Source organism: Periplaneta americana, chromosome 6 (assembly GCF_040183065.1).
Source record: "Periplaneta americana isolate PAMFEO1 chromosome 6, P.americana_PAMFEO1_priV1, whole genome shotgun sequence".
NCBI classification, from domain to species: Eukaryota; Metazoa; Arthropoda; class Insecta; order Blattodea; family Blattidae; genus Periplaneta; species Periplaneta americana.
Genome location: NC_091122.1, coordinates 183,157,406 through 183,445,763, shown reverse-complemented (window position 1 = coordinate 183,445,763; position 288,358 = coordinate 183,157,406). Strand labels below are relative to the sequence as shown.

Here is a 288,358-nt window from a genome sequence, read left to right as displayed (position 1 = left end):
TAAAGGACAACTCTCTATGCCCGCGCGTGTGGACGGGAGAGGCCGGCAAAATTTCAAAAATGGTCATTTTGACCTTCCAAAACAGACTTTTTTCTACACAAGGAGAACGAAGCGACTAAGAGGCCCGCCCTTTTAACTGTAGCATCCCCACATCATCCCTAGTAATCACCGCAAAAATCCAGCAAATCCGGCGCACTTTTTTCTAGCCCCAATTTTTGGGTACCTAAAATATTTGAGTCTCTAATTCCGGAAATAATGGCCATACCGAGGAACGGGATGCGGCCCTGTATTCCCCACTGACCTAATTCTTACACGATAGCATCAAAATGGCAATCGCGAACACTTTCCGATTTTCGAGAAAAAAAGGGGAAGGGTTTAAACCACTATTCCGCCGACATTCTAGCCGCCATAACTCCGCTGCACGTGTAGTTACAAAAATGACGATGAGTGCGTTGAATACAGCTCCTCGAATTCTATCTTCAGTATAAAGGACAACTCTCTATGCCCGCGCGTGTGGACGGGAGAGGCCGGCAAAATTTCAAAAAATGGTCATTTTGACCTTCCAAAACAGACTTTTTTCTACACAAGGAGAACGAAGCGACTCAGAGGCCCGCCCTTTTAACTGTAGCATCCCCACATCATCCCTAGTAATCACCGCAAAAATCCAGCAAATCCGGCGCACTTTTTTCTAGCCCCAATTTTTGGGTACCTAAAATATTTGAGTCTCTAATTCCGGAAATAATGGCCATACCGAGGAACGGGATGCGGCCCTGTATTCCCCACTGACCTAATTCTTACACGATAGCATCAAAATGGCAATCGCGAACACTTTCCGATTTTCGAGAAAAAAAGGGGAAGGGTTTAAACCACTATTCCGCCGACATTCTAGCCGCCATAACTCCGCTGCACGTGTAGTTACAAAAATGACGATGAGTGCGTTGAATACAGCTCCTCGAATTCTATCTTCAGTATAAAGGACAACTCTCTATGCCCGCGCGTGTGGACGGGAGAGGCCGGCAAAATTTCAAAAAATGGTCATTTTGACCTTCCAAAACAGACTTTTTTCTACACAAGGAGAACGAAGCGACTAAGAGGCCCGCCCTTTTAACTGTAGCATCCCCACATCATCCCTAGTAATCACCGCAAAAATCCAGCAAATCCGGCGCACTTTTTTCTAGCCCCAATTTTTGGGTACCTAAAATATTTGAGTCTCTAATTCCGGAAATAATGGCCATACCGAGGAACGGGATGCGGCCCTGTATTCCCCACTGACCTAATTCTTACACGATAGCATCAAAATGGCAATCGCGAACACTTTCCGATTTTCGAGAAAAAAAGGGGAAGGGTTTAAACCACTATTCCGCCGACATTCTAGCCGCCATAACTCCGCTGCACGTGTAGTTACAAAAATGACGATGAGTGCGTTGAATACAGCTCCTCGAATTCTATCTTCAGTATAAAGGACAACTCTCTATGCCCGCGCGTGTGGACGGGAGAGGCCGGCAAAATTTCAAAAAATGGTCATTTTGACCTTCCAAAACAGACTTTTTTCTACACAAGGAGAACGAAGCGACTCAGAGGCCCGCCCTTTTAACTGTAGCATCCCCACATCATCCCTAGTAATCACCGCAAAAATCCAGCAAATCCGGCGCACTTTTTTCTAGCCCCAATTTTTGGGTACCTAAAATATTTGAGTCTCTAATTCCGGAAATAATGGCCATACCGAGGAACGGGATGCGGCCCTGTATTCCCCACTGACCTAATTCTTACACGATAGCATCAAAATGGCAATCGCGAACACTTTCCGATTTTCGAGAAAAAAAGGGGAAGGGTTTAAACCACTATTCCGCCGACATTCTAGCCGCCATAACTCCGCTGCACGTGTAGTTACAAAAATGACGATGAGTGCGTTGAATACAGCTCCTCGAATTCTATCTTCAGTATAAAGGACAACTCTCTATGCCCGCGCGTGTGGACGGGAGAGGCCGGCAAAATTTCAAAAAATGGTCATTTTGACCTTCCAAAACAGACTTTTTTCTACACAAGGAGAACGAAGCGACTCAGAGGCCCGCCCTTTTAACTGTAGCATCCCCACATCATCCCTAGTAATCACCGCAAAAATCCAGCAAATCCGGCGCACTTTTTTCTAGCCCCAATTTTTGGGTACCTAAAATATTTGAGTCTCTAATTCCGGAAATAATGGCCATACCGAGGAACGGGATGCGGCCCTGTATTCCCCACTGACCTAATTCTTACACGATAGCATCAAAATGGCAATCGCGAACACTTTCCGATTTTCGAGAAAAAAAGTGGAAGTGTTTAAACCACTATTCCGCCGACATTCTAGCCGCCATAACTCCGCTGCACGTGTAGTTACAAAAATGACGATGAGTGCGTTGAATACAGCTCCTCGAATTCTATCTTCAGTATAAAGGACAACTCTCTATGCCCGCGCGTGTGGACGGGAGAGGCCGGCAAAATTTCAAAAAATGGTCATTTTGACCTTCCAAAACAGACTTTTTTCTACACAAGGAGAACGAAGCGACTCAGAGGCCCCCCCTTTTAACTGTAGCATCCCCACATCATCCCTAGTAATCACCGCAAAAATCCAGCAAATCCGGCGCACTTTTTTCTAGCCCCAATTTTTGGGTACCTAAAATATTTGAGTCTCTAATTCCGGAAATAATGGCCATACCGAGGAACGGGATGCGGCCCTGTATTCCCCACTGACCTAATTCTAACACGATAGCATCAAAATGGCAATCGCGAACACTTTCCGATTTTCGAGAAAAAAAGGGGAAGGGTTTAAACCACTATTCCGCCGACATTCTAGCCGCCATAACTCCGCTGCACGTGTAGTTACAAAAATGACGATGAGTGCGTTGAATACAGCTCCTCGAATTCTATCTTCAGTATAAAGGACAACTCTCTATGCCCGCGCGTGTGGACGGGAGAGGCCGGCAAAATTTAAAAAAATGGTCATTTTGACCTTCCAAAACAGACTTTTTTCTACACAAGGAGAACGAAGCGACTCAGAGGCCCGCCCTTTTAACTGTAGCATCCCCACATCATCCCTAGTAATCACCGCAAAAATCCAGCAAATCCGGCGCACTTTTTTCTAGCCCCAATTTTTGGGTACCTAAAATATTTGAGTCTCTAATTCCGGAAATAATGGCCATACCGAGGAACGGGATGCGGCCCTGTATTCCCCACTGACCTAATTCTTACACGATAGCATCAAAATGGCAATCGCGAACACTTTCCGATTTTCGAGAAAAAAAGGGGAAGGGTTTAAACCACTATTCCGCCGACATTCTAGCCGCCATAACTCCGCTGCACGTGTAGTTACAAAAATGACGATGAGTGCGTTGAATACAGCTCCTCGAATTCTATGTTCAGTATAAAGGACAACTCTCTATGCCAGCGCGTGTGGACGGGAGAGGCCGGCAAAATTTCAAAAAATGGTCATTTTGACCTTCCAAAACAGACTTTTTTCTACACAAGGAGAACGAAGCGACTCAGAGGCCCGCCCTTTTAACTGTAGCATCCCCACATCATCCCTAGTAATCACCGCAAAAATCCAGCAAATCCGGCGCACTTTTTTCTAGCCCCAATTTTTGGGTACCTAAAATATTTGAGTCTCTAATTCCGGAAATAATGGCCATACCGAGGAACGGGATGCGGCCCTGTATTCCCCACTGACCTAATTCTTACACGATAGCATCAAAATGGCAATCGCGAACACTTTCCGATTTTCGAGAAAAAAAGGGGAAGGGTTTAAACCACTATTCCGCCGACATTCTAGCCGCCATAACTCCGCTGCACGTGTAGTTACAAAAATGACGATGAGTGCGTTGAATACAGCTCCTCGAATTCTATCTTCAGTATAAAGGACAACTCTCTATGCCCGCGCGTGTGGACGGGAGAGGCCGGCAAAATTTCAAAAAATGGTCATTTTGACCTTCCAAAACAGACTTTTTTCTACACAAGGAGAACGAAGCGACTCAGAGGCCCGCCCTTTTAACTGTAGCATCCCCACATCATCCCTAGTAATCACCGCAAAAATCCAGCAAATCCGGCGCACTTTTTTCTAGCCCCAATTTTTGGGTACCTAAAATATTTGAGTCTCTAATTCCGGAAATAATGGCCATACCGAGGAACGGGATGCGGCCCTGTATTCCCCACTGACCTAATTCTTACACGATAGCATCAAAATGGCAATCGCGAACACTTTCCGATTTTCGAGAAAAAAAGGGGAAGGGTTTAAACCACTATTCCGCCGACATTCTAGCCGCCATAACTCCGCTGCACGTGTAGTTACAAAAATGACGATGAGTGCGTTGAATACAGCTCCTCGAATTCTATCTTCAGTATAAAGGACAACTCTCTATGCCCGCGCGTGTGGACGGGAGAGGCCGGCAAAATTTCAAAAAATGGTCATTTTGACCTTCCAAAACAGACTTTTTTCTACACAAGGAGAACGAAGCGACTCAGAGGCCCGCCCTTTTAACTGTAGCATCCCCACATCATCCCTAGTAATCACCGCAAAAATCCAGCAAATCCGGCGCACTTTTTTCTAGCCCCAATTTTTGGGTACCTAAAATATTTGAGTCTCTAATTCCGGAAATAATGGCCATACCGAAGAACGGGATGCGGCCCTGTATTCCCCACTGACCTAATTCTTACACGATAGCATCAAAATGGCAATCGCGAACACTTTCCGATTTTCGAGAAAAAAAGGGGAAGGGTTTAAACCACTATTCCGCCGACATTCTAGCCGCCATAACTCCGCTGCACGTGTAGTTACAAAAATGACGATGAGTGCGTTGAATACAGCTCCTCGAATTCTATCTTCAGTATAAAGGACAACTCTCTATGCCCGCGCGTGTGGACGGGAGAGGCCGGCAAAATTTCAAAAAATGGTCATTTTGACCTTCCAAAACAGACTTTTTTCTACACAAGGAGAACGAAGCGACTAAGAGGCCCGCCCTTTTAACTGTAGCATCCCCACATCATCCCTAGTAATCACCGCAAAAATCCAGCAAATCCGGCGCACTTTTTTCTAGCCCCAATTTTTGGGTACCTAAAATATTTGAGTCTCTAATTCCGGAAATAATGGCCATACCGAGGAACGGGATGCGGCCCTGTATTCCCCACTGACCTAATTCTTACACGATAGCATCAAAATGGCAATCGCGAACACTTTCCGATTTTCGAGAAAAAAAGGGGAAGGGTTTAAACCACTATTCCGCCGACATTCTAGCCGCCATAACTCCGCTGCACGTGTAGTTACAAAAATGACGATGAGTGCGTTGAATACAGCTCCTCGAATTCTATCTTCAGTATAAAGGACAACTCTCTATGCCCGCGCGTGTGGACGGGAGAGGCCGGCAAAATTTCAAAAAATGGTCATTTTGACCTTCCAAAACAGACTTTTTTCTACACAAGGAGAACGAAGCGACTCAGAGGCCCGCCCTTTTAACTGTAGCATCCCCACATCATCCCTAGTAATCACCGCAAAAATCCAGCAAATCCGGCGCACTTTTTTCTAGCCCCAATTTTTGGGTACCTAAAATATTTGAGTCTCTAATTCCGGAAATAATGGCCATACCGAGGAACGGGATGCGGCCCTGTATTCCCCACTGACCTAATTCTTACACGATAGCATCAAAATGGCAATCGCGAACACTTTCCGATTTTCGAGAAAAAAAGGGGAAGGGTTTAAACCACTATTCCGCCGACATTCTAGCCGCCATAACTCCGCTGCACGTGTAGTTACAAAAATGACGATGAGTGCGTTGAATACAGCTCCTCGAATTCTATCTTCAGTATAAAGGACAACTCTCTATGCCCGCGCGTGTGGACGGGAGAGGCCGGCAAAATTTCAAAAAATGGTCATTTTGACCTTCCAAAACAGACTTTTTTCTACACAAGGAGAACGAAGCGACTAAGAGGCCCGCCCTTTTAACTGTAGCATCCCCACATCATCCCTAGTAATCACCGCAAAAATCCAGCAAATCCGGCGCACTTTTTTCTAGCCCCAATTTTTGGGTACCTAAAATATTTGAGTCTCTAATTCCGGAAATAATGGCCATACCGAGGAACGGGATGCGGCCCTGTATTCCCCACTGACCTAATTCTTACACGATAGCATCAAAATGGCAATCGCGAACACTTTCCGATTTTCGAGAAAAAAAGGGGAAGGGTTTAAACCACTATTCCGCCGACATTCTAGCCGCCATAACTCCGCTGCACGTGTAGTTACAAAAATGACGATGAGTGCGTTGAATACAGCTCCTCGAATTCTATCTTCAGTATAAAGGACAACTCTCTATGCCCGCGCGTGTGGACGGGAGAGGCCGGCAAAATTTCAAAAAATGGTCATTTTGACCTTCCAAAACAGACTTTTTTCTACACAAGGAGAACGAAGCGACTCAGAGGCCCGCCCTTTTAACTGTAGCATCCCCACATCATCCCTAGTAATCACCGCAAAAATCCAGCAAATCCGGCGCACTTTTTTCTAGCCCCAATTTTTGGGTACCTAAAATATTTGAGTCTCTAATTCCGGAAATAATGGCCATACCGAGGAACGGGATGCGGCCCTGTATTCCCCACTGACCTAATTCTTACACGATAGCATCAAAATGGCAATCGCGAACACTTTCCGATTTTCGAGAAAAAAAGGGGAAGGGTTTAAACCACTATTCCGCCGACATTCTAGCCGCCATAACTCCGCTGCACGTGTAGTTACAAAAATGACGATGAGTGCGTTGAATACAGCTCCTCGAATTCTATCTTCAGTATAAAGGACAACTCTCTATGCCCGCGCGTGTGGACGGGAGAGGCCGGCAAAATTTCAAAAAATGGTCATTTTGACCTTCCAAAACAGACTTTTTTCTACACAAGGAGAACGAAGCGACTCAGAGGCCCGCCCTTTTAACTGTAGCATCCCCACATCATCCCTAGTAATCACCGCAAAAATCCAGCAAATCCGGCGCACTTTTTTCTAGCCCCAATTTTTGGGTACCTAAAATATTTGAGTCTCTAATTCCGGAAATAATGGCCATACCGAGGAACGGGATGCGGCCCTGTATTCCCCACTGACCTAATTCTTACACGATAGCATCAAAATGGCAATCGCGAACACTTTCCGATTTTCGAGAAAAAAAGGGGAAGGGTTTAAACCACTATTCCGCCGACATTCTAGCCGCCATAACTCCGCTGCACGTGTAGTTACAAAAATGACGATGAGTGCGTTGAATACAGCTCCTCGAATTCTATCTTCAGTATAAAGGACAACTCTCTATGCCCGCGCGTGTGGACGGGAGAGGCCGGCAAAATTTCAAAAAATGGTCATTTTGACCTTCCAAAACAGACTTTTTTCTACACAAGGAGAACGAAGCGACTCAGAGGCCCGCCCTTTTAACTGTAGCATCCCCACATCATCCCTAGTAATCACCGCAAAAATCCAGCAAATCCGGCGCACTTTTTTCTAGCCCCAATTTTTGGGTACCTAAAATATTTGAGTCTCTAATTCCGGAAATAATGGCCATACCGAGGAACGGGATGCGGCCCTGTATTCCCCACTGACCTAATTCTTACACGATAGCATCAAAATGGCAATCGCGAACACTTTCCGATTTTCGAGAAAAAAAGGGGAAGGGTTTAAACCACTATTCCGCCGACATTCTAGCCGCCATAACTCCGCTGCACGTGTAGTTACAAAAATGACGATGAGTGCGTTGAATACAGCTCCTCGAATTCTATCTTCAGTATAAAGGACAACTCTCTATGCCCGCGCGTGTGGACGGGAGAGGCCGGCAAAATTTCAAAAAATGGTCATTTTGACCTTCCAAAACAGACTTTTTTCTACACAAGGAGAACGAAGCGACTCAGAGGCCCGCCCTTTTAACTGTAGCATCCCCACATCATCCCTAGTAATCACCGCAAAAATCCAGCAAATCCGGCGCACTTTTTTCTAGCCCCAATTTTTGGGTACCTAAAATATTTGAGTCTCTAATTCCGGAAATAATGGCCATACCGAGGAACGGGATGCGGCCCTGTATTCCCCACAGACCTAATTCTTACACGATAGCATCAAAATGGCAATCGCGAACACTTTCCGATTTTCGAGAAAAAAAGGGGAAGGGTTTAAACCACTATTCCGCCGACATTCTAGCCGCCATAACTCCGCTGCACGTGTAGTTACAAAAATGACGATGAGTGCGTTGAATACAGCTCCTCGAATTCTATCTTCAGTATAAAGGACAACTCTCTATGCCCGCGCGTGTGGACGGGAGAGGCCGGCAAAATTTCAAAAAATGGTCATTTTGACCTTCCAAAACAGACTTTTTTCTACACAAGGAGAACGAAGCGACTCAGAGGCCCGCCCTTTTAACTGTAGCATCCCCACATCATCCCTAGTAATCACCGCAAAAATCCAGCAAATCCGGCGCACTTATTTCTAGCCCCAATTTTTGGGTACCTAAAATATTTGAGTCTCTAATTCCGGAAATAATGGCCATACCGAGGAACGGGATGCGGCCCTGTATTCCCCACTGACCTAATTCTTACACGATAGCATCAAAATGGCAATCGCGAACACTTTCCGATTTTCGAGAAAAAAAGGGGAAGGGTTTAAACCACTATTCCGCCGACATTCTAGCCGCCATAACTCCGCTGCACGTGTAGTTACAAAAATGACGATGAGTGCGTTGAATACAGCTCCTCGAATTCTATCTTCAGTATAAAGGACAACTCTCTATGCCCGCGCGTGTGGACGGGAGAGGCCGGCAAAATTTCAAAAAATGGTCATTTTGACCTTCCAAAACAGACTTTTTTCTACACAAGGAGAACGAAGCGACTCAGAGGCCCGCCCTTTTAACTGTAGCATCCCCACATCATCCCTAGTAATCACCGCAAAAATCCAGCAAATCCGGCGCACTTTTTTCTAGCCCCAATTTTTGGGTACCTAAAATATTTGAGTCTCTAATTCCGGAAATAATGGCCATACCGAGGAACGGGATGCGGCCCTGTATTCCCCACTGACCTAATTCTTACACGATAGCATCAAAATGGCAATCGCGAACACTTTCCGATTTTCGAGAAAAAAAGGGGAAGGGTTTAAACCACTATTCCGCCGACATTCTAGCCGCCATAACTCCGCTGCACGTGTAGTTACAAAAATGACGATGAGTGCGTTGAATACAGCTCCTCGAATTCTATCTTCAGTATAAAGGACAACTCTCTATGCCCGCGCGTGTGGACGGGAGAGGCCGGCAAAATTTCAAAAAATGGTCATTTTGACCTTCCAAAACAGACTTTTTTCTACACAAGGAGAACGAAGCGACTCAGAGGCCCGCCCTTTTAACTGTAGCATCCCCACATCATCCCTAGTAATCACCGCAAAAATCCAGCAAATCCGGCGCACTTTTTTCTAGCCCCAATTTTTGGGTACCTAAAATATTTGAGTCTCTAATTCCGGAAATAATGGCCATACCGAGGAACGGGATGCGGCCCTGTATTCCCCACTGACCTAATAATTACACGATAGCATCAAAATGGCAATCGCGAACACTTTCTGATTTTCGAGAAAAAAAGGGTAAGGGTTTAAACCACTATTCCGCCGACATTCTAGCCGCCATAACTCCGCTGCACGTGTAGTTACAAAAATGACGATGAGTGCGTTGAATACAGCTCCTCGAATTCTATCTTCAGTATAAAGGACAACTCTCTATGCCCGCGCGTGTGGACGGGAGAGGCCGGCAAAATTAAAAAAAATGGTCATTTTGACCTTCCAGAACAGACTTTTTTCTACACAAGGAGAACGAAGCGACTCAGAGGCCCGCCCTTTTAACTGTAGCATCCCCACATCATCCCTAGTAATCACCGCAAAAATCCAGCAAATCCGGCGCACTTTTTTCTAGCCCCAATTTTTGGGTACCTAAAATATTTGAGTCTCTAATTCCGGAAATAATGGCCATACCGAGGAACGGGATGCGGCCCTGTATTCCCCACTGACCTAATTCTTACACGATAGCATCAAAATGGCAATCGCGAACACTTTCCGATTTTCGAGAAAAAAAGGGGAAGGGTTTAAACCACTATTCCGCCGACATTCTAGCCGCCATAACTCCGCTGCACGTGTAGTTACAAAAATGACGATGAGTGCGTTGAATACAGCTCCTCGAATTCTATCTTCAGTATAAAGGACAACTCTCTATGCCCGCGCGTGTGGACGGGAGAGGCCGGCAAAATTTCAAAAAATGGTCATTTTGACCTTCCAAAACAGACTTTTTTCTACACAAGGAGAACGAAGCGACTCAGAGGCCCGCCCTTTTAACTGTAGCATCCCCTCATCATCCCTAGTAATCACCGCAAAAATCCAGCAAATCCGGCGCACTTTTTTCTAGCCCCAATTTTTGGGTACCTAAAATATTTGAGTCTCTAATTCCGGAAATAATGGCCATACCGAGGAACGGGATGCGGCCCTGTATTCCCCACTGACCTAATTCTTACACGATAGCATCAAAATGGCAATCGCGAACACTTTCTGATTTTCGAGAAAAAAAGGTTTAAACCACTATTCCGCCGACATTCTAGCCGCCATAACTCCGCTGCACGTGTAGTTACAAAAATGACGATGATTGCGTTGAATACAGCTCCTCGAATTCTATCTTCAGTATAAAGGACAACTCTCTATGCCCGCGCGTGTGGACGGGAGAGGCCGGCAAAATTTCAAAAAATGGTCATTTTGACCTTCCAAAACAGACTTTTTTCTACACAAGGAGAACGAAGCGACTCAGAGGCCCGCCCTTTTAACTGTAGCATCCCCACATCATCCCTAGTAATCACCGCAAAAATCCAGCAAATCCGGCGCACTTTTTTCTAGCCCCAATTTTTGGGTACCTAAAATATTTGAGTCTCTAATTCCGGAAATAATGGCCATACCGAGGAACGGGATGCGGCCCTGTATTCCCCACTGACCTAATTCTTACACGATAGCATCAAAATGGCAATCGCGAACACTTTCTGATTTTCGAGAAAAAAAGGTTTAAACCACTATTCCGCCGACATTCTAGCCGCCATAACTCCGCTGCACGTGTAGTTACAAAAATGACGATGATTGCGTTGAATACAGCTCCTCGAATTCTATCTTCAGTATAAAGGACAACTCTCTATGCCCGCGCGTGTGGACGGGAGAGGCCGGCAAAATTTCAAAAAATGGTCATTTTGACCTTCCAAAACAGACTTTTTTCTACACAAGGAGAACGAAGCGACTCAGAGGCCCGCCCTTTTAACTGTAGCATCCCCACATCATCCCTAGTAATCACCGCAAAAATCCAGCAAATCCGGCGCACTTTTTTCTAGCCCCAATTTTTGGGTACCTAAAATATTTGAGTCTCTAATTCCGGAAATAATGGCCATACCGAGGAACGGGATGCGGCCCTGTATTCCCCACTGACCTAATTCTTACACGATAGCATCAAAATGGCAATCGCGAACACTTTCCGATTTTCGAGAAAAAAAGGGGAAGGGTTTAAACCACTATTCCGCCGACATTCTAGCCGCCATAACTCCGCTGCACGTGTAGTTACAAAAATGACGATGAGTGCGTTGAATACAGCTCCTCGAATTCTATCTTCAGTACAAAGGACAACTCTCTATGCCCGCGCGTGTGGACGGGAGAGGCCGGCAAAATTTCAAAAAATGGTCATTTTGACCTTCCAAAACAGACTTTTTTCTACACAAGGAGAACGAAGCGACTCAGAGGCCCGCCCTTTTAACTGTAGCATACCCACATCATCCCTAGTAATCACCGCAAAAATCCAGCAGATCCGGCGCACTTTTTTCTAGCCCCAATTCTTGGGTACCTAAAATATTTGAGTCTCTAATTCCGGAAATAATGGCCATACCGAGGAACGGGATGCGGCCCTGTATTCCCCACTGACCTAATTCTTACACGATAGCATCAAAATGGCAATCGCGAACACTTTCTGATTTTCGAGAAAAAAAGGGTAAGGGTTTAAACCACTATTCCGCCGACATTCTAGCCGCCATAACTCCGCTGCACGTGTAGTTACAAAAATGACGATGAGTGCGTTGAATACAGCTCCTCGAATTCTATCTTCAGTATAAAGGACAACTCTCTATGCCCGCGCGTGTGGACGGGAGAGGCCGGCAAAATTAAAAAAAATGGTCATTTTGACCTTCCAGAACAGACTTTTTTCTACACAAGGAGAACGAAGCGACTCAGAGGCCCGCCCTTTTAACTGTAGCATCCCCACATCATCCCTAGTAATCACCGCAAAAATCCAGCAAATCCGGCGCACTTTTTTCTAGCCCCAATTTTTGGGTACCTAAAATATTTGAGTCTCTAATTCCGGAAATAATGGCCATACCGAGGAACGGGATGCGGCCCTGTATTCCCCACTGACCTAATTCTTACACGATAGCATCAAAATGGCAATCGCGAACACTTTCCGATTTTCGAGAAAGAAAGGGGAATGGTTTAAACCACTATTCCGCCGACATTCTAGCCGCCATAACTCCGCTGCACGTGTAGTTACAAAAATGACGATGAGTGCGTTGAATACAGCTCCTCGAATTCTATCTTCAGTATAAAGGACAACTCTCTATGCCCGCGCGTGTGGACGGGAGAGGCCGGCAAAATTTCAAAAAATGGTCATTTTGACCTTCCAAAACAGACTTTTTTCTACACAAGGAGAACGAAGCGACTCAGAGGCCCGCCCTTTTAACTGTAGCATCCCCACATCATCCCTAGTAATCACCGCAAAAATCCAGCAAATCCGGCGCACTTTTTTCTAGCCCCAATTTTTGGGTACCTAAAATATTTGAGTCTCTAATTCCGGAAATAATGGCCATACCGAGGAACGGGATGCGGCCCTGTATTCCCCACTGACCTAATTCTTACACGATAGCATCAAAATGGCAATCGCGAACACTTTCTGATTTTCGAGAAAAAAAGGTTTAAACCACTATTCCGCCGACATTCTAGCCGCCATAACTCCGCTGCACGTGTAGTTACAAAAATGACGATGATTGCGTTGAATACAGCTCCTCGAATTCTATCTTCAGTATAAAGGACAACTCTCTATGCCCGCGCGTGTGGACGGGAGAGGCCGGCAAAATTTCAAAAAATGGTCATTTTGACCTTCCAAAACAGACTTTTTTCTACACAAGGAGAACGAAGCGACTCAGAGGCCCGCCCTTTTAACTGTAGCATCCCCACATCATCCCTAGTAATCACCGCAAAAATCCAGCAAATCCGGCGCACTTTTTTCTAGCCCCAATTTTTGGGTACCTAAAATATTTGAGTCTCTAATTCCGGAAATAATGGCCATACCGAGGAACGGGATGCGGCCCTGTATTCCCCACTGACCTAATTCTTACACGATAGCATCAAAATGGCAATCGCGAACACTTTCTGATTTTCGAGAAAAAAAGGTTTAAACCACTATTCCGCCGACATTCTAGCCGCCATAACTCCGCTGCACGTGTAGTTACAAAAATGACGATGATTGCGTTGAATACAGCTCCTCGAATTCTATCTTCAGTATAAAGGACAACTCTCTATGCCCGCGCGTGTGGACGGGAGAGGCCGGCAAAATTTCAAAAAATGGTCATTTTGACCTTCCAAAACAGACTTTTTTCTACACAAGGAGAACGAAGCGACTCAGAGGCCCGCCCTTTTAACTGTAGCATACCCACATCATCCCTAGCAATCACCGCAAAAATCCAGCAAATCCGGCGCACTTTTTTCTAGCCCCAATTTTTGGGTACCTAAAATATTTGAGTCTCTAATTCCGGAAATAATGGCCATACCGAGGAACGGGATGCGGCCCTGTATTCCCCACTGACCTAATTCTTACACGATAGCATCAAAATGGCAATCGCGAACACTTTCCGATTTTCGAGAAAAAAAGGGGAAGGGTTTAAACCACTATTCCGCCGACATTCTAGCCGCCATAACTCCGCTGCACGTGTAGTTACAAAAATGACGATGAGTGCGTTGAATACAGCTCCTCGAATTCTATCTTCAGTACAAAGGACAACTCTCTATGCCCGCGCGTGTGGACGGGAGAGGCCGGCAAAATTTCAAAAAATGGTCATTTTGACCTTCCAAAACAGACTTTTTTCTACACAAGGAGAACGAAGCGACTCAGAGGCCCGCCCTTTTAACTGTAGCATACCCACATCATCCCTAGTAATCACCGCAAAAATCCAGCAGATCCGGCGCACTTTTTTCTAGCCCCAATTCTTGGGTACCTAAAATATTTGAGTCTCTAATTCCGGAAATAATGGCCATACCGAGGAACGGGATGCGGCCCTGTATTCCCCACTGACCTAATTCTTACACGATAGCATCAAAATGGCAATCGCGAACACTTTCTGGTTTTCGAGAAAACCACTATTCCGCCGACATTCTAGCCGCCATAACTCCGCTGCACGTGTAGTTACAAAAATGACGATGAGTGCGTTGAATACAGCTCCTCGAATTCTATCTTCAGTACAAAGGACAACTCTCTATGCCCGCGCGTGTGGACGGGAGAGGCCGGCAAAATTTCAAAAAATGGTCATTTTGACCTTCCAAAACAGACTTTTTTCTACACAAGGAGAACGAAGCGACTCAGAGGCCCGCCCTTTTAACTGTAGCATCCCCACATCATCCCTAGTAATCACCGCAAAAATCCAGAAAATCCAGCGCACTTTTTTCTAGCCCCAATTTTTGGGTACCTAAAATATTTGAGTCTCTAATTCCGGAAATAATGGCCATACCGAGGAACGGGATGCGGCCCTGTATTCCCCACTGACCTAATTCTTACACGATAGCATCAAAATGGCAATCGCGAACACTTTCCGATTTTCGACTATTCCGCCGACATTCTAGCCGCCATAACTCCGCTGCACGTGTAGTTACAAAAATGACGATGAGTGCGTTGAATACAGCTCCTCGAATTCTATCTTCAGTATAAAGGACAACTCTCTATGCCCGCGCATGTGGACGGGAGAGGCCGGCAAAATTTCAAAAAATGGTCATTTTGACCTTCCAAAACAGACTTTTTTCTACACAAGGAGAACGAAGCGACTCAGAGGCCCGCCCTTTTAACTGTAGCATCCCCACATCATCCCTAGTAATCACCGCAAAAATCCAGCAAATCCGGCGCACTTTTTTCTAGCCCCAATTTTTGGGTACCTAAAATATTTGAGTCTCTAATTCCGGAAATAATGGCCATACCGAGGAACGGGATGCGGCCCTGTATTCCCCACTGACCTAATTCTTACACGATAGCATCAAAATGGCAATCCCGAACACTTTCTGGTTTTCGAGAAAACCACTATTCCGCCGACATTCTAGCCGCCATAACTCCGCTGCACGTGTAGTTACAAAAATGACGATGAGTGCGTTGAATACAGCTCCTCGAATTCTATCTACAGTACAAAGGACAACTCTCTATGCCCGCGCGTGTGGACGGGAGAGGCCGGCAAAATTTCAAAAAATGGTCATTTTGACCTTCCAAAACAGACTTTTTTCTACACAAGGAGAACGAAGCGACTCAGAGGCCCGCCCTTTTAACTGTAGCATCCCCACATCATCCCTAGTAATCACCGCAAAAATCCAGCAAATCCGGCGCACTTTTTTCTAGCCCCAATTTTTGGGTACCTAAAATATTTGAGTCTCTAATTCCGGAAATAATGGCCATACCGAGGAACGGGATGCGGCCCTGTATTCCCCACTGACCTAATTCTTACACGATAGCATCAAAATGGCAATCGCGAACACTTTCCGATTTTCGAGAAAAAAAGGGGAAGGGTTTAAACCACTATTCCGCCGACATTCTAGCCGCCATAACTCCGCTGCACGTGTAGTTACAAAAATGACGATGAGTGCGTTGAATACAGCTCCTCGAATTCTATCTTCAGTATAAAGGACAACTCTCTATGCCCGCGCGTGTGGACGGGAGAGGCCGGCAAAATTTCAAAAAATGGTCATTTTGACCTTCCAAAACAGACTTTTTTCTACACAAGGAGAACGAAGCGACTCAGAGGCCCGCCCTTTTAACTGTAGCATCCCCACATCATCCCTAGTAATCACCGCAAAAATCCAGCAAATCCAGCGCACTTTTTTCTAGCCCCAATTTTTGGGTACCTAAAATATTTGAGTCTCTAATTCCGGAAATAATGGCCATACCGAGGAACGGGATGCGGCCCTGTATTCCCCACTGACCTAATTCTTACACGATAGCATCAAAATGGCAATCGCGAACACTTTCCGATTTTCGACTATTCCGCCGACATTCTAGCCGCCATAACTCCGCTGCACGTGTAGTTACAAAAATGACGATGAGTGCGTTGAATACAGCTCCTCGAATTCTATCTTCAGTATAAAGGACAACTCTCTATGCCCGCGCATGTGGACGGGAGAGGCCGGCAAAATTTCAAAAAATGGTCATTTTGACCTTCCAAAACAGACTTTTTTCTACACAAGGAGAACGAAGCGACTCAGAGGCCCGCCCTTTTAACTGTAGCATCCCCACATCATCCCTAGTAATCACCGCAAAAATCCAGCAAATCCGGCGCACTTTTTTCTAGCCCCAATTTTTGGGTACCTAAAATATTTGAGTCTCTAATTCCGGAAATAATGGCCATACCGAGGAACGGGATGCGGCCCTGTATTCCCCACTGACCTAATTCTTACACGATAGCATCAAAATGGCAATCCCGAACACTTTCTGGTTTTCGAGAAAACCACTATTCCGCCGACATTCTAGCCGCCATAACTCCGCTGCACGTGTAGTTACAAAAATGACGATGAGTGCGTTGAATACAGCTCCTCGAATTCTATCTACAGTACAAAGGACAACTCTCTATGCCCGCGCGTGTGGACGGGAGAGGCCGGCAAAATTTCAAAAAATGGTCATTTTGACCTTCCAAAACAGACTTTTTTCTACACAAGGAGAACGAAGCGACTCAGAGGCCCGCCCTTTTAACTGTAGCATCCCCACATCATCCCTAGTAATCACCGCAAAAATCCAGCAAATCCGGCGCACTTTTTTCTAGCCCCAATTTTTGGGTACCTAAAATATTTGAGTCTCTAATTCCGGAAATAATGGCCATACCGAGGAACGGGATGCGGCCCTGTATTCCCCACTGACCTAATTCTTTCACGATAGCATCAAAATGGCAATCGCGAACACTTTCCGATTTTCGAGAAAAAAAGGGGAAGGGTTCCGCCGACATTCTAGCCGCCATAACTCCGCTGCACGTGTAGTTACAAAAATGACGATGAGTGCGTTGAATACAGCTCCTCGAATTCTATCTTCAGTACAAAGGACAACTCTCTATGCCCGCGCGTGTGGACGGGAGAGGCCGGCAAATTTTCAAGAAATGGTCATTTTGACTTTCCAAAACAGACTTTTTTCTACACAAGGAGAACGAAGCGACTCAGAGGCCCGCCCTTTTAACTGTAGCATCCCCACATCATCCCTAGTAATCACCGCAAAAATCCAGCAGATCCGGCGCACTTTTTTCTAGCCCCAATTCTTGGGTACCTAAAATATTTGAGTCTCTAATTCCGGAAATAATGGCCATACCGAGGAACGGGATGCGGCCCTGTATTCCCCACTGACCTAATTCTTACACGATAGCATCAAAATGGCAATCGCGAACACTTTCCGATTTTCGAGAAAAAAAGGGGAAGGGTTTAAACCACTATTCCGCCGACATTCTAGCCGCCATAACTCCGCTGCACGTGTAGTTACAAAAATGACGATGAGTGCGTTGAATACAGCTCCTCGAATTCTATCTTCAGTACAAAGGACAACTCTCTATGCCCGCGCGTGTGGACGGGAGAGGCCGGCAAAATTTAAAAAAATGGTCATTTTGACCTTCCAAAACAGACTTTTTTCTACACAAGGAGAACGAAGCGACTCAGAGGCCCGCCCTTTTAACTGTAGCATACCCACATCATCCCTAGTAATCACCGCAAAAATCCAGCAGATCCGGCGCACTTTTTTCTAGCCCCAATTCTTGGGTACCTAAAATATTTGAGTCTCTAATTCCGGAAATAATGGCCATACCGAGGAACGGGATGCGGCCCTGTATTCCCCACTGACCTAATTCTTACACGATAGCATCAAAATGGCAATCGCGAACACTTTCTGATTTTCGAGAAAAAAAGGTTTAAACCACTATTCCGCCGACATTCTAGCCGCCATAACTCCGCTGCACGTGTAGTTACAAAAATGACGATGATTGCGTTGAATACAGCTCCTCGAATTCTATCTTCAGTATAAAGGACAACTCTCTATGCCCGCGCGTGTGGACGGGAGAGGCCGGCAAAATTTCAAAAAATGGTCATTTTGACCTTCCAAAACAGACTTTTTTCTACACAAGGAGAACGAAGCGACTCAGAGGCCCGCCCTTTTAACTGTAGCATCCCCACATCATCCCTAGTAATCACCGCAAAAATCCAGCAAATCCGGCGCACTTTTTTCTAGCCCCAATTTTTGGGTACCTAAAATATTTGAGTCTCTAATTCCGGAAATAATGGCCATACCGAGGAACGGGATGCGGCCCTGTATTCCCCACTGACCTAATTCTTACACGATAGCATCAAAATGGCAATCGCGAACACTTTCTGGTTTTCGAGAAAACCACTATTCCGCCGACATTCTAGCCGCCATAACTCCGCTGCACGTGTAGTTACAAAAATGACGATGAGTGCGTTGAATACAGCTCCTCGAATTCTATCTTCAGTATAAAGGACAACTCTCTATGCCCGCGCGTGTGGACGGGAGAGGCCGGCAAAATTTCAAAAAATGGTCATTTTGACCTTCCAAAACAGACTTTTTTCTACACAAGGAGAACGAAGCGACTCAGAGGCCCGCCCTTTTAACTGTAGCATCCCCACATCATCCCTAGTAATCACCGCAAAAATCCAGCAAATCCAGCGCACTTTTTTCTAGCCCCAATTTTTGGGTACCTAAAATATTTGAGTCTCTAATTCCGGAAATAATGGCCATACCGAGGAACGGGATGCGGCCCTGTATTCCCCACTGACCTAATTCTTACACGATAGCATCAAAATGGCAATCGCGAACACTTTCCGATTTTCGAGAAAAAAAGGGGAAGGGTTTAAACCACTATTCCGCCGACATTCTAGCCGCCATAACTCCGCTGCACGTGTAGTTACAAAAATGACGATGAGTGCGTTGAATACAGCTCCTCGAATTCTATCTTCAGTACAAAGGACAACTCTCTATGCCCGCGCGTGTGGACGGGAGAGGCCGGCAAAATTTCAAAAAATGGTCATTTTGACCTTCCAAAACAGACTTTTTTCTACACAAGGAGAACGAAGCGACTCAGAGGCCCGCCCTTTTAACTGTAGCATCCCCACATCATCCCTAGTAATCACCGCAAAAATCCAGCAAATCCGGCGCACTTTTTTCTAGCCCCAATTTTTGGGTACCTAAAATATTTGAGTCTCTAATTCCGGAAATAATGGCCATACCGAGGAACGGGATGCGGCCCTGTATTCCCCACTGACCTAATTCTTACACGATAGCATCAAAATGGCAATCGCGAACACTTTCCGATTTTCGAGAAAAAAAGGGGAAGGGTTTAAACCACTATTCCGCCGACATTCTAGCCGCCATAACTCCGCTGCACGTGTAGTTACAAAAATGACGATGATTGCGTTGAATACAGCTCCTCGAATTCTATCTTCAGTATAAAGGACAACTCTCTATGCCCGCGCGTGTGGACGGGAGAGGCCGGCAAAATTTCAAAAAATGGTCATTTTGACCTTCCAAAACAGACTTTTTTCTACACAAGGAGAACGAAGCGACTCAGAGGCCCGCCCTTTTAACTGTAGCATCCCCACATCATCCCTAGTAATCACCGCAAAAATCCAGCAAATCCAGCGCACTTTTTTCTAGCCCCAATTTTTGGGTACCTAAAATATTTGAGTCTCTAATTCCGGAAATAATGGCCATACCGAGGAACGGGATGCGGCCCTGTATTCCCCACTGACCTAATTCTTACACGATAGCATCAAAATGGCAATCGCGAACACTTTCCGATTTTCGACTATTCCGCCGACATTCTAGCCGCCATAACTCCGCTGCACGTGTAGTTACAAAAATGACGATGAGTGCGTTGAATACAGCTCCTCGAATTCTATCTTCAGTATAAAGGACAACTCTCTATGCCCGCGCGTGTGGACGGGAGAGGCCGGCAAAATTTCAAAAAATGGTCATTTTGACCTTCCAAAACAGACTTTTTTCTACACAAGGAGAACGAAGCGACTCAGAGGCCCGCCCTTTTAACTGTAGCATCCCCACATCATCCCTAGTAATCACCGCAAAAATCCAGCAAATCCGGCGCACTTTTTTCTAGCCCCAATTTTTGGGTACCTAAAATATTTGAGTCTCTAATTCCGGAAATAATGGCCATACCGAGGAACGGGATGCGGCCCTGTATTCCCCACTGACCTAATTCTTACACGATAGCATCAAAATGGCAATCGCGAACACTTTCCGATTTTCGAGAAAAAAAGGGGAAGGGTTTAAACCACTATTCCGCCGACATTCTAGCCGCCATAACTCCGCTGCACGTGTAGTTACAAAAATGACGATGAGTGCGTTGAATACAGCTCCTCGAATTCTATCTTCAGTACAAAGGACAACTCTCTATGCCCGCGCGTGTGGACGGGAGAGGCCGGCAAAATTTCAAAAAATGGTCATTTTGACCTTCCAAAACAGACTTTTTTCTACACAAGGAGAACGAAGCGACTCAGAGGCCCGCCCTTTTAACTGTAGCATACCCACATCATCCCTAGTAATCACCGCAAAAATCCAGCAGATCCGGCGCACTTTTTTCTAGCCCCAATTCTTGGGTACCTAAAATATTTGAGTCTCTAATTCCGGAAATAATGGCCATACCGAGGAACGGGATGCGGCCCTGTATTCCCCACTGACCTAATTCTTACACGATAGCATCAAAATGGCAATCGCGAACACTTTCTGATTTTCGAGAAAAAAAGGTTTAAACCACTATTCCGCCGACATTCTAGCCGCCATAACTCCGCTGCACGTGTAGTTACAAAAATGACGATGATTGCGTTGAATACAGCTCCTCGAATTCTATCTTCAGTATAAAGCACAACTCTCTATGCCCGCGCGTGTGGACGGGAGAGGCCGGCAAAATTTCAAAAAATGGTCATTTTGACCTTCCAAAACAGACTTTTTTCTACACAAGGAGAACGAAGCGACTCAGAGGCCCGCCCTTTTAACTGTAGCATCCCCACATCATCCCTAGTAATCACCGCAAAAATCCAGCAAATCCGGCGCACTTTTTTCTAGCCCCAATTTTTGGGTACCTAAAATATTTGAGTCTCTAATTCCGGAAATAATGGCCATACCGAGGAACGGGATGCGGCCCTGTATTCCCCACTGACCTAATTCTTACACGATAGCATCAAAATGGCAATCGCGAACACTTTCCGATTTTCGAGAAAAAAAGGGGAAGGGTTTAAACCACTATTCCGCCGACATTCTAGCCTCCATAACTCCGCTGCACGTGTAGTTACAAAAATGACGATGAGTGCGTTGAATACAGCTCCTCGAATTCTATCTTCAGTATAAAGGACAACTCTCTATGCCCGCGCGTGTGGACGGGAGAGGCCGGCAAAATTTCAAAAAATGGTCATTTTGACCTTCCAAAACAGACTTTTTTCTACACAAGGAGAACGAAGCGACTCAGAGGCCCGCCCTTTTAACTGTAGCATCCCCACATCATCCCTAGTAATCACCGCAAAAATCCAGCAAATCCGGCGCACTTTTTTCTAGCCCCAATTTTTGGGTACCTAAAATATTTGAGTCTCTAATTCCGGAAATAATGGCCATACCGAGGAACGGGATGCGGCCCTGTATTCCCCACTGACCTAATTCTTACACGATAGCATCAAAATGGCAATCGCGAACACTTTCTGATTTTCGAGAAAAAAAATACCAATCTGTATTCTGCCAATATTCTCGCAGCCATAACTCCGCCGTATGTGTAGTGAGAACAAAGCTGATAAGTGGAGCGAATAGAGCTCTTCGGACTCTATCTCTAGTGCTAAGGACAACTGTCTGCCCCCAGGCATATGTACGGTAGAGGCCGGCAAAATTAAAAAAAAATGATCATTTTGACCTTCCAAAACAGACTTTACACAACGAGAACGAAGGGGCTCAGAGATCCGCCCTTTACACTATAGCATCCCCGCATGTTTACCATTAATCACCGGTAAAATCGAGCAAAGCCATTGCACTTTTTTGTAGCTGTATTTTTTGCCTACCTAAAATGTTTCAGCCTCTAATCTGTGGAAATAATGGTGTTATATTGCGATTTATCCAAATTATTCTCATAATTGACAGTATCAGCGGTTTCTCGGTAAATCTAGTGTTGTATATTATTTAACGTTACCATAATACTGCACTCCAAAAATGAAAACGTCACCACAATTCCATATTAGAACAGAGTTTAATGTACAGGACATATAAATTCACTGTGCCTATTAAGGTAGCCTAACGGTAACCCTTCAGAATGAATTTATATCTACAAGCATTCATGAGAACAACATTACAATGATGGCTAGTGGTCGTGTCCACACTTCTACCAACTTTACATACAAGATCTATCATAATATTAAAAGAATTATACATATGAAATAAAGAGATTAACTAAAATCAATTCATTTTAGCTGTAAACTAACTTTTACCAAAAGAGTTTTAAATGTTCACAGACTCAGTAAGGCTGCATGTTCTGTGAAGGACAGACATTAGACATAAGTGTTCAATTTAATATGGCTTACCTGAAATTTCTACTTCTTAGTCAATGGAAGTCCCCTGGCTTCGAAAGCAAAATGCTGCCTCACAGGATGTCTTCAAACTCCACTTCCAGATATTGAGAGCTGCCACTATCCACATACACTGCACCATTGCAGACACATTTCCTGAAACAATAGTAGCAGCTTCTAAAGACTTTCGAATATTTTATAACCAGTTAATAATTAATGTAACTACTTTTGCTTTGTATCAAGGCTTAAAGATATCTCAATTTCCTATGTCAGGCAATTAAAATACCTTTGTGCGAGATCGTGCGTATTTGCTTGCTTTCCGTACAAAACCAATACGCGGTAAGTGTGAAATACCACATTCACTATTCCCAACGTAACACACATAACAATTTCCCTCTTCTTACCACTGAAGCACCATATTAATTTTACTGCTTTAGGCTTTTAACATATTATTTTCAGAGACGTTTAACATAGTAATAATTATAAATTGGAAACTTACCACTGCAATTTCACCTAAATTGCACTGTTAATTATTGTTTTTAAATATCTGCAAAAATTAAGTAAACTCTATAACACCACAAAAGTTACTGCATTTGTAATGCAAGTAACATTAAGGAAGCCGTGAAAAAATCAACAAGATTCCAGATCCCGATGTTATTACTGCAATATGTTATATAAATAATATTGTTAAAATATTAAAATGAAAAATAAATCATTACATAACCTTACCGTTTGTTTTAAGTTCGCATTTATAGACTGGGGGAAAAAAAAAGACAGACGTATATCACGGCCTGCTGGAGTATCGTAAACACAGAAAACATTTTATAGGAACAATGTTGAAGATAGATATATTTATTTTCCAAAGTTGCCGTCATTGAACAGAAACCAAGATGGAGATTTCATTGCAACTAATTAGAAATTCCTCTTTCAGGTATGTAATAAATGATCTTCGCACAAAATAATGTACGATACACGAGCGGTATTTTTGTTTTCATGTTCTCGGAAATTAAAAAAGCTTAACTACGTTTCGCTTTTTCAATCTTTTCCTCGAACATGGAAACGTCAACATACCGCTCTTGTAACGCATATTACTATCACATTTACAAGAAGCATGTAAAGTAACATTTCTAAATTTCTGTAAAGTGGTACGTATCAGCTCCGATGTTTCTGTATTAAATAATTGATTAAATGGCGACCTTACTCGTGTTAATTATGTAAGCATGTGCGGCTTACAGCTGTTTCGGTGTTGCTCGACACCATCCTCAGAGCCTACTAGATCTCGGCGCTATCTTAACTTCGCTGCCTGTTGTGTGGGTGCGTTCGTGTGATGAAGAGTTGTGTCAAATAGTGTGTGTGTTCTGAAATTGATCTGTGTGTTGAGAATTTGATTAGGGTGTGTTTTAGTGTGTCTATATATTGCTTTAGCAAAGAAGGGCAGCACTGCTACTTACAGACCGGTTACTAAATCTACGTATTACTCTGTGAAGAGATTTATTAAATCTACATACTTAGACTTCAACAAACAAAATTTGATAACACAATCTCAAGGGAAAAAATGGAACTCTCTGCATCAAAATCCACAGTTAATTCCCATTTACCACGAAAATCGTCTGTAGCTGCATTTAGATTAGCAACAGGCCATGATTGTTTGGCCAAACACCTGCATAGAATTGGAATATATCAGTCCCCTAACTGCCCATTGTGCAACTCAAACAAAGAAATGGATTCGGAACACCTCAAAATCCGTGCTTCAGTGGCTGGTCATGATAATATCTTTGAAAAATATTGGAGTGCAAGAGGTCAAATGACTTTACTGTCAAACGCCTGGCATTAGAAAACAACTACAACATATTTCATATTGTTCTAGTGTGTTGAGTTTCTAGTTTTTGGGTTGTATGTGTAGGATTTCCATGTCTATATTTATGTTACTGTATGTGTGGTTAGCATTAGTTATGTGTTCGGCATATGTAGATGTATTGTGTCCTCTGGTTATTGCTTTAATCTGTTCTTTGTATCGAGTTTGGAATGATCTGCCTGTCCAAAAAAGCAAAAACTCAACACACTAGAACAATATGAAATATACAGACACACTACAACACACCCTAATCAAATTCTCAACACACAGATCAATTTCAGAACACACACACTATTTGACACAACTCTTCATCACACGAACGCAACCACACAACAGGCAGTGAAGTTAAGATAGCACCGAGATCTAGTAGGCTCTGAGGATGGTGTCAAGTAGCACCGAAACAGCTGTAAGCCACACATGCTTACATAATTAACACCAGTAAGATCGCCATTTAATCAATTATTTATATCCAAGTGTTAAAAGTAGTGTACCAAAGAAACATGGGTTTCTGTATTCTTTAGAAATGGATTGCGAGACCTCGAATCTAGAATAGGAATGGGAGAAATGAAATTCTTCCGATATCGAGGAGATATTTCTCTTCGATAGAAAGCTAAACGAAAATAGCTATAACATAGTTACTGTACTGTTATTACAAAACAATAATGTAACTTTATTCTCACACCAATAATAGTCACTTTCTACAATTTAATTCTACTCCCGTCAACAATGGGATTTCCACTCCACACCGTATTCGTTATTGCACTCCACAGACGACAATGACAATTTACTTGGATTATTGAGAACAACAATGAACTGTTAATCTTAACTAATGTTCACAAAGCACTATTTACGAATCAGAACTGTCAGTTCTCAGTTCACAGTTCTTCTAGCTCAGTCACTCGAGTTCACAGTATCTCGAACCCCAGACCTTCAGAGACAGTCCACTGAACTTCGAACTCAGGTCCCCCAACTGCGGTCCACTGCACTCGAACTCAGGGCTTCGGATGCTCACACAGCTGCGGACACACTCAAGTCGAACTCCGGTCTCGAAGCTGGCTTCACTGCTACACAAGACTGGTTGGCTTGCTGTCCAACGATTACAACAACGACTGCTCAAGTTCACTCACGTCTCTTCTTTTATAACCAAACCATAGCTACGAGAATGTACGATGCTAGAAATTTCCACGGATGTCCAGAGATGGCACTCTCGAATTCTCTGGATTTCTCCCCTCTCTGCTGCGGTCGCTCTCTCTCCTCTCCTCTCTACACCACAGCACATGCCCAAGGAAGCAGATGCGCGTGCAACTTCCGCCCCGAACTACGGCCGACCTTGTCCTTCTTCTGCCGGTCGTGAGATCGAATCTCACGTGGCTGTCACAATATTTAAAACAGTCAGCAAAACATACACTGGAGGAAAATTGCTGCAATATGAAAGTAAAGTAGGAAATCAAATCAATACAGCCACTTAAATAAAAGAACAAGGACAGCACTCAAGTGCCTGATTAAGAATTTTCAGAATTCGCGAAACATAAACGAATTGTATCTCCTTCATTCATGATTGTTGGGGATGATAATTTGGCGATGTGTTTCCGTGAAAATGACTGCGGAAATCCTTATAATGATAGGCCTGAAGAAAAAAAAGTTGATAATAGAATTATTCTTAATTTCAAATATTTCTTCTCATAACATAAAAACTGACAGGAGATTTAGGGAAACCCCAGTTATTGCGAAAAACGTCAATCTCAATCATTAACATAATAAAGTACAATTTGTAACACAGTAGGTTGGTACAGAGTGCAGAAACAACTTCGATCACACAGCTGAGACTTGAAGTAACATATGGAACACTGGCTTCCATGCCTGGGAAGAATTGGCCACTGAAATTAGCTGTAGAAATTGAGGTGTTTGGAGCAAGAACTAGTTAAATCCAGAAAAACACTTCTGAAGTAAATGCGAAAACAAAATTGAGTTTCCCTGGTTTTTGCACCAAACATTAAAAATCTTATTTATTACTAGCAAAAGGTCATTATTGTCTAAGTAAAGTTCATGAATAACAAAATGTAAATAATACTTGGTAATAATTTTATTAGTAACTAACATTAATCTGAAATATCTATACATGTGAATCATATTATATTACCAAATACAAATTCTACATACAGAACTGTAGAACTAATCAGATTCTTGCTCCAAATTCAACCAAGGTCTCTGTTGGTAACTAAGCATATCTCATTCAGATAAGTCCATAGAACTTTGGTTCTTGCACCAAAAGATGTGCACTGTTTTATTATATATGTTGTTGTTTTCTAATGCCAGCCATTTGACAATAAAGTCATTTGACCTCTTGCACTCCAATATTTTTCAAAGATATTATCATGACCAGCCACTGAAGCACAGATTTTGAGGTGTTCCGAATCCATTTCTTGGTTTGAGTTGCACAATGGACAGTTAGGGGACTGATATATTCCAATTCTATGCAGGTGTTTGGCCAAACAATCATGGCCTGTTGCCAATCTAAATGCAGCTACAGACGATTTTCGTGGTAAATCGGGAATTAACTGTGGATTTTGATGCGGAGAGTTCCATTTTTTCCCTTGGGATTGTGTTATCAAATTTTGTTTGTTGAAGTCTAAGTAAGTAGATTTAATAAATCTTTTCACAGAGTAATACGTAGATTTAGTAACCGGTCTGTAAGTAGCAGTGCTGCCCTTCTTTGCTAAAGCATCTGCATTCTCGTTTCCCAGGATTCCACAATGGGATGGTATCCATTGGAATACAATTCTTTTATTGAGTGAAATTAATTGAGAGAGCATTTTAGTTATTTCTGCTGTTTGAGATGAAGGTGTGTGTTCAGAGACTATTGATAGAATAGCAGCTTTCGAGTCTGACAATATAACTGCATTCCTAAATTTATTGATGTGGCATAGAAGATTCCTGAGACTTTCACTTATTGCAATGATTTCACCATCAAAACTTGTTGTTCCATATCCAAGAGATCTATAAAGTGAGAAGAGACAGCACGTAACATCTGCACATGTGCAACTCAAACCAAGAAATGGATTCGGAACACCTCAAAATCCGTGCTTCAGTGGCTGGCCATGATAATATCTTTGAAAAATATTGGAGTGCAAGAGGTCAAATGACTTTATTGTCAAACGCCTGGCATTAGAAAACAACAACAACATATCAGTACAAATCTTCACTCTTGTAGGATTCATTACATAATTTCGATATTTTTTCCTCTGGCATCTTCTGGACAAGCCACAACTCTGTAGTCTACAGGAAGTAATACCAATTGCAAAAAGTGCATTCATTCATTTATTATCTTCCATAGATCTTACATGAGCAATGAAGCTTTAAGATGTGGAACAAGTCAAAATTTTACAATATTACAATTACAATTTTTACAAATTTTTACAATATTTTACAATTTCTACAGTTTCACAATGTAGTAATTTTCTACAATGACGAGGTGAGGTCCGAGAATTCGCCAAAAGATTACTCGGCATTTGCCTTTTGGTTGGGGAAAACCTCGGAAATACGCAACCAGGTAATCAAATCAAAGGGGGAAATGAAGTGATGCCGAGGACTGAATATTGTGAGTGTCAAAGTAGAAAAGTGCATACCGTTCATCATATAAATAGCAATAAAAATGAACAAGCTGATGAAACGCATTCTAGACACCAGCAGTCATTTTTTGTTTCTTTCACAGATACTAAATCGTAAGAAGTATTTCAAAATAATGCATGCGTATTCTAGAACAAGATCTGAAGTAGTTGTGACTAATGCATGTCAACATGAAGCTCTGCAACTCCTAGTTTTCAACTAGAGTTTGTAAATTACTGTATGATTGGGTAGTCTAAATCCACTCTTGGAAGTTACAGATTCTATTCCTCTGGATAATTTATTGCCAGCTATGGATTTCAATAGGCAATTTTAGAGTTAGTAGAAGATAATTCTCAAAATCTGAGTATGTTCCTCAACAGGAGCTCAGTGGATAACGAAGAATCCATCACACATTTCACTTGTTATCACTCAGAAAAAAATATTCTTACCTCTGGGTGCTGACAATACTAATTGCACCAACATTATTACCACCGCAGCCACCTATAATATCACCACTGCCACTATCACCACTGGTATCTTCACAACCACCAAACACACTCCATCACTCCACCATCTCATTCAATACCATACCATTATTAAACCTCACTCTTTTCTTTCGCGCCCCTGCAGCAAACAACAGGCTTATAACTTCAGCAATAAAAGTGTTATCCCTGGGACTATTCACTAAGAAGCATTCTTATGCTAGGTGTTGTTACAGGGTGGAAGTGAAATAAACACACAAATTTTCACAGCGAATTCCTAATGTTGTATATAAGAAAAAAGTGTAATAGGTACCAGATTCGTGGGAAGTTCGTAGTTTTCTGAGAACAATAGTAATATGCGTTACAAGAGCGGTATGTTGAAGTTTTCATGTTCCAGGAAAAGTTTGAAAAAGCGAAACGTAGTTGAGATTTTTTAATTTCCGAGAATTGAAAGAAAACATACCGCTTGTGTATCGTACATTATTTTGTGCGAAGATCGTTTATTACATACACGAAAGAGGAATTTCTAATTAGTTGCAATGAAATCTCCATCTTGGTTTCTGTTCAATGACGGCAAATTTGGAAAACAAAAATATCTATCTTCAACATTGTTGCTTTAAAATGTTTTCTGTGTTTACGATACTCCAGCAGGTCGTGATATACGTCTGTCTTTTTTTTTCCCCCAGTCTATAAATGCGAACTTAAAACAAACGGTAAGGTTATGTAATGATTTATTTTTCATTTTAATATTTTAACAATATTATTTATATAACATATTGCAGTAATAACATCGGCATCTGGAATCTTGTTGATTTTTTCATGGCTTCCTTAATGTTACTTGCATCACGAATGCAGTAAACTTTAGTGGAGTTGTAGAGTTTACTTAATTTTTGCAAATATTTAAAAACAATAATTAACAGTGCAATTTAGGTGAAATTGCAGTGGTAAATTTCCAATTTATAATTATTACTACATTAAACGTCTCTAAAAATAATATGTTAAAAGCCTAAAGCAGTAAAATCAATATGTCACTTAAGCAGTAAGAAGAGAGAAATTGTTATGTGTGTTAGGTTGGGAATACTGAATGTGGAATTTTAGACTTTCCGCGGATTGGTTATGTGCGGAAACCAAGCAAATACGCACGATCTCGCACAAACTATATTTTGTCAAATATTGTTGTTGTTTATGTCAGAAGCTTTCCTTGCACTCGAAAGAAATGCCAAGAAAATGGGTTTATCTGTTAATGAAAAGAAAACTAAATACATGACATCTGACAGTAGCTATTATAATAAAACTGATGTAAAAATAGGAGGATATACCTTTGAATTAGTACACCAGTTCACTTACTTAGGGTCCATAGTCCAAATGAACAATGATGTTATGCAACAAATCAAACAACGGGTCAAGATGGCCAATAGATGTTATTTTGGTCTGATTCAACATATGAAGAGTAACATATTATCAAGATCTGTGAAGGTCTCGTTGCATAAGACCATCATAAGACCAGTACTACAGTATGCCTGTGAAACGTGGACTATGAACAAAAATAATGAACAAATTCTCCAGTGTTTTGAAAGAAAAATATTGCGCATAGTTTATGGCCCAGTGTTTGACAGAGATGTATGGAGGAAAAGGTATAACCAAGAATTGTATTCTCTTTATGAAGATGTGGAAGTCTCTAAATACATAATGTTAACCAGGCTAAGATGGGCAGGACACCTGATAAGGAAGGAAGAGGCAGAGATCCCAAAGAGAGTAAAGCTGACACAGCCGGATGGGACAAGAAGGAAAAGAAGGCCGAGATCGAGATGGATTGATGGAGTGGATAGTGATGTGAGAGCTCTTGGGCTGAGAAATTGGAGGATGGTAGCTTTGGATCGCGATGGCTGGAGACGAGTCCTTGAGGAAGCCAAGACTCAGCAATGAGTTGTAGAGCTACTGATGATGATGATTGTTGTTGTTGTTTGTTGTTTTCTAATGCCAGGTGTTTGACAAAGTCATTTGACCTCTTGTACTCCAATATTTTATTTTGCCAAGTGTTCAACATTTTCTAATTTCATATGTAACTGTTGTGAATAGGATTTGTCCATGTCGATGGAAAATCCAATAAAAAATTATTTATCCCTTTGGTGTATTTCAGTACAATGGACGGTTTTCGTGTAAATTTGATTTTAAAAACCACAGATTTGAATTTAGCGTACAGTGTGAAGAGGTTGCAACATTGCAGTTGGGGAGGAAGTGCAGGAGAAGTTTACCATATTGCCTGACAAGTCGGAGTTCGTTTCCCTCTTGCACTGGTATTTAGGGCTCCCAGACGTCCTGGTTTAGCCGGTACAGTCCCGAATTTCTAACATTTGTCCCCTGTCTCGAAAAAGAGTGCCCGGGATGCCAAATATCTCGGTTTTCCTATAAGATATTAAAAATTTTTCGATTTTATTAGGAATCGATGTTCAATTGGAATGAATTCTGTCCTTTCCTATATCCAATGAGAGTATGTTAATATGAGTATGAATTCTTATGAGTTTTTGTCTAAGTTTGCCGGGTTCAAATGCTTCAATAGAGAGGTTTTTCTCACTTATGAACTCTGGACTGCTGAAAAGATTCATGCTCAGAATTATATGAATTAATCTCCAAAACGTTAAAATATGGTGTTCACTTAAATCGGCTACAACTTGCCATTTTTTAAGAAATGGATTTGGAACACCTCAAAATCTGTGCTTCAGTGGCTGACCATGATAATATCTTTGAAAAATACTGGAGTGCAAGAGGTCAAATGACTTTATTGTCAAACGCCTGGCATTAGAAAACAACAACATTTAGTTTCTCATTTTCCTTTAAGTCGACAACGTTTACTTCATCATTTAACAATAATGCCACATTTTTACGCAACTTCTTTTTTCTATAAACGTTGCGTTCTGCCCAGCTACGACATTATACCGGTGTGAAGCATTTAGAATCTTTGAAGGACTCACTCGTCTGCCTAGTCAACTGGGTAATAAAATTTATGACTGCCAGGCCAACATACCCTCACACCCTGTAAAATTTTGCAAAGAAAACTTGTTTTTATCTTGGTGACCTACATATTTCGTACATTTCTTGAAATTACACACTGTTTCAAAATATAGTTTACATTAAAATAGTGTGTTCAAAATATTATTTCCGTTTTGAACAGTATCGGATAGTTTCCGTTTCCGCGTTGGACAGTTTCCATTTTATTCAAGACAAATTATACATATACGAATTTCGCCAGGACCACTAAATTGTTCCGAAATAGACAGGATTCAGGATTATTCAGGTTCTGATTTGAACAGGTTTCACTGTATTACAACACAGTCGGTGAAAGTTAAGAAATGCTTTATTTCTCCCATAATGTTTTATCTAAGCACTACAGTACAAGGTGCTTGTCTAGCACTTTGCACAAATCTGGAATTCTCTGCACTCATAACTATACTAAAGGATAAGATGCCATAGTGGCAATTCCACAGCTGTTATTTCTGTTTCGTGCCATCTTCATGTATCCTGAAATGCCCCAGTCTTCTCCCCATGAATTCTTCACCAGCCAGTAGTCTTCCCCAGTCTTTTCATCCTTGCCATATCCAACTGCAAGTACAGCGTGATCTAAATATTGTATCGCTGACGAGCAAAATGTGGTATAATAGACACCTGGAAATAGCAAATGAACAGTTAGTAAGGACTAGGACTTGTATGCAAATGCATGTTTTTACTGGTGAGTTAAAAATCATAAATAAGGTGCTTAGGAAAATATTTGGGGCTAAGAGGTATGAATTTACAGGAGAATGGAGAAAGTTGCACAACGCAGAACTGCATGCATTGTATTCTTCACCTGACATAATTAGGAACATTAAATCCAGACGTTTGAGATGGGCAGGGCATGTAGGAAGTATGGGCGAATCCAGAAATGCATATAGAGTGTTAGTTGGGAGGCCGGAGGGGAAAAAGACCTTTGGGGAGGCCGAGACGTAGATGGGAGGATAATATTAAAATGTATTTGAGGGAGGTGGGATATGATGATAGAGACTGGATTAATCTTGCTCAGGATAGGGACCGATGGCGGGCTTATGTGAGGGCGGCAATGAACCTCCGGGTTCCTTAAAAGCCATTTGTAAGTAAGTTAAAAATCATGTGAAAACATTTTTAAAAAAGTTCTGAAGACTTCGAAGGAGAGACCAAAGCCTCCACACAGCATTACAACTGATTAGCAACAGTGACGAAGCTTTTGAGTTATTATAACTAGTAACAGCAGGCCTGGTAACGTAACACTTGGCTTCACTCTGATCCTTCCATATCAAGTTCACTGTTGGCAGTCATTTGAAGTTGGAGAGTTCAGTGCGAGAGGCTTGTGGCAGAAGCCTCTGCTATGACAGCAACGAACTTGACTTGCAAACTTGAGGGGCGACTGGGCAGGGTTTTGATTCGCTACAGTTGGTTGTTGAGTGTTAGTTTAATCAAAAGTGCATGCATGTGTGTGAGTGTGTGTGTGTTACATTATTAATTTTGTGTAAAATGGCTCATACTGAGAGAACAATGACGTCATTATTTGTAGAATTAAGGGGTGTTGATCTTTATTGAAGGCAAAGTAATGATAAAAATAGCCTAGCAGTCATAACTATAATACCAGAGCTCTTCCATTTTTTAGTGATATATGAATACACATTAAGCTTTAAAATAAAAAAAAAGAATGGTTACTCTAGAGTAAATCTTTACCCTTAAGTTAATTGTTGAATTTAAACATAATTTTTTTATAAATTCACTACGTGCATTTAATTATGTACACTCTATTCACTTATTGTAGCACATATTGATTTTTTTTTTTTTAAATTTATTGACGATGATGATTGGTATAAGCCCTATGCCCATAATACTGCAGGTATATTAATAATTTTAGTAGGGTATGTTTTCGTATGTATTAGCAGTAAGTGGCCAAAATTTCAATTCAATTTGTGCTATATAATAATAATAATAATAATAATAATAATAATAATAATAATAATAATAATAATAATAATAATAATAATAACAATAACTGCCTCCCATTGGAGGTAGCCCAGAAGGACTCAGTATACTCTCCTACATGAATTTTACAATATTAAATGTTTACATAAATTTGTTGACAGAAGATTAAAATAAACATATATGAATTATACAGTGAAGAAAAAATAAATTAAACAGAGTGAATATGATGACTCAGAATTTGGCAAGAGCGTTTCAAAACTGAAGTTATGATGTCAGCAGTAAGTGTCAGTGGTAGTTCAAAAGTCTTCCTGAAGCTTTCAAAGAACTTGGGAATCACACCACGAGCTCCAATAAGAAGACCAATCACCTCAATGTCTTCAAGCTGGTATTTTGCTTTGAAGTAATCAACTGTTGGCAGATAAATGTTGATCTTCTCTTTATTGACATCCTCCGGCTGGCTACTCCCTGATTCAATCCTTATGGTAGGATCAATTATATTGTGGCAGCAACGTGAGATTCGAACTCACGACCAGCGTCCCGCAAGAGAGAAGATCGCGCGGCGAAGAGGGGAAAGGGCCAACGCGGCAAGAAAGTGGAGAGAGAGTGCGCGCGCATCTGGTGCTGGTAGAGAGGAGAGGGCTCTGGATTTCTCTGGAGTGCCATCTCTAGAGACGCGTGGAACCTTCGAGGCTACGTCGCTGTGGTTATAAATTACGGACGCGAAGGAACGGCAGTAGTTTCCAGTTTTCAGTTATTCAGTCAGTGAGTAAGCCAGAGCAAGCAAGCCAGGCTTGTGTGCCGGAGTTCGACTCGAGTGTGCGTCCGCATCTGCGTCAGCATCCGAAGGCCTGAGTTCGAGTGCAGTGGACCGCAGTTGGAGGGACCTGAGTTCGAGTGCAGTGGACCGCAGTTGGAGGGACCCGAGTTCGAGTACAGTGAACTGTCTCTGAAGGTCTGTGGTTCGAGATACTGTGAATTCGAGTGACTGAGATAGAAGAACTGTGAACTGAGAACTGGTAGTTCTGATTTGTAAATAGTACTGTGTAAATATTAGTTAAGATTAACAGTTCATTGTTGTGCGTAATAGTCCAAGTAAGTTGTCATTGTCGTCGGTGGAGTGCTATAACGAATACTGTGTTGAGTGAAGATCCAATTGTTGACGAGAGCGTTTAAGGTGGATTGTAGAAAGGAATTATTGTGGCGAATAAATTACATTGTTGTTACTAATAAAATTCACAATATATAACCTTTCTTGGTAGTCTGGGAATACGCTATGATGTCAATACGTCTAGAGGAGCCATTAGTAGCAAGGCAAAAAACTTCCTCTTCTACTATCCAAGACTTTTTTCTTAAAGCAGTGAGTAGAATGTACCTAATCACAGGTATGTAGTGAATTTATAAAAAAAAATTATGTTTAAATTGAAAAATTAATTTAAGGGTAAACTCTAGAGTAACCATTCTTTTTTTAATTTTGAAGCTTAATGTGTATACACACATCACTCAAAAAGTGAAGTAGCTCTGATACATAGTATTGTATTTATGATGCTTGGCTATTTTTACCATTATTTTGCATGCGATAAGGAGAGTATTGGACGTATGAAACAAAATGTGCTTACAAAGATAGGAGATCGACACCACATTTACATATTAAAATAGTGGATGCAGGAAGACAAAACAGACTTTTCAAATTTTACAGTATAAGAAAATTCCTAGCTAACAGGGTGCTCTGCGCAAATAAATTATATTGTTACATCTGTGTTCTGTTTGGGGGTAAAAATGACTGCTCATCATCTTCTTGTGGGGTCTGTGTCACAAGAATGTTGATAGAAAAATCCAGAAACATCTGCTGTATAAAAAGATACAAGGTAAGGAGATTTTTATCAGCCTAACCAGTGGTTACGCCTTAGCTTCACCACTGGACATGAAAGGGCTGAAGTACATTCCCCTACCACACAAACTCTCCCCTGTGTGGCGGGTAGTATATCAAGATCTGCCCATCACTAATTTAAACCATATAAAATTTGGTTTCGTGCGTAGCTTTTGTTGTAATAAGAGTCTCCGTGAAATTTTAAATTTTTATATCAAGTACTTTCTGAGAAAAGTGCACCTGAGTACACAAAAAAGTACATTCAGGAAAAACGAATGTAAAGTTTTCTTTGTTTTCACTTACTATGAAATTGCCCTAAAATGCTCCAGCCTCAAATTCTTCGTCTTCATCATCTTCCCTCTTCCTCTTTGTGTGTCTTCTTGCTTTTCTTGCCTGTTTCTTTGAGTTATAAGGAAATGACTGAAGTTCTACCACAAAAGGGGGCGTGGCAATTTGTGCTTGGAGATAGAAAATGTGTGAAAATCAAGACAAGAACAACACTAATTTCATAACCGTATTCTAGACATACTGAACTATAAACGGACACAAAAAAAATTCACATTTTTCGTCCTAATTTGATTGTTGAAACTGTCCGAATCGCGTAAAAATCACAACTTCACAGCACAATTAAAAAAAAAACAGTAAATTCAGGAAGCAGGAAATATAGCAGTGTGACGAACAATTGAATGAAATGTCTCGAGAAATATAAGTGCTCGTTCACAAATGTCACTCTATTCCTTCCAGAGTTATAAGGGAATGACTGAAGTTCTACATGAAAAGGGGCGTGGAACTGTATCCATGGAGATAGAAAATGTGTGAAAATCAAGACCAGTAAACACAATAGTACATTATGCAATGAACCTATAATGGTAATAATTAATACGCGAGTATGTTTATGAAACGAGCGCAAGCGACTTTTTATGCTCGACCATATTTCTAACTTGAAATTATTCATAAGTATTCATGTTATTCTTATCTGACTGAGGAGCGAAAATGACCTTGTGCAACACCTCGTAAATTGTGAGATGTGCGCAGACGCGAAAGTATTGATTTTTTCCGAGAAACAAACGTCTCGCGCTAGTTGTGTTTCGATTGCATATCCGAGAATAATCAATACTTGCGCTTTCATATTGCTACAATGGTATTTTCTGATTGGTGGAACACCTGAACTTTAATAAATAGGTGTACTTTAATGAGGTCCATTGAAAGGCTGCTACCAGGTGTATAATTACTACATTTCGGCATGGTCGAGCATAAAACTAATTTAATAATCATATTCTAGATATAATGAAATATAAAATGACACAAAAAACAAAATTTCCCATTTTTCAATCAAATTCTCCCCTTAAGCCGTAAGTAGACAGACTGACTCCACATGGCATCACGGATGCTTCGAACTTACGACGCTACAGCAAACTTTCTAAATACCGGTACATTTCTGCAGCATCGCAATACCCTCTCTCTTCCATAACGCACATAAAGTACAGAGCAATTATTCTGATATTGGTCCATAAGTCGTTACCAAGCATTTCATTATTTAATGTCTATTAATTTACTTACCACCGTCATACGACGTGAAGCTAAGAGACCTAGCATCAACGCCAACAGAAATAGGTCCAACCGTAGCAACAGCTGCCTGCAAATCAGCTTCTGATCCGGATTTTAAGTCAACGAATCCAACATCAGTAGCTCCCACATGCTCCAGATTAAATCGACATGTATCGTTCTGCAACAATACAGATATTCTGTGACAACAATTACTTTCAGCACAATAAAGATTAATACCGATATAAAGTTCTTGCTATTTGGGAAAAGGAAACTCTACCAGAGCAGTGGAAGGCATTGTGCCTAGCTTTAAGAAGGAGGAAAAGACTAACTGCAGGAACTTTCGAGGAATATCACTTTTATTGATGTCGTACAAAATTTTATCAAATATTCTTTAGAGAAGATTAACTGCATATGTAGATGAAATTATTGGGGATCATCAGTGTGGTTTTAGACGTAATAGATCGACTATTGATCAGATTTTTTGTATTTTAGCAGATACTGGAAAAAAATGAGAGTATATTTCAAAAGACATATGATTCAGTTAAGACAAAAGTTTTATATAATATTCTTACTGAGTTTTGAATTCCCAAGACGCTAGTTTGATTAATTAAAATGTGTCTCAGTGAAACGTACAGCAGAGTCCATATGGGCCACTTTCTGTCTGATGCTTTTCCAATTCACTGCGGACTAAAGCAAGGAGATGCACTATTACATTTACTTTTCAAATTTTCTCTAGAATATGTTACAGGAAAGTGCAAAAAACAGACACGCTTTGCAATTGAACGAGTTACATCAGCCGTTTGTTTATGCCAATGGTGTGAATATGTTAGAAGAAAATACACAAACAATTAGGGAATACACTTGAAGCAAGTAAAAATATAGGTTTGGAAGTAAATCCCGAGAAAAACAAAGTATATGATTATGTCTCGTGACCGGAACATAGTACGAAATGGAAACATAAAAATTAGAAATTTATCCTTTGAAAAGGTGGAAAAATTCAAATACCTTGGAGGAACTGTGACAAATATAAATGACACTCAACAGGAAATTAAACGCAGAATAAATATGGGAAATGCCTGTTATTATTCAGTTGAGAAGCTTTTGTAATGTAGTCTGCTGTCAAAAAACCGAAAGTTAGAATTTATAAAACAGTTATATTACCGGTTCTTCTGTGTGGTTGTAAAACTTGGACTCTCACTTTGAGAGAGAAACAGATGTTAATGATGTTCGAGGATAAGGTGCTTAGGAAAATATTTGGGGCTAAGAGGGATGAAGTTACAGGAGAATGGAGAAAGTTATCCAACACAGAACTACACCCAATGTATTCTTCACATAATATAATGAGGAATGTTAAATCTAGATGTTTGAGATGGGCAGGGCATATAGCACGTATGGGTGAATCTAGAAATGCATATAGAGTGTTAGTTGGGAGACCTGAGGGGAAAAAGATCTTTGGGAAGGCCGAGACATAGATGGGAGGATAATATTGAAATGGATTTGATGGAGGTGGGATATGATGGTAGGGACTGGATTAATCTTGCTCAGGATAGGGACCGATAGCGGGCTTATGTGAGGGCGGCAATGAACCTCCAGGTTCTCTACAAGTCATTAATGAGAAAGTATGGATTAATAACAATTTCTTACACACAGCATGGAATACTCTGATGATGACATGAATGCCACCCATTTCGTACTTTACCTGAGCTTCATAAGGATAGGACTCCTCTGTGTCAATTCCATGGTTTTCTTTCACATAAGTGAATGATTTATCCATGAGACCTCCTTCACAGCCGTTGTTGCCATATTCTCCGGAGCAGTCTATAAGATTCTGTTCACTCAAGGAAATCAGTTTACCAGTCTTTCTGAAGTGCTGACCCTCGAGGGCTCCTGTCTGAAAATTAAGGATTAAAGGTATAATATGGACCAATAAGCAACAATAAGATGTGTTGCTCGGACGAATCCAGAGTCACTTAAGGCCATATATGCCCGAATTACCGATAATTTATGGTCATTCAAAATCCAGTCCACTTCCACTCACTAATAACACCTCGCTTAGGTTAGCTTTATTTTAATTGTCATATTTGCCTTAAATCCCGTTACACTAGGAGTTAATTTCCACAAATTTCTGTGCCATTCCCTAACTCTCCATAACATTTCATCTCTTGCTCTTGATCATCAGCCAGGCAATTGTAACGGCCATCACGAGTTAATACTACAGTCACAGTCTACTATAAACAGTCACGAAGCTTGAGTTTTGAGGGTGCTAGAAACAACAGACCGTGCCGGTACTATTTCGCATTGTCTGTAATGAGGCGATATTAGCGATCCTAGTGGTGAGCAACTATCTGATGTTTGCATATTTACTATGTATTGAGCTTCGTGACTGTATATACTAGACTGTGCTATAGTCACATAAGAATAGTCACCCAAACAGCAAATATTCCCGTCTTGTCAGTGTTGCCAACTGTTACCAGATATCACACGATCCTTCATACTAAATGACTCATTTACTTACCGTACTTTATGTTGGAAGGTTATCCTAAATAATTCAATAATTTCGCGGGTGCTCATGTAAAGGGGGTTAAGTCAAATTGTAAGGTATGTAAACTTCTCTCCTTTGGTACTGAACAAAACCCCTTTGTCACAAAATATGGAGCACTGTAACTGCATCATGGATGGAAGAATTACTTAACCCCTTTAACACAAGAGAAAAGTAATTGTGGATAGTTCAAATCTGTACTTATTCCAGTTTAGCCAATTCATATTTAGTCCCTTTACATGAGCACACGCGATTTATAACATGTTTTCATAGGCAAACTGTACGAGAAAGGGATCAACATGTTAGGTATTTTGTCTGGCAATACGAAATTCATTGGTTTGACTAAACAATTGACTTACGAAACCTAACCTAAAAATGTATTTTGTTCGGCCACATGAAATTATTGGTACTAACTCCGAAAACTTACCTGATTATAGTCTTGAATTATAACCATAATGCAACACATAAAATAACTATTGTGTATTAATATTAATACTGATATTAATTAATTATTAGTATGTTCAAATTTCTTTAGCTTCCAGTAACAGGCTCAGAAATCTAGTACAATTTTAATTTCATGGAACTCCAGTACCGACAAAATAAATACTGTCGATATTTGTCTCAGCTGCCAACATACTAGTTACAAAATCACTACAATTCGTAGTATTTGTCAGTATTGAAATTCGAAACGAAGTTGGCAAAAGAAAATCCAACCTGCAAACTAGAAAATCACCACAATCCACTAGCATATGTAGTAATGGGGGAAAAATGGTTAGGTTTCACCGTTATGGTATGAAGTAAGCTGACCCGGACTATAGAAGTGGAATTAAATTAAGGTTACCAGATTGTTTTTTACAATTTCTGGAGATACATAACGACATATGAAAAACTACTTTCAGCATCTCTCATAGTTTGCCATTCAAACTCTACAGAACAGGGGTGCACGCAAGGGGAGGGGGATTACCGGGTTTGAATCCCCCTCCCCCCTTGAACTTAAAAAAAAAAATACATATTTAGATTTGAATATTTTTTATCCATAATTGTTTCCATTTATCTAATTTTTCACTATCCGTGTAACAAAATCTACATTTATATATTATTTTATGCTCGACCATGCCGAAATGTAGTAATTATACACCTGGTAGCAGTCCTTTAATGCACCTCATTAAAGTACACCTATTTATTAAAGTACAGGTGTTCCACCAATCAGAAAACACCATTGTAGCATTATGAAAGCGCAAGTATCGATTATTCTCGGATATGCAATCGAAAAACAACTAGCAAAACAGCACGGAGGCTGGAAATCCAATACTGTCGCAGAAGGTTATGTTCTGTTACTATAATAATTAGCGTTAATTGTAAATAATATTCAAATAAATTCAATTTGTCATCTCGTTTTTCAATGTCTAAATCAATTTCAAGGTTATATCAAGATTAATGTTTATTTTACTCTCTAGATTATATCAAGGTCAATGACATTTCTTTCTCGGAAAAAAATCAATACTTTCGCGTCTGCGCACATCTCACAATTTACGAGATATTGCACAAGGTCAGTTCCGCTCCCCAGTCAGATAAGAATAACATGAATACTTATGAATAATTTCAAGTTAGAAATATGGTCGAGCATAAAAAGTCGTATGAAACTTGCCTATAATGGTAATTAAGACACTCATAAGAAAATTATGAAACTCGCTTGTGCTCGTGACAAAAAAAAGATGTAAATCAGTGACAGAATACAAGTAGAGACTTGCACGTCCTTTATTATTATGCCATTCATTTTTATTTTTCACACACTTTAAAGAGTCAAGATACTCATTCTATTTACAGACAAAAATACTCATTCTACTTAAATACTAGTCTTACAGTACTTCCAGAACAGTTATTTTTTTAAGCAGGTTTTTTCTGGATCCCCATTTCACAACAAATTCATAACAGACCATGTAGAAATATGTTAAGATAGCAAGGACAGTTTCTAAACTCTTTCTGGAGTTTTGGGATGTCTACATCATGTTCATTAAAGAAAAAACTCTCTCCACTGAAGCATTACTACCAGAAAGACATAGAAATAGTTCAATCAATTTTTGGAGTTGTGCACAAGGAATCATTTTCTCAGAGAAAAATTTAAAAGTTTCGCTGCATTCTGAGCAAAAATCAGTCAGTATTTTTCTATTCACTCTGCTATTTTCTCCAGAGTCACATATGTCTTAGAGTAAGAAATTCCATCAAATTATTTCACCCATGTAAAGTTCATCTACATTTGAAGAAAAATTATGGACAGTCACTTCTGATTTTTCTCTTTCTGGAGGAAATTTCAGCAATAGACATTTCATAGACATTCAACAGCATTTTCATAAAATTATAATATCTGGATTAGGTACCCTCCACAAAACTGGCTTCATTTATACACCAACGGATCCTTGATCTCCAGAGAACAAGGTGCCAGTGCAGGTGTTACGTGCTGTCTCTTCTCACTTTATAGAGCTCTTGGATATGGAACAACAAGTTTTGATGGTGAAATCATTGCAATAAGTGAATGTCTCAGGAATCTTCTATGCCACATCAATAAATTTAGGAATGCAGTTACATTGTCAGACTTCAAAGCAGCTATTCTATCAATCGTCTCTAAACACACACCTTCATCTCAAACAGCAGAAATAACTAAAATGCTCTCTCAATTAATATCACTCAATAAAAGAATTGTATTCCAATGGATACCATCCCATTGTGGAATCCTGGGAAACGAGAATGCGGATGCTTTAGCAACGAAGGGCAGCACTGCTACTTACAGACCTGTTACTAAATCTACGTATTACTCTATGAAGAGATTTATTAAATCTACATACTTAGACTTCAACAAACAAAATTTGATAACACAATCTCAAGGGAAAAAATGGAACTCTCTGCATCATAATCCACAGTTAATTCCCGATTTACCACGAAAATCGTCTGTAGCTGCATTTAGATTGGCAACAGTCCATGATTGTTTGGCCAAACACCTGCATAGAATTGGAATATATCAGTCACCTAACTGCCCATTGTGCAACTCAAACCAAGAAATGGATTCGGAACACCTCAAAATCTGTGCTTCAGTGGCTGGTCATGATAATATCTTTGAAAAATATTGGAGTGCAAGAGGTCAAATGACTTTATTGTCAAACGCCTGGCATTAGAAAACAACAACAACATAATATCTGGAGATATCTGGGAGACAAATTATTATTAAATTCGGGGACATTCCATGGACGAATTTTATTCGGGGACAAAAAGTAAAATTCAGGGACTGTCCCCACAAAACAGAGATGTCTCATAATCTTACATTAGGTGCAAAGTTCCAATCGCCCTATAAATACAATATTATCAGCACTAGAAAAATTACAGACAAAAGCCCTCTCTACAGTGAAATAACTTCAACAGAATTATTCAAAATCAATTACCAACTTACTGCACTGAATGCCCAGCAGGATCCGCATAATAGTTGATTTTTTATTGGAGTAACGGCACCCTTTTCCCGCCAGTCAATGCTCTCAGGAAGCTGAACATTTGCAGGGGGGATGAAAGTTGCCTGACTTCGACAGTTTTGCATTGTTTCTTGGGGTGCTGTTCGCAAACCATATACCTCTGCTTCTACTTCTTCAAGAAGCTGAAAATATAAACACTTTCGAATTAATATAATCTCGTAAGACTCTGTGGTGTATGTGCAAAAAGTACTATGTCCAATCAGCATGGTTGCCATTGTATAAGATTTTGACAAGCCACCTGCTGACATCATCACATAATGCCGATGAATGTGGTATTGAAAAATCTCATTATTGCAGAATAAGGAATTCCAGTTCTGTGGTAGAGGCACGTGCATAGAAGCCGGAATTTATGATCCCGATGACACTATTAGTGTTACTACTTTTATAAGTTTCGATTACCAGAACTACTGTTTAGAATTTAAATAGAATTAAAGTCAGTAAATGGGATTCTGAAAAAGGGCTTACTTTTCTGTAACATCAGAAATCAAACTACAGTAGCGTGCAAATTAATCCGAACAACGTAATTACTTATGCAAAAACACTCAAACGGGATAAAAAAAAAAAAGGATCTAAGACATACCTCAGTAACCTATGTGGCCTCCCTTGTTCCTAATAACAGCTCTGAGACGATTTGGCATGGATTCCACTAATTTCCCACAAATATTCTTCATTTCTTCATCGCAAAAACCATACACCAATGAGGGCAGAAATCATCTTCTCCTTTGTAGAACAATCCATTTTTTGCATTCTTCTTTTGCAAATTGACCACAAGTTCTCAATGGGGTTGATGTCGGGTGAGTTGCCTGGCCAGGGGAGTACCTGAATATTCTTCTTGTTGAAGAATTCTGTAGTTTTTCGAGACATATGGCATGGTGCCAGGTCTTGTTGGAACACACCTCTGCCATCCGGAAATGACTTTTGCAGCTGGGGTACGATTCTTCTTTCCAATAAGTGAATATATTTGTCAGAATTCATCATTCCCTTGATAGGTATTTATGCTCCAGGCCCTTCATGTGTAAAACAAACCCAAAACATTACTTTAGGGGGGTATTTGGGTGCTTGTTGGAGATGAGCTGCTGTTACTTTTTCGGATCCTTTCCGTACGTGGCCGTGGACCTCGAAATGAGACTCATCAGAAAAAAGTACATTCTTCCAGTCATTCACTGTCCAGTGTTGATGTAATTTTGCCCACATTAAGCGTTTTTTGCACATAACAGGGATTTGCAGTTGCTTCTTAATAGGCTTACGAGCCCTTCGTCCAGCTTCCAAAAGCCTACGCCGCACTGTTGTGACGTGAATATTCGCCCCAGTGGTAGCCATTAACTCGCGGGTTAAGTCGACAGCAGTTAGTCTAGGATTTAATTTACTTTTCCTGATAATTAAACGATCATCTGCAGGTGAAGTCTTCCTTTTCCGGCCACAGTTTCCTTTTTTCTGGGGTGTGATGGATCCAGTCTCCCTGTATCGTTTTATGATCGAGTTAACAGTAGCCAAACCAATGTGACATTCTGCAGCAATTTGTATCTGTGTCATAGAAGAATGCTCTGTTAATGTTATAATTTTAGACCATTTTCGTGGAGTTGTATCCATTTGTGAAGACGACAGAATGTACACAGGATTGCAGTATTAAGTCTTCAACACAACTGAAATGCTTATAAGTACAAAACGACAGGCAAAATGTCACATATTATAAAAAAATAGTGACAGACCTTCAACAATGGAATTACACGTACTACAGATGTCAATTAAAGCGGTATGAGCAGCTGTGAGGCCAACAATGACAGAAAATGTAAAAATATGTCGTGTTTGGATTAATTTGCACGCTACTGTATTTACAGCAGGGATGTCACAATGTCTGCTCTCAAGAACCTGCACAACGTTGTACTTTATCTTGCTGATTGGGTTTGTATTGCTCGTAGTATGAGCATGTAATTCAGGCGTTTTGGCATCCTTGATTTACAGAAAGCTCATGTTGATAAATTTTGCATAATTCGAATATTCCTCACATCACAGATGAAATAAAACTTTTAGTAATAATTTTGTCCTTTTTATTATTAAATATGAACAAAGTACCTCCTCGTTTCTTCTGCCTAATAGAACACACAAGATACATAATTACAAATTTCATACTTTCTTTTATTTTCAAATTGTATAACCTACACTATAACAAGACGAAGACCATGGTTGTCGCAAGAAAAATGAAGAAGGTAAACTTACGAATTCTAAATGAGGCAGTAGAGCAAGTGGACAGCTTCAAATACTTGGGGTGTACTATAAGCAGTAACATGAGCTGCTGCCAGGAAGTCAAAAGGAGGATAGCAATGGCAAAGGAAGCTTTTAATAGAAAAAGAAGTATCTTCTGCGGACCTCTGGAAAAAGAACTAAGGAAGAGACTAGTGAAGTACTTTTTGTGGAGTGTACCATTGTATGGGGCAGAAACATGGACATTACGACGAAGTGAAGAGAAACGAATAGAAGCATTTGAAATGTGGATATGGAGAAGAATGGAGTGTGTGAAATGGACAGACAGAATAAGAAATGACATTGTGTTGGGAAGAGTGAGTGAAGAAAGAATGATGCTGAAACTGATCAGGAAGAGGAAAAGGAATTGGGTGGGTCATGGCTGAGAAGAAACTGCCTACTGAAGGATGCCAAAGGAAGGAATGGTGAATGGGAGAAGACTTTGGGGCAGAAGAAGATATCAGATAATAGACGACATTAGGGTATGTGAATTATATGCGGAGACTAAGAAGAAGGCAGAAAATAGGAAAGATTGGAGAATGCTGGATTTGCAGTGAAATACTTACCCATGGGCAGAATATGTATGTATGTATGTATGTATGTATGTATGTATGTATGTATGTATGTATGTATGTATGTATGTATGTATATAATCTACTCTATATTCCATTACTGTCCAATTTTAAATTTGATTTTTTCTGCCTTGGAGAGCAGTCACAAATTGTGACATCAACAAAGAGAAATAGGTACCAGGTCTATTGGTAGGTCACATAAGAAACAAATTTGTTTTAATAGTAGTCATAGTGTAAATAGATAATATTTATGTATAAGCATTTTAGTTTTGCCAGACTTTCAGGCTTCTGAAGTTGCATTATCCCAGACTCTGGACAAATACTTTAATTTCCAGACTGTCCAGGTGAAATCCAGACAAGTGGTAACCGTAGATACGATGTTATGCTTGAAAACATAGGAACATAGGCTACTCGTCGAACTTTTATGGCGACAAGAACTGGCTAGTAGTTATTTATGTCATTGATGGAGTGTCTTCTTTAACGAGCTTCTTCAGGAAGCCAAAGTAACGAATTCTGCATTACTGGAAACAATGTCGAATTTTATTCGAATATTACTTGAGTGATTACAGCTTTGCTATTCCTCTAGATACAAATCTATCGAAATTGAATCAATTTCTGGCTCGGAAATGAAGATACATCTACCTCGCATTATTACTAGATGTGTGCATGGTGCCACTTGACGAAGACAAACTAATGTGAATTTCTATTGCTTGTTCATAAATCTTACACGACTGAGGCAGGAAAAAAAAAAAGAGCATGACGGAAATGATGATGATGCTTAAACATCTATCCAAAACCAGTGAATGCATATTTTAAATGAAAATCAACTTCTTTTGGAATTATTTATATTTTGTCATAGCATTGTAGACTCAAATTTTGTGAATACACAAGCTGGTAAATGTTATCCTCACATTCGGAGCGGGTACATACCATTAGAATGTGATCAAAAGTTTTCTTGAGTTTGTGAATGCATTCAATTACGACCACTATCATTCTACAAAATTATATATAGTTACCATGTCTGCAAATCTGTTAATTCTAAGTGTGAAGGTGTGAAGTCCTCTTGCATATTCTTCATTGTGCTTATTTATCCTTTCCACGTTGTCCAGAAATATGTCCAAGCGTAACATTTCTTCTTCTGGACTGTATGTCTTCCCATACTTAACCTGTGCAATAAGAATACAGTATTGTATAACATTGAATTATGCGTCCAACTCTTTTCTATTCAAAAACATTGTTACAACAGAAGAAACTAGTGTCAATGAAATAACAATGGTGAAATACGACTAGCAACATATTTAAATACAATGAGTTTGTGATGAAGTAATGTCATTTCTACCAAGAGATAGGTTTGCCACAATTCTGAATACAAAAATACGGACACTTTTGTTTTTCCAAAAAATTTGGGATATCACTTGCATTAAAGAAAGCTATCCATTATACTATTATAAAAAATTAACACCAAAGTTTAATATATCGTACTTCTGTTGCTAATGGCTTAGATCATATATGTAACAGATAACTCCTCGCTACGTTAAAATCGGCAGCACTTTGAAGAGAACAACTGCCAGGATCGCCACCCGTCCGCCGTAAACGAACACGAGATGGCAGCACAGTCGCCAATGCAATTCAAATGGGTATTATGACGTGAGTCCTTATGTAACAACTAGATGGCAGCATAGTAAACCTGACAAAAGTTGTTAACCTCAAAGCCTATAACCCCGATATATCTGTTACATATATGATCTAGGCTAATGGTTACAAATAGATATGCTAGTCTGATTAAGTGATTTAAACATACCAGTACATAAAATTAATCATTAATAAACTTCTGGGAAGAATCTAGCTTCAGAAAAGAAGTAGCTATTTACTTTGATGAAGTCATAGAAAAATACAGACATGAAAACTCTAAATTTACTATAGTTTCAAGTAATGATTTTACCTTCTTCATTTGAAACTTATTTCTTTCAGGTTTCCAAATGATTTTTTAGATTTTTTTTATCATATTACATTTCATTATTTGTTGCAGTCTTCCTTATGTTTTCCCATGTAATTGACTTGCTAATGGTATATTCCAGTCTTTAGATCTGTATTTACTTTTTTTTCTATTAGCCTATGGTATTATTTTTATTTTGTTCAGGTCAACTCTTGCTATATTATTATTTTCTGTAATATGTTAGTATTTTGTTCTTTTACTTTTCGACTGCTTGTGTACTTTGTGACCTATGGCCTTAACTCTGCCAGTATAAAGAAAATTATTTTCATAAAAGAAAACATTGTCTAGAGATGCAGAAGTTCTGGAATATAGTACACAAATTCTAAAACTTTCTCAAAATTGTTACATTTCGTTTCACTTTCTTTTAAATTGCTGAAAACTAAAGGAAATAGATTTACAAAATGCAGTTTCACTTTCTTTTAAATTGCTGAAAACTAAAGCAAATAGATTTACAAAATCCAGTTCTTTGTTCGGATCTCTCTTTTTTTTCTGCTCTTCTATGTTTTCTCCGATTTTTTAGCACAACATTCACAAGCATAACATCAAAAAAAAGTTTGTCAATACTGATGGGAGCATTAGGATTGTAAGCGAGTTAAAATTTATAAACTCAACTGATTTCGCGACATACTTTTTCGTTGATTTACGTCTTATAATAACATTTTGAAAATGAAGTGCTAACAAGACAAATTACATTTAGTCACAATAATAAATGTAATTAATAATAAGCAATCTAAAAAAATGTACTATAACAGCAACAAGAGCTAAAAATTAATTAGTTTAAGCAATTTAACGAAATTTAATATTTCTCTGCTAAATGAGATTGTGTATGAAATTATATCACGTGTTCCTATGAACTGATATTATTGAGAATGCTTCCATTCACAATATCAGCAGTATTATAATGTAACAAATTTTAAGTTCCTCATGATTATGCCTTCCGGTTTATTACTTTTGGTATAACTATATTTGTATACCAGGTAATATCAATATATTAGAAGATAAGATGACTGATCACTTATTTCTACAGTTTCCATAAATCCCATGAAACACGGGAATGTCCCTGTTCTCGTTAATCTGCCCCACTGTCCCAAAAGAGGTCTTCTGGATATGTTTTTGTCCCGTGACTGAAAAAACGAAACTGGGAATATCAACTGTTACTTTATCATAAATATCAGTCTCCATCACTGTCAGTAACACTGGAATCTACTACACTGGCAACACTGGAGGTGACACTGAATGCATTACATCAAAACTCAATTTTTAAAGTCAGTGCTAAATGTCCCGTATTTGTTTTTGACGATTCTGGGAACCCTAACCAAACACTTTATTTTATATTACATTCATCTTTCTCTTTAGTTACGGTACTCAATGGTCCACGTAAAATTCTTAACCACAATGGTAAGTACAGTTGTAGGCCTACCTTAAAAACCTCCCACTCATCTAATGCCAGTTCGAATAAACTGAATCCTTGAATAGCTGTCACAGCTGCCAATAACATTATCATCAGACTCCTCATCTTGACCAGATCCTATAAACAAAGTATTTCATTATTTCTTACAATTAACACAGAATTTGTTATTTTAATGCATTAATTAATGGAATTAGTGATAAATGTAATATAGGGGAACATTTGCACTTCAATACTGTTAACCCTCACTCTCCCAAGCTTTCCAGCACCTTCCTTATACCAAGCATGGTAGTTGAAATACCGCAGTAAATTTTTGTATATTTTCTGATGTTTAAAGCAATTTTTATTATTTCCAATAGATTCTATGAGATTCCTTACTAATATTAACAGCATCAAAATGACAATAGAAGAAAAACCACTGATTCAATATGAAAAACTTATCAGAATTTAAAAGAAAACTTACAAATTAAACCAAACCCTTTAACTCTATTAAATATATAATATAATCTAAATTTAACAGAAGAAATACTGAAATTAGAATAAACACTGAAATACTGAAACAATTGTCTTTAGAGACAATTAATATTAGGTACCCTCCACAAAACTGGCTTCATTTATACACCGACGGATCCTTGATCTCCAGAGGTGTTACGTGCTGTCTCTTCTCACTTTATAGATCTCTTGGATATGGAACAACAAGTTTTGATGGAGAAATCATTGCAATAAGTGAAAGTCTCAGGAATCTTCTATGCCACATCAATAAATTTAAGAATGCAGTTATATTGTCAGACTCCAAAGCAGCTATTCTATCAATAGTCTCTAAACACACACCTTCATCTCAAACAGCAGAAATAACTAAAATACTCTCTCAATTAATATCACTCAATAAAAGAATTGTATTCCAATGGATACCATCCCATTGTGGAATCCTGGGAAACGAGAATGCGGATGCTTTAGCAAAGAAGGGCAGCACTGCTACTTACAGACCTGTTACTAAATCTACGTATTACTCTGTGAAAAGATTTATTAAATCTACATACTTAGACTTCAACAAACAAAATTTGATAACACAATCTCAAGGGAAAAAATGGAACTCTCTGCATCATAATCCACAGTTAATTCCCGATTTACCACGAAAATCGTCTGTAGCTGCATTTAGATTGGCAACAGGCCATGATTGTTTGGCCAAACACCTGCATAGAATTGGAATATATCAGTCCCCTAACTGCCCATTGTGCAACTCAAACCAAGAAATGGATTCGGAACACAGCTTCAGTGGCTGGCCATGATAATATCTTTGAAAAATATTGGAGTGCAAGAGGTCAAATGACTTTATTGTCAAATGGCTGGCATTAGAAAACAACAACAATTTTTATTATTTAGTGACATATAATGGGATCTTTCTTATTCATTGTCTCGATTAATGATCTTAAGTACAACTTACTATATTCCCAGGTGATCGAGTTCCAAGTCGTCATATAATTCATGAAGTAGTTAATAAATTTCGGGAATGGAAAGTGTTCAAGAAGGAGACCTACAGTGCTCACAAGAGAAACTCAATTCAATTTCTGAAAGACAACTAAGAAAGGTGATGGGTAATTTCCTAAGCAAATACCAGAAATGTATGGAAAATGGAGGCAGGCAGTTCCAGCATGTCCTTTAGTGACATAATATGAAAAGAAAGCTATTAGAACAAAAAGTTTAATGAATCGTGTACATCATAGTTTGTTGAACTAACAATTGTATATGAAGAGTCCACTGCAAGAATGATAGATGTCAGTTGGAATACATTTTGCAGGAGAAGCAATTGAAAGTTTGAAATGCTTAGCGCTCAAAGCTTAACTGTGATTTTCCGATCATTACTGGACAATGACTATCAGTGTTAATGCCATATAACTCTCTATGTACATTCTATATGTCTTAAGCTATGCATTGACAGTCTTGGTTCATTTTCGACAAGAAAGTGACATCCATCATTCTTGCAGTGGACTCTTCATATATAATTTATTTACATTTGTTTATTTATGATTTATGTATGATGACATATATGAATGTACAGTGATGTACACTGGGCTGCAAAACATATCCTGATACGAAATTATATCATATTCCTAGGACTCTAGCAAACATGGCGAGGCGGAAAGCTATTTTCCTGTGATTAGTTTTTTAAAAATAAGTAAATATGACTTTTATAACTTGTTCACGTTATTATTTAATATGAACTGATTTTAAATTATTCATATACTTTTATTTTATAACATTGCCGTAATAAGAATACTACATGAAAATAGTGAAACTGCAGTTTATATTGTATTCCAAAGCCTTCCTTATTATCCATGGATGCTGTCATTGTTACAATCGATATATACGGCCAGTTACGTTTCATATTGTGTTAACAAAAAATGTATCAAATTTATTATAAATATAAATATAAAATTTTATTATAAGTACAGATACAGAACTAAAAATTGAATCTAATTGAAACAATTGACTACACATTTCTTCTTTGCAATAAAAACTCTCTAGAAAATCCAGGTCAGTTCAGATGTGATTGTATACCAGTAACTATTTATAGGAATGTCTCCTTCCCACATCCTTACAATAGGTCCACATGTCACTTCTGATGTATAAAGCATAATGTTTTGTAAAATTTATAGTTTATTGAAGACATAGGCTACACAAACAAGCTGAATGATGTAATGATAACACAGCAATAATAGAGTTTATATGCAATGCCTTCTGTTTATCTCTATTTCTATTGTTTCCTAAGCGAAGTTCTTGTAACATGATAATATTTCAAGTCGATAGCGACTTCGACTCGATATTTCTTCTGCAGCCCAGTGTACATGAGGTGAATACAAGACATAAACTGAAACTAGACTTTCCTCGTTGGAGACCAAGTCCAACTCTGGAAACTTGTTTTTATTAGTATGGTGTTCATTTTTCAATGAACTCCATGTGAATGCTAGAACAGCTCCTAAAGTAAATTTTGAAAATGAAATTTACTACTGGTTGTTGACAAGGTCATTTTATTCAATTTAATGAATTTATGTCATTTAAGTGTGATGAGACACATTTTATTAATATCACTGTAAATATGTATCTAACCTTTAACAAAATCTCTTTCAAATGTACTTAGTCTTGTACAAATAAATTCTCGTTACTATTGTTATTGTTGTTGTTATTATTATTATTATTATTATTATTATTATTATTTACCACTATTATTGCACTTTAAAAATGAAAATGTCAACATAATACTTTAATCTACACAACATTTAAATTCACTCCAACTTCACATGCAAGATCTATAATAATATTAATAAAAAAAGGCATTTAGGACAATGGTACACAGATTACTCAACATACCCACGAGCCAACAACACTACAATGAAGAAGTGAACACAATCAAATACATAGCACAAGAAAACGGTTACAATCCAAACATAATAGGTAACATCATAAGAAAGACAAAACAAAAACTTAACAAACATACAAATACACAAAACACAACACAAACACAAGAACACAAGAAATACATCACACTAACATATGAAAACAAAAGCACACATAAGATCGCATCTTCATTCAGAAAGCAGAAATACAACATAACATACAGAACAGAAAACACACTACAAAGACATCTCAACACACAAACAACACAAACAAATAAATACGACCACACAGGTGTATACCTCACATGTAATAGTTGCGACAAGTTCTACATAGGACAGACAGGCAGATCATTCCAAACACGCTACAAAGAAGACATTAAAGCAATAACCAGAGGGCACAATACATCTACATACGCTGATCACATAACCAATGCTAACCATACATACAATAACATAAATACGGACATGGAAATCCTACACATACAACCCAAGAACCAAAAACTCAACACACTAGAACAATACGAAATATACAGACACACTAAAACACACCCCGATCAAATTCTCAACACACAGATCAATTTCAGTACACACACACTATTTCACTCCACTTTTCAACACCTTTCAACAATCAAACACACCCACATAACAGGCAGAGAAGTTCGAGATGACGCCGAGATCTAGAAGGCTCTGAGGATGGTGTGATGAAGCACCGAAACAGCTGTAAGCCGCACAAACTTACATAATTAACACGAGTAAGTCCGCTAGTTAATCAATTACTTAAAAAAAAGAAATCATACACGAAATAAACCTATTAACTGAAGTCAATTTGAGCTGTAAACTAATAATTTTACATGGCTTACCTGGCTTCTTGGTCAAGGGGAGTCCACTGGCTTCGAAAACACAATGCTGCCTTGTAAGATGAGCCCGTCTTTATTTATCAAGTTGTCAGTGTCCACATCATATTTTGTGTTTTTTTTTTCTTTTCAGATATATGGTAGTGCTCCAAACTTTGAACTCCACTTCCAGATAAGACATCGTAATGAGGTGATGCAGTACCTATATTATCATGTTGCCACATATGCTGCATCATTTCAAACATAAATAAACAATCATATTAATCTGGTTATTTGACCATACACAACAAATGGTAATATAATTGTTTTATAATACATTAATTTTGTGGCTGTCCTCTTACTCAAGATCCGAGTCACTCTGTATAACTTATTATCTTTCAAATACCGATACAAAATTTATTGGCTACAGATTTCCTGAAAATTTGAAACAATTTGAACAATACGGTTTATAAAACTAAATACAAATATTTACATACGGAATACTTAATAAAATTTTACAGGAGAAAGAGTTCGTCCAAAGGGCTGAACTCGGGAAGAGTACCCAAAATGCTCATTGCATTTCCGCGTTGAATTGCAGTATTTAAGCGTTGACGCAAATAAATAGTGCAACGACGATCCCCAGTAATGGAGATCAAAATTTGGCTGATTTGAGATATCAAAACTTTAGCGTCATAACTCCAAACAATTAGTTTGTGTTTTGTTTATTTCTGACACAACATTAGCAGTTTCAAAGAGTATGGCCCAGTTACAGCAAGGATAGTAATCGAATATTAGATTTTATAATAAGTTAATAATTAATGTAACTACTTTTGTTTTGGATTTCCTGTGTTAAGTCATAAGATAACTCAATTTTCTATGTGAAACAATTAAAATACCTTCAAATTCACAAGAATACATGTGAAGTAACATTTCTACAGTACTGTGAACATTCCAATTTTTCTGTGAGATTTTTTCAAATTTTAGAAATGAATGCTAGAGCTTGAATCAAGTACAGATATAGGAGAAATGAGATTCTTGTGAGGTGTGGCAGATATTTCTCTCTGACAGAAAACTAAACAAAAATAGTTACAATATTTAAAACAGTCAACAAAATAAAGTATGCAGAAAAAGTAAGATAGCAAATCAATACAACCATTTAAATAAAAGGGCAACAAAAGTATTGCGGTATCTGATTAAGAATTATCATCATTCGTGGAAGTAGTCTAGGGGTAGTAGGTGTGACTCGTAATCCAAGAGTGCATTAGAGTGTGGATCTAATTCAGTTTCAACCAATTATGTGATTAGAAAGCGAATAGGGATTATAAAGAATAGACACTTCGCGTCAGTACCTTTGATGTAGCCGGACTGATTTCAATGACCTTCAAGCCAGCTAAAGCGTGAGATTCTGCTTTCTCCCTAGAGTTGGCGCTGACATCACACCAGCTAGCAGTCGACACAGCGGAAATATAACACATATAATTAATATATCTAGTCACATTACGTACTCAAATAAAATAAAATGGATCCATAAAATAATAAATCCGTCATTAACTGTAATGTCTAGACTCTAGAGTTCCTTTATAATGAGAGTTGAGACGTTGACCCCAACAACAATTAAAATATGTAATGATTTGATAGCGCTGAAAATGGAAAAACAAAACTCTTACGAGAAGTAAAACCATAAACCTATATTATATTATATACAAATATTAAACGAATTTGATACATAATTTTATAATGTATTATATTATTATATCTGAAATATAAAAAAAATATTATTACAACTAGTTCGTCACTGAGAAATAAGGAAAAGCTGTTAACTTGAATTTATTTGAAGCAAAGCGTTACTGGATTATGCAATAAGGTAGGCGATGTTTGGATCCCGTGTCTCAACTCTATTCTCAATTATTATCTTAGCGTATGCTCGATTACACTAACCTCTAGCGCTTGAAAGTAGAACTAAACGCTGGCGCACAGAGAAACAAAACACAGGAAAATTCGCTCAGTGTCCATTCTTTATAATCCCTATTCGCTGATTAGAACTTTTCCGAGTCTTTCTCTAACTATAAGACGAATGTCATGTAATCCCATAGTGAATGCCTGGACTCATCTCGCGAAAAAAAGTTCTGCTAGGTAATCTAGTAGTTGATATAGCATTGTTAAATGATCGATTAATGATCATGTATAAACATTACAGTATGAAGATGTCAATATTTAAAACGAAAGTTGCAGCTTTCCATTCATACTGAAGACAGTCATCCCATGTCAAATTTTACAATTTATCTCCCTGGAATTTTACTTAAGTGAGTCATTCCTAAAAGTTAGGAAGATCCACGGCCATAACATGTAGGCTAGTTGTTACGTCACGGTGAGTGCAAATAAGTGTTTGTAAAAGTAAATAATTTAAAGTTTGTGTTTAAGTTACAGATCTCCAAACATTGAACTGGGTTTCGAGATAAAGCATTATAATCGACTTTGAACCTGGTAACATATTAAAAAAAAATTATGTGTATTGTATTGTATTTCTTCCCTGTACAATCTATTGCACTTTATAGATTCGTCATTAGCTACTGTCACAAACACACACACAAAACAAGTTTTCCAATATGAATTTAATTTTAATTTTAACATACTTCCTGTAAACAGAGGTTTCCTGACAGACAAAATACTCGTACATTACCCAATTTTAATGTATAATTAATAAATTAATAGAACTCAGACTTAAGTTCTTGGAAATAGTAAAACTATCAAAAGACAAAACAAATAACAAGATACATAATAAATTTCCGTTTGCAAAGGCATCAACTAAAAAAATATATTAAATAACAAAGATTAAATAAAAACAAACACACCACATAAGAATATTACAGCCACCGGCGTTGCTCAGTCGATTAAGGTGCTTGTCTGCCGGTGTGAAGTTGCGCTCAGGCACGGGTTCGATCCTTGCTTGGGTTCAGATGCTTCCATGTGGCTCTGAATTTTAGAAATGAACTAGGATTACCAAATTTTCAAAGAGATTCTTGCGAGATGCAGTGGGTGTATTTTCTTGGACATAAAACCAAATGAAAATAACAAGAGCATATTTGCAATGTTGAAAGTAGTATGCAGAAAAATGGCTGAAATGTACTGGTATAAATTCAAGCACTCCTTGATATTAAATTTCATTGTAATGGCAGACACTGAAATGTTGAAATAGTAATTCTACAGAGCTTTCCAGCAATAAGTACAAGTTTATTCTTTGGCTGCTGGACGGCACGGTGCTTGATCAACCAATCCCTTAAACTCACAGTGCCTCATGGAATTTGAACTCACATGCATACTTACTAACTATAATATGTTGTATTTAACATTAATTATGGAAGTGTTGACCATTTTGCGCTATACAGAGTTCACACAGCTGTAAAAAACCATTGTTCACTCGGCTCTATAGTTTTCCCCAGGAATAAAAACAGACTGTATGCAAATAATCTTCGGAAGTTGAACAGCTGAAAAACAACATTCGTGATGCAATTAGACAAATCAGTGCAGCGGAGCTCATGAATGTGAAAGATGGTTTTTTTTTTACGGCGATGTGAACTCTGTATAGCACAAAATGATCAATACTTCCAGCTGCTACTGTCATGAGGGTGAGTACAAAATTCTGTAATTAATATGACATATAGTAACTACAACCCAACACCGTAAAAAACAGCTTGTTACGAAATCTTTAAATAAGCCTCGGAATGGGACTGATTCTCTGGCACGACCACAGCAAAGGAATAAGGTTTTGAGAAAAAAAAAAATGGATTTGAGGAAGGTGGGATATATGATAGAGACTAGATTAATCTTGCTCAGGATAGGGACCAATGGCGGGCTTATGTAAGGGCGGCAATGAACCTCCGGGTTCCTTAAAAGCCGGTAAGTAAGTATAGTAATTAATGTTAAATACAATATATTATGGTTAATAAGCATGCATGTAGGTTTTTTAATTCGGTGAAGCGCCGTGACTTTAAGGGCCCGGTTGCTGCCCATCAGCCAAAGGATAAACTGGTACTTATCACTGGAACGCTCTGTACTAGTGGTGTGTACTTTCTGTCAATGTCCAGCAATAATGAATAATTTTATTGGTTTATAGGAGTTAGTCAAGATGAGGGGAGTGATTGTTCTATTGGCAATTGTGGCAGCTATTGATGCATTTGCTTTCTTCGAATTGGCCTTAGGAGAATGGGAGGCCTTCAAGATAAAATATGTAACTGTCGTTTCGTATATCCAAAATTATATTTCTTAACTTTAGGATAACAGCTTTAGGCTAAAAACAATTACGTGATATGTTTCAGTGTTCCATTACTCTCAAAGCAGTTATAGTAAACATGAGGAAACAAACAGGGTTTTGCAATTTTGTAACAGAAATTGTGGTTCATATAGTCAACATAATTTTTCTCCTCAACCAATACACTTAGTAAGTTAAACCATTGTAAATGCACATTATGCTATATTATATCACAGTGGTCGCTCAGAGTGACCATGATTTGTCTGAAATTGTGTGCGGAGTTAAAATTTTGAAAAAATTTGACCAAAGCTTTGTTATGATTCATGATATGAAAAACATAAAAAATCACATTTTGTTTTCATTTTTTGGCTTACTGTGCTGCAAAGGGTTAAATTTGGATTACAAAACGTTAAATTTCTGAGTGTATACCACATCGTCTAAATTCTGCACTACATAGCAGGAGAAAACTTCTAATAAATTGTATAGGGTACAGCACAAAAATGAGTGGTTAAGAATTCATCAATATGGAATGATACAGATAAATGTTTACTTACTAAATTACAGAGTAATGAAATGTTGACATTCTGCCTCTTATATCTGCGAAGAAGACATCCTCCAGGTGATCTCCATTCCTCTGCAGGCATTCCTCACATCTCTCGCGCACCAAATAAGTGACTCAACATTTACTATGCAACTGCTATAATTTGATTGCAAATTCTAGCCTTGAGTTCTTCAGTATTTTGCAGGTGATAAGTAAAACCATGTAGGAACAGTAAAACCCATTTAACATTTTTCAGGGAACAATTATTTTTTACCTTAAATGGAGTTTACATTATACTGAGGTTTCATTAACAGTCACATATCAATTGGGACAGGGGGGGTCAACTACTGAGTCCGAAGGATATTTTTCATAATATCTCTGTTATGACAGGGAAATTTGTTTTATGCGGTTATGATTTTTATTGTTGTTATATATTTTTTTTTTTTTTTATTACCATATAGTTTTATTCACGAAAACTCAAGACTTCAGAATGAATTACAACATACGAGCAGAACTGACATTTCATTTTGTTATAATAATTATCTGTGAAAGATAAACAGTAACTATTTCTTACAGAAGAAACTAAATCTATTTGAACAACCTGAATCCACGTAGTTACCCTCACGAGTTACGGCGCCACAGTTGGCAGTATTTCCAGAATTAGGTTCACCTGGAAGCCACTTCACATATCCTGTCTTATTTATTGGGTCTCCAGTTACCGTAACAAAGGTTCCTTCCTTGTCGAAGCCAATAATTCCAATATGTAAGTATGTTCCACCGACGCCACTTTCGTCCCACTTCTTTTTAAGGACAGCAAACTCCTTGTCTGAACTAAGAACAAGGAGATGTCCTCCTTCCTTCACACAGATCATCTCAGCATTGTACCATGTGTCAAGAGCCTTATGGAATTTGTAGAGTCCTAAACCAGGTGGCAGCAGCTGTTCATATCCGTCACCAGGTTGCGTTTGCGTCGGTGGAGCTTTCCGATGCCTTGGCAAGCGCCCAGTTCGAAGATCTTGCACTTGACGCCGAAGTTGGGGCGCTGCCTGGGATCGTCCTGCTTGCTGCAGATCTCGATGTCCAGCAGCGTGGGGCATTCCGCATCGCCCATGCTCTTGACGCCGGCCAGCCGTCGTAACTCAGACATAGAGTTGATCTTCATGTTGCCGATGGGGAGCACCTCGCCTTGTGGATATTCTCGACCATGGCTTCATTAAAGATCGGACATCCCCTCTCCTTTCTTCGTGGAAGTTTTGTTCTTGCGAACTTTCTACCCGTGCTCAAGCAGGTACGCTACACATTAAATGAGAAAGATCTCTTCTAACGAAATAGAGTTGTTATATTATACACATTGTAACAAAAAATCAAGTTTTGGCGGCAATTAATTGTCGAGTAAAAGTAATTGTTGTCGGTACATTGCACAAATGTTTGTGTTGAACATTTGATCAATAATAAATGCTAATTTCATAATGTGCGCCATTTTTATGATGAAATTTTTGTTTTTCAAGTTCAAGGCTCATATTGTATATTTTTAGTAGGTTATTTTACGACGCTGTATCAACATCTCAGGTTATTTAGCGTCTGAATGAGATGAAGATGATAATTCCGGTGAAATGAGTCCGGGTCCAGCACCAATAATTGCACAGAATTTGCTCATATTGGGTTGAGGGAAAACCCCGGAAAAAATCTCAACCAGGTAACTTGCCCCGACTAGGATTCGAACCTGGGCCACCTGGTTCCACGGCCAGATGCGTTGTTACTCCAAAGGTGTGGACAGGCTCTGTATTGTCTAAATCTTAGCTGCATCTGTATGCATACAGTTCAACTCGATGTCTCACAATCTGCAACTCTTGTGAAGCTCCCCTAGGTGACTTACAGAGCCGAGAATGTTGTTCTCCATTTGTTAATACTTTATGGCAGTCAGACTGGTTCAACATACTTTCAGTCAATAAAAACATGTCAGGCCATTTCTTGATGACTTTAGGAATGGTATATCCTGATTACACACTTGCTTAAACTTCTGTTGTAGCATAACAATTTATTTTAACTCAGTAAATCACAGCACCACTTTCACCTTTACTTCTGGAGATGCCATGATGTGACCATTACTCCATCCATTGATGGGAATTGAAAACATTACAAAATTTGAGAGTTTTCTCTTTGAATGGCATCTATAGCTTCATTACATCTTTAGAAGCAATTGAAATTAAGTACATTTCAGTAGAATACTGTGTATATTTGTCAAGAATGAGAAGGGATGATGATTATGATGATAATGGTGATAATAATAACGTAGTATAAAACTAATGATAATAATAATAATAATAATAATAATAATAATAATAATAATAATGATAATAATGATAATAATAATAATAATATAGTATAATAATAATAATAATATAGTATAATAATAATAATAATAATAATAATAATAATAATAATGATGATGATGATGATAATAATAATAATAATAATAATAATAATAATAATATAGTATAATAATAACATAGTATAATACTAATAATAATAATAATAATAATAATAATAATAATATAGTATAATAATAACATAGTATAATACTAATAATAACAATAATAATAATAATAATAATAATAATAATAATAATAATAATAATAATGTTGTTGTTGTTTAGTCAACTGTCGGAAGACAGGTTTGAACCTCGAAGTAACACCAATAAGGCATCACTCATGAGGCAACTAGGCCAGGAGATAATGGGGTAGGATGGCCAGTTCCTTTCCCCCTCCAATGCATACATCGTCGATTAGCTACATATTCCACTAATCAGACTTCAGATGCATACAAACAATTGTTCTCCTCTGACACATATCGTCAAGTGAGATGTACTGCCTGATAATAGATGTACATATCAGTCAGTATCTCAATCAGAGGTAAATAATAATAATAATAATAATAATAATAATAATAATAATAATAATAATAATAATAATAAATATACCTTTTGGGAGGCTGATACGTAGATGGGAGGATAATATTAAAATGGATTTGAGGGAGGTGGGATATGATGATAGAGACTGGATTAATCTTGCACAGGATAGGGACTTATGGCGGGCTTATGTGAGGGCGGCAATGAACCTGCGGGTTCCTTAAAAGCCATTTTTAAGTAATAATAACATAGTATTATTAATATTATTACTAAACCACAAAAGCTGTCTTTTTACAATAAAATTTAAAATGATGTTTGTTCTTTTCCATTCAACAGGAGTGTATTTTATAAGATATACATGTGTGTGGATGTGTATCCAATGCCTACCCACTTCACTCACGTGATTCAGGTTCAGCATATTGCGGATAGATGGCAGAACTGTGACCCATTTTCAAATTGCACACCACTTCGGTGGGCCATACTATGCATGTATCTGTAGAGAGTTATGTTGTGTATAGGCCACCAACTTCTTATTACCGACTGGAAATGACGTCGCTGCTATCGCTACAAACAGGAAACATCCAATGAGTTCAGTAGTTCAGACTCCTGCTATCGGCAATCGGAATTTGGCTGGCCTATACTAGGGTAAGTGTAGTGTAGAGAATGGGTGAGGATGATGATGAAGATCAGGAAGGGAGAAGAGGAATCCGGTGCCGGCACATAGCCTACTCCTGTCGAATAGCACCAAGGGGGCCGCCAGGCTTAACGTCCCCATCCGACGGACAAATCACTCTCAACAGTGATATATGCCTTCTCTTTATATGCACTGTGGAGAGATTTAGGATTTAACCCAGAGGCATATTGGTGCACAATCTAGTGATTAGAAGTTGTGCAGCGCCATCTCTCCTAGTCCCGAGGTAGAAATTTTACAAGAAAACCTCTGACCCCGTCAGGAATCGAACTCAGACAGGGTATGCTGGAGGCAGACAAGCTAATGTGGCAGACTGTAAGATATACTGTATATAATTACAGTGTATCCTGAATGCTGGAAGAAATACTTCTTTGTACTGAACCTGGAGAACGAAAAAAAAAAAAAAAGTAGTTTTAAACAAGATCGAGGAAACATATCTGGTAAAATTTACTATTTGATAAACAAAAAAGAAAATCAGCATTTCTATCACGCCTGTAATACAACTACCTGTAACATCACAGTAAGAAATTATTTGTGAGGTATAATTACTATTCACATTTTATAAAAAGTGTTTATTTTCCCACAAATATGTAGATATAACTGACAGAGATGGGCTATCAGCTTCTTTGTTTATATGAAAATGGTTTTTAATCTTTAGGCTCTTTGACAATGAGTACTTGAAATATTTATGCCGTGCATAATTACATTATTAACATTACAGAGTTAAACGCAAAGAGAAAGTAAGTGCCAATAATAGCTTCTGTTCTGCATGGTGAAGGAAAGGAGGTTCATCTCTATGAAGCAATGTAAATTTGAATGTACAGCAAGATCCTTCTGCTATATTTCAAACTACCTACAGTTTGATTGTCTCTTTATGTGAAGTACTGAATCTTAATTTATTTTAATGTACATTTCATGTAGACTAGCATTACATAGTACACATCTGAGTATTTATCATTTGCATTGTAATAATTCAAATACAGACATAGTATAACAAAAAGTACCTAAAAACAAAAATACAATTGCCAGCTTTTAAGCAAGATATTTGAAAACTAATCAAGATTGCACATCATAATATATAATTTATGTATACGATAATAATTAAATGCTTGCATATAAACAGAAGACTATTTCAATTCCACTTCAGGAATCGACAGCTGCCAAGTCAAGGACTGGAATGAAATGTTACCGTGCAAGAGTTGTTTTAACCTTACGACAAGAGTGCCTAGTCCCGTGATGACTACAGCATCACAAACGAGGCCAGTATGAAGCAGAAAACAAGAACCAAGTACGTGTTGGAAGGCAACTTATTTGTGATTAAATTCCTATGCATAAAAAAGGGCAGTGAATGAAGGGCCCAATGGATAAAATAGTTTTCTCTCCCTTAATTGATAAATAATACAGAAATCAACCTTGAGAGGTAATGAAAGGTTACAGTTTTGTATGAAATGGCCACATGTCTAAAGAAGACAACAATCTCTCCATCCTACGAGACGGAGATCATGTAATGTCATGCAAATTTCGTTAATTAAGGGAGAGAGCATTCAGTAATAATGAGACTTCGTTGAATTGCCACACGCAGCATGCAATCAGGTTGCCGATGTACGGTAGTATAGAGGAGGTGAGCGACCGCCGGTCTTGTAGTATAAGCAGTTTATGTTAAGAGTTTGACCGGTCCAAATAGATAGAGTAGCTACAGCTAATGTATACCTATGTAAGCACTTGTTTTTGCATTACTGTGGTTGCAATAGTCAAAGCTTAACATTTGTTCAGTCCAGACAAGGATTCAAACATATTACAACGAGAGTTTCAAATAATTGCCCCTGGAATACCCTTACCCCCGCAGCCAGTCTTGACCCATTGGGGAACGTGGTTGGATGCTGTTAATTATTATGGAGAACATTACGTCAAAATAATGGAGGTAATTGATGCATTGGATAGCACAGACAGTTCCGCTGTTGCAGCTGTAAAATCATTGCCTTCTGAACAGCTATTGGAAGATATTCTGTTCATTGATTCTAATTTTAAAATCGTGTCCAAAAGCATCATCCTGTTAGAATGGTCTAAACTACAACTCTCAGAAGCCCTTAATATAGTGGATAAAGTATCACAAACCGTTATCCAAAATAACAATTCACTAATTTCAGGAAAAGTGAAATGCAAGTTGCGAAACATTGTTGCTAAAAATTTTGCCTATTCACAACTTCGTATTATAAATGACAAGACATCTGAAGTTGATGTACTAAAAAGCAGTGACTTTCCGTTCTTCAAATATGCACGTATTACATCGTGTGATGTTGAACGTAGATTTTCCCAAAATAAAAACTGTTTAAGTGACCATCGGAGGAGGTTACTTTGCAGTTGCTCAAAATGTACGTAACTCTTCACTGCACATATTCAAGAATGATGTATCTTACATTAAATTTTAAGAGTTAATATATCTCACTACAAAGTAATTGTGTATTTACATGTTTAGACATTTCCTACTTCAAAGATCATTCATTATATTTCTTGAATGCAGGATACAGGTTTTATTGTAACCGCAGTATACTGTTCAGTGTTTACATCAGAGGCATACTCAATCCTTTGTACACTCCCTTCTCATACAGTCTATACTGCGTGCGTAGTAAACCTTGCGATTCTCGTGGCAATTCCACGAAGTCTAGTAATAATGCATGTGAATATACAAAGTTTAAATTGGGCCACGAGCCCTTCAAATTTACAGAGACTATGTCCTACATTACTAGACTTACCCTCCACTTTTCTTTTGACTTATGCTCCAATCCATCGCCTTATTCATCACACGTGTTTTTAGAAGTACGATGACTTTCCGATTTCTGGCACTTACAGGGCAAAGTACTCAATACACAGTTCTCAGTTCCTGTTCAGGCTCTTTTGTGTTTACAGCTTAAACCATTTTCTTGCACAATTATAGAGCATGTTAGAAAGTGATGTGAGACGGTCAGCATCTCAGATACTGAGCATCAATGTAGACCATCAGAGGTATTGTGATGTAACCGTACCTGCCCACGCATTCTTCCAGGCAACTCATGTACTCACACAACCATCCTTCTTGCCCATGTATGCAATTTTACAGCTACTACTCTACAAAAAGCTGGATTAGAAAACTGAAATTCGAGTTCTAAGTAAATGTGTTCCTCATATTCACAGGAATGAGTTTAGAATTTTACGTGAAATGTACAAAATTAATCATTACTGACGAATGGAATATAAAAGTAAAGTCAGTGATAGTTAATTAAACTAGAATTACTGAACATACAAAAAAAGTAAAAAACAAGAAAAAGTTCTACATAATCACATTTCACTTACAATTATTATTTCATAACAGCTAACGCAAAATTTAGGCTTGTTACTGGATAGGATTGCCTTTATATAGGGTGTCCAGATGAAAGCTATCCAAGATCTACATCCAGATTATGTCATCACAAAGGAAATCTCTGAAAGTTATTTCCGTAATCCACATCTGCTGTAGCCTTTCCTTATCATTTTATACAAACCCCATTTCAAGGAAAACCCCTATTTAAGGGGGGAAAAAAAGTAATCCCTCAGGATTCCTGGTTGAGTGTTAGAGAAGGCCCTAAGGCCTTAACTCTGCCAGGTTAAATAAATAAAACCATTATTATTAAAAAGGGTTTCTGCAGTATTTTTTAAATTCTGGATACCTTCCATCCGGACACCTTGTATAGAATGGAACTTTTAACATTTGTAAATTGTATGTTATGTAATGGACCAGAATAAACTGATGTAGAGCTTGTTAACACTTGTGAAGCCCTTGTAACAAATAAAGAAATAATGGGATATAAAACAGGAAATGACTATTAACTAGCAGTGGTTATTGACAGCATGTGTCTTAAGACGCTTCCAGGTTATAAGGTCCATAACAAAATGTCCACAAATACAAAAGGTCCACAAACTAAATAGTCCAACATTTCAAGTCCTACATACAATTTGTCCATGGTGTGAAAAAGCCCGACATCTATGTGGTCCACCTTATTATAAAGCCATCATACGAAAAGGTCCATCATACGAAAGGTCCATACAAAAGGTCCAACATACAAAGTTGTTCAATAGAGATAAGTTACTAGCTAACCTTCCGGCTCTGTTGTCAGACAGGAACTTGCTGGAGTTTATAACGAAAAATTATCGTAAGTCTTCCACAAAGAAATGCAGCAATCAGAATGGGTTCTTATCAGCAGAAGCTAAATCGTCCTCCACTTCCCCTATCAATAAGAGGAATTGACATTGTTGAACCCTACAACAAAATATTGAGGGGACAAAATTTTATGTTCTTTGATTCAGGTGTTAATGATGAAGGACGAGTGTTACTGTTTGCCACCAATAGAAATTTAGAACTTTTGACTGCCAGTGACACGATTTTCAGTGACGGTACGTTCAAGACTGTACCAAATCAATTCTTTCAGCTTTTCACAGTGCATGGGATTGTTGGAAGTTTTGTAGTTTGTAGTTTTAGTATATTACCTAACTGCAAATAACACTGAAAATACTTACCGCACTATATATAATGAGATAATTTTTTTAACAATAGATGTAGCTTTTGTATTACATATGTAATATGTATAACATAATTGAAATGACAATACATTTCTCGGCACTTTTCTTGCAATTTTCCTTGTCGGACATTTTAGGGAAATGGACAAATTTATTTGTGGACAGTTTTGAACGTAGGGCATTTTTAAGAAAAGAACTTGCTGACATTGGACTGGACATTTTTATGGCATGGACGAATTTTGTATGTGGACATTTGTAGACATTGGACATTTTCGTAGAAAGGACCTATTGCAAAGTGGACCACATCTCACTTACCCTTAAGACATGATGACATTAACTTATATATTATACAGGGTGAACCATAAATCGCGCATATTCAAGCCACCACGCAATTTACCATTGCAAACTATGTCCACATTACTCTTTCCGAAAATTGTGCCCGGGCCTTAATTTCCGAGAAAAACTGAGTTCAAATTATACAATATGGCAATAATGGGTAAACGGCAGCATGAATGTAAATTCAACCCATCATTACTTACCCGCTTCAGTTACGAATTCTTAGAGTCTAGGGGTAAAGTGAAGGAGTGTTGACAGTGGTTAGAGTCTGCTAACAAGTTTTTTTTTTTTTTTTTACAATTCATTTTTATATTTCAATATGCCTAGTGAATTATTAAATAAGTATATAATAAATTTTCAATCTTAAGACATATCAACTTGCAAATGTTTATTTGCTATTTAATAAGATATATGAACGTTTTCGCCGTTTGGGGCATCATCAGATATAACAAAAACATATAATCTGAACCTATAATAGTAAATTATGCAAATAACAAGAATAAAGAACAATGCATGTATGCAATGCATGAGATTCATGAGCTTTATGTAAAATGTGAAATAATACAGGATAATTGTTGATATAATCTTTAGATTTGAAATTGAATTGGACGGATATTTTATACATATAGCTCATGTTACAAATAAAATATACAATTATAATTAAAATTTGTCAATAATGTTAGAATTTATGATGATGATTGATAAAATAGATATTTTAAGAATAGTCATTAGTTGAGGATTGTCGTAGGGTATACGATAATTTGTGTAGCTGATGTTCGTGTGTTATGTATGTATTTCATTGAAAAACGTTCGCTAATGAACTAAATGTTATTTACGTCGGAGATTATTGTTTCAATTTATTATCTGACTTGATGAAATCTTATTGATTATAAATGACTGTTACGTGTAATCAGATTTGTTGAGATATTATTTGAAATGAATGCTCGTTGGTTATGGATGTCGTAGAGTATACGATAATTTTCGTAGTAGATAAATCGTAAGTTGAGTATGAATTTCAATCATTCAAGAGATCATTCACTTATGAAATGTTGTTTGACGTTGGTGATTACTCTGATTTGATGACATCCTATTGATTATAACTGTTGCGCGTCATCAGATTTATTTGTATGTGTTGGTGTTGATGTGTTGGTGGTTTTAATTATAATTGTATATTTTATTTGTAACATGAGCTATATGTATAAAATATCCGTCCAATTCAATTTCAAATCTAAAGATTATATCAACAATTATCCTGTATTATTTCACATTTTACATAAAGCTCATGAATCTCATGCATTGCATAATTTATTATTATAGGTTCAGATTATATGTTTTCGTTATATCTGATGATGCCCCAAACGGCAAAAACGTTCATATATCTTATTAAATAGCAAATAAACATTTGCAAGTTGATATGTCTTAAGATTGAAAATTTATTATATACTTATTTAATAACAAGTTGTTTTTTTATGTACTTAATATTAATAATAAACCCCTTCAGAGCCCAATGGATCTTGTTGCACGGCTCCATGCAGTTGTAACGACTGTCAGCCAGACATTATTAGGTGCGCGGACTTTTATCATTGTATGGAGGGTAATGCTTTTGAGTTCAGTTTGTAAATAAACGGAATACAGTATAGTAAATGTAAAAATGTGTTGTGACTGCTAAAAAAACAACCCAACATTAAAAGATGCATAATGGAAAGCTACATCAATAAATGAGTTAATGAAAATACTGTGTACTGTAATTCATTTCAAAATACATAAGTTTCAAAAACAGTAAACAACTTTATACATAAAAAAAAAAAAAGCGAAGAGATGGAGATTCGAACACGTACAGTTACGTGCTTCAATATGAAGACATTTGCGTTACCACGAGGCTGTGAAAGCAACGACTTATATGGTCCACTGATGTTGGACCAATTCTACTCCCATGCTACTGTTTATCCAGCATTGCCAGATTGTGTAATTTGAACTCAATTTTTCTCGGAAATTAGAATCCGGGCGCAATTTTCGGAAAGAATAATTTGGACATAGTTTGCAATGGTAAATTGTGTGGTGGCTTGTATATGAGCGAATTTCGGTTCACCCTGTATGTTTTTTTGATGACAAGGACTAAAGAATCAATCCTAAAGAATAAATTATTCAATCTTAAATGTGTCCTGTGAGAGTTTAAACATTTAAAAAATAACTGAAGAAATCTGTGATATGTTTATGTATAACGTTTCGTAGCTAGAGTAATATTGAACCTTATGATTCACGTCTTCTTCCCTTAATCCAAATAATTGCACAAAATAATAAATATGCATATACGTGACTTGCAGCATTTTCCTATAACTGTACATTCTGCATTTGTCGAAATGCTCGAGAACTTAAGCAGCAATATATTCTTCACACACAAATTTCATTAGAATGTGAAGATAATTTGTTTAGTCTAAAAATTACATTCTTATATCATATTATTTTAATTGACAAGCAAGGAAATAAAGATAACTTAATCTATAATTAGTCTTAAGTTAAAATATAATTAAATGGCACATAATATATATAGTTCTTCTTTGTTCCACAACTGCAAACTTCTGCTTTAAAGAATTTACATGAAATGCCCATATTTTGTATTTTCTACAGTCACTGCTGAAGCTTCACTTGAGTATATAGCTTTATACAGTGAGTCCCAGCGAACATTCACGGTGCTCCTGCTGGTTGCCCAGCAACAGGTCCCCCCCACTACCACAGCTTGCGCAGCAAACTCAAGGCGCTTCACTGGAGAAGTGTTGCCCATCTAGTGTTCACAATTCACATTAGATCAATCATACAACCTATTTCATTAAATCTTTTCACTAAATTTAGTAATTTTTTCCTAGATGGAGCTGAATGACCAGGAAATTTACATTTAAAGCTTTCCCTTGTTCTGCCAAATGATTTCTTTTTCCATATGTTGTTGTTGTCTAGTGCCTTGCATTTGGCAATGAAGCCATTAGCAGTCGTGTTTCCAATACTTTTGAACTGTAGTTTCTTCTGATCTTAATGCGTCACAGGTCTTCAAGTGGTCTTCATTCATTTCTGCTGGATCGTTACACAGGACCCATATGGTGAAGCTGAGATACACCTATTCTGTAGAGATGACTTGCGAAACAGTCATGATTTGTCAATAGTCTGAAGGCTGCAACTGCTGTTTTCCTTGGTCTCTGGGGGATTACATCTGGGTTGGAAAGTAGTGTAATCCATTTTTTGTCTTTAGCATTTGATTCTATTTCTTGTAGGTATGAATGAGAAAATTTTGTAGTGATGAAGCGTTTTATTGAGGAATATGAGAAATTAAATTTAGATTTTTGTTTTATTGTTGTGCCTTTCTTGGCAAGTGTGTCTGCGGTTTCATTCCCCATGACTCCAGTGTGCTGGAATCCATTGGAGACGGACAGTCTTATTAACTTTTTGGACTTGTCTCAACATTTTGTAGCATTCCCTTATTTTTGTTGACTTCTTTGTAGCATTTGAACATATTCCCTGAATTGCAGCTTTAGAATCTGAAAGAATCACTGTCTTGTTATATTTATTTAGGGGAAGATTTAATAATTGTCGGAGAGCAATGTGCATAGCCTCTATTTCACCATCATAATTTGTTGTGTCTCTGCCAACAGAATGATAAAACTTTTCCATATGTGAGTTTTCAAAATATGTACACGTTCACGCACTGAATATGTAACCATTGCAAAACACAACACAATGATATTAGAGTTCATTGTCCTTGTAAAGACATTCTGCAGACTGACACAGCTTAAATTGTGGTTTTCTGTTACGTACAGTGATGTGTATTATGCAAATCAAGCTTTCAGGTATAACTCCCTGTAAAGTTAATTTGAATAATTTCGAGGGAAAAATTGTTCCGGGGCCGGGTATCGAACCCGGGACCTTTGGTTAAATGTACCAACGCTCTCCCAACTGAGCTACCCGGGAACTCTACCCGACACCGACACAATTTAAATCACACAGAGTTAGTGTGCACTCGAAGTTGGTTGCTTGACGGTTGTCAGCCCACTTTGAGGTCTGTGGATATAGAGGACAAAATTGAATCGGTGTCGGGTAGAGTTCCCGGGCAGCTCAGTTGGGAGAGCGTTGGTACGTTTAACCAAAGGTCCCGGGTTCGATACCCGGCCCCGGAACAATTTTTCCCTCGAAATTATTCAAATTAACTTTACAGGGAGTTATACCTGAAAGCTTGATTTGCATTAACACTGTGTATAATTAAAAAAAAATGCTTATAAAAAAAAAAGAGAATAATGCTTTTCACATACTTTTGACATTGTCATTGTGTAACGTACATTTACTTTCACAATGTCCATATGTGTGTGTTTCCCCATACTACCGTACCCTATTCTAAATAGCAACATTGTTACCTCAACACATCTCTACCTTTCACTACCTGCAGCGAGTCAACAACCTATAGTACAAGCACAGTAAACTTATTGTATCGGGTCCAACATCTCGAAGCCTGCTTATTAAATTCATTAATATGATACAGCACGTAAGTTTCCAACTGGCAAAGCACCACGAGTTTACTGATGCAAGCAGCAGCAGTAGTGGGGGGGGGGGGAAGACTGTTGCTGACTGCCTGATAAAAACACTGGGAACATTCACTGGGAGATTCATTGTATAATAAATGAAGTGCAATATGTTTTTTGTGATCTGTAATCTGGCGTAGAAATTTCTCAAACATTTGACAGCTACTTAAAGAGTTAATCTGTAGTGTAATATTCCGAACACTGCTTCCAGCTCTTACCATGAGGTTAGAAACTGTAACTAGATAGTTACAAAATGTTCGGAAAATTAGTTACACAGCTGCAAAATCCAGAAACGTAATCATAATCTGATCACCTTAAATATCCATGCAGACTTAATAACTAACCATAAAAAAATGAACCAAAAACAGAACCTCAATTTCTTCAACATTAACTATAGACAACCCATAATTTAAAGACTAACACAATAAGAAATTATAGTCTTTTTTAAAATTGAATGAGTAGTATACAATTAAACTTAATTAGTGTGTCTTGCAATCCTGAAACACATGGAACAAAATGGAAGTACCTACTAACTAGCTATATAATTTGCTGTGACTTTTGAAGCATTACAATATACACTCCTAATTATCCATATGACTTTATTTCCACAATTTAACAGTCGAAGTCTTGGTAAATTACATTACTTTCAACTCTAATAATGAATAAAAAATTTCCTAAATGACTATCATGGAAAATTCCCCCTTTAATACCGTATCTCGGATGTTATAATAATGGAAGTGTTAATATAAAGATTCTATTTCGTGCATAACTAGGCATAATTGCAAAATAGGTAAACATGTGACCAAATTATTCATGGTAATATTCATTAGGTTCGCATTTTATCACAGTTACTTATACACTAAAAGTACAGAGATAGAGAGAGAAGAGAAAGGGCGATACAAGGAAACAGAAAAAAAAAGAAGAGAGGGTCTGAGGCAGAAGTCATGTATACTGTTTTCGCTGTAAGAAAAATCCTAATGTAAACATAAGCATGTTGCTGTCATACCCGTGATTGGCTCCCAGTCGAAACACTCACATGATGCATGAAAATATAGTTTGTATTTGGAAACCACAATCTTTTATTATTTGAAAATAAAACATTGAATTCTAGTTGTTAAATACGATAAAACATTTAACTTTACTCATATGTAAAACGCTATGTAAAAGAAAAGCCACTTTTATATTTTGTTACGTACTATGAACGCGGATGAATACCAACAGTAATACTGAGGTAGTCTGTTCTTGTAACAAGCTGGCGTCACTTGAGCTCGTAGTTCACGTAAGCACGTGGTACTGAAGTATGGCTTCTGCATCCTCAACTGTCCATTATGAAGATATAGACTTAAAAATAATTTAATTACAGTAATTATAAAGTAAATGTTTCCTAAGCAAACGAATGCATAGTAGTGAGGTTAGGCCTACTTGACGAGTAACGGGAAATGTTTAACATGAAACAGAATGTACAACAGTAGGCGGGAACACGTACTGAGAATCTATGGCGCCAAACAGTGGCCAATGAAGCCTCACTTCAGTCACGTGCTATTGTTTACATTAGGATTTTTCTTACAGCGAAAAGATTATAGACGGGTAGAGACAGACAGACAGAAAGTGTGTGCACATATCTACGCAAGGTTCAAAGAGGATTGAAGAAGTTGAAAAAGATAATTCATGAAATTTCATCATAAAATATTATTATTCAGTAAAGGTAATTTTGTTTATACAGGATGATTCAATAAAAGCGTGCAAAAATTAAACAGGAAATAGAGGATGCCATACAGAACATTTTGAGATAAAGAAACTTGGGGTCTGTGAAGTCAGATTAAGGAGATATCAGCTTATACATGCCTATCGCTATTACTTACTGCTTCATGTATTATCTACATCATTATTTACATGTACTTACATTTATTTACATTTTCAAGTTACTTTCATATAATCTACAAAATCAGAGTTAACAACGTACTGTAGGTACTGTGATTAACTCTTGGAATGGTGTGAAATGGTCTGTCGTTGACTCACATCAAGGTTTGTAATGTGACAATGTGAATATGATAAGCAGAACCACCTTGTGGACGATAGGTCAACAAAGAAACCATTATGGTTTGCTTACATGTAAATAATAGTCTAATAATAACAATAAATGACTTTGCCAAAACACTTGAACAAAATTGGAGTTACTTCTTCACCTCTTTGTCATTCTGTACACTGACAGAAATTTTTCATCATCTAGTGTCAATTCTCGTGCTGCTACAAAACAATCTACAGTTGATATTCCTTTCAATGTACGGATGTACCCAGTATTATTTTCCTTTCCTTCGTAACCTTAACGCAATACATAGAATGCAATATCTTCTTCATCACTAGACGACATGTTCTTTAGAAGTTTCAATAACTACTGAGAATTTAGAAAATGTGCAGTGGAGTGACGCAGAGAAAAACACATGTATGCCACAGACATGCCGTACCGTGAGGGAGTCCAGTGAGGTACAACATCAACAAATGTTGCACCGCTGGTATACCGACCCATCAGGGAAGGCCCTTAAATGTAAATAATAAATGTGGTTGCTCGGCATATTGGAGTTCTTGCTGGCCATCAGTTCAAGCACCTGCTATAATTCTTTGTTAACTCAGATTTTTGCTCATCTCTTAGACAATTATATCTTTGTCCCATTTGTTGTGGAGACCTTCGGTCCTTGGAGTCATGACGCTAAAGTTTTGGTTTCTGAAATCGGCCAAATTTTGATCTCCATTACTGGTGATCGTCGTTGCACTACTTATTTGCGTCAACACTTAAGTATTGTTATTCAACGCGGAAATGCAATGAGCGTTTTGGGTACTCTTCCAGAGTCCAGCCCTTTGGACGAACTTTTTCTCCTGTAAAATTTATTATCTCTATGTAAATGTTTATATTCAGTTTTTATATATGAGTATATTGTAACTGTGAAAATATTGTTAATCAATTTTTTTTTCATAAGTGTATATTATTTTTGGGAGTGTTTTTGTATACACAAACGCATTATTAATTTGGTTATAACTTTTATATCACCTTTATAAAGGTAAACACGCTTTGAAATATTTAAGTGGTTGTATACAAATCTCTTAATATACCTCCTACCTAACCTAGGAAAATTAGAAAATTAATATGTTTACATATTGTACATCATATGAAGTTCCTAAAGTCGTATGATTTGTAACAACTTTTGTGATAAGTGCATAAGAATGATGACATTTTTAGTTAAAAATTGAAATACAAATTCTGTACAAAGCTATTGATTTGTAAATGATAAGAAAATAATTTTAGAATGCAAATAAATGTAAATAATAAGTGTAAAAAGGTGAGGAACTCAGCATATAAATGGCCCAACCCACAAACTTTGCATATTACTGCTTTAAAGAGCTCCTCATTTTATCCTCTTCAAAGTGTAAATCGGCCTAATCATCATTCCCAGTTCCACCATGAGATTTCAGCACAAGTTTCATTCTTGTATCGCATTTCGAGCACTGTTACGAAGAGGTAAAGTGGAAATATAATTGTGTGGACTGGGCCATTTGTGTGCTATAAATATGTAAAACAGTAAGTGATAGTGATGGACAAGTTTAAGCTCATATCACCTTAATCTGACTTCACATACCTCAAGTTCAATATATCAAAATGTTCTAAAGAACATCCCCTATTTCCCATTTAATTTTTGCATGCTTCTTATGAAACACCCAGTACTTCAGACTGTCTATGCTCCACAGCCTCAAGTCAAGGCAAACGATACAATGTGTATTTAGATGATGAAATCTTACTGCTTAGAATAACTCTTCTCGGGTTCTCAGCCAGGTGAGTTGGAGATTAGATTCCAAGCCATCTTCTTCAGAGATGAAGTGATGTGGGACCATGTCTAGCTGGTATTTTGCATAGCTTCCCGCTGCAGGCCAATCAGGAGCTAGTTCCTAGTCCCGACCGCCAGGTGCATTCTGGTTGGTGGACGCGGCAGCCAATCAGGAACTACTTGCTGGTCCCGACTGTCTGCCGTGTGCTGGTGGTCTAAGCGTATTGATGGCAGGTTTCCATGCTGTACTCAGCTGTAGAGCCCCGTCTCTGTTGAGACAATAATTTGAGGTGGCAATAATTTCAACAAAGACGGGGGTCTACAGCTGAGTACAGCATGGAAACCTGCCATCAATACGCTCAGACTCTCAGCACACGGCAGACAGTCGGGACCAGCAAGTAGCTCCTGATTGGCTGCCGCGTCCACCAACCAGAATGCGCCTGGCGGTCAGGACTAGGAACTAGCTCCTGATTGGCCCGCAGCGGGAAGCCCTACTATTGCATATATACCGGCTAGACATGGTCCCACATCACTTCATCCCTGAAGAAGATGGCAGAGCTAGCCGTCGAAAGCTTGGAAGCAAATCTCCAACTCACCTGGCTGAGAACCCGAGAAGAGTTATTCTATATCAAACGCCGGGAAAGCCTCAAGTCATATCATACTTCTTGTTTCTCCCCCTCCTCCACTTCATGAGTTCCTCACTGATACTCAGGTTCTGGCATCATTAAGAAATACCCACAGACTATATCATCCACCGCAGAGCGAAAATGTAGGACAGTGCAGTTGATTTCAGCAATGACTATGACAGTAGTGGATGGAGAGAGACAAAATATAAATTTTCAGTTTTCATGGTATGGGAAATATCCTTGGCTAACAGGGTGCTTTGAGACAGATAAGTAATACTGCTTTACCTGTATTCTGTTTGGGGGTGAAAATGAGTGGCCATCATCTTCTTGTGGGGTCTGTGCCACAAAAAATTTTGAAATATGTAGTTTTTGCTTTCGCATGTTAAATACTAGTCAACAAGGTACCGCACCTACTATTTAACATGCGAAAGCAAAAACTATATATTCCGAAGTGATATAGTTGTGTAATCAAGATGTACAATAAAAAAAAAAAATATTGATAGAAAAGCCAAGAAACATTGCTGTAAAAAAAAAGATACAAGGTACGCAGATTTTTTCAGCCTACCCAGCATTTACACCTTAGCTTCGCCACTTGACTATCAATTTAGACGTGTTTCATTTTAGCGCAACATTTAGAAATACAAAACGCAAGTAATTAATTCTGCATATTTTAACATTGTCATTTCTTCCGAGTATTACTGAAAAATCATTATGCTATGTTCAAACAATGAACTACAATTCAATAATTAAGTTATTCATTTTGGAGAACATAATTAGTGACAATACAGTAAACACTGCTTAACTAAAAACAGCAAATAATCAATAAGTGTTCCCTGTTTCAGACTTGAAGCATAAGGTTTTATACGTTCTTACATTTATTTAAATCGAAATAAAGTTGCATTTTATGTCGAAGGCACATGATTGATGTATTCAAATTTGTGAGGGGACAAATTATGGATCAAAAAGTTTTATTAACTACTGGCATGTAAGCACAATGTTTTGTACTTGCAGAGCTGTGTGTGTGTGTGTGTGTGTGTGGATATTATTTTTGAAAATCATATTTAAGTAGGATAACTGAAAACTGATGGCACATTTATAGACACTGAATGAAAAATTTGAACTAATTATAGTAAAAACAAATCACGTGAAAATAAAAAATTTCACAGATATTTTTTTTCTAAACACTACCCAAATATCTGACAGATTATTACACATCACAAATCAAGAAATGGAGGAAAGAAAAAGAAAGTGAATCGAAGTATTATGCTAAATAATTTGAAGGATGAACTTACAGAATAATTCCGTTCTACTTGAGTGAATAATATCTGTATTAATGGCGGAAGAAAGAAAGAAAGAAAGAAAGAAAGAAAGGAAGGAAGGAAGAAAGAAAAGAAAGAAACGAAAGAAAGAACGAAAGAAAGAAAGAAAGAAAGAAAAGAAATAAACGACAGAAAGAACGAACGAAAGAAAGAAAGAACGAAAGGAACGAAAGAACGAAAGAAGAGAAAGAACGAAAGAAAAGAATGAAAAGAAAGAAAGAAAGAAAAAAAGAAAAGAAAGAAAGAACGAACGAAAGACAGAAAAGAAAGAAAAAAGAAAAGAAAGAGCGAAAGAAAGAAAAGAAAGAAAGAAAGAAGGAAAGAAAGAAAGAAAAGAAAGAAAGAACGAAAGAAAGAAAGAAAAGAAAGAAAGAAAAGAAAGGAAAGAAAGAAAGAAAGAAAAGAAAAGAAAGAAAAGAAAAGAAAAGAAAAGAAAGAAAGAAAAGAAAAAAAAGAAAGAAAAGGAAAGAAAGAAAGAAAAGAAAGAACGAAAGAAAGAAAAGAAAGAAAGAAAAAACGAAAGAAAAAAGAACGAAAGAAAGAAAGAAAGAAAGAAAGAAAAAACTGTGTGAACTTATAGTCTAAACTAGGAATTAAAAAAAAAATATTATTTTTAATGGCTGGCTGTGATCCGTTAGGTAACATTATGACATAACACGGCAAGCAGTTTGCAGTAAACATCGGCACAGCTGAAAATATGGCTGTCTGAAACTAAAAATGTCTTCAGCACGAAAGGTTCTTAACATGCAGCAAGGCCTAGTGTTGCATCTTGAAATTAGTAACTCTGATTCATTGTAAATTTTTTGTGGATTAAAAGAATCAGCCTATTCGAAATCATGTGATTCAAAGACCGAATATTTTATATGGCCTGCTTCAATGAACGAGATTGTATGGTTTCATTTCAAGATGAGAAATGTATGATAAATTGCAAAATAACTGAATTGAAAAACAATCTGTGTATTAACTACCTCACAAAGACAATAATATGAAATGTGGAAAATACTAAGGCTATCTTCTAATATTATATTTTCAGCGTTGTCAATAAATAATTTATATATTTCGTTGAATCATGAAATTACAAGAAGTTAGACACCAGTTTTTCCAGATTTCAAGTAATAAATAAAGCTATATTAAAGCAAATGCTTCAGCATTCTTCCTATATTATATTCTCACGTGTTTTCTAAACTTTTAAACTCAACTACAGAAATACATTTTAGTTACCATAATAAACATAGTAATTTGAAAACATAAAAATATGGGCAAGAAAACCTGAGCATTCATACGACTTCATTCAATCTGCAGATCTGTGCTTTCCACTCATTCTCACAGAAACACGCATGATACAAAGATCATCTACTAACCTGAATATAAATAAACTGCCTTTAGAAGACACATCCACGCATCCATCGCATTTGTTCGTACACTGCACTATGTACCTTGTGGTAGTGTAGATGACTTCACGACATTGCCTTGTATCTAATTCTATCGTCAGTATGCCGGTTAAGTACCTACTGACTTCATCAATTTTGTCAATTTTCTAATAGAAATGCTTAATGATACAAATATATTATTTACTATTAAAAAAGTAACTTCATATCTGTTATTTTCTCTGTATGATTTCAAAGCAGGTAAACTCATAAAAAGGTTTGTACTGTAGTTGATGACCTCTACACAGTTCTTATACTTAATTTCAGTCCTCTTGGAACTGAGAGAGCTAAGAAAGATACAAGATTTGTATTTCTTTCATTTTTTTTTAATCTACCCTCATTTTATATTTTTAATACTTAGTTTGAGACCTTTTTCATAAATTATATTTTGTTCGTGGAGTGATTCCACCCACTTTTCAACAACTAATCTCCAAGATACAAGGTAAAGTCATGGTTTTTCAAAGCATTAACGCACGTAGCGTGGTGGTTACCTCTACAATATTTAAAGGAATGTATCAGGAGACGTTTCTTTGTTCAAAGCGTATCTTGTAATGAAACCTCATCTCCAATACTTTGTGACAATGGAAGAAACAGAATGATAGTGGTCTACATGTCGCGCAGACTCTCACGACTGATGGAGTCTCTGGAGAGCCCCGGTGCCGAGTCACGTCGGGCTACGACTGCAGGCCCGCCTGCCGCCACCACGTCCCGCCTGGCAACAGCTGCTAAGGTTCCGCCTCCCGGCAACTCCTTTTTGTTCGCCACTTCTTTTATGGAACTCAATGTCTTGTGTAACCAGGGCGGCCACGAGTTACGTGCCGTCTGCAGTTCTGCCACTGCGGAGTGCAGCTGGTGCACCAGATCCTAAACACACGCACAAGCAACACTTATCTTCAAGCATGACAGTAGGTTCAAATTTAACTGAGGGTCTCACTCACTCACTTCACAAAAATAGAATTGAATATACAGTAAAACCTCGATAAGACGCGCCCGCTTATTACGCTATCCTGTGTAATACACTTTTTTTGTCTGGTCCCTGCACATTTCATGTATAACGCCTTTATAAAATACTCCGTTTGTTGTGTTCAAGTCCCGCATAATACGCTCTTTTTGTGGAATATTTTCGATGTAATTTTCAGCAATGTACTGTAACAGCAATGAAACATCTTGGTCATTGAGCTCACTGGTGCCATTAACCTGAAAAGTATTGGTATTCGACCCTTTACCTGCGCATTTAAACCTTCATACTTCATCCCTTAGTATACCCCACCCTCTTGTTACGCTCTCTTATTAGACTCCTTATCTGCGTGGTTAAAGCCTACATACAGTTACAATACCTCACCCTCTTGCTAACCCTCTCTCTCAAACAACATTCCTCACTCGGCCGTAATAAAATTCTGGAAATTTTTGCTGGGCAGTTTGTTGTCCTTTAGTGTATTGAAGTGTCTGTGAATGTGATTACAATGAGTGTTAAACGAAAAGCGCTTTCTGTGTCGGAAAAATTGGAAATCTTACGAAAGTATGATGAGAACAGTACTCTTACTCAGAAACAACTCTCTGATTCATTAGGAATCCCATCATCGATATTAAGAACGATAATAAAAAATCGCGACTCAATCACTACAGCTGCGATGTTGGGAGGATGTAATCGCAGAAACTGAAGTGTGGTAAACATGAGGACTTGGAGAACACACACACGGCAAACAACTATAAATGGCTTTTTTTAGAATTAAGTACAGTACATATTGTAAATGTCTTTGACGTACAGTACAGTAATTACATAATGGAGTAATACTGTATTACCTTTCATGAATCATGTATTTCAATAAAGAAAAATGCTAATAGATACTGTATATAAGTCAAAATTAGTATACCCGCCTAATACGTGGTCCCGGTTAATACGCGGTTTATACCCGGTCCCTTGAACAGCGTTTTACTGTAATCACTTTGGAGAATCTGGTTTTCACTTAGGCTTTTCTTCTGGCATGCCATAGACAGCACAAAATCTCATATATTTATGTTCATGAAATCTGAATAAATTATAGACTGAAATTTACCCCTCATGCATGACACACGTGATATTAGCCATGTCCTCTATGCCAGCTGTGTATCTCAGGAGTTGTCAAGTACTGTTACATGAGAACGAAGTTCGGTACAAGTCTGTTCATTGATGTAAGTTGCGAGATACTCTGAAACCTACACAATGAAGAACTAATGTTTGTTAGACTAAAAGCATACTATGAAGTGATTTATGGTCGAACTAGAAGCAGGAATGATGCTAATAGCAATGATAGTAGTGTAAGTGGTGGTAGTGACAGTGGCAGCAATAATGGTAGTGGTGACTGTAACACTTGCAGCAGCAACAGTGGTGGTAGTAGTAGAATGGTATAGTGAGGGTCACATAAGAACAGTTCCTAAGCAGCAAATATTGCCGACTTGTCAGTGTTGCCAACTGTTACCAGATATCACACGATCTTAACGTACTAAATGACTTATTTACTTACTGTACTTTATGTTGGAAGGTTATTCTAAATAACTCAATAATTTGTAAAATATTTTCGTCAGACTATACGAGAAAGGGAGACCTAACCTAAAAATATATTTTGTTTGACCACATGAAATTATTAGTACTAACTCCGAAAACTTCCCTGACTATAGTCTTGAATTATAACCACAATGCAACACATAAAATAACTATTATGTATTAATATTAATACTGATATTAGTTAATAATTAGTATGTTCAAATTTCTCTAGCTTCCAGTAACCGGCTCAGAAATCTAGTACAATTTTAATTTCATGGAACTCCAGTACTGACAAATATTGTCGATATTTGTCTCAGCTGCCAACATACCAGTTACAAAATCACTACCATTTGCAGTATTTGTCAGTATCGAAATTCGAAACGAAGTTGGCGAAAGAAAATTCAACCTGCAAACTAGAAAATCAACACAATCCACTAGCATATGTAGTAATGGGGGAAAAATGGTTAGGTTTCACCCTTAGGGTATGAAGTAAGCTGACCCGGACTATAGGTGTGATGGTGATGGTGATGGTGGTAGTAGTGGTTATAGGTAGTGAAGGTCGCTGTGGCAGTGACAGCAGCAGTTGGAAAAAATACCTACTATGATGCAACAGAAATTATTACACAGTAAAGTACATAAAGCTTGTGAAATGTGGATATTTTCAAGATACGACGGGAACATCTGAAAGTACGTCATGTAAAGTGCTATTGGTGCATCTGTGACAAACAGAAATGGAAAAAGATGATTTGGAGTTCCAGGAAGACAAATGATGTGGGGAAATCAAAACTGAGATGGCTACATCAAACAGAAAAGACTGTAGCTCAAAACAGAGCTGGATGGCGAACTGTAGAGCCAAAGGAGAAGGTCCGTCTTCCTCACCTGATTACGACACTCTGCCTCCACGTGCGCCAGCTTCGTCTGCGCAAGCTCGAGCTCCAGCTCCCTGATGCGCTCCTGGGCCCTTGTCAGCTGCGGGTCGCTGTTCTTGTTCGTCTGTATCACCGGATCACCTCCATTCTCCGCCACGTTGCCGTCGCCAAGCAGGGCTCTGCACTTCGCACAGCCAGCTACCTGGCTCTGCACAAACATTAACAACTGTCTACTCTCATGCACAAACACAACCATGATAGGCTTCGTCACAACATACTTACTTACTTACAAATGGCTTTTAAGGAACCCGGAGGTTCATTGCCGCCCTCACATAAGCCCGCCATCGGTCCCTATCCTGAGCAAGATTAATCCAGTCTCTATCATCATATCCCACCTCCCTCAAATCCATTTTAATATTATCCTCCCATCTACGTCTCGGCCTCCCTAAAGGTCTTTTTCCCTCTGGCCTTCCAACTAACACTCTATATGCATTTCTGGATTCGCCCATACGTGCTACATGCCCTGCCCATCTCAAATGTCTGGATTTAATGTTCCTAATTATGTCAGGTGAAGAATACAATGCGTGCAGTTCTGCGTTGTGTAACTTTCTCTATTCTCCTGTAACTTCATCCCGCTTAGCCCCAAATATTTTCCTAAGCACCTTATTCTCAAACACCCTTAACCTATGTTCCTCTCTCAAAGTGAGAGTCCAAGTTTCACAACCATACAGAACAACCGGTAATATAACTGTTTTATAAATTCTAACTTTCAGATTTTTTGACAGCAGACTGGATGATAAAAGCTTCTCAACCGAATAATAACAGACATTTCCCATATTTATTGTGTGTTTAATTTCTTCCCAAGTATCATTTATATTTGTTACTGTTGCTCCAAGATATTTGAACTTCTCCACCTCTTCAAAAGATAAATTTCCAATTTTTATATTTCCATTTCGTACAATATTCTCGTCACGAGACATAATCATATACTTTGTCTTTTCGGGATTTATTCATCACAACATACATTTGAAAATACACATATAATTGAAAACAGTAAAGTTTAATTATAATGAAAACACAAAACATTTTGAAACTCTAAAATTAATGAAAACACTTCATTCTTAATGTAATATTTGTAACTAAATGTAAATAACTTTATTTATTAAAAAACAATTTCGTGTGAATTTATGTTAAGAAACTCATCTACAGAGTAGAAAGGATTAATTAAAAATCTAGCTTTCAAACTATTGGTTGGTAACTTATAATATTGACTGGGAAGCTTATTATATAATTTCATCCCCATGACAGAAAAATTTGTACTAGTTTTATGTAATCTACAGTATGGAATATTAATTTGTTCAATATTTCTAATTTCATAATCATGTATATTGGCTATTAATGAGTAATTGTCTATATTTTGTCGAGTGTAAAGAAATAGGTCGTATATATATAAATTTACGACAGTTAATATCTGTGATTGTTTGAAAAGAGGTCGACAATGCACCCATTTAACGTGAAAAGCATGCAGTCCATCAAGCAATCAAGCTCCCCTAGAATTACCATATAGTGTCCCATCAGTACTTCTACTTCGAGGCTCTCCTTCACATGATCAGGAGTTGTCCTTTGATGGTCCTTCAATAATCATCCCTTGCTATATCTCACACTCACACACGTTCAGTTTTGAATGGGAGTTTCTGACACTTGATTTTGGACGTCATATGTTTGTTTACCAAGACTGATTTAATAATTTGTGGTACTTTCCAATGTCCTAGTTTCGCACATACAGTAGAATTCCTCGTATCTGGCAACTGTGGGACAAAGCCAGTGTCAGATAACTGATTTTGCCGGATAATTCGAAAATACGTTTATGCTCGATCATGCTGAAATGTTGTAATTATACACCTGGTAGCAGACCTTTAATGCATGTCATTAAAGTACACCTACTCATTAAAGGTCACGTCTTTCAGCCAATGACGACTCAGGTTACAACTGTTCAGCCAATGACAGGTCAGCTTTCTACCATTATAAAACCGCAAGTATCGATTATTCTCGGATATCCAATCGAAAGAGAATTAGCGAAAAGTCACGGAGGCTGGAAATCCAATACTGTCGCAGAAGGTTATGTTCTGTTACTATAATAATTAGCGTTAATTGTAAATAATATTCAAATAAATTCAATTTGTCATCTCGTTTTTCAATGTCTAATTTAATTTCAATGTTATCTCTGTAGGTTCTTATGGCCTAGCAAGGTCAATGTGGACATCTGTTCCTCGGAAAAAATCAATACTTTCGCGTCTGCGCACATCTCACAACATACGGGACATTGCTAAAAAATTAATAATATCAAGTTAGAAATATGGTCGAGCATAAAAAGTCGTATGAAACTCGCCTATAATGGTAATTAAGAAGCTCGTATGAAAATTATGAAACTCGCTTGCGCTCGTTTCATAAATATCCATACTCACTTCTTAATTACCATCATTATAGGCTCATTGCATAATGTACTATTATAGGTTATGTAAAGACATACTATAATACAGAAACATTTGTCCATTTGTTTATTATGCCCCTGGTACTCATTTCTCTTTGAGGATGAGTAGACCCCAGAGCCAAAGAGCAACTGGAAGGATTAGATCAATGGAAAAATCCATGACCCCATCAGGAATCGAACCTGTGACATTCTAGCTTGCAGTATTATGCCTTAACTGCGACACTACCATGCACCCCCTAATTCTGTACTTGGTATAAAAAAACAAAAACTTCCAACGACGTCGATATACACAAGATTAGAAGTATCTTTGCAGTACAATTCGTATGAGGACCAGTGTCATAAATCACAATTACTCACTCTGAGTTCATTCAGCGCCCCTTTTGCTGCAACCTGTTCATCATCCAGCCTTTGGCAAATCTGTAATCCACAATACGATAGTTTACATTACAAATATTAAAAAGATTTAAAACCAGTATTAAACCCAAAGGTTTCTTAAAAATTGTGTAGAATGTCTTAGAATATCTTAATTAGTGTTGAAGTGCGATTTAAAGACCTGTGATTTTGTCGCTATAATAGGTTTGTCGCTGGTTCCAACTGTGTCTATAGTTCGAAAATCACATTTTTGCCATACACATTTCACAAAAATATTTAATTCGCAAGGAATAAAAATTAAAAGAGCACCTCAAAATACAAGTAATAAAAAAATAAGTAAATACAGACATAAGTAATCACCATCGAAAAATTTGAGGTTTTAATTACTTTATTTATCTGCAAAAAAAATCACGAAACTTTTTTTAAATGTAACAATGCTTATCTGAAATCACAACCTGAGTTTGTATTACTCACATAAGATTCAATTGCTTTAAATTCTATATGGAGTATTCCATCTCAAATCGACCGAAATATATAAAAATTGACATTGCAATTTTTAAATACAATGAAACTTTTTCTGTCCGTAGACAACTGTGATACAATGCTTTGTGCAAAGTTTGAGGCATCAGAACTTCATAGTGTTTAAATTAATATTTAAATTTATCGTATTTTCATAAAATTAGCAACTTTAAACTGTTGTGGCTCTGAAACCCTTTCACCCAATGATCAAAATCATGGTTTATTTTGATGCTGAGAAGTTAAAGTTTATATTGATATGTAAACAGTTTTTCTTACTTTTTATGGAAATGGAGAAATTTAGATTTTTCTTCAATAAGACGCCTTTGGCCACGAAAAAATATTTTTAAAATATATGGTTAAATTCTGCATTGAAAGTACAAATAAACACGTATTTTTTACTGGTGGTACGTTGATAAGAAAATATTGAAAATATCAAATAAAGAAAATAAATAGTACACGCGTGAACTAACCAGCTCACTGTAGGTAGTTGAGACAAGCAAGGCCAGGAGACAAACACGTCATGTGTCGTCTAACAGTCATGGCTGGGCTAACTTTATCACAAGTTTTCATAAACACAGGAGTAAAATGACGCCCAACGCTCGCTTATCTTCAGCTCTTGGCCAATGCGTGGGGTACAGCGCCGTTCAAGTCCAGGCGTGTGAAAATAATCTATTTAATACCCTCGAAACTTATTGCCGTGACACTAAGCAAACAATGCCGAATCCCTCTTAATAATGCACGGTTTTTTTTCAATATTTTTTTACATTTTTACAAATGGGCAAAAAGCCTAAAAGCAAGTAAAATCAGATTATCTCTCTCTCTCTGTGTACAATAAAAATAAGTATTACTTCTTAACATAACCTACTAAATGTCAGCTTCAAAATGAGCTCCCGTTCAATGTTCTGCAGTAAATGGTTCCAGAGTTCTGAGCGCTGAAAGAGCCTTGTTTTTATAAAATATGCTAAATTTGTCGCTTAACAATACGAAAGCTATTTGACTTTCGATAGTATATTTTTGCAAATGCACTCCCCTCAGCACCTTGTATAAGTAGGGAAAAAATTAGAGTATAAAAAAATCCGAGGTTTTTTACTGATCGATTTCATATGGAATAGCCCGTAAAGAAAACTGAATTAATTTTGCATACATTTACATTTTCTATCACTTTTACAATGAAAGCAGTACTGGGTGTTCAGTTCAAAGTGTGTCATGGCTCGCTGTATGCCGTCATGTGGCTAGCCGATGAGCCTAGAGAATTCAATCTTCCTACATTTCCGCAGAGGTGTATAACCTATGAGGCAGAGAAGTTGCCTAGCAAGTACGGCGTTCATTCTGAAGAGTACGTACCGATACGTACGGTAATGCCGGTAGTGGCACGAATGTCAACTGTTTGGAAATACGTACTGTCGAGATATGGGGAGAGGGTTAAGACGATTACTTATGTATTTGTTGACATTAACTTCGACGGTCAACATGGACACGGAGCATTTGATTTGTGTTGTGGAATGTTACCGTACGCAACCGATGATAACAAATACCCTGCGTACGACTTGCCGGCGCAAAACACAGTTCGAAAGAGGTTTTGGTAGCACACAGACCGTACAGACTGCCATCTGTTGCTACGACGTTCAAGTTATACCGTACACGTTCTCAAGTTCAGATTGAAGAACGCCTTAAATAATAGGCAACTTCTCTAACATATAAGCTGAAACTCGCTTCAAATCGGTGACCCAACAACAGTGACGTCATGACACACTTTGAAATGAACACCCAGTAGATATCCACCATAGTCACATAACAGAGCACAATAAAATTTTAAACAACAGAGCACGGCATAGTGAACCTAATAAATAATTCTAATTCTAATAAAAGCTCTTACCTGTTTATATTCAGTAATAATAGCTGTGTTTCGATTGCTTTCGTTTTCAGCTTTCTGCACTTCCCTTTTTAACATTTCCTTTACCTGTAAATTAAACAAATTCCGTCATGCAAGTGAAAATCACTTTTAAAATAAAATTTCAAAGTCTTATATAATACGGCAAAGAACTAACCTGAGTAACTTCATCTTCTAACCTCTTTTTTTCTTCTTCAGTTCTAAGCAGTGTTGACTTAAGTCGATCGAGCTCATTTGTGTATTGGTCAGCATTGTCTTGCGCCTCTTCAAACATAAATAAACAACGCATATAAATTATTTTAAAAAATCTCAAACAGCAAACAGCATACAAAGAGAACAGAGCTCTGTCTATTCCATCACTAACATTACTTGTTACCAGATAGACATGCTGCTGCCACCATTCTACAGATAAGGATGTTACATGAACAAATACAGAAGCATGAACAAATATTTCCATTAGTAAAGTTCATTATACATTCACATTATCGCTTTTGTTTTCAAATAGATCTATGTTAAATAATTGCCAGCAGTCCACAAAAAATTATAGCTCAAATGATGGTGGTGATAATAATGGTGATATAGATGAGAAATAAGCAAAATATTATTATTTCTGCTTATGAATGAATTAATGAATGTATATACTCCGAAATATTGAATAAAAATCTTAACAAGCACTGATGTAGCTTGCCTGCTGACCCGGAGTTGCACTTGGGTCATGTGTTGGATTCTGTTGGCCCTGTATGATAGGATGATATTAGTGCAGTGATAATTAGAGCCCGGATGTTCGGCAAAATACTTTACTGGGTGGAAGTAAAGCATTATTTGCACAGATATAAATGTAATTTGGAGCAAATCAAAGTGATAGGGATAATTTTTATTTTGCCTATTTCGCCTTTTTAAGGTGTTTCTTACTAATCCATGCCTTTTTTGTCATTTAAAGCAATATTTCTTGTTTATTTGCAATTTTCTAATTAACTGTAATGTAATGTAATGTGTATGAAATTTAAATATTTGAAACAATGACTAACTTTACTAACAATAGTAAATAAAAGACTTTTTTTCGTGATTAACTGTCTTTTCACAAACCTTACATAACAAAACTGTTCCATCGGTTGAAAACACGTGGGCACCAAATTCACTAACGTAAGCATGAAGTTTACTTTGCAATGGTTTACTGAATTTAGGCATTCCAGCTAACCGATCTTATACCTTCTGTCACCCGACAATAACTGACTGTTCCTCACTCAAATTTCTTTCTCCTACAATAATAAACACGTGTGGCACAAAATTGTAACGGTAAGATTTGAAAATATGGAAGCAAACAATTGAAAATGCTACGTAACAACTTCTATGAGAACGAGTTTAATATTTAAAATTATAAAGCTGATTGTTGGTATCGTGAAGACATGACAATATTATATTTGTAACTGTGAATTGTAGATCATTATTCATATTACACCGATAGTATTAAAGCACGACTATTAGCAGATTAAGCACCGAAATAAATTACTTTTTATAAGTCAAAATGTGTCATCTACGAAGTAAATATAATATGTGTTATGTTGATATAATTTAAATTTATTGCTCAAATATATTATGCCTTTTTAAAATTTATAATGTCTTTTCAAAGATTATTGTGCCTTCTTCTACGTTTCATTGCTTTTTTTTGCCTGCCTATTTTAACTGTAATAAATGCCTAAACATCCGGGCTCTAGTGATAATGATGGCAAAATGAACCCAGGGTCCAGCACCGAAAGTTACCTAACATTTGCTGTTAATGGATTGAGGGGAAAACCTGGAAAGAACCTCAACCAGCTAACTTGTCAATCCTGGATCCACTATAGTCCTGACGCTGTTATTTCCGGCGTGACTCCGCCTCTTTGCTTACGTCTTAGAAAGTGAAGGCTCTATAAAGTCTAGGTAGGTAGTATCGTTCGCCATTTTTGTTCTTACGTTGCCGAGCTACTATACGAGGAATCTATTTGCCACACCGTTAAACATTATCATGTCGTAGCTCCTATGATAATAAATCAAACGCAATGTAATTCAGCAAATAATTGAGCGGCAAATAACGTCTTCGTGTGCTTTCTGCAAACGCCAACGAAAGAGCTAAAATGGCGGGCGATTATATTAAGTATTTATTGAGCCTTAACAAATGAATTAGCGAATCACAAGACGCACACGTTTAAATGTAGCCGACCTGCAACGCGATTGGCTGCCGGAAATTAGAGGGACGGGACTATAGTTTTGCAGTCAGGTCAGTTGACCAATACTCCAAAGTGGTTTCACAAGATAACAAATGGCCTATAAAATTCATTACTATAGTACGTAATAGCAAGGACTGTTATTGGTCAAGTTCCTCAAGCGAGGGATCACTGTCAATAGTGTGCCATACAGTCAGACACTGTGGGCTTATGTGAAGGTGGCAATGAACCTCCGGGTTCCTTAAAAGCTGTAAGTAAGTACTATTGGTACCAAAATCTGGTTACAAAAACCAGGTATAATGCCTGGGGATCATTGTGCTAACCTCAAGATATCTCAGTTCTGGTTAGATGATCGTTCACCTCTGCACAGGTATGTGGACGTGAGACAGCAGCCTGTTGGTTGGTCTTGGACCTTCATGGATTGTCATGCCATGAATGGATTTAAGTCAAAATGAACTACAGAAAGTGGCCGGGAATGTGGTGAAAAGATGTGAAGCATGTTTGACTGCAGAAGATCACTCCTTCCAGTATTTAAAACAATAAGGCATGCTTTTTTATTTGAGGTAATTTGCCACCTTCGGTTGAGCAATGGCAGTTCGTAGGTTTAGAATATGTGGGCAACATCCCTAAACAATTGCTGTTATTACCTTTCAGAGCAGTGAACTCCTGTTCGTATTTCTTGAGTTTCTTAACTTTAAGACTGGTGGCGAGCTTCATGAGTTGCCTGGCAACCTCTTCAGTGCGGCACTTCTTGGGAAGCGTAACACGGAAGTATTTCAGGATGCTCTCGAAGTCCAGTTGAAGGAGCTCTTTCTTGCACATCTGACCATAGCATGGAGGAGCTTTGTTAGTATGCAATCATGAACGCAATCGATTGTATTGTATTTATTAACATTCCATGGTATTCATACATTGCTTACAGCTAGAATATATGAAACAAGTCAAAAAACTTAATACTATTATAAAGTCTTAATTTATAGTCACACTCTAGATGAAATATATACAGACGAGATTTACAATATAGTCTACTAGTACAACACAAAAATTTTAGTATCAATTTCATGAAGTGTTATTGAATGTCATCAATTCACCTACAGAATAGAAGGCGTGAGAAATTAGGTACTTCTTTAATTTGGCCCTAAATAATCTTAAGCTTTGAGTTTCATTTTTTATATCGATAGGGAGGCTATTAAAAATTTTTACTGCCATATAACGCACTCCTTTTTGATAGCACGATAGACTTGCCGATGGAGTATGAAAGTCATTTTTTGGCGTGTATTTATGCTATGACCTGTTGAATTATTTACAAAGTTTTCACGATTATTTAAGAGGAAGATTATTAATGAAAAGATATACTGACAAGCCATGGGCATTATCTGTAGTTTTTTGAAAATAGTCCTACAAGGTTCCCTAGATTTGGCACCTACCATTATTCTAATTACTCTTTTTTGTAATAGAAATATATTGTTACTATCTGTGGAATTTCCCCAGAATATTATTCCAAAACTCATTGCCGAGTGGAAGTATACAAAGTATATTGTTTTTAAGGTATTGATATTTACTATCTTTTGCATAGATCTAATAGCAAAACAAGCTGAATTTAGTTTGGGGGTAATTTCTTTAATATGATTTTTCCAATTTAAAACTTTATCGATTTTTAAGCGAAGAAATTTGGTTGTTGTTGTTGCTAATAGGGATTTATTATTAATTATTGCGCTAGAAATTTACGACGTTGAATTTGCACAGGATTTAAATTGAATTATGTTAGTTTTGTTACAATTTAATACCAATTTATTGACTGAGAACCAATCAGATATTTTGAAGAGAATTTCCTATGTTGAAGTTATTGGCTGTAATTACTATACTTGTGTCATCTGCAAATAATATGGGATGACCTACATCTTTTATTAGGGGGGCAAGATCATTTATAAACACTAGAAAAAGTAGGGGACCTAATATTGATCCTTGAGGAATTCCATTATTAATAGTTCCCCTTGTCGATGCAGATTTCATAGTTGTATTGATTTCAACTTTCTGTAAATTATATAATGATCTGAGTGGATCAGCTTCTGTCCTAGTTAAAATCAATTCTGTAAATAAATTACAGTTCATGAAGAATTCCCTTGGAACATAATATTAACACTTACCATCAGTAATGCTAAAGCCACTTGGAACAAGGTGTCTACACCTTGCAGTAGGAACACGTCGATAATGTGAAACACGAAATATAGAGGGAACCGAGCTGTGAAGAGGGTGAGGAACCACTGCGATGCGAACATGTGTGACTCCACACCCTTGTCTGAGAAGTGTTGCCACAGCTGGGGCAGCTGTTCCTGTAACAAAGTGAAGCTTAGTACAAACACATATACATGAAGCACTGTTGAAGTACAAGCAAACTTTTTACTTTCCTAATGGAGAAAATAATGAGGAATTTCACGTGTGTGAAATAAAGAAAATTTGAAAAATTACACATCTAATTTCAGAAGAATCAATTAGATACTGACCTCCATCAGTCTGTTCAACTGGTAGAGCCGCATGTACAGGTTCTCAAAGCCATCTTTATACAGATCCCGCAAACCATAGTCATACATTAATTTTACAAGAATGCAGAATGCTTGCTCCTCTGGCATCTGAAACAAAATACAAGAGATGCTTTAAATGCCGCTCAATTAATTTCAGGTAAAGAACAAAGTCTTCTCTGATCCACAACTGTCAACCATCGCTGTATTCCAGCGGTTCCTGATCTGGGGTATGCAATCACACACCGGGCCACTCAGGGGTATGGGCATTACATCTAGTTGCGCCATGTAGTACCTCATAATACAAGTAAAGATAAATCTGAAATTATTTTAAATGTGTTTCGTAATTGTAATTTTTTTTGTTACTACAAAATTTTATAAAATATATATTGGATAGTTGTTGTTTAGTCAACTGTCCGAAGACAGGTTTGAACCTCATAAGTAACACCAATAAGTCATCACTCATGAGGCAACTAGGCCAGGAGATAATGGAGTAAGGTGGCCAGTTCCTTTCCCCCTCCAATGCATACATTGCCGACTAGCTATATATTACACTAATCAGACTTCAGATGTATACAAACATTGTTCTTCCTCTGACACATATCGTCAAGTGAGATGTACTGCCTGATAATAGATGTACATATCAGCCAGAACCTCAACCAGAGGTATAACATCATAAAACACGAGTTAATGAAATAAATATCAGAATTATTAGTTTTCATTACATTATTACTGTCAAATCAATCTTCTTAATGTATCCAGCTGTTTGCTGACAACATGAAGTCCACTATAGTCCACTGTAGTTTTGATCTTCAAGAGATTTAATATTGGAATCAAAATATATGTACTATCTTAAAAAAAAACAATTTCATACTAATATTGGACTCGTGCTCGACAAAACAACACACCTCGTTGAGACATATTACTGCTAACTAAGAAATGACTCCATGCTTACATGCAAGAGGAGAGTTGCAGCAAGGAAGCTGAGGCCCTGGCAGTACCCCACTTCTGAGTCGTGGACAGCATACGCCTTGGAGATGCGGTACAGGGAGTCCTGGCCCAGACCACCCGCCTCTTTGAAGAAGTCATGTGCCGGGAACGTGCGATTTATATCTCGCTGAATCACATTTTCACAGCTGCTATCCTGCAGATTGGAATGAACACAAAAATATATTTTACTCTCACTCCAGTTTCAACACTCACAAGATACAAACAGATTGTAAACAATATATTCAAATTAAAGACTGAACTGATCATATTCACAATCTTCAAGTGTGATCCTTCAACATTATCACATTACAGATTTCTTACATGATTGAAAATAGGCTCTAAAATTCATGTCTAAGCCAGCGGTACATATTCAAGCCTGTACAAGCAAGCACGTGTCACAGACAGATTGCTCTACACGCGGTTTACTTCTCTTCCCCTACAAGAACACACTGGAAGAGGGGTAGAGGTGCAAATGTTGTCCATGCATAAATCAGGTAAAGCAGTTGTAACTGGAAATAAATGGTATCTGACATACTACATTATTGAAATGGACATATGATGACGAATTTCTTAGCTTTACAATTAATTAAAAGTTAATTAATTACGAAATGTATCAGAAGATTCTTAAATTTGCAGTGAAAATTAGAGTATTACAGTCCAGACATGAGTCCATCTAACCATGACTTTTTCCCCAAAATGAAAAATTCACTTGTGAGTCAACATTTTACAAAAGTAAGGCCCAGTTTCATCAACAATGGTTAAAACTTAACCTCGTGTTATATAGTTTTAACTCTAGATTTATATAGTTTTAACTCTAGAATTCTAAACAGACTTCTGTACGGGCCAAGATTGAAATACAGATTTTCATGGCAAATATATTGACTGCAAGGCCTCCAATCGCGGTAATATTGAAGGTATAATGAAATGGATGACGCAAAGCTTATTTTATTACTCCTATAGTATGAAGAACTTTATAATTTATTAAATTAGAATTATAGCAATGTAATATGGAGAAAGAACATATGGGATGAGATTGGAAAATACTAAATTAACCAAGTATGTCCTTCATAGTTTAAGTTACAGAGCTATTCATTTTATTTCTAGATTCAGTTCAGAACACTAAAATGAAATAATGCGCTCTAGAGATAAAATCTGATGGCTCATTTGGAAATGCGGATAAGGGAGCAATACTATAATAAAAATCCGAACGTAACGAACGAATTTTTTCCAGTAGGTGAGGAGTCTACCTTAAAACAGCATCCAATTATTTTTTTTTATTTTAGTAGGTTATTTTACGACGCTTTATCGACATGTTAGGTTATTTAGCGTCTGAATGAGATGAAGGTGATAATGCTGGTGAAATGAGTCCAGGGTCCAGCACCGAAAGTTACCCAGCATTTGCTCATATTGGGTTGAGGGAAAACCCCAGAAAAAACCTCAACCAGGTAATTTGTCCCGACCGGGAATCGAACCTGGGCCACCTGGTTTCGCGGCCAGACGTGCTAACCGTTATTCCACCATCCAATTATAACTACAACATTGGAAGCAGTCATAGCACTCCAAGAGGACTACTTTGAACGGATTGAAGAAGTAAAATGTGTCAATTCAGTAAGTTTGTACATTACTTCTGGGATCAACCTCGTAGTTTCGAGGCTATTTAATGAATTCCGCCCTCTCAAAATTGAAGAGAAAAGTACAATGTGACTGCCTTTTAAGGGTAAATATTAAACAGCTAACTAAACTACCTGGAGTTCGAGCTGTTGACAGTGAATGGAGAACTGAGGGACTAACAGCTACAGGAACAAAAGTCTGTTCCAACACAGTCTTATCCACTGCAAATTCAGTCTGACAAGCTGATTCTCTAGACATCAGGTTAAAAAATCCAACTACAGATGGAGAGAAAAAAAGCAATGATAGGCAGTTCATAAGCTTACCTTCGTAATGAGGATTCTGTACGTGTCCATCATAGCTGTATCATTCTCGCACCCAGCAAGGCGTTGCCAGACTTCCCCACGCAAAGCTTCAGGAATGCCACCTCTCACAAGGGGTGCCAACTGTCGAGGACGCTGCTTGGTGGTAGTCCAGCGTGCCAACACCTCTGCCCACGACTCTAATTCCATTTCAGAACAGTCTTTCGAAACTTCGCCTGTTCCACTCAACAATGGTTCATCACCATCTTAAAACAAGACGAAAGAAATTGATATGGTTTACTATCAATTATCATCATAATTTTCTGACCTAGAGCTTCATTGTGCTTTATATTTTATGTAACCTGTTAAAACAAAAATGACAAAATCGAAGTTAATAAAAAGTTGCAGCTACCTCGACTGAAGATCCTATAACATAATAACACCAGTCAACAAATACAAACTTTGTTTTCATAACATGAATGAAGTAGGCTCATCTTACCTAATTCGCACTTACTGAACACAAAAACGACCGTGAAAAGTTCAAATGAACTACCTATATTTCTGAAGTGCTTGGGAAAAGTGACACAAGTCAGTTTCCACAAACCTTATTTGATAATTTATTGACAACTTACAGAACATCTGCTCCCTTGGAATGTTATGTTTTATTTAACAACGCTCGCAACTGTAGAGGTTATATCAGCGTCGCCGGATGTGCCGGAATTTTGTCCCGCAGGAGTTCTTTTACATGCCAGTAAATCTACTGGTATGAGCCTGTCGTATTTAAGCACACTTAAATGCCATCGACCTGGCCCGGGATCGAATCCGCAACCTTGGGCATAGAAGGCCAGTGCTATACCAACTCGCCAACCAGGTCGACGCTCCCTTGGAAAAAGAGACATAAGTATTCCTCCCATTACAATAATTTATACAGAAAAAAAATCAAATCGACATAAACCAGTGTAAGTTGTCAATAAATGATCAAAAATGGTTTGTGGAAACTGACTTATGTCACTTTTCCCAGGCCCTACAGATTTAATACTCCAAATATCACAAAAGACATTCAAGTCATATAGAATTAGTATTATCTGAAACCAGTTTATATAATTTTTCATTTTAAATTTTATTGTGATCTGTGTCACAGGGCAAACCCAAAATATTGGGTCAGACCAATAAATTAATATAATGAAATTTGATACGTACAGTTGAACTCTGTTACAACATCATCAAAGATACTAAAGAAATTATGTCACTATAAAAAATAAATAAATATAGTAGGTCAGAAAAAATATATATGCAATATTACATATTTTGTATACCACTATAATTTAATCTGTAACTTATACTACAACTGCAAGACCAGTGACTGGACATAATTGTTTGGCAGCATGTCTGTCCAGAATTGGAATTATATACAGTGGTCTAGTGGCAAGAGTGTTGCACTTATGATCCTGTGAACCCAGGTTCAATCCCTGGTGTGCCCCCGATTTATAACTTGTGTTGGGCCAGTCTGTGGTCCAGGAAACGCACAAGTTTTCTCCAGGAGCTCCGGTTCCCCTTTGGATTCCAACAAATCTCAATCATGTAGTTCCAAGTTTTTAAGAAATTTTTATATTTTATACATAGATTGGATAGAAAGTAATGGCAACACTGCTGTAACGTGACGATGGTGCGTTCGAGAGCTGCCAGCTGTGTGGACATGAACAAGGACTGTTAGATGAGTTAGTACAGCCAGCGGCGACAGTACTCCATCAATCTACTGCAGTGTGTAGAACATTCACTTTCATAGGGATAGTGCGAGCGCTCTAAGACCATCCTTACAAAACTAGAGCAACGTTTCTGGATCAAAATTGAAATGGCACGAGGTTGTAGTGCACAATAATGTTTTCAGGGACTGTGTGAAGCAGCGTTGCCATATCGCACAGTTGCACGATGGGTTAAAGCATTCCGGGAAGGCCTTGTTGCACCGGTACCAAAGGGAAGGTGACGACTTTCTTGGACGAATCGTAGCTATGGACGAAACCTGGACTCGCTCGTATGAACCAAACTTGAAACGCCAATCAAATGAATGGAAGCATCCCGGTTCTCCTCGTCCAAAGAAAGTGCGCCCTACACAAAGTGCTGTGAAGGAGATGTTCATTGATGGGGTAATACTGCACCATGCTGTACCTCCAAGGCAGACGGAAAACGCAGACTACTGGAACATCCACCGTACTCACCCGATATGATCCATGCGATTACGATCTTTTCACCAAAGTGAAAGAACCACTGCGAGGGACCCGGTACAATACCAGAGATGAACTTATCCGTGCTTTAGGGCGGTCAGTACGGAACATCAACAAAGATGATCGCGCTGATGGTGTACGACGCCTTCCAAACATTTGGCAAAAGGTAATAAATAAGGGGGGCGACTATATAGAAGGTACGTAAATGTTGTACTCCTGTGAATAAAGCCATGTCAGAAATATCCAACTGTTGCTATTACTTTTTATCCAACCCAAGTAATAAGTGTTAAAGTGAACATCAAAGACAAATAAAATTCGTACTTCTTAATAACTGTCATTGTAGCTCAGGTGTCGCACTGATTGTGGCGGCTATAACCCAGTTCAATCATACATGTCCATCAATCTAATAAACACATTCTGACTAGCCACATACCTGATACAGCCTCTTCTTTTGGGGTAAGTGTGTCGATGTCTATGGAAGTAATGCTAGGTGAACGAATTAGACTTGCTAAGTTCAGAGTGAGATTTAATCTGTTTCGATCCAGTTCACCTGACGTGTCGATACTCATCACCTCGTAATGAACTGTGCTGACATCGTTTGATGGCACCTGTAAACAATTCCAAAGCTGACATTGTACAACTCTACAGCAGAGGTTCTCAACCTTTATCAATGACGTACTACTATTTTTAATTTAGTATAACCAAATTTATAATGGCAAATCATCAAGTATCGCTCCCAGGGTCATAATAAACGTTCCTGTGCTCCAATACCAATAACCGATTGCTTTATTTAGGCATATTTAAATTAAAACAGTCACTATTTAAGCAAATCAAGCTTTCAGGTATAACTCCCTGTAAAGTTGATTTGAATAATTTTGAGGGAAAAATTGTTCCGTTTAACCAAAGGTCCCGGGTTCGATACTCGGCCCCGGAACAATTTTTCCCTCAAAATTATTCAAATAAAGTTTACAGGGAGTTATACCTGAAAGCTTGATTTGCATAATACACGTCACTGTTCGTTAACAGAAAACCACAATTTAAGTCACACAGAGTTATGTTGGTTGCTTGACGGTTGTTAGCCCACTTTGAGGTCTGTGGATATAGAGGGAAAAGTTGGATCGGTGTCGGGTAGAGTTCCCGGGTAGCTCAGTTGGTAGAGCGTTGGTACGTTTAACCAAAGGTCCCGGGTTCAATACCCGGCCCCGGAACAATTTTTCCCTCAAAATTATTCAGTCACTACCGGTATTCAAATTTTTTAATGGAGTGCTTCATAAAATGTACAGAAAACAGCTATATATGTTTATATTTTATGATAATTTATATTTTTGTTTCACACTTTAAGTACCACCCAACAGTGGTTCACATGCCGCCAGTGGTACACACACCATAGGTTGATAACTGATGCTCTACAGGGTAATCACCCACTAAACCTTCTCTCCAACATGACTGCTACAGCAATTCCTTCCCTTCCTCTCTGTTAACAATTTTAATTTATTTCAGTATTCTGGTACTTGATTTTTACTATAAACAACAGAAATGTACTGACATTACTTTCCTGTGCATTACTTTTTCTTTTCCAGCACATTTTCGTGAAAACTTCCATATTTCAGGAGTTCCAGATTAATATTATGTTTAACAGTTCTCATTTTGTTCTTTAATTTATTTAGCATTCATTAACGTTATAGCTTCTTTACTGTGTTGATATTACAAAAATTACCCGGGCTTCGGACAATGACAGACACCACATCGAAACTAGTCAGCCAGGTATTTTTATAATAATAACACAGTAAAGCAGTTATAACGTTAATCAGTGGTTATACAAGTGTTAAAAGAGTGTATCCAACAATGAAGGTGTTACTTAGAACATAATGCACTTCTTCCAGAGATACACTACACAGAGAACTGAAGGTATTTGCCATAAATGATAAAATCGAAAAATATTTGTAAAGATGGCATGCACATGTTATAAGGATGGAAGATCTTATTCCATTTAATTGATATTGAAAGGTTTGCTTTGGCAGGCGATGAAGTATGAGAAGGAGAAGGAGAAGAAGAAGAAGAAGAAGAAGAAGAAAAAGAAGGGGGAGGAGGAGGGGGGAGGAAGAAGGAGGAGGAGGAAGAAGGAGGAATGAGAAGGAGGAATGAGAAGGAGGAAGAAGAATGAGGAGGAGGAAGAAGAAGGAGGAATGAGGAGGAGGAGGAAGAAGAAGGAGGAATGGGGAGAAGGAGGAGGAAGAATGAGGAGGAAGGAGGAGGAATGAGGAGGAGGAAGAGGAAGAAGGAGGAGGAGGAAGAAGAAGAAGGAGGAATGAGAAGGAGGAAGAATGAGGAGGAGGAAGGAGGAATGAGGAGGAAGAAGGAGGAGGAGGAAGAAGGAGGGGGAAGAAGGAGGAGGAGGAGGAAGAAGGAGGAGGAAGAAGGAGGAGGAAGGAGGAATGAGGAGAAGGAGGAGGAAGAAGAAGGAGGAATGAGGAGGAGGAGGAAGAAGGAGGAATGGGGAGAAGGAGGAGGAAGAATGAGGAGGAAGGAGGAGGAATGAGGAGGAGGAAGAGGAAGAAGGAAGAGGAGGAAGAAGGAGGAATGAGAAGGAGGAGGAATGAGGAGGAAGGAGGAATGAGGAGGAGGAAGAAGGAGGAGGAAGGAGGAGGAGGAAGAAGGAGGAGGAATGAGGAGAAGGAGGAGGAAGAAGGAGGAATGAGGAGAAGGAGGAGGAAGAATGAGGAGGAGGAGGAAGGAGGAATGAGGAGGAGGAGGAAGAAGGAGGAATGGGGAGGAGGAGGAAGGAGGAGGAATGAGAAGGAGGAGGAAGAGGAAGGAGGAGGAGGAAGAAGAAGGAGGAATGAGAAGGAGGAGGAAGAATGAGGAGGAGGAGGGAGGAATGAGGAGGAGGAAGGAGGAGGAGGAAGAAGGAGGAGGAATGAGAAGGAGGAGGAAGAAGGAGGAGGAGGAGGAAGAATGAGGAGGAGGAAGAAGGAGGAATGAGGAGGAGGAAGGAGGAATGAGGAGAAGGTGGAGGAGGAAGGAGGAGGAGGAGGAAGGAGGAGGAGGAGGAAGAAGGAGGAGGAGGAGGAAGGAGAAGGGAGGAGGAGGAAGGAGGTGGAGGAGGAATGAGAAGGAGGAGGAAGGAGAAGGAGGAGGAAGAAGAGGAGGAAGGAAGAGAAGACGGAGGAGGAGGAGAAGAAGTAGATCAATGGGCTGGAAAAAGCAAGAATGTCTAATCTGTGAAGTGGATGATGATGAAATCCCAAACAGTAATTATATAGGTTATTAACTGTGAGATAAGATACTATTTCTAGCTATTGGTGAAACAAACGTGTACAAATTAAGATATTGTTATCCGAATCATGTGACGTGTTAAACATCACAATTTCGATACCAGAATATAATTTTAATAAACAATCTAAATTTTATATGTGTGTGCATGTGTGCGTGCATGCGTGCGTTTTTTTTTTCTATTCTACTTTAATTGTTTGTAAAGTCAACTGAATTCACATATTTGCAAAAGTCTTTTAAGAACCATTTCGTTAGGTCTCTTCTATCTCGTGGCGTACACGTGTGTGTGTGTCTATATATACAAAATGATTATTCCAAATGTGTTGTTAAACATTCAGACATCTGCACAGTGTTCCAGGTACAACTTTAAGGGTGGTAATTCACGTCAGCTGGATGGCCCAGAGTAATAACGACTTTCCATTATCCTTCAATACTTCTCTCACAACCGTGTGGTTTCCTTCCCCCTTCCAGGCACTGAGCACTTATAAACTAATGGAATACGTTTCACTTCACTTACTATTCACAATTTTTACTTACAGAGCAACAACCATCATTCATAACTGAGGAATTTAACGAAGTATCGTCTTTCACTGACTACACTTCAGCAATTTCTGAAGATTATTCTGCAACTCTGTCAACTTACTAACTGGTATCTTATCTTTGTAGACCTTAACGTAATCGGTAAATTTAATATTGTTTTGTAGGAAACAAGTTTCTTATCTTGTAAATAATCTGATGGCTTCAATCATCAATTTAATATCACTTACAAAACTGTATACATTTTTTTGTTATTGTTTACTGATAAAATACACATTTGCTCTGGAAGCACGAGTCTACAGCATCATAATCATGGTACAGTACAGCTTGCATCTGCTTCTCTTCCAAATCTAGGGAGGTATGCTGTGGCTTCTGTTCACATGATAATCAGCATCATCAATCCATCTTCTTAATGTATCCCGCTGTTTGCTGACAACATAAAGTCCACTGTAGTCTTTACAGTTCTTGTTTTTCACGAGAAATGAGGGGTATTTTGATCGGTGTTCATTATAGATGCCTGTTGCTAGTAGCCAGAGTTGGGGCGTAGTCAATATATACTGCAGGGCTGTGTCTTCTGCAACTGGTACTGAGGATTTTAATTTACCGTATTTGCTCGCGTAATTTGCGCACTTTTTAATTAACTTTGGCCACTGAAAAACTGGGGTGCGTAAAATATGCGGATTTTTCAAATAAGAGGTCCTGTTCTGAGTTCTGAGCTGCACAACTGCCGAACTTTTCCGCGAAACTTATCACTTTCAATTTATATGACGCGGTGTAATTGTTACTTTTCTTTCCCATCTTGAAATACTGTATAAATACAAGTGCACATTAGAAGTGTTGAAAGTCAACTGATTTACGGTAGGGCTAATTTTCTATACCGGTAACTTGTCTCTACCAAGGACAAGCATTGTTAAAGTAGCGGGACTTTGGAGTTTCTTTCTGAAGCAGGTACTTCAGTTGCTGGTGAATGACCTACGATGGACTGTAGGGAAGGAAAATCCCTACTACACTGAAAAAAATATGTACGTAAAATGTGTGCGCAAAATACACGGAGCAAAAATAAAGTTCAAAATAATCCCTTAAAAATTAGGGTGCGCAAAATACGCGGGGGCGCAAATTACTCGAGCAAATACAGTACTTCTTTTGTGGTTTATGGATGGACAGTATAGAAGAATGTGTTCCAGATCTTCATCATGATTATTACACCACAGACAAGTAGGATTATCAGAAATGTCAAATCTGTGTAGGCACAATTGTGTGACAATGTGACGTGTTCTGGCTCTTGTTAAAAATGTTTGAACATGTCTCGGCAAGTTTTTGTACATTTCCAGGTAATCAGCATCATTAAGACTTCACCTAATTTTCAAAGACTTTTGTTTCTTCTGATAACTCTATGTAACTATTTTTTGTGTCTATTGTTTGGACATAATGTTTGGCACTGCAATATAAATTGTTTACGTAGTTTTATTTTCCTTATCAAAAAATGTAGTATCTGGTCTCTTGTGACGTAGGTACATTCTTATCTGTTATGATAGCTCTATCAAAACAAAATTTGTTTAATTTATTTTTACAGTCTGGCGGGTGTATTTGTAGTACAATATGCTTGCACAACGATTTAAGTTACGTGGACAGATGTAGCTTGAATGTATCTAAGAAGACAATCTCTGCAAGTACAGTAACAAGCATTTGCTGCGATTGTTGTCCTTAGTGTTCAGGGTGATGCTGGTATTGATGTTGATGACGTAATTGATATTATTACTATTATTAGAGTGAGACCAGCAACACTTCGAAGGAATTTCATTGAATCCAGCGAAATGAAATTCCTTCGAAGTGTTGCTGGTCTCACTCTTTTAGATCATCAAAAGAACAAAAATATACGAGAACAACTAAATATGTTTAATTTGACTGAGAAAATACAACAACAAAAACATAATTGGTACCAACATATAAGAAGAATGAATGACGACCGGTTACCTAAAGTAATACTGAACTATGAACCAAGAGGACACAGAAATGTTGGTAGACCAAGAACAAGATGGATAGACGACATAAACTTTGAAGACGGAACAGGCCAATAGGCCTAATCCCTGTGGTTGATGATGATGATGACTATTATTATTATTATTATTATTATTATTATTATTATTATTATTATTATTATTATTACTGTTGTTATAGGTCTCGCAAGCACGGAATGCCGAGGGAAGAAATGCGAATCAAACACTGCGATAAGGAAGAGCGGGTGAGAGGAAAGGTCACGACATAACTTGAATGATATCCTAGATCATGTATGTAACAGATATGTCGGGGTTATAGGCTTTGAGGTTTGTCAGGTTTACTATGCTGCCATCTAGTTGTTACATAAGGAGTCACGTCACAATACCCATTTGAATTGCATTAGCGACTGTGCTGCCATCTCGTGTTCGTTTACGACGGACGGGTGGCGATCCTGGCGGTTGTTCTCTTCAAAGTGCTGCCGATTTTAACGTAGCGAGGAGTTATCTGTTACATATATGATCTAGGGTGATATTCAAGAGTACAGTCGGAAGAGAAATGACATCGATAGAATCAGTCTTGCGTTGTGATAGTTACATTACGACTTTGGTTTGTTCCATTGCATGTGAATACGTGTCTTGTATCGCACGGTATTATTATTTCATTCGTAAACATATGTTGCGCATTTAATTAGCTTCGAATTTTTCTCTTGTTACGTTCTTTATTTCCACAGCGATGTCCTCATTTGTTCATCTTCTTGGAGAAGACAGTACTTCCATCGCTCGCACCTCTCCCCCCTCTGCGTGCCTACATACACACGTCAAAACAGACAGCAACGCCACCGTTGGTTTTCAGTAATCGCTTCTTGCATGAGCTATATAACTTAATCAGTGAGTCAATTTTAGAAATTAGCAGGCTTTGGCAATTTGTAAAACAAGAGAACATAAATTATGATTACGACATCGCAATCTCATATTATCTTGTTTTAGAAATTGTCAAAGCCTGCTAATTTCTAAACATGGCCCACTGATTAAGTTATTTCTTCATTGTTTTTATACACAAATTTCTTATGGCAACGTTAAATCCCTATGTCAGTTCTATACGCAGAAAAACACACAGCACCCTTTGTATAATCTTATTTTAAAAGCATTTGCTACATTAACCAACAGTACGCACACTTATCTCCATAAAAAGTGACGTTGTGTATGATTTAGAATTTAGTATTTATTTACTTAACAGGTAGAGATAAGGCCACGAGGCATTCTCTTATCCTCTAGCAGGGGATTACATCTACAACACCAAGAACAGCGGTCTTCATGCTTGCATCTGAACCCAAGAATCGCAAATCCAAATTCAATAAAGATTTTTCAGACTAGACAGTCCAAAGCATGGCTGGAGTTCCTATGGTGCCCTGAGTTTGTAGTATATAAAATAACTTTACTACAGTTGAGTGACAAATGAAAGGTTCAGGGGAATAACAATCTATACCATTTCTTTTTTTTTTAATTAGCTAATGGTGTCATCTGTTGCAGGTGGTCAAGCACTATCAGTGATCAGAAGCCTGAATATGAGGGGTAGAAATTTGAATCCAAATGGAAGAATGATCGAAGTCCTTTAATTTTTGTGAAACAAAATAAGAAGCATGTCTGAAGGAACCTAATATGTTGTTAGGTTGACTAAACTGTGTTGGTGTTGAATTAAATTTTGTTACCATTGTTGTTGGTGTTGTTGTAATCTGACTAGGATTTATCTGTAATATGCACATAACATCCTTCATAAGACAAAGTTGAATTTATTTTAGTAATTAAAAAAGTGAATAAACGTGTTGGGTTTTTGTCAGAAAGGAGAGTGATTGCATAACAACAGGCATCAGAGAGTCCGTGGAGCTATCGCCTGTCTTCTTCGGAACAAGGGTTAGGAAGTTCATGAAGAGGTCCACTGTATTTCTGAAGACGACTCTCATAGAAGAGCGGATATAATAGCAATAAACAGGCAACAACAAAAGGCTATTATCATAGATCCAACTATACGCATGGAGAGAGATCTAAACCAAGCTCATCAGGCTGATCAGGAAAAGAGGGCCATTTATGAACCTTGTATTCCCTACCTTAGTGCCAAGTATAACATCCCTCTCTTCAATTGGTCAGTGACAGGTTTATTTTTTGGTGCTCGGAGTTCTTTACCAAAATTTACATATAATTTTTTTAAACAATTATAAATATCATCTTTTGAAATTCAAAAAATCATCTCGTAAATTCTTAAAGATTCCCTGCAGATTATACAGTTTCATTTATACCACTCAGAAGGCCTTAATTAAGGATATGCTAATTTTAAATAATAGTACATTATGCAACGAGCCTATAATGGTAGTAATTAAGATGCGAGTATGTTTATGAAACGAGCGCAAGTGAGTTTCATAATTTTCATACGAGCGTCTTAATTACCATTATAGGCAAGTTTCATACGACTTTTTATGCTCGACCATATTTCTAACTTGAAATTATTCATAAGTATTCATGTTATTGTTATCAAAGTGAGGAGCGGAACTGACCTTGTGCAATAGCCTACCTCGTAAATTGTGAGATGTGCGCAGACGCGAAAGTATTGATTTTTTCCGAGAAACAGATGTCGACGACCTTGATATAATCTAGAGAGTAAAAGAAACATTGATCTTGATATAACCTTGAAATTGATTTATACATTGAAAAACGAGATGACAAATTGAATTTATTTGAATATTATTTACAATTAACGCTAATTATTATAGTAACAGAACTGACTTTATTTCAAATGTAGGTTATTTATTGTGCAATTGGTGAAATCGATACTTGCGCTTTCATATGGTGCTTTCTGATTGGCGGAACACCTGAACTTTAATGAATAGATGTACTTTAATGAGGTCCATTAAAGGGCTGCTACCAGGTGTATAGTTACTACATTTCGGCATGGTCGAGCATAAAATCTTTTATTTATAATTATAATTTTACAGTCATCTTCTAAGATTTTATTTTATATTGATAATCAGTGGTGCTTTAATTATTACATTTTATTTTTTATAAGAATACTCATATTTAATTAATTATATTTTTATTTCCGGATCCTCGTGGTCATCCTTAATTAGGGCCGGACGATTTATTTCTCTCTCTCATATTAGTACAAATATAAACACAAGCACCTCGCATGGTTCTGTACTCACCTCTCGCAGGTTGAGGTAGAACTGCTGTATGAGAGGACGTCGACTGAAGTACCAGAAGCGTTCTCCTTGAGGAAATACTTTGACCGGCGTTTCAATGAGAAAACGAACAGGCTCCTGTATGCCGCGGATCACCAAGTCCACAGCCACTGTGATATAGGTCCGTCCGTCACGAGTCTCCACATTCAAAGCCTCGAAGGCTGGATCTGCAGGGTCCCAGTGACCGGAGATAACATAACACTGCTTGTCACCAGTTCCTGAACCCATGGACACCTGCTGAACACACAATCACAGTCAAGCGCCACGCATGGTGGTCTTCAGAAGATCTTTTGTATCCCAATCTTCCACTTTATGCACTCGACAATCGAGAAATCTGGCCACACTCTGTGTTAATACGGTCATGTCATTTACGACACTATGGAAACAGAAGTGTAAGGCCGGGTGAACGAAGAATCAGATGCGACATTTTGCTTTACAACGCCTCACGACAGCTTAACACGGTCTGTTCATGACAACTGACTTGCTGGCTGTGCGGGTTTGGAACACTGGTCTAGGCTAGAAAATGGTGTCAATGAAAGAGAACTGTCTACATGAGAAATTCATTGTATTTGGTTATTATTTCCTAAGGACGCATAAGCCTAAAAATATATACAATTGAAACAGTCTTAAAATTAAATACTACTAATGTAGTGAGTGCACAAACGTCATTTTCAACGTTTATGACTACTTCACCACTCACAATAAAGAAAAATAATATAATAATGAATGATAGTATGAGTAGAAGTAGGCATACTACAAATTAATAATAATAATAATAATAATAATAATAATAATAATAATAATAATAGTTAGTTAGTTACTGGCTTTTAAGGAACCCGCAGGTTCATTGCCGCCTTCACATAAGCCCGCCATTGGTCCCTATCCTGAGCAAGATTAATCCAATCTCTACCAACATATCCCACCTCCCTCAAATCCATTTTAATATTATCCTCCCATCTACGTCTCGGCCTCCCCAAAGGTCTTTTTCCCTCCGGCCTCCAACTAACACTCTATATGCATTTCTGGATTCGCCCATACGTGCTACATGTCCTGCCCATCTCAAACGTCTGGATTTAATGTTCCTAATTATGTCAGGTGAAGAATACAATGCGTGCAGCTCTGCGTTCTGTAACTTTCTCCATTCTCCTGTAACTTCATCCCTCTTAGCCCCAAATATTTTCCTAAGCACCTTATTCTCAAACACCCTTAACCTAAGTTCCTCTCTCAAAGTGAGAGTCCAAGTTTCACAGCCATGCAGAACAACCGGTAATATAACTGTTTTATAAATTCTAACTTTCAGATTTTTTGACAGCAGACTGGATGATATAAGCTTCTCAACCGAATAATAACAGGCATTTCCCATATTTATTCTGTGCTTAATTTCCTCCCGAGTATCATCTATATTTGTTAGTGTTGCTCCCAGGTATTTGAATTTTTCCACCTCTTGAAAGGATAAATTTCCAATTTTTCAACAATTATCGATATGTTATTTACATTCTTAATACCAGTCATGTACCTATATTTTACAATAGATTATTATTTTAGGCACAGTATAATTCCAAACCAAATGCAGCAAACAAAACATACATAGCATAGTTATGTCACAGAAACCTTGTGACATAGACAAACAATCTTAAGATAGTAATGCTATTCCTGCTTTACAGCTCTACAGATGAAGCCTCGTAAGTGATGGACTCACCATCTCAAGGAGCTGCATGTCGCTGTGCTTCACATTGCGGCCGGGGCTGACTAGCACCCCAAAGCAGCGCTCCACTTCCAAGTCTCTCTCATTTTCTGACACCTGCTGCACTGTAAGACAAAGCTGCTTCTCCAGGTTCACACGTAACTTAAAATAGCTGCGATCTTTTGGCACTGCACTGAAACCACCCTGTACAAAAAAAAAAAAAAAACACACACACGTATGAAAAAAAGGAGTGTCACGAAGGTGATGACACATACTTTCTCATATATTACACAATAATTGAATTTACTTAGGCCTATATACAAAGATTTATTTTCAGTCAATGACTTTACTTTCTATATGTGTAAGGTACAAGTCCTTATATTACATAATTTAATACTGTATTAACGTTTTCGTCACTCATGCCGACATCATCAGATATAACTTTTTATGCAGCAATATCATCTCTGAATAAGTACATATGCCTCTATGATCAAAAATACAATATACATTAATAAACATAAAAAATATTAAAATCAACATAGTCTGGGGACATCAATATTTCTTTTCTTATGTAAATGTACCCTTATTGTCAATTAGTTAAAAACACAAACGTGTGATTACAATGCATATATATATAAAATTGCAGGTCTTCACTATATAAAAAATAAAACTGAAAAATTCATGTAAAATACTATGTGAAGAGATACTTACAATCTTTAATCTAAACTTATCTAATTTGCTTGTGTCCATATTCTTATTATCCAGTTATTACACGCCTTTTTTTGTGTCCAAAAGATATATATATACACCATAATGTATGTGTTAAGATTGAGAGAGTGAAGAGCTGCAATTTTATATATATATATATAATATATATATATGTGTGTGTGTGTGTGTTGTTGTTTTCTAATGCCAGGCGTTTGACAATAAAGTCATTTGACCTCTTGCACTCCAATATTTTTCAAAGATATTATCATGACCAGCCACTGAAGCACAGATTTTGAGGTGTTCCGAATCCATTTCTTGGTTTGAGTTGCACAATGGGCAGTTAGGGGACAACATATTGGAGAAAATGGCAAGTTGTAGGTGATTTAAGTGAACACCATATTTTAACGTTTTGGTGGCTACTTCATTTACACACAACCCCCAGAATGTCTGGAGGACCATGCCTGCTGTTGGTCGACGGGTCCATTGGACCTAGCTGGGAGATCTTGTTGATCACCAGCTTTCCCTCCTTAAGCCACTGGAGGACGATTTTAGTGCCATAGCAGGTCAGCACTAGGAACAGGAAAGTAGGAAGAGGAGGAAGGAAAGGGAAATGAACCCCTAGGCCTCGAATGCTCTAATGCCGTCGGGGTCGAAGAAAGTAAGAGTTCAGTCAGAGGACTGGATAGGAAAGGGTAAAGAGGGAATTAGGTATTGGATAGAGGAAAATTATACCAAATTCAGTCATTAACTCACCAAGCTGACCAGTGCTAATGGATGAGTAGCCCCTCCCTTTAGTTCAGCTTGTAAAATTATGCTTACTAACAGCTGCACCACGGGAAGGTAGGGATGGGACATTGGGTATTTGTCCAGGTTGGTTCCTTAAAGTCTTCAATGGGAAGGATTAATGGCTCTCCCCCCTGTATCCAACAGATGCCCTTTTGCAGCCATATATATATATATATATATATATATACATTGTAATCACACGTTTGTTTTTTTTTAACTAATTAACAATAAGGGTAGATTTACATAAGAATAGAAATATTGATGTCCCCAAACCATGTTGATTTTAATATTTTTTATGTTTATCAATGTATATTGTATTTTTGATCATAGAGGCACATGTACTTATTAGAGATGATATTGCAGCATAAAAAGTTATATCTGATGATGTCGGCATGACTGACGAAAACGTTAATACAGTATTAAATTATGTAATATAAGGACTTGTACCTTACACATATATAAAGTAAAGTCATTGACTGAAAAATCTTTGTATTGTATATCATAGACTTTTCTGAAAAAATTATTCAAAATGAATAGCAAAACTATATTATATTGTTACATTGTTATTATGCTGTGTTTACTATTATTATTATCATCATCATCATCATCATCATCATCATCATCATCATCATCATCATCATCATCATCATCCAGAAATGCATAGTGTGTGTTATAGTTGGGAGGCTAGAGGAAAAAAGACCTTTGGGGAGGCCAAGACGTAGATGGGAGAATAACCTTAAAATGGAGTTGAGGGAGGTGGGATATGATGATAGACACTGGATTAATCTTGCACAGGATAGGGACCGATGGCGGGCTTATGTGAGGGCAAAGTCATTTGTAAGTAATTATCATATATTATTTATTTATTTAATGCAGAGGTAATTGAAAAATGTCATTAACCTTACATTGACCAAAAGCAAAAGAAACAGAGAATATACAAAGGTAACTGCAAGAGAACAACTTAAAAGTAAATAGTTTATAAATTCATCATTTTTTCTCTGGCTTCCCACTACCTGTCTACAAGACTGCTAGCTGAGAGTGACGAGCAAAATATGATGTAATCAGCATCCATGAAGGTATTGCAGGGGATACAATATGGGCTTGGTAGAATACCTAGGCGATGAAGATGGCTGCCTAGGCAGTCATGCCCTGTTGCAGTATGAAATAAAGCAACAGCTGTTCTTCTAGGCCATTATCATCATTATTATTATTATTATTATTATTATTATTATTATTATTATTATTGTTGTTGTTGTTGAACATTTCAGTGTCTATTTCTAATGCATATCCGGAATTTAAACATCTCATACGGGAATGTTATTACACAATACTACATTCCAACTTACTCTGCCATCCTCCTCTTTGATTTCCATGCTCACTTCGAATATATACACCTCCACATGTTCCTTGTCGGGTGGTGCTGCTGGACCAAGGTCACTCGATGTAACGGAACTGATCATTGACTTGGGCACTCGCTGGAAAGCTTTTGCAAAACAGGCTGAAACCTGGCCAACCTGTCAACAATTCAGAAAGTGTATTACTTAAAGCTGGCCTTCTAGCAGGTAAACAAACATGATATCAAATGTACTACATATACACAAGTATTAAAAGTGCTAATTAAACAATTAAAACAAAATTAAATCCAAACTCATCCAATTCACAATATTTTTTAACTTCTAAGTTAATCATATAGGATAAATATTAGCAACTGCTGGGTGTAAACAATATAAACTCCCAAAATTAAATTTAATTATTTTTTATAATTTTATTTTTAATTTACAAAATTCAATGTTTTTAACATTGACAGTAGTCCAATATTTGTGTACTGTTTAAGGAACCAACCTGGACAAATACCCAATGTCCCATCCCTACCTTCCCGTGGTGCAGCTGTTAGTAAGCATAATTTTACAAGCTGAACTAAAGGGAGGGGCTACTCATCAATTAGCACTGGTCAGCTTGATGAGTTAATGACTGAATTTGGTATAATTTTCCTCTATTCAATACCTAATCCCCTCTTTACCCTTTCCTATCCAGTCCTCTGACTGAACTCTTACTTTCTTCGACCCCAACGGCATTAGAGCATTCGAGGCCTAGGGGTTCATTTCCCTTTCCTTCCTCCTCTTTCTACTTTTCTGTTCCTGGTGCTGACCTGCTATGGCACTAAAATCGTCCTCCAGTGGCTTAAGGAGGGAAAGCTGGTGATCAACAAGATCTCCCAGCTAGGTCCAATGGACCCGTCGACCAACAGCAGGTGTGGTCCTCCAGACATTCTGGGGGTTGTGTGTGAATGAAGTAGCCACCAAAACGTTAAAATATGGTGTTCACTTAAATCGGCTACAACTTACCAGTTTCACTCTAATATGAAATGAGTACCATTAAGGTAAAATTATCCGGAGGTAAAATAGTCCCCCAATTTCAAAATCTGTGCTTCAGTGGCTGGTCATGATAATATCTTTGAAAAATATTGGAGTGCAAGAGGTCAAATGACTTTATTGTCAAATGCCTGGCATTAGAAAACAACAACAACAGTCTAATATTTGTTCACATTTTGACTGAACGTGAATGCCACTGCCAATGACCTTCCGCCCAATAATTTTTTTTTTTTTTTCCCGAAATTAGAGAATACAAATATTATGTAGGCTGATTCCATTATACACATATAAACTTTAATCAAATTAAATACACTAACATATTTTATTTTCTTATATTTTAATAGGTTACATATTAAAAGTTGTGGGTGTAATTTAGCCACAGAATTATACAACCAAGGACCAAAATTAATGCTGTGCTTTAAATCAACAGACATGAAACATTTAAGTTCTACTATGACACAAATGACATAAATCAAATGACACAACACCATGAATAGTCATGGGATGTAAATATTATTTTATTATATTTGTATTTTGTATTTATCTGTATTTCTTGTATTTATTTACACAATATAAAAGATTCAATCAGCATGCTACCACGTATTTTGCTCGAGCATGAATGTTCTGACATTTAAAACAGATAAACACAACATAAATGAAAGTCTTAAAGCTATGACATAACCAAATCCTGAGCCAAGCATCAAGTTCAACTACCTGTGCTAAAAACAGAACAGTTTGTTTTCTCTCAATAAGCAATCACTGACAGGCCAGAGTAGATAAATAACCATTTGCAGCTAACACATCTTGGAACTAATGATGCCTCCCACGAACTAACTGTACACCACGTCCAACATGCTTATCTGGTTCACACCTCCCATTAGCATACATATTGCCAAACACTCTATAGTCTGACTAAAAACTTCTGTACCCCTGCAAGTCACACACAACAGACTGAGAAAAAGGAATGCATTCCAGCTCTGATATTTAATTACATTTTAATAACAAAACTTAAAAAGCAAATGTATGTACGGTAATTAACCAAATAAAATAGTAGTATGTTAAAGTACAGTAGTTAGTCATGGGTGAAAACGAACAAAGGAAAGAGGATATTTCTGGAATCAAACATTACTTGTACCTTCCTTCTGAACACTGATATTTTAAACATATTTACTTTTTTTAGTAAATATTTCAACAACAGTATTCCTACTGGTGCACAACCTTACAAATTATATTGTGGCTTCATGAATTATTTCTATCACAACCAGTCAAGTCATACGAGTTTCTTTTTATGTAAAGATATTTATATTATAACATAACAATCTGCAAGAAGTTTCTGATTCGTAGTAAGTAACATTATTTTTAAATAGCTACAATAATTATGTGCATACATAACCTTTATTATAAACACCTTCAGTTGTTTTTTAAATAATTCATATGAATAAACTGCATGCACTATATTATGATCTTATATTTCTCGTCAAGATTGTAATATCGATTTCTAGTTTCATTTGTTTTTATCAATTTAGCTATTGTTATGTTTTATTATGCTTTTGGAGGTTTGTTATCTTTTATTCCATGTGGCAGGTTATTATAATATCCATAATATACACTAGTGGCAGATATGTTCACGGCTCTTTACGTAATAATGCTATAAATATTACAAATGGAACTCTTTCTTGCATCATATTTAAATAATATCATAATTTAAATTGGTGAATACATGGGTTGATGAATAGAACGTATTATTTGAATCAATTTGTTTAATAAGTTGAATCTATGTTCGTAGACAAATGAAGGAGTAAATAAGTTAAAAAATAATAATGAAAATAATATGCGAAAAGAAAAACAAGAATTACTCTCTAACAGATAAATTATACATAATTGGCGTACACTGCTGTAAGCTATGGCCAACAAGTCCTTTCTGAAAGTTGTCACTCTAACAGTATCAAAAACAATTTCTCAGGTGACAATACTCAGAAAATAGAATTTACTACCTACAATGACAGAATGACAGTATAGAATGATTTACTAGCAGAGTTGGATTCTAACATAAGTAAATAACTAGCAGTAAATTTTTCCAGAAATTCCTATCATTGTGGGACAGGGTTCTTGTGTGTTGTAAATCATGGGACTCTGATTTTACTTGCCTTTGTAAAGGATGATTTTTATCAGACTTTTACAAATTTACTATGCTTGGCCTGGTTTAAACTTTGAGTATCATAAACAGCACATACGGTAACATTAGAACAACAAAAATCATTTAAAAAATCCTGCCGAATTTATAAACTACGGATTAACAGACATCATAATCAGGAGAGTGAGGACAAGTACTGCAGAAGTCTTAAGGCACGTTGGTTGGGAAGTTCATGACGCGAGATCAAAAAATATATATATATGAACCATGTCTACCACTTCTCTCCTGTAAATATAAAGGTGCATCTACACGGCTAAATTTTTCTTCCAACTTTATGCATTCAAGCAATGCATCCAAGATAGATATTTAATATTAATTAATTTACAGTATATATGTACGTAGTGAAGATGACGTTCAAAATGGCGCATCATATAGACACAAAATCTTCATGCATCTTAATTAAACATACGTTTTAAACTTGATTCTTTCAATATTCTTCCTAGATTGCATGTGTATGTGCATGGAAAATTGAACCACGTAGATGCATCTTAAGGGGATGCACTACTGAAAAATGACAGTTTTTGAAGAAATGTCATGTTTTTTTTTATTGTACTCTTCATATGCTAAATTCCAATGCTCCATTACCACAACCTGTGTTTCAGCTATATATTTTTTTTTTAGTAGGTTATTTTACGACGCTTTATCAACATCTTAGGTTATTTAGCGTCTGAATGAGATGGAGGTGATAATGCCGGTGAAATGAGTCCGGGGTCCAGCACCAAAAGTTACCCACCATTTGCTCGTATTGGGTTGAGGGAAAACCCAGGAAAAAACCTCAACCAGGTAACTTGCTCCGACCGGGAATCGAACCCGGGCCACCTGGTTTCATGGCCAGACGCGCTAACCGTTACTCCACAGGTGTGGACTGTTTCAGCTATAATATGCACTACAAAAAAAAAAAACATAGAAAACTCTTGCTTTAAATTCCAAAAAACGGTTTCCAAAATAAACGTGTTATTTTCAAATTTTATTTTTAAAAGAGTTATTTCTTGACTTAGATCATTGAAATTTTCCTGATTAATTCATAATCATGATCATAATATGCTGTTAAAATTTCAATACATTATCTCTTAAAATGTAGAAATTAGAAAATTCAGTAGTGCATCCCCTTAACATACCTATTACTCAATGGGTCATTAGAGGTATGTTATTTGGAGTGAGAGGTTCCCTTCCACAGTCTACCTACAAACTATTAGTTAAATAATTAAAATTGAAAGTCTTTAAAATATAAAATGTCGTATTAAAAAATTCTTAGGAACTCTTTACACATTATCCAATATCATTTATATTTTCAAGAAAGATAATTTTGTCAATATGACAATTTGGCATCAACTGAACCCCAAATTCTATTTTTTTTAATTAACTTACGGCTTAAAATAACATAACTATTCTGTATTCAGAATCCTCTTGTTCAGCCTCACTGAAAGGCTGATGATTTCACAACTCTTACTCTCTCAGAATATTATGTGTTACACACTACATCACTTGTCAGAAGCATGACGCCACATTAATACAATGCTGAATATTCATGCACAATAAAATGAATAATTCGGGCGACCTAATTTTATAGCAACATCAGTCGTGCATGAATGAAACTCATTTGCTGTACTTTGCATTTGAACAAGTAGCTATCAGCTCCTTTGAACTATTAGTGGGCTTGCATCTTCTGTGGTGATCACGTTGCTTATAAGTAGATCATATTTTATGTAGTAGGAAAGTGAGAAATATGTATCCAAAACTGTTACGAACATTAAATCCAGACGTTTGAGATGGGCAGGGCATGTAGCACATATGGACGAATCCAGAAATGCATATAGAGTGTTAGTTGGGAGGCCGGAGGGGAAAAGACCTTTGGGGAGGCCGAGACGTAGATGGGAAGATGATATTAAAATGGATTTGAGGGAGGTGGGGCATGATGATAGGGACTGAATTAATCTTGCTCAGGATAGGGACCGATGGCGGGCTTATGTGAGGGCGGCAATGAACCTTCGGGTTCCTTAAAAGCCAGTAAGTAAGACAATTTTAAAAAATGTAACTTAAAAATCTAAGCTTTATTAAATGGATTTATTTTTAATGATTCTGATACAAAACTCTGTGGCCACAAAATGGACCAAAAACAGAATTAAACGAATGGGACAAGACTTCCTTACACATTTTATTACTGTACATCTATTGTCATCAGTTGATTCAAACAATGGCAGGCCTACTTTGAAAATGACTGTTTCTGTTTAAGAAACATACACAAATTGCATCGACAACAATTTTATTGAAAATTATTATATAAAACAATTAATTAAATATAATTCAAAAAATTAGGATGTATTTGTGTAGGAATGGGGAATGTCTACGACTGCAATCAACTGCTCTACCATTGCGTTACAGTACTACTACTTTCTTTTAATATGATTAAATTTGACTCTTATAATGAGGCAGGTTACAGCAGTGGAGAAGAAGTGATAATTGTCTCTACATCCACATAGGCGATCATCTGTCTAGAGAGATATAGCAGCACAATCAAGGGTAGGCCTACTTAAAATATTCAATCTATTGTATTGACGCAATTCTAATATACAACTATTTTACAAAATGCCGTCTTGAAAACTGGGATGCATATTGTATTCGATGTTGTATTATATTCGGACGAAAATACACAGGCTTGAACAAATTTAAATGAATGCTCTCTTTATGCTACGAAATCCAAAGAAGTACTTTAGTACGATTCTTGGCATCTCTCAGAGCAGTCCCTACCCGGAGATCCGATTGAGGGACTATTTTACCTCCGGAAACAAGAAAGTCGATATTGCAAAACAGGCAACATACTTGCAACCAAGACCTCTTCAAGTGATATCTCTATCCAATGCTTTTGCTTCAGTAAAGTATCATTTTACAAACCTATGGATCAACAATTGGCTCTCTTCTGACAAAGGAAAAATTTTACAGTCCGTACAAAAGAAACCAAATGACCTGGAAATGTACAAAAACTTGCCCAGACATGTTCACACATTTTTAACAAGAGCCAGAACAGGTCACATTGTCACTCAATTTCACATTTCTGATAATCCTACTTGTCTGTGGTGTAATAATAATAATAATAATAATAATAATAATAATAATAATAATAATAATAATAATAATAATAATGTTTTATTTTCGCTGGCAGAGTTAAGGCCATAAGGCCTTCTCTTCCACTCAACCAGCCTTAATCAATACAATACATAAATTTAAATTACAAATATTTTCACTACACTTAAAAGGTTCTCCAGCAATAATCTTCACTACACATTTATTTAAATTTAGATAAATCTATAAGGTAGTAACTTAATTTATGAGCTAATTTAATTCAATGAATTATAATTAATTTAATATTTGAGATAGCTAGTAAAATGATGAAAATTAATTTAATATAAGCTTACTAGGACTATGTTACAGGGAGAATATATATATATATATATATTTCTATTTCTATAATGAGAATATTAATGTAATTACCATTAGAGGTTTTGTAAATCTATTTAGAGAAATTAAAGATAATAATAATAAGAATGGACAGATGTTAGTTTCATTATAAGTAACAAATATTAATCAGCAATTCATCTGTTAAGTAAGAATTTATGTAATTTTGACCTAAATGAAGCTATTGTCCAACAACCCCTTATATCACTCGGAAGCGAGTTCCAATTTCTAGCAACTGACACTGTATAGGATGAAGAATATAAAGATGTCTTGTGGTGAGGTATAATGAGTAAATTGTTATAATGAGATCTTGTACTTAGCTGATGATATGCGGATAAATTTTGAAAACGAGAAGCCAAATAGATTGGGGTAGCGGTGCGCAGAATTTGAAATAAGAGAGCAAGAGAATGCAGGGCTCGTCGATCGCTTAGCCTCAGCCAAGACAGAGTTTGGAAAGACGGGGAAACATGATCATACTTACGAATATTACAAATATAACGGACGCACGCATTATGCACACGTTGTAGCCTGCTGCTCAAATTTGCATTTAGGTTACTTAATATAATATCGCAGTAGTCGAAGTGTGGCATCACGGGTGTTTGTACAAGGATTAATTTTAATTTATCAGGAAGAAAGTTCTTCAGTCGCTTTAATGAGTGAATAATGGAAAATATTTTTTTGGAAGTGTGATTCACTTGTTCATTCCATTCCAGGTGTCAATCCATATAAATACCAAGGTTCTTCACAGTCGTACTGTATGGAATAGTAGTATTATTTACAATTATCGGTGGCAAATTTTGTTTGTCACACTTCGATCTTTGATGTTCTATTAAGATTGCCTGCGATTTACTTGCATTTAAATAATAATCATGATGAAGATCTGGAACACATTCTTCTATACTGTCCATCCATAAACCACAAAAGAAGTAAATTAAAATCATCAGTACCAGTTGCAGAAGACACAGCCCTGCAGTATATATTGACTACACCCCAACTCTGGCTACTAGCAACAGGCATCTATAATGAACACCGATCAAAATACCCCTCATTTCTCGTGAAAAACAACAACTGAATAGACTGCAGTGGACTATAGTGGACTTTATGTTGTCAGCAAACAGCTGGATACATTAAGAAGATTGATTGATTTATGCTACGAAATAAACTGCTGATGGAAATGGCTACTGCAGGTTCGTGTTTTCTCATCTTTGAGCATTTTTGATTCGTAATTTCATGTCCACAATCATTGTTAATACGATTATTATTTTTGACTATGATAATGAATTTTCTTTTATTCTGAGATTTTACGTGTAAAAATTTTTAATAATCCTGCGTCTTTAAATAAACCAAAAGAATTTGCTAATAGATACTGATGAAAGAGTGGCATGACGTCAGTCATTGTCAATCAGTGTTCTGACACAAACACAGAGCTGTTGACTGGAAGTTCCAGTTCTGATACTGCAAGTGAGGATGAATGGGATGCATAGCTAGAGGCAAGGGTATCTTTATAACCTGCCTTGATAATATAATTTTAATCTTGAGTGGTTTTTAGCACAGGTGCGTATTATATTCGGCAGTATTTTTTTTTTTCTAGATTTTAGGATAAAAAAGATTTTACTCAGTATTATATTCGAGTAAATATGATACTTGTAAATCCAAAGGACCATTTAACAATCAGTAGATTAAAAAATAATAACTGAATAAAAGTTATAATATAATGTACTAGCGTCGTGCATTACAGGTGCTATGTTTGGTACAAATTTGTCGAGTATGGTGAATTTGGATTTTTCCGATGTTCAATCTGCAGAAGGCACCTTATCAGTTTGTCTGGCCTTGTTATGCAAATAATTGCTATCCTTCACTTCCATTCCTCCTTGTTTTAACCGTTTAAAATTTTAACACAGATCTTGTGAGAGGCTTATTGTAGGGATTTGTAACAAGCTGTTTTTTATGGTGATGGGTGGTTAGCCCTTCGCCCAACCCCCAAGCTGGAGGACCACCCCTTATCGGCTGCTTATTCAATATATTCACAGCTAAAGCAGGGAGATGCACTATCACCTTTGCTTTTTAACTTCACTTTAGAATATGCCATTAGGAAAGTTCAGGATAACAGGCAGGGTTTGAAATTGAACGGGTTACATCAGTTTCTTGTCTATGCGGATGATGTGAATATGTTAGGAGAAAAAAAATCCGCAAACGATTAGGAAAAACACGGAAATTTTACTTGAAGCAAGTAAAGAGATCGGTTTGGAAGTAAATCCCAGAAAGACAAAGTATATGATTATGTCTCGTGACCAGAATATTGTACGAAATGGAAATATAAAAATTGGAGATTTATCCTTTGAAGGGGTGGAAAAATTCAAATATCTTGGAGCAACAGTAACAAATATAAATGACACTCGTGAGGAAATTAAACGCAGAATAAATATGGGAAATGCCTGTTATTATTCGGTTGAGAAGCTTTTATCATCCAGTCTGCTGTCAAAAAATCTGAAAGTTAGAATTTATAAAACAGTTATATTACCGGTTGTTCTGTATGGTTGTGAAACTTGGACTCTCCCTCTGAGAGAGGAACATAGGTTAAAGGTGTTTGAGAATAAGGTGCTTAGGAAAATATTTGGGGCTAAGAGGGATGAAGTTACAGGAGAATGGAGAAAGTTACACAACGCAGAACTGCACGCATTTTATTCTTCACCTGACATAATTAGGAACATTAAATCCAGATGTTTGCAATGGGCAGGGCATGTAGCACGTATGGGCGAATCCAGAAATGCATATAGTGTGTTAGTTGGGAAACCGGAGGGAAAAAGACCTTTGGGGAGGCCGAGACGTAGATGGGAGGATAATATTAAAATGTATTTGAGGGAGGTGGGATATGATGATAGAGACTGGATTAATCTTGCTCAGGATAGGGACCGATGGCGGGCTTATGTGAGGGCAGCAATGAACCTCCGGGTTCCTTAAAAGCCATTTGTAAGTAAGATATTGCAATCAGTTTTCATATGGAATAAGACGAATTTTGTAATATCTTTGTGCTTCTCTCATGTTCAAACATTGCAGGACACTAATATGTACTTATAATTAATTGCAAAGCATAAATAATAAATATCTTGCATCAACAGATAGCTACCATCATGTTATGCTTACCTATTATTAAAGAAATTGTTATAGTTTAAAACACGCATGTTTTTAATTGGTTATTTCATGACGCTGTAACAACTGCAATGGTTATCTAGTGTGTGAGTGAGATGGTGATAATTCCAGCGAAATTAATCCAGGGTCCAGCGCTGGAAGTTACCCAGCATTTGCTCTTAATGAGTTGAAGGAAAACCCCGAAAAAATCCCCAACCACGTAACTTGTCCCAAACAGGATTTGAACCCAGGCTCACTCATTTCACAGTCAGGCATGCTAACCATTACTCCACAGTGGTGGACGACACGTATGTTAAAAATGATATAATTTTATTTGCATGTTCGCTCCACTTGGCCTGCTGCTCCATTTCGCAAACGACCTAGAGGTCACAAAATGAAATGTCACTTTTAACACTTGTATCATAAATAATTACTTGCTATACTTTTTAAATCACAAGATACCTTTATAATAAATAACAGGAAACTGATGACATTTGGAAGTTATTTACTTTCTCTTCCGAATCATAAAATGTTTGCCTTTCTTAGGCATATTTATAGCTCTAATGGTACACTGGACTGCAAAAGGAATGTTGAGTGGAAGTCACTATCGATTTGAAATATTATTGTATTACAAGGTTTTCGCTTAGGAAAGAATATAGAAAGACAGAGAAGGCATTGCATAAAAACTTTATTATCATTCAGCTTGTTCGTGTATGTCTTCAATAAACTATAAATAAATTATGTATGAAATAATTATACAAACACATCTGAACTGGCCTGAATTTGCCAAAGAGTTTTTATTCCATGCAAAGGAGAACTGTTTAGTTGAATGTTTAAATTAGATTCAGTTTTCAGTTCTGTATCTGTATCTATAATAACATTTTATATTTATAATAAAATTGATACTTCTTTTGTTAAAACAATATGAAACATAACTGGCCATATATATCGATTGCAACAATGACAGCATCCATGGATAATAAGGAAGGCTGTCGAATACCATATAAACTGCAGTTTCACTATTTTCGTGTAGTATTCTTATTAAAGTTGTAAAATAAAAGTATATGAATAATTTAAAGTCAATTCATATTAAATAATAATGTGCACATGTTATAAAAGTCGTATATACATGTTTAAAAAAAAAACTAATCTCAGGAAAATAGCTTTCCATCTCACCATGTTTGTTAAAGTCATCGGAAAAAGATATAATTTCGTATCGGCATTTCTTTTGCAGCCCAGTGTACATCACTAAGTCGAGCGAATTGCGAAAAAACACAACCTCTACAAGTGCAATTTTGTCACAGTTAAATGTCTATTGTCATTCCCACTATATGGATTCTAGATACAAAATGATTGTTTTGTATCACTGAAATTTACAATTTTCTTTTAAGTTTATTTATATACACGCACTCAAACTCAAAAATACTGTCTGTGTGTGCGTATGTGTGCGTGCATGTGTAGAATCTTTGGGTATATCAGTAGGCTTTTCTTTTTACTGGTGTTGAGTTCTGTTTCTATTGTTGTGTGTTATAGATGGCTTGTGTTCGTGTAACTGATTTTATATTTCTTTTATTAATTTACAATTTCTTTTGCCTGTTGATTCTATACAAGTGACAGAAATGAAAACAAAAGTCTCTTTGTAGCCTAAGACATTCGAAAAATGACACAGTAAAAATTATTTGTATACCGGTAATAACCTTCAAATGTGACTGCACTAAGAACTAGAACTCTGGTCACTTACGGAATGCTCATACTTTTAACTGTATTTCCTTTTAACCAAACAAGAAAGAAAATGTCTCTGATACTGTAGCCTACATGTTGAATCACTACGTCTGAAATACAGAGGGGTAAACCATTCTTAGCTTATTCAACATAGCATTCAATTTGGAAAAATGTTTTAATCTATACGCACCTGAATAATTATAATTAGTTCCTTGCCGGCTTAATATTACATCCAGTGGCGAATATTAGCTGAATCTCTGTTTGGTATAGGTTGAAGGGTGGTCTTTAATCTTACAAATAGTGACTAACACAAACACAGAATAATCTAAAACGAGAAGACTAATCTGGGCACATGATGGAAGAGTTCACAGTGCAAGTTGGGTGTTTACAAATGAACAAGTCAATATTTTGGTAAAGCTAATGACAGAGACTGAATCATCACGAGAGTGGATTAACTCTTAATGAAGATTGCGAAGTACATGAATGTGATGGTGTCATACTGAGAAAATGGAAGGGGAAAGGGGGAAGAAGACAGAAGAAAGAAAAGAATGGGTGCACGAAAGTAACAGATACTTTCTCATACTTTTTACACATTTAGGACAATTCAATTCCTTTACCATGTGTGATTTATAACAGAAAATATTTTCCAGCTTCCCCCCTCCTCGTAATATTGGGGTTGAAAAACGTAAACTGTCTAATGCAGAAACAGAAATCAAAATAAGTCTCCATACGAAAAATGTCCAATGTTCCAAAGTGTATCGTTTAGAAAATTTTTAAGCACTCTATACATTCTACAGACTTCCATTTCAGTATATACAGTGAAACCTGTTCAAGACGGAAGTGACATGGTCCTAATTTTTTTTCCGTTGTGGACAGGTTTCCGTATTATTCAGGTGTGACATTAAAATGGAATATTTAGTTATTCATATACATGAAAAACAAAATGGCATGCCGCAAACTGCAAGAAGTACAAAATATTCCATTTAACACTAACCACATTAAATCAGCTTTGTGTCACTTATTACGTTGAGAATCATCTTGATTAAAATCTCATTTTCTGTATAAATGTTATCGTAACTCACTCATTAGTCATTAAACATTGCTAAAGTTTACTTATCTCATTATATTTAATATCTAACACTATACTCTAATACTGTACTGCATATCACTGCACATTATTAATTAATTAGACTAGGAGCCATGTACAGTGGCGTGCAAATTAATCCGAACACGACATATTTTTACATTTTCTGTCATTGTTGGCCTCACAGCTGCTCACACCGCTTTAATTGACATCTGTAGTACGTGTAATTCCATTGTTGAAGGTCTGTCGTTATTTTTTTTATATGTGACATTTTGCCTGTCATTTTGTACTTATAAGCATTTCAGTTGTGTTGAAGACTTAATACTGCAATCCTGTGTACATTCTGTCGTCTTCACAAATGGATACAACTCCACGAAAACGGTCTAAAATTATAACATTAGCAGAGCATTCTTCTATGACACAGATACAAATTGCTGCAGAATGTCACATCGGTTTGGCTACTGTTAATTCGATCATAAAACGATACAGGGAAACTGGATCCATCATACCCCAGAAAAAAGGAAACTGTGGCCGGAAAAGGAAGACTTCATCTGCAGATGATCGTTTAATTGTCAGGAAAAGTAAATTAAATCCTAGACTAACTGCTGTCGACTTAACCCGCGAGTTAATGGCTACCACTGGGGCGAATATTCACGTCACAACAGTGCGGCGTAGGCTTTTGGAAGCTGGACGAAGGGCTCGTAAGCCTATTAAGAAGCAACTGCTAACCCCTGTTATGTGCAAAAAACGCTTAATGTGGGCAAAATTACATCAACACTGGACAGTGAATGACTGCAAGAATGTACTTTTTTCCGATGAGTCTCATTTTGAGGTCCACGGCCACCGTGTCTCTTACGTACGGAAAGAATCCGAAAAAGTAACAGCAGCTCATCTCCAACAAGCACCCAAATACCCCCCTAAAGTAATGTTTTGGAGTTGTTTTACACATGAAGGGCCTGGAGCATTAATACCTATCAAGGGAATGATGAATTCTGACAAATATATTCACTTATTGGAAACCAGAATCGTACCCCAGCTGCAAAAATCATTTCCGGATGGCAGAGGTGTGTTCCAACAAGACCTGGCACCATGCCATACGTCTCGAAAAACTACAGAATTCTTCAACAAGAAGAATATTCAGGTACTCCCCTGGCCAGGCAACTCACCCGACATCAACCCCATTGAGAACTTGTGGTTAATTTGCAAAAGAAGAATGCAAAAAATGGATTGTTCTACAAAGGAGAAGATGATTTCTGCCCTCATTGGTGTATAGTTTCGCGATGAAGAAATGAAGAATATTTGTGGGAAATTAGTGGAATCCATGCGAAATCGTCTCAGAGCTGTTATTAGGAACAAGGGAGGCCACATAGATTAGTGAGGTATGTCTTAGATCCTTTTTTTTATCCCGTTTGAGTGTTTTTGGATAAGTAATTACGTTGTTCGGATTAATTTGCACGGTACTGTATGTATCTCTGTTCTTCACAGTTCCTGTGTCAATGAATGGCCAGTCAGTCACCTCATATGTAAATGTAATTTTAACAGCATGACTGTGTTTTCAAAACACAGCAATTATTTTGCATCAAGCATGTTCGTAACTTGTTTGTTTCAACTTATGCAATACATAGAACATAATACTTCCCACATGAAGAGTCAATACTTATTTACTTACTGGCTTTTAAAGAACCCGGAGGTTCATTGCCACCCTCACATAAGCTCGCCATTGGTCCCTATCCTGAGCAAGATTAATCCAGTCTCTATCATCATATCGCACCTCCCTCAAATCCATTTTAATATTATCTTCCCATCTACGTCTCGGCCTCCCTAAAGGTCTTTTTCCCTCCGACCTCCCAACTAACACTCTATATGCATTTCTGGATTCGCCCATACGTGCTACATGCCCTGCCCATCTCAAACGTCTGGATTTAATGTTCCTAATTATGTCAGGTGAAGAATACAATGCATGCAGTTCTGCATTGTGTAACTTTCTCCATTCTCCTGTAACTTCATCCCTCTTAGACCCAAATATTTTCCTAAGCACCTTATTCTCAAACACCCTTAATCTCTGTTCCTCTCTCAACATGAAGAGCCAATAGCATATGTAATTGTTTCACATTTCATTTGTGTTCAATTTTAACATTTATGATAAAATGCAATACCATTGTGTGATCACTTGACATATGTATATGTAATTCTCAATAGCAGAATTTTTCAAACATAGTAATTATTTAGCATTACGCATGTTCATAACCTGCTTGTTTCAATTTATGCATTATATGGAACACGATACTTCCACATGAAAATTCAATAATATATGTAATTATTTCACGTCATAATTTAATTTGTGTCCAATCTTAACATTTATGATAAAATGAAAATATTGTTCATGTAAACAGCTGAGTCAGTACACATCTAATTATAATGTAACATTTATCTAGTCAAGTGGTAACCATGTTTGTTTGCCCGAATATTACTTCATTCAACTTATATTTGTAATAAGTATTCAGTGTGTATAACATGACACTTATGATGATCTGATGATGGCAAATAATCGCTGAAAACGTTAATCCAATCAATAAATGTGACATAGTTCATAATATAAGACTGCACATTACTTGATAAGCAAGAAGACGGACTCATTAAACCTATATTGATTACAGCATGTTAGTTTGAGCTAGAGGCAAAGTACCGAAACACACAGTCAAGATTTGGAAAATTTTGCACCTAGATCTCCGGAACCTGAAAATTACTGCTCTGTTAGCTATAAAGGAGTCGCTTCAAATTTATACTGTTTTGACAACATTAAGATATTTGGATCATATGCAGAGACAAAGAGGAAGGCAGAAAGTAGGAAAGATTGGAGAATGCTGGATTTGCAGTGAAAGACCTGACCATGGGCAGAACACTTACGTATGTATGTATTACTTTTCACCGTCAACAAAATTTATAAACAATACTATTATATAGGCCTGTATGAAATTGCATTCTTTGTTACCAGTATTTTATACTCTGTCTTTGTAGGCAGCCTACAATGATCAGAAGCGTTAAATAAATAAATATAGACAAATTATCTAAAGAAGACGTGAAAACAATGTAAAAATATGAACAATAGATCCCCATACAGGTAATATTTGTAGTGAAAGAACAAACACATATTAACTAACCTGTAACTACAGGGACATTATTTTATTTTTACTAACATTTTTAATATTAACTTTCCTATACCTCTGGATCAACGCCGTTTGCTACCCCCTTCCACGACTGGAGTTCGATGATACTGGCGTAATATACAAACAAATCACTTTACTAGGTAGAGGAGGGAAGAAAAGTAGTTCATCCATTTACGTAAACTAGGAAATATTGCGCTTTTGAGTTTGATCATTTTCATTAGGTTTTTGTTTAATCAAAATACAGTGCAGTATTAACAATGAGTGTTTTTACTCACGAACTGAGCTGTCCATGTGGACGTATTCATTATGTGATGTATATTATACTGTCTACAGAACATTAGCGTACAATATAGAGAAGGAAGTTAAATTGAAAAATAATCATGATATGGATATTTAAACACATTTTTTTAAAATGGTGGCCGTTCATTTCGATACAGGCTTCAGTTCTAATGTGCATATTATCGCACTATAAACTATTGCACCTAATTCCAATTACCAGTTTCGTTCTTCGTACTAGTAACTCATGTTGAAATAATTCTGTACCTACTCTATAAAAGAGACCTAACGTACTGTAAACTCAATCTTCACTTCTGCCCGACCCACACATATAAAATTACTCAGACATGCAATCTACTGTCCGTCCAAGTGGTTTTGTCGCAGGGTCGTAGAAAGGGAGGAAATCACGTGACAGTTAATTACTTAACGAGGCCTTTTTATTTAAGTTATTATAAACAGTTTTATAATATTACGTAGACGTCCAATTCCTAACAGAAATTAATGTTCTCAGAAAAGAGCTAAGACAGCCCAGCCACTAGCTGGCGAATAAAAGCTGGTGGGGGAAACCGGGATACGACGTAGGCAAATGGACGACAGTACCTGTGTGAAAATGATTCAATATTGAAAGCTCTTTCGTCACTGGAAAACGCGAACATATTTTTGGAACGTACTGTTTACTATGACAGTATATGCAGCCTTGGATCTGTGTGGAGGACGGTTGAACTTCATTAGTAGAAGGAGTGGGAGTGAAGTACATTCAAAAACTCAAGTACAATAAAAACTGAAGTAAAAATAAAATGATGTCCCTGTATAACTATATTATGAAAAATAGCCTTAAAATAAATACGTCTAAATTCTTTAGTGTATAATGTACTATTACTTACAGCCTCAGGAATGTCGCATCTGAAAACATGGCACTGAAAAATGGCTGACTCTTGGGTGTCTCCATGAGACCACGTGAAGGCGAAGCACGAGGCTTCGCTAGACCCAGCCGTCCCACGTGCGTAGAACAAGATGCGGTGGATCTCGTACCGAGCCATGACTACGTGGGACGCGGCGTCATACAGTCTGGAATCAAACCAACAGACTTGGGCAATCAATAAGAAATTAACAAGATTGAAAACTCAGAAAAGTTTCATATCCATTGTTCAAGAATTAAAACAGAAAATCAATATCCCGAATTTAAAAGAAAACTTACAAATTAAACCAAACCCTTTAACTCTATTAAATACAGAATATAATCTAAATTTAACAGAAGAAATACTGAAATCAGAAGTAAACACTGAAATAATGAAACAATTGTCTTTAGAGACAATTAATATTAGGTACCCTCCACAAAACTGGCTTCATTTGTAAACTGACGGATCCTTGATCTCCAGAGAACAAGGTGCCGGTGCAGGTGTTACGTGCTGTCTCTTCTCACTTTATAGATCTCTTGGATATGGAACAACAAGTTTTGATGGAGAAATCATTGCAATAAGTGAAAGTCTCAGGAATCTTCTATGCCACATCAATAAATTTAGGAATGCAGTTATATTGTCAGACTCGAAAGCAGCTATTCTATCAATAGTCTCTAAACACACACCTTCATCTCAAACAGCAGAAATAACCAAAATGGTCTCTCAACTAATAACATTCAATAAAAGAATAATTGTTGTTGTTTTCTAATGCCAGGCATTTGACAATAAAGTCATTTGACCTCTTGCACTCCAATATTTTTCAAAGATATTATCATCACCAATAATATAATATAATAATATAATAAAGTAATAATAATAATAATAATAATAATAATAATAATAATAATAATAATAATAATAATAATAGGCCCTAATAATAATAAAATAATAAACGTCACCATCATCACTATTATTATCAACAAAAATTAAACCCAACTACTGTGTAAGTACATCAGATCGGCCAAGTCTTGCTAAAATCTTTGACTGGTAATACGAGGCGTGTTCTTAAAGTAAGTTCCGTTTTCAATTGTAGTCGTCGCATCGCTACAATCGTTATTTTGCGCATGCGTGTTTTCTTCTCCAGTCCTCAGGCAAGCTGTGCATGCAGTTTCAGAGCTTCAGTCCGTGTGTGTGGTTAGTTGTGATCAGTTGAAATGTTTAAAGTGATAGAGCACCCCGCCAACTGTGAGATGCGGTCTGTTATCCGTTTCTTGAATGCGAGAAACATCAAACCAGCTGACATTCATCGTCAACTTTGTGAGGTGTATGGTGATGATGCCATTAGTGATGGAATGGTCAGGAGATGGCCACACACAGCTCGTGACACCCAAAATCTCATCTCGAAATTTGGCTGGGAACAAATTGACCATCCCCCCTACAGCCCGGATTTGGCTCCGAGTGACTTTCATCTCTTCCTGCACCTCAAGAAGTTGCTCGGTGGTCAACGTTTTGATGGCGACGATGAAGTGAAAACAGCAGTGTGGAGTGGTTCGCATCGCAGGCGGGCGAATTCTACAATGAGGGGATAGAAAGACTTGTGCCACGACTCGATAAATGCCTCAATAATGGTGCAGATTATGTTGAGAAGTAATTGAAGTGTGGGGAATACAATGCAACAAAAATGGTTTGTAAATATCTTTCCGTTTACTTACTTTAAGAACACGCCTCATAACTTATTGTTAACTCCCTCTCAATGAAGATGATCTACACTCTGCTACTTAACAGTGAAGGTAATTATGTTTTCGACTATTTAACAAAGGACAGTGACCATTCTTACTCAAAGCTGCAAATGTTGATGTAAGTTACTTACACAACAGTTCCATCTGATGAACTGGGCACAGACACAGACACCTTGATGGCTTGCTCTGAAGACTGTTCATTTAGAATGCCCATGTTGCGTTGAATTTCTGCCTCACTTTTGGGAGCGTTGATGGCTGCGGCCCCCAAGTATGACACTCCGCTGAATATTGTGCAATCTTGTTGGACATCTGGAACTAAAGAAAATATCATGTACTACTTCTCTTGCTTGACGAACTAAAAACATGAACACAAGTATTTTTTTTTACAATCACTGTGTTATAGATAAACGCAAGTATAAAAATAATAAATTCCTAAACTTATTATTGAAAGCCATGTCAACTGTGTCTTAAAATTTTGTCAATAATAAACGTCGGGAGCGCTTCCGAACAGAGGCAGCGGCATTTCCCTAAGGTTAAAGCTAAGTTTTGGTGTGTGTATTAATCGAAAATAAGGGATTAGAAAATACTGAAAATAAGACGCATGTTTGTATGACATTTTTTTCGATTAATACACACGCACCTAAACTGGACTATAACCTTAGGTGAAATGCCGCTGCCCCTGTTCGGAAGCGCACCCTAAACATCTTTCATTTAAATACAATAAGTTACTTAAAAGTTTTTCTGAAATATTTCAGTTTCTTCCATACGAAGTAAACAATATAACCAAACCATTGACGAATAAGGGTCATTTCAAGGAGTTGCCTCACAACTATAAACTTATGGAACCTACCTGACCCTGTAAATCTTTCTGCTGTTGCTAATAAGAACTTAATTAGTCCTACTCCAATATATTTTTTATTTTATTTTATTGGGTTATTTTACGATGCTGTATCAACATCTTGGTTATTTAGCGTCTGAATGAAATGAAGGTGATAATGCCGGTGAAATGAGTCCGGGGTCCAGCACCGAAAGTTACCCAGCATACTCCAATATATGCCTATTGCAAGGTTTATAGCAAGGTTAGAAGAAGTTTTATGAGGGGTCAGCTAAGCAACAAGCCGAGGTCTGTGAGAACAATGATTTCATGACATTTCTCATGTGCATGATGGTGCTTACTCTATTTCAAGTTTCATCATTATCTATAATCTTTTATGTAGCCTACGTCTTTGAAATTGGTCGCATATAGGGTGTCATCCTTGAGTTGGGGTTTTACGAAATTAGTAATCATTTATAACAGATATAACTCAATAACTAATCAGCGGATGATAACAAGTGACATTACGTTTTAAAGTCAAAGGCCCAAAGTTATAAACAGAATACAGCTGCGCATGTGAACGAAGTGTGGGGGGAAAAAAAGGAAAGAGAGTGTAAGAGAATTGCATTGAATTGTGTGTGAACTTCGGGCATCTGTAACATAAGAACTAGCCTATGTGTGGGTTCGTCTGACCAAAACGTGGACATCACCAACTACAACGATCTCAATGAATACCTCAACCAACATTTCAAAATTAGCTATGCATTCGACTGCAATCTAGGCAACCTTGTAAACCACCAAACATAATATTAAATTTAAATAATAAATTTTAAAACTAGGGCATCACTTTTGTATGACTAACCACTAAAGATAAGATGCTGATTCCACTATGGTGAATGCATGACTGGTAAATGTTTAGCTTATTTCATCACTCCTGACTGGTGTTTATGTTATCCCCCTCCACGCATAATTAAGCTCTTATTGTATTTGTGCCAAGAGATAGGTACAGTGAAACCTCTCCTTACGGACACCCCCAAGATACGGACACTCCTCATATACGGACAGATTTTTGTATCCCGACTGAAATAATATAGAAATAATGATAAATTTAACTCTCGCTTACGGACACTCTCAGACACGGACATGGACAGCTGTTTCACAGTCCTAAAGCTTGCTTTACCTCCTGACTGCGGACAGAACTTGGATTTCAAGACCTAATGTGTTACAAAGATGGAAAATTTAGTTTTGAGAACTGTACAGAAATTCCTTACCATGAAAGAAGACAATAAGGGTCTTGTAGGCTACCACTAGCCCAGCTGACTACCCCTTGTTAGCTGGAAGCGGTGGATAAACAAAATCAAAAAATTTAACCTGTCTGATGGGTCCAAAGTTTCCGCGATCGTGAAACTGTATTCAACACATGATAGGGTTAGTAGGATTATTCCCTTCACTTCAATCAGTTGTTCTGTTTCGAGAGACATGGCACCTGAACGTAAAGGTTAAGTTGAAAACTGTAAATTACAGTACTGTATAACTGTAGATCTAGAATAAAATTGCATGGCACAGTACTGTATTTTCCTTTTTCGGTCTTATCTACTGTAGTTCAAAGTTGCAAAGAATTTACTGTAGTGCAGTAGACTGTATTTAGAATTAAACTACAGTAATACATTTCATTTAAAGCGTGAAGTGATACATAATGCATATTATAAATTTACTGTTAGACTGGGGAGCCTCCCTCCCAATAAAGGACACCTCCCAGATGCTGACAGATTGTTACGTCCCTTCGATGTCCATAAATGAGAGGTTTCACTGTAATGAGGGAAAAAGAGCTAAAGATCACCATGTGAAAGTTGCATGATTGGTCAACCCCAGTTCTCTGAAATTAGCTGCGTCAGTTTGTCTCCAGTAAAGGCACACAGTGAGTCAGTTGAGAATAAGTGCAATTTATTACGTTGTGTTGTGTTTTGCAATGGTTACATTCCAGTGAGTGAACGAGTACACATTTTGAAAACATACATAGGCCTATAATATAGAAAAAGAAATAGTTCGGCACAACAAGTGAAAACTTTTAGAAGTAAATTTCCTGGCCACCAAATTCTGTATAAGAAAACAATACCAAATCTAGTGAATAGGTTTAATGACGTGAATAAAGTATCACTCATGATGGGCAATACTTCCAGCAGCTACTGTGTGGAGGGTGAGTACCGAAAGCTATTAATATAGCCTAAGATAGAAGACCTAATATAAACTTGGCACATCCAATTAAAAGCTAGAGGGAGACTTTCGAGAATTGATTAGGCAGGACAAGATAAAGAAGAAGATATTTTTTTTTTATTTTAGTAGGTTATTTTATGACGCTTTATCAACATCTTAGGTTATTTAGCGTCTGAATGAGATGAAGGTGATAATGCCGGTGAAATGAGTCCGGGGTCCAGCACCGAAAGTTACCCAGCATTTGCTCATATTGGATTGAGGGAAAACCCCGGAAAAAACATCACCCAAGTAACTTGCCCCGACCGGGAATCGAACCCGGGCCACCTGGTTTCACGGCCAGATGCGCTAACCGTTACTGCACAGGTGTGGACTAAAGAAGAAGAATTAAGTAAAGAAATATAATTAAATTAAATTATTTGTGGACCACCTTTCAGAATTTGTGAATAAATGCATGATTTTAAGGAGTTCAGCTTCTTCTCTGTCATTTTCTGGAGGAATAATTTCTATTAGGTTTACTTTGAGTCTCGCGCCGTACTGTCGTGGGGTGAGGCATCATGCCTGTGACTCCTGTTACGGAATGCGCGCCAGTTCGAGTCCTCCTGGGGACGGAATTTTCTCATGAAATTTCGGTCAGTGTATGGGACTGGTGTCCACCCAGCATCGTGATGAATTTGGGGAGCTACGATAGATAGTGAAATCCGATTCCGCGAGCAGATATAACAGCATGAAGGATTATCATGCTAACCACACTATACCTCCGTTCTGATTGGATGATCGTTCACCTCTGCTGAGGCATGTGGACGTGAGGCCAGCAGACAGCTGGTCGGCAATGGATCTTCATGCATTCTCGCGCCTCAGATTTATTTATTTTTTACTTTCTTGCAATATTTAAACACTGAAGTTATGGAGAATGGGGGAGAGGGTGGGTCAAGCCAATGATGGACACTTAGACCAATGATATGGATCTTATTGTACTACTCCAATTTTGGCGTCGGCGAGAAATGACGAATTTTACCTGGGGAGGAAGAAACGCTCATAAAAGATCAAGTGACATAGGTAGTTTACAGGCCCCGTCTGTAACTGACCTGAAACGTTGTGTTATTTCCTTATCAGTGCCTCATGACAGTGAAAGCTGAAGGTTATGAAAGGTTGAAATGATTAGGAACAGCTTTATCACAGAACTTAACTGAAATGTAAGAGATAGAACAGTCTGTCACTCCAGGAGGCCTAGCAATTTCTCTGACAAATGAAACAAACCTTCAACAGTTCGACGAAAAAATAACTAGGTGAAACTTAATTAACTTACGCCTACAGACTACACTAAAATTTAGTGGCGCGCTTCCGTATAGGGGCAGTGGCATTTCCTCTAAGGTTAGAGCCCAGTTTAGGTGTGTGTGTGTGTGTGTGTATTAATCGGAAATTAGGGGCTAGAAAATACTGAGAATAGGACGCATGTTTATAGGACATTATTTTCTATTACTACACACACACCTAAACTGAGGTTAGAACACATAAATTACAATATTTAAGACAATACCTTCATCTTCCGACTTCATGGCATCTATTTTCTCAGTTTCTTTCGATACAGCAGACACAGCAAGAGCTGACTTAACAGTATCAACTTCATAAAACATGCTTTGCCCAACTTTCTTGATTGTCTGGTTTACTGGCACATGCTTAATAGTTGCATTATTTTCCATTTTGGAAACACCGTTTGTATCTTCACTTAGCACTTCGGTTAAAGATTTACACAAATCATCAAGATTACCGTTATTGGCAATCTTCAAAAGTGGTTGTTCAATAGTCAGTAGGCCTTTGCCAGCTGAACCTCCATTCACAAATTCATATTCATCACTCGTTGCAACAGAATCGTTTGATTTCACACTGACACTATCCTCCATCACTATCTGAAACAAAAAGAAATAATAATATATTGAAAGTGACTGCTACAATATGAATGGTTTCCATTGCTTTATTAATAGGCATTAAACACTACATTCTCACCTGCTTCACTTCATTAAATACTGAAATAATTCCTCTTACTGACACACTATATCATCTAACATTAAATTATGGCTTAAACCTGTCAAATATACAGTTGCAGCTCCTGTCAAAAGGTGCTATAGTCAATAGAATACCCTGTCACTGTCACACTTTCTGATATGTCAGTATAACACATGTCTCGATGTCATTACATATAATATTCATATGATACAAGTGCATACACCACTATATTACTATGCATTTATACCTTCATTTATATTCCTTTTTCATGTCTGTGAATTTCAAGGTGAACTGTAACATTTATCATTAAACCATTTTCAGCCATCATGTACATAATATGAATATAAGATACATCAAAGATTGTACATATTGGGAAGACATCTACAACAAGAAAATCGATAATCGAAATAAGCAACGATTATATTCACATTTCAATTTTTCAAATTTAATTTTCAACAACCATTGATTAACAGATACATAACACCTATTCTCTACAATATATAACGAGTAAATTCATTGGGAATCCAATTCGTCGATCAATTAAGTATTTCTATATCAGTATAAAACAAAGCTCAAGAAAGTAATTAACTCAGAATTTCACTGAACACAGAAAACGATTCAGGAACAAACGTTTTATATCGCATAGTGTACAGAGAGAAGATGTAGCCAAAGATAACTGTATGGCTGATTGACTTCTGTATCATCTGTGCTTCTGACACAACGAATGAGGAGTTAACTCGTTGGACACAACCGACTTCTATTACAAGCACAAAGCAGTTCCAATAATGAAATTGTCCTTATGATTAATGATTATTTCTTAAATGTGTAGCGATTATATCAGCGCCAATATATTTATGTCCCGCAATCAACAATACCCTACTTCGTGGAGATCGTTCAATCCAAACCCCTGTCAATAATAATAATTTTATTTTTTCTGTTTTCTCTTATGACAACAATACATCTTGTAATAAAATAGTCTACTAATTTTTATGTAAAGCCCGGTTCAGACGGTGCGTGTTTCTGTGATGGATTCCAAGGTGGCTGCGCGGATGGGTAGCCTGCGTGCTCACTTGCCGGAAGTAATGCGCTCTAGTGGCTCCTTGGATGGCTAGCTTGCTGGATTTCGAGGGTAGGTTCCTTGCTATTTTTCGTGATGGTTTGCAGGCTGGATCTAAAGATGATCATATAATATCACCTCTGAAACCATGTCGTCATGTTCATTGTTTTCCAACTAAACCTGTTTTTTTCTGTATTCTTTAGTTTCTAAGAAACAACTATATCGGATTTTAGCTGTTTTGCACTTATGGCTTAATTACTTTATTACGACATTTACTACTGTTAATGTAGGACTTTAGTTGTTTTCCACTAACGGTTTAGTTTCTTTTTGACCATGAGTGTTGGCAACAGATAAAACAGCAGATGATTTTCCAATTTGAATTGTGAAAAGAGCCAGCTCCGTGTGAACAATTACCGTCACTGTAGCCAACACGGGAGCCAGCAAGTGAGCACGCAGGACAGCCATCAGCGTAGCCACCTTGGAATCCATCACAGAAACTAGCACCGTCTGAACCAGGCTTTAGAGTTCAGATGGGTCAGATTCTTTCACATCATAATGCCAATATGTCGATCTTCATTTGTGTAATTTTTGATAACGTATAAAAATAATTTATAGGAAAGATTGTCTGGTCTGTAGTTTTCCGAGTACAGCTGTGTATTGGATATTAAGAACCATAAAATTAAGAATATTTGATGACATTATTACTATTAAAAATGAAATATTATTATAGTTAATGCAACACATAATGCTATACTGATGATATGAAAGTGAAATCTTTTGAGGTTTTATGTAAGTAGGCGCAGAGAAAGAATATTTTATATTAGATCTTCATTTCTATAATTTACTGAGTAACTGCTATATATTTTATATGTTACTGAAAACTATAAAACTTACGTAAGGTAACAATATTGTTATTAAAAATGAAATACTTTTATAGTTATTAATCAAGGTCGTGTGAATCTTTTTCATATATTTAATGGCAGTGTGATATAGATATTTCTATGCCTAATTCTCTAATTTTCCTTGGTAGTAATTGAGTCTTGCTTCTTATTCGAGTTGCATCTTTAAACTACATCAAAATTAATTTCATATTTCTTTCGTTTAATCGATTAGATTTGTGATCGCTGCCAAGCATACTTTGTTGTAGGGAAAATAGCAGGCCATTTCACTTCTTGCTGCCGTGATGAGTAAGCTCATTTCCCGCAACCAGCAACGAATGAAACTGCTAATTATTTACGATGGACAATTTTATTTAAGGCGCATATAAGATTCCACAACTCTGACATATCATTCGCCTCATTTTCCGCATCTCAGCAATAGATTCCTCACAACAGCCTATATTACAGAAAATATACGGGGTAACATTCATTGTTAAACAAATTAATCCAGCAGTATTTGGTAGATCAATATTGTCTGAAGGAAGCGCAAAAATTACAATTCATAAGAAAAGATCAAAAGGTATTACTTGCTAATAAAATAAGAGGTCTACAAGATTTTGTAGCCTCTTAATCATCTCAGCATGATCTCTCAGTGGGAAAAAGTGATTCTGCCCTCTACATTTCAGGGTAGCCTAGTTCACGAAACATGCAGCAGCTATACCAAGATGCTAAGCCTTTTGTTCAAAGCATGACAAACCTTACATTTTCTTAACATTAACCTACAATCCGCAAGGATCTGAAATAGCTACTGCATTACTCCCACATGAAAAACTCTCTGATCGTCCTGACATTGTTACTTGCGATTTCGCATTGAAACTCAAGAACTGAAGACGGATAGGTTCAAGGAAAAGTATTTGGCATAAAAAAAAACATTCAGATGGAGTATGTTTCATTATTATGGAAGCAAATACCTTTCAAAATGTCTGGTATTCTTCATTGAAAATTAATCTGAACAATTTTTATTTGAACTTGTTATGGACTTCGTTTACAGTATTTGCTGCACAAGCCATTAGTAAAATCATATAAGTTAGACCTAACTGTAAGAAAATATTTATGAATAGAATTATTTAGTTTTATTTGTTCTTGTTTCTAAATCTGCTTATAGCAAAATAAATTTACAAAACAAAAACCATATAGGAGTAAATCTAGCTACAAGGAAATATTTGAGAATACAATTCTCCTGCCCTGCCCTGCCCTTCTCCTTTCCTTTTCCTTTCCTTTTCCTTTCCTTCTCTTTCCTTCTCCTTTCCTTTTCCTTTCCTTCTGCTTTCCTTTTCCTTTCCTTGTCCTTTCTTTTTCCTTTCCTTTTTCTTTCTTCCTGTTTTCTTATATTTTGCCTTCTTTCTCCATTCGCTTGCTTCCTACGTGATTCTCAATATCTCCTACTGTATCTTAGATCCTTGTCATTGTCACAAGTTTCATATTCAATCTCTACATTGCCTTCAGCGTCATCATGAGCATCATCATCTGAATTTTCATCTATGATCTGCAGAGTGGTGTCGATCACCACGTAAGTTTTCATCCATTGTTACTTTGTTAGATAAAACACACTTAAGGGAATAAATAAACTGCACTAACAGAAAATTTTCTACTAATACGTAAATCTGACGTACATTTCCAAATAATTATATCTCATAATAAGCTGGCTAAGCGTGTAAGTTGCAACCTGCTGTCACGATAACTATAGTCAGCAATGAAATACGGAGGCATAGCTAGAAGAAGGATAACGTCAAAATTACGTACGACAGAAGTTTTAAACAATGGCATTACTTTCTTGTGAGCAGGAAGAAAACCAATGTTTGATTTCCACATATCCTACAAGTTTAATGCAAGTAGTGTTAAGTTAATAACAATAACCTTAGTATCTCGTTATCATTATAATACTTCTCTTCAAATTATCTACAGTCAGATGGAAAGAAGTTTATGAGATTATACGTTCTCGTGCATAACATCGAAATTTCGCGTTGATGTCGATGTTATAGGCATTCCTAATTTATAGTCTCAACAAATGTTGACGCAACATCCGTCGATCGACCACGCTGTTACGTAAGTTTATATATATATATCCGTTACTCAGTATATTATAGAAATGAAGATCTAATATAAAATCTTCTTTCTCTGCGCACTCCTTTCCCAATTTCACTTCCTTCTGACATTTCTTCTTCTATCCTGACTTTGACTCGTTTCATATAGGTTAATGAACAGCCTCCTGTCTTTCCAATATACACTTATTTTCTTCAGAATGTCCATTACAGTAGTTTGTTCCAATCCACTCTGTCAGAAGTCTTTTCTAGGCCCATAAATACTACATACACTTCTTTATTCTTCTTCTCTAGATATCTTTCGCCGATTGTCCGTAGCAGTCCAATTGCATCTCTCGTACCTTTTCCCTTCCTGCTCTTCTTCCAACTGTTCTTTCATCTTGGAATATAAACGTCATGTTCAGCATATGAAGTCATAAAAACTAACCTGTATATCTGTTTTATAATATCCGATATTCACATCACTACAGAGAATACGCTGTACCAGTAGGTCATTTAATTTTTACACGATGAGTTTTATAACCAATCTGCACCTATGATATTAGTATCCATTTGGGAAATTTCCTGTGCGGAATAATTTATTAATACTCCAGAATGGCCAACTTTTTATTGTAATATGAATGCAATGAAACTTAACAGAGGTTATATGATTATCTGAATTTTCAGTTTCTCTCTTTCCTATCTTAGAAATGTTGAGAAACAAAAAGAAGATTCCATAGCTGTTCTATGTTGCAAGCTTTTAATAATGTAGAACTACTATGTACTACTAAAATATCGGTAATGAGATACGAGTAGATTGTGTTCTGCGTTTAATTTTCCTGTTATCCAGGGTTGCCAGATTGTGATGAGTACTAGCCGCCGATTTGCGAGTTGCATGTAATCTAAAGTGGCCTTGAAAATTATTTAAAAAATCGGTAGGCCTATTCTCAATAAAATGCAATGAAAGTATGAGGCATATATTACTTACGCCTTTTGATCGTATATTCTATAAAGTGCTATATTTATGTACATCGGTTCTTATCTTTGGTGGGGCCTAGTGAGAATAGACTGAACTATAGTGTTGTGAAGAAGCTACTTGAATGAAATAAACCAATAAACCCACCAAACATTATTAGTATTATATTTATTATTATTATTATTATTATTATTAATATTATTATTATTATTATTATTAGTCTATTGTTAAACTGTTTAAATAAAAATACTCACATCAAAATTGTCTAAGGAACGGATAAAATTTTATAGAAAATTCTTTGTACACCCATATAACTCATAAACATTTACATTGGGTATATACAAGTGAGTTATTCATTTGTCTATCCACTAGAGACCATGGCAACGAGTTTCAGTTTATTGACATTTTTTATTACATAGGAATTTCTTATTTTAGTGGCTCACGTAGGAATAATCGGTTTATTGGCAACGAAGGAGTCTGGTAACTTTAACAGTGCAAAACATTAAAGAAATGTGAGCTTTCGTATTCCTACGAAAGAATTTAGAGTTCACAAAATTTTCTATACTTGAAAATCGAAATCCCTTTCTCCGGTCTTTAGATGTACAAAAAAGATGCTAATATGCATGGTTATAATTTTGATCCATTTAATTTATGGTAGTTATAAATAAGTTAATAAACAAATAAAATAATTAAATATATACATATAAATACATATTATTATTATTATTATTATTATTATTATTATTATTATTATTATTATTTATTATTACTATTGTTATATTTATTATTATTATTATTATTATTATTATTATTATTATTATTATTATTATTATTATTAGGAACAAGTATTCGGAATCTATTCAAAATTCAAATAAATCATGTTTTTAAAACAAAACGTACACTTAAACTGAAAAGGACAAAATAAGTCAACAAAAATTTTTACTATCTTCAAGAAAACCAACACATTTTCAGACGAGTTTTGTCGCCCCTCTAATTTTCTAAATTACACGATATATTTCAATGAAGTAAACGGCGATCGACAGATGACGAATCAACGTGACCTGGAGTAGGAGCAGGTGACGTCATTTAGCGATACGCGGGACGGGGGAAATTGAACACGAATTGACAAGTTGCGCTGCAGACAAAGGAATGTAAGACGAGAATGCGAAGCAATAGAACGTTCGCAGTAGTGTCAAACGATTGTTTTTTACTTCGTTATTTAACGACGTTGTCTCAACTGTGAATTTATTTAGCGTCGATGGAATTGAAGATAGCGAGGTGGTATTTGGTTAGACGAGTCCGAGGATTCGTCATAGATTACCTGAAATTCACCTTACGGTTGGTGAAAACCTAGGAAAAACCCGACCAGGTAATTAGTCGAACCCGCGCAACTCAGGATCGGCAGGCAAGTGCCTTATCCGACTGAGCTACGCCGAACGAACCAGGCTACAATCTCAATTAGAACAAACTATCCCTAGTGAAGAAGTTAAATTAGAGTGAAGTTGACTGAAAGATAAAATTCACAATGTCGAGTTACATGTATTGCAAATGAGAGCGAGTGTATAAGCAACGGGTAAGGAACGATAAAACATGGTGGTTACTATAGCAACCGACATGTTAATTCTCAATCCATATAAGATAGCTACTTCCAGGAGTCCCAGAACAGCGAAGATGTACCGGGTTTTCAGGATATCTGGAGAGAAGAGATGATGATTGTTACTGCTGACGTTTGTCTTATCAGTGACGTATCCACGCGGCTGATACTACGATCTACGATTTTTTCCCTTTGTCCAGGAAGAAACTAGCCTATATTGTGACAAAATATTTGTCATCTTGACGACACAGTTTACTTTCACATGGTTACTGATAAAAGTAATTTAAATGCAAAACTCAAACTGTAAACTATTCAGAAGGTCATTGGCTCTGAACACGGTCTTATCGCTGGCCTTGAATGCTGCTCTGTCTAGGTCAGCACGTAACTTACTTCATTTTCATTTTAAGCATTTATTTTTATAAATATTCGTACGGTTAGCTGGAATTAAGTTACTTTTGTACTGTGATGACACTACTAATAAAATTTATTAACTTTTTTCATCTGCTGCTGAATTGCAGTTAACCACGAGTGTCCAGAATACAAAAGAATTGTGCAACAATTATATTTATTTATTTAACCTGGTAGAGATAAGGCCATCAGGCCTTCTCTTCCCCTCTACCAGGGGATTACAACTACAATATTAAGAATACAATTATAATTACAATTAATATTAAATTTACAAATACAATAAAAATCAAAGTACTAAAAGATTAACTGATTAATAAAAATTTAAAAGGCATGATGGGACCGATAAGCTAATTTTCTATTAGTGACAATTGAAATTTATTTCATGTGCCGTCTATGCTTATCCTTATTTAACAAGTATATTGTTTATACAATATTTTGTTACATAATATATCAATTGAACGTTTTCGGCTCTATGGAGCCATCATCAGAAACAAGTAAGCCCATATGTATAATATAAGTACACAGTATATTGCCGTACAAGTAAACTCAATTAATATTAAATAACATGCTTCTATATAAAATCAGAGTTACAATGATGCACATTACCAGAACAACTTTGACCATAGACATTACATTTGATACTTTCTTCCCCTACAGCTGTTGCCCCAGCCACTACCAAATTATGGATATCCACACAGGCATCAAACTGGACAACTATTACTTCTGATTATAATAATTTTAAAGTATTTTATGTAATTTTATCATTAACAATTTTAACACTCTAATACGTCCTACATAGCCGCTTTGTATTTATAATGTAATTATTGCCATATAATCATCGATTTTATACAGAAGCATGTTAATTAATATTAATTGAGTTTACTTGTACGGCAATATACTGTGTACTTATATCATACATATGGGCTTACTTGTTTCTGATGATGGCTCCATAGAGCCGAAAACGTTCAATTGATATATTATGTAACAAAATATTGTATAACCAATATACTTGATAAATAAGGATAAGCATAGACGGCACATGAAATAAATTTTAATTGTCACTGATTAATAAAAGCTAGACAGTTTATTGTAAAAGTTAAGAAGAGAGAAGCATTTCTTTTATTGATTAAGTAAAAATTAAACCTATTCTACGCAGTAAGAAAATGCTTAATAAGTTTGCTTTTGAACGCTACTAAATTCCGACAGTCTCTGATGTCACTGGGTAGGGTATTCCACAAGCGCGAGAGCGAGATTGTGTATGATGATGAATACGATGATGTCTTATGTGTTGGTATGGCTAGTATGCGGCTATTTTGCGTGCGTGTGAAGAGATTATGATATGATGACAGGTAACTGAAACGGGAGGCAAGGTAGGTAGGTGTAGAGGTGTGAAGGACTTGGAAAAGGAGAACAAGAGAATGAAAATTTCTACGTTCGTTGAGTCGTAGCCAGTTTAGAGTTTGGAAGGATGGGGTAATGTGGTCAGCGCGACGGACATCGCAGACGAAGCGGACACAAGAATTATGAACACGTAACAATGTAACAATGGATTTAACAGTTTTAATAACAAATTCAGATATAAAGGATGACGCAGATAAAAGTAGCCCTGTAAGTATAGAGTAAATACAGAAGCGAAGTGCTGAAAAGGGTTCATATTTTATAGGAGATGTTGAGAGTGGCTCTTTGGAGTTTCCGTAACTTCTGGTGTGAGAACTGAAGGAAGTTTATCTCTATTCGCATTTTGAACAGATCTCATAGCTCGCCACTTTTTAACCAAACCCTGTATTGCTCTCTTTGCCGCCTGTCCTCTATCCGGAAACTTGTTCCTGAAAATTTCACGGATTTCCTTAATCGAACCTGTTCTCACGTACGTTTCCACAATTTCCACTCTTTCTTGTATCCAGTAAGTCATTTTGCAGAATGCGAACAGACACGTGTAATTCGACTGATGACTAATGATCCATCAGCATAGTCTAGGCCTACTTCCCCTCTCGAATTTCCTAGTCACTTAAAATTGTATTTATTTTATTGTAACAGGCGCTGTCTCGTAGTTTTAAAAATGCACTCAGGGACAAAAAAAAAACCGGACACTTTTATTTTTGCTTGTATTTTGTTGCCAATTATTTCAAAATGAAACAAAACCCATTTAAACAAAATAATGTTTAATTTAGCACCTTATACGACAACATTTGAAAAAAAAATCTCTGATGAGAAAATTTACAAAAAATTACAAAGGGCGTATAACTATGGCATCGTTTGGTCTGTTTTTTTTTCATTTTATGGTGCCTTAAACATTAAAAACTCTTTTTAGTAACGGGTATTACCCCCTCTGGCTTGAATAACTGCATCCATACGTCTTGGCATGTTCTCAATTTGGTTAGCAATGTCTTCTTGAGGAATAAGTTCCCATTCTTCGCCAAGTGCTCGCCTCAACTCTTGTAACGATTCTGGTCTCGGTCGTCTATTCTTAACACGCCGTCCCAGCATGTCCCACACGTGTTCAATTGGGTTCATGTCTGGACTCCTTGCTGGCCATGGAAGAACATGGATTCCCACTTCTTGGAAATAATCTCCGACCGCATGGGCAATATGCGGCCGTGCATTATCATGCATTAAAACAAAATTATCGCCTACAAATTGGCCAAATGGCACAACATGATCAGCCAAACATTCATTTATATACCTATCAGCTGTTAGTCTTCCATTTTCACCAAAAACCATCTCTGTACGAGCATCCGTACACACTCCTGCCCAAACCATCACTCCACCACCTCCATACGGCACATTTTCGGAAATACAACACTGTGAAAATCGTTCTCCCCTCCTTCTCCAAACTCTTTCACGTCCATCAGGTGAGCACAGATTGAAACGGGACTCATCAGTGAACAGAACACAGCTCCACTGTCCATTTCTCCAATCCCTGTGAACATTTGCAAAACGCAGTCGTTCAACTCGATGCATCCTGAGAAGTCTGGGACCAGTTGCAGGCCTACTTGATATCAGTCCACTTGCTTTCAACCTCCTTCTAACTGGTTTGGCCGAAACTGGGCGTCCATGGATGTTAACAAATTGCTGGGCTACACTAGTAGCTGGCAGGTTGCGCTCCCTAAGAACTCTCAACACCATATACCTGTCTTCATTTGGATTTGTAGCTCTTGGACGACCCGAACCTGGTCTTCTGGTATATTCTAGGGTCTCTCTATACCGTTTTATGGCATCATGGGTTGTGCTTCTAGCCATATTCATAACATTTGTAATGTAACGTACACTGCGTCCATCATCGTAAAGGGCTACAGCTCGAGCCACATCTTCAGGTCGCATCTTGTTTTAAGACAAATGTTATAACCCCACTTAAACTCAGGAAATGTAAAAATAAATAAATATCGAATGATAACGATAATGAAGCACAAAATGCTTGAGACAAAATTGTTATAGCTGAGACTCCGAAAACAAAATTGGAATATTTGGTTGTAATGGCTTGTTTATAAATCATAAAACAATCAACAATGTATACACGTCTCCATAACAACAGATGGCTACCATAATATTGTATGAGAAGATAATGTTTTGCAAAATACTAGCAAATATTAAAGTGTCCGGTTTTTTTTTTTGTCCCTGAGTGTACTTGTTCATGATCACCTGAATATGTTAGGAGAAAATCCACAAACTATTAGGGAGAAAATCAGGAATTTTACTTGAAGCATATAATAAGATAGGTTTGGAGGTAACAAATAATGAGATAGGTTTGGAGGTAACAAATAATGAGATAGGTTTGATGGTAAGAAATAATGAGATAGGTTTGGAGGTAACAAATAATCAGATAGGTTTGGAGGTAACAAATAATGAGACAGGTTTGGAGGTAACAAGTAATGAGATAGGTTTGGAGGTAAATACCGAAAAAGGTATACGGGTATGTCTCGTCACCATAACACACAGTACGAAATGGAAATATAAAAAATGGAATTTTATCATTTGAAAAAGCGGAAAAATTAAAATACCTTTGAGAAACAGCAACAAATATAGAGAGCACTGGAGAGAAAATTAAACGCAGAATAAATATGGGAAATGCCTGTTATTATTCGGTTGAGAAGCTTTTGTCATTCAGTATGCTCTAAAAAGAATCTGAAAGTTAGAATTTATAAAACAGTTATATTACCGGTTGTTCTGTATGGTTGTGAAACGTGGACTCTCACTCTGAGAGAGAAACAGAGGATAAGGGTGTTCGAGAATCAGGTGCTTAGGAAAATATTTGGGGCTAAGAGGGATGAAGTTACAGGAGAATGGAGAAAGTTACACAACGCAGAACTGCACGCATTGTATTCTTCACCTAATATAACTAGGAACATTAAATCCAGACGTTTGAGATGGGCAGGCCATGTAACACGTATGAGTGAATTCAGAACTGCATATAGAGTGTTAGTTGGGAAGCCGGAGGGAAAAAGACCTTTGGGGAGGCCGAGACGTAGATGGGAGGATATTAAAATGGATTTGAGGGAGGTGGGATATGATGGTAGAGATTGGATTAATCTTTGCTCAGGATAGGAATCGATAGCGGGCTTATGTGAGGGCGGCAATGAACTTCCGGGTTGTCTAAAATAATTTTTAAGCATATATGTTAGTGTTTATTTGGGCATCCTGATTGCCTGTTACTTTAAGTGCTATAAGCATTTTGGAATAATTTCACATAGCCTACACTTCGAGCAATACTATATAAATTATATTATACAAAAGGAAATTGTCATACAACATATTGCGCACTACATGTTTTGCGCTATGAGAATAAAAAATAATATATGGATGTCAAGTTTGGAGAAATATTTTATTATACTCAAATTTTACTTAGAACCCTATTTTACCTATGATAGGCATGTTAGGGTTTTAAATACAGTACAGTAATATTTATAGCTTATGTTTAAAGTTATTTATTTTTCATAAGTACAATATGATATAATTTACATTATATGGATGAATGGGGTGAAATAAAATGAGAGAAAAAATAAATTAGATCTTATGTTTATATGTATAAACTAACACATTATGACAACTTTACAAATTTATATATTCTGTAAATCCATGCCTTGAGCTCCGTTGTTTTCCGTCTGTCTGTTTCTAATGTCAGCATGAGTCAGCAAGACTGGAGTGCAGTCAAAATCGCCGACCAAATCTACTAGGACATAGATGTAAACAAACTCAGCAGTCTTATTATTTTGTGCGACTAACAAAGGAGTCATTATAGGAAATACCTTACTATAATAATACCAGACAGCTAGCAGTTTTGTGTGCGAACGACGCTGGTGCTGCTACCTAGGCGGCCGGTGTGGTGATACTCGCGAAACAAGCTGTAATCAACTGCAATATATATCGTTGCTGGGCTAGTTAATAGTTTTATTAATTAGTACGGTGTTAAAATGTCAGGGTGTATATGAAGACATTATTACAAAAACAACCCTAGTCATTTTTAATTAAATTGCATTAAGGACACATTTACTACTATTTCAAATGTTTATAGATTCCAAAAATTACACATATCAGGTGCAATAGCCACAAGGATAAACACCAGTTGTATGGAAACAGCTTACATGTGTTGTTCTATTTATTTTTATTGTTCTTCTGAAAAATATCAATTTTGACAAGGGTTGTTTTTGTAATAATGTCTTCATATGTGCTGTTGGTAATTACTACAATTGCAGCATTACAAATTGCTCCAAATCGTACTTTCGATTTCCGACAGTTTATAAAACGTGAGTCAACAAAATTCTCTATTAGGCCTAATCCCTTTTTCTCTGTGTTGATAGAACAGTAAAAATTAGCTTTTTTATTTAGGCCTAATAAATGAATAGAAGTTAAAATGTATTGGAAATTTTAAGGTTTTAGCAAATTAAGTTTTATTGTTGTCTACATGCCTTTACTAATAATAATTATTATTACAAGCAACAGAATACTACCATTTTTATCTTTGCAGTGGTCAGCAATGGGTATATAAAGCATTATTGTAAATTCATTCCTAATGTCAGAACTGATTTTGTCTCACTAAAGCAAAGATAAAAAAATGTAACAATTAATTACGGAAAGTAATATGAAGTATGCAATATTCTCATAGTATGCAGCTCTGATATAAGATAATAATTTTACATTAAATACTATTCAACATTTCTTAAGTGTTTCATAAATAATTCCACATTAGTAACTCACGTTTTAAACAAAAGTCCGAATCCCGCTATGTTAATATTTGTATATGTGGACGTAATTCCATCCCGCTCCGCTAGATGTCAGGTCCGCGATATTTCGCACTCACGCCGATGCTGCTAGTATACAGCTATTCGGTATTATTATAGTAAGGTATTTTATTGTAGGTCAAATGAGAGAATGTTTGAACCTTATTATTTCAAAATTGATCGAAACTTTTTCTACGCCTTCTAACAGGAAATAAAAGATACCCGCATACTTTTGCTGGTAAATAACCATAATATGCCGTTGTCTCACATATGCCGCTTTTGTACTGTCAATGTGATATGCATAAACATTTGATGTTTACTTTTTCCTAAGAAATTACAATATAATTTTTTTATCGTTTCTTCCTTTCATCTTCTCTCCCCTCATTCTCCTCTACTTTCTCTCTCTCACTTTATTTGTCTACTAGCCGTACCCGTGCGCTCCGCTGCACCCGTTAGAAATAAATATAAAGTAATTACATAATTAACATAGGACATCTGGTCCAGGGAACATTCGTGCTTAATAGGATAAATCGTTTAATATATTACTTAATTTAAATTGTATTTAAATAATTAAAATGCGATCATTTTGGTCCAAAGACCACTCATTTGGTGCAATGACAATTCCTTTAACATGTTTCTTAATTGTTATTACATGCAACCATAGTTTAATGAAGATTGACATCATTTAGATTTAATTTGTATACTTTATATTACTTGCTATATGTTTCCATTGAATTATGGTAATATCTTAATTTTAACCCTTGTTTTCTACGTCTTCAGTAAATGGCGCTTGGCCCACTATGGTTCTGAACCTTTCAAATAACTTAAATAGTGATACAGCATATATAGTGATATGTAATTATATTTCTTTCTTTCGAAAATGTGAGAATTCACGATCTCCTATGTACCATTGCCATGGAATGAATAAATGTGTTTTTTCTTCCTACTCAAAAATTTTACATTTTGCACATAGGAGCTATTGTAGGAACAACAACGGTATAATCTGAGGTGGCAGTGAAAATGTATTAAAAGTCTTGTATATCCTTAAATATCAGTCCTATCAAAATTTTGCATAGAATAAAACTTATCGAAAATCATTTTCAAAGAAACATTTATTATGTAACATTTTTCACAAAAAGCAATAATAAGCGAAATATTTCGATTTATTTAATTTAGGCCCCTTTAAATAAAGTATTTTGAATGCCACATAGTCTAAAATGTAAGTTACAACGAACTTAATTTATATTTCAATTTTCATCGAAATCCGTTCAGCCATTATCGTGTGAAAAGATAACAAACATCCAGACAGACAGACAGACATACAAACAACAATTTCAAAAAAGCGATTTTCGGTCTCAGGATGAATAATTATACATGTTAACACCATTTTTTTGGGGGAAAGCGAAAATTACCACAAAAATTTCGGTTACAGATTTATTATTAGTATAGATTACGTATGTTTCAAGTTAATTTACCTGATGTGCAACGGCCGGGATTCGATCCAAGAACCTTTCGACTTAGACGCTTTACCACTACGCTACGAAGCGAGTTAAGGACTCTGCTTAAAATATTTCACTTAATATTTGTTTTTATGAATACACACCAAACGCCACATCCTGAAACTATGTAAGGTAGGTAGAAACTGATTCGTATTTCCTTTGTCTCAGTCTAATTCGGAATGTAATTTTGCATTTGTTGGAGGGGAGGGTTGCCTCCTCAAGGCCCCATTCTTACGGTTGTCGACCCCAAACCTTCAGTAGCGTATAATTAAAATAAAAACAGCTTAAATTAAAACCAATTAAATAACCAGGGCAACAAGTGGTATTTCCAGTAAGGTTAGGTTAGTAGAGCATAATAGATCAGTGAGAGGTAAAACTTAAATTTACAAATCAAATTAATTTATTCATTTAATAGATAAACTTAGGCTATGTTGTAAATTAATAAAATTACTACCGTCAGATTTTACATTGCTCAATGCACTGGTAAAACTTATCACTAAAATATCCCCTATAAATTAGTTCATGAACATTAATAACACCAGGTGAACTATTTAAGGAATTAATTAAGGATGTTAAGCTGTGCATATCCAGAGTACAGAGTCATCGTGAAAAGCGAAGAAATACATCGCACACTCTTAAAAAAGCTCGTCTGTAAACTCAAGACAGCGAACACGTCTAGGGTGACTACAAACCCGGTATATGACAACGTAGTATTATGGTTAATTACCCTTCTGCTATTACCAAACATTACTGTCTTGGATACATGAAATTAATTTGGCAAATATTTAAGTATTGACTTATTCGAAATTGAAATGATGGAGGGGTTGTGAATTTTTTTTAAGAGAAACATACACGTTGGACGGAAATTTCCATCAACTTATTTTACATAAGGCAATGTAATAGGGGAGTTTTATTATTTGATTAATAACATTTGTAATATGGAAGTAGGTTCCATGTATCATTTATATGACACACATTTTTAAATAGCTACCTCTCCAGTTTCTTGATGCAAGAAGATGTATGAAAAAGGACAAGATTAGTTGGAATTTAATAATTAATATTTGAGGAGAAAATTCGCTCCGGCGCAGGGGATCGAACCCGGGTCCTTGGTTCTATGTACCAAGCGCTCTGACCACTGAGCTACGCCGAATTCAATCCACAGCACCGGATCGAACTTCCTCCTTCAATGTTTCCCTTTGTGGCCTGACTCCAAGTTAGGCATATATGTTGACGTATATGTCTACAGTCTTACTAATAAACCGTGCATAGTTTTTATACGAGACTTATGAAGAGTTGAGACAGAAAACTTTACTAATAAACCATGCAGAAGCGATGGACGTATAAAAAGCCTGTAACTATACAACTTTGCAGTAGTTACATACACGAAACCCCTTGTTTAAGCATTGTATATAGAGAAAAAATGGCCGCCCCTCTAACAGCTGTTCGTATCGACTGTCATTTTATGATGATGGTTGCCTAGTAACCAAAGAAGAACAAACCAAAGAGCACAGAATAATTAGAATAATATTATTGTAGCTTGTAATCTTTGACCAAAATATAGTATGGTAATCGATTAGAGCCAGTTGTACTATCGATATTTAACACGCCACACTAGAGCACTCTACCGGATGCAATAGAGAACCTCAGATATTCTATTATCTTTCTTAACGAAGTAATGACGAAACTATGACGTAGCTGTGCAACAGTTGTACTGTTATATGCGACGTATGTAGTGATTATTAGTAAGGAATTTACAAACCACGTATAAATGAGCTACTCATTGTATAAGTATAAGATAGTTAAAGGTCTGTATATAGAGTTTTTATTAGTAAGACCGCTAGTGTCAACTGCCATTATACTAGGAGCGCACTCAGTTGAGTGACGTATTTGGCCGGGATTCCGCAGTTATGTTGCATTGCTAGCTATGAGAATATTATGCATTTATTAATTTGTCCTACAAAATAATCTCTGTAATGTTGACAATTAATGTTGGTACGTAGAACCAAGGACCCGGGTTTGATCCCCGGCGCCGGAGCGAATTTTTCTCCTCAAATATATATTAATTGTCAACATTACAGAGATTATTCTGTAGGACAAATTAATAAATCCATAATATTGGAATTTAATAGTTTCTGAAAGCTTATTTTTCCTTGACCAGAACGGGTAAATGTGGGATTACTAATAGATAATTTTCTAACGTTCAAGAATCTTCGTAATAAACTGAAAACGCGAAAAAATAGCTATAAAATGTTAGTCCATTCTGTGTCAATATTAATAAATCTAACATTAGAAATGGAATGGAATAATATACTGTAACCCGTGAATGTCAGGCAGAGTTGCTCGTGGCCAGACTTCTACCCGCATCAGGTTGTACACGGGGCCAATAATGCAGGGAAGTGAGCCGCTTAACCTGTTCGTAAAGCACATTACAAAGTGATTCCCGACTGTATTGTGGTCGTAACCGAAGGAAACTGACTGGCTGCCGTCACAATCATAAAACAAACTGCTACACTACGGTTTAACTCCAGCGCTTTGCAAACGGGTTGATGGCTTTTTCCTTTGCTCGCCGCACATGATTTCTACGATAATACATACAATTTAATAACAATCTGCATTCAAACACTACATTCATTACACTGTCAGTACGTACAAAACAAGAATACGATGACATTCTCGCCATTTTTGGGCCCGCTTTCGCTGTACTCTATTTAATTCCCATTTAGAACTATAACTTATTTTATGGAGCACCAGTGCATAATTGTTCAATTTCTCCATTAGTACGTTATATAATACAGCCCATTATACCTCCGCGAGCATAAAAAACTTTTATAGGCTCAGGACCAAAAAATATGTGGTTGGTTTCTTATACTTACTTACCCGGAGGTTCATTGCCGCCCTCACATAAGCCCGCCATTAGTCCCTATCCTGAGCAAGATTAATCCAGTCTCTATCATCATATCCCACATCTCTCAAATCCATTTTAATATTATCTTCCCATCTACGTCTCGGCCTCCCCAAAGGTCTTTTTACTTCCGGCCTCCCAACTAACACTGTATATGCATTTCTGGACTCGCCCATACGTGCTACATGCCCTGCCCATCTCAAACGTCTGGATTTGATGTTCCTAATTATATCGGGTGAAGAATACAATGCGTGCAGTTCTGCGTTGTGTAACTTTCTCCATTCTCCTGTAACTTCATCCCTCTTAGCCCCAAATATTTTCCTAAGCACCTGATGTGGTGTAATATGTCTCTCTAAATAACTTCTTGGGTTCTCATCTATTTTTTTCTTTCCTCAAAACCTTCGGGTAGTGAGCGACGAACATGGGGAGCGTTTTCGTCAGGATTTTTCTTAAATGGAAAGGCGCTACCAGGAAAAATGGAATTGAAATATTCTGGCAGACTACTGCCGGACAATCAAAAGAGATGTTTCTCAAGCCAAGTATAGCCTAAAATCTATTTCACATACATTTTAGGTAAATAAGTATGATTTTAGGTAAAATGTTACAAGGTATTAACACTAGAAAAGTTTGAATTACATTTCATCTAATTATTCAAAAACCTTGGGTGATAGAAAAATTTTGAAAACAGATTTGAAATCAGCACAAAAATGCTATAAGAATCACCCATTCGTTATCTTTTAACAAAAAAATATGTTTAATTTTGTTCATCAGTAATTACTATTATTATTATTATTATTATTATTATTATTATTATTATTATTATTATTATTATTATTGCATGGTTGACTCTATTATTAATATTCCGTTCATTAGACTCACTTAAATTTTACAGAAAATTAAATTTACTTATTGTAATTCAGTTACCTAATTCATATAATACATAAACATTACACACGATCAAGAGGATTTCCTGAAATTCCCTGCCAGTTTTCTCTTATACCGAATTTTGCACACCTCTACTCCCTCTTACTTATCTGTCCGATTCCACAGTCTTTCTCAATATCATAACTTAAATACTCGGCCACAATATGATAACACGCTAGAAATACCACTGCACACATCATCTCTTAATTCTTCATCTTTCACTGTTGCTACTTCTCGTCACTGGAATTCTCTGCCGCCTGAAGTCAAGGGCTGCCGAACTTCAATTTCCTTTAAATGTAAATTAGAAAAATATCTTATGATGAGTTGCCAGACCTAACGCGTTGCAGATATTTAATGGAATGTGTTCCACTGTATTTATTTTTTCTTATTTTTATTATCTAAATCGTGTTTATTTATTACTTAACGCCAATAAGTATCCCACTGTGTTGTTTTTTATTATTAATCTATTTTTTGTGTACATTTTATTCAATTGTCGGTTTCTGGTTTAATTATGTAAATCCTACTTACTTGTAATCTAATACTAATATGTATACTAATGTGTTTATTTTTATTTTTAATATGTACTTTTTATTGAATTATCGGCTTCTGTTTTTATGTGATTCGTATTTGATTCTAACAACATTAATATGTATTCCACTATGTTTATTTTTATTTTATGAGGTAAATTTTTATGTTACTACCTCTTTTGATCTCATTATGTACCTAAATTATATCAGTATGTAATTATTTAATTCCGATCCAGTTTTATGTTCAACTGTGTAAGCAAGTTTTAATCCTGGTTGAGTGTAAGAGAAGGCCTTACGGGCTTAACTCTGCCAGGTTAAATAAAGCCATTATTATTATTATTATTATTATTATTATTATTATTATTATTCATAAAGCATCCTTCCCTATATGCTACTCGGTATTTTTCCTCGATACTCTGCCGTTGGTCAACAAGTGGCTTTAGCTATTATAACGACTCCACCGAGCAGAAAACCGTCCTAGCCCCTTCACCTGACGACACGAAACGCTGCAAAATCATTTCTCCAGCGGCTATGAAAAAAGTTCAGGCTACAGTACATATTTTCTGAATAATCGACAGTTTGTTTCTTTCTTATTTAAGGCCATTTACACAGAAGACTCCAATTCACGAGCTTTGTAAAATTTGTTGTTGTTATTTTTTTATTTATTTTTTTTACCAAAGTTCAGAAAGAAGAAATCAACAATGTCCGTTCTGTTTTAAGGCAAATGATTCGGACAATCAATCAGACATACATCCTGAAAGTAAGAACAGCGGGATAGCGTCGTGTTCATTCAGAGGGAGAGAGAGTGAAAGCCACTCGACAGCAGCCTCCAGGGACTGCGTAGTGACCCTCCTGAGCTGCTACTAGCTACATTTGACTACTTGGCTGTCGGATTGATGTGGGACAGGGCTATCCGCAGCGTCAGGGCTGTCAAGCTAAGGGCTGTACTTGACATTATTGTGTGTCTAGATTTTGGTGTAATGATTGATTATAATCGAACGTATCCTGAACATATACTTACTTACTGGCTTTCAAGGAACCCGGAGGTTCATTGCCGCCCTCACATAAGCCCGCCATTGGTCCCTATCCTGAGCAAGATCAATCCAGTCTCTATCATCATATCTCACCTCCCTCAAATCCATTTTAATATTATCCTCCCATCTACGTCTCGGCCTCCCTAAAGGTCTTTTTCCCTCCGGCCTCCCAACTAACACTCTATATGCATGTCTGGACTCGCCCATACGTGCTACATACCCTGCCCATCTCAAACGTCTGGATTTAATGTTCCTAATTATGTCAGGTGAAGAATACAATGCGTGCAGTTCTGTGTTGTATAACTTTCTCCATTCTCCTGTAACTACATCCCTCTTAGCCCCAAATATCTTCCTAAGCACCTTATTCTCAAACACCCTTAACCTATGTTCCTCTCTCAAAGTGAGAGTCCAAGTTTCATAACCATATAGAACAACCGGTAATATAACTGTTTTATAAATTCTAACTTTCAGATTTTTTGACAGCAGACTGGATGATAAAGCTTCTCAACCGAATAATAACAGGCATTTTCCATATTTATTCTTCGTTTAATTTTCTCCCGAGTATTATTTGTATTTGTTACTGTTACTCTAAGATATTTCAACTCCTCCACCTCTTCAAAAGATAAATTTCCAATTTTTATATTTCCATTTCATACAATATTCTCGTCACGAGACATAATCACATACTTTGTCTTTTCGGGATTTACTTCGAAACCTATTTCTTTACTTCTCCAGATGGATTGACACATAACCAGATAGATCACATCTTGATAGATAAAAGAAGACATACTAGTATAGTAGACATTCGAACCTGAACATATTTTGAACATAATAAAAGAAACTTATAAACATTTTCGATTTTCTTATTACTGTCTGATCCGTTTGCGAAGACATAAAATAAAATGACTATAAAATTTACAATGGGGGTGCTGTACAATTCATTTCAGCTCCAATGTGATACTGAAGCACGGGAGTTTTGTATCAGCATTGTTACCTCGTAAGAAACAAAAGAAGTTACTTAGCAACGACCGAATAAACAAAATGCCGAGCGAAATGTGTCTTTCATATCAGTGGGCGAGTGAATACCCATAATGCAATCATATGGCGACGTGAAAATCCGCATGTCCCATATGAACTGGAACGGGCTAGTGCTAAAGGTAATGTTTGATGCGCGGTAATCTTTATGGGCCGTTTACTTTCGCAGAGGAAAAGGAAAAGTTTCGCAATAGAACATTACAGAAAAACGTTGTTATGTATTGCAATGCCAATTATGAATAACGTGTTATTGTAATTCATTAGTAAATTGATTAATTTAATTGTAATATGAACATATAATATGTATTAGCAGCCTTAGAGCAATTAATTCATTAAAAATTACGTACCGGTATTCATAATTTAAGACTTAACAAAAATAATGTTTCTAACCCTAATATTTTTTTACTGTTTTTGTCACTTGTACAGTAATGCTTAATACTCACTAATTAATTGTATTTTTATAGTTACTGTAGTTTGCGTGGATAGAAATCACATTTTAGCTGTTTGAAATTGTATTTTTAGGTCCCTAAATCTATGTTTTTATTGCCTGTTTTGATAAATTCAGGGCTTATTTTAGGTGCCTAAACTCCGAGTCTATTTATTACTAAAGTTTTCTATCCCAACTCTGTATAAGTTTTGTAAAAATATTATACACGGTTTATTAATAAGACCGTAAATTTATAAATGAAGTCAAATGTCTTAATTTTGGATTACAGAGAATTCAGTTTGTATTTGTAATTTGGTTCATATTAAACTACTTCATTTGCATTTCATGTCTTTGAAATAATAGTTCAAGAAATAAATTATTATCAACAGTAATCTCACTAAACGTTTTCATTTATCTAGAGAAAATCAAAACTCGAGTGGGATTTAATTGACTATTACACGATTAGAAGAAAGTAGGCTATATAAAGTTTAGAAGAAATAAAGTACTCTAATACAACAAAATATTAATTGACTTACTGAAATTCTATTTCACTAATGTTAGCTTCACCAAAACGTTTGAACGGAGCCGCCATTTTCAATTGACTGTCTATGTTGTAAACAAATTACGATCGCAAAGCATGTTTTATAGTACCGTAAAGAATTCGCAGTTTGAAATGTTGGCAAACAAAGAAACAAAAGCTAGGGTAGTGATAAAAACAAACAAATGCTAGGGAAATGATAAAATTGTGCCATAAGCAGCCATGATTGGTTGAAAGACGTCCTTTCGTACTGTTTTATTAGTCAAAAGTAGTGTGACGTAGTAAAAGTATAATAGTCAACGGTAATACCACTAGTAATATGACAAAGGAATTGAACTGTTATGAAATGCGTAACATGCACAAAGAGAAAGTATGTGTCACTAGCGTCCATATTGTTTTACTTCTAGTAGGCCTACCCAGTTCCTCTTTACGTACAGTGAGGACCAGAGTGCTGCATTGGAGTTAAATCGCTCGCTTGAACTCGGTCGAGTGTCGCACGCTCGAGTGAGATAAGATCGGTCGTGATACGCTCGTAATAAATATAAGCACAGTACAAGGTCATCTCACCGACATGTCTTATCTTGTATGGAAGGCGACAGATAAGATACACATATGTTTTGCTCACACGGTAAAAATAAGGCTTTATTTTCTGCGTTTATGACAAACGTTTAATGGAACGTACCAAAACAGGAACATGAAGTTATAAATAAAATAGTATGAAAAACTTCGATATACAGTTATTATTGCTAATTAATAATTATTCAATATTTGATTTACCACATATATAATATGATAGGTCCATACATAGTGTTCCGCCTATATACTGCGACAATGTAGAAACGTTTACAAAATATTATTGATATAGCAGTAGATTAATAACAATATTAGTACAGAGATAGCGTCACAGAAAATATAATAAAACGAATAATCATGCTGCACAACTGTTACAGACGCAAAGATTGATACACTAATTATTAGAGATTATTATTATTATTATTATTATTATTATTACTATTATTATTATTATTATTATTATTATTATTATTATTACTAGAAAACTTGATACAGTTCTTGCATTATCGTGATTGTGTTCTCCGTTTATAATAATTACATTTACATCCAATAACATCTATCAGATGTAGCAAAAACAAAATCACTCGTGTGTGGGGGGCGGGACATTTACCTACAACATTTATAATACATTTAAAGCAAGTTTTGTAGTTGTACTATGGAGAGGTTAGTTAAACACTGCAAAGTTTTGAAATGATAAACATCTATGATGTTACTACACAGTTCATCACTGTGACAAGAACGAATGTCTAACGCTCGGCTTATACCGTTCGAGGATTTATCGCTTGCGACAATTTTACCCATCATGCATGTGCGCTACCTATCGGATTATGCTATGAACTACTTGACGCTCGAGCGAAAACGTCCGATGCAGACCTCTGGTGAGGACCAATTGGAAGCGTGGTAGTAAATGTGCCCTGGTCCTAGATTGTTTCATAGGTAAAATGATAAATCTAATGAAAAAGTTACTGTTCCATTCTTTAGACATGAACGTAACTCAGAAATATGAAGTAGGAACATCGAACTAGGAAGAAATAAAGGGACCCAAACTTGGGGTTACCCGTTTTAACCATAATAATTTCCGCTTCGGTTACTGTCATCCCCATCACAGGATGCACGTCCGGAAGTTGCGCTTACAGATGAGAACGTGGTCGCTAGCAGCGATTAGGCGGTTAATCTTTGTGGTGAATCAAACTCTTCGGTACAATACAAAAGGCCAGATTGTACCAGAGCACAGTCTCTTCGAGAACCAGACTCTGAGTGCTTTATAATCGATTGAAACTATCTCTGATTCTAACATAAGGTAAGTTCAAAAATTTTAATATTCTCTGATAAAATGTTTTCTATTGGGTTAATGCAAAAGTTCGTAGAATCCTTCGCTGTGACAAAAGTTTCTGAGATAAATGTAAGATAGAAATTAATCGGTAATAAATATTCTCCTGCATTATCTATGACCCTCTGCCAACGCTAGGGTTGTTTTTCGATTTCGCGTCTGAAGAAATCTGCTGGTTTATAATTAAAGAAGTCGTCAAGCCACCTATGTAAAGCATCTTCGTTATCAAAGGAGTTTCCTTGAAGATTGTTGGATAGAGAACATAAAAGGTGGAAATCTGAGGGCGCAACATCGGAAGAATATGGGGAATGTTGAATCACCTCCCCATCAAACTCCCGGATAGCTGCTTTCCTCATGTTCGCGGAGTGCTGACATACATTATGATGTTGTAGCAACACTTGATGCAGTCTTCCAGGTCGTTTTTCTTTAATTTCGGCCTCAAGACGTCTCAGTTATTAGCAATAAATGTCAGAATTTACGGTCACATTTCTAGGAAGCAATTCGTAGTACACTACACCTTCTTTATCCCACCAGACGCATAACATCATCTTCTGTAGATGGACACTGATTTTGTACGGAGTGTTGTGTGTTGAAACGACAGAACTATTTTCTTGCAGTGCTTTCTCCGATGGCATTCTCTCCGCTCGAAACTCCTTTTTTAGCCCAGAAATAGCACAAACTCCCTTAAAATCAGCAAAATTCAAGGCGTGTTTGCAAGCAAAAGACTCCAAAAAACAAATGACAAACAATAAACAATCTCCTAGCAACGCTGTGTTGTGATGAACAAAAACGCTACGAACTTATGCATCAAGCTAAGATTGTGCTAATATAATTTAAAGACTCATTCAATCATAAAATGAACGTTAGTACTTAATATAAATGACAATTAAAATTTATTACATGTGCCGTCTGTGGTTATCCTTATTTAACAAATATATTGGTTATACATTATTTTGTTACATATTATATCTATTTAAACGTTTTCGGCTCTATGGAGCCATCATCAGAAACAAGTAAGCCCATATGTATGGTGTTAGTACACTATATGTTGCCGTACAAGTAAACTCAATTAATATTAAAAATTAAAATGACATGTTTCTATGTAAAATCAATAATTGTATGGCACAAATTACAATATAAATACAAAGCGGCTCTATGGGCCGTGATGAAGTGTTACAATTGCTGATGATAAAATTAACTAAAATACTTTAAAATTGTTAAGATCAGAATTAATAGTCGTCCAGTTTGATGGTTATGTAGCTTTCCATATTTGGTGGGAGCTGGGGCGACAGCTGTGGGGAAGAAAGTATCAAATGTAATATCTATACTCAAAAATTTGAATGATGCTTGTTACCAGAACAAAGTATATACATATCTCAATGCTCCTACCAAATATGGAAAGCTACATAACCATCAAACTGGACGACTATTAATTCTGATCTTAACAATTTTAAAGTATTTTAGTTAATTTTATCATCAGCAATTGTATCATTTCATCACGGCCCATAGAGCCGCTTTGTATTTATATTGTAATTTCTGCCTTACAATTATTGATTTTACATAGAAACATGCCTTTTAATTTTAATTGAGTTTACTTGTACGGCAACATATAGTGTACTCACACCATACATATGGGCTTACTTGTTTCTGATGATGGCTCCATAGAGCCGAAAACGTTCAAATAAATATATATTATGTAACAAAATATTGTATAACCAATATATTTGTTAAATAAGGATAAGCATAGACGGCACATGTAATAAATTTTAATTGTCATTTATAGTAATTAGCTTATCGGCCCCATCATGCCTCTCAAATTAGTACTTAATGATTTTGAATGCACTTAACAAGTTATTATTGTGTACTGCTGTCTCGTGAAAGTAGCGCTGTGTACGTAAAAATAAACTTCATTAAAATAAGACCATGAATGAAGAGATAAATAATAATTGTAAGGAGTTCAATTATGCCTACAAGTTAGGCCTATCTTATATTGTGGTATTTTGCTACATTTAATGGAATTTTCACGATTCTATGCCTTTACAGTGTGTTTAAACTAGTGTTGTGGGATTTAATCGATTAATCGATTAATTTCTGTTGTAAGATTAATCGATCAAAAATATTTAATCGAATAATCGAGTTGATTAAAATTAATTGGTTGTAGTGGATATTTATTATTATTTTCTTAATAAAAATTCATACTAAAATTCCGACAATATTTCTCTCTAGGAAATTGCTTACTTAAAAGCACAAGAGTACTATTATTTTCTAACTATAAACCAGGTACAGGAGGGAAAATCTTTGCACAAACACTTCGGAAAGAGATGGAAATATGAGGACAGTGACCTAGACTACGTCTATTGAAAGTTGAAACACAATTCGAAACCCTTATTACGTTTTATGGTTTTCTAAGGAAACTTCCACCTTGTTGTCAGCTCATCTTCCTAGCATATGAAATAAATACTTTTCTGGGATTCGTTCCCCTCATCCCTTATAAAATAGCCATGTCTACACTGTGTGCAAGTGAGAGCGTAACTATCTTCTTCTCTTTCTAAAATCTGGTAATTCGATTACAATAGGGGCCAGTCTTCTGTTTCGACCGCTGTACTTTTGCAGTTGCAGTTTCTGTACCGAGTTTGTATATGAAGGTTGTGTGATTAGTTTGATAAAGAAAAAAAAAATCAGTTTTCTGTGGTTTGTGAAAAGTGTAAACTACATTATGTCAAATGGGAATTTGAGAGGTAAACTCGGTGAAACGTTTGGATTTAAATTGAACAATCGTGGAGAAGTGCTTGGCAGAAAAAAAAGTTTTTTTTCGTGTTTAGTGACGCAGCAAACATTGTTACTAAACGTAGAACGGCACTTAATTCGGAGCGTGTGAATGCACTCACATGTTTAAAATCATGGATGTAGCAGTATTAACTAGGTGTGTCTTCATACTGTTTGTTTTTTTATGTTTGTCTAAAAAATTCCCGGAGAAATTGACACAATAAATTATAAGCCTCATAATAAATATGTTAATAAGTAATTAAAATAGTTGTTTTGTAATATAACGGTACAATATATACATATATACAACATTTAATATTTATGCTTATCACCGAACACAAGTTAAATTTAACAATAATTGTGTATTACAGTATATTAAAACATTTTTTCAACTCGATCAAAACTCGATTAATCGATTAAATTCAAATAGTCAATCGATTAAATATTTTGATCGATCAACAGCATTAATTTAAACCAATAACGGGTGTGCATGTACGTACCGTACCGTAATGCTATCTTCCTATTGGACATCTACAAAAAAAAAAAAAGAAACTGGATATTGGAAGTGAAATTAAAAAAGTAGACATTTCATTATATGTAACTTAAAATGAAAACAACTCAGGAATATTTTTCGTGGACTATTACACATTACAAATATTGCTTCCCAGGAATGTAACTATAATTGCTGATATTTATTGCAAAGTTTATTCAAAGACAATGAGATAATATGCCAAAAGGCGCAACATATTATTAAAATGAGGGACAAATCCAAGCACTCGAATTAAACGCATCTTATACAGACCATTTGTCCCGCATGAATCTACCAGGAATCGAGTCCCGGTCCTTTTCCGTCAGAATCCTTGAAAGATCTGAATGAGAAAGTTAATATTTTAGCGTATACGAGAAAGAGATAGACCACTACTCTATTAGACAGTCAGAAAGCTTTCACAACGTAGAGACTGCCCGCTGCTTGAGACCCCTGACGATCACCTGGGAACAATGCGACTGGGACATGGGCAATATTGTCCTTACCTGCAGCGGATATTAAACAGAGTCACGTGTGAGTCCGCATCTCCTTCAACACCATGTAACGCCATTTAGCTAATGGGAGGAAGGAAGCTTTCCTAATACTAGCTGAGTAAGACATCCAGAAAATTCTGAATAGAATTGTAGTAATTATATTCATTCATAGTTTTCTGTTCAAGGACAGGTGTTTCACTGCAAACCCAGCATTCTACAATCTTTCCTATTTTCTGCCTTCCTCTTAGTCTCCGCATATGATCCATATATCTTAATGTTGTCTGTTATCTGATATCTTCTCCTGCCCCGAACTCTTCTCCCGTTCACCATTCCTTCCAGTGTATCCTTCAGTTGACAGTTTTCTTTTAGCCAGTGACCCAGACAATTCCTTTCTCTCTTCTTGATCAGTTTCAGCATCATTCTTTCTTCACCCACTCTTTCCAACACAGCATCATTTCTTATTCTGTCTGTCCATTTCACACGCTCCATTCTTTTCCATATTCACATTTAAAATACTTCCAGTCACTTCTCTTCACTTCGTCGTAATGTCCAGGTTTCTGTCCCATACAATGCCACACTCCACACAAAGCATTTCACTAATATCTTCCTCAGTTATTTTTTCAGAGGTGCGGAAAAGATGCTTCTTTTTCTATTAAAGCTTCATTGCCATTGCTATCCTCCTTTTGACTTCCTGGCAGCAGCTCATGTTACTGCTTATAGTACACCCCAAGTATTTGAAGCTGTCCACTTGCTCTACTGCCTCATTTAGAATTCGCACGTTTACCTTACATATACTCGTGTGTGTATATACGTATACCACTATTGCTTAAAGCATCATCTTTCTTACAGTCTCTAGGCATCAAAAGAATAACATTGTAGACAACTGCATTTTTTTTATTTACTTACATACTTATGGCTTTTAAGGAACCCAGAGGTTCATTGCCGCTCTCACATAAGCCCGCCATCGATCCTTATGCTGAGCAAGATTAATACAGTCTCTGCCATCATATCCCACCTCCCTCAGATTCATTTTAATATTATCCTCCCGTTTACATCTCTGCCTTTTTCCCTCCGGTTTCCCAACTAACACTCTATATGCATTTCTGGATTCGCCCATACGTGCTACATGCCTTACCCATCTCAAACGTCTGGATTTAATGTTCCTAATTATGTCAGGTGAAGGATACAATGCGTGCAGTTCTGTGTTGTGTAACTTTCTCCATTCTGCTGTAACTTCATCCCTCTTAGCCCCAAATATTTTCCTAAGCACCTTATTCTCAAACACCCTTAACCTATGTTCCTCTCTCAAAGTGAGAGTCCAAGTTTCACAACCATACAGAACAACCGGTAATATAACTGTTTTATAAATTCTAACTTTCAGATTTTTTGACAGCAGACTGGATGATAAAAGCTCATCAATCGAATTATAACAGGCATGAAAAAAAAAAAAAACTTGAACAAAAAATTATTTTCTTGTTTCTTCTTGATTCATTTCACGACGCTTAATCACCTGCGATGGTTATCTAATGTCTTAATGAGATGAAGGAGATAATGCTAAATACGTCCATGGTCCAGCGTCTAAAGTTACCCAGGATTGGTTCTTAATGGGAAAACACCGAAAAAAAATCAACTAGGTAGCTTTTCCCAACCAGGTTTTGAACCCGGGCCCGTTGTTTCACGGTCTGAGATGCAAATGCTGAGTAACTTTTAGCGCTGGACCCTGGACTCATTTTGCTGGCATTATCGCCTTCATTTGACTCAGAAGCTAGATAATCAGAGCGTCGTAAGATAGCCAACTAAAAAAACTAACACAATATTGCTCGGTAAATAAAACAATGATTAATTACAGCGATATGAGAAAATGTCTGGTACCGATCCACTACGTAAATGTTCAGTTCTGAGCCACATGAGATTGTCGTCTGAACGGGGGTCCCCGGTGTTAATCCCACGCAAGCAGTATCAGATCAGACTTGACCAAGGTAGCGGTTTTCCTCAGTTTCCCCAACGCAAACATTATCAATCACGTACGCACCATATCCGTCCCACGGCATCAATAAGGATATTGGTACGTCTGAATTAATTGCACATATAAATGTGATACGAATAAGGGACGAAAACTACCACACGCTTACGACAGAAATCCTGCTTTTATCTATTCATACATAACAAAGATTTTATTGAACGTCCGTTTTCAATTGAAGTATTGGGCCGAATAACGGTCTATGTTACAATCTGCAGAAGGAACAAAAATGTTACATCGTAATTCCTCTCATCAATTTACTATCGGACTAGAGATGGGGACGGAGCAAGTAGATCCGTTGAGTTGCTCGGTTCTATCGGTTTATGTGCTTGGCAGCGGAGCACCCAAGTTACTCGGTTAACCGTAGCCGTTACCGGTCAGTTCAAACAGAGTTCACGTGTTTTACTTAATTCTAGCAGACAACAACGTAGGTACTGATGTATTTAAGGGGAGTTGGTTATTATCGCATGCAAAATAATGGTAAAAATAGCCCATCTTCTAGCAGTCATAAATATAATAGTCTACTATTTATCAGTGGTCTTTCATTTTTGTTAGCTATGTGTCTATACATATTAAGCTTTAAAATGAAAAAGAATGGTGACTCTAGAGTAAATCTATATCCTTAAATTAATTTTTTTAATTAAACACAGTTTTTTTTTATAAATTCACTACATGTCTGTGATTAGGTACACTCTATTCACTTATTATAACACATATTAAATTGAAAATTTCACCACTTACTGCTAACAGATACTAAAACATACCCTACTAAAATTATTCATATATCTGTAATATTATGGGCATAGGGCTTATAGTAATCATCATCGTCAATAAATTTAAAAAAAATTGAAGATTAGTATAAGCCCTATGCCCATAATATTACAGATATTTTAATAATTTTAGTAGGGTATGTTTTAGTATCTGTTAGCAGTAAGTGGCCAAAATTTTAATTCAATGTGTGCTATGATAAGTGAATAGACTATACCTAATCACAGGTATGTAGTGAATTGATATAAAACATATGTTTAAATTCAAAAATTAATTTAAGGGTAAGATTTACACTAGATTAACCATTCTTTTTTCATTTTAAAGTTTAATGTGTATACATATATCACTAAAAAAAATGAAATAGCTGTGATAAATACTATTACATCTATGACTGCTTGAAGATAGGCTATTTTTACCATTACTTTGCATGTGATAACGTCCAATTCCCCTTAAATATTTTCTGCTGCAGGACAAATTGTTTCCTTATCCCCAAGGAGGGCTAAAGGGCCACTAGTAATGAAGAGGAGTTCATCCTATTATATGACCTGTCAAGTGAACCTAATGAACATTGACAGTCTGAACATATTACTGTTAATAATAATGATAATAATCTTAATAATAATGATAATTATAATAATAATTATTAAAATTATTATTATTATTATTATTATTAAAATTATTATTAATAATACTATTATTATTATTATTATTATTATTATTATTATTATTATTATACTAGAGTGTTTGATTAATATTAAAATATGTTAAAAAGGAAGTGAATTACATTTTCTCTTCTTTGTGTTTATTGGATTTGTGTTACCTCATCAGTCATCATTTTATTTGTATTTATTTCTACGAATTATGTTATCTAATTATTTTAATTTATCAATAACATTACTCTTCACCAAAGAGAACATGGTTGTACTGAAGGCTAGTAATGTTATAAAAGAAATAAACATTATGTTCTTCAGTTTAAGATTCCACGTTTTATTGATTATTTTATCCACTCTCCGTAGGTCTAATAGTAAATAATTCTGTGTGTTATTTTTAAGTGTTTTAGGCAGCGCTTCATGGAGCCTGCTTCTATCTTTTTTTTTTACTTAGCAGCAGCGTTTAACGTTTACCTCACATGTTAATTCATTAGCTGTTAGTATTATAAATTATTTTATCAATTTCATTTCGTCTGACTCTTACCTTAATGGCCGCCAACAAAGTGTGATAGCTGGAAATCGTTCTTCCCCTTGGCAGGCCGTAAGATCAGGGATCCCACAGGGATCAGTTCTTGGCCCTTTACTATTTACAATTTATATCAACGACATATCAGAATCTCTAAAGTACTGCCGACACCATCTCTATGCAGACGACCTTCAAATATACATAAAATTCCACACTGACGAAATAAATGATGCAATAACTAAAATTAATGACGATCTGGACTCAATCTGGACATGGACACGGAAATTCCGACTTAAACTAAATCCAGAAAAATCACAGTCAATCATTGTGGGCCATTCACGTTTGTTAAGCACTATTACCATACCAAATTTGTCCCCGATTAAAATACACGGCACCGAAATTCCGTTCAATGAATCAGTAAAGAATCTAGGTATTTATATGGATAAAAGTTTAAATTGGAACATTCAAGTTGCAGAAACCTGCAAAAAGCTATTTTCATTAATCCACTCGTTTAGACGATTGAAGAATTTTCTACCCTTTTCCATGAAAAAAAATGCTAGTGCAAACACTCGTGATGCCCCACTTCGATTACTGTGATATTCTGCTTACTAACCTAAGCGTTACTTCGGCGCAGAGACTACAACGTGTTCATAATATGTGCGTCCGTTTCGTCTGCAATATTCGCCAGGCTGATCACGTAACACCATCCCTCGAAATGTTGTCCTGGCTCCGTCTAGAAGATCGTAGGAAAATCCACTGTCTTTCCCTTCTCTTTCACATATTGCATTTCTCCACTCCTGTCTATCTTGCGTCTCGTTTTCAAAATTTATCCACCCAACATAACCTAGACACACGATCACAACACTCCTCAATATTATCCATTCCCTCCCACCGAACATCCTCATATTCATCTTCTTTCACTGTGGCTGTTCCTCGGCTTTGGAATTCCCTACCGAGTAATGTCAGGGACTGTCAGACATCAAACCAATTTAAGAATAGGCTAACGAGATATTTTTCTAACAATTATTGTCAACAATAATAGCTGTTTCAGGTTTCTCAATGTTTAATGGTTATATATATATATATATATATATATATATCACAGATAAATATCTAAAATATCTCATTATTATTATTATTACTATTATTATTAACATTATTATTATTATCATTATTATTATAACTATTTCTTACCAGTGTTTATTATTGTCACACTAACATTAGTTATCCAATTTTCATTATTTACTTTCATGTTGTTTTATGGTCTAGATATTAATGTAATAACTATGTAAGCAATTGTATTCAATTAGAATTAGAGTCTGGCTGGGCGGAAGAGAAGGCCTACTGGCCTTAGCTCTGCCAGATTAAATAAATAAATTATTATTATTTATTATATATAACAACACTGAAAGTTAAATAGGCCTTTCATACAAAATAATTCTGCAAATAACTGTAATCACGCAAATGAAATTTGCAACCGCCATTTGGCAATGAAGAGAAGCACTTTTTTTCTCGTCAATTGGCAAAGCGAAAGCGCTTTACTACAATGCTTTTAAAACACGCTTGGTTCCATTTTCAAAGTAGGTACGTTCTAAAATCTACTCAATCTATCCAAATTTTAAAGCTACCGCCACAAAATTTTACTCGGTACTGTCTCGGTTCAACCGAGTAATGACGTCACAGTAACTGCTCCGAACCGAACCGCTCCGTCCCCAGGCCTATATCGGACGGGCAACATAAGCGAAGTATACGATTGTATGTTGTTGAAAGTCATATTGCACATCATAGAAGTTTGTAACATTTTTAACTCCACAGAAATGCTACTGGGGAATACAGACAACAAACAGTTTTATACAATCAGAACATTATGAAATATAGAAAATCAATAAAAAGGTTAAATTATGAACAAAATGATTATGACATTTATTTTTAAATGCTATATATTAATATGAATTAACACCATGTAATTTACAATCTGTGATTATAATATCGATAAACTGAACATATTCAGTAAAAAGGTGAATTATATATCTCGAAAATTGTTGATTTTAGAAATCTCAGTAGCGTATCGTCTTAGGGGAAAGGACGGTACTTTGTAAAACTTTTTTCCTATTGGTCTAAAATATTAATTTTTTGTATGTAGAGAGCTCATGGCTGTAGCAACTCAACCAAATATAAATATTAAAAAATATATATTTGGGGCCAGATTTGAAAAAAAAAATACCCAATGCAGGATTTTACTAAGACCGACATATCTAAGCCATTTTTAAAGATACATTCAAACAATTTGTTACAATTTACTTGTAAAAGCATGCTCTACAAACTGTCTGCAACCGATATTAGTCCCTACATTTATAAAATAAACAATTAAAATTTAATAACACTTTTTTATTTTCTTTCTTGGAAACAGACAGACATATTTTTAAAATGAAATCAATTAGAAAAATTCTGTTACAGAGAAAAGTTTCCTAATAGTCTACAGAATGTGTGATCTAAATGTCATGCATGTAAGTATATTTAATAGTTCAGAAATTATATCGATTTTTGTAGTAAAAGAATGAAGTTCCGGAAACAGCAATCAAAGGGCGGTGTGATTTAAAAATCCAGAGCGGAGGAAGAGTAAAAATAGTGTGTCAACATCCGATAAGGGCACAAATACCCACAAAATGTTATACAATGTAGTCCACACAAATCACAGCGTATTTTAAAGATTTTTTTTTTTAATTTACTCATTTTTCACCAAAAAAATACCGCCCTCTCCCCTTAAGCAATGCGTTTAATTCGCTTCAATCTAAATTATTAGGCCCGACTTTATCGAGCATTGCAATGTGAAACGAATATGCTTCATTTAACGACAGAATTTTTTAATGACGGCCATCAGTTGAATTTACAGAAATATAAGCCTATGAACATCAGAATAAAGCTCACTGCTAAGAAAACCCTTGAAAGAGAATAAGCCACGAGGTAAGGGAAGCTGGGGATACGAAGCTGAATGCAGACTATTAATAAGCGGTTGAGAGGACGGACTTGAGATTGAAATGGGAGTCCGATATTAAAATTTGTATATCAGTTCCTCTGCCGAGTGACACGTGACAGTCTCGTTCGTGTACGCCCTGGTTGCAGTCCGCGCCTTTACTTGTACGACTTCCTTAATCAGTTTTACATCTGTGACGAGTAGAGCTGTGAACTGAGGTGGACTACCATAGAGTACGAAATGGCATGCAGAACACAGTAGTCGTCCTAGTAGCATACAATGCAACCTTAGATACACTACCGTTCTGCCAGTTGCATAAACAACAGGCGATGTTACCAATACTATTAAACATGATACACGACGAATCCTAATGTCATTAATTTTTTTATTGGGTTCTTTTATGACGCTTTATCAACATCTAGGTTATTTAGCGTCTGAATGAAATGAAGGTGACAATGCCGGTGAAATGAGTCCAGGGTCCAGCACCGAAAGTTACCCAGCATTTGCTCGTATTGGGTTGAGGGAAAACCCCGGAAAAAAGTTCAACCAACTTGCCCCGACCGGGATTCACCTGGTTTTGCGGCCAGACGCGCTGACCGTTACTCCACAGGTATGGACGTCATTAATTTTAGGGGGTTGTTCTTTGAGATATTTCAAACAAACATATTTCATACAATTTTGCTCGTTTTTGCTTCCTTTTCGAGGAAAAATTCTTTTATATGAAACATTTCACAGCGTGTTTTGGGAAAGCCATTGATTTAATTCCCAATATGCTCACTCTTTCCAACACAGCTTCATTGTTATTCTGTCTGTCCATTTTACACGCTCCATATCCTCATTTAAAATGCTTGTATTCGCTTTATCCACTTCGTCGTAATGTCAATGTTTTTATCCCATATGATGCCACACTCCACACAAAGCATTTCACTAGTCTCCACACACGATTAGGGAAAACACGGGAATTTTACTTGAAGCAAGTAAAGAGATAGGTTTGGAAGTAAATCCCGAAAAGACAAAGTATGTGATTATGTCTCGTGACGAGAATATTCTACTAAATAAATACTAATACTAAATAGTCTCATCCTTACTTATTTTTCCGGAGGTCCGCAGAAGATAATCATTTTTATATTAAAAGCTCCCTTTGCCAAGTAGTAGCAGTTGTATTAGTAGTAGTGGCAGTAATACTTACTTACTTACTGGCTTTTAAGGACCCCGAAGGTTCATTGCCACCCTCACATAAGCCCGCCATTGGTCCCTATCCTGTGCAAGATTAATCCATTCTCCATCATCATATCCCACATCCCTCAAATCCATTTTAATATTATCTTCCCATATACGTCTCGGCCTCCCTAAAGGTCTTTTTCCCTCCGGTCTCCCAACTAACACTCTATATGCATTTCTGGATTCGCCCATATGTGCTACATGCCCTGCCCATCTCAAACGTCTGGATTTAATGTTCCTAATTATGTTAGGTGAAGAATACAATGCGTGCAGTTCTGCGTTGTGTAACTTTCTCCATTCTCCTGTAACTTCATCCCTCTTAGCCCCAAATATTTTCCTAAGCACCTTATTCTCAAACACCCTTAACCTATGTTCCTCTCTCAAAGTGAGAGTCCAAGTTTCACAACCATAAAGAACAACCGATAATATAACTGTTTTATAAATTCTAACTTTCACATTTTTTGACAGCAGACTGGATGATAAAAGCTTCTCAACCGAATAATAACAGGCATTTCCCATAATTATTCTGTGTTTAATTTCCTCCCGAGTATCATTTATATTTGTTATTGTTGCTCCAAAATATTTGAACTTCTCCACCTCTTCAAAAGATAAATTTCCAATTTTTATATTTCCATTTCGTACAATATTCTCGTCACGAGACATAATCATATAGTTTGTCTTTTCGGGATTTACTTCCAAACCTATCTCTTTACTTGCTTCAAGTAAAATTCCCGTGTTTTCTCTAATCGTTTGTGGATTTACTCCTAACATATTCCGGTCATCCGCATAGACAAGCAGCTGATGTAACCCGTTCAATTCCAAACCCTCTCTGTTATCCAGGACTTTTCTAATGGCATACTCTAGAGCAAAGTTAAAAAGTAAAGGTGATAGTGCATCTCCTTGCTTTAGCCCGCAGTGAATTGGAAACGCATCTGACAGAAACTGACCTATACGAACTCTGCTGTAAGTTTCACTGAGACACATTTTAATTAATCGAACTAGTTTCTTGGCATACCAAATTCAATAAGAATATCATATAAAACTTCTCTCTTAACCGAGTCATATGCCTTTTAATAACAGTAATAATAATAATAATAATAATAATAATAATAATAATAATAATAATAATAATAATAAACAACCATCACCAATTCGTTTTGTTCCCACTGAAGCATAAGTCTTTTCTGAAACGTCTCCATTTTGTCCTTCCTTTTGCCATTGCCTTCTGTTCTTTCCCTTGTCTTAGGCAATCTCTCCTACACCACTTTTCCAAGTCTACTTTTATCTCTCTGTTTTATAACGCATTGAAGATTCCAGTCAATGGTTCCTTGTGTTTTCATTATGTGTATGGCCAATGCACCAATTACAAACTGGACTATGTGCCCTTCTTTCGACAAATTACTCAATTGCATCACGTGCATTAAAATAGTTATATGCTTTACTAGAGCGGTATGTTGAAGTTTTCATGTTCGAGGAAAAGTTTGAAAAAGCGAAACCTAGTTGAGCTTTTTTAATTTCCGAGAATTGAAAGAAAACATACCGCTCGTGTATCGTACATTATTTTGTGCGAAGATCGTTTATTACATACCTGAAAGAGGAATTTCTAATTAGTTGCAATGAAATCTCCATTTTGGTTTCCGTTCAATGACGGCAATTTTGGAAAACAAAAATATCTATCTTCAACATTGTTGCTTTAAAATGTTTTCTGTGTTTACTATACTCCAGCAGGCCGTGATATACGTCTGTCTTTTTTTTCCCCCAGTCTATGATGAGTCTGGAATCTTGTTGATTTTTTCACGGCTTCCTTAATGTTACTTGCATCACGAAATGCAGTAGAGTGGAGTTGTAGAGTTTACTTAATTTTTGCAAATATTTAAAAACAATAATTAACAGTGCAATTTAGGTGAAATTGCAGTGGTAAGTTTCCAATTTATAATTATTACCATACTGAACGTCTCTAAAAATAATATGTTAAAAGCCTAAAGCAGTAAAATCAATATGTCACTTAAGCGGTAAGAAGAGGGAAATTGTTATGTGTGTTCGGTTGGGAATACTGGATGTGGAATTTTAGACTTACCGCGGGTTGGTTTTGTGCGGAAACCAAGCAAATACCCACGATCTCGCACAAATGGATTTGTAAGTGAACAAAAGACAAAAGACTTCAAGGAAACAACTTTGCTTATTTACAAATACTTAGCGTCAGTTTCGTATCAAATATTAGTTGTCGCAACGTTAAGTGGAGCACTTTGTATAGGCTAATGCAGTAGCCAGTCTGCGATGAGGCTCGTGTGGTCAGTCCGTGGTCGCAGACCCCACGCACTCACGTCAAATGCCGGAAGGGAAGCAGACCTAGCCCATCTTCCCAGTGCGTGTTGCAAAGGACTTCGGAAGATACTTCACACTGGTCAACATAAATTCTGACTACGTTTTAATAAAAAAAAAACAACTAGTTTTCTTTTTGCTGCATTATTACCCTCTCTATCGTAAATATCTAGACAACTGTGAATATTTATTGCTAAAAAATTCGGACGAGATAGAAACTAACCAAAAGGTAAAAAAAAAAAAAAAAACTGGAAAAATACAGATAATACTGTGACAGCGACGTGAGATTCCAACTCACGACCAGCGTCCCGCGAGAGAGCATATCGCGCAGGCTTCACGGGGAAAGGGGAGGCTGCGCGCGCAGCTGCTACTTAACGCAGTGAATGTGGAACGACCTTCCCGACTATTCCAGAAATCCGTCGAAGTGGAAGACTCGCGAATTTTCGAGGCTACGTCGCTGTGGTTATAAATTACGGTCGCGAAGGAACGACAGCAGTTTGCAGAGTTTGCAGTTTTCAGTTATTCAGTCAGTGAGTAAGCCAGAGCAAGCAAGCCAGACTTGTGTGCCGGAGTTCGACTCGAGTGTGCGTCCGCATCTGCGTCAGCATCCGAAGGCCTGAGTTCGAGTGCAGTGGACCGCAGTTGGAGGGACCTGAGTTCGAGTGCAGTGGACCGCAGTTGGAGGGACCCGAGTTCGAGTACAGTGAACTGTCTCTGAAGGTCTGTGGTTCGAGATACTGTGAACTCGAGTGACTGAGATAGAAGAACTGTGAACTGAGAACTGGTAGTTCTGATTTGTAAATAGTACTGTGTAAATATTAGTTAAGATTAACAGTTCATTGTTGTTCGTACTAGTCCAAGTAAATTGTCATTGTCGTCGGTGGAGTGCTATAACGAATACTGTGTTGAGTGAAAATCCAATTGTTGACGAGAGCGTTTAAGGCGAATTGTAGAAAGGAATTATTGTTGTGGCGAATAAATTACATTGTTGTAACTAATAAAATTCACAATACAATATAATATTTGTTTTATTCAGTCTTATGACAAATCAATTATTAAAACAATGACATATATTTCATAACATGTAGTCATTGAGTTTTATACAAAGTAAGTTACGAACGTTTTTGTCCATTCAGGCATCTTCAGGTTCTGTGTACAATATCTCATTATTAATCTGTATGATAATTACAATGACTATTTCGTTTATATGACGTCATTCCATTTTCTACCAATGAAGTGTAATGAAATTTTGAATTCAAACCAATCACAGTCAGACTTTGCGATAATTTCTGCAGCTAGATTTATCGCTATCAATTTATCGCATGGTCGTTCTTTTGTTCAGTCGTTGTCGCCAACTGTTTCCCCGTAAATTGATGATCATGAATACATTAAGATGCAACTACACGGTTAAACTTTTCTTTCAACTTTAAAGCAATGAAAGCAAGATTGATATTTAATATTAATATATTTACGCAGTGAAGGCCACGTTCAAAACGGCGCACCATGTAGACACAAAATACTTATGCATCTTAATTGAACGTACCTTTTAAACTTGATTCTATTCTTCCCAGATTGCACGCATACGCGATTGGAGTATTGAACTGTGTAGATGCAGCTTTAGTTCCGTTACACACTACAGCGAGAATGCGTTTGTCGAGCTACAAAAAATGTTTTCGTGTAGCCCTCATTGTAAGTAACGGTCGAAACAAGGCACAGCTGACATTGGTCCTGCTTCCACTGGTAAGCCTAACGTAACCTATAAAATTGTAACCTATAACATTTGTATTGAAATTAAACAATTAATAGACGTTCAAATTTACGTAACATCATCGCATGTCAAACTCAAAGATCTTGCATAATAATAATGTCTTTGATCAAACTGCCTTTCGTATGGCGTAATAAAATTCGTGTTTTAATTAGGCCTATCTATACAGAGATGGCTTCACTGTGTAGCAACATGTCTCGCTGTGAATACATAAGCATTGGTATATAGCTGTCCCCACTGTTACTGTTAAATTAAATTATGATTTCAGCAGATAATGAAAATGTATTTGTTATAATAATAAGAGAAAAGTGCAGTACATGTAATTAACAATGTTAAAAATGTATTTCGATTTTCGCAATTGGCATTACTGAATAATAACATCGAATTTCTTTATTGCAATAATCGATATTCACCTACGAGTATTTCAACTTCACAATGTCTGAATAGGTTAAGTATTCGTTAATATACAATTATTAACATTTTGTGATCGAAGTTTAGGGATATATTATTTAAATTTTTATTTTATTCACGAAATAGTCCTAATAAATGTCACTCGAGGTCTGAGATTTCCCAGATAAATCCACGAGCGAAGCGAGTGGATTTATCGGCAGATCTCAGACCTCTCGTGCCATTACTACAGATAGTCGATGAGATGAACTGTTTAAAATTGATCATGATATATATAAAATGTACAAACATATGCATAATTAAAATGTAATCATGTTACAAGGTCATAAAATTGTGAAAATTGAACACGTAGTGTTTAGCCATAGTATCTAAGACAACAAGGCCGCCTCGTGTCTTCATAAACACTACTTCAGATCATAATGATATATCAAACAGCCTGTGCAGTTGCCACGTTTTAATAACATACAATTCATCATTTTAATGGAATCTACAAAACAAGATCTACACTGAGTATTATGAAGTTTAAAATGTAAAACACTACGGGCCGTATTCATAGACATTCTTAGCTCGGGCTTCCGGTGGATGATCAGCGAACTAACGTTTTTCGTATTCATAAACCAGTGTTAGCGATATGATATGATATGAATCCTGTACAAGTAACCAGTCGATAGCCGGGGCTAGTTTAGCACGCTCATAGCGCGGGCTAGCGAAATGTCTATGAATAGCACCATACGTGTTCACAATTTTCACAGTTTTATGACCTTGTAACATGATTACATTTTAATTATGCATATGTTTGTACATTTTATATATATCATGATCAATTTTAAACAGTTCATCTCATCGACTATCATTGTAATTATCATACAGATTAATAACGAGATATTGTACACAGAACCTAAAGATGCCTGAATAAATAAAATTTAATGCGCATTTATGATCTTGCCAGCTACTGTGACGTCATTTTAAGGTGCACAAGGATATGACGTGAACGTAAGAATTGGCTGAGTTACATAGGCCTACATCTTACTGAATTATCGTGTCCTGGAATTGTTTTTAAATTTGATCCCAAACACTTTTTTAACTAACCTCGAATTTAAATTGTTGCAGCAAAGAAATTTCTACATACAACAAATGAAGATTCAGCATCAATTAAACAAAAATTCAAATTTCACGATCATTCATCTGATACCTTCTTCTGTTCCGAACTCTTCTCCCGTTCACCATTCATTCCAGTGCATCCTTCAGTAGACAGTTTCTTCTCAGCCAGTGACCCAATCAATTCCTTTTCCTCTTCCTGATCGGTTTCAGCATCATTCTTTCTTCATCCACTCTTTCCAACACAGCTTCATTTCTTATTCTGTCTGTCCATTTCACACGCTCCATTATTCTCCATATCCACATTTCAAATGCTTCTATTCCCTTCTCTTCACTTCGTCGTAATGTCCATGTTTCTGCCCCATGCAATGCCACGCTCCTCACAAAGTACTTCACTAGTCTCTTCATTAGTTTTTTTTTTTCCAGAGGTCCGCAGAAGATGCTCCTTTTTCTATTAAAAGCTTCCTTTGCCATTGCTATCCTCCTTTTGACTTCCTGGCAGCAGCTCATGTTACTGCTTATAGTACACCCCAAGTATTTGAAGCTGTCCACTTTGTTCACTGCATAATCTAAATTCGCGCGTTTACCTTCTTTGTTTTTCTTCCGATAACCATGGTCTTCGTTTTGTTGGCATTTATCTTCATCCCATACTGCTCACAGCTGTCATTTAGCTCCAGTATCATATTCCTTAGTATCATTTCTCCTTCTGCTAACAAAGCCATATCATTAGCATATCTTATGTAGTACTTTATGTTCTTCTTCGTACTATCACCCCTCCCATGTTCTGAAAACAGTTATTCATTAAATCCTCCAAGTAGATGTTGAATTATGTATAGTGGGCGCCAGCGATTTCGGCAGATGGATTTAGCTAATGTGAACTCGAGAACGAGTTCCTCACCGCTGCAAGATCGGTTGTTATCTCTGTCGCAGTGGAATGGGTAGGACATAAGAGTGAACATGCACGCCTGAGTATTCTATTGGACTCTGGACAGTCACCTCCAAAAACTAAACAAATATTACACGTACTGGCAGACGTACTGTAAAATCATTGCGAACGAAAGTCGCTTGCGGCACGCTATAAATTGTCCACTCGGACTGTACTGTGGTCCATTTGTATGTTTCATAACAATGATACTAGCGGAGGAAAAAGTTATCGCCAACTCATTCATGAAGGACAACAAATAGCTCCTCAACTGGCACTGTCAGCAAGGTCATTCGCCAGAATCGGTGGTTCCAACTGTAGATGCCTAATATGGGTAAACATAGAGGAAAACCCGAACTGCGACCTTGTCCACCACAAGTGTCGCTAAGAAAAATCCGAGGCCTGATCGGAACTCGAAGCCGGACCGCCTTAAGGCTGAAGGTCTGACCACTCAGCCCCCACAAGATCTATCCCATTCATGAAAAGCTTCAACAAGCAAACACGATGTCAAACATATCCGAACTATGTGGTTATTGACATTCAGTAATAATATGAAGCAGTTGGCAGCGGAATTTGCAAAATAGTGGGAAATCGTTCACGTCATACTTGAAATATCAGTTACAAAACCGATGTTGCATGGCATTGCATTGTAAAAATTCACCACCCCTCTCTCCCCTCTCTCTTTTTGTGGCATCTTCAATAAATTCACACTGATGCAATGGAGCGCTGTGGCGTTCAGATAATGCTTATCGAATGGAAGCGACACCATTGCGGCTCATAAAGTTGCGAAATCAATCAGAGAACAAGATGTCGCTACATGTGCGAATCTCATTATTACGAAATGACACGTGGGGGCAGCACACAGCATGTCGATTGGATAGACTTGAACGTTTTTACCAATTATAGCTACATAACTTCATCTGTACACTGCTAGCAATACGAACTGAGCTGAAGAAGGCATAAGACAAGTCTGATTATTATTTTCTTTGGGGAGTTTGACCCTCATTCCGCGATCTGCTCCAGTTCTATTCCCGAATTTTACCGAAGAGATACTACTGGTGGACAAGCTGAGGAGTTTTCCCCGGGATCTCCCAGTTTTCGTTAACTTCACTCTATAGGCACTGTGGAATTCATCCTTAATTCCCATCATTTAATCTCACTAAAAAAGACATGCACAGAATGATGTACGAACTACGTGATACCGTCGACAACAGGGGATGTCACCACACACTGGAGAAAGAATGTACAGTGCGTAAACTATTGAACATAACCTCAAAATAATTTTGACACGTCACTCTAAAGACACGATGTGACCATTGAGAAGGTTATACAGGGTAAACAGAAAATGCCACTAATTTCAGCAGGTTATTCTTTGAGATATTGTCATTAATTTTAGTGGGTTTTTCTTTGAGATATTTCAAACAAAAAGTTTATTACAATATTGCTCGTCGTTGCTTCCTGTCGAGAAAAAATTGTTTTATTTGAAACATTCCACAGCGTGTTTTGGGAAAGCCATTGATTTAATTCCCAATATGCTCAGTCAATTTAAGAGAGCAGTGTATTATGATAATAAATGATTGACAGAATTTTAGTTTTGTCCTTTAATTATGCAACAATTTGATCTGGACAAATGTAACTTTTACTTGTGAAAAGAAATTTTAAAATATTACGTTTGTTCGGATCAAATATCTGCATATTTGAAGGACAAAACTAAAATCATTTCAATCATTTATTATCATAATATATTGACTGAGCATATTGGGAATTAAGGGGAGGCAGAGGTGAATATTTCAAAATCCACAAAATTTATCCGATTTGTTTGAAATTGATCATGGATACTAGGTATGTTATTAGTAATGGACATACCAAGTTTCAACTTTCTAAGTACAATAGTTCTGTAAATATTAATAATTTTATAAAACTTTATATCGTTTGATGTAAAATGCTCCATGCACCATATTGTAAGAAATTTTCAACATTTCTTTTTATTTATATGTTCAGACAAGGTATATAAATAATGATAAGTGTTAGTTTATTATGGGAATAATATAGTAATACAGTTATCTTGGTTTTAATTTCATGCTTTTAAAGGGTACAAAATCAAAAACTAACATCGGAATATCAAAATAAAGATAATAAAAATGGAAAAAACCAAATTTTCATTTTTTTCTTCAGTTTTTGTTCAAAATTTCACCTCTGCCTCCCCTTAAATCAATGGCTTTCCCAAAACACGCTATGAAATGTTTCATGTAAAACAATTTTTATCTGGAAAAGGAAGCAAAAACGAGCAAAACTATATTAAACTTTCTTGTTTGAAAACGGCCTAGGTAGTGCAGTCGGTATATCGCTGGCCTTCTGTGCTCGAGGTTGCGGGCTCGATCCTGGCCTAGGTCGATGGCATTTAAGTGTGTTTAAATGCGACAGGGTCATGTCAGTAAATTTAGTGGCATGTAAAAGAACTCCTGTGGGACAAAATTCCGGCGACGCTGATATAACCTCTGCAGTTACCAGCGTCGTTAAATAAACCATAATTTATTTCTTGTTTGAAATATGTCAAAGAATAATCCCCTGAAGTTAATGAAATCACGGTTCACCTGTATACTTAATACGTAACAGTTTCGTACAGTATACAACACTTTTTACTGGATAATTAGGAAAGAAACATCATTAGCAAGACTTGTTTGTGGCTTGTGGATTATCCCTACCCCTGAATTTCAGTCCTGAGAGTGTGAGTCCTTAAATTAAAAATGGCTGTCATAACAAATGTTCTAAGGGGCGAAAGTCTCCGAAATTTCGAGTATCGCCTATAAACATCAATATATTTTTTTAAGAATAAAACAAAAAATTATATTTTTCGTGGAAAATAGCAATATTTCACTTCAGGTAACCTTAAAAACGAGGAGTATGAAAGCAGAAGTGAAAATAAATATAAACATCTGATTTCAAACCCTAAACATCCTTACAATCCCAACCATGCTCACAATAACAATCACGAACAGCGTAAACGTTTCACGGAATTATAGGGATTCGATGAGTCCCCTGTCACTTCTTGAGTAAAACAAACAACCAGTTTTAACGACTCAAATGAAAAAAGGAACTGATTTAAGGCTCATTCACAATGAAAATTAAACATAACGTAAGCGTTAACTTAAGAATATAAACGTTACGGTAAAATCAAGAAGTCATACCATCATTCACGATGGGAACATATACATAACAGCAAACATACTTGGTAACCATGGAAACATAACAACGACGCCATTTCCTCATATTCTGTCGTATACTTCAGCGCTCCACGATTGTGTTCTGTTTGCAAATCACGTAAGCATAAGCATGAAAGTTTGGAGTTTGCAAACTTTCATGTTAACGTCTTACGGTAATGTTTATGTCAATGCTTATGTGAATCATTGTGAATGATCCCATTTGGTAGCCTGGGCGCAAACTTCTGTGTTTATGTTACGGTTATGTTTAATTTTCATTGTGAATGGGCCTTTACTCGTCTTTATTCTCCTCTTCGAACCCTCGTCTCTGTCATCTGATCACAATGGATATTCTAAGTAAGATCATATTCTCAAATAGTTTTAGAAATGTATAAAAGAAAAAAAAATACTTTTTCTATCAATTTCATCATAGATTTGATATTACACAGTACAGAGTTGTCAAAATGTTGCAGAGAGTAAAGATGAATTCCCTTTCATTCGAACAAAGATGTCATTCAACGTCCGGAACAATAATAGCTGCAGTTAACGGACAAACAAAATTAAATCGGAGCATCGAGGAAATTACGGTTAACAGTAGCCCTGCGTCACTGATTGGTTTCCAGCGCACGCTCGGAGCATCTGTCGTGAAACAAAACTCTTTTCCACTATGCGAAAATAAAACTCGATTATCCTTGATACTATGATTGGACTGACCTTTTAGACCTGAATTTCCGACTACAATTTTGTTCAGGAAATCACATATAAACTTCGACGCTTTCACATTGTTTGTGGGATATTACAGCGAGGCAGATGTCGCTGAAGCGGCTTTGCTACTGTCGCGTTTTAACTCGCTTCCAATTGCATCCGATGCGAAGCGATGCGTTTACATTTGGACTAGCAACGGACTGCGTTCTTAAAACATTTGGGACGACATAACTGACGAAGAGCACCAATACAGAATGCATGGAATAATAATAATAATAATAATAATAATAATAATAATAATAATAATAACAATAATAATAATAATAATAATAATAATAAAATAATAATAATAATAACATAATAATAATGATAATGATAATAATGATAATGATAATAATAATAATAATAAAATAATAATAATAATAATAAAATAATAATAATAATAATAACAATAATAATAATAATAATAATAAAATAATAATAATAATAACATAATAATAATGATAATGATAATAATGATAATGATAATAATAATAATAAAATAATAATAATAATAAAATAATAATAATAATAATAATAATAATAATAATGATAATAATGATAATGATAATAATAATAAAATAATAATAATAAAATAATAATAATAAAATAATAATAATAATAATGATAATGATAATAATAATAAAATAATACTAATAATAATAATAAAATAATAATAATAATAATAATAATAATAATGATAATGATAATAATGATAATGATAATAATAATAAAATAATAATAATAATAAGAAAATAATAATAATAATAATGATAATGATAATAATGATAATGATAATAATAATAATAATAAAATAATAATAATAATAAAATAATAATAATAATAAAATAATAATAATAATAATAATAATAATAATAATAATAATAATAATAGTAAAAATCCTTTGTCTGTAGACAACAGAACTAGACCAACAGATTTCCACCTATCTATTACAACAACTATTTCGCTCATGCAGGCCTACCAATGCACCAATAGAGTGTAAAAATTTATCGAGTTTTAACCAATCAAAAGCCAACTATCAACTGCAACAATCTTGCCGCATCTGATATCTTGTCGCGCACCTGATGTTCAAATGTTAAATATATATTTTTTTTGTTTCCTTAACGATACAGTGGGCCGTGATATTGCGTGATGGCCGTGCTAGCAAATGTAAGTATTAAATATCTTAATTTATAATATAACTAGCCGTACCCGTACGCTCCGCTGCACCCGTTAGAAATAAATATAAAGTAATTACATAATTAAAATAGGACGTTTGATCCAGGGAACATTCGTGTTTGATAGAAGGATAAATCGTTTAATATGTTACTTAATTTAAATTGCATCCAAATAATTAAAATGCGGCCATTTTGGTCCAGAGACACTCATTGCTGCAATGACAATTCCTTTAACATGTTTCTTAATTTTTATTACATGCAACCATAGTTTAATGAAGATTGATATCATTTAGATTTAATGTATATATTTTATTTTACTTGTTATAGGTTTCCATTGAATTATGCTAATAACTTAATTTTAACCTTTGTTTTCTACGTATTCAGTAAATGGCGCTTGGCCCACTATAGTTCTGAACCCTTCAAATAACTTATATTATAAAATATTACATATTATATTATATTATATTATATTATATTATATTATATTATATCAGAAGTTACTGTAATAACAGTATAGCATTATGACCATCTAGAGAAACTACACTTTCCAATGGTGAAATAATAATTAATTATACAAATCGGTTAATTTAGCTTCCGATATTACTTCATACAAACACAGAAACATTATCTGTAGGCTATCTTTCATAGTTTTCGATTGTTGCTGTCCAAGGCCCCTTATAAACGAAGTAATTTGTTTTTTAATTCATTACACGGCCTTAGATGGCAGTTATTTTAATTTTAAAACTCATTTATCTAATTAAATATCAGTCCTGTCAAAATGTTTCAAGGAATAGAACTTATCGCAAATTATTTTTAAAGAAACTTTTGTTATGTAACGTGTTTCACAAAAATCAATAATAAGCGAGATATTTCGATTTATTTAATTCAGGCCCCCTTATAACTCCCCTTTTAAATAATGTATTTTGAATGCTATATAGCCTCAAATCTAAGTTACAACGAACATAATTTATATTCTAATTTTCATCGAAATCCGATCATCCATTATCGCGTGAAAAGGTAACAAACATACAGACAGACAGACAGACAGACAGACAGACATACAAACAAAAATTTCAAAAAAGCGATTTTCGGTTTCAGGGTGGTTAATTGTATTGGTATGACCAATTATTTTTTGAAAATCGAAAATTACCAGAAAAATTTCGGCTACAGATTTATTATTAGTATAGATTAAATTACATAATTCTGATTGTTGTCTTATACAGTGTAAATGTCCGATTATTAAAGAGTCCTCTGAAGTTAAGTATTTAGGCATAATTTTCGATAATCATTTAAAATGGAACCAACACATTAATTATCTTTGTGATAAATTACGTAAAATAGTATATTATTTTATTTTATTGAGGAATTACTTGTCAATAAGTTTATTACGTACAATATATTTAACTTTATTTCAATCGGTAATATTGTGTATGGAATTATAGGATGGGGTAGCTCATTTAAATCCAATTTTAATCCACTTTATTTATTACAGAAGAAAATAATTAAAATATGTCTTCATAAACCTATTGATTTTCCATCTCAAAATTTGTTTCTAGACTTTAATGTACTTAACGTAAGACAAATTTATTATATTGTATTAATAAAATTCATACATAAAAATCGAAATAATTTTTAATTGTATTCTCATAGTTATGAAACAAGAGGTATGAATTCATTAAGATTGTTTGAACGAAAATACAACACTGTTACAGTATTTAATCATAGTAGTAATTTAGGCCCAAGAATATATAACAAATTTATATTTAAATATCCTAATCTTGTCAATTCTAATAGTTCTAGTATTAAATTTAAAAAGTTATGTATGGATTTTATAAAAATTGAAAAATTGTAAATTTAAATTTATATACTATAATTGCACAGTAGACATAAGACAAATTGTATTGTATAATTATTAATTTCAATTCAGGAATCCGCCCCTGAGCACGAGTTCTACCCTTTCAGGGGCGAGCTAAAGTTTTTCTGTATATATTATATTTTATGTTACAATTATTAGGAAAATAATAAATAAATAAATAAATAAATAATTAATAATAATAATAATAATAATAATAATAATAATCGTAAAAATCCTTTGTCTATAGACAGCAGAACTAGACCAACAGATTTCCACCTATCTATTACAGCAGCCATTTCGCTCATGCAGGCCTACCAATGCACTAATAGAGTTTAAAAATTATTCAGTTTTAACTAATCAAAAGCCAACTATCAACTGCAACAATCTTGCCGCATCTGATGTGCATTTGTTCAATAACTTGTCGCGCACCTGATGTTCAGATGTTAAATATTTTCGTTGCTCCCTTAACAATACAATGGGCCGTGATATTGCGTGATGGCCGCGCTAACAAATGTAAGTAGTGTACTAAATATCTTAATTTATAACATAATTTGTTTCTGTATATTACGAATTTTTTATTAATATATTCGCGAAATAGTCTTGTTCAAATATCACAAGTGTTCCAGTCTTGTCGATAATTCACTAAATGAAAGTATCTAGTCCAAAATAAAATGCTATAACCTCAAATATTTGTGTAATGTTGCTGTTTCACTAATCATAATTTCTACAGCTACTGTCAGATGTTTATCCTAGTGATGGAGGAAATAAATCAAATACCGATATATTGATATTGCAATATATTGCAAACCTAATTTCGATAAACGATATATACCGCAGAAAATATATCGATATATCGAACAATTATCGATATATTGCTATTCCGTAAGCAAATTGCATCTTCAGGTGTACATTTATTGTGTTACAATAAAATTACTTAAATTTTAATATTCCTTTTTACCATTGAAATTAACATCATAACAGTCAAAAGCATAAATATGTAAAATTGTAACAATAAACAATACATTTTCAATACCATATGATGTAGGTCCTAACCTAAATTAAAATTATGGTGGAGGCAAGGGAACTTAAATGATATAGTGGGAAGGAGTTAAGTGAACTCTACATGGTTGAGTATTTGATATTTGGAACATGATTCAATTATTCTAATGTTATATAGGATTCAATCCAGGACACAGATATAAGGCTCTTTTCTACCTAACCTCATCATTTTTAAATGTAAGTAAACAGAACTTGCAATTATTTTTAAATGTAAGTAAACCGTACTTAGAATATTACAAGTTTTAACAAACTTCACAGTTGATTCGATACAATCCTTCTATAGTAAGTTCCCATTGCAAGTTATTGTTACACTCCAACATTGCAAACAACAATGTGATGATTATAGGGGTAGCGCCATCTCTCGGGAACTATCGGAGTTGTGTAGTGTGGATTTTGTTGTTATTGATAATGATAATAATTCCATAAAAAATCTATAAATTTCTGAGAAAACCGATATATTATACGATATATTGAATCAAAATTTCTATATCGATATATCGAAACGAAAATATCGGTATTTCGTAAAAACCGATATATCGTTCACATCTCTAGTTTATCCATGAATTCCATATTGCAGGAGGCCAAGGATATGCCGGCCAATGAAATATATTGTTAGAAACTTAAATATTTTATTAAATTAATAGTAATATAATTATGACAGATTTATTTTATTTATTTATTTATTATTATTATTTTTGTTATTATTATTCAAGAAATAGACTTATTCAAATATCACGCGAATTCTCATCTCCTTGGATAATTTATTATCGACAAAATGTGATAACCACCCAAGATAATGACTTCCTGTAATATTTCAGTCGAAAGGTTTGCTAAAAGATTTCATATGTTGTCATTATACTCGTAATATAGTTTGAGAATTCTATTCTGAACAGGCATTCTTGTATTGCTTCATCTTGTAAAAGTATGTTATTCTATCCTCACGTAAATATCGACGTTTTAGCTGTGTCACATCTACTACAAACGTCAGTGACATAGTTTGAGGGAAGAGCGTAATCTTGTCAATATATGTGACATCACTTCTACCGCCACGAGGCGACGCGACGTCGGAAACAGTCGTCATCTAGACTCGTGAGCAAAACCAGCGTGTTCTACCATGCATCTACCTCGTACACTGCTGCAAAAGAAATGCCGAGTCGAAGTTGCTATCGATTTGAAATATTATCGTGTTACGAGGACTTTGCTTAGTAAACAATAAAAACAGAGATACACAAAAGGCATGACATTCAGAAAATGTTTTGTTAATACAATATGAAACGTAACTGGCCGTATATATCGATTGTAACAATGACAGCATCCATGGATAATAAGGAAGGCTTTGGAATACCATATAAACTGCAGTTTCACTATTTTCGTGTAGTATTCTTATTAATGTTGTAAAATAAAAGTATATGAATAATTTAAAATCAATTCATATTGAATAATAACGTGAACATGTTGTAAAAGTCGTATTTATACATGTTATTAAAAAACTAATCTCAGGAAAATAGCTTTCCATCTCGCCATGTTTGTTAAGGTCCTCGGAAAGCGATATAGGCCTAATTTCGTATCGGCATTTGTTTTGCAGCCCACGTACCATGCAATACAAGCATTCATTCGAGTCGTTTCTTGAAAGCATTACTGGCATTACCTTATTCCACGTATTCCTTTATTGTAGTGACCGAACTATGAATGAAATTCAAGATATCATTCGAATTTCCAGAGATTTTACTTCTTTCGCGCTTGCTGAAAGCTAATTCAGTCATCCCACAAAAAATTATTTTATAAATTATTTTAGAAGGAGCATATATATTGTTTCAATTTTTAATCACGATTTAATAACATTATTTTCAAACTATCGAGAGCATTCAGATCTGAAACATTATTGGCACATTTAATATCTTCATTATGTATTGTCAACACGTTAAAATCTCCAAGATCTTCCATTTATTCTACAGTTCGTTAATGTTACAGAGAAGAAAGCAAACATAAGAGCATCTTAACCTCAAAACCACACACCCAGTTACCAATTTTCTTGTTATTGCAAACAATATAGGCTGCAATAAAATATTAATTGACTTACTGAAATACTAAACTGTCTCCAAATGTATTATTGCACCATCTCATCATTACAAATATTCCGTCAGATGGCAGTAGTGTGTTATGATGAGCTGTTTTCTTGTTACCAGTTGTGCCAACTATACAATCTTCATTGAACTATATAGACGATTACTAGTCAAGAAGGCTTTGTTGATTCAGTTCCATTTTTATTAAAACAGTTGCATTCCACTTCAATCTATTAAACACTCTCTGATATCTGACTATCCATAATCTCATTTGCAGAAGCTATAACATAACCTAAATAATATAAACAAGATAAATGATAGAAAAGTTTTAATTAAGGATGATGAAATAAACGTGAACCTTTTTAAAAGGTACAATTATTGCAAGTACAATGTTGACAAACAAAGAAATAATGCTAGGGAAGTGATAAAAATTGTAGGATAAGCAGCCATGATTCGTCCAAACACGTCGTTGCGTACCGTTTTGTTGGTCAAAAGTAGTATGACGTAGTAACAGTGTAATAGTTTCAATAATCTAGTTTGGAACTGGAATTGTTTTGTAATACAGGAAGCTAAGGAATATATTCTGTATCAATTCAATAAGTTGGATGAACGTTGTTCTTGTAGCATATTCCAACTTGCTTCTAACTAAATTATTATAAAGTAAAATAAAAATAGAAGATTGCGTGAATAATTTCCAATTTCGAGTTACAAATCTCAGTTATTTTAAGCATCATTAATAACTGCAGTAATGCGGGGTTTGAAATGACCACCCTTAGTTGGTGCTGAACGTCGTGAAATTGTTTCGTAATCAGACAAATGCGAGGATGCCCTAGCTAGCTGCCTGCACCAGCGTTCATTAAATGATTAATTGTAATTAACAGCAATCGTGATGCTCACCGACCAGCTGCGCCCAGTCTAAACACACCTGTACTTCAAGATAACATATGGGATGAATGAGCGCCGGGAAAACAACCCAGGACCGTTAGCAATGTACACGAACCTTCTACCACAATAGACGACGTTTTCCATAAGTAAAATTGGGGATATAATAGTTGAAGGACTGGAGTATTTTTTGTCAAAGAATTCCACACTGCGCATGCTCCGAGTCAAAAGCTTTGGTTCACACGATAACGATATATGTGTATCAGTTTCGCGTTTCTGTTTGAATAGGCCTATTACATAATATCTATGCTGAGGAGGAATTAAAATATGAAAGACTGCTTACTTATTTACTTACTTACAGGAACCCGGAGGTTCATTGCCGCCCTCACATAAGCCCGCCAGCGGTCCCTATCCTGAGCAAGATTAATCCATTCTCTATCATCATATCCCACCTCCCTCAAATCCATTTTAATATTATCTTCCCATCTATGTCTCGGCCTCCCCAAAGGTCTTTTTCCCTCCGGCCTCCCAACTAATACTATATGCATTTCTGGATTCGCCCATACGTGCTACATGCCCTCCCATCTCAAACGTCTGGATTTAATGTTCCTAATTACGTCAGGTGAAGAATACAATGCGTGCAGTTCTGTGTTGTGTAATTTTGTCCATTCTCCTGTAACTTCATCCCTCTTAGCCCCAAATATTTTCCTAAGCACCTTATTCTCAAACACCCTTAATCTCTGTTCCCCTCTCAAAGTGAGAGTCAAAGTTTCACAACCGTACAGAACAACCGGTAATATAACTGTTTTATAAATTCTAACTTTAAGATTTTTTTTACAGAAGACTGGATGATAAAAGTTTCTCAACCGAACAATAACAGGCATTTCTCATATTTATTCTGCGTTTAATTTCCTCCCGAGTATCATTTATATTTGTTACTGTTGCTCCCAGATATTTGAATTTTTCCACCTCTTCAACGGATAAATCTCCAATTTTTATATTCCCATTTCGTACAATATTCTGGTCACGAGACATAATCATATACTTTGTCTTTTCGGGATTTACTTCCAAACCGATCGCTCTACTTGCTTCAAGTAAAATTCCCGTGTCTTCCCTAATCGTTTGTAGTTTTTCTCCTAACATATTCACGTCATCCACGTAGACAAGCAGCTGATGTAACCCGTTCAATTCCAAACCCTCTCTGTTATCCTGAACTTTCCTAATGGCATACATGAAAGATTGCTATTTAAAATAAATAATTCGAATATGGAAACGTAAAAGTGCAATAGGACTACTTTTTGAAGAAAACAAATCTGAAATACGGAAAACAGCCGGATGAATTCTACCATGTTATAAAAAATATGTAGACTAGAATCTTCGACCTCGCTAAAAACCACGCACAGAACTGACGCTTGATTTCTGTTTCGTTATTTCGTGAGAGACTGTGCAACTTTTACATATATTTGGGAAAATAATTAGACCTAAGCGCGGTTTCGTAAGATCGAGGATCAGTCACAGGTTAGGTTTGCTTTGTTAAGGCTTTCGATATATGTACCTTGCATATACACTTTGTGCGAGATCGTGCGTATTTGCTTGTTTTCCGCACAGAACCAATACGCGGTAAGTGTGAAATACCACATTCAGTATTCCCAACGTAACACACATAACAATTTCCCTCTTCTTACCGCTTAAGCGCGACATTCATTTTACTGCTTTAGGCTTTTAACATATTATTTTTAGAGACGTTTAACATAGTAATAATTATAAATTGGAAACTTACCACTGCAATTTCACCTAAATTGCAATGTTAATTATTGTTTTTAAATATTTGCAAAAATTAAGTAAAGTCTACTACTCCACGAAACTTATTGTATTCCTGATACAAGTAACATTAAGGAAGCCGTGAAAAAATCAACAAGATTCCAGATGCCGATGTTATTACTGCAATATGTTATATAAATAATATTGTTAAAATATTAAAATGAAAAATAAATCATTACATAACCTTACCGTTTGTTTTAAGTTCGCATTTATAGACTGGGGGAAAAAAAAGACAGACGTATATCACGGCCTGCTGGAGTATAGTAAACACAGAAAACATTTTACAGCAACAATGTTGAAGAAAGATATTTTGGTGTTCCGAAGTTGGCGTCATTAAACGGAAACCAACATTTGAGTGCACACTAACTCTGTGTGACTTTAAATTGTGGTTTTCTGTTACGTACAGTGACGTGTATTATGCAAATTATGCTTTCAGGAATGACTCCCTGTAAAGTTAATTTGAATAATTTCGAGGGAAAAATTGTTCCGGGGCCGGGTATCGAACCCGGGACCTTTGGTTAAACGTACCAACGCTCTCCCACTGAGCCCACTTTGAGGTCTGTGGATATAGAGGGAAAAATTGGATCGGTGTCGGGTAGAGTCCCCGGGTAGCTCAGTGGGAGAGCGTTGGTACGTTTAACCAAAGGTCTCGGGTTCGATACCCGGCCCCGGAACAATTTTTCCCTCGAAATTATTCAAGCTCAAATTATGTTTATATAAAAAAATAAAAAATAAAATAAAACCTAACGTTATAAATACACCCGTTTCAAATTACTTTATAATATTAATCTGTGTTCCTAAGTGTTATGGTCCATTAAGATTATTTAGTGTATTTACATCTTTCCACTATTATTCCCTTTTATGCTACTTCAATTTACTGTATTAACTCACTCATACTAGGCCTCTATTGCATGCATGTTGAATTCGGTAATATCAATTAATGTTCCAAAGAAACATTCGCTGTGAAATAAATTAAAAAAATGTCACGTTGTATTTCTGATGGTGTGAAATAACAATACATTATATTTTATTACTTCCAATGCATATACCAAACTCTCCTATTTCCGCTCGCTTGTGTAGAGGGCAGCACGTCGACTTTTCCTCCACATCAGCTTTCATTTATTTCAGAATGGAAGACAGAAATGTTCGTGAGGAGATAATAGTAGGCCTAGTCTGTGAGAACGGAGTTAGTACAAATATCGGGAATCGAACTTCGATGCTCGGGTTAGCTCTCTTAGGTCCAGTTGTACGATCATGTAATAAATCGTGAAATAACCTAACTACAGAATAAATGGAGTATCGTGTTGTATGACGTTCGTTTATTTCAAGATTATCATTCCATTACATTGTTAGCAGAATTGGAAAAGAGGTTGGCAATATTTTTAGATGGTGTTTTGTTTATAAAGTACATTCACAACATCAATAATTGTTGAAATATTCTTGAACATATCACCTTTTGTCTACGAAGTTTATTATAAATAATAAGTAAATCAAAAGGAATTAGAAATCAAAACAACAAGATAGAATTCATTAAGCTAGTTGAGATACTGAATGACTACTGGGTGTTCAGTTCAAAATGTGTCATGGCTCGCTGTATGTCGTCATGTGGCTAGCGGATGAGCCTAGAGAATTCAGTCTTCCTACACTTCCGCATAGGCGTATTACCTATATGCCAGAGAAATTGCCTAGCAAGTACGGCGTTCATTCTGAAGAGTACTTACCGATATGTACTGTCAAGCCGGGTAGTGGCAGGAATATGAACTGTTTGGAAACATGTACTGAGGTGAGTTTTTTTCTTACTGTCGGGATATGGGGAGAGGGTTAAGACGATTACTTACGTATTTGTCGACATTAACTTCGACGGTCAACATGGACACGGAGCATTTGATTTGTGTTGTGGAATGTTACCGTACGCAACCGATGATAACAAATACCCTGCGTACGACTTGCCGGCGCAAAACACAGTTCGAAAGAGGTTATGGTAGCACACAGACCGTACAGACCGCCATCTGTTGCTACGACATTCAAGTTATACCGTACACGTTCTCAAGTTCAGATTGAACGCCTTGATTAATAGGCAACTTCTCTGACATAAAAGCTGAAACTCGCTTCAAATCGCTGACTCACAACAGTAACGTCATGACACACTTTGAAATGAACACCCAGTATAAGAAGATACTAGAAAACGAAAACTGACGCCGTTCTAAACAAAAGGAAAGAGCATGGGAGTTTATAGCTATGTTATTTAATGTTGAGATTAATGCCTACAGGAATGCAGAACGTAAAACTGGCATAATATTGTCATACATTTGTTTAAAATTTAAATTTAATTATTTAAAAAACTACCATTTCCTTTCAAAGATGAAGTTAGCTATTTTTATCTGTCTACCATATGTTCAAAATCATCACTGTTTAATTCCAGAAAGCTGAAAACAATGTCCTTTGTACAGTATAAATCTTGCCAGAAATCCTTCGTTAGGATCATTTCATAGATCAGGTCTATGTCTTATTTTCCTTTCATTCTTTTTTTTTCCCCGCGTTATGAAAAATGCATTATATAGCAATTCATCATCACTATCAGAAAGATTCATGTCTAATGCTGCTACCATTTTATAATTAATTTTCTAGATAACAATTTAACAGCGACTGAAAGCATGAAATAGCTTATTCGGAAGATATCTTCCGGATAATGCACTATTCCGAGTTTGTACAACACATTTCTCGCGTAACCATGGAAATAATTTTAACATGATTTTATCCGTGTTCGTATAACTGAGCCTTAGAGTTCTCCTACCGGCTACTGTCAATTGTCGTCTTCCTTTCTGTACTCAGTGAAGACAAAACTTGCGGCTGCAAGTTACTTTACTGTAACCTCTTGTGAACCGCGCGCTACATCAGCATTGTAACGTACTCGATGACGACAGGTGGACGACATGTATGATTAGACTTTCTATTCTGGAATCCGGCGCGCGATGGTCGTACTGCTACCCCATTGTTATATTTAGATGGGGACACGAATGCGTGGGGACAAGGAACACGATCGTTCGCAACTGCGAGCATTATGCACGTCGACAACAATAACACCTCAAGTCTGCGGCGAGTGCGTGGGAACAAAGATTCGTGCCGGGTGTATCTGCTGCCCCCACGTGTGTCCCGTGATTGGTCGACGGAGGGGAGGGGGGCGTGGCGAGCTACAGGTGGCTGTGGAGCCGACTATAACTTTGACCCAGTGTGGGGTCAACCTTTGCGAGATCAGCGTCTTTTGATTCGTAACGCTCGGCAGCAGTATTTCACGCATCCGCTCCTCCGCCCTGTCTTCCCGCTCGTCAGATTACCAGGTAAGAGCCCATCTTGGACAAGGCGACGTGTTCAGTGGATACGAAATGCCTTGCACAAGCTTTGCGCGTCTCCAATCAATTGCGTTTCTTTACAGTGTTGATCATTTTGTTCAATTAGTCAAGTGAAATCAATACGCAGCCAAGAAGATGACGAACTTTTGTTTCCTAGATTGTACACAAAATGCATCCATTATCTATACTAATAATAAATTTATTTTATTTTATTGGGTTATTTTACGACGCTGTATCAACATCTAAGTTATTTAGCGTCTGAATGAAATGAAGGTGATAATGCCGGTGAAATGAGTCCGGGGTCCAGCACCGAAAGTTACCCAGCATTTGCTCGTATTGGGTTGAGGGAAAACCCCGGAAAAAAACCTCAACCTGGTAACCCGGGCCACCTGCTTTCTCGGCCAGACGCGCTGACCGTTACCCCACAGATGTGGACATTAACTAATAATAAATCTGTAGCCGAAATTTTTCTGGTAATTTTCGATTTTCCAAAAATAATTCGTCCTAACATATATAATTAACCACCCTGAAACCGAAAATCGCTTTTTTTGAAATTTTTGTTTGTATGTCTGTCTGTCTGGATGTTTGTTACCTTTTCACGCGATAATGACTGAACGGATTTCGATGAAAATTGGAATATAAATTAAGTTCGTTGTAACTTAGTTTTTAGGCTATATGGCATTCAAAATAAGGGGGGGTTATAAGGGGGCCTGAATTAAATAAATCGAAATATCTCGGTTATTATTGATTTTTGTTAAATATGTTACATAACAAAACTTTCTTTAAAAATTATTTCCGATAAGTTTTATTCTTCGAAAAATTTTGATAGGACTGATATTTAATGACATAAATGAGTTTCAAAATTAAAATAACTGCCATCTAAGGCCGTGTAATGAAATAAAAAACAAATGACTTCGTCTATAAGGGGCGTTGGACAACAACAATCGAAAGCTATGAAAGATAGCCTACGGAGAATGTTTCTGTGTTTGTATGAAGTAATATCAGAAGCTAAATTAACCGATTTGTATAATTAATTATTATTTCATCATTGGAAAGTGTAGTTTCTCTAGATGGACATAATGCTATAATGTTATTACAGTAACTTCTGAGTGAATCGAGGACAGGTAAGATTAAAATAGCTTCTTATGCACAGAAGACTTGATAGGCTATTCTGTATATTTGTTTCCTGTATTTCCTAAAATAATTTTTATGACCAAATGAGTGCTCTGGATCAAAATGATCGCATTTTATTTTTTCTTAATTCAATTTAAATTAAGTAACATAATAAACGATTTATCCTTCTATCAAACACGAATGTTCCCTGGATCAAATGTCCCATTTTAATTATGTAATTACTTTATATTTATTTCTAACGGGTGCAGCGGAGCGCACGGGTACGGCTAGTAAATTATAAAAATTAGACACCGATAATCTACTCGTATATATAATTTGAACTGGTTATGGAAATTACGGGAAAACGACTGAACGGATTTTAATAAATGACCCCTCATTTTGAAGCTGGAACCCAAAGTTTTTCAGAAAAATAGTAGTTTTCAGTGAAATATCAATTTTCCTACATTATTTTCCTATTTTCCAAAATCCATCTTTCTTCAGTTTTGAGAACTAATTGCATTTCAGCTCGGCCGTGATTTCAGTATAAAACAAAACACTCACTACAATAAGCAATAGCTATTACACGAAGGCCATGACCTGCAGGATTGCTGACATATTTAAAGTTCAAATTCAATTAGTTATTAAGAACTTGAAAACTCGCTAATTTACAGGTCTGATTCTGCGGTGTTTAATTTTCTGAGTACAGCTGTGTATTGGATATTGAAATCTACAAAACTTGAAGTGGTTTGATTACATTATTACCATTAGCAATTAAATTTCATTATAGTTAATGCCATGATGTAATTATTTTTCATTAATTATACATATTAATGCTATACTGATGATATGAAAGTGAAACGTTTTGGGGTTACATAAGTAGATGTAGAGAATGTTTTAAATTAGATCTTCATTTCTATAATTTACTGAGTGGCGTGTATACAGTATATATAACTACAAAACTTTCGTAAGATAATAATATTGTTATTAAAATTCAAATATTTTTATAGTTATTAATCAAGTGGGATTGGGTCTTTTTCATATACTTAATGGCGGTGTGGTGTAGATATTTATATGCGTCATTCTTTTCAGTATTGGCTCGAGAGAGCACAAAAATTGCAGTTCCTAAGGAAAGACGGTATTACTTACTGATGAAATAAGAGACCTACAAAATTTTGTATTCTCTCGATCATTTCAGCAAGATCTCTTAGCAGGATAAAATGATTTTACCCTCTACATTTCAATCTCTACATGCAGCAGCTATACCAAAATGCTATGTCTATTGTTCGAAAGCATAGCAAACCTGACTTTTACAATCCACTATGACATGAAATAGCTACTGCTTTACTCCCACATGAAAAACTCACTGATCCCACTTTCATTGTTACTTGCGTTTTCACGTTGAAACTCAAGAGACATAGGATACATAGGTTCAAGAAAAAGTATTGGACATAAAAACCATTCGGAGGGAGTACGTTTCATTATTATGGAAGCAAATAACTTTCAAAATGTCTGGTATTTTTCATTGAAAATAAATCTGAAAAATTTTTATTTGAACGTATAATGAACTTAGTTTGCAGCATTTGCTGCACAAGCGACTAGTTAATTTATAAACTACTTGGTTTAATTTTAAATTTAAAAATCTTTCTCTACTTGGCGATGTTGCCAAAGACAAAGAATGTTTAACAATATCAATTAAAATATCGCATACAGCGCTTCTTTCTGTCGGAACGCGTTCGGTACCTTTTTGTTAGATAGGTCATCACGGAACCGAGAAATGTGTCAATAATTATATTAACATAATTTTTCTTTGAACTCTGCTTAAGACTTGAAAGCCTTAAAGTTGGACGAAAACAAGTTTAGAAACGACAGAATTCCCGCGCACTGGACAATTAACCATCTCCCCGTTCTCCACAAAGAGTTCCACCACAGTCTACTATATACAGTCGCGAAGCTTGAGGTGTTTTTTTGCAACTCTCGTGATAAAGCGCTCCAAGCGGTTAGCAACTAGAAACAATAGACTGTCCATGGTCGACTTTGGATTGTGTCGTACTTCTATCGCGTGCTAGCTCGTTGCATATTTCACATTGATGCTTGTGAAATGTTCGTTATTGGTTGTAATGAAAATGTTGATGGCTAAAATATAATAATTGGAATAATAATATGGGACAAGGAGGAGACGTTTTGTAGTGCTATAAATTGCAGCAACAGTAAGAGAAAGAGGCCAGATTTATCCTTTTTCCGATTTCCGAAAGATTCAGAAAGGTTCCTGGATTTCCACAAGATTGCTGTGCAGAAACAAAACTGTTAATTTTGAAGTTCTTTGTGACTGTTAGAATACATTATATCCTTAAATTTCACAATGAAATGTTTCAGTCTAACCGAAAGGACATTAGATACCGGTTAAAGTTCTCTCACTTAGGCTGCTAAATTTCCAGAAAAATAAAGGTTAGGTCTACTTTTTTTTCTTATGATATATTTTTAATTGTAGCTATTAATTTTGTTATTATTTTTATGTGTTATTTTACTAAAGACGTAGAAAAATTAAGTTTGTTTCAATGAAATTTATTGATCATGTTTTATTTTCAATTCTGGTGGGATTATTATTGCTTAGGCCTACTTTTTTTTTGTCAAAGGATATGTTTTTAATTATAGCTGTTAATTTTGTTTTTTTTTTAATATTTGTTGCTTTACTAGAGACGTAGAAAAAGTCTGTTAGAATCAAATTTATTGATCACGTTTTATTTCCAATTCTGGTGTGATTATTATTGCTTAACCTCATCCCACTTTGTTAACTACGTAAGCCTACACTACAAGTACCGGTACACGTAAGTTACTCCATTAATTCATATTTCCATTATTATTGTTGTAAAGAGAAATGCAAATTAATATTTATTGGTTTCATAGTTAATTATCGCTATAATCTTGAATGAGTGAAGCTATTATAGTAAATTTCAGTTCGTTTTGCACAAACAAAAATTATATTAACTTATTTCTTGCAGGTATCTTCGAGTTTATGGTGGAATTTAATATACTTCATTAAAATAATAAATTAACTTTATGCATTTAATATTTCAATAATGGAAGGAAGGTGTTAATTTTTCCAAAAGAACACGACAACGAAAGTGTAACATATATTGTCGTCTGCTAGGAGAGAGATCTGCGATGATGAGGCGATAGTAGCGATCCTAGTGGTGGGCAACTACCCATGTTTGCATTTTTACTACATATTGAGCTTCGCGACTGTATATAGTAGACTGTGGTTCCACCATCTTTTGCACAAGAAGAAAAGCACTGTCACATTATATAAAACGTGTTACAGGAAAATTATTTACGCTATGTGTGAAACTAATTTTGCACAAATTTGTATAAAACAACTTCACAAATAGCGATCGTAATCAGTCTTAACTTTGTTTGTTTCCCTCGGAATAATAATAATACTAATAATAATAGTAATAATAATAATAACAATAATAATAATAATAATAATAATAATAATAATAATAATTTGGGGCTAAGAGGGATGAAGTTACAGGAGAATGGAGAAAGTTACACAACACAGAACTGCACGCATTGTATTCTTCACCTGACATAATTAGGAACATTAAATCCAGACGTTTGAGATGGGCAGAGCATGTAGCACGTATGGGCGAATCCAGAAATGCATGTAGAGTATTAGTTGGGAGGCCGGAGGGAAAAAGACCTTTAGGGAGGCCGAGGCGTAGATGGGAAGATAATATTAAAATGGATTTAAGGGAGGTGGGATATGATGATAGAGAATGGATTAATCTTGCTCAGGATAGGGACCGCTGGCGGGCTTATGTGAGGGCGGCAATGAACCTCCGGGTTTCGTAGTAAGTAATAATAACAGATTAATTCAAAGTTATGAATGTAATTTTCACGCAGCCCAATTTCTGTTACTTTTAACTTTATTCATAAGTACCGGCGTAGCTCAGTCGGCTAAGGCGCTTGCCTGCCGGTTCGGAGTTGCACTCAGGCGCAAGTTCGATTCTCACTTGGTTGACTATCTGGTTGGGTTTATCCGAGGTTTTCCCCAACCGTAAGGCAAATGTCAGGTAATATATGGCGAATCATCGGCCTCATCTCGCCAAATATCATCTCGCTTCGCCAATTCCATCGACGCTAAATAAACTCGTAACTGATGCCGCGTCGTTAAATAATCAACTAAAAAAATATGTATGTACTACACGCTTTGCTGGTTGAGTGGAAGAAAAGGCCTTGCGGCCTTAACTGTGCCAGCTAAAATAAATTATTATTATTATTATTATTATTATTATTATTATTATTATTATTATTAAAACTATGATACCCAAAGTTAAAAAGAAAGTACGCACTAATCTACTCTCGAAACTAAATAAAAGGAAAATATTCTTAATCTAATAAAAGTAAAATAAAGTATAGTAATTATCAATACAATAATAAAAACAAAAAAAAAAAACATTATAAGTACAGTAGGCCTAAAAGTTTAAAGAAACAATACGTCAATACAAATGAGACATATATAACACATAAAAAGACAGAAATACATAAGAGTGATAGAATGTAAACAGTAAGCCATTATGAGTGAGACATAATGTAGAGAAACACCAAACAATAATAATAAAATATAATAAAATACGGAGAATACAATAAACACAATTTTTAGGTACAAAAAAGAAAAAGGAACATTAAGACAAGTACGGTACCACGAGTTCTCAAAATAGACTTACTTGTAGTTTTATAATAATAATAATAATAATAATAATAATAATAATAATAATACTATTAATAATAATGATTTATTTCACTTGGCAGGGTTAAGGCCATACGGCCTTCTCTACCACTCAACCAGGAGTAAAACCTGCGTTACAGAAAACACTACAAATTTACAAAGTACACTACAATAGTTCTAGTTCTAGTTCTAATAGTTCTGTGTGAGAAATCTTCCTAAAAAGTCCAACTTTATTGATTCACTCACGTGTGATACACGTTTTAATCCTATAAAAAGTACACTAATCCTCTTTAAAAATAAGAACTCAGCCCGAACTTTGAACAATTCGCAATAGAAGTACAATTAACTAATTAAACATATAATAATTTCTCTTACCAGAATGTCCCTCAGTCTAATCAAACAGATTGTCTCATTTGTCACTTTATTCCACGAATACAGAAATTTCCAAGAAAAATAAGAATCTGAGGACTCTTGAAACGATTGTTATTATGTGTATATTTTTTATTTAAAATAGAGACTTTTTTACCAAAATTATATTTGATGTGCATCATTCCCTGAAAAAATTACTAACTGATAGTCAATACGAACAAAATATGTCCAAAAGTTTAAAATAAATCAAAGACGGACAGGCAAACGGTAGATCTAAAACCACTTTTTCACTATCGGTGATATTAGGAACATATATTTTCGAAAAAAAATTTTCAAAATAAATTTTTGCGCGTTACAGAGGCCTCCATTCTCTCCATACTGTATGCAAAGATAAAGTAAAAAGCTGATACTTCTCTGACCTCAACTATGATGGTAACATTAATTAAATGTAAGATGTCATTATGGTTTTGTTTAGTTTAATTCTAACTTGAAGTACAGTAAAATTCATATTATAAAAACTAAATAATGCTGAGGACGCCCACCACAGTTCACCAAATACACGATGTATTAATGTCATATTATTTCGCACACATCGAGTCAAGGCTTTCATATGGTATTTGTTTTTGGGGATCTGAACCATGTTGAACGATATATTTATCGCTCAAAAGTGTATTGTCAGATGCAAAGCGGGCGTTGACAGTAGGACCTCTTGTAGGGAACATTTTATACAGTGTAACATTCTTACTGTTTATGGTTTATATATTTTTAATGTTTTACTACTAATTTATAAAAATCTGTCTGAATTTCACCAAAATTGTGACTTCCATACCTACGATACTCGTAACAAAAATAGTTTAACTATACCAGTACACCATCTTACAAACACTAGTAGAACCTATACGATCTTTGGTATCAAAATCTGCAATAGTTTGCCTGATGACATCAAATATACAAAAAATTCCCTCAAATTTAGGAATTATATAAAAACGAAATTAATAAAATTGTGTCCTTACAGTCTTGAGGATGCACGCATGGGCCCTCGAAATGAATAATGTTTTTTTTTTTATATTTGACTTATTTTAAATTAAATTGTAATTATATATACCTGACCATGTCTATGCATATATTATGCCTTCGACAATAAAGTTATATCTATCTACAATTGCCTTTTTCACTTTAAATATAATAATAAATTTAATAACGGATGTTCAGTATTTAATCACATGGTTTCGTTTCGTCTGTTCTAATAGCCACAAGTAAAAATCATGACCATCAAGAAAATGATAGATATTTTCTCGTTCGGTAGACTATACGTTTTACGCATTTCTTCAACAATTCGGTTCCTTTATGATGTTGCGAATTATATTATTGTTCATAATTTATTTTTAATGTGACTTATGGTAACGAGGTAGTGTAAATCTACTATAGGCCTAAGATACAGCAACTCACATTTTGCTTTGTATCTCACCAACTTTTAAAACTATCCATCTGAAATTTTTAAGACAGATCCTTGATCAAGCAAAAGTAGCCTATAATTGTTTTACGAAAGTTGGATCGCCATTTTATTTTGTGAAAAAAAAGAAGTCTACAATGCGTATTGATCATGCAGATGTAGTTAATTAAAAAACTGATATTTGAATAACAATACATATTTTAATTATAACAAATGCCAAACGAGTAATATGTTGCGAAAATTTTAATCCACAACCCTTATAAATAAGAAACAATTTAAATATCACAATTACAGGGATCCTATGGCTGTCCCGTTACTTTTATTTTTATTGATCTTATGAATGCCAATGACTGCAGTTGCCTTATTCGCCAGAAAGGAAAAATATTTAAAATACAGGTTTAGAAAAGAAAAGGCAGTTACTGTCCTTTTTACTCGCATACGCCTATAATAGGTAAAGTACGAGAGCAAATCGCATTATTTCCTACGGACCTGTATCAGTCAGTAAAGAGATGCTGGATGTTTATATCACGAGATCGTTCCTGGTTCACTTTTCAGAGAAGCCTGATTCTAAGGAAACAGGAAGGCAAAAAATGAGAACGTTATACAAATACATAACTCAGCTTTTCATTATCTTACACAGTGCTTGAAATTTCTGCCATAAAACTTAATTAAAAACGTGCCCTACATCTTTGCTAACATCGGTCGGAGAAAAATCACAGTTCTCAAAGAGGAGTCATTCCATTACAACAATAATGATGCTGAGATATTACAACACGAGAGCGTTTTTGTTAGTGAAGTAACGGTGCATCATCTTTCTTCGTGTCGGGGATTTGGGGGTTTTTATCGAGGCGATTTAGTACACAAAGAACGAAATAAATACATCTAATATGAATTTTATACTCCTAGATGTTTAAATCAGACTTCAAACTTGGCAGACAAATAGAATAAGTAACTAAAAAAAAAACATAGCAGCGAACTTGTTTTTCTTATAAATTTCAATGCTAGAAACATATTTTTAACATAATGCAGTAGATTGTTCTTTATCTTGCTTCATATCTAATGAAAAGAACAATAATTTTCACTATTTAATCCACAGATTTTATTTCGCCATTTTTCGAAGTTTGGAATTACTTACTTACTGGCTTTTAAGCAAACCAGAGGTTCATTGCCGCCCTCACATAAGCCCGCCATTGGTCCCTATACTGAGCAAGATTAATCCAGTCTCTACCATTATAGCCCCCTCCCTGAAATCCATTTTAATATTATCTTCCCATCTACGTCTCGGCCTCCTCAAAGGTCCTTTTCCCTCTGGCCTCCCAACTAACACTCTATAGGCATTTCTGGATTCGCCCATACGTGCTACATGCCCTGCCCATCTCAAACGTCTGGATTTAATGTTCCTAATTATGTCAGGTGAAGAACACAATGCGTGCAGTTCTGTGTTGTGTAACTTTCTCCATTCTCCTGTAACTTCATCCCTCTTAGCCCCAAATATTTTCCTGAGTACCTTATTCTCAAACACCCTTAACCTATGTTCCTCTCTCAAAGTGAGAGTCCACGTTTCACAACCAAATAATAATAATAACAATAATAATAATAATAATAATAATAATAACAATAATAATAATAATATCAATGAATGTAACGTAGTTTTAGGAAGAATAATAACTTTTTAAAGTAATGAACATTTATTTAGTAACATTAGTGCTTTAGGTTCAAGATTAGTAGTATTGAAGTGCGAGCCATCTTTGAATCATCATAATATTGTTTTAAGTATGCAATAGTTGAACAACCTCAGTGACAGAGCGGCAACTTCATCATCACTATCGTTTTGCGTGTAGTCGCGGTAAGATATTAAGGGGCTGCATCCCTTCATTGGGACGGCATCAGCTGGTTCGCTAATCTACGGTTAGACCAATTATAATTATGTACAGTATATGTGCACTAAGGATCAAAGATATCTGACCCTACTAATCGATAATGATCGATAATTTGTTGGTGTAAGTGTAGCTTCTTTAGTAATTACTTCTATGGATAGATGGCGAAGATAGTAGTCAGTGTTGCCAATCGTACACAAATATACCCGAATTATAGAATTATATTTTTCATCCCATTCTACTGATTGTAAAACAACATTGGGTTTAACTGTAAACCGCTGATATAGTCAATTATGATGATTTATGCTTAATCTATATAATCATTTTCCGTAACACTTTTTTTAACTGCTCCAATAATGGTGCCACCTGTTGAGAACTAGCGGAACTCTTTCAAAGTTTGTCATTTTTTTATATCTTCGGATCTGACTTATCCCGTGGTTGGAAACTTCTCTTACACGATCATAAAATATATTATATATCTTTGAACGTCAATGTACAAGAATTACAGCCTTCGTTTTCTTTATTTCTAATAGACAAGTCATTTCTGCTTAGGATTACGGATTTCCTTCTATTGTATCATTAGAACTTCGTTTGATTTTTCCCTTCACTAAGGACCCTCTACTAATGCCGTCTCGTTTTTTAGTCGTATTGATAACTAAACTACATATTCTATCCCCACCCCTACCGTGCACATGTGGTGTGACTCGTCTGTATCTTGTATTCCGGGTTTCAGTGGTGTTCATGCTAGAGTAGTAGCTACAGAATTAAAACTGATTTGCGATGTTTTCCAACATTTCAGAGATGCAGCGGTACGCCACTCCTCAGAGGAATGGCTATCTGTGTGTCTTGTATTCATACTTACTGGCATAGCATGGGGTGAAGTACAACTTCAAAACGTGACGGCATTAATGGAATAGATTATACTGGTCCTGCTTATTTTTCAATAAGAATAAAAATAGCCTATGGAATCCCATGACGGTAAAGGCTTCCGTAGGGAGGTACAAAGTTAGCTCAAAGTTACGTTACTTGATGAGTTAGTCCACGTGACTCTGATGTCAAGTAAATCATCTCCAAATATTTGTTTTCATACATGACAGCATCATGTCTTCGCTTCAGGCTGGTAATCTGTTTCGTTCTATTGATAGAAATAAAAATGAGATCACAAAAAGATACATAATTTATTATTATTATTATTATTATTATTATTATTATCATAGAACTTTATAAGTTTTGAAAATTTTTTTACTTTGATTACACAATGTAATCTCATTTGAGAATTAACTCAATTATCAAAATTGCCTAAAATTTTGAGACTACCACAATTGCCCAAATATCTATTCTTACGCTTTCCCAGTGGTGTCTTTCATTAAATGACATTTTTCTTCAGGCTCTCTTACAATTTTCCAATCCATCCCAGCCTTTTCAATTTAATTCTAGTCATGATATCGGGCTAATTGTACAAATAATAAACTTATTTATTCTCGCCCACGCCGAAATGTAGTAATTATACAACTGGTAGCAGTCCTTTAATGCATGTCATTAAAGTACACCTATTCATTAAAGTACACCTACTCATTAAAGTACAGGTCTTCAGCCAATGACAAGTCAGCTTTGTACCGTTATATCGATTACTCTCGGATATGCAATCGACAGACAATTAGCGAAAAGTCACGGAGGCTGGAAATCCAATACTGTCGCAGAAGGTTATGTTCTGTTACTATAATAATTAGCGTTAACTGTAAATAATATTCAAATAAATTCAATTTGTCATCTCGTTTTTCAATTCTAAATCAATTTCCAGGTTATATCAGACTAATGTTCATCTTATTCTCTGTGAAGGTCAATGCCATTCGGCCTCGGAAAAAATCAATACTTTCGCGTCTGCGCACATCTCACAATTCAGGCAGTTCGCACATAACCATAAGAAGACCTAATTTTGAATAATTTCAAGTTAGAAATATGGTCGAGCATAAAAAGTCGTATGAAACTTGCCTATAATGGTAATTAAGACGCTCGTATGAAAATTATGAAACTCGCTTGCGCTCGTTTCATAAACAAACATACTTTCGTCTTAATTACTACCATTATAGGCTCGTTGCATAATGTACTATCATGTGTCTGTCCCCTTTGTTACATTATTTTGTTACGGTAGGTGCGTGATTTCTGTTGCTCATTGACCAAAGCTTTAAATGTTACTTCAGCAGAACTATGTTAAGACACATTATATCGAACTTCATTGCCAACAATTCGATATTACATAAGTATAATTTACCGCAGATAAAGAAAATTCCCAGACCAATGAGAGAGACATTACGTAAGTCTTTAACACTACAGAATAAAAATGTCAAAATCACAAAAACAGGTTTACCACCACTTAGTTTTAACTCAGAACACAGGAAAATAACTCATTATAACTTTTCTTTGTGATGCTGTCCCAAGTCATTCTCGTCACGGAAATTACAACAAACCAGCAATTCGTATCAAAGCAGAAACAGCTTCATGGCCAATGGTCAGCGAAGTTAAAGGTAGCAGAACGAGTTTTCAGAAATGTGTATAACGTGAAGCTAACAAAGGAACTCAAGTTAGGAGTTGTGTACTAAAGTCCGCAATAAAACTTAGGAAGCCCTTTTATACAAGTTGTAACAGTCTCTACGTTCAAATAAATAACTCAGTCATACTAACTTATATGTACAATTTCATGAAAGAAATAAAGTATGTACTTGTTGTCCGGCTGAAATCAGTTAAGGGGAGAGGACGGTATTTTTTAAAACTTTTTTCCTATTTGGTGTAAAATATTAATTTTTGTATGTAGAGAGCTCATAGCTGTAGCAACTCAACCAAAAATAAATATTAAAAAAGAAATTATTTGGGGGCCTAGATTTGAAAAAATATATATCCAATGCAAGATTTTACTAAAACCAATATATCTAAACCGTTTTTAAATGTAGATTCATCCAGTTTTTTGCAACGTACTTGCAAAAGGATGCTCTACAAACTGTCTGTAACAGAATTTTGATATTAGTTCCTACGTTTGTAAAATAAACAATTACAATTTAATAACAATTTTCTTTTTTCCTTTCTTGCAAAGAAACGGACGCATTTTTAAAATGAAATCAATTAAAAAAATTCTGTTACAGAGAAAAGTTTCCTAATAGTCTAAAGAATGTGTGTTCTAAATTTCATGCATGTATCTTTAATAGTTCAGAAATTATATTCATTTTTGTCTGGCAATGTAGCAAAAAAAATTAAGTTACTGGGAACCGATAAAAGTGGGCGTGTGATTTAAAAATCCATAACGCAGGAAATTTAAAAATGACGTCTCAACATCCGATAAGAGCACAAATACCCACAAAATGTTATGCAATGCATTCCACACACATAAAAGGGTATTTAAAAAAAAAGTTTTGAAAATTTAATTTACCGGAAACAACAATAAAAGTGGGCGAGTGATTTAAAAATCCATAACGCAGGAAATTTAAAAATGGCGACTCAACATCCGATAAGAGCACAAATACCCACAAAATGTTATGCTATGCATTCCACACATATCATAGGGTATTTTAAAGTTTTTTTTTTGAAAATTTACTCTTTTTCACCAAAAAATACCATCATCTCCCCTTAACCGAAACTATCTGAAAATTTCTGGATATGTCGATAGAATGTAGATAGAGCATTTTGATAAATTTTAGATTTTCATGTTAAAAAGCCATTACTAATGCAGTAAATCGGTACACATTAAGCTACAGCAAACAACTCTGTTACCTTAAGAAATAAAACAATACTAGTGGCTTGTGCAGCAAATGTTGCAAACTAAGTTCATTAGACGTTCAAATAAACATTTTTCATATTTATTTTCAATGAAGAATACCAGACATTCTGAAAGTTATTTGCTTCCATAATAATGAAACATACTCCCGCTGAATGTTTTTTATGCCAAATACTTTTTCTTAAACCTATCCATCTTCAGTTTTTGAGTTTCAACGCGAAAACGCAAGTAACAATGTCAGGACGATCAGTGGGTTTTTCATGTGGGACTAGACTAAAGCAATAGCTATTTTAGGTCATTGTGGATTGTAGGCGAAAGTTAAAAAAATTCCAGGTTTACTATGCTTTCGAACAATAGACATAGCATCTTGGTATAGCTGCTGCATGTAGAGCTTGAAATGTAGAGGGTAAAATCATTTTATCCTGCTAAAAGATCTTGCTGAAATGATCGGAAAAGTACAAAATTTTCTAGGTCTCTTATTTCATCAGTAAGTAATAGGCCTGTCTTTTGGTGTTTGCAATTTTTGCGCTCTCTCGAGCCGATACTGAAAAGAATGACGCATATAAATATCTACACCACACCGCCATTAAGTATATGAAAAAGACCCAACCCCACTTGATTAATAACTATAAAAATATTTTATTTTTAATAACATTATCTTACGTAAGTTTTGTAGTTATATATATTATACAGCCGCCACTCAGTAAATTATAGAAATGAAAATCTAATTTCATACATTCTCCACATCTACTTATATAACCTCAAAACGTTTCACTTTCATATCATCGATATAGTATTAATAGGTATAATTAATGAAAAATAGTCACATCATGGCATATAATAATATTTCATTTCTAATGGTAATAATGTCACCAAACACCTCAAGGTTTGTAGTTTTTAATATCCAATACACAGCTGTACTCTGAGCATTACACAGCGCAGAATCAGACCTGTAAATTGTTTTTAGTAAGCCTTCAAGTTTTTAATAACCAATTGAATTTGAGCATGTCAGAAATCCTGCCTTCGTGTAACAGCCTGTTGTTTATTGTAGTGTGTGTTTTGTTTAATTCTGAAATGCAATTAATTATTTCTCAAAACTGACGAAAGATGGATTTTGGAAAATAGGAAAATGATGTAGGAAAATCGACATTTCACTGAAAACTCCTATTTTTCTGAAAAACTTTGGGTTCCAAGCTTCAAAATGAGGGGTCATTTATTAAAATCCGTTCAGCCGTTTTCCCGTAATTTCCATTACCAGTTCAAATTATATATATAGATACTTTCACGAACTGTTTACACTGTTACTGGGGTTAGTATTGATCTTGAAAATGTAAGTTGAATCCTACGTTGAATTTACATATGTATAAGAAATTTCCTTTTAGAAAGCTCCCTCAATCTACTTTAAAACTAACAGCAAAGAAGAAGCGGGCTTCTTAGACTGCAGAAAGTAATTTATTGGCTGGGCTGAAACAGTTTCAAACTGTGGATTGAAAATGTCAGAACACAACCTCGACCTCCCGCCCTGTGTCTGCGTCACGAAGGAGAGTTCCTAATTGACTCCATTTCGATGTCCCATATGTCTCTCTCAACATGAAGCCGTGCATTATTAGACTAGGCTTGTAGCTTGCAGCCTTATGCGAGTACAACCACATTAAAAAAATTAAAATGGTCATATTTAAAACAATATGATCTGAACCATATTCAATTTTGAGTTTCATTAATAGGAGATGCGTTTGGTTACAAATCCAACGGCCTCTGGTTACATACCCAGCAGGGAAATACGAATATACCGACCATAGGAAGCGGACGGTGTCCCTGGTCCCTGTGTCTTATCAGTGTTGTCTTATGGAGAAAGTATGGTTAAATTTTAATTTTTTTCGTAACTGATAGGCCTACACTATTCCCATTTTTTGTATGTAGAAATACAGGGCTTGATAGGTTTGGAAGTAAATCCCGAAAAGACAAAGTATATTATTATGTCTCGTGACCAGAATATTGTACGAAATGGAAATATAAAAATTGGAAATTTATCTTTTGAAGAGGTGGAAAAGTTCAAATATCTTGGAGCAACAGTAACAAATATAAATGACACTCGGGAGGAAATTAAACACAGAATAAATATGGGAAATGCCTGTTATTATTCAGTTGAGAAGCTTTTGTCATCCAGTCTGCTGTCAAAAAATCTGAAAGTTAGAATTTATAAAACAGTTATATTACCGGTTGTTCTTTATGGCTGTGAAACTTGGACTCTCACTTTGAGAGAGGAACAGAGGTTAAGAGTGTTTGAGAATAAGGTGCTTAGGAAAATATTTGGGGCTAAGAGGGATGACGTTACAGGAGAATGGAGAAAGTTACACAACACAGAACTGCACGCATTGTATTCTTCACCTGACATAATTAGGAACATTAAATCCAGACGTTTGAGATGGGCAGGGCATGTAGCACGTATGGGCGAATCCAGAAATGCATATAGAGTGTTAGTTGGGAGGCCGGAGGAAAAAAGACCTTTAGGGAAGATAATATTAAAATGACATAGATGGGAAGATAATATTAAAATGGTTTTGAGGGAGGTGGGATATGATGATAGAGAATGGATTAATCTTGCTCAGGATAGGGACCAATGGCGGGCTTATGTGAGGGCGGCAATGAACCTCCGGGGTCATTAAAAGCCAGTAAGTAAGTAAGTAAGAAATACAGGGCTTTGTATCATGCTGACAACATGATAGTACAGTACCGTTATTTGTAAAAATCTGATTCATAATTTCCAATACGATTTCTCATTTAACATTTTGTCATCTAAACTCATTGCTGTATTCATTAATCAGTGGTGATCGTTATGGTGGTGGTGATGTGATCCAGCTTTTGACATTCACAAGTAGAGGGACAACATATACGTATACTAAATTAAACTATTGTAAAAATGTTTTAATGTCGGGACCAACACAGGATGGCTCCCCGAATACAGGTTCCATATGTTTTGTTTTATTATACTATCCGCTCAACTGTAATGTATAATTTATGCAATAAAGTTTACTTCAGGGGCGGCTCGTCCATAAGAGCTGCGGAGCTGCAGCACTCTCTGCTTTAACAGGAAAATAAAAATAATATTTATTTTAATTTGTAGAAGAATTGTTACAGCTTTTATTGGTAAATTGCTTTATATTTCATCTGGCCGGGAATATGTACTATTATCTTATGCATAATCCTTTTGCGCGTCGACTGTATTGGAATTGACACTGCATTCAAAGTCGTCCTGGGATCTGCAGGGTGGTCAGCTCATAGAGAGTGTGTCTTGCATGGTCAGGGGGTAGAGAGGTGAAGGGAAGCAGAGGGAAACTGCCGCTGTTTAAAACCCATATTTCGCTGCAGTGGCTTGCAGAGCCAACCACAAGGGATCTTTCCTCCCCTCCCACACCGCTATTGTAATGCTGCGTCAAATGGATTCTCTATTCCCTTGAAACTTAATGACAAAATTTTTATTTTCTTTTCACATACTTATTGTTGTAGAATCTTATCGAGTTAATATAACGAAATTAATATTCTCTTTAGCCTTATTATTACGTATATATCCAGCCTCCAGCAGAGCCTAATGTTTGCCTTAACTCAGACTTCTTTTCCAGTATCTGAGTGTTGTTTTGGTGTGACGTCTTAATACCGTAACTTAACCAGTGCAAATTTGCAAGCATGAATGTGTGTGAATTACAGAATATTAATTTTATTTTTCTCAACTTTCCCTTGCGGAGAATATTGATGTAATGAAGTGAAATTAAAGGGTCGTCCGTTACCCGACTTAAATCTTACTCAAGCTTCATCCAGCCGAAATAGTGCATATATGTAAGGAAGTATAACAATGAAATTTAAGGTAAGCATTTGTGGTTACGTGGATGTGAACAAAAAAAATCTGTATTTTGTTTTCCTTGCCTCCTCTTCGGTGGTGATGCTGAATGGACTAAGAGTGGTGTGACACATTTAGGACATTTGCCCCTAAAAAGGAAAATGCACGAATTTTCGCAGTCTCACCTGAAAAATGTTGTTTCATTGGCTATGTTAGGCAAAACTAATATTGCTGTGCAATTAAGTGAAACGAACAGAACAAACGTTCTCAAACACAATCAAGAAGTGAGAAAAAATCGTGAAATTATTTTAAAAAATATTGATTGTATCAAATTTTGTGGCCAATATGAACTTCCCCTTAGGGGACATGCTGAAAAAACGATTCGAAGAACCCTGGTGTATTTCATGGGTTGCTACAGTTCGTGAGTAATCTAAACGAGCCTCTCAAAAATCATTTGCAACATGCCACTGTTGAAAGGTAATTCTAAGACAATTCAGAATGAACTGGTAGATTGCAAGTTGAGTGTCTGCCGATCTGAAATTCAGACTGAAATTGATGGTATTAGTTTTTCTTAGGGATTAGCAAATGATGCCACAGACGTCTCCCAACTAAGTCAGGAAGTTTTGGTTTTTCGATATGTAGTACATTTATTTTTATCCTATACTTATTAGTAACTAGCCGTAACCGTGCGCTCCGCTGCACCCGTTAGAAATAAATATAAAGTAATTACATAATTAAAATAGGACATTTGATCCAGGGAACATTCGTGTTTGATAGAAGGATAAATCGTTTAATATGTTACTTAATTTAAATTGCATCCAAATAATTAAAATGCGATCATTTTGGTCCAGAGACACTCATTTGGTGCAATAACAATTCCATTAACATGTTTCTTAATTTTTATTACATGCAACCATAGTTTAATGAAGATTGACATCATTTAGATTTAATGTGTATATTTTATTTTACTTGTCACAGGTTTCCATTGAATTATGGTAATAATTTTAACCCTTGTTTTCTACGTATTCAGTAAATGGCGCTTGGCCCACTATGGTTCTGAACCCTTCAAATAACTTAAATTATATTATATAATATTACATATTATATTATATTATATTATATTATATTATATTATATTATATTATATTATATTATATTATATCACAAGTTACTGTAATAACGTTATAGCATTATGTCCATCTAGAGAAACTACACTTTCCAATGGTGAAATAATAATTAATTATACAAATCGGTTAATTTAGCTTCCGATATTACTTCATACAAACACAGAAACATTCTCTGTAGGCTATCTTTCATAGCTTTCGATTGTTGCTGTCCAAGGCCCCTTATAGACGAAGTCATTTGTTTTTTATTCGTTACACGGCCTTAGATGGCAGCTATTTTAATTTTAAAACTCATTTATCTCATTAAATATCAGTCCTACCAAACTTTTTCAAGGAATAAAACTTATCGAAAATTATTTTTAAATAACTTTTGTTATGTAACATTTTTCACAAAAAATCAATAATAAGCGAGATATTTCGATTTATTTAATTCAGGCCCCCTTATAACCCCCCTTTTAAATAATGTATTTTGAATGCCATATAGCCTAAAATCTAAGTTACAACGAACTTAATTTGTATTCCAATTTTCATCGAAATCCGTTCAGCCATTATCGCGTGAAAAGGTAACAAATATACAGACAGACAGACAGACAGACAGACAGACATACAAACAAAAATTTCAAAAAAGTGATTTTCGGTTTCAGGGTGGTTAATTATATATGTTAGGACCAATTATTTTTGGAAAATCGAAAATTACCAGAAAAATTTCGTCTACAGATTTATTATTAGTATAGACGGTATCAAGAAGTGAAATTTGTATGTACCAAAATCTAATGCAGCTCTCCCAATCCACAAATTCACGAGCCGCCACTGGTTTGCTTGCAAGTTAAAAAAACTAAATTAAAATTATAAGGTTTGATATTATAATATCTTAGACAACAGACTTCAATTAAGATTTATTTTCGTTTAACATTATTCATTTTTACCAAATGTTCCGTTTGATATTACTGACCTCTCTATGATCGGATATGAATCGTCAGCGATGCTAAAAAGCGAGTGGTCCAGTAAGTAAATCAGTCTTCCAACGGCACAAGTTACCAGAGGAATCTAATGTACTTAAAATCTACACCTACGAAGATCTTTACAAGCACTGCTGGAAATAAATGTCACCATGTCGAACGCATATCTCGAACCTCTTGAATTAACTCTGAGACTCCCGCCGTTTGTAGGAGTTCGTTTTCATAGACCTGACCTTTCAACCTGCATCCACAACGAGCATTACACAAAAAACAAAACTTAATAGTAAAATTATAATAGCTACATATTACATGCACCACCCACAATGTTGCATGCAAGCACAAAAGATAATTGTCGGAGAAAACAAGTGAAGAAACAAAAGAAAAACAAATGCGAATGCCGAGTGCTTTTGTGCTAAAGAAAATTATGCTTGTACGAATTCAGACTGAGATCTAACGATGTAACCGTGCAGTTAATTTTTATACAAAATCTTTAAGCCTACAGGCTGTGTCCCCTTCAACTGTGGTGGTAAGATTCGTAAGACAAAGAAAAGGAAGGATTTGTATAACCTAAAAAAAACTAAACATGTTACTGGTTATTGTTAACACAGCAATATTTAGCGTTCTTTCAAAGCTTTTTCATCTTAAATATAATTATCTCTACCCATTTTCCAAATATTTCCGCATTTATACCCTGGGTACCATTACTACACTGAAGACCATCCTGCCCGTACAGCGATTGCCAACTTGCTAAGAAACAGAGGATGGGAAGTACATGAGGAGATTCATTGTGTGTCTGAAGATGATTCTCATAGAAGAGTCGATATAATTGCCATCAATAGAAGAACCCAGAAAGCGATGGTCTTAGACCCTACGATTTCCTTTGAACGAGACACGAATCAAGCACTGCAGATTAATGATGACAAGCGAGGTAAATATGTACCTTGTCTTCCATACCACAGTGAAAAATATGGCATTTCGCTTTACAACTGGGATGTTGCAGGCTTACTATTTGGAGCGAGGGGTTGTTTACCAAAATTTACATGTGATATCCTTAAATCCTTTAAAATTCCCTTTTATGAGGTTCAGAAGATTGTAATGGAAATTCTGAAGGCCTCTCTTCAAATTCTACACTATCATCTATATGTTAACACGTAAATTTTTGTTTTAATGTACAAATCGAATCATTATTTTGCTCGTTTCATTTCCCTTTATCTTTTATGTTTGTTAATTCCGGATCTCAGTGGTCAACCTCACTTGAGGACGGATTATTTGAAATAAATCTTAGTAGTCTTCATTTAAATTTTACTGTAAGTAAGTACGAGATCAACCAGTGGCGTAACTAGAGATTTGGAGGCTCCTGAAAAAGTTTTAAGGTTGGTCCCCCACCACTTCAGAATTCTACGAAGTGATACCATTAGATGTTTTACAATATCTGAATAATTTAAAGAGCACGCATAGACTATTAGAAATACATAACTCTATACTTCGTTCCATAATGTCTGACAGGAGATGTAAACATTGCCGACAGAGGAGGAGAGCAGTATAATTGCTATTCAACCAATGACAGAGGTCTCATTCCACACGCTTGACTTGAAGTTGGGCGGTCTGAAGCGTTCTACCCAGCTCAAACAATGAAACCTCTGCCATCGGTTGAATAGCAATACAATTATACTTCCCTCTGCCGGCAATTTATCATCATCATCATCCTTCACGAATTAGGCTTCTATAGACTTGTTTCGGCCCCATCTAGCAGTCTTCTAAAAGGTCTTCCTGGTCGACGATGTCCTCTAGGTTTATAATGCATCATAATTTTTGGGATTCTTGAATTTTCCATTCTTCTTACATGATCTAGCCAATTTAATTTGTATCTGTTGATTTTTACTTCTACTGACTCTACTTCTAATTGTTCTAAAAATTTTTCATTCCTTTTTCGGTCTAAAAGAGTATATACTGCTGTCCTCCTGAAAAATTTCATTTCCGTTGCTTTGATTCTGTTCATGTCTTTTTCCTTTCATGTCCAAATCTCGCTTCCGTATAAAAGGGAGGGTAATGCTAGTGTATTATATATTTTTATTCTTGTAGGTTTTTGTACTAATTTAGCTTTTAATGTATTGTTTATTATTCCTAGAATTTGTGTAAATTTGGTAATTTTCTTGTTCACATCTTTTTCATTTTGATAAGATATTTCACAACCCAGATAATTGAAATTTTGTACTTGTTCGAGGCATTGGTTATTGTGTATTATCTTACTTCTGACTGGGTCTTGTCCTAAAAATGCCATTACTTCTGATTTTGCCGGCAATTCATAGGTATACAAAATAGATGTTCAGAACTGTATTCCTAATTAAGTTTTATAAATGTATGAATAATATTTTTCGTATACTTTAAAAGTCGTTCCTTCTTGCTTTAAAGTCGGCAAAGTTACCTGTTACTTCTTTCATTCATAGCCACGCACTACTCGATGGATAGAAGTGCTAACTAAACTTTCAGTCTGAACCAGGGTGCTTATGAAATAACTTTTTTTATTATTTTAAGTTTGGAAAATGAAAGCTCCGTACTGGCGGTTACCAGAAACGGTCAGAAACAACATCAAAGGTGTATAAACCTCCTGGAAAACTGGATGAAAGGAAGTGATTTCACTGTAAGAAGAGAGACTAGTTACTGATTGTTGTCATTTTGAGATTTCATTACTAAATGCCGATCACATGCTCAAAATGTCTCGTGGAAATGTTGAAGAAAAATCTTCACTATACATATCTGCGAACTGCTTAGCCTTATGTATTTCTATGCCACTTAAATGTTGTATCATACTATCATTTCAAGTTAGACACCTTAGAGTCAGTATATTACTTATCAATGCAGTGTATTCATAGAAATAAATGTCATTTCTTTAATATAATGTTAAGAATACTATTACAACAAACAAAAGAAATATAATAATAATAATAATAACAATAATAATAATAATAATAATAATAATAATAACAACAACAACAACAACGAGTGGGCCTCCCATGTGGGCCCCTGAACATTTGCCAATCAACCCACTCTGTAGTTAAGCCTCTGATATCAATCTTGAACCAACGCGCCATTGCTTTCTTTTAACTTTTACATCTTCACAAAGTTTGCGGCCTGTCACAGACACAAGAGTGTTCTTGAAATAATGGTTGTACATTTTTGGTCAAACAAAGTTATAGTCCCGTCGCTCTAATTTCCGGCAGCCAATCGCGTTGCAAGTCGGCTACATTTAAACGTGTGCGTCTTGTGATTCTGTGATGAAGATGTTATTCATTTCTTAAGGCTCGATAAATACTTAATATAATCGCCCGCCATTTTTGCTCTTTCGTTGGCGTTCGCAGAAAGCACACGAAGACGTTATTTGCAGCTCAATTATTTGCTAAATTACATTGCGTTTCATTCATTATCATAGGAGCTACGACATGATAATGTTTAACGGTTTGGCAAATAGATTCCTCGTATGGTAGCTCGGCAACGAAAGAACAAAAATGGCGAACGATACTACCTACCTATACTTTATAGAGCCTTCACTTCCTAAGACGTAAGCAAAGAGGAGGAGTCACGCCGGGAATAACAGCGTCGCGACTATAGTCGTATATTGTAAATGTCAACTGGATAGATATAACGACATCTTGTTCTTAAACACAAATTTTGAAGCTTAAATTAAAACTAAACATAAACACAGAAGTTTACGGTCAGGTTACCAAATAGGATCATTCGAAATGATTCACATAAACACTAACATTAACATTGCCGTTAGACGATAACATGGAAGTTTGCAAACTCCAAACTTTCATGTTTATGCTCAAGTGATTTTTAAAACAACACACAGTCGTAGAGCGCTAAAGTATACAACGTTGACGTCGTTGTTACGTTTCAATGGTTACCAAGTATGTATGTATGTATGTATGTATGTATGTATGTATTTATTTACACTGCAAGTGGGCAAGCACCCGGTGGCAGTGGTATATACAATATTAACAATACACAATAAAATGATAACCAATATACAATAAAATTTACAATACAAAATACAGTTTTACAACACATATACAATTTTACACACAATACAATAATAATACACAATACAATTTAACACAATAATAATAAAACATAAAATAAAATACCTAATTTTACAATACAACCTACATAATTATCTATAGGTCCTACATAAGTTTCAATAGTCTTTCACTTTACTCTCATCTCATTCCCTGTAGTGGCACTATGACGCATTTCACTGACACTTTAGCACACATTTCACTGACACTCATCTTTGCGGTTATGTTTATGTTACCATTGTGAATGATGGCATGAACTTTTTGATTTTACGGTTACGTTTACATGCTTAAGTTAAGTTTAATTTTCATTGTGAACGGGTCTAAAGAGTCTGCAGTTTCTATGTCAGTGTTAATTGTAACTCTCCGTCTTTTAAAACTTCAGCAGTAATCAATGTGTCGTATTGTACGGAAGTTTATTAACGCAGAAGTTCACATGTGTAACACCCGCAATAGGAATTTGCTTCTTGAGAAAATCAGTTCCTTGTCATATTTTTATTATTATTATTATTATTATTATTATTATTATTTATTATTTTTTTTTTTTTTTAATGTATTGGTCTGACCCAATATTTTGGGTTTGCCCTGCGACACGGAATAGCTCACAAGAAAATTTAAAATGAAAAATTATATAAACAGGTTTCAGACAAAAGTGATTACGACATAAGAAAAAAAATAGAACCAAGTGTAATTTAAATTGAATGTACTGTACACCATAAAGATGCTGACGAAATATCGCTACAGAAAATTTTATAATGGTGGTGACGATGGCATCTTGAAGATCTCTCGTCAGCTTGTATTTTTCCCTCCACTTTGCAAAGGCTTTCGGGATGGTGCCTCTCGCTCCGAAGAAGAGACCGGCAACTGTGATTTTTTCTATGTTGTATTTCGCCGATAGGTACTGAATCGTGGGCTCGTAAATTTTCTTTTTCTCTTTGTTCACTTCAGATGGTTGAGTGGCTGAGATTTCAAATCTGATCGTAGGATCAATTATTTCCGCTGTCTGTTTATTCCTATTTATAGCTATGATACCGATCCTACGGTTGCTCCCACCATCAGCAATACAATGAACTTCCTCGTGAACGTCTAGATTTTTGGATCGAAGTGCATCTGCGATCATAGAACGTATGGTGTTGTGACGTTTTATTCTGAGTACTTCTCCCTGTGGGCAACTCCCAAGCACATGTGGTAAAGTTTCATACTCACTGCAGTGCCTACAGTGGGTTGTGCCTGTAGAGCGACCAGGGAGAGAACGTACGGGTGCCACAATCGCAGTCATTTTTAGCATTTCTCTCCACTCAGAACTTGATAATCCTTCATGCTTGATGATCCACGAGTTGGCATTATTATTATTATTATTATTATTATTATTATTATTATTGTTTTGTAATATCGTTTAGTATTTTGATTCAAACTAAATTAAATGACCTTTGTCATTGAAATACTAAAATATCACTACGTCCTACCTTGTGGAGACATAATAAAATTCTACATTATAGATATTTTCGAATGTTTATAGAAATACGAGCATTGTACGACATAAATAGAGCACTCTAAATAATCGTATATGAAAATGGATGTTTATTTTTAATTTGATTTAATTTGTATTCGGCCCAAATAGGTGTTCAGACCCAACATCTCTTGTGTGTTGTATTGATTGTCGAGGCAGAAAAACCTTGCGTAATAATAACAGTGGCTAATTATTGGAATTACAACATGGACGTGAAAGTGCCGTACCTATCAATATTATTTTTATTATTTTTAGTAATATTAGCCGCTATCACCTGCTGTCAACGATTGGACATACTCGTTTTTGTGACAGATGAGCAGCACCATGACAAATTAATGCAGTGTGTAATCCAGTTCATAACATCAAACTGCATGTTTATTCTTGGTGCAAGTAAATAATATTGATAAAACTACATGCACATCAATTATAGATGCTCACTCATATGGACATATTGTGTGTATTTTTGCTGTACAAAAATCCTTGGCCTAAGAATTAATATTGTTACTATCATAATTCATTCATTCATACTTTTCTGCCTAAGGGCAGATCTTTCACTGCAAATACAGCATTCTCCAGTCTTTCCTATTTTCCGTCTTCCGTTTAGTCTCCGAATATGATACATAATATCTGTCGTCGATTTGCAAATGAGGTCATGTCCAAAATAACAAAGTTTTGGAAAATCGCAAAAACTATAACTAAGTTAACAAATTAAAATGTTCATACATTTTTTTTCTAATTAGATCACTATGGATACACACATTCACGATCCATGAATATTTAAATTTTTAAGTCTGTTATGGTTTTTTTTTTGCGATTTCCCAACACTTTGTCATTTTGGACGTGTCCCCTTTTGCAAATCGACGACAGATATTGTCTATCATCTGATATCTTCTTCTGCCCCAAACTTTTCTCCCGCTCACTATTCCTTCTAATACATCCTCCAGTAGATAGTCTCTTCCTAGTCAATGACCTATCCATATCAATTTATTCAAAATATTGGATATTTAAATTATACAGGGTGCGGCAAAAAAGATCCGACATTTTTAAATGAAACAACACAGCTGCATTTTAATGTAAATTGATTTCTATTCTTTATCGAAAAGAGGTGAAGAGTCCACTGCAAGAATGATGGATGTCATTTGGAATAAGTTACATTTTGCAGGAGAAGCAATTGAAAGTTTGAAATGCTTAGCGCTCAAAGCTTAACTGTGATTTTCCGATCATTACTGGACAATGACTATCAGTGTTAATGCTATATAACTCTCTGTCTACATTCTATATGTCTTAAGCTATGCATTGACAGTCTTGGTTCATTTTCGACAAGAAAGTGACATCCATCATTCTTGCAATGGACTCTTCAGGTATTATAGCCACTCATTGATGCAAAAGAACAAAATTAGATTTTTAAAATTACACCCTCCAAATGACGTCCACTTTTTCTTACGCACTCCTGGAGCCTGACTCTGAAGTCCAGCACTGTCCTGCCCACCATGTCTTGTGGTGTCGGGTATCCTTGGCCTCCCTGTTGACTTACGTTTTGATGCTGAAGAAGTGTTCTAATATTGTTTACCCACAATAAATTGTGTTACGGCTGGGAACTCGCTCATGGCGACCCACATTGAAATATAGGAAGCTGCGCTGCGTAAGTACTACTGAATCATTTGTTTTGAAAAAATATCTTCACAGAAAACGCCCGATGCGATGCGTTCCACGGATCCATTGCAACTGAAATGGCATCAATAAAGGCTTTCATTCCCTATCCTTCCACCTCTGCTCGATTGTGTTAGCCACAGTTACTGCCAACTTCATCATCATCATCATCATCATCATCATCATCATCATCCTGACAAAATAAATATTAGGTCGAGTGGCCTGCTACGGTCTTGTTTTCTGTCCATCTCTTTTGAAGTCTGCCAATGGATTTTTTTCCTCTCAGTCGATAATTTAAAATTGCCTTTTATTATTATTATTATATTATTATTATTATTATTATTATTATTACTATTACTATTATCATCATCCTGACAAGTATTAGGCAAAATTTAAAATTGCCTTTTATTAATTTTATTATTATTATTATTATTATTATTATTACTATTATCATTATCATCATCATTATCATCCTGATAACTATTAGACAAAATTTAAAATTGCCTTTTATTATTATTAATTTTATTATTATTATTATTATTATTACTATTATCATTATCATCATCATTATCATCCTGATAACTATTAGACAAAATTTAAAATTGCCTTTTATTATTATTTTATTATTATTATTATTATTATTATTATTATTACTATTATCATTATCATCATCATCATCATCCTGATAACTATTAGACAAAATTTAAAACTGCCTTTTATTAATTTTATTATTACTATTATTATTACTATTATCATTATCATCATCATTATCATCCTGATAACTATTAGACAAAATTTAAAATTGCCTTTTATTAATTTTATTATTATTATTACTATTATCATTATCATCCTGATAAGTATTAGGCAAAATTTAAAATTGCCTTTTATTAATTTTATTATTATTATTATCATTATCATTATTATTATTATTATTATTATTAGCATCATCATCATCATCATCATTAACATCCTGATAAGTATTAGGAAAAATTTAAAATTGCCTTTTATTAATTTTATTATTATTATTATTATTATTATCATCCTGACAAGTATTAGGTAACATTTAAAACTGCCTATTATTATTATTATTATTATCATCATCATCATCATCATCCTGACAAGTATTAGGCAAAATTTAAAATTGCCTTTTATTACTATTATTATTATTATCATTATCATTATTATTATTATTATTATTATTATTATTATTCCATTATTTTCTGAATTGATGTTATTTATATTTGATGTATATTTTTATACTGCTTAAGTGAAAGAGAAGGCTTTATGGCCTGAACTCTGCCAGTAAAAATAAATAAAATAAATTAATCAATAAATAATTAAAATCATAGGATATGTCATCGTAATATCAATCTTTATCACTAGAATGCATTTTCAGCAGTCTTCGAGGTTTAGTTTTGAATCATCAATAGAACGTCAACTGCAGCACAAACAAGATGCACAGTACCTGTGCCACGCGGCTAACAATGACGTCACGCCAATATAGCCTATGAACAACTAACCTTATCACCGTACCCCTGGGACAGAATAGGGTTGTAGTAAAGGGTACAGAAGCTATATTGCAAAAAGAAGTGTCGGTTACTGATCTCAGTTTAGCTCACTGTTTCAACACTGGTCAGTGCAAGTATGAGCGCCCGGTAGGATATTCCACACGAAGGGAACTTTTTACTGCAGTGCTCTGCAGATAAGCTTGTTAAAATGAAATTATTTCGTCTCCCACACCACCCAATCAAGGTGTAAGGTAATTAGAGTCCGATATGAATGAAATCAATACTCGGTGAACAGTTTTAGGGATTTCAAGCGATAAGGTTTTACATGAACGTCAACAGAGTCGCAGTTGTCTTCAGTAGGCGTGGTCGTTTGCGTCACCAATTCCAATCGCATCTTTAGAATCTGTGCCACAACGAAGTAAATTTGGTTTAGGACAATCTGCAAGTTCAAGGGAACGCGAACCCTTCTATATTAACCTATACTGAATCAATGGTTTTTAGCACCTTTTCTCAGAAACTATTAGAAGTATAGTAATGAATTTTTTTAAGTATATTTCTGGCACATATAGCGTTAATAGTTTAACAGAGGCTTTTGAAAAAATATAATTTAATCTTTAAGCTATGATATATTTGTTCATATAATGTAACTCTGAATATTATTTTTGCTACATTTTTAAGGCAAACTCCTTTGTAAATTTAAATCTATACTAATAATAAATCTGTAGCCGAAATGTTTCTGGTAATTTTCGCTTTTCCAAAAATAATTGGTCCTAACATGTATAATTAACCATCCTGAAACCGAAAATCGCTTTTTTGAAATTTTTGTTTGCATGTCTGTCTGTCTGTCTGTCTGTCTGTATGTTTACCTTTTCACGCGATAATGGCTGAACCGATTTATATGAAAATTGGAATATAAATTAAGTTCGTTGTAACTTAGATTTTAGGCTATATGGCATTCAAAATACTTTATTTAAAAGGGGGGTTATAAGGGGGCTTGAATTAAATAAATCGAAATATCTCCCTTATTATTGTTTTTCGTGAAAAATGTTACATAACAAAAGTTTCTTTAAAAATTATTTCCGATAAGTTTTATCCTAAGAAAAATTTTGATAGGACTGATATTTAATGAGATAAATGAGTTTTAAAATTAAAATAACGATGCCACCTATTGGCCTGTAATGAAATGGAAACAAATTACTTCATCTATAAGGGGCCTTGGACAACAACGATCGAAAGCTATTACACATAGCCTACAGAGAATGTTTCTGTGTTTGTATGAAGTAATATCGAAAGCTAATTATAGACAAGACTTTTAAAATAACAATACAATACATTTTCACCGCCACCTCAGATTATAGCGCTGTTGTCCCGCAATAACTCCTATGTGCAAAATATAAAATTTTTGAGTAGGAAGAAAAAACACATTTATTCATTCCATGGCAATGGTACAAAGGAGATCGTGAATTCTTACATTTTCGAAAGAAAGAAATATAATTACATATCACTGTAATATATGCTATATCACTATTTAAGTTATTTGAAGGGTTCAGAACCATAGTGGGCCAAGCGCCATTTACTGAAGACGTAGAAAACAAGGATTAAATTTAAGTAATTACCATAATTCAATGGAAACATATAGCAAGTAATATAATGTATACACATTAAAACTAAATGATATGTCAATCTTCATTAAACTATGTTTGCATGTAATAACATGTTAAAGGAATTGTCATTGCACCAAATGAGTGGTCTCTGGACCAAAATGATCGCATTTTAATTTTTTTAAATGCAATTTAAATTAAGTAACATACTAAACGATTTATCCTTCTATCAAACACGAATGTTCCCTGGATCAAATGTTCTATTTTAATTATGTAATTACTTTATATTTATTTCTAACAGGTGCAGCGGAGCGCACGGGTACGGCTAGTTTCATAAAATAAATGCCTATGCCAAATCATGCAGTGAGCTATATAAAAGTGCCGACCTAGTTAGTTTGAAGGTATAATCTAGGCTTCCGTTACGGTTAATTATCGAGACAAAGGTAATGAACCAGAGATATTTATAATTCAGCTCTTACTCACGAGGCCAACATTCTTGATGGAATGAGAACGACATAAATATACCACACAACTGTCAGTTGTTTTTTTACCTGCATTAGTGAAGACAAGGCATTAATTTATCTGAATATTAAAGGAAAAAAAATCCGACATTTTTTCTTCATTGTTCTATATACACTTTTAACACTTATACACTACAATCATTGATTAACTTTGTAACATCTTTACTGTGGTGATATGAGGAAATTACCTGCCTACTAGTTTCGAAGTGTTATTCTCCATTGTCCGAAGCCTAGTGGATATCCCTCGCTATCTTTTAGTTTCCTGTTCTGGTGGGTGTGTTCATTATTGTGTCGAAAAAGGTGTGTGTTTTGAAATTAAGTGTTCAGGATGTGCCGGGAATGTTTTTTTATATGCTTGTAAACTTCATATTATTCTAGAGCAGCGTTTCTCAAACTTTTTTGAAGTGGGGACCACTTTTTAAAGTCAGAACAGTTCCACGGACCACCTTACTCATGTTCTCTTCGAAAGCAAATTTATCATTTTCGTAGCATATTTTAATACCAGTACACTTATGTTTTAAAATTGAATTAAGGTTCGGTACTTTGGTCCTCTGTTATGAATTCGGGTGGTCCCTGGTTGGGTTAAAGGCGCTGCGCCAGATGTGCAGGGAAAAGATGGCGAGAAAAACCACATGTATAGTGCTTTAAATCCCTCTTTCGTTGCTGAGAGTGGAGTGGGAAGTCGAGAGACGGGTAGGGTAATACATTTCATAAAATGTCAGTACTGGGAGAAAAAGTGAAATTCGATTGCCATGTGTCATTTCCAAACTCTGAGATCTTAAGCTATAGTGTGATACGCAATTCGTTTGAATTTTATGTTTTCTTCTGTCTATTTTGAAGGACCACAAGGGCAGATCTCGAGGACCATAGTTTGAGAAACGGTGTTCTAGAGGGTCAAGTTTCTGGTTTTTTGGCTGGATGTGTAGTATTTTCATGTCAGTATATATTTTTATGTAGTTGTGATTGTAGTTTGTGATGTGTCCTGCGTAGGTTGAATTGTTGTGTAGTTTGGTTATGGCTGTGATATGTTCCTTGTAACGTGTTTTATTCACTTCTGAATATTGGTACTGGATAGATAGTCAATAAAAAGAAAATATAAATTTTAATTCTCGCGTACTTATATAATTCATAGGATTATGAAGACAGTGAAGAGATAACATACAGTATGTATTTCACGTATTTATTTACTTCTGATTATTTATAAATCGGTAAGATTTATTTGTTTCTAACAATTGACAAAATGGTAGAAAGACAATCCTGACACGTATCAATTTTGATTATTGTTTATTCAGTGAGTCATGTCTAGGATAGAACCCCGCTGTTTTTATTGAGAACCCATACATAAATAAGCTGTAACAGAGATCTCTTTAACAATGTAGGATAAAGCGGTGGAAAGTAACGTATTCATTACAGATTTAACAAGTTACAAGAAAGAGAGAAATCCTGAAACGTGCTTGATAGCTGATGCGTCGAAAACCAATCATGTTGCTGAAACAAATGAACGCCAAGAATTGCGTGGCGCTGGCAATATTCAGTGACGTATTCATACTAAAATATGAAAAAGTTTCGGGTTGGAGCACAAGAATCAATAAGTCCTCAACTTTCTCCCCCGATTTATTGCACCTTAAATGGGGCAGTGAATATTACTGTATGTCAGCGAAATAACGGCTATGGTAAATTCATTATGCAAGATTTTATGATAACTATGACGGAAGTAGTGGCTGAAAAATGGCATTTGATTGCTGCCACTGTTAATTATTTCATTGAGGGCATCAACCTGTAATGACTGGTCTCATCGCAATCTATCCTTCCCCTCTGCAGTAAGAAATCGTCTGGAAACTGAAGTTACTTTTTTCACGTGCGACTAATTTTCAGCTGCGAGCGGTAACTTTCCATATTTTGAGATCCAGGTTCGAAAACCGACGAGTCGAAGTGGAATTTTTCATGGAAAGAGGAGGAAAATATATTCCAGGTACACACATCACAATCTGCAGTCAGTCCACCAATCATCATCATCATCATCATCATCATCATCATCATCATCATGCCGTCTTTGCTAGAGAACACTGAACAAATCATTGAGCACAGCAGGAGATTCGTATGTGAAAAACTTCAGCTAAACAGAGATAGAGAAATGAACGAGATAAGAGAAAAAGGGACCTCTAAGAAGAAAGATAAAGAGAGAAAAGAATAAGGGAGAAAGGAAACCAAAAGAGAGGAAAGCGAGAGAAAGAGGGAAAAATAGAATAATAGAAAGAAAAAGGAGATGATGATAGAAATGAATAAATAGAGCAAAAAGCGAGAATAAGAGAGAAATGGAGAGAAAACAGAGAATGAGAGTGAAATAGAAACAGAGAGAAAAGGGAAAGAAACATTGAGAAAAAAAGAGAATATCAGAGAAATAGAAAATCGCAGAAAAGAGAGAATACACGAGAAAAAGAGATGAGAGAAATAAGACAGAAAAAGAGGCAATAAGAGAGAAAAAGAGAGAAAGAAGAGAAATTGAAAGAAAAAGATCGAAATAAATAAAATAACAGTGAATTAGAAACAGAGAGAAAAAAAACACATAAATATACAGAGTGTCATAAAAAGTATGAAATATTACTCATAACGTCTTCAATTTTAATTTACAAAAGTTTTATACAAAAGCTGTTGGAGGTAAACTATACAATATGACACCAGTGTTCGAAAAAATTAGTTATTCAAGGACATAGGATGTGACAAACTATTTTTTTAATGACACCATATGAAGAATTCGCGGGAAAAACGATGTATGTCACATTTCTGTTAAGGATTAGATAATGATCTAATTGAGTCTATAACTGCAAGATGTAGTGCTGTTTCTATAGCAAATAAAGGAAAGGATTACTGTATTCGTGGTGATAATTCTCCTTTTTACCATTTTTCATAAGAACAACATTAAATTTCGTAGTGATCTACTGAATTAGATAATAACATCAACCTCAACAAAACTGTGACATTCATCGTTTTTCCAGCGAACTCTTCATATATTAAAATTTACATATTCGGAATCTTCATTAAATTTTATGTATGAATATGTAGAAATTTTACCCATTCACCCGATTCGTGTCATTTAACTAAAGTATTTTTTAAACTTGTCTCGTGGACTTCAAACTTGAGACAAATAAGTATGTAAAATCATGTTGAGTAGTCCATAAAACTAAACAAAACATTATCACTAACCAAACTTGACAACAGATCCTCAAAATGAGAACCATTCACAGCCAAACAACGTCCCAGTCTATCACGAAAACAGTCCATTGACTTTCTCACAGTTACATGACTGATCTGTTACAATCTGCAATAATAATGTAACGTGATAGATTGGGACATTGTTTGACTGTGAATGATTCTCATTTTCAGCATCTGTTGTCAAGTTTTGTTAGTGATGGTGTTTTGTTTATTTTTATGGCCTACTCAACATGATTTTACATACTTATTTGTCTCAAGTTTGAAGTCCAAGAAACAAGTTTAATAAATAGTTACAAGACTTGAAACTGGTGTAGGTTTAAAATTTTTTCACATTCATACGTAAAACTTAATGGAGATTCGGAATAAGTAAATTTTAATATAGAGTGGCGTTTAAAAGAATAAAGTTTACTGTAATATCCAGTATGCCTAAATAACCAACTTTTTTGGAACACTGGTATCATATTGTATGGTTTACCTTCAACAGCTTTTGTATAAAAGTTCTTGTTTGTGAAATAAAAATTTAAGAAGTTATAAGTAATATTCCATACTTAATGAAAACACTGTAGAGAAAAATATAGAAAAAAATAGAAAAAGATAGAATAAGAGACAATAAAGAGAAGATTACTAAATATATTTTTATTAATTTTTCCTACAGAATAATATCTGTAATATTAATAAAGAGAAGGTTTTACATTTTAAACGATTTTAAAGAACTACGAGACACTGTTTATTTCGGACGTAAAGCATCTTTTCATTTAATTCTGATTTAATTTGCGTTGAACAAAGAATTGTACGTAATGAGATTATCTTAGTAGATATGCGTTTCATTTCAGTACAAGATTATGACTTTGTCTTTGATAAAAATAAAATAAATGAAAGTCTAAATTTGATATAGAAGCCTTGTGCTTTATGGAAGAAGGACGCAAGCGCTGTATGCTACTTCTTACATGATATGAAATATTACAATGACTATTACACTCTTACTACGTTATACTACTTTTGACCAATAAAACGGTACGAAAGGACGTATTTCAACCAATCATGGCTGCTTATCGCACAATTGTATCGCGTCCCTAGCATTTGTTTAATTTTATCGCGTTCCTAGCATTTGTTTAATTTTATCGCGTCCCTAGCATTTGTTTCTTTGTTTGTCAACATTTGAAACTGCGCTGGTCTGGACGTCAAAAATATATATACAATTACAAACCACTCCAGTCGATGCACAGCAGTTTCAAATATGACTCGCATTGGCATTCAAGAACAAGAATTAATAAAAATCACTGATCATACCTATGCATCTTCTGAAATCCGATTTACAAATAAATGAAGAGCACCATTCGGAAATCCTGAATAAGTTGAATACATCATGTAGGCCTAAATCAACGAGTTCCACTTCTATTACGCACACGTCCAATATAACATCAATTGAACCACCAACCACATTCAAATTTGAAAATTGTCCATTCAATAATTATTCCTTTTAAAATTATTCATTCGGAAATCCTGAATAAGTTGAATACACCATGTAGGCCTAAATCAACGAGTTCCACTTCTATTACGCACACGTCCAATATAACATCAATTTAACCACCAACCACATTCAAATTTGAAAATTGTACATTCAATAATTATCCCTTTTAAAATTATTCATGTTTATTTTTTATATCATCGTCGTTAATTAAAACTTTTCTAACACTTGTGTATATTAGTTAGGTTATGTTATAGCTTCTGCTATATGATATTATGGATAGTCACGTATCAGAGATTGTTTAATATTAAGATTTATTGAAAATCATCTATCAAGTGGCGTTGATTACTGGGATTCGGATAATTGAAGTGGAATGCAACTGTCTTAATAAAAATGAAACTGAATCAACAAAGCCTTCTTGACTAGTAACATTGCCATCGTGTATAGATCTCGACGAGAAGGCATTGTTCACTACTGCCATCTAGCATGCATCTAGCGTAATATTTGTAATGCTGAGATGGTATAAAAAACATTTGAAGACAGTCGTATTTTCGTAAGTCAATTAATATTTTATTGTATTGGAGTACTTCGTTACTTCTAATCTTTATAGCCTACTTTCTTCTAATCGTGTAATAGTCAATTAAATCCCACTCGAGTTTTGATTTTCTCTAGATAAATCAAAACGTCTAGTGAGATTACTGTTGATAAATATGGACATTGCGTCAAAATAAACCGTCAAGCATTTTTACACTACTTTTACCTTCACCGCGACTTCAGAAGTGAATATCAGAGGACTGAATGCGTGTCGGGATAGATCGGTAAAGCACGGCCTACCGTCGCTTAAAAAGTTTCATGACAATCAAGTTTTGATCCATGACAGGCCTTCGGGAAAAAGAGAATATGGCTATGACAGCAAAACGCGAAGGCTTCTATTCGGGAAGCGGGATATCAATCCATGTTTACAACTTCCTTTGTTTCTTCTTTTTTCCCCCCTCTCTTTTCGTTTAAGGTGACGACTTCTGTTTTTGTCAGGACGGCATTGTTCACTTGAGATTTTCCTCTCATATTTATATTTTATCTTAACAAATAATGAATCAGACGTAAGAAGCAACATTATCGTCATCAGTCTGGATCTGTCTTTGACGGCTAACGCAAATCAATACAGCAGACGTTAACGACGTACTGTTATTGTTATTAAATCCATTCCACATCATAAACAGTTATAAATGCATATATACGTACTTTGAATCAAGTCTAATTTAAATGAGTACAGGACCAGTTCCGAAATCCACAATTATTTAACAAGAACGAATCACTTTCTTGCTAGAGGCAGTTTTAGATGAACCAAAGCAGAAGATGGTTTCATGCCATAGCTCAGTGATGTCAAAGCAAGCGCATTTTTCTGACCTTGACGTCGTGCGCGGGCAGCAAGCGCTAAGTATGGAAAGAGGAAGGGTTGTGTATATGAATAAGCAACCTGTTGGATTAAGAAAACTGTGGTGCACAAACTTCAAACGGAACGTGAAATTTTATGTCGTTATTTTTATATGGCTTCTTTCTGTTTAATATTATCTATATTGTCTGTAAAACAAAAGTACTAGCACTGATTTCTTAATATTGCACTTGTGTTTTAAATCTTAATAACATAATAGAGAGTTAAGAAGGAATATTCACTTAAATTCCATAGTAGTATAATATTATACTGTACTAAGTGGATGAAACACATCATTCATAAAGAAAGTGATATTCCAAAGAAAGAGATTGAGTATGACATGATAAGTTGGAATTTATATTGATGGTATCTTTAGCCTTACAAAAGTAATCAATAAACTAATGAAAACAATATTACAGTACAAAACAAAGTTACATAGATACTGTAACTGTTTTAAGTGTAACTAATATTACATAACAAAACTCTTATCGCATTATGCTTTTAAGGTGATATTTGTGAGCAACTTCCTATCATCAGAATATTAAATTATTTTCTCGAAATCTGCTGAAGCTATAGAGCTGACATTTTTACAACACATGGGCACGTATCCTTTGCTTATGATGTAACAGTAGTTGCTTTGTTAATTCATTTCCTTACAAACAATTTCCATGCGAATATTTTCAAAATTTTCAATACACTATCTTCAATAATACGTATGTACGGTATATTAGATTTACGAAAACATTCTGTAAGGCTACTAAATAAATAGGCCTATATCTGAAAATTTCACTTTTCTATATGAAAAGTTGAGAAAATATTTCTTTTGAATAAAAAAATCAAACTTGTGAAAAATGAGCATTAAAATTAAAACTTACATTCTTATAATGCACTTATACTTCTCAGGCAAATCTAAAAATTAACATGGATACAGTTTTAATTAGTTCTCTTCCCTTTATCTATTGAATCAGTGCTGGCCATCCCTGAATATAGCTCGACCAAGCGGCATATACCACCTCTTTCGTCTGTCTCTTTCCTTTCCGCTGTAAAGCGCTAAGGCTCTCCTGGGCTCTAAAGCGCGCGCTTGCTCCTGTGGGCATCAATTGACACGCCTAGTATAGAAGATGATGTTATTGTTGTTGTGGTACTGATAACACTCTTATTTCTGGTGTTAGCAGAGATCACATTCTTGAAAATATTGACAGCGAAGATAAGGGCACTGTCAACTTTAGTAGCGAAGTTTACGATATTGCTGATGTCTCTGACGAAGATGGCGGTATTTTTGGTGTCGGTAGTAAAGAAAATGGTATAATGAACGTGATACTACAATATTACTGGTGGTAAGACTGATTCATGACATTATTTGCTGTGCTGGTGGTGAAGGAAGTGGTACTGATGATAATATCAGTACAATGGTATTGATAAAGTAATTTCAAGAACGTGTCAAATGCAGGTCTTTCACTGTAAACCCAGCATTCTCCAGTCTTTCCTATTTTCTGCCTTCCTCTTTGTCTCCCCATATGATCCATATAATATCTTAATGTCGTCTATCATCTGATATCTTCTTGTCCCATTCACCATTCCTTCCAGTGCATCCTTCAGTAAGCAGTTTCTTCTCAATCAGTGACCCAGCCAATTTCTTTTCCTCTTCTGATCGGGAGCACACCAACACTCACAGAAGATCGGCGATCTCCGCATTGTTTGCTGAGATTATTCCAAGTCGAATTTACTATACTTGCAGCTATAAATACTATTACAGTACTTAAACTGCAAAGAAGGAACAAGATACTGAGTACACAATTCAGTTCTGTCCATTGTAGAAACATTCATTGCTTGGGATGAGCCTATACGTGTACTTCAAGGACATTGAAAGATTGCGCTCTCAAGGATTTCTCAACATATGGAGTGATGTCCTCTGAAATGCAGGTCATGAGAATTTAGCATCTGACCTTCTAGCACAGATGTAGGCCTACTGTATGTCCGGTCAGGCAGTTCAAGGAAAAATTAGAAAAAGTCGTATTAACCACCTGCTAACTAAGACGGATATATTGACACAGAATTACTATCAGATCTATACAGGGTGAGCCGTAAGTAATGTCATTAATTTCAGGGGATTATTCTTTGAGATATTTCAAACAAAAATGCTTCATACAATTTTGCTCGCGTTTGCTTCTTTTTCGAGATAAAAATTGTTTTATATGAAACATTTCATAACGTGTCTCAGGAAAGCCATTGATTTAATTCCAAATACGCTCAGTCAGTTTAAGAGAGCAGTGTATTATCATAATAAATACTTACTTCCTTACTTACTTACAAATGGCTTTTAAGGAATCCGAAGGTTCATTGCCGCCCTCACATAAGCCCGCCATCGGTCCCTATCATGTGCAAGATTAATCCAGTCTCTATCATCATATCCCACCTCCCTCAAATCCATTTTAATATTATCCTCCCATCTACGTCTCGGCCTCCCTAAAGGTCTTTTTCCCTCCGGTCTCCCAACTCACACTCTATATGCATTTCTGGATTCGCCCATACGTGCTACATGCCCTACCCATCTCAAACGTCTGGATTTAATGTTCCTAATTATGTCAGGTGAAGAATACAATGCGTGAAGTTCTGCGTTGTGTAACTTTCTCCATTCTCCTGTAACTTCATCCCGCTTAGCCCCAAATATTTTCCGAAGCACCTTATTCTCAAACACCCTTAACCTATGTTCCTCTCTCAAAGTGAGAGTCCAAGTTTCACAACCATACAGAACAACCGGTAATAAAACTGTTTTATAAATTCTAACTTTCAGATTTTTGGACAGCAGACTGGATGATAAGAGCTTCTTAACCGAATAATAACACGCATTTCCCATATTTATTCTGCGTTTAATTTCCTCTCGAGTGTCATTTATATTTGTTACTGTTGCTCCAAGATATTTGAATTTTCCCACCTCTTCGAAGGGTAAATCTCCAATTTTTATATTTCCATTTCGTACAATATTCTGGTCACGAGACATAATCATATACTTTGTCTTTTCGGAATTTACTTCCAAACCTATCTCTTTACTTGCTTCAAGTAGAATTTCCGTGTTTTCCCTAATCGTTTGTGAATTTTCTCCTAACATATTCACGTCATCCGCATAGACAAGCAGCTGATGTAACACGTTCAATTCCAAACCCTGCCTGTTATCCTGAACTTTCCTAATGGCATATTCTAAAGCCAAGTTAAAAGTAATGATGCCTCAAACTTTGCACAAAGCATTGTATCACAGTTGTCAATGGACAGAAAAGTTTTATTGTACTTAAAAATTGCAAGGTCAATTTACTCTATATTTCGGTCGATTTGAGATGGAATAGCCCATTCTCTCTAGGTCGGTGAGGGTTAGTAAATTCAATATTTTGTTGCATTATTCTTTACTAACTAAATAGACTAATATTTGTATCATCTAGGAGACTGTGTTTGTGACATCATCTACTAGAATGTCATCGGCTTCTCGGAGGATATATTAGATACACAATGGATCAATAAAAGGCGTTAAAATGCACAGAACTAGAATCGGGGTAACACTGGCATACAGGCACAAAGTCGACCGTCGCAGGAAGACGGTGGATCTTAAGCGGCAGACAGTCTCATTTCCTCGACGTATAATTTGCTACCCGCACAACACAATCTGTGTAGTGGTCGTCGTTATGGCAACACCGTCTCACATTTTAAGAGGGGAAAAAATTACACAGGATTCTATTAGAGCTGCAGTCTCCGCGCCCAACGCAGCCAAGCGGCAAATGCGGAGTGATTGAAACACGGCAAGTCACAAGCAAATTAATCTTCAACAAAAATCCGTCTGCAGGAATCTTCTGTGAAACCCGTTTATTCATCGGTAGGCCCAGCGATATATTCACGTCGCAACTCGACGTCGTTTGTTGAACTTTTCATTTGTTATTCGAAGTTGGGAAATTTCCCTTCTGGTTTATGAGCACTCAAAGTTTTTAAAAGAAAATCACCACCAGTTCACGCCCCCTCACTTCTCAACTTGTCATTAGTCATTCCATTTCAACTATTACTTTTTACACGCCTTCTTAATTTATGTTCTTCATGTCTATTGGTACCCGTCGTTTTCACTTATTTCCCCTTCCATTATATTAAATTATTTATGTTTCGAGGGATGCAATTGGACTAAAGTAGCCAAGTTCAATTAGTAGGCTAGCAGTGTCAAAGAGGACGCAAGCTTTGTAGTTTCAATAATTTTAATTGTGTTGCGCTGACCATTGTCATCAAGTCTTTTGAAGGCCGCTCCAATACTCCACGCGGAGTGTATGGACGCAAGCTTTGTAGTTTCAATAATTTTAATTATGTCGCGCTGTCCATTGTCGTCAAGTCTTTTGAAGGCCGCTCCAATACTCCACGCGGAGTGTATATATAAACCAGAGTTGCAAATTTTAGCAGTGTGTCTTGTTTCATGTTATATTAATATATAGCAGCAACAAACAAGACGTGACAACGTCGCATTTTCATTTTATTATCGGTGCATGCAATAAAGACCTACAAATCTTGAAAGGAATGCCGCTGCCTAATAATTAAACGAGGCAACTGTACTACGAACAATCGGAGAAAGATACCTATAGAAGAACAAAAAAGCGTATTGTAAATTTTTATATTGAACAACAATGTAATTTTATTATCTCAACAATAACTCTTCACTCTCTACAATTTAATTTCACTCCCGTCAACAATGGGATTTGCTCTCCACACAGCAACACAGCGTTCGTTAGTGCACTCCACTGACGACAATGACAATTTACTTGGACTATTACGAACAACAATGAACTGTTAATCTTAACTAATGTTCACAAAGCACTATTTACAACACAGAACTGTCAGTTCTCAGTTCACAGCTCGTTTGTCTTGGCTAGTTCTTCTAGCTCAGTCACTCGCGTTCACAGAATCTCGAACCCCAGACCTTCAGAGACGATCCGCTGAACTTCGAACTCAGGTCCCCCAACTGCGGTCCACTGCACTCGAACTCCGGGCTTCAGGCTCCACAGTTACGGACACAACTCAAGTCGCGCTCTGGTCTCGAAGCTGGCTTCACTGCTACACAAGACTGGCTTGCTGTCCACTGACTGAAAGACTGAATCGCGTTCACTCGCGCGTTGTATTTATAACTAAGCCATAGTTTCTGGAGAGTTCGCGATCGACAGATGTCTAGAAGATAACGGCTATCCAGACTTCTCTGAATCTTTCTCCTCACTCCACTCTACTCCCTAAGCCACAGCACATGCCACAGGGAGCAGATGCGCGCGCAACCTCCGCGCCGGCCGAAATACGGACGACTTAGCCCTTCCTCCGTTGGTCGTGAGATCGAACCTCACGTGGCCGTTACAGTATATAATATTTCGCACCTCTACAACAACACTACCACAACTCAAAAATGGGCTGTTTTGATTTACGTCCATTTTCTGGTTCGTGGAATAGTCCTCTACCACAAACTAAAACCGTCATATCTCTACAGGCCCATTCACAATTAAAATTAAACATAACCGTAACATAAACACAGACGTTTGCGCCCGGGCTACCAAATGGGATCATTCACAATGATTCACATAAGCACTGACATAAACATTACCGTAAGACGTTAACATGAAAGTTTGCAAACTCCAAACTTTCATGCTTATGCTTACGTGATTTGCAAACAGAACACAATCGTGGAGCGCTGAAGTATACGACAGAATATGAGGAAATGGCGTCGTTGTTATGTTTCCATGGTTACCAAGTATGTTTGCTGTTATGTTTATGTTGCCATCGTGAATGATCTTGATTTTACCGTAACGTTTATATTCTTAAGTTAACGCTTACGTTATGTTTAATTTTCATTGTGAATGAGCCTTTAACTTGCTTCAATCAGAGGCCACGAGAGATAAATCGATGTTAAAAAGCATTATTAACATCACGAATCACAACTTTAAAATGCGATTATCTCAAAAGTGATTTTTTTTATTTGTGGCAGTGTTGTTCTAGAGGTGCAAATTGTGGACTCAGAAAAGGCGTTCGACAGAGTGGATTGGAATAAACTGATGGGAATCCTAAAGAAAATTGCGTGGATTGGAAAGACAGAAGGCTGTTCAGTAACATTCATATGAAACAACGAGTGAAAGTCAGGATAGGAGAAGAAATGTCAGAAGGAAGTGAAGTATGGAGAGGAGTACGACAGGGATGCCCTTTATCACCTACTCTGTTCAACATCTACTTGGAGAATTTAGTGAAGAACTGTTTGAGAACAAGAGAGGGGTGATAGCAGGAGGAAGAAGAATAAAGTGCATAAGATTTGCGAATGATGATTCTAGGTATATGCTACTGGAGCTAAATGACAGCTGTGAGCTGTATGGGATGAAGATAAATGCAAACAAGACGAAGACCATGGTCGTAGAAAGAAAAGTAAAGAAGGTACACTTGAGAATTAATGAGGCAGTAGAGCAAGTACTTGGGGTGTACTATACTTGTGGTGTACTATAAGTAGTAACATGAGCTGCTGCCAGGAAGTCAAAAGAAGGATAGCACTGGCCAAGGAAGCTTTTAATAGAAAAAGGAACAGCTTCTGCGGAACTCCTGAAAAAGAACTGAGGAAGAGACTAGTGAAGTGCTTTGTGTGGAGTGTGGCACTGTATGGGACAGAAACATGGCCATTACGACGTAAAGGAGAAACAACTAGAAAGATTTGAAATGTGGATATGGAGAGGAATGGAACGTGTGAAATAGACAGACAGAATAAGAAATGAAGCTGTGTTAGAAAGAGTGAGTGAAGAAAGAATGATGCTGAAACTGATCAGGAAGAGAAAAAGCAATTGGTTGGGTCACTGGCTGAGAAGAAACTGCTTACCGAAGGATTCACTGGAAGGAATGGTGAACGGGAGAAAAGTTCGGGGCAGAAGAAGATATCAGATGATAAAGAGACATTAAGATATATGGATCATATGCGGAGACTAAGAGGAACGCAAAAAATAGGAAAGACTGGAGAATGTTGGATTTGCAGTGGAGTGCCTGCCCTTGGAAAGCTGTACACTTGCTGTACTGCCTCTTTTAGAATTGACACGTTTACATTCTTTATTTTTCTCCCAATAACCATGCTTTTCAAGACGCATGGTTTATTGTAACGTAAGAATCACAGTGTGCAAAGATAAAGTGGGTGCTCCTGTTATGGCCATGTTCCTGATATGGCCACCCCTCTATTGTGAGTTAGTTAACCAAAAAATCCGCTAAATTGCAGCAGCATCCAGTGAAAGGGCATCCTGGTATGTCACTTGATCGTTCTTCCATCCAGTCAGGTTGAGCAATATGGCGTCAGTTGCCTGTTTTGCGGTTTTCATGTGACCTCTTCTTATTTTTCTCTGGTAAGTCTCCTTTGTTTTATGCATGTTTTTCAATGACTTCTTTCATGAAAACCATCGTACTCCATTCAGTTTTTAATGTTCTGTTGATTTGTGTTGTAGTTGATGGCGTATCTTTTACGAGTTGTTCATAATCAAACGATTTACGTGAAAGCTTACCTGCTCCTGATATGGCCATATCAAATGCACCATGGCCATATCAAGTTCATTTCACTTTTATTTTTTCACCTGACAAATTTACATGCCTTATAGCTGGGATTACGCAAAAATGTTGTATTTAAATAAAAACAACTTAATTTTTATGGAAAAACCTGTTTTGACTACACTTTTAAATTATAAAAAAGATTATTAAGTGTCATGTTTATTCATTTTACACCAAAATTATATAATTTTACACAACTGCGCTATCAAACTGAAAACAATCACGATTTGTAGAACATGGAACAAGGGTGGCCATATCATGTGCACATGTTCCTGATATGGCCACTAGGTAGACTTTTGGAATTTGGGACTTTTTGGACAATTAAAGCTATTTTTATGGGGAAAGGAAATTGTTTTAAGAAAGTCCATTAGACTGAGAACGAGTAAGACAAAAGTGGTTTACATTTTTTTTCAAAATGGCGGCTAGAAAAACTCTCAAACCTTAGCATGGCCATATCAGGGACATCTACCTTATACCAACTTTTTGCTTGTGCGGAATCAATAGAATCAATAGAATATATGCAAAGTTTCGTGGAATAGTAATAACATCATTTAGAGAAGCCTGTTCTGACATTACTGTAACTGTGACTAGAGTTCAAATGAAATTGTCTTACTATTGCTAAAATTTATTTTATTTTAGAGAGCCTCTTCATAAATCTATGTTGGTGGGCCTCCCTTTCATAACATCTCTGAACTTATAAAATCATTGCTAAGAATGTCATATCGCTGAGGACAGCAATACCTCAATGTCAGAGCTTCTTTGTTAGTCTTTCTCCGTACGCAATATACAAAATGTCAACTTTTATTGTTGACCTGATTCCATTTGTTATTTCCGAAAGGTTCAACACACAATACGTTTTTATGTTACGCATTCGTCATACAGCTGAATCGATATTTTATATTTGTTTTACAAAAATATATGACGAAATTTATAACGAAATGTTACAGCACATGCAAACAAAATCGGTCGCAGGGAATGTTAGTCAGGAAAGGCCAAAGATCAGCGGCCGTTAAAAAACAGTTGAACGCGCATTACATGAGATTGTTAAGACAGACGCTAAGTTTCCAGAAATTCAAGTCCAGTTCTACAGTCCCGTCGCTCTAATTTCCGACAGCCAATCGCGTTGCAGGTCGGCTACATTTAAACGTGTGCGTCTTGTGATTCGCTCATGAAGACGTTATTCATTTCTTAAGGCTCGATAAATACTTAATATAATTGCCCGCCATTTTGGCTCTTTCGTCGGCGTTCGCAGAAAGCACACGAAGGCGTTATTTGCAGCTCAATTATTTGCTGAATTACATTGCGTTTGATTTATTATCATAGGAGCTACGACATGATAATGTTTAACGGTGTGGCAAATAGATTCCTCGTATGGTAGTTCGGCAACGAAAGAACAAAAATGGCGAACGATACTACCTACCTAGACTTTATAGAGCTTTCACTTCCTAAGACGTAAGCAAAGAGGAAGAGTCACGCCGAGAATAACAGCGTTGCGACTATAGGTATTTTCTGTCAACTTCGGTTTCAACAATCAATTTTATTCAACTATTCGTCTAACAAGTTGTTATATTATCAACAATATGGTTTCAGGTCTAAACATAATACCATAGGTGTCTTGTAAAGCAAGCATTGGAGGCTTTTGAAAATAATGTTTATTTTCATGCAACCTTTTGTGACTTAAGCATGGCTTTTGATTATGTTGGTCACAGTATTCTATTGACTAAATTAAATTATTTGGGTATCATAGGAAGTGAGGTGATGATTTTTTAATCTTACTTATCAGATCAGATCGCAAACAAAGTGTCTCGTTTAATGGTAAAAAATCTGATGTTATGAATTGTTATTATGGAGTTCCTCAAGGCTCCGTATTGGATCCGATATTGTTTTTGCTGGCTACTAATGACCTAGCCTATAATTAATATAAATGCTGATACTGTTCTGTACGCGGTTGATACTACTTTTTAAATTCATCATAGTGATGATATTAACTATTTGAAAAGCTTTGCTCAACATAATTTAAGAGGTGCTGAAGTTTGGTTTAATGAAAATGGATTTTTGTTGAACCCAGCTAAAACTGAACGTGTGATTTTTACTCTTAATATGACCGATCATGAACAAAGTCAGTTTAATATGTTAGGAATTATTGTTGAATCCAAGTTGAAATGGGAAAGTCATATTGATCATATTCCTACTAAACTTTCAAGAACTTTGTTTCTCCCTAAGAGATTATAATCTGTTGTACCTGAAAACTATATTCGTGATGCTTATTTTGCTTACTTTCAAAGTACTCTTACCTACGGAATATTGCTATGAGGCAACAGTGCTTTTATAAATAGGGTTCTATTTCTTCAAAAAAGGGCCATAAGAATTATATCAAATGCAGCTTTTAATGAACATTGTAAACCATTATTCGTGAAAAACAAAATCATGACTGTAATCAATTTATATATTCTAGAGTTAATTTTGTATGTTAAAGATAAACTTTCAACTTTAACATTAAGAAATGATATTCATTCTATGACACAAGACAAGGGAATGACCTTAATATCGTAACATATAGACTTGCTAAATCCTAAAACAAACTTTTGTGCGAGATCGTGCGTACTTGCTTGGTTTCCGCACAAAACCAATCCGCGGAAAGTCTAAAATTCCACATTCAGTATTCCCAACCTACCACACATAATAATTTCCCTCTTCTTACCGCTGAAGTGAAATATTGATTTTACTGCTTTAGGCTTTTAACATATTATTTTTAGAGACGTTTAACATAGTAATAATTATAAATTGGAAACTTACCACTGCAATTTCACCTAAATTGCACTGTTAATTATTGTTTAAAATATTTGCAGAAATTAAGTAAACTCTACAACTCCACTAAAGTTACTGCATTCGTGATGCATGTAACATTAAGGAAGCCGTTTGTTTTAAGTTCGCATTTATAGACTGGGGGGGGGGGAAGACAGACGTATATCACGGCCTGCTAGTGTATAGTAAACACAGAAAACATTTTAAAGCAACAATGTTGAAGATAGATATTTTTGTTTTGCAAATTTGCCGTCATTGAACAGAAACCAAGATGGAGATTTCATTGCAACTAATTAGAAATTCCTCTTTCAGGTATGTAATAAACGATCTTCGCACAAAATAATGTACGATACACGAGCGGTATGTTTGTTTTCATGTTCTCGGAAATTAAAAAAGCTCAACTACGTTTCGCTTTTTCAAACTTTTCCTCGAACATGAAAACTTCAACATACCGCTCTTGTAACGCATATTACTATTGTCAAATGTCATTGAAGGTTGCAAATAAATTTCCATCACATATTTTTAATTTAAGCAGAGCTGCTCTCAAATTTTACACCTCTAGTTGTTAATTTTAAATCCGTTTTATAATCTTGACGAATTCTTTGATTGTACAATCTCTTTGTAATTGTTCTAGTTTAACTGACCTTGTCTATACATTCTGTTTTTAGACCTGTATTGTAAACTATTAAACTACTGATTCCTAAAAAAAATAATGTAATAATTATTCAATAATAACAAACGTCGCTATTAAATCATAAGTTTATCGTAGTCGTAACTGAAAAGCTGTTCCAGACCGATTATGATCCTAAAGCTATCGTAATCATAAAACCATTGCGATAAGTTGTTACGCCATCATAATCTCAAACTAATGGTAATACGTGGGTTGCTGAAATTGATGCGGGCTTAACTTATTCTTTGGATTGAAATAATACTAGTGGCTTGTGCAGCAAATGCTGCAAACTAAGTTCCTTAGAAGTTCAAATAAAAATTTTTCAGATTTAATTTCCAGCTTACATCAGCTTCTTGTCTATGCGGATGACGTGAATATGTTAGGAGAAAATCCACAAGCGATTAGGGAAAACACGGAAATTTTACTTAAACCAAGTAAAGCGATCGGTTTGTAAGTAAATCCCGAAAAGACAAAGTATATGATTATGTCTCGTGACCAGAATATTGTACGAAATGGAAATATAAAAATTGGAGATTTATCCTTCGAAGGGGTGAAAAAATTCAAATATCTTGGAGCAACAGTAACACATATAAATTACACTCGGGAGGAAATTAAACGCAGAATAAATATGGGAAATGCCTGTTATTATTCGGTTGAGAAGCTTTTATCATCTAGTCTGCTGACAAAAAATCTCAAAGTTAGAATTTATAAAACAGTTATATTACCGGTTGTTCTGTATGGTTGTGAAACTTGGACTCTCACTCTGAGAGAGGAACATAGGTTAAGGGTGTTTGAGAATAAGGTGCTTAGGAAAATATTTGGGGCTGAGAGGGATGAAGTTACAGGGGAATGGAGAAAGTTACACAAAGCAGAACTGCACGCATTGTATTCTTCAGCTGACATAATCAGGAACATTAAATCCAGACGTTTGAGATGGGCAGGGCATGTAGCACGTATGGGCGAATCCAGAAATGCATATAGAGTGTTAGTTGGGAGACCGGAGGGAAAAAGACCTTTAGGGAGGCCAAGACGTAGATGGGAGGATAATATTAAAATGGATTGGAGGGAGGTGGGATATGATGATAGAGACTGGATTAATCTTGCACAGGATAGGGACCGATGGCGGGCTTATGTGAGGGCGGCAATGAACCTTCGGGTTCCTTAAAAGCCATTTGTAAGTAAGTAATTTCCAGAAAGATTACCAGATATTTTGAAAGTTATTTGCTTCCATAATAATGAAGATGTAACATTCAAAGCAACGTAGTACTCAATGAAGTGTAACCCTGTCAAAACTGTCTCTTTTAAAAAGCTTCCTTCTTAATATGTCTTTTAGGCCAAATATTTTTTCTTGAACACATCCATCTTCTGTGGAATATCATCGACGCATTATTTTGTGTGAGCTTAGGCGGAGAGACAACAGTTTTCTTGGGAGGGGGGCAAAGAGAAACCATAGAATCCCGATATAATAAGTTTATGGGGGACATTATTTACCTTCTCCCCCCGTTATAGCTTGACCGTGGTACAGTAGGCCTATATCGGAATATGATCATTTAATAAAGGTATTTTCGGGGGCATGTTTCTTACAGTCTTGCATCCATATCCGCGATGTTTCGGATCAAGTTGTATAGGGCTAGAACTGTAGGTCTACTACAAATTATAATAGGGCATAACTTAAAAAAAAAACTCCCTATTTTTCTCTACCATACACAAACACACTACGTAACAGTCCTAACAGAAACTTTTTTTATGCTCGACCATGCCGAAATGTAGTAATTATACACCTGGTAGCAGCCCTTTAATGGACCTCATTAAAGTATACCTATTCATTAAAGTTCAGGTGTTCCACCAATCAGAAAACACCATTGTAGCAATATGAAAGCGCAAGTATCGATTATTCTCGGATATGGAATCGAAAGACAACTAGCGAAACGTCACGGAGGCTGGAAATCCAATACTGTCGCAGAAGGTTATGTTCTGTTACTATAATAATTAGCGTTAATTGTAAATAATATTCAAATAAATTCAATTTGTCATCTCGTTTTTCAATGTCTAAATCAATTTTTTGTTGTTGTTTATTTTTTTATTTATTTCTATTTTATTTATTTAAATTTAAATATATAAGGTTATATCAAGATTAATGTTCATTTTACTCTCTAGATTATATCAAGGTCAATGACATTTGTTCCTCGGAAAAAATCAATACTTTCGCACATCTCACAATTTACGAGATATTGCACAAGGTCAGTTCCGTTCCCCAGTCAGAAAAGAATAACACGAATACTTATGAATACGTATGAAAATTATGAAACTCGCTTGCGCTCGTTTCATAAACATACTCGCGTCTTAATTACTACCATTATAGGCTCGTTGCATAATGTACTATTATCTGAAGCTTACCTTCCTGAAGATATCATATGAAATGTAAATTCTAATTATTTTACTTAATCTCTGGTCTTTAAGGTTACACACCGGAATCACTTTTATTTTTCCTGCATTGTTGTGCATATGTTATTCATATTTCACCTGCAGACTTCTAACACATGAGTACAGGCTGTTACAAAAGAAATATTACAGTGCTTCCGTTCCTCAAATGAGGTACAGAAATTGTTATACATTCAGAAATTTAAAATAAATATGATATTGCAGTGTAGGCTTTCACGGCCGGAGTCTATAGATGTAGATTCATTTTCCGGGCCGCAGTTGCAGACGAAACGTCTGGTATAAAACCAACTAATAGACCACGGCCTCTCAGCCCGGAAAATGAATCTACATCTATAAATATGATAGTCGAAACACATGATCTGAAGACATTAATTCGTCAATTTAAGCACAGAAATTTAATCATAAAAGCAAAAAAAATCTTTTGAATTCAATATTTTCTAACGTTAATAGAAAAGAAAAAGAGTTCAGACAAGTTTAGGGCGGCAGTGCTCTCCATACCCCCCCCCATAAGTCCGCCTATGTGTGTGTGTGAGGAGAATGATGGGGGACATGCTGACCCTTTGGACAATTATGAGTGACACACAGTCAATTTAAAGTGCATGTATGTCTCCATTATGACCAGAATTGTAGTGTATATTTTTTAGGAATTTATAGGTGTAACGGAACTTTATGCCCACCCTGTATAAACATAAAACTTACATACATAATTACTGATGTCAGTAGGAGTATGCGTACAAAAAATGAAGTCTCTAGTTTAGAAAATATATAAAATAAAAATTTCACCCGTTGCCCCCCTTAAATCAATACACAAATTTATTAAGTTTTAACATCTGTTGGTGAAACCGGCCCTAGTGACATCTTACGAACATCCAGTAACAGCAGAGCAGTTTTTGGCAAAGACTTAAGTTCGCGGTGTGCGGTGGTCCCCTCCGCTATCCAATCCATTCTAATCTAACCTATAATTACATAAAACACCAAAAAATTGTACGAAATCCTGCCTTGTAACTGCTTTATTCACTAGAACTTGTTTGCTGTAAATTGAGTCCCAATTCCCTCAGTTGCAGTGGGCAACAATTACTGTTCGCACTTTTGAAGGCACTGCAGGATTTCCTCGGCGACTATTTTTACACAGTCACGTGACGTACATGCACTCCACTAATAGACGGGCACTGTAACTGCGACATTTCCTCGTAAAGCTTTTCATTATCAAATTCAATTGAAATCGGTTCACTTGTTCTGAAATTGTTTTGTCCGTGCGAACGATCGGAGGGGGCGGAAATGAATAGGTGGCGGGCACGACGACGTGAAACAGTGTCGAATGAGGCGTCACCCACTGATCAACAGAGTAAGGCCCGTAACACACTTGAAGAGTTTTCGCTAGCGAGAAATGTGTTGCGAGAAAGAGGCGAAGAGCCTTCCTCCACACACTTGGCGAGTTCTCGCTTTCACAGATCACACCTCGCTATGATCAGCTATGCACTGCCTTCATGCAGAAAGCATTTATCTCATTATAGTAATCACTCGTTGGGGGAAATATTATAGGTTATGTATTTACGTATATAATTTGAACTAGTAATGGAAATTACGGGAAAACGGCTGGAAGGATTTTAATAAATAACCCCTCATTTGGAAGCTTGGAACTCAAAGTTTTTCGGAAAAATAGTAGTTTTCAGTAAAATGTCAATTTTTAAACATAATTTTTCTATTTTCCAAAATCCATCTGTCGTCAGTTTTGAGAACTAGCTAATAGCATTCACGGCCGACTTGATATACCCTTCGCTTTTTTGTAAAGGAGAAGCGAAGCGAGCATCAAGTCGGCCGTGTTGCATTTCAGAATAAAACAAAACACATACTACAGTAAACAATATTACACGAAGGCCATGATCTGCAAGAATGCTGACATATTTAGAGCTCAAATTAAATTGGTTATTAAAAACTTAACTTACTAAAAATAATTTACAGGTTCGATTCTGTGGTGTGTAATTTTCTGGGTACAGCTGTGCATTGGATGTTAAAAACTACAAAACTTGAGGTGGTTTGATGACATTATTACCATTAGAAATGAAATATTATTGTAGTTAATGCCATGATGTGACTATTTTTCATTAATTATACATATTAATGCTATATTGGTGATATGGAAGTGAAACGTTTTGAGGTTATATAAGTAGATGTAGAGAATATCTTAAATTAGATCTCGATTTCTATAACTTACTGAGTGGCGGCTATATAGTATATGTTACTGAAAGCTATAAAACTTACGTAAGATAATATTATTAAAAATCAAATATTTTTATAGTTATTAATCAAGTGGGGTTGGGTCTTTTTCATATATTCAATGGCGGTGTGGTGTAGATATTTATATGCGTGGTTCTCTTCAGTATTGGCTCGAGAGAGAGTATCTTTCATTGTTATGGAAGCAAATAACTTTCCGAATGTCTGGTATTGTTCATTGAAAATAAATTTGAAAAATGTTTATTTGAACGTCTAATGAACTTAGTTTGCAGCATTTGCTGCACAAGCCACTAGTTTACGTATATTGACGTACTTAAATATATAAGCTGTAAGTATACTTTACAAATTACGTACGAACGCTATGTTGAATCTGAGTATTCAGATGATGAGGAAATGGAGTTACATGAACATATTTTGTTAATGAAAAGAAAAAGTAGGCCTAAAAATAAAGCCAGAAATATCTGAAAATCACATCGTATCTTACAAAAAATAAGGGCGAGTTTTGGACACTGGTTTCGATTTGAACGATGATACGTTTAGGCGTTATTTCAGGCTGAATGGACCACAGTTTTTTGCTATTCATGATATGATAGAGGATTCTTTGCTATTTTCTGATTAAAATTATGTAAATTGTTAAGACATATAGATAAATTATTCCAAATGTTTAATTAATACTATTAAATCTCATCAAAATAAAATAGAGCCCTATTTATTTTCAGATAATCTGATATTTATCTCCAGATTTCTTCTTTAAGTTTCGTGTTTTTATAGTTTTCATCCCGTGCACGTATAAATAGGCCTACGGGTGACATCGTACAAGTTCGATAAGTTTCTGACTGCAATTATCAGCCATCTTTCATCATTTTCAAATAAAAACAATACAATTATTCATCGCCAGCTGTGATATCTTCTTCTACATTCAATCGTCATAAAGAGTATAAATGTCAAACATCTTTGATAAATGTGTCAAGAAAATTCGCTGAGCTACCGATTCCAGCGAGAAACTCGCGCGAGGTTTTTGTCTCGAACGAGAATCTCTTCCAGTGTGTGGACGTCCATTTGAATCCATGTTATCAATCTTTGAATTTTCTCGCAACACATTTCTCGCTGGCGAAAACTCTTCAAGTGTGTTACGGACCTTAGGGCGTCGGGATCTCGCGTTAATGCTCTGTGAGCAACCGCATCATTCCAGTTTGGAGGAATAAATCTCGGAGTCACACATTGTGGTTTTATATTATATTGGCTTTCTAAAACTAGTGCAACAGGTTAGTTTAGACTTTTGTCATGCCTTGCATATACGAACTTGTAACAGGTTAGGCTTTTAGGGTGCTATTCATAGACATTTCGCAGCACGCGCTACGAGCGTACTAAGCTAGCCCCGGCTATCCACTGGTTACTAGTGGATATCCTATCGCTAACACTGGTTTATGAATATGAAAAACGCTGATAATCCACCGAAAGCCCGCGCTAAAAATGTCTATGAATACGGCCCTTGTTGTCTTGCAAGTACGAATCAGTGCAGGACTTTCAAAGCCTGGAGATTTTTGTTTAGTGAAGTTTTCAGTACTGCCTAGCGTAATGACCGACGTAGAAACGAAGTTACATTATTGAAACTGTTTGCTTATTTCATTATTATTTGTTGTGTTTCACTGTATTCCAGTGGTTTTACGTTCTTCACATTTCATCGTGTCGTGTCTTTTATATCCCCACGTTCGCTCATGGATTTATAGGCAAATCTCAGACCTCTTGTGACATTACTGTAACTATTTAGCTCAATGTGATCTCATAATCAAAGCGATTTTTGTATCATTCCGCGTCCATTGAGGTTACACAGCTGGATTCCCGTCTTAACTGCTGTTACAGCAACAATGGACTGTTTATTCACTCTTTGAACATAGATTCCCTCCAAGTGTGTAAAAAGTCCCGTCCTGGCTAGGGTGACCATATATCCCATTAATCGAGATTGTCCTGTTTTTGAGTCTTGAAAAACCTGTCTCGACTTTTTTTTTCAATTTAAAAGGCTTTTGTCCCGATTTTTTACTTAAGTTTGCAAATTATAAACTTTTCACAAGTGTACCGATAAATTTTACCTATAATACTTAACATACTGTCGACATGGGAGATATTTCTCTATCTCATAGATTGTAGCTATTAATGATGGCAATTTTTAGGTTGGTACTACCTGGTTTGTTTATCGATAAAACGATAATAATCGAGATTTTTTACCGCGTTTTGTTCAGTTGCCAAGTTCAGGTAGGTTTTTAATCAATTTAATGCGTGTTGATAGTCAACATTAAAATTGTGCTTTATTCCTTATAAGTTTATAACAACACCAAATAGGCATTATAAAATGCAGAATAGCTTGAAGAGAAATTTCCTTGTTTCAGAGCTACGGCAAATAGCCATTCAGCTGAATGTAACTGCAATGGTTTTTATTCATATTTGAAGAGTCCACTGCAAGAATGATGGATGTCATTTGGAATACATTTTGCAGGAGAAGCAATTGAAAGTTTGAAATGCTTAGCGCTCAAAGCTTAACTGTGATTTTCCGATCATTACTGGACAATGACTATCAGTGTTAATGCCATATAACTCTCTATGTACATTCTATATGTCTTAAGCTATGCATTGACAGTCTTGGTTCATTTTCAACAAGAAAGTGATATCCATCATTCTTGCAGTGCACTCTTCATTTGTTTGCAAAACCTGAGTTGCTGAATGCAATAGCATCTTCTGCTAGGTATGATTTGAGTAAAGAAAGTAAGTAAACCTCTTTGGAAGCCTAATTTCTGACTTGAGCTAAATATTAATGAATTTAAAAGTGATTTTAATTCTTTCTTATTGCTATAATACTATTTTTAACAAGTGTAATTTGAAATTATTAAAATTTGTTCCTTCTTTTAATGTTATTTGCGTTTTATTTTGGTATGTGTATCTGTCTTATGATTAAGTTTAAATCAAATAAATAGGCCTACTGTATTTTAGAAAAACGTGGTGAGATTGAGTAGCAATTTAACCTCCGCCCTTACTCTGCCGGCAATGTTTACGACGCCTGTCAGACATTATGGAATGTAGTATAGTTTGGCAGTGAACGCAAGCATTCGCGAAATGCAGCTACTTAGCTAAGATAACGTTGATAGAGGAAAAACCTAAAATCACCTTCTAAGGAACTTCACCATGAGGTAATTTAACGCCTTGTTTTAATTGCAGTTACGCTGTGGTGAAGCGTTGCAGTGCATTTTAAATGGCATTAATCTTATTCGAATAATATTGCTGGAAACTTTTAGAATATGAGGGACACTTGAAACTAAGGGCCAGAGTTACCCCGTCTTCGCGTGAGTTATGAACTCTGCTGCACTAATTACAGCCGCTGCCTGAGCAAATAAGCCGCCGCCGCCATTATCGACGCTGGGGGCCATGCGAGCTTCGAGAACCCGAAAACACGAGGGCGAAGAGGCTCTACTTCTTTGGCGGCGTGATCAAGCAGAAAATTAGCTTTTTCGCATATTAGGCGCCCACAGCGCCGATATCTGCACCAACAACTTGTTGGTTTAACGTCCTAATCCCAAGTTGCTACACAGCCCACTAACATTCAGTTATAATATCAAAGTTCAACTTAAAAGGTAAGGCGTAGCTTTATACACGCATGTCACACACATATCGCTGGTTCGAGTACCGTCTAAGTAGTCTATAGGTCATATAGTCGGCACCTAATAAATAAATAAATAAACAAATAAATGAATGAATGAGTGAATGAGTGAGTGAGTGACTGAGTGAATGAGTGAGTGAGTGAATGAGTGAGTGAGTGACTGAGTGAATGAGTGAGTGAGTGAATGAGTGAGTGAGTGAGTGAGTGAGTGAGTGAGTGAATGAATGAGTGAGTGACTGAGCGAATGAGTGAGTGAATGAATGAATGAGTGAATGAGTGACTGAGTGAGTGAATGAATGAGTGAGTGAATGAATGAGTGAGTGAGTGAATGAATGAGTGAGTGACTGAGTGAATGAGTGAGTGAGTGAATGAGTGAGTGAATGAGTGACTGAGTGAATGAGTGAGTGAATGAATGAATGAATGAGTGAGTGAATGAGTGAGAGAGTGAATGAGTGAGTGAGTGACTGAGTGAACGAATGAGTGAGTGAATGAGTGAGTGAATGAATGAATGAGTGAATGAGTGAGTGAGTGAATGAGTGAGTGAGTGAATGAGTGAGTGAGTGAATGAGTGAGTGAGTGACTGAGTGAACGAATGAGTGAGTGAGTGAATGAATGAATGAGTGAATGAGTGAGTGAGTAAATGAGTGAATGAGTGAGTGAGTGAGTGACTGAGTGAACGAATGAGTGAGTGAGTGGATGAATGAATGAGTGAATGAGTGAGTGAATGAGTGAATGAGTGAGTGAATGAGTGAATGAGTGAATGAGTGAGTGAGTGTGTGAATGAGTGAGTGACTGAGTGAACGAATGAGTGAGTGAATGAGTGTGTGAGTGAGTGAATGAATGAGTGAGTGAATGAGTGAGTGAATGAGTGAGTGAGTGAATGAGTGAGTGACTGAGTGAACGAATGAGTGAATGAGTGAGTGAATGAGTGAGTGACTGAGTGAACGAATGAGTGAATGAATGAGTGAGTGAGTGAATGAGTGAGTGAGTGAATGAGTGAGTGAGTGATTGAATGAGTGAGTGAATGAGTGACAGTGAACGAATGAGTGAGTGAATGAGTGAGTGAGTGAGTGAATGAGTGAGTGAGTGATTGAGTGAATGAGTGAGTGAATGAGTGAGTGAGTGAATGAGTGAGTGAGTGAATGAGTGAGTGAGTGAGTGAATGAGTGAGTGAGTGGGTGTGTGAATGAGTGAGTGAGTAAGTATTTATTTTGCTAAAACATGTACAACATATATGGTCGGCCTATCGTCATAAAATACAAATTAAAATAAATGAATATTAAAAAAATTCTTCTACTTCATATAGTGGATTTACGATAAAAACTGACCATCGGATGTCGAGGTCGCGCGTTCGAACCCAGTGGAGGGGGCGAATTTTTAAAGTAATAATAAAATCCTTAAGGCTAAGTTATTTCGGTAGGATAGCAAGGATGTGACGGAAAGTTACGCGCGTTCTAGTTCAAATAGAGTCTACAGATCTGTGACACTGCAAACACTTCTGGTACTTGAAGTAAGAAATATAATTTACACTGCAGCATTGTTATGAAAATATAAATCGGATTCTAGCATTTTTGCAAAAATTTAAGTCACATATCAGCGCTGTTACAAAAATATAAACCGGAAATCAGACAGTAGCATTGTTGTGAAAAAAAAAAAAATATATATATATATATTTACTTGGTTATTTAACGACGCTGTATCGACTACTAGGTTATTTAGCGTCGATGGAATTGTGATAGCGATATGATATTTGACGAGATGAGGCCGAGGATTCGCCATAGATTACGTGACATTTGCCTTACGGTTGGTGAAAACCTCCGAAAAAACCCAACCACCTAATCAGCCCAGCGGGAATCGAACTCGCGCCCGAGAGTAACTTCGAATCGGCAGGCAGGCGCCTTAGCCGACCGAGCTACGCCGGTGGCTGAAAATATAAATTAAATTCTAATAATGTTGACACGGTATAAGTCAGGACCAAAGGTGTAACAAATGGACAAAGTTTGAAATAGTCCCGCTAGTTCTTAATAGATGGCACTATTATTGTGGCGGGTAAAAAGTTTGAGGAGAATGTTGATGTACATTATGTATAAATTATTTTCAAAATTGACAATATCAGCGGTTTCCCGCTAATCTAGTGTTTTTGCAATCATAAGAGGAGGATAACATTTTGAATTCTATAATGTGGGTATATTTATATAACATTGGCTGCACTGACTGTCATTTTCGCCACCTACTCTTAGAAGTAATAACTCAAGTCCCTGCGTACTGCAACAAATGCCCCCTGGTTTGTAAGAAATCAACAACTGCATCAAGAATTGGGAATTCTTCCACTAGAACAGTACATCCATTCAATGTCAAAATCTTTCTTCAACAAACTTCCTGGCGTTCCTCGAGCTGTGACATATAACATTGGAGCAAGATCTTGTCAGCCATCTCGACTTAAAAGGAAACTCCCTCAAGACATCCTTCTTAGTGATACTGACGACTCTTCATAAATTTAACACAGAAAATCATCATATTTTGTTCACATAATTCACAAAAATGTTTAATTAATTAATTTAAATTAATTAGAGGAGCCTTTAGAGCCAACCTCAGCATGATATTCTGCATGTGATATCCCATCATTTAACAGTGGTCTGTATAGCAAGTTTGCTGGTCGACAAATATTAAACATAAAAAAAAAAAGAAGTAATAACTAAAGAAGCCACGCTTACACGAACAAGTTATCGATCACTATCGATTAGTAAGGGTCAGATATCTTTGAAAGCCAGTGTAAACTGTTGTTCGTAGAAAATCGATTCGAAAAAATGCCTATTTCAAGAAATTCCCGTACCGTGTGAACGGGGCGCTAGTGTGTCCTTTGCACTGAAAGCCGCGCTATTTGTGAATGTATAATGTTCGTTCGACATCTTCAGGGAAATGAGATCGGAACGAGACTGGGTTCAGTCCCTGGACAACTAGTGTCGAAAAATTAAAACATCGTACACAAAATTGCAGCAGAGTGGCTTCATGGAGAACACAGCTTTACGCTGTTACATAGTTAAGATGCGGAGTATGATTTAGGGCCGGCAGCTTCATTTGTACATAGTTAGGGCGCTTTGAGGGCGGCACGCACCCCCATAACAGAGATCAGCGGGGGAATTCGAGGCATAGCGCAGTTCTGTTTACTGAACTTCGACCGAAGAAGTTAGCAATGTTCCAAGAAGGAAAGCCGGAGCTGCGTTCAATTAAGTACACTGTCTGCCGTTTTAATGATCAAGCACATTGAGTGAGGTAACATTACAGTTAACCATTAATGAACATGATTAAACGTTAGTACCGTGTGCTATTGTTCGAATACACACGGATCACACGTCAAAGAAATTAAGTGACAGAAATAGCGAAACTAAATAATTTACACACTGAAGAACAAAAAAATAAAACTGTTTACTTACTTCTAAACAACACTTAAAAATTAAAAACGAAAAACATTACTCCAGATCTTTATAGTTTATAGTTTAGGTTAAGTTATACTTTGATTTTAGTTTATAGAATGGAACAACTGGATAATACCCACGGCAGACCAATATCGATAGTCGACCCTACTCGCTGGCCACTAGTCACCGGGCCGTACCGAGCCGTATCAAAAAAAATATAATCGAAATGGTGGTAGTCAAATTCGCGACTATATTCTTAAATAATTCACTCCATTAGTCAAGTTCAAGGTTTTATGTAGTGCAACGGCGGTTTTTTGAATGCATTAAAAGAAAATGAAGATGTAATAAGATCATAAACTAGGTTATCACAAGGAAATTAACAGGAAAAAAGGTGTGTTTCACGGAATACCATTAAAATGACGGAAAGTAAATTTCCGGTTAATGTTCGCCAAAGCGTAAAGTACGTAATTATGACGGCGTTGCTGTTTTATTTCTGGCCTAAAGAAAAATACCTAGCCTTTTACGAAAAAAAAATTTAGGGACCATGAATTATTCACCGCTTTCATTATAGACCTATTATTTTTTTTATCAATATTACGAATCAAAAACTGTCATATTATATAATTTTAACTACTACATGGACGAATGAAATCAAGCTAACCTAACCAAAGCTAACCTAACCTAACCAAAGCTAACCTAACCTAACCTAACCTAACCTAACCTAACCTAACCTAACCTAACCTAACCAAAGCTAACCTAAGCTAAGCTAAGCTAAGCTAAGCTAACCTAACCGAAGCTAACCTAACCTAACCAAAGCTAACCTAAGCTAAGCTAAGCTAACCTAACCGAAGCTAACCTAACCTAACCAAAGCTAACCTAACCTAACCTAACCTAACCAAAGCTAACCTAACCTAACCAAAGCTAACCTAACCTAACCAAAGCTAACCTAACCTAACCAAAGCTAACCTAAGCTAAGCTAAGCTAAGCTAACCTAACCGAAGCTAACCTAAGCTAATCTAACCTAACATAACCTTCGTAAATGCAAGGCCTGTAACCGGAGCAAGAAGGGATCTCAATCATTTAATCTGCAATGTACACGCAAAAATAAATTCAAGTAAGGATCACGTCCCGAGCCTCTCATCTAAGGCACTCGTCATAATTTACTCGCAATATTTACGCAAATACACATTGTCGCTAACAGTGGTGCTATCTCTCAATAATGTTCAGAACGAAGGAGGTAGACAGAGAGAGAAAAAAATTTCTCCCGCCAACTACGCCACACACCAACGTCATGTTCTTATGTTGGTGACATTGTGTATTTACTTAAATTTGGTGATAAACGTAACGGCACGGTTCAAAGCGACCGTGCTAATTCTCCAGTATAGCGTTAAATTTATATTCCAGATATTTCTGTACTGTGTAAAAATGTTGGCACTTATAAAGTTAAGAGGAATTTTTATTAAAAATGTTCACATCCACAACAGAGTGACTATTACAAATATTTGATAATCTACCTTTGGGAACAGTTATTTCAAGTCTCCTAAAACATATTTATATATGCCCTATGTTCACAAACACTGTATTACAGAATGGATTTATGCAAGAAGAAGTAGCTAATCACCATCATAATCAAAAACCGTTTAGGTTCAGTTGAGCCTGTTCCTGTTTCTGAATTTAAATTTAAATAAGAAAAATATTAATCTAGATCTTCGTACAAGTAAAAAAAAAAATGTACCGTATCTAACTTTTTAACAAACCATTTATGAATTTACGTATGTTTTTGGAGAACAATTTTAAATTTAAATAGAAAATATTAATCTAGATCTTCGTACAAGTAAAAAAAAAATATACCGTATCTAACTTTTTAACATAACATTTATGAATTTACATGTTTTTGGAGAACAATTTGAAATTTAAATAGAAAACATTAATCTAGATCTTCATAGAAATAAGAAAAATATACCGTATCTAACTTTTTAATAAAACATTTCAGAATTTACATATGTTTTTGGAGAACAATTTTAAATTTAAATAGAAAATATTAATCTAGATCTTCATAGAAATAAGAAAAATATACCGTATCTAACTTTTTAACATAACATTTATGAATTTACATATTTTTGGAGAACAATTTGAAATTTAAATAGAAAACATTAATCTAGATCTTCATAGACATAAGAAAAATATACCGTATCTAACTTTTTAATAAAACATTTCAGAATTTACATATGTTTTTGGAGAACAATTTTAAATTTAAATAGAAAATATTAATCTAGATCTTCATAGACATAAGAAAAATATACCGTATCTAACTTTTTAATAAAACATTTCAGAATTTACATATGTTTTTGGAGAACAATTTTAAATTTAAATAGAAAATATTAATCTAGATCTTCATAGACATAAGAAAAATATACCGTATCTAACTTTTTAATAAAACATTTCAGAATTTACATATGTTTTTGGAGAACAATTTTAAATTTAAATAGAAAATATTAATCTAGATCTTCATAGAAATAAGAAAAATATACCGTATCTAACTTTTTAATAAAACATTTCAGAATTTACATATGTTTTTGGAGAACAATTTTAAATTTAAATAGAAAATATTAATTAAGATCTTCATAGAAATAAGAAAAATATACCGTATCTAACTTTTTAATAAAACATTTCAGAATTTACATATGTTTTTGGAGAACAATTTTAAATTTAAATAGAAAATATTAATTAAGATCTTCATAGAAATAAGAAAAATATACCGTATCTAACTTTTTAATAAAACATTTCAGAATTTACATATGTTTTTTGGAAGAACAATTTTAAATTTAAATAGAAAATATTAATCTAGATCTTCATAGAAATGAGGAAAATATACCGTATCTAACTTTTTAATAAAACATTTCAGAATTTACATATGTTTTTGGAGAAGAATTTTACATTTAAATAAATATTAATCTAGATTTTCATGGAAGTAAGAAAATATATCGTATCTAACTTTTTAACAAAACATTTTTGAATTTACTTATGTTTTTGGAGAACAATTATAAATTTACATAGAAAGTATTAATCTAGATCTTCATAGAAGTAAGAAAAATATATCGCATCGTATCTACCTTTGTAACAAAACATTTTTTAATTTATTTGAATTTACTTATTGTGATTATTTACTTAGTGATTTTCGGTAGAAAAATGTTACAAATTACAAGTTCGTCAGGGAATCATAGGCGTGTCACGGCATCTTGGACTATAACTGTGTACCAATCCCATGATAATCACGATGGCAGTGAGTGTAAATATCGCGTAAATTGAAAAATTAACAGTAGACCTATTGTTGTGTCTAAATTTTTGCAACGGAAAAGACAAAAGAGCAACGACTACTGAAATTTTGCATATTAAACAAAATTAAATGTAAGGAAATCAATATTATTTGGCCGATTTAGTGACACATTAACTGAAGATAACAAAATTAATAAATTGGAAATAAATATATGAATATGGAAACAATTGGAATTGGAACAACACACTTTCTGTCTTCTAGGAGGAGGCTTTCGTAAGTCTTCATCTGAAGAACTCAAAACAAGATAACTAATCATGATTTAGTTTACTATTTTTGACTACAAACAAACTTATTTCACTAATAATATATAATAATGGGTGAACGAAAAATTTGTAGAAACAATATTAGTAAACACTAACAAATAATATTATTAATTTCAGTTATGGAACAAGAGTTTGTGAAATTCACTAATAATATTAGTATTTTACTAATAATTTGTAAGTTTTTTTTCTTAGCATTATGCAATAGAAATATTCTACAAATTACAAATCAGAAGTAAATTTACTAATATTATTAGCTTATTATGCAACAGAACCCAGGAAACAAAATTTTGGGACACAATTGTAATTTTTAAATTTAACTTAAATTAGAACGAATTTGTACCTACCCAAATTCATTGTTCTAAATTTTCCTGGAAGTGTATAATCCCACTTTTAATAATCAAGTAATTAAAATGGAAATTTGTCCGGCGGCGTGGCCACACTGCTGTTCTTCATAACTTAGATAGACTTCTCTGTTGCCAGGCTACCATCTCATGCATAGAAATGTATCACCCCTGTCACTTCCGTTTACATCGGATCACAGGCAATTACATAAGTTTGCCCCGGCTGCAAGTTGGCTCGCACCGGGGCGCTGGCGCTGGCAACTCTGCGGAAAGGAACGCAGTCCGGGCATTTTTGCGAACGTGGCGGAAAGCTATGCGACGATAAATCTGCGCGTGTGTATCGTAGCAGATAAAAAGGAAACCAAATTACTCTCCGATCAGCAGTCTTGCTTTGATTAACAGTCTGGTCAGTTTTCATTTGCTGCGGAATATATTGCTGCATATTCCGTATCAGATTCTTCGTTAACTCAAGTGGTCGATTTTCCGGAGCTAAACTTGCATTACGGCTTGGAAGTAGAGAGTTATCTGTCACAGGGGCTATGTCAGTGTCTGCATTACCTTAAGGGTGAATTGTGACATAAATGACATTTTTTTATCGATTTAATAAATAGTACATACGTTTCTGTATTAAATACTGAAATATTTTGCTTATATGAAGGACCTAAGTGGTCTTTAAAATTTAAATACCAGTGACCAATGCTAGGAAGGCAGTGGCTTACTACTTCCTTATGGATATGGAGAACACTGAGTGCACTCTATGAAGGAAGATAGTACATAAATAGTACTATAACTTTAAACATCGTTTTCCGTAACTTACATTTTTCAATGCTTATGTACCTTTTTCTATCCAACCATTACTTACTTACTTACTTACTGGCTTTTAAGGAGCCCGGAGGTTCATTGCCGCTCTCACATAAACCCGCCATTGGTCCCTATCCTGAGCAAGATTAATCCAGTCTCTATCATCATATCCCACTTCCCTCAAATCCACTTCAATATTATCTTCCCATCTACGCCTCGGCCTCCCTAAAGGTCTTTTTCCCTCCGGCCTCCCAACTAACACTCTATATGCATTTCTGGATTCGCCCATACGTGCTACATGCCCTGCCCATCTCAAACGTCTGGATTTAATGTTCCTAATTATGTCAGGTGAAGAATACAATGAGTGCAGTTCTGCGTTGTGTAACTTTCTCCATCCTCCTGTAACTTCATCCCTCTTAGCCCCAAATATTTTCCTAAGCACCTTATTCTCAAACACCCTTAACATATGTTCCTCTCTCAAAGTGAGAGTCCAAGTTTCACAACCATACAGAACAACCGGTAATATAACTGTTTTATAAATTCTAGCTTTCAGATTTTTTGACAGCAGACTGGATGATAAAAGCTTCTCAATCGAATAATAACAGGCATTTCCCATATTTATTCTGCGTTTAATTTCCTCCCGAGTGTCATTTATATTTGTTAGTGTTGCTCCAAGATATTTGAACTTCTCCACCTCTTCAAAAGATAAATTTCCAATCATTAGGAGTAAAAATAGGAAATTTTGCACATAAGCTTAAAACTGTATTATCTATAATTTCCTGTAACAAAATTTTAATTTGTTAATATTTGTGACTTTTATACATTACAAAACTTAGCAAAAAAAGTGTTTCATACCTAATATTTTTTTAAAATAATATAAAGCCTAAATAAAATATTTGATTCCAGGGAAATGTTACTTTAGATATTGGTAACACATGTGCGAAGGTTTATTGGTTCAGCAAATTTTTAGAAAAAGATACATCATTTCTTAACTTTTTTAATGAAAAATTTGAAAAATAAAAACTTTTGTTCATAAAATTCTGAAAAAAAAAATGAAGGTAAATAAAACCTTGTTTCAAACTAATACTTAAAATTTCAAGATCCTAGGTCCAAAAACGTGAAAGTTACAGGAAATTCAGTAATATAATGATATTTCTCATCCGTCCCCACTTAAGGAGACACGTTGTGCCACGCTAACCACAAAACTGTGTGGTACGAAGCGTGGCAAAATACGTATTTTTAAAAAATGGTAGTGATAATTATGATAATAATAATAATAATAATAATAATAATAATAATAATAACAATAATAATACAGGTCTTTTGTTGTAACAGATAGTCGTATGTATTTAACAAAACGCGTTGAACTTCTTCAGAAGGCGCCAACTACTGAGAAATTAATACTAGACAAGGAAATGAGAGGCGACATTACACAAAGCGATCTTTGAGTCCTGCTCATTTTCCTATTTTTACTTCTTTCTTTCAATTTTCTTTTACTTCTTTCTGTTTCAGAGTACACTGGGCTTCAAAAGAAATGCCGATACGAAATTATATCGTTTTCCGAGGACTTTATCAAATATGACGAGGTGGAAAGCTATTTTCCTAAGATTACTTACTTACTTGCTTGCTTACTTACTTACTTACTTACTGACTTTTAAGGAACACGGAGGTCATTGCCGCCCTCACATAAGCCCGCCATTGGTCCCTATCTTGAGCAAGATTAATCCAGTCTCTACCATCATATCCCACCTCCCTCAAATACATTTTAATATTATCTTCCCATCTACGTCTCGGCCTCCCCAAAGGTCTTTTCCCTCCGGCCTCCCAACTAACACTCTATATGCATTTCTGGATTCGTCCATACGTGCTACTTGCCCTGCCCATCTCAAACGTCTGGATTTAATGTTCCTAATTATGTCAGGTGAAGAATACAATGCGTGCAGTTCTGCGTTGTGTAACTTTCTCCATTCTCCTGTAACTTCATCCCTCTTAGCCCCAAATATTTTCCTAAGAACCTTATTCTCAAACACCCTTAATCTCTGTTTCTCTCTCAAAGTGAGAGTCCAAGTTTCACAACCATACAGAACAACCGGTAATATAACTGTTTTATAAATTCTAACTTTCAATTTTTTTGACAGCAGACTGGATGATAAAAGCTTCTCAACCGAATAATAACAGGCATTTCCCATATTTATTCTGTGTTTAATTTCCTCCACATGTAAATACGACTTTTATAACACGTTCATGTTATTATTTAATATGACTTGATTTTAAATTATTCACATACTTTTATTTTACAACATTAATTGAGAATATTTGTACTACACGGAAATAGTGAAACTGCAGTTTGTATTGTATTCCACGGCCTTCCTTATTATCTATGAATACTGCCATTGTTACAATCGATATATACGGCCAGTTACGTTTTATATTTATAGCTTTTGAAGACATACACGAAAAATGTGAATGATGCAATGATAACAGAGCAATAATAGAGTTTATATGCAAAGCCTTCTGTGTATCTCTATTTCTATTGCTTCCTAAGCAAAGTCCTCGTAACACGATAATATTTCAAATCGATAGCGACTTCGACTCGGCATTTCTTTTGCAGCTCTGTGCACAAAGAGAGCAATTCAGAATTCGTTGTTCCACGTGTCTCGATTGGCACTTCATTAGCAGATCCTGTTCAAAGCCGCATGAAGCCCGCTGATCAACAAGTGTCGCCCAGCAACGCTAGGCTACTCAGTGAGGCGCGTTGCGTTACAACCCCTATAACATCCAATCACTTTGACTTTATTAACGTTACTTTTGTCCGTATTCACAAAATAATGACAGGGATTCGAGTCTCGAATCAACTCTTACCGAGAACTTTGGTGAATTCATTAGTCTAAGTACAGGTAGGCCTACAATGTTTCAATAAGTGCACAGCTCACCTGTTCCTCCCCGCCTGGATCATGGCAGGAGTTCAACTAATACGCCAAGTTCTGATATATAGGGTGAACCGTAAGTAATGTCATTAACAGGACTAGGATTTTGATCACTTATAAATCATTAAAAAATGTCCTAAAACAATGCATTTATGATCCAAAAATCTTTTAAAAATACTCTAAAAATTGATCTTACATAATTGGCTTACTAGGAAAAGCGGTTTTGTACTACTTAATATTTAGACTAGAAATTAAATTAAATTCTAGTACCAACATTTAAGTTTATCTAATTTTACATAAGTTTTTCCAAGTGGTACACTTTAATTAATTATTTTACCTGATGTAGTTACATGTAGTCCACCACAAGGCCACTCTTATCCGGAATTAGCAGGTGTAGAGGAGTCTATATTGAAGGGGTGGTTGGACTGATCCATTACACGGGGTGTACTACGTTAAAATGGCAATATTTATGTAGAAAAACGATTAAAATATTATACAAAATATTGAGTATTAATGGACAAAATATGTAAAGAAAATATCAAAGGAAACAAACATTATTTTACATTAATAATTGGGGATTTATGGCCAAAATTAAATGAAAATGCCTAAAAAATGACCGAATAAAACAAAAAATGCTCTTATGAGTTGAAACAGGCAAAAAAATACAAAAATACCCTAACAAATATGCCTCAGTTTATCACATAACATATAAATACTAAAGCGGCTATGGTTCTGGCTTACTAGAAAAAAAGATGCAATTTCATCAAAATCCTAGCCCTAGTCATTAATTTCACGGGGTTATTCTTTGAGATATACTGGGTGTTCAGTTCAAAATGTGTCTTGGCTCGCTGTATGCCGTCATGTGGCTAGCTGATGAGCCTAGAGAATTCAATCTTCCTACACTTCCGCAGCTCAGGTGTATAATCTAAGAGGCAGAGAAGTTGCCTAGCAAGTACGGCGTTCATTCTGAAGAGTACTTACCGATACGTACGGTAACGCCGGTAGTGGCAGGAATGTCAACTGTTTGGAAATACGTACTGTCGGGATATGGGGAGAGGGTTAAGACGATTACTTACGTATTTGTTGACATTAACTTCGACGGTCAACATGGACACGGAGCATTTGATTTGTGTTGTGGAATGTTACCGTACGCAACCGATGATAACAAATACCCTGCGTACGACTTGCCGGCGCAAAACACAGTTCGAAAGAGGTTATGGTAGCACACAGACCGTACAGACCGCCATCTGTTGCTACGACGTTCAAGTTATACCGTACACGTTCTCAAGTTCAGATTGAAGAACGCCTTAAATAATAGGCAACTTCTCTAACATATATGAAACTCGCTTCAAATCGGTGACCCAACAACAGTGACGTCATGACACACTTTGAAATGAACACCCAGTATGTAAAAAAACATTTCATACAATTTTGCTCGTTTATCACTCCTTTTCCAGATAAACACTGTTTTATATTAAACATTTCATATCGTGTTTTGGGAAAGTCATTGATTTAATTCCCAATATGCTCAGTCAATTTAAGAGAGGAGTGTATTATGATAATAAATGATTGAAAGAATTTTAGTTTTGTCCTTTAAATGTGCAGAAATTTGATCCGAACAAATGTAACTTTTCGTACTGTAAATTAATTCTACAATGTAACATTTGTTCGGATCAAAGATCTACACATTTAAAGTACAAAACTAAATTCTTTGAATCATTTGAAGGGTTCAGAACCATACTGGGCCAAGCGCCATTTACTAAAACCGTAGAAAGCAAGGGTTAAAATTAAGTTATTACCATAATTTAATGCAAACATATAGCAAATAGTCCACACCTGTGGAGTAACGGTTACCGCATCTGGCCGTGAAACCAGGTGGCCCGGGTTCGATTCCCGATCGGGGCAAGTTACCTAGTTGAGGTTTTTTCCGGGGTTTTCCCTCAACCCAATATGAGCAAATTCTGGGTAACTTACGGTGTTGGACCCCGGACTCATTTCATCGGCATTATCACCTTCATCTCATTCAGACGCTAAATAACCTAAGCTGTTGAGAAAGCGTTGTAAAATAACCTACTAAAATAATTATAATTATATACATATACATATATATACAGCAAGTAATATAAAGTATACACATTAAAACTACATGATATGTCAATCTTCATTAAACTATGGTATTCACTTAACTTTAACCCTTGCTTTCTCCGTTTTTAATAAATGGCGCTTGGCCCACTATTGCTCTGAACCCTTCATTTATTATCATAATACAGTGCTCTCTTAAATTGACTGAGCATATTGGAATTCAATCAATTACTCTCAAAATACGCTAAAAGGAATAAAAAACGAGTACAATTGTATTACACTCTCAAAGAATGATCCCCTGAATTTAATTTGCCTATTGGGTATTACTCATGGTTCGCACTGTATAAGTTATGTTTAATTTCTCTGTCAATTCATTAATCTAATGGCCAATCATAATCTTAATGACCATCGTCTTCATCATCATCACCGTCACCATCGTCAACACACAAGGCTCAGGAGCCTTGATGTCCTGTCCTGCGAATTCAGCAATGAAATTGTTCCTGATCTATCCATCTTATTCTAGATGTTTCAAGATTCACGTTGAAAGCGAAAAGTGATGCTTGGCAGAAAATTCTATACCTTTGTATGAACTTCTGTCCTGTCCATTCACAGGAATCATCTGCTCTGTTTATGTATTCATGGATATCGTTTTCTAAATGATCAAGATATAAAAGCTCAGCGTTTAATAAACCAGCCATATTGAATACTTCTGTCCTAACAGAGAGTTAAATGATTTAACTGCATGAAATTGGGCAGTTAAATTAACATGGGTTTTAACAGCCTGTTAGTATTAACAGTAGTTGAAGAAATGCTTCAACTGTTAAGTTTACAGTTAAAATGGAATAACACACTGTTATAATTCAACAAAGGTTGAAGAAACCGGGCCTAATCTCATTAAATCTATATGCCAAGGAGATCGATTCTAAATATTTCAGAGAAGCGTCGAAATAAATTAAACTCACTAAAGAAATAAAAATATGCAGGCACTAGGGGCATCAAATTTGTTTGATCAATTTTCTTCATTTTTCTCATAACTTGTAATTTTGACTTAGGCCAGTTTTGAATCCACTTCTTCAACTGGTTTGCGTCTGCCACAAAATATATTTGTGACAACTGAGAGTTGTTATTCTCAAAATTTGTTAGAGCTCCTTCAGTGGAGCAACGTAGCCCGGAGTGAGACGAGTGGCCAACAGGCTTGGAGCTCACATATTTAGTTCTTGCAGCCCCGAAACCCTTGCAAGGACGCGTTTGCGTACCTTTTAAATTTTGTCCTCCCAATTCTCCTCTTTCAATTCAATTCAATTCAGTTGTTATTCTCAACGGACAATCTGGGAACGAACCCCTATCTCTGCAGTTAAGAGCCCTCAGATAAATGACGATTAGTTCCATAAAAAGTTTAATACATTTCATCAAGAAAAAGTTTTATTCAAGCACTTTTCATATCATCAAGCAGAATAAATTGCTATATTAGGTAAAGTATGTAACTTTAGTAGTTTAGACTTTCTTACGTTCGAGATATTTCTAGCGGTTCAGAAAAAGAGAGAGAGAGAGAGAGAGAGAGAGAGAGAGAGAGCAGGACACTGCACAATGCGTAACTGCATTAACCAACTTATAGTGGACTTGTTGATTTTTCAAAAGGAAAAGTAACTCAATTCCTTTATTTCAAGTCGTCAATTCTGTAACTGGATTGTCTCCATTTTGCCACAATCTGTTCCTTCCTTGCGGTCACTTGATTTTTAAGTCTCGTGTTTCACGGATATTACGTCATTTCTTTTACTTCTATCTACAAATTCAGTAATTCCATTATCTTCCATTTCATTGTTACCGTCTGCCGATTTCTTGCGGTCAGTTGGGTGTCTTGTTCCGTCTAAATTTAGCCTACTTCAAAGTAATTCAGTAAGTAGATTTCACTTCTTGAACCAGTTTTCGTAACCCTTTACCGATCGTTCCAAATAGATTCTTCTGCCTTATACCATCGTCGCTGTAATTCTTTCTTTGTTCAGTCTGTAAACCCATTTTCATGTGCTACGTCTTTGTGCACCGAAAGAGCTTTAAAAGATCGTTTGACAATTTCTTTAAAAAATTTATCTCCTTGGGCGCATTTCTTCTCCCATCCAAGTGGCACTTAACGTATGACGTACAAGCCATCAAATGCTGATAATAGGGCCTGTGCTGAAAAATCATATCTCAAGACATCTTAGAACAATAATAATAATAATAATAATAATAATAATAATAATAATAATAATAATAATAATAATAAATCGATCTTAAATTTTTACTGCTAACAGAAAATGTATAAAAAATCTGAAAGTTAGAATTTATAAAACAGTTATATTACCGGTTGTTCTGTATGGTTGTGAAACTTGAACTCTCACTCCGAGAGAGGAACAGAGATTAAGGGTGTTTGAGAATAAGATTCTTAGAAAAATATTTGGGGCTAAGAGGGATGAAGTTACAGGAGAACGGAGAACTGCACGCATTGTGTTCTTCACCTGACATAATTAGGAACATTAAATCCAGGCGTTTGAGATGGGCAGGGCATGTAGCACGTATGGGCGAATCCAGAAATGCATATAGAGTGTTAGTTGGGAGGCCGGAGGGAAAAAGACCTTTAGGGAGGCCGAGACGTAGATGGGAGGATAATATTAAAATGGATTTGAGGGAGATGGGATATGATGGAAGAGACTGGATTAATCTTGCTCAGGATAGGGACCAATGGCGGGCTTATGTGAGAGCAGCAATGAACCTCCTAGTGCCTTAAAAAGCCGTAAGTAAGTAAGTAACAGACAATGTATACATGAACCATGTAATGTAAATGTGATTAAGGGAGCTGATGGGTGAAATTTCTACTTTCTATATTTTTCAAGCTACGTCCTAGATTTTTTTGTAAACATAATCACTGTGTGACAGATAATGATGTGGTGAAGTTTAATTTCTGTGAGTCAATTAGTTTCTGAGTTGTTAACAAAAATATTTTGAAAAATGTTCATATTTAAAAAAAAAATGTGTTGCTCAATTTTCCAGTAAAATGTCTGAAACTCTTTTTTGCGAGACCAGTGGCATATTTAGAAAAAATTTATCCGAACAAAATAATGAAATTTTCGTTCCGAAAAGGAATCTCACAATGTTACATTTTGTTCGGATCAAATTTCTGCATATTTTAAGGACAAAACTAAAATCCTTTCAATCATTTATTATCATAATACTCTGATCTCTTAAGTTGGCTGAGCATATTGGGAATTAAATCAATGGTTTTTCCCAAAATACGCTGTGAAATTTTTCATATAAAACTATTTTTTTTCTCTCGAAAAGGAAGCAAAAACGAGCAAAATTGTATTAATCTTTTTTGTTTAAAATATCTCAAAGAATAACCCTTTGAAATTAATGGCATTACTAACGGCTTACTCTGTAGCTATATGATTATGTTTGACCCCTCTATCATTACGTTTCAAGTTCGTTTTCTTCCAAAACAACGCCAATGCTTGTCTAAAAGTTTGTGTTATTGTGCACATTACTTGAAAAGTCACTCAGTCCGTAGACTGGTGGATACGAAAACTAGCACAGTCCTTTATAAAAATGGACTGAACGCGTTTTGGAATCACGCTCTTCAATTGTTTGGTGTCGTCTTCGTGATAATTATTTTTTATTTTTGAGTTCATCTCCTCATTGAGTGATTTACAGTAAGTTAGGACTGGAATGGTTAAACAGTCATAGAAATTTCCATTAGCTTCTGGTAGCTACGAGATGTACAATAAAATTGTTAGAAAATAAGAACCTATTTTTATCGTATTAAAATATCAATTTTTGTTTTCCACCTGTGCTTATCTTAATATTAAGATAAGCACAGGTGGAAAACAAAAATTGATATTATAATACAGTGAGCTTATCGGCATCTCCAAAATGAAACTATTTTTATCGGCTAAAATCTCATTAGCTCTAGACTTTACATAATCACCTAGGCTACGAACAAAAGAGAGTCGAAACGAAAAATGTTAAAGGCATTTAATGAAAACAGCCATTCAACTTCTTACCTGGCCATGCATATCTAACGCCGCGCCGTCTCTAAGCAACAGGAAAGTCAAGATCAGCATTAGCATACTGCACGCCTCCCACCCCTGCTATAGCGCGTACGTATCTTCCCACCTCTGAACCAATCTTGCCTTCCATCTCGCGATCGCTGCTCTTTATTTCTGAGCGCAGGGCCCAGGGGGATGTTATCGGGTGTCTGGCACGCTGTAGCCTGCGAGCCCCTTGGGTCTCCAGCCGGTAATCCAAATTGAGTACCGCAAGTCAGTTATGTTCCTTCAGCCATACAATCTGGATCAGCTCCGCCTCGGTCGGGCAGACCTTTTTGCTAAGAGGCGTAACGAGCCGTAATCGATTCCCCGTTGTGGATACCTGCCGGAGGCTGTGCGGACGTCTTCCAGCGTGCACCGACTTCAAGCCCACAAACTAACTTTTAGGACAGTAAAATCCTTAGTCAAATTTCAAAATAAGTAAAAGAATACGTCAGCTTGGAGACAAATTATCAGCAATTTCTTCGTCCATATATTTAGGCCTAAAGCTTCGTAGACATTCTTCCTGCTGATCCTGTAAGAACACAGTGTACTCTAATCTCAAATCGGAAAAGAGTCAAGATGAAAGAAGAGCAAGCCAGGTGAGAGAAGATAAGGGGAGGCCAGGGAAGAGAAGGGTAGAGGAAGCCAGGGAAGTGAAGAGAAAAGAAGGGAAGAGGAAGCCAGGGAAGTGAAGAGAAAAGAAGGAAAGAGGAGGCCAGGGAAGTGAAGAGAAAAGAAGGGGAGAGGAAGCCAGGGAAGTGAAGAGAAAAGAAGGGGAGAGGATGTCAGGGAAGTGAAGAGAAAAGAAGGGGAGAGGAAGCCAGGGAAGAGAAGAGAAAAGAAGGGGAGAGGAAGCCAGGGAAGTGGAGAGAAAAGAAGAGAAGAGGAAGCCAGGGAAGTGAAGAGAAAAGAAGGGAAGAGGAAGCCAGGGAAGTGAAGAGAAAAGAAGAGAAGAGGCAGCCAGGGAAGTGAAGAGAAAAGAAGGGAAGAGGAAGCCAGGGAAGTGAAGAGAAAAGAAGGGGAGAGGAAGCCAGGGAAGTGAAGAGAAAAGAAGGGGAGAGGAAGCCAGGGAAATGAAGAGAAAAGAAGAGAAGAGGAAGCCAGGGAAGTGAAGAGAAAAGAAGGGGAGAGGAAGCCAGGGAAGTGAAGAGAAAAGAAGGGAAGAGGATGTCAGGGAAGTAAAGAGAAAAGAACGGAAGAAGAAGCCAGGGAAGTGAAGAGAAAAGAAGGGAAGAGCAAGCCAGGGAAGTGAAGAGAAAAGAACGGAAGAGGAAGCCAGGGAAGTGAAGAAAAATGATAAAGATAAGAAGAATTACATGTTTATGAGAAACATTGGGAGTAGTAGTGAAAATGAAATTACAAGAAATGAAAGAAAAAACAAATATGTAATGAAAAGTAAGAGATGGCTTTAAGAAATATGGAATATAAGGATGGGGAATGGCAGACGAAGTAATACAAAGAAAGGACAGAGGCTGTTTCCTTTTAAGTGTACAGATGACACCAGAACGCTTGGATGATAGTTGTGGTTCGTTTTAATTTTTCATTAGAAAAATAATGTGAAAATTTACTAATTGTAATTAATCATTTGTCTAAAAAACCGCGAATCATTACTATTCTTTTCTTAATGTATTCAACTGACCTGATTCTTAAAATATGTCTCGCATAAGAAAGATTGTAACGAACATCTTCCGTTAAAATAACTTTGCTTGCATAAACTACATTTGCAGTTCGAATTATTCACAAGTTCACTACCATGAAAAGCAACAATAAGCTCAAAGACCTCAAATTCCATTTTCAAGTCTACAAAATATTTTGTATTACACTTCAAATATTATGTCAGTTTGTATGATTCTCATTGCCTGGACATCAATGCATGATGCGATACTGGCAAGTTCTTACGTCATGTTTGACATGCAGTATCTTTTCCTCTATAGCGGTACTCATGCATTAATGCAGAGCTTTCTTGTACCTTTCCACTTGATTTTAAATGTCCAAAACTAAGCAGGAATCTACATGGCAGAGGGCCTTGGAAATGGCAGAACGTCTGCCTTCCATCATCAACATAATCCTGCCCTCAGGAGCAGGAAAGCAGATTGTTTTGATTGGAAACAAAGCTCAAGAGGCTTTGTGAATGGAATTCAAAGATTGCTCGACTGCGGGAACAGACGTAAGTCTTCTCGAATAAAAATCAGTTTCTAGAAATCTCGTGTTCAGAGTGTGCGGCTTCCTGGAATTGACATATGCTGTGCTCTTTTTTAAACCAGATATTATGAAAATTTTAAATTCAAGCATGACGAATTAGGTATCTATTTTGGTCCGTAATTTCTGCCGTGATGTATGTGACAGTTAATTTTATTGATAATTACTGAAATACGAGCCTGGGTAATTAGAAATAATATTCTGCTGTGCTGTATTAAAATTAATTATTGCTGTCAGCGAGGGCTGTGGGATGAATACAATGTTTTGCGAAACAGTTCGATCTCGTCTCTACTGAAATATATCCCTGAGAAAATTTTTCTTACCAGACCCAAAAGAATACAATGAGTTATTTTATGAAATGCTGTTAGAGTATTTTAACTGAAATTGTATTTATTGTCATCATTTATTCATACTTTTCTCTCCAAGGGCAGGTCCTTCACTGCAAACCCAGCATTCCCCAAATCTTTCCTATTTTCCGCCTTCCTCTTAGTCTCCGCATATGATCCATATATCTTAATGTGGTCTATCATCTGATATCTTCTTCTACTCCGAACATTTTCCTCGTTCACCATTCCTTTCAGTGCATCCTTCAGAAGGCAAGTTCTTCTTAGCAACTGAATCAGCCAATTCCTTTTCCTCTTCCTGATCAGTTTCAGCATCATTCTTTCTTCACCCACTCTTTCCAACACAGCTTCGTTTCTTATTCTGTCTGTCTATTTCACACGCTCCATTCTTCTCCATATCCACATTTTAAATTCTTCTAGTCGCTTCTCTTCACTTTGTCGTAATGTCCATGTTTCTGCCCTATACCATGCTACACTCCACACAAAGCACTTGACTAGTCTCTTCCTTAGTTCTTTTTCCAGAGGTCCGCAGAAGATGCTCCATTTTCTATTAAAAGCTTCCTTTGCCATTGCTATCCCCTTTTGACTTCCTGGCAGCAGCTCATGTTACTGCTTATAGTATACCCCAAGTATTTGAAGCTGTCCACTTGCTCTACTGCCTAATTTAGAATTCGCAAGTTTACCTCATTTATTTTTCTTCCTATGACCATGGTTTTCGTCTTGTTTGCATTTATCTTCATCCCATACTGCTCACAGCTGTCATTTCGCTCCAGTAGCATATTCCTTAGTATCGTCTCCTCTTCTGCTAACAACGCTATATGATCAGCTGTTAGGTGTAGCTATTTATTTGTATTAATATCTTTAGATTATCTCTGATTTATTTTCCTTACTAGTTACTTTTGTTGAATTATGTTGGCAATAGTATGAAGTAATATTTCTATATGAAACATCATGTAATAATGTGCACTGCTTTCTATGATATACGTGTAAGAAACGCAGCTATTCAATCTGTTTCAATGCCACCACATTCCTGGACACACAACTGGATTTTTGTTAAAACATAATTACCCCCCTTCTTCAATATAAGAAACAAATTTATTGGACATTATACCTGATGTTCAATTTTGAATGAAACTTTCGATGTATGTGTGTGTATATGTGTATATATATATATATATATATATATATATATATATATATACAGTACATTATATATGCTATATATAGGCATATCAGTGCTTTTTTTCTGGAAAAAAGTTTACCGGAATTCTATCACTCGATCACATTATACAACAAAAACGTAGGTTTAAAAATATTAGGCCTACATACCTTATATTACAATACGTTGCAAACGGCGCTCATCGATTTTAAGCATAACGGAAATTTTGCTATTTCGAGCTATAGTTTCAGGATCAATAACGGAAGATGGCAGCACTAGATTGCACGAGTTACTTTTGTACCAACGATAATAATGAGAAAATATAAACTCTTGGACTCGGCAGTGGCGGCAGTTTTAATTTTCAATTTTTGCTTGTAAAATATATCTCGTTGGAATTTGTAATGGCAAAAGGTTTACCGGAACGCGTTCCGAACCGTTCCGGCTGAAAAAAAGCGCTGTATATAAGTATACATAGGCCTACATCGTTCACCAATAATAGTCAATGTCAGTATCAACAATAGAAGATAAACAATAGTGCCAGGGGTGCCAATATAATTTCTCCCAGAACAACAGATATCTTAATGAGACAGCGGATTTTCGGTCTCTACACGTCACGTCCCTTGGCGTACGGAGGGAGTGTAAGAAAAAAGATCTATGGGACAAAAAAATCGATATAAAGCTTACTTTGTTTTGTTATGACATAAAATCAATTATCATCGTTTTAACGTTGAAAGAAAAATGACATTTCACCAACATCGTCCCCCAGATCTTCAGCGATGCTCGTAGTGCACAGCCTGGTCTGTGTTGCAGGTCTGCGATGCTGTGGCCACTCCTGATCCTGGGCTGCGTGGTGCTGGTGACATCGAGGCCCTCGTCTTCGACAGCAGACCAGATCTTGGATGACGTCACATGGCGAGAGCTGCCAGCCATGCTGCGCCCACAGTCGTCACAATGGTTCTCGCTTTATAACAACCCAGAAAGCCCGGGACCGGGACATTCAGGTAATCACGGGTCCTGCTAACGTTGCAAACCTGGACCTCTGTCTGTATCCCATTCTTCAGATCCTGGATACAGTGTGGTCTAATTTTAAACACCCTCTCTTTAAGGTATTCCCACAGACAGAAATCAGCGGCTTTGAGGTATCATGCCTAACAGTGAAACAAGCGGTTCTGGGTTCAAATCCCGGTTGGGACAAGTAACCTAGTTGTGGTCTTTTCCGAGGTTTTCCCTCGACCCATTAAGAGCAAATGCTGGGTAACTTTCGGCGATGGACTCTGGACTCATTTCGCTGGCATTATCACATTCTTTTCGCTAGATAACTACAACAGTTGATAAAACGTCGTAAAATGAATCAATTTGAAAAGTCTGGGGATCGGGCCGGCTAGTTGATATCGCCAAACCAAGAAATTAAGCGTATGTCTCTGGCACTATGGGCCGTAACTCCGTCTTCTTGGAACCACACGCCATCTCTGTTTAGCGCATCTCTGAATAATGTCTGTAACATTTATCGACCCTTTCAACCATTTACCGTAGAGTAATAACTTTCTCATTTTCATCTTGAAAAAAGTAGGGGCCAATGATGACACTAGCAGAAACAGCACAACATATGGTGACTTTTTCGCTGTGTATTGACCGTTCATTGTTCACAAAGAAGCTGTTAGTTTTAAACCATATTTAGACTGCATCCGTGGTTACATTGGAAAAGCAATTGCAATTCATTAAAATCTTTGTGAGTTGATAAAAAAGTTGAATCATCAGCATAAATAATTGATTGAATATCAACATTATCACATAAATCATAACGAGAAACAGAAAGGGATCCAAAATTGAGCCTTGAGGCACTCCGTAAATAACCAAAGTGAAATTAGAAAAAAAAAAACATTATTAACTTCAACTTGTTGGCTTCGGCCACTTAAATAAGATTAAAAAAAACTATACTCAATATTATTAATCCCACAACATTTTAATTTCATTAACAGTAGGCCTATATTTATCTTGATGAACACAATCAAAGTCTTTACTTACATGAAACAGAATGGCCTCAGTAGAACCCTTTTCTTCAAACATTCTTAATACAGTCGCTACAAAATTGTTAATTGCATTCAGAGTAGATGAACAGAGATAGAGGAACAGAGATTAAGAGTGTTTGAGAATAAGGTTCTTAGGAAAACATTTGGGGCTGAGAGAGATGAAGTTACAGAAGACTGGAGAAAGTTACACAACACAGAACTGCACGCATTGTATTCTCCACCTGACATAATTAGGAACATTAAATCCAGACGTTTGAGATGGGCAGGGCATGTAGCACGTATGGGCGAATCCAGAAATGCATATAGAGTGTTAGTTGGGAGGTCGGAGGGAAATAGACCTTTGGGGAGGCCGAGACGTAGATGGGAGGATAATATTAAAATGGATTTGAGGGAGGTGGGATATGATGATGGAGACTGGATTAATCTTGCGCAGGATAGGGACCGATGACGGGCTTGTGTGAGGGCGGCAATGAACGTCCGGGTTCCTTAAAAGCCAGTAAGTAAGTATTCAGAGTAGATCGATCTGGACGAAACCAGAAGCTAAATAGGAATATAATTGACAACGTGATAAAATAAATGAAAGTGCCAGATGTAGCCTCGATATAATGAGAGACTGCGTGTCACCATGGCGACAATGATGTTAATTCAGTACGGAAACAAAGCTGAAAATAAAAACAACATTGCAGGCGGTTATGTGTGGATGGCACAAAGTTTAGTTCGGTGCATGAATGGAAAGAATGCGTGACGAAATCATTTCCGCCATGGAGAGCACTGATTGATTTGCAGTGCGAGCGAGCGGTTGCCTAACAGACAGGCGTGTGGTCCGCGGACTAATGGAAACTGCTACACGTGACAGGAGGTGTGACTTTTTCCATTTCATTTCATAAACCACTTGTTGCCGCAACTATATTTTAAAGTTTCCACCTACATTGAAAATTGCTTCATTCAGACATTTCCTGCTTTTGAAGTTCTCAGAGTACCGAAGAACGGGGCCTATTGCTCAAAGCTATGATGTTGTACATTACAAGTTACTGATGAAAGTTCCTGTAAACTATGGAGTTTTAGTTTCCTGTTACGCAAAATAATTGAAATTTCTTGTAGATTACCAAGCTGTTTTCATAATACTGGGAGGGGGTTAATACTAGGAGGAAGAAGAATAAAGTACGTAAATTTTGGTCCACACCTGTGGAGTAACGGTCAGCGCGTCTGGCCGCGAAATCAGGTGGCCCGGGTTCGATTCCCGGTCGGGGCAAGTTACCTGATTGAGGTTTTTTCCGGGGTTTTCCCTCAACCCAATATGAGCAAATGCTGGGTAACTTTCGGTGCTGGACCCTGGACTCATTTCACCAGCATTATCATCTTCATCTTATTCAGACGCTAAATAACCAAAGATGTTGATAAAGCGTTGTAAAATAACCTACTGAAATAAAATAAACGTAAATTTTGCTGATGATATGGCGTTGTTACCAATACAGGAGACGATACTAAGGGATATGCTACTGGAGCTGAATGACAGCTGTGAGCAGTATGGGATGAAGATAAATGCAAACAAGACGAAGACCATGGTCATAGGAAGAAAAATAAAGAAGGTAAAAGTGCGAATTCTAAATGAGGCAGTAGAGCAAGTGGACAGCTTCAAATACTTGGGGTGTACTATAAGCAGTAACATGAGCTGCTGCCAGGAAGTCAAAAGGAGGATAGCAATGGCAAAGGAAGCTTTTAATAGAAAAAGGAACATCTTCTGCGGACCTATGGAGAAAGAACTAAGAAAGAGACTAGTGAAGTGCTTTGTATGGGGTAGAAACATGGACATTACGACGAAGTGAAGAGAAGCGACTAGAAGCATTTGAAATGTGGATATGGAGAAGAATGGAGTGTGTGAAATGGACAGACAGAATAAGAAATGAAGCTGTGTTGGAAAGAGTGGGTGAAAAAAGAATGATGCTGAAACTGATCAGGAAGAGGAAAAGGAATTGGTTGGGTCACTGACTGAGAAGAAACTGCCTACTGAAGGATGCATTGGAAGGAATGGTGAACGGGAGAAGAGTTCGGGGCAGAGGAAGATATCAGATGATAGACGACATTAAGATATATGGATCGTATGCGGAGGAAGGCAGAAAATATAAAATAGGAAAGACTGGAGAATCCTAGGTTTGCAGTGAAATAAAAGTCATTTGGCAGAACATTATGAATGTACAGTAGTGGCAAAGAAACCAGACCGACGGAATAATCAAAGTCCCCGAAATGAGCCACTGCGCATGCCACGCCCGCATTCACAAGATAGCGAGTAATCTATTGAAATTGTTGTAGTTTCGACTGCTGACGTAGCCCATTTTAATTTTAATTTTATTGGGTTAATTTATGACGCTGTATCAACATCTAGGTTATTTAGCGTCTGAATGAGATGAAAGTGATAATGCCGATGAAATGAGTCCGGGGTCCAGCACCGAAAGTTACCCAGCATTTGCTCGAAAGTTACCCCAGAAAAAACCTCAACCAGATAACTTGCCCCGACCGGGATTCGAACCCGGGCCACCTGGTTTCGCAGCCAGACGCGCTGACCGTTACTCCACAGGTGTGGACGACGTAGTCCATTTCGAAGCCATTAGAAAATAAGCTGGTAAAGAAATAGAAGATTAAGAAGTAGAACAAAGGGCAGAATAGCAACAGAGGAGGATAAAGGGGAAAAAGGACTGACAGTGAAGAAGAAGAAGAAGAAGAAGAAGAAGAAGAGAAGACGAAGGGGGGAGATGTTAAAGCAGGGAAGGGGGAGGTCTCGCAAGACACATTGCAGCCGGGGAGGCAAGCCCTCCCATCAATGGACCCATTTCTACTCTTCTCGCCCATATAACAAAAATCGCTTAGCTGCTCATCTCCCCATACATAATACATACACATAATGCATACGGAACGCTGAGACTGGGTGTCGCGTCTTTGAGCCCGGGCAGCCACGAAACCGCGCTGTCTGTCTGGGCAACATTGTTCACAGGAACGGCATCGCAACACATCTCTCTCTTTATCGCATCTCTTTGCTCTAAATATGTGAGACTCGCGTTAACAAACTCGGATTTCTACGTCTAAAATTCGAGTTTTAGCGAAAATCTGTTGCGAAAAGACGCAGGTAGGTTTACTGAAGATAAATCCTTTTCCTCTGGAATTTCATCATATGTCCAAAACCGTCAATAATCCTCAACAACTCTGCAGAAAGCAATAAGAAACCACAACAAGGAGCCATCTCGATTGTGTGGTTGCTAGAGAGACCCCAAAATGTTGGGTAGCTGCCCTTTTTTAAAGGTTCAGGCTACTGATTAATAAATAAAAACACAGTTTAATTTCTTAATTAAAGATTTTTTCTTTCTCTGAATATTAATTTTTATAATTTATAAATTTAACCAGGGGGTCTATAAATTAAAAGAGCAATTATCTCTAACGGGGTGAATTTTTATTATTCATTTATATGATTGCACAAAAGACAATTTACTGCATGCAATGAATCTCTCAAAACATTTAATGCTAAACAATTAAAAACTTCAAGAGGTAATATTTTTGATAGGATACATTGTAAAAATACGAATTATTAAATATTGCTGAAAATGTTTCTTATAAAGTAAGATTATACTAATCATTATTTTATTATTATTCGTACATATTTAAATTATATTTCTGAGACGTTATTTCAGTTGCAAGCAAGCATACTTTCTTTGAAATTTAATCAGTGGCGTGTTAGCCCTTACCACGTTTTATTAGTATTAGTATTAGTATTTATTTATTTAACCTGGTAGAGATAAGGCCGTCAGGCCTTCTCTGCCCGTCTACCAGGGGATTACAAGTATAATATTGTAAATTTTATTAGTAACAACAATGTAATTTATTCGCCACAACAATAATTCCTTCCTACAATTCGCCTTAAACGCTCTCGTCAACAATTGGATCCTCACTCAACACAGTATTCGTTATAGCACTCCACCGACGACAATGACAATTTACTTGGACTATTACGCACAACAATGAACTGTTAATCTTAACTAGTATTTACAAAGCACTATTTACAAATCAGAACTACCAGTTCTCAGTTCACAGTTCTTCTATCTCAGTCACTCGAGTTCACGGTATCTCGAACCACAGACCTTCAAAGACAGTTCACTGTACTCGAACTCGGGTCCCTCCAACTGCGGTCCACTGCACTCGAACTCAGGTCCCTCCAACTGCGGTCCACTGCACTCGAACTCAGGCCTTCGGATGCTGACGCAGATGCGGACGCACACTCGAGTCGAACTCTGGCTGGCTTGCTTGCTCTGGCTTACTCACTGACTGAATAACTGAAAACTGGAAACTCTGAAACTGCTGTCGTTCCTTCGCGTCCGTAATTTATAACCACAGCGACGTAGCCTCGAAGGTTCCACGCGTCTCTAGAGATGGCACTCCAGAGAAATCCACTTCGACGGATTTCTGGAATAGTCGGGAAGGTCGTTCCACATTCACTGTGTTAAGTAGCAGCTGCGCGCGCAGCCTTCCCTCGCGTGTAGGCTCCTTTCCCCTTTCCCCGTGAAGCCCGCGCGATATGCTCTCTCGCGGGACGCTGGTCGTGAGTTCGAATCTCACGTCGCTGTCACAATATGAACAACGCGTGGAATTTTGAACCCGTAAACTGTAAGTTCCTTATCTCAAAATATTTGTTTGAATCCTCTTCACAATCCCCAAAAAGTTTTCGGTTGAATTGTGGGACACTCTGTATATAAGGAAAATATATACTATGTTTTTGCTTTTCCTCGTGAATCCAATAACAAAGAAAATACATATATATACATATATATATATATATATATATATATATATATATATATATATATATATATATATATATATATTTTCATCCAACATCCCAGAATTCAAGAAGTGTCCTCACACAACCAACTTTAACTTGAATCTCTGCTTCCAACATCATTTGCATCTCAAATAATATTAATTTTTCTTACATCAATGGCCTGTTCAATTATTCAGTGATGATATCGACATTATTTACACACCTCTCATTTCTTGCAGTCCACAAATCAACGACAGCGGTTTGCAATGCTCATAATCAGCAGAATTCTCCTGATATTCCTGCCACTTTATTTGCACACAAGTCTTTGTTGCCTGGAATGTTTGACGCGATAAAGTCAGAAGGAAAGCGCAGGTCCTACCTCCAAACACACTAACAAATCCTTGATAAAACCTTCTATTGCCGCGGTGTGCCAGATAAGATTAGGCCTAGCTGTCGGCACGGTATTAATGTTTCTCTACTCCACACGAGGAAGCAACGAAACCATTCACTTTATTTTATTGGGTTATTTTACGACGCTGTATCAACATCTCGTCTGAATGATATGAAGGTGATAATGGCGGTGAAATGAGTCCGGGGTCCAGCACCGAAAGTTACCCAGCATTTGCTCGTATTGGGTTGAGGGAAAACCCCGGAAAAAACCTCAACCAGGTAACTTTCCCCGACCGGGATTCGAACCCGGGCCACCTGGTTTCGCGGCCAGACGCGCTGACCGTTACTCCATAGGTGTGGACACCATTCACTTCTACGTAATGCAAGAATAATTGCGAACGAAACCGGTCATTTCCAACGAAAACAAAACATGAGGTTTTTACGGTTTCGATATGTTTAGGGAGGCATGTTGCTGAATATGTTACTGTTTTTATCCTAATTCAGTCATTACCATGAGAAATAGTGTGGTAAAATCAGTATTTGCAATCAAAACCGGATAATTCCATATTATACTAATACCAATATTTTCATTGTCTTTTTTCTATCAAAAACGGGCATTTCCAACACTCTGTATGTGTTGCAATTACCAATCCATTCAAAATTGGTCATTTCCACTTCTATGTGCAAGAATGATAATATCTTATTGCTAACTAGCCGTACCCGTGCGCTCCGCTGTATAATTACATAATTAAAATACGACGTTTGATCCAGGGAACATTTGTGTTTGATAGAAGGATAAATCGTTTATTATGTTACTTAATTTAAATTGTATTAAAAAAATTATCATTTTGATCCAGAGACCACTCATTTGGTCTAAAAATTATTTTAGGAAATACAGAAAACGAATGTACAGAATAGCCTATCAAGTTTTCTGTGCATAAGAAGCAATTTTAATCTTACCTGTCCTCGATTCACTCAGAAGTTACTGTAATAACATTATAGCATTATGTCCATCTAGAGAAACTACACTTTCCAATGGTGAATTAATAATTAATTATACAAATCGGTTAATTTAGCTTCCGATATTACTTCATACAAACACAGAAACATTCTCTGTAGGCTATGTTTCATAGCTTTCGATTGTTGTTGTCCAAGGCCCCTTATAGACGAAGTCATTTGTTTTTTATTTCATTACACCGCCTTAAATGGCGTTGTTATTGTAATTTTGAAACTCATTTATCTCATTGAATATTAGTCCTATCAAAATTTTGCAAAGAATAAAACTTATCGGAAATTATTTTTAAAGAAACTTTTGTTATGTAACATTTGTCGTGAAAATTAATAATAACGGAGATATTTCGATTTATTTAATTCAAGCCCCCTTATAACCCTCTTTTAAATAAAATATTTTGAATGTCATATAGCCTAAAATCTAAGTTAGAACGAACTTAATTTATATTCCAATTTTCATATAAATCGGTTCAGCCATTATCGCGTGAAAAGGTAACAAACATCCAGACAGACAGACATACAAACAAAAATTTAAAAAAGCGATTTTCGGTTTCAGTGCGGTTAATTATATATGTTAGGACCGATTACTTTTGGAAAATCGAAAATTACCAGAAAAATTTCGGCTACAGATTTATTATTAGAATAGATTGACAATTAAATTATGAAAAGGAGCAGATAACTAAGGTTTAAAGTCTTAATGGTTATCACGATTGGTTTAAACATGACGTAAGTGCAAGTTTGAACCAATAAATTATTGAGATTTGCGATAAATGTATTAGTTTAGGAAATTGTATATTTATTATGTATAACTACAGAAGAACCTCTATTATCCGTGGTAATGAAGGGGATGGACTGAACGGTTGATCGAAAAAATCGGATAATCCGTACCATGGAAGATTTGTAATTTCCTCCATGGTCTTGTATTTAACTCGCTAGGTAGTGGATCAGTTCACTAATTTAAGTCTGGTTTTCAACAAGGGGCACGGAAATCCTTTGTAATGACTGTCTCAGGAAAGATAGGAATAAAGGAGGTCTCATGTTGTAGATTTACATACTTTTTTACACTTTATCCTTGTTTTTTTTACTAAATCGCGCAATTGTAACTCCAATCTCGTATTCTGATGCGAGATGAGCCACAGTTTCTCTTTCTCAAACCATTCTATTATTTCCATTTTTTATACTTAGCACAACACGTTTTTTGTTATCATCCGTGGAAGACATTATATATATAAGTTACATTATAGAACGGCAATTCGAACAGTAGACAATGTTATATAACGATAAAGGCTTGTAATAACACTCTCTAGCAAAAACGTACGTAGAACCTACTAATATGATGTACAAAACAGTACTTCATATAAGTTATTTATTTCTGAAGAAAAAAAGTCCGAGAAATAGACAGTCGGATAATCCGCCAATCGCTTAATAGGATGACGGATAATCGGGGTTCTAATGTACTTTTGTATATACATCTTTTTGTTAAATTATTAAGTTTTGTACTTTTGTGAACTAATATCAATAAATCTATCCATCTTATTGCTAATTGAAATTATTGTAAAAGTGTAGGGCGGTTTTGTATGGAAATTTAAGTTAGAAGTTACTGAAAAATGTAGGCCTATTAAGTAAGATTGAATCAAGGGATTTAACAAAGAATGAACACTATTCTATTGCCTTTAAACAACGGTTTGTTCATGACTATCTACAGTACTTTGCACTGCACTTTTTAAACATTTATACAAATAAAAATAATGATTTCAACACTAATTCATAATACGATGTAAGAGTAATGGAACGGAGAAAAATTCTCTCCGGCGCCGGGATTTGAACCCGGGTTTTCAGCTCTACGTGCTGATGCTTTATCCACTAAACCACACCGGATACCACCCCGGCGTCGGACAGAATCGTCTCAGATTAAGCTCCAACTCTTGGGCTCCCTCTAGTGGCCGCCCTCTGCACTACGTCATAGATGTCTATGAACGTAGGACCGAAGTCCACACATGTGCTGAGGTGCACTCGTTATGAGTGACTAGTTGGCCGGGATCCGACGGAATAAGCGCCGTCTTAAATCACGAAGTGATTTACGCATATCATATATATTATTTTAATGTACCGAAGTACATATGATATTTCCATGCAGATATTCTGCGTCATCATACGATGTAAGAGTAATGGAACGGAGAAAAATTCTCTCCGGCGCATGGAAATATCATATGTACTTCGGTACATTAAAATAATATATACTAATTCATAAAGTAAACATCAGCTAGAGAAATTATTGATTTTTACATTCTGAAATAAAATTTGATTAAAATGTGGAATTTTTGCGACTCCCGAAAAAAAAATACGGGGGCATCGGACACCTAGACCAAAAAGGGGCCTGTCTTCCCTTTATAATAGGCATGCTGAATTCAGACATCGTCCTCTTCTACAATAAATGGTATCTTCAGAATCTTGGATTTATTCCTATTTATTTTTCTGTAAAGCCCTTCACCTGTGTTAACTATTTTACATGACCATCTGTAGTAGACGAAAAGAATGAAACAAAACAAATGACAATTGACAGCGATGTACGTTGATAAAGAATCCACTTCCTGACGATCATCGCCAGCGATGATCGTCGTAGCTTGAAACTGACCAACCAGTAATCAGTCTCTTTCACTGATATAATTTGGATCTTTAGTTCAGTTCAGTAGAACTCAATGGCAGCACCAGTTCTTCGTATATGAATTCCATCTAAAATAGAATATTTACTAAAATTAGAATTATTAATATTATTAATTTTATACAAACTCCTAAAAATATTTTCTCAACTTCACTCCTTGTTTCATATGAAAGAATTTCTACCACTTAGTCTAAAAAAGAATCTTATGCAGACGCTTGTAATGCCCCATTTTGATTATTGCGATTCCTTACTAACTAATGTAAGTTCACTCTTAGCTGAGAGACTACAACGTGTTCATAATGTGTGCATACGATTCATCTGCAATACTCATAAATTTGACCATATAACACCTTCCCTCCAGTTACTTTCATGGGTGCGTCTGAAGGAACGAAGAACAATACATTCACTGTCTCTTCTGTTTAGAATCATGCATACTTCTACTCCGAATTATCTGTTATCGCGCTTTCAGTTTCTTACAACTCTTCGAAACCGACATCAAGCACTTCTTTCTATCCCTCATCATAGAACGTCTTTATACTCATCTTCCTATACTGTAGAAATACCTCGCCTCTGGAATTCGTTACCTAATGACGTCAGGGACTGCCGGACTTTCTCACAATTCAAAATTAAATTGGAAAATTTTGTCTTGTTTAATGCTTTTTAGGTATTGCTAGAAGTGTTGATTTGTGTTTTTTACTCTAGATTAAAATCGCAAATTTCTTGTTAATGTTAGTTAATTAGTTAGGATACAATTAATTATGATACTTAATCACTCATTTAAAATTTGTGTGACTGCAACCTGTGTAAATTTTTGTGTGACTTTACTTTGTATATAGTGTTTTTTTTTCTTTTTATTTCTGTTATTGTATTTGTATTTCTGGTGGTGTGGAAGAGAAGGCCTGATGGCCTTAACTACACCAGAATAAATAAATAAATAAATAAACAAACAAACAAATAAATAAATAAAAGTTCTAAATTGGATTTTATAAAATTATAAATCTCAGAGTTTGAGCACCTAGAAATCCGTTCCATACTGATGAATTATTATCTAATCTTTCGACAAACCGGCTATGGGCCTCAACAGAGACGACTAGCAAGGCATTTCCTTGGGGATGAAAGCTTTTAGCAGGTATACCGATATCCCTACTGCTGATTAGTTCCGATTGTCTCTTGGGAGATTTAACAACCTGCTGCTCTTACGGGACCTTTAATGGGGTAGGTTTGCTCTGCTTTTTACATTTCATGTCGCAGTCTTTCTCATAAACAAGTTTTATTACGAATACTGTGCTAATATCATATACTGTGAACTGTAATAAGTGTGTAGTAATCCAGAATATACCAAGTCGAAAAGAATTAATTAGTATTTCATTTAACTGCAGAATATTCAACGTAGGCAACAAACTGGCACACAAATTTTGCGCCAAGCTCCTATCAGAAACAAGGATCTTTAACGTGTCGTAAAATACAAAGGCCTCCCAGCTTTACTTTCTTCCCAGAAGAAGCCATACCAAGGGCTTTATCATCGCTCTTCAAAAATCCATCATATTCGGTCTAGTTTGAACTCTGACAAGAGAAATATTACAGAAAAATATGCAGTTTACATTTAGGCCGCCTTGGTAAGTCGCCCAGCAGAGCTCTGGTTTTCAGCGACCGCGGACCCGAGTTCTAGTGCCGGCGATGGCGGAGTTAGGTCTATATGTGTGATAGACAACCTAAGATTGCTAGAGTTTTTCTGAAGACTTTTGAGTTTTTTTTTTTTTCCCCTCATTTGATAGGAGGCAAAGTGAATCTCGGGGCCGTTATGGAAGTCTAGCAATGAGCAAATCTCGTCACCAACTGAGATCGAAGCCCATTTATTATTATTATTATTATTATTATTATTATTATTATTATTACTATTATTATTATCTCTGATTGAGATTTTGTCTGAACGTATATCTATTATCAGGCAGTATATCTCACTTGACGATTTTTTTTGTATACATCTGAAGACTGAGTAGTGTAATATGTAGCTAATCGGCGTTGTATACAATGGAGGGGGAAAGAAACTGGCCACACTACCCCATTATCTCCGGGCCTAGTTGCCTCGAGTGGTACCTTGTTGGTATCACTTGTGAGGTTCAGACCTGTCTTCGGACAGTTGACTAAACAACTATTATTATTATTATTATTATTATTATTATTATTATTATTATTATTATTATTATCATTATTATCGTCGTTGCAGGTAGCAGGCCCAGCAAGAGGGCGCTATCTGTGCTGTCCCGCTGGAAGCCCTTCAGCATGGGGTTCAGCAGCCTGGTGGGCCGCTACCCGCCGCGCGCCCCGCTCGTGTCCATGATCCCGGAGCTGGACTTCGTGTCTGCGGAGACGCGCGGCACCCTGCGGCCCGTGGGCCAGCCGCTGCGGTGGGGGCGGCGCTAGTGCGGTGCAGCCGTCATCTGTCAAGCTGAATACAAAGCTGTCACCATCTCCATGTACACTTCTAGTCCCATCCGACGCTTCTCTATCTGAATGCTTCACCCCTCTGTTTAAGTATGAGGTACCTGTACATTGAATAAAGTGTGGATCGGAGTGCCTGTATACAGTTCTTGCGTAAACAATTGAAACACGACATGTAAATAAAACACTTTTTTTTTTTCGAATATCCAACATTTTCCAGTTATGATGTTTTGTTCATTATATTTATCCCACCTTCTCCTCGCACTTTGCACTCCATTCATATCCCTACTTCTTGTGAAATGTTGACAACTCTGTCCTACGGAAAAGGGACAGACTGGTAAATGGAGTAGAGACCAGAATAAGGTTCCCAGACGTCCCGTAAAATACGGGATCGTCCAGTTTTTCGCTAATGCGTCCCGTTGTCCCGAGAAAAGTCTTCGGATCAGCTTTCCTCCCGTATTTTAGAGTTCTAAACTGAGGAAAAACGGAAAAGTTGCAATGTCTATTCTGTATTACAAGTTACAAACATCGCACTTCATCATTGCAGGTAACTGTAGATGGACTATTATGAAACAATATTATTGTGGGTTATTAATTTCTCAAGGCGAGTGATGGCAACACCAAACGTTTAGATGAAGTCTGGGTGGATCTTTTTAAAAGTACTGAAGGAGAACTCTCAAATTTGAAGAGGGGAGTGGAGTTCATTATGTCTATCCCTGGAACAAATGCGTGTGTCGAAAGATTACTTTCTCGCATGAACGCTCTATGGACTGACGAGAAAAATAAGTAATCTGTAAAAACAGTCAAATGATTCTTCAGTGAGGATTGTGCTGCTTTCATACATAATTCTTCAACATAAACATTTGTTAAATGAAATTCATTCTTCAGAGAAATATGGCAAGGCCATGGCGGATTGATTAATAAGAATATTGTCACGTGAGTAACGTGGTGTATTTTGTAGCTATTTCTGTAATAACTTACTAAAAGCAATTTTAAGGCAACTTACATAAAGAAGCTACGTAAAGATTATATGCAAATATGCTCCCTAACAATTCTGTTTACTATTTGTTTGCTTACCCTTAGTTAGTTAGTAAAGTGTGTGTGTAGTAAACTTTGCTACACACACACTTTGAAAGATTGGCATATTTGATGGGTGCGCATACTAAACTTACTCAGAGAAAAGTGAGGTGTCCCATATTTTTTTCCAATATGTCTGGGAACCCTAGATAGACAGACAGACGACATTACGAACCAGTACGATACACTATAATCTCCGTTATCCGCAGTAATGAAGGTGATGGGCTGAAGAGTTAATCGAAAAAAATCGGATAATCTGCACCATAAAAGATTTTCGTAAATTTAGTGAATAATGCTTACACTTTCGTAATTTCCTCTATGGCCTTATATTGAACACTGTAGGTAGTGAATCAGAAGTTCACTAATTTAGGTCTGTTAACAACGGGTTTTTAAGGGCAAAAAACTGCTTGTAATGGCTATTTGTGAAGGTTTCATGTTGTAGGTTTCCGTATATATATACACGTTATTTTCCTTGATTTTTATTAAATTCACACAGTTGTGACTCCAACCTCGTATTCTGGGATCAGTCACAGTTTATCGTTCCCCAAACCACTGAGTTATTTACACTTTTTATACTTAGCACAACACTATTTCTTTTGATATCGTGGAAGGCATTTCATATAGAAGTTATAGCCTACAGTACGACAATTCGAAGAGTAGACCATACTGTGTAAAGGTAAAGTCTTATAATACCTTCTCTATAAAAAATAAAGTGCTAATGTAACGTACAGTACTTCAGATATTTCTCTAGCAAAAAAAAAAAAAAAAAAGCAAGGAAAGACAGTCGCATAACCTGTCAGTCGGTTAATAGGGTGACGGATAATCGAGGTTCTACTATATGCCCATAACTAGAGATCGGATTTGTAGGTTTTTACCTAATTTTTTTTCTTGCTTCTGAACTTGTAATTTCTTCAATACTTTTCGGAATCATTATCGTAGGAGTCGTATATGTGAATTCTGTTGAATCTAAAAAAAACCTAAATTGGATCTTAGTACCTAAAAATACTTAAATCATTGTTGATGACAGTTATCCTGTATTTACTGCGTTATATATTGATTTTTCCGCAAAAATGATTAAAAACATTGATTTTAGTTTCAATCTCTGAGTTTGCCTTGTAAGTCACATTGCAGCCTAAATATTTAAATGTATTTACTTGTTGTACAATTATATTATTTTTTTTATTGGGCAGAACAGTGAGGAAGGAAACTTTATTAAAATTTTACAAAGTTATGGTTCTACCAGCATTCCTTTATGGCGGTGAGAGTTGGACATTAAGAAAAGATCAAGAACGTAGAATTGTAGCCAGCGAAATGAAGTTCTTGAGATATGTGGCAGGTTACACCTTGATGGATAAGAAGAGAAATGAAGATATAAGGAAGGAGCTAAAAATGGAAAGTTTAATCCAGACGATTAACAATTACAGAACTAACTGGATACAACATGTAGACCGAATGCCTGAAACACGCATGACAAAAGCTGCTCTACAGTACATGCCTAGAGGAAGAAGATCGCTGGGAAGACCTAGAAAGAGATGGCGAGATCAATTGTGAGAAGACGTAACAGGCCATTCGAGAGGCCTAATACTTATTTGAAGATGATGATGATGATGATATATTGATTTTTTTTTATTTTGAGAGAAACATCAATACATTTCAAAACAGAAAGAGAGAGAGAGAGATAGAGAGAGAGACAAGAACTCTCTCGACGTGGAGGAGGCTGTCTCAATCCCTAAAGCAAAATCTGTACTTAGCAGTGACAACATGTATGACTCCCTTGCTTTCCTCAAGGCACATTTCAGTGACCTTCCAAAATATATTGAGTACTTGGAATCTTCGTCGCTACAACTGAAAGATGCAATTCGTGTCATTGACTCGCTTCTACAGAAACAAGTACCAGGACCTGTGGGTGAAGCCGACACATTAAAACTGAAGAAAGTATTGCAGAGGAATCCAGGGTTTGAAAAATGAAAAATGTGTGCACCATTCTGCAGGGGAAAAGCCTCAATTGTCAGTTACCATGGGTACCTGCTGCAGTGGCAGCGATGAAATTTGCGCCTATGACGTCATGTGCTGTCAAAAGAACCTTTTCGTCCTTCAGATGTATTTTTGAGAGATAATAGAAAAAAACTTCTCAGTCGAGAATCTTGAAAAGTATTTGGTCATATATTGCAACCAGCAACAGTACCAGTAAATAATGTTGTTTTGTTTGCTTGTTTGTTACTTTTTAAAATAATTCTTGGTCAAGTTTTAACAAAATTTAATCCAAAAGTTGTGTGTGTACTGTACCTTTTATCTATTGAAAATTGAAATTTATGTAGTTATATCAAGGCAAATTATATTAGATATAAAATGATAATTGTTACAATAATTTATTGAAAGTACAAATAATGTTAAAGGGAAAGGAGCAAAAATTTCGAATCTTATAAATTTTGATAAATAGTTTGGTTCTTGAAAAGGTCAGTTTCGTGGTCCATGTTGCCTTAATAAATATATGTTTATTTTTAAGACTAGCCTAACTGTAAGGATGCATTTGCGACCCCTTTCACAGGGTGGACATAAAACTAAAAAAAAACCTATTTCACCTAAAATGGTCTTTTTAAAAACCTAAAAATCCGGTCCCTACTCATAAGAATATTCTATGATTCTGAATAGGGAACAAAGCGATGCTCTTTCAAAAGATGCAGTTACAACTGTTGGCTTTACCTTTATCTTGAAGTGGGGGAAAAAGAATAAGGAGAGATGAGAAAGACACCCTAATCGTTGGAGTTGTACAGACTAGGAATGAGTTTTGGCGGGAATGGGAAAGGTGAATGTTTCGGTGAGATTGAGAAAGGACTGAATGTTTTCTCGGTATTACAACAAGAAAGGACGTTGGGGTAATAGGTGACGTCATAGCTCAACTGAACTACTAAGGTCTCTGTGTACTTAACTTCATAGCAGAAAAGAATCACGGAAAATCAAGTAAAGGCTGGTTCACAATAAACCGGGAACGAGAACCAGAATGAAAACGAGAAGCAGAGGACGTGAATATGAAAATTTTTGATTCACAATAAACCGAGAACGTAGACGACTATGCATATCGATATGCATGTCAATAACGATATGCAAAGTCGATATTACGCATTCTGATGTTATTTGTGTAAAATTGATCAATGGCGTTCTTTCATGAGTACAAGGCAGCCAACATAAACACAGGTTAACTAACTTCGAAATTTCAACTGAAACATTTCATTAGGTACGGTACTATAAATATGCCCATGCATCTTCATTATCAAAACCTGTTTTAAGTCTACCATGACGTAAAATAATCAGAGAAGAAACATTTGTAATAGAACAAAAATGAACACAACAGTAGTTATTGGATTGAAGCATGAATATGTAGTGTGTAATACAACCAATGCAGTAAAAAAATATGATTCACTTACGATCGGTGTTCAAAGATGCAGCTATTTCTCATCTTTATACGAGGCGCGCCGCTTATCGTAAACGTGAGGATTTTCCTCAACACTCACTATTAGAATCTCATCAAATAAAACTTGCTCCATGATGCACAGCACAGAACAAAATAATGAATAGGTTATGTCACGGTCTTCTTGCTACAAAATATACGACGACAAAATAGCTTTTAGATGGCAATAGAATGAATCTAGTGGGCTGTGATCGGAAACGTGAACGCCAAAGTTGAAACTTGGCCAACTCTCTGTTCCCGATCCCGGGCTCCGTCAAGCTTTTCGTTAATTGTGAATGCTCACATTTAAATGTACATATTTTAACAATTTTACCGTTTTCGTTTTCGTTCCGATTATCATTTCCGGTTTATTGTGAACCAGCCTTTATTGCTGAACCCGTAAGAGACGCAAAACTGACCGCCAGTTGTGGCATAGGCCACAAGGTGGATTACATCATTTCATCCTTTCCATCAATCACATGATCAGGTAGAGCGGGTTCGTAAAAACTATCTAGTGGTGGAATTCAACGCAATGTCGTTCGGAAAATACCAGTTCAAACAGCAATGGGAAAACGAATACTTCTGCATTAAAAACAATCACAAAGTTCTTTTTCCTACCTCTTTTAATGTGCGAAAGTTATTTTTATTACCATTATTCAAGGGGACAATTTGTAGAACGATGATAGATGAAGCGTGAAGAATTCTTTAGAACTCCCCGAGTCATCTTTATCATCACACATTCCATGTGGATTGAACCCGGGTCTCCGATATATAAAGCCAACGATCTAATATTTCGGCGCAAGTGTGTCTTCTCTGTGGAGAAAAAATTGGATGCTGTCAGATTTTTACTAGTAACCACGAATAAAATTTAAGTTATCGATAGGG

At 36.3% G+C, this 288,358-nt stretch overlaps 3 protein-coding genes and 1 non-coding gene across 8 annotated transcripts in view; 1 reads left to right on the top strand and 3 right to left on the bottom strand.

The window, feature by feature from the left end:
- LOC138702114 (cathepsin L-like peptidase) overlaps positions 1-58,995 on the bottom strand; it is a 161,625-nt gene extending 102,630 nt beyond the window's left edge. Inside the window, exons 1-9 of one of the 2 annotated variants that reach the window (XM_069829703.1) lie at positions 58,502-58,995; positions 56,551-56,671; positions 53,726-53,946; positions 49,483-49,590; positions 47,083-47,232; positions 43,178-43,375; positions 38,896-39,087; positions 37,209-37,374; positions 22,880-23,020 (exon numbers count right to left, since the gene is read on the bottom strand). In XM_069829703.1, the coding sequence (XP_069685804.1) occupies positions 22,896-23,020; positions 37,209-37,374; positions 38,896-39,087; positions 43,178-43,375; positions 47,083-47,232; positions 49,483-49,578 (927 nt within the window). In that variant the 5' untranslated portion in view covers positions 49,579-49,590; positions 53,726-53,946; positions 56,551-56,671; positions 58,502-58,995 and the 3' untranslated portion in view covers positions 22,880-22,895. Of the gene's footprint in view, positions 1-22,879; positions 23,021-32,144; positions 32,471-37,208; positions 37,375-38,895; positions 39,088-43,177; positions 43,376-47,082; positions 47,233-49,482; positions 49,591-53,725; positions 53,947-56,550; positions 56,672-58,501 lie in introns of those variants that run through there. The other variant, XM_069829702.1, reaches the window with a different exon arrangement.
- Positions 58,996-70,837: 11,842 nt separating this feature from the next.
- Positions 70,838-70,910, bottom strand: TRNAN-AUU (transfer RNA asparagine (anticodon AUU)). The gene has a single exon. It is a non-coding gene; the product is annotated as a tRNA-Asn (tRNA).
- A 6,925-nt stretch (positions 70,911-77,835) lies between these two features.
- On the bottom strand, positions 77,836-134,864 carry LOC138702108 (rab GTPase-activating protein 1-like). 3 transcript variants are annotated; one of them, XM_069829685.1, is made up of 18 exons: positions 134,746-134,864; positions 134,032-134,401; positions 129,598-129,781; positions 127,713-127,896; positions 110,778-110,945; positions 107,953-108,141; positions 106,218-106,490; positions 97,650-97,824; positions 95,019-95,260; positions 93,050-93,238; positions 92,080-92,205; positions 91,723-91,908; positions 90,223-90,397; positions 87,529-87,635; positions 87,357-87,440; positions 84,947-85,006; positions 82,109-82,306; positions 77,836-79,569 (listed from the first exon to the last, which is right to left on the bottom strand). In XM_069829685.1, exons 1-18 carry the CDS (start codon positions 134,749-134,751, stop codon positions 79,312-79,314), a joined length of 3,174 nt encoding a protein of 1,057 aa, XP_069685786.1. In that variant the 5' UTR covers positions 134,752-134,864; the 3' UTR covers positions 77,836-79,311. The 3 variants fall into 3 exon arrangements, with proteins under 3 accessions (XP_069685786.1, XP_069685787.1, XP_069685788.1); XM_069829686.1 differs by having other exon boundaries at positions 106,218-106,487; XM_069829687.1 differs by having other exon boundaries at positions 134,499-134,828.
- Positions 134,865-158,319: 23,455 nt separating this feature from the next.
- LOC138702107 (uncharacterized) lies at positions 158,320-283,165 on the top strand. 2 transcript variants are annotated; one of them, XM_069829684.1, is made up of 3 exons: positions 158,320-158,466; positions 270,420-270,610; positions 282,734-283,165. In XM_069829684.1, the coding sequence occupies exons 2-3, from the start codon at positions 270,427-270,429 to the stop codon at positions 282,928-282,930; spliced, it is 381 nt and encodes a 126-aa protein (XP_069685785.1). In that variant the 5' UTR covers positions 158,320-158,466; positions 270,420-270,426; the 3' UTR covers positions 282,931-283,165. The 2 variants fall into 2 exon arrangements, with proteins under 2 accessions (XP_069685785.1, XP_069685784.1); XM_069829683.1 differs by lacking the exon at positions 158,320-158,466 and adding an exon at positions 192,959-193,096.
- The last annotated feature ends 5,193 nt before the right edge of the window (positions 283,166-288,358 follow it).

Coding starts and splice junctions, on each gene's coding strand:
- LOC138702108 (XM_069829685.1), bottom strand. Junction 93,239..95,018: donor ACAGAATCCTCATTACGAAG/GTAAGCTTATGA, acceptor TCCAATCTGCAG/GATAGCAGCTGTGAAAATGT. Junction 82,307..84,946: donor GGGCGCTGAATGAACTCAGA/GTGAGTAATTGT, acceptor ATGTTTGTGCAG/AGCCAGGTAGCTGGCTGTGC.
- LOC138702107 (XM_069829684.1), top strand. CDS start 270,427: ATGCTGTGGCCACTCCTGATCCTGGGCTGCGTGGTGCTGGTGACATCG. Junction 270,611..282,733: donor CCCGGGACCGGGACATTCAG/GTAATCACGGGT, acceptor TCGTCGTTGCAG/GTAGCAGGCCCAGCAAGAGG.